Source organism: Amia ocellicauda, chromosome 3 (assembly GCF_036373705.1).
Source record: "Amia ocellicauda isolate fAmiCal2 chromosome 3, fAmiCal2.hap1, whole genome shotgun sequence".
Lineage (NCBI taxonomy): Eukaryota > Metazoa > Chordata > Actinopteri > Amiiformes > Amiidae > Amia > Amia ocellicauda.
Genome location: NC_089852.1, coordinates 56,686,315 through 56,974,672, shown reverse-complemented (window position 1 = coordinate 56,974,672; position 288,358 = coordinate 56,686,315). Strand labels below are relative to the sequence as shown.

The window sequence follows — 288,358 nt, the reverse complement described above, 5'->3', positions numbered from 1 at the left end:
CAATAGAGCATCTTTGGGATGTGGTGGAACGGGAGCTTCGTGCCCTGGATGTGCATCCCACAAATCTCCATCAACTGCAAGATGCTATCCTATCAATATGGGCCAACATTTCTAAAGAATCCTTTCAGCACCTTGTTGAATCAATGCCACGTAGAATTAAGGCAGTTCTGAAGGCGAAAGGGGGTCAAACACAGTATTAGTATGGTGTTCCTAATAATCCTTTAGGTGAGTGTATATTTGTATGCATATTATTGACATAGACTTATAAGATAAAATGTATTTCCTAGTTGGATTGTGTATGAAATGTACAAGTAGCAACTCAGAAAAATCGTTAGAACAATAAGCTCACTTGGGAAATAACAAACACTAGTAGATAACAATGAAAAATGTTAATTCCATCTACAGTATATATGATTCCATGCACTCAAACAGATTAATATTTTTTCTCAGTTATTGTAGGTTGTGTACAAGACCAAAAAAAATATGTATAATTTGTATTTGAAAAAGTTAAACAAAAGTCTACCAGCAAGGTGGTGGTTAACATTTGTGGTCTGCCTGCCTCTGTATTGACAACATGGTAATTATATTTAAGTGGTGACTGGCAGAAGTAAATGGCAGTAACAGATTATTTGTTTTGAAGAGATGCATTCTAAAAATCAATAGAAATCCATTTGGGAAAATTGAGCAATTTGAAAAAATAATTCCTGTCCCCAGCCCAGTTTACATCCACTTATCCTTTGCACTTGCTTTAAAGAGACAATTTATGTGATACATTTCTTCCTTTTCAAAACAATTCTATAGGTATTACAACTGCATTTTTGGGTTCCTTTTGTAATTCAGAGTTACATCCTTTAGTGATTTTTCTATGTGTCCTATATATATCCTAACAGAAAATTTAATGAAAAATTCTGGTGTAGCAAATTGTTTGTTTTTTGTGAATGGTGAAGAAAGCATTACTTTAAATCATGTCTGTATTGTTGGTGTGTGACCAGGGATGGACCGGGACTAAAAAAACAGCACTGGACTTTGACCCAGACTGGCCCACCACTACTGGTCTGCGGATACTCCACCAGCCTCTAATACCACCACCTAGCTGCATCACAGCTATTGCTGTACACTAATGCAGTACTAATGTCAGAGTGCTACACAACACACACACTCTGTAAACTGTTATAAGAGTTATACACTACACATACTGAATTGTTAACATCCCATCTTTTTATGAAGCCTAGGTTACAATAGAAATGGTATAATAGCTAGAACAGCAGCGCTGTATATGTAATACACAAATTGTGAGGTTATGGGCAACCATTTTAATTTGATGGTGACCATCAAGAAATAAAAAGGAGCCTGTTAGGGACTAAGATAATAAATGCACTTGGAGCACTGCAATGTATTTTTTGGATGTGCATGTTATCTGATAAATCTAGTTAGATATTTATTCTGATTTCCAGTGACACAGGATGCATTATTCAGCAAGACATTCATGAAATGTACTTATAAGAAATCCAACACATTTGTTTTGGCAAACACTAATTCAATTTGATTAATAATAGCAAACAATGTTACAAATTTGACAAATAACGTTAAATTGGTCGTTGTTGCTATTTATTCTTCATACAACATTCCTTTAAATTGGTGCTCTCCACTGCAATTGTGGTGCATTATATATAATTACTGGTTTTGTTGCAATGTCTCTTGTGCTAAGTGGATTATACATTAAATGTTGTACTAAAGTTTGCATCAATTTACTTCAATAACAAGGTTGTATTCTGAAAAATAAAGCTAATGTCTGAGTTCAGTAAATTCAGAGCAGGATGTCACATTGCCCATTTTGACATTTCTTATATGCAGACCTGTACATATTTATTTAAATAACAATAGTCATATTATGTTGTTTTAGATCTATATTGTTTTTTTTAAATTTGTTTATATATATATATGAGATTATAATCTCATTTATTTTTCCAAACGTTTTCAGTGAGTAGTTCCATGATTTAAAACACACCAACATTCAGGACAATACAAAATGGTCTGTCAAAAGTAAGTAAGTAACTGAATAATGTCTGGGTTGAAAAGATATTACCCACCAGTAAAGCTGAAAAAACAATACATAGGGCATACATACATTTAAATCAAAACTTTGATTTAGGTTTGTAGTTTTCTATTAGTGGGTGGGTCAAAGTTTTGATTTAAGCTGGCCCTTGGTCTAGGCCTCAAGACTAGAAAACTCCCAAAAATAGAAAGAAAATAAAAGAAAATAAAATTTAATAACATAAAAATAAATAACAATAACCAAAACTAAATTGCACAATTGGTTGTTGTACGTGTAAACAGAATTAAGAGATGGGGGGTTGTAAACTGTCACCCTATAGAAATCAATTGAGTGGGAGTCAAAAGTTCATTACATCCAGTAGCGGACTGGCCATCTGGAGCACCGGGAGAATTCACTTATAAGGCAGTATTTGAGTGGAAAATGTGTAAGACACTTTTATTAATTAAATTCCTAAGGATTCAGCCTGACTATGAGCTATTGTTTCCACTATGTTGCTATATTTATAGTCTGTAGCTAAAACAACTATGAATTACATTTAATGCCTGCAATGTAAAACGTAATATATAACCGTAAGACAATATATACTTTACCTGAACTATTTTTTTTCATTGTTGCCTTGTCAAGACAGTGTGTTTACATATTAATTAAATGAGTAAGCAAGAAAGTGAGTAAGTAAAAGTACAATTTTAAACTAAGGGCCGGATTTAATCAAAACTTTGACCCACCCACTAATAGAAAACTACACTCAGTTGTGGCTTCATTTTCAGTAAGATGGAACTTTCTTCTAATCATAAATGTAACCGCTATGATGTACAGGTTTGTGGTTTGCTATTAGTGGGTGGGTTAAAGTTTTGATTTAATCTGGCCCTAAATCAGTAATTGGCATTAAACATATTTACCAGATGAAATGTCAAAACAGCGTACTTCATTATATTATTTTCATTATATTTTAGAAGCAGTGCATACTTAATTGTTGTGAATACAAACTTTGTGTTATAATTATAATATTACCATAAAATATTTATTTAGAAAAATAATACTAATTTAATCTCTCCCAGCTGAATTCCTTTATGTTTTCATAACATAAATAATGATAGCTATTGACTTTTGTAATGTATAATTTCAGCCTTTAATCCTTGTTATTACTGAGACCATATTTAACCTGATAGTCCTGCTCAGTTGAAATACTATGCTTGACAGTTAACTGTTTTATGCAATGCTACTGGTGCATTCAAAGGTGAAACGATTGAGCTCACACATGTTGTGATTGCATTAAGCTAATAACAAGATTAGTCAGTAGCTGATGTCATTTTAGCATCACCTAAATAAGGCCAGCTTTTCTGGGAAGATCACTAGAAATTTATCTTAAACTAATTAGGAAAACACAGAAATGACTGTCAACTGTTGGACACTATCAAACCAATAATTCTCAAAGGGGTGGTTTCAGAAACAGGAGTCGTTAATGGGGGGCTTTTCAACTGCTTTGCTCAATGGCTAATGTAATGCTCCCCGTCTTCCAAATGACTATTTTCTAAACATAAATATCCTTCTTGCTCTTGAGCATCTCATTATATTTCTTCTTATGCATGATAAATTGACAACCAAATTGCTTTTGCTAAATATGGAATTTGCACACTGGAAAACCAATGTAACAATTTTGCAGTAAACAGGTTTCAGCAAATTCTAGAGTAATTGGGACCAGAAATGGTCTATTCTGCACAGAAGTGAAAAAGTCAAGCCAAATTAATTATTGGAAATGAAGAGGAATAAGTGCTTTTCAGACTGAAAACAGGTGGTACTTCTTTATACAGAGGGCAGTGGGAGTGTGAAACAAGCTGCCCAGCCAATCTTTCAATAAACAGCCTGATGAAATCCTTGGAGAGGTTATGATCATATATCCATATGAGCAACATGGCACACAAAGCCTAGTCTCATTTGGAACTTTTTAATGTTCTAAACAAACATGAATCTTATTTCAAAGGTTTTATCTTATAAGTATGTTGGTGATTTCCCCAAATTATTTAGGTAATTCCTTATATTTATTTAAGTGAGCATTACCTACCTTCTATTAAAGCCATACCACATCAGCTATGTTCCCATTTTAGAGAAAACATGTTTTCTAATACATTTCAGTTTGACAAACCGGTAATGTACAGTTGTGCATTGATTTTTGTATTTTTGTATTTGCTTTAATATGTAAATGTGTAGAGTTAGCACTTCTCTTTCTTTATCTTTGTATTTTTTCTGCGTGTAGAACTTTGCGAAGCAGTCATATGCACACATACACATCTGAAGGCCTCTCAGTGAGCCTAGAAGAAAAATTACAGTTTTTCTACCACCTTTTTTGCATTCAGACTGAAAAGGTGTAGCCAGTTTTAAGCACTTTAAGCACTATAAGCCCTGTCTACCTTGTATTGTGGTAGGCATAGGTTACTTCCTTGCTTTCTTAAAGCCAATGTGGCCACTCACAAGGGCCACTTCTTTGATGCGATAGTAGACTACTTCATATAATGTTATACACTCACCTAAAGGATTATTAGGAACACCATACTAATACTGTGTTTGACCCCCTTTCGCCTTCAGAACTGCCTTAATTCTACGTGGCATTGATTCAACAAGGGGCTGAAAGCATTCTTTAGAAATGTTGGCCCATATTGATAGGATAGCATCTTGCAGTTGATGGAGATTTGTGGGATGCACATCCAGGGCACGAAGCTCCCGTTCCACCACATCCCAAAGATGCTCTATTGGGTTGAGATCTGGTGACTGTGGGGGCCAGTTTAGTACAGTGAACTCATTGTCATGTTCAAGAAACCAATTTGAAATGATTCGACCTTTGTGACATGGTGCATTATCCTGCTGGAAGTAGCCATCAGAGGATGGGTACATGGTGGTCATAAAGGGATGGACATGGTCAGAAACAATGCTCAGGTAGGCCGTGGCATTTAAACGATGCCCAATTGGCACTAAGGGGCCTAAAGTGTGCCAAGAAAACATCCCCCACACCATTACACCACCACCACCAGCCTGCACAGTGGTAACAAGGAATGATGGATCCATGTTCTCATTCTGTTTACGCCAAATTCTGACTCTACCATCTGAATGTCTCAACAGAAATCGAGACTCATCAGACCAGGCAACATTTTTCCAGTCTTCAGCTGTCCAATTTTGGTGAGCTTGTGCAAATTGTAGCCTCTTTTTCCTATTTGTAGTGGAGATGAGTGGTACCCAGTGGGGTCTTCTGCTGTTGTAGCCCATCCGCCTCAAGGTTGTACGTGTTGTGGCTTCACAAATGCTTTGCTGCATACCTCGGTTGTAACGAGTGGTTATTTCAGTCAAAGTTGCTCTTCTATCAGCTTGAATCAGTCGGCCCATTCTCCTCTGACCTCTAGCATCAACAAGGCATTTTCGCCCACAGGACTGCCGCATACTGGATGTTTTTCCCTTTTCACACCATTCTTTGTAAACCCTAGAAATGGTTGTGCGTGAAAATCCCAGTAACTGAGCAGATTGTGAAATACTCAGACCGGCCCGTCTGGCACCAACAACCATGCCACACTCAAAATTGCTTAAATCCCCTTTCTTTCCCATTCAGACATTCAGTTTGGAGTTCAGGAGATTGTCTTGACCAGGACCACACGCCTAAATGCATTGAAGCAACTGCCATGTGATTGGTTGGCTAAATAATTGCATTAATGAGAAATTGAACAGGTGTTCCTAATAATCCTTTAGGTGAGTGTAGATCGACGGTTGTACTGGTAGTAGAACATAAGCTGATCCATACAATGTACTCCAGGAATGTGTCTTTTCTAATCCTCCAAAGCCAGGGATTGATCTGAATCTCTAAACAGCACTCAAGTCTATTTTGGATTATTACATTCTCTGATTGTCAGGAATACTGCTGAGCATTGTAACTCCATTCACATCCTGCTGCATGCAGCCAATTGTATATGGTCTTGGGCATCCCTTTGTGGTGCATCGTCTCTGTGCCACAGCAACTTTAATAGTGTTCTTTTAGCTAGATAGCAAACACATGGGAGGTGTAGTTCCTGTCTGTGAAGGCTGGCACAATGTCTACAACTGGCTGGCACAACTACACTAATGCCAAGAGCAGTGTAAGCATCAGTGTCTCTGTAGCATTGCCTAGAGTAAATGTCCCAGTTCAAAAGCATTTAATTGACTGGCTCATCAACACACTACATTTTCATTCCCTAATGATTTCGCTTCATAAGATTGTACTGTTTACACAACAGTTGTCCTTTAAAAAGTACTCATTCATTCACTTACAGAATTGTGTTGATGGGGAGTGTATGCAGTTCTTTATAGTTTGTGAATCTATTTTCAAGCCCCATTCACACAGAAACGTATACAAGCCTTTCTCGTGGTATTTTGAATTTGAATGTCTATTCTCAGCAATTCAGTTTCCAGTTTTTCTCCAACTGGTTTGGTGTTGATGTGAACAATGCTCCAGACGACATCCAGATGGAATTGATCAAATTGCAATGCAATGAGACACTTAAGGTGAAGTTCAATTCCATTGGTGCTGCAGAGTTTTAGCCCTTATTACCAGTCATGGTACCACAGATCCACCTGCACAATGCGAACAGCTGTTTTTACTGATGAAGCTCAACAAATCCCCCCAAACATCTACACTCCATACTGAAGATCGCTTCAGCACAAGACATTACACCGGACATTGACAAGCTAGTTTCGCTAAAAAATGTGTCCGTCTCCTCAACAAATGAACCCCCTCAGAGCAGCAATTAGGGCAGATGTGTGTTTTGAATAACACTATGTAACACAATTTTTCTTCCTGGGTAGTATGTGTTATTTCCTAATTGCTTATGCCTGAAAGTCTAGAAAATGACTGTTATTACCCACAAACTTTGCTTTGTGACCAGGACAGTCATATTTTGAAATTTCCAATGAGAAATCGGGCGAATTTGTGTCTTTTTGTTCACATAAAGTCAGAAAAAGCTATATATGAACCAAAAATAACAAATTTAACTAACTAACTAACTAACTAACTAACTAATTAATTAATTAATTAAATTAGGTGCACTTGGACATTTTTAAGTTTTCTAATTCCGTGAAAAACTTATATTGATATTGATCAACTAGTTAATATGCCATAGTGTGTCCTGCTGTAAGAGGATCAACCCTATCTCAGGAGCTGTCTGGTAGCAGTCATTGCCTTTTACAACATAGAATGTTTGATTAGTGAATCTGTGTTTGGATTCTATGCAGCAGGTAAAATTGCTTCCTTAGTGCCTTAATGATATATCTTCATGTTGCTTTCCTTGAGTTCTGGTTGTGGTTTCAGGTTTTTATACTCTGCTTCACTAATGATGTTGACTGCGGAGTCGATCATTGCTGTAATTCTAGACATTTTGACATATAATGAAAAAAAAGTTAAATCATCTAAAATAAATGAGAAAACATTGTGTCCCAAAAGTCTGGGTGTGCAGATCTACAACTGATTGATTGCTCATGTAGCGTAAGGTACACTTATAAAATTCAATTAAAGAAATGAATTTATAGTATCACCTTATCACGAATCCTGGAATCTTGTAGAACTCAATTTCTGTAATAATTGGACGCAGACACCAATTCCAAAGATATAAATTGTCAAATTTATTCAAAACAAAGACTAAATGTAGCACTACACTAATTATACAAAAGGGAAAAACTAATTAAAATTCAACTCTAGATCAATAAATCAAAGACTTCCGTGACCAAATCAAAGACCATGGGGTCGCCTATGATAACACAAATCGTTAAACAAAAAAAGGTTATAAACACATTGACTACAATACCGGTTAGTAAGACGAAGGGGAGTCTCTCGTTAGTATTATTAGTCAGACATTAAATAACTACGCAGGTTAGTATTTATGTCAGGTAATTTCTCGTTATATATATATCAGTCTCATTTACGTTCTATCATCCTATCATTACTTGTTACCACAATTTCCCTTAACTGATTATTATTCAATGATTAAGGATAGGCAGGGCCACCAATAATCTAATGTCTATTAACTTGTCAATTTCAGACTAAACAGTTAAACAGGAGTGAGAAGATATTTCTCGGCGTTGACAGATTTTATTTCTAAAATTATCAACAAAACAGTTTAATGCAACACACATTTATATTTAAGAAAACTAAATGATATTACACATTCTAGAGTTATGAATCACAGATTAACATTTCTAATTGATTTCTCAAATGTCATGAATCATGAACTCCAAACTGTAAAACTTCATCGCAGAGAGGCCTCTCTGGCTTCGGGCTCAGATAACAGCACACGGCACGAGGTCTGTGTGGTTTGGAACAAAGGCAGTCCGGTTCGGCTTTGTCCAAGAACTTCCACTCAGTCGATTCACCTGGAAGTTGGGGTTTCGCGAAAGTAGAGTCGTTTCCAAACAGATTTTCCACTGGTTTGAAGGCTCCAAGGTTGTGCACAAAATCTTCTTGGCAAGCAGGGTCTCTCACCGTACTTATTTGAAGACAAAGTCTTTGAAGAAAGCAGGGCCCTGTTCGTTCCATGGGTCAAGTTTCTTAAGACTCAAATAGCTATTTAAATGACTGACACTTTCGTATACAGTCGACTGGTTTTAAGAATTGAAAGTGCACATACTCATCTTCATTATCATCTTCATGTTCACGTTCATAATCCTCTTCATGTCCATCTTCATAATCATGTTAATAATCATGTTAATAATCATCTTCATGATGATCTTCATCTTCATGTTCATAATCATGTTCATCTTAATTTTGGCACTGATCATCCTCCATATGCCCACATCCAGTGACGTCATCGTTCTGTTCCCAATCCGGTGGAAAAGCAGGCCGGTTCGCAAAACGTTCAGCTGGTTCCCAGGCTGAGCACCGGCTCCGGTTCCAGCACTGGCTCCTTGTCGGTGGAAAAGCGCTAATACGGTCTTCAGTTTCATAGCACTCAACAACTCGTCAGGACAAACAAATCCACCAGACTGAGAGTCAGAGTCACTGAACAAGACTCGATAGGCGGGTCTCCGGCTCCTAAGTGCCGCTGCTGTTCACAATGTGAATCAAAAGAGCCGATTCAATGCGGACGCGAATCCGATTCCCATCGTTCACCAAAATGATTTGTTCAAAAAGAACGAATCATTCGCAAACTGCTCATCACTAGTTCCAGCCAAGCAGCGTCTGCGTGCTGAGCCAAGTCACACATGACAATATACTTGTGAGGGAGTCACTGATGGTTTTCATTTCACCAATAACAAGGATATTAATGCGTACAACCCCAAAAAACTATCGGCCATTATCAGTTTTGCCAATTGCCGATTCAAAAAGCTGTTATCGCCTCGATAAATCGGTCGACCTCTAGTCTGTACATTATGTGCTATACTGTAATGCTTATGCTGTGATCCACCATCTCCGCAGAAAATTTTGGACACTGATGCCATCCTACATGAGTATGTGTTTGTTAATAAAGCAGGTTTCAATCTCGCAAAGCAGAGAAGGCATGGCAAGAATGTCAACTCAACTCGGGCAGATGACAACTGTTGACATCCCTGGTCAGTGTGGGGGCAACATTACTATGTGTGCCGCAACTGATCAACAAGGAGTGATACATCACCATACCTTTATTGGTCCTTACAACACTGATCGTCTTCTAGTGTTTCTCGATGGGCTGGCCCAAAAGCTGAGGGAAGCAGAAGATGCTGCAGGTGAGGGGACTCAATCCAACTGGTTCCAATCCCATCACTGTATGTTGAAGGTCTTCCTCTCACCATATCCCCCATTTCTGAATGCCACTGAAGAGTTTTTTTCCGCCTGGTGTTGGAAAGTGTACGACCATCGTCCCCATGTGCAGGCTGCCCCCCTTGATGCCATGTAGGCTGTCTGTGATTACATAAGTGCTGAGGCCTGCCAGGATTTAATCAGGCACATAAAGTGTTATTTTACACGCTGCCTGGCTAGGGAAAATGTATTGTGTGACCTAGACAAACGTTTGTGGCCAGATGAAAATTAAAGGAGAGACAATGCCTAATACTTTTGAGTTTTGTAGCTTATGAGTTAAAATTTTATGAGGCATAACTAAGAATTTACAAATATTATTTACTTATGAGATATTGCTTTCAAAGTTAGTATGAGATATAATATGATTGTGTTTCCATTCATTATTTTCTGTACAGTATATATGTATGGTTAATGTAATTTGGTAAATTAGACATTTTTAAGACAATATTTACTGTTGTGGAAAAAATATTTCAATTTGCAAATACATTCATTGTCGGGAGGCACAACCCAAGTCTCGTAAAAATAATGGCTCGGCCACAGTAGCACTCGGTGCAAGGATTGTTTATTTACAGCGGTACTCTGTACATGTCCCAAAAACCCAAGGTGAAAAGATACTAAGAGGAAAACATACAAAAAAACACATTCAACAGTAATATAATAATAATAATCATAATAATAATAATGAATGTCCTCACTAGCTCAAACTGAGGTCCTACTCCATCTAAGTTCAGTATAGCTCTCTCTCTCGTCATTACTCTGTAGGCTCTTCTTCTACTGGTACCCCCACCCATTGTGTTCATACCATTTTCATGTACAGTAATAGATTCTATGGACTCATAATCATCATAAATAATCAAAGTCACGTACACATGTAAGAATGCAAAATAATTAATCAAAGTAAGATGTCATATCTTGCTGAACTTATGATATTGTAAATTACATGTTTATGCCTGTAATGCCCATTCCTTAACAGCCAATGGTACCTTCTGACCCTGGTCGCACCACCACGATTAAATCAGCATATATTCTGATGCACGGTTTGATCCTGTATAAGCGCCAGAGACAACAAACAAACACGGATTCAAACAGACAGACAGACCGAGGACTCCACAAACAGATAACTACAAATAATGAAAATGAAACATTCATGAAAACCAATGAAACTGAATTGCTTTGTGTGTGCGTGTTATCTTGCAGGGTTATCTGTAAATAGAATACATGTGCGTATTGTGTGGAGGTGTATTGTGTGTATGAACTGGGAATGTTAGTGGAGCTCCAAGTGTGCACCCACAGAGATTAGCTAATGTATGAACCATACTAGTAATGTGTATTGATGTCATGTTGATAAGGGTAGGGAAATTAATGTAAGAGTGCTGCCCCAGCCAGTGACAGAGGGCTCTGTCACATTACCACCCTCTGCTCCGGGATTGACGAGGTACTGCATACGGGACAGGTAGTCTGCCATGACATTCTGTTTTCCAGCCTTGTGTTGGACAATGAACTTGAAGGGCTTCAGTGCCAAGTACTGCCTCGTCACCCTGGCATTATGATTGTGAGTGCCCGGTGATCGGTGTCCAGGTCAAATTCCTTTCTCAGCAGGTAATACTGCAGGTTCTCAAGAGCCCACTTGATGGCAAGACACCCATTTTCAATGGTGGAATACCAGGTCTCCCTAGGCAGGAGTTTGCGGCTCATATAAAGTACAGGCCATTCTTCTCCTGTCTTCCCCTGTGCTAACACGGCTCCAATGCCTGTGGCCGAGGCATCCACCTGTGCCAAGAACTGCTGGCGGAAATCTGGGCTCTGTAGAACTAGAGTTGAACATAGGTGGGTCTTCAGGCTCGTGAAGGGTTCTTGGCTGCCTTGGTGGTCAAATTGGTCAAGGGCACAGCAATCAACACGAACTAGGGAATGAATCGCCAATACCACCCAACAATACAGAAGAAAGACCATACTTCCTTCTTGGTGTGGGGTCTCGGGCTGTTACGGTTGGCCTTCACCTTCTCCACCTGCGGTCATACTTCTCTGTTTCCCAGCTGGTAACCTAGGTAGCGGGTCTCATGCCATGCCCACTCACACATGGCTAAGTTCAGGGTTAGTCCAGCCTCATGGATATGCAAGATGGTCATCCTAGGTGTTGCTGTAGATGACAACATCATCCAGATAGGCAGCACATCAGTCTTCACAGCCCTGAAGCATTTGGTCCATGAGGTTGCTGAAAGGCGGCAGGTGCCCCATGTAACCCGAAGGGCATCACTATGAACTGGAACAGTCCAAGAGGGGTTCTGAATGTGGTGTATTCCCTAGACTTCTCCTCCAGGGGAACCTGCCAATACCCCTAACAGAGGGCCAAGGTGGTGATGAAGTTGGCCTGCCTGATACTTTCCAACAGATCATCGATATGAGGCATTGGGTAGGCATCAAACTGGGAGATGGCATTAAGCTTTTGGAAGCCCATACACACCCTGAGGGACCCATCTTTCTTTGGAACAATCACAATCGGGCTACTCCATTCACTTAATGATGGCTCAATCACACCCAGTTCCCTCATGGTGGTGATCTCCATCTTCAGTGCCTCCACCAGCCTCCACCAGGTCTTTCCTGGCTTCTGCTGAAACAGGGCTGGGAACTCACTGAAGACCTTCTGCAGCTCTGCTTCCTGTCCTCCATCCAGATGCTCCAAGCTCACCATGGACTGCTGTCTCATCACCTCCATGTCCCACTCCCTCTTCTCATTATCCTCCACCTTCCTCACCATCATTAATGTGGCCTTCCTCTCCTTCCATTCCTTGACAAATTGACATGGAATGTTTGCCTCTCTTTGCCCTTATCGGGATGGTGGACTTCATAGGTGACAGGACCCATCTTGCGGAAGATAGTACAGGGCCCCTGCCACTTTGCCAGCAGCTTACTGGTGGAAGAGGGCAGAAGGAGCAGGACCTTCTGTCCAGGCTGGTATTCCCAGCGCACTAATGACTTTGGGGGTAGTAATCGATCGCAATGGAACTGCCTCAGGGTACCTGGTAGCATAGTCACAGACCACCAGGATATACTGGTACGCTGAGCTGCTCCTCTTCAAGGGTCCCACAATGTCCATAGCAATGCATTGGAAAGGAGTGGCGATTACCAGCAGTGGATACAATGGGGCTCTCTCGGACCTATGGACATCACTTGTTTTCTGACAAACAGGGCATATGGTGCAATAGGACTGTATGTCAGTGTACATGGAAGGCCAAAAGAAACATTAACTTATTCATAGGTAGGTTTTCTGGTGTGCTAGGTGTCCTGACCATGGGATGGTGTGTGCTAAGTGTAGTACAAGTGGTCAACAACATGTGGGCACAAGTAAACGCTTTCCCTCAGTACCCTTAACATATAGTACACCATCTTCAATAACAAACCCCTCTTCACAGTGTTTCACAGATTTGGCTGTCAAAAAACAATTATTTCAAAGACATATCTGCAGCTTGTAAGACAGCAATATCTTCAGTGATCTTCCATTCACTGATCTCAAGCCCTGCTATGGTGACAGCAGAAACAGGGGTACCCAGGTACTTTTCGTTACATTGTTGCCAATGGGACTTTCTTGGCCCTTTGGTTACATCCTGACACAGACTATCACATAAGTCTGGCAATGGCTGCAAACCTGCTTTTGCTTGGGAACGTGTAAGCACAGGACATGCAACATTAACTTTTAGAGAGTCCTCAACCTTAGGTTTTTACAGCAGTTCACAGAGCACCGTCAATTCCCTCCTCAAAAGCATGTCAGCAGGTAAACCTTCAACCACCCCAATATTCAACAAGTATAACTGTTCATTGACCATTACTGTAACATCTGCACTGGGATATACCTTCTGATCCCCATGTACACATTGAATGAGAGTAGTCCATAATCCATAGTGCTGTTGTCACGGTTCCCCAGTACACATCCTCTCTCTCCTCTAGAGGCCGCTATCTCCCTGTCCTTCCTTTCCCCTCATTGTTCTCTTCTAATCTGTCAATCACTCTATTAACATTCCGGTCTCCCATGTGCACGCTTACTACATACCTCTGTTTCCATTGGCCCTGCACCTGCCTTCCCAGTCCTTGTGCCCCTTCTTAAACCCTTCACTGCCCTCACTCGGGGTGAAGTCTCGTCAGCCCTGCCTGCAATTCCAAGCCCTGTTCCTGATCCTCCGAGCCCTGTTCCTGTTCCTCCGAGCCCTGTTCCTCCGACCATTGCCCATGACCATGACCACGTCTTCGCCCAGCCCTTGTTTGCCCTGTTTGCCGGTATCCGACCCACGCCTGTCCGACCATCCCGCGATCCAGCACTGCATTTGGGTCCCCTATTCCCGAGCCCCCAAGGCACACGTGACAGCTGTCTGGCACATGACATTTCTTTATGAGAGACACTGAGCTTCCAGTATCTAAGAGTGCATGCACTGACTGCTCATTAACAATCATTTGGCAAAAAGAGTCATCCCTCCACATGTCACTGATGCTCAGAGGGTTCTGTCACATTCATGTTTTGAAAAATGCCATTGAGTTCTATGTCACTGTTTTGAAAATTGACAATATTGTTCCAAAAAATGCTTGTATGCAATTGAATAAACACTCAAATTTACCAGATGAATTAATCAGTCATATTAAACAGTATCTAGTTCTAGTTTTAATCTAGTTTCAGTCAGATATTTTATAAGGATGCTAACATTAGCAACCTTTGATACCAGTATTGTTAATTATATTAACAATAGCTTCTTACTAAATAATGTTACTCTTCTGCCTTCAGCATGTCACGGTCACCTAAACAGAAAGTCGGCATTTGAGTCCTTAAAAATATAAAATAAATATAGAGAATTGCCAACAGAAGTTTGGGCATTGTTTTCTCATGTTGAAGCTCTTGTCGGGTGGCTGTTAATTGTCCCCGTACCCTCAACCGAAGCAGAGAGAAGTTTTAGTGCACTGAAAAGACAATCTCCTGCAGAACTGCTGTTCAATCAAAAGATAAGAACCAAAATTCCCACTGTCCCAATTTCTGTTCAATCTATATCATCACAACAACTCTTCATCATCATCATACCAATGTAACACCTTTCCTTTCACAGAAGGTGTGCTTAGTCATCTTCTAATTGCTGCCAACGCCTCATGAGGTCTCCTAAATAGCGCGGGAGTTAGGGGTACTTTTAATTGTCAGGAATCTTTATGAATAGATTTTACTCCTAAGGGTAAAAGTATGATCAATTTGATGTCACTCTCAGATGATGCACTACGGACAGATCAGCCGCAGTGTCGCTGGTTCCACATTTTTGGTTTGATCAACTTAACTAATTACCAGTCAGACCTGAGAAATTCTTGGGGGGGCACTGGGGTGGCCAAACAGATTTCGGGGGGGCCATAGCCATGGCCCCTAGACACGCCCCTTTATTGATGATAGTTTTTTCCCCTACCTTTTCCTCTCATGTCTTCCATATTCACCATGTTTTGAGCAGCCTTCTGCATAACGGATTGTATGTGAAAGGTGAAACTTGCAAGTTCCACGGTGAACAGGTCAGTGTCTTTGGTTATGCCATCAATGCTAAGGGAGTGCGTATAGATCTCTGGAAAGTACAAGCTGTCACAGACCTACCCCAACCTCCTGGGCTTTGCTAACTTTTATAGGAGATTCATACAGAACTTCATTGCTGCAGCAGCTCCCCTAACATCCCTCCTCAGAGGTGCTGCTCGCAGTCTTCCTTGGATACCCTCAGCATCTCCTGCTTTTGCGCAACTGAATACTCTCTTCACCACAGCGCCAATATTGAAGCATCAGAACCCCTTGCTTCCCTTTGTCGTGGAGGTGAATGCTTTGGAGTGGGGGCAGTGTTGTCACAATGCCACAGCCAACCACATGCCTTTTATTCCTGGAAATGATCCCCCGCCGAGGGTATTTACTACATCGGGATCCAGGAACTGCTGGCCATCAACCTGGCATTTGAGGAATGGCAATCACACTTTTCTTGTTCTCTGGATTACATATGCTCACTAAGATGCTCAATACCCAACAAGTGTGATGGTCACTATTCTTCGAGTTTTGATTTCACGTTCTCTTACCAGCCAGGCTCCAAAAACACTAAGGCGGATGTTTGATCCAGGTTATTCGACTCAGACAATGTCTCTGTTTCTACAGATCCTTTATTATCATCAACGTGTCAAGAACCTATACGATGGGACATCATGACACAGATCCACCATGGCACTGGCCACCAACCCAACACCCCCGACTCCCCTCCATGCCTGACCTATGTCCCCGCTTCAGTACATCTCCAGCTACTGCAGTGGTTACATTCCTCTCCAGCCTGCAAACATTTTTCATCATACACTGATTCTCAGTGATTCTGTCTCAAGTACTTATTACAGGTGTTTAAATCACCCTGTGCATGGTGGCCTTTAGAGTATACAAAGATTTTTCCTCTCTTGCTATTGTTAATGATGCTGGTCAGAATAAACAAATGTGTTTGTCCACTTCACTAAGCAGACTCTTGCAGATTGAAGAACCTTAAAAATGTCACAGAGTCAGAGTCTTTCTTCACACAGTCATGGGCATCTGGAATAAAATGCCCAGTCACATTGCTGAAGCTGACAGATTTGGATGCTTTAAGACAATGCATGATGAGATTCATAGATCATTAAGATACTAGCAATCAAACAAGCAATATGGGCTGAATGGCCTGCTCTCGTCTGGAAGCTTTTTCATTGTTTTTATGTATTTAACTGGACATATGCTTGGCTACAAAATACGATGATAATTTGTATTATTATACATTCTCCCATTTACATCATGCCAGAACTATCTTTTAAAATGTTGAGCATCATAATAATGCAGCAAGACTATTGATGCAGCTCTGAATCTCTTAGAGCTGATATCGAACATCTGCAAAGTGGTATTTACTGTGGGAAATGAATAATCAATACCTAACAGCAAATTAAGTAATAGCATTCTTTGTGCTCCTGCATATTATACTACACTCAACAGCTATCACAGGCACACAATCAATCTTCAAATAGGAGTATTTGTATGACAGCTTAATTGCCTGTCATACTAACGCAAGTGTTTGGAATATCTTTGACAATAATAACTATTGCTTTTTTGTCATGGATTTTTAAATTATTATTATTGTTATTGTTGTTGTTATGATACAAGTTGAGCAGAGCTGATAATGTCTAGGCTGTCTAAAGAAAATTATTGTACATTGGTGGTACATAACATGTGCATATATACCATCATCATTTGCCTTTGTTGATCCACTGTTGGATGAAGGCCTCCCTAAGATGTTTCAACTAGTTTCAATGTTAAGTGTCTCTCTTGCAGGATACCCCAACAAAGCTTCTGATCTCATCTTCCCAAATTCTGTGTGTTCAAAAAAGAAACAAACTCTATTTTACACTGGTGCAACCACTTCCGGCACACTCACACAACAATACACTGAAGGACAACAGAAAGGGATTTAAATGGAGTACATTAATTTTCATGATTTCTTCAAACTTATCTATGTTTGTGAACTCAATCTGTTGCTGATCAGTAAGATCTCTGTTTATCTTGGCTTAGCTGTAGACAATTGTAAGACATCCTAACTCCTTTCTCTCTAGCTCCTTTATATAGTATATTAATTTACTATGCTATAAAACACCAAAGAAGTGTAGCTGATATAAAACCAATTGCAAACCCCTCCAGCTCCTTTATTAAAGAATTGCTCATATTGATTATTTAAAAAAAAAAAGTATTTAATTGCTTATAAAACTAAAACCACAATTGAAATGAAGATTGAACTCTCACCCACAAAACCTTCTTGTGAGACTGCCTCTATGGCAAACTCCTTCAAAAAATCAAGTCTTGCTTCTTAAGGAAAAAGTGTTTAACTCCAATAATACAGACAAATAACAAGTACATTTTCTATACCCGACATTCAGAATTAATTACACCTATTTATTTAAATAAAGACCCAAATAAAATTTTAAATCAGATTATTCAAATTAATGATGATGTTACATCACAACTGTAAAAATGTAAAGTGATTGCTAATCAAATACGAGGTTGTGTAATTCTTATTTGAAATCACTTAAAAATCTGGATCTGTTCACTATTACCACTGGATAATCATGAGTGACTACTAAGCAGAATCTACGCTGTGTTGCAGAACTGAAACATTGCTTGGAGGAAATTGACAGTGAGTAGTAGCCACTAATCTCTTTTCACTGCATCATTTATCAGGGGAGTTCGTAAACACACATTCAAATCTGACTATATTCCCAGAGATGCAGTGGCCACAGTGGTTAAAATCATCAGTTTCATTTGTTTAAAGGCTTTCAATCACATACAGTTTATTGAGTTATTCAAAGAGGTGCAGGCAGAGCACACAGAGGTCATCCACTTTACTAATGTTCATTGGAGGAAAACAGTGGGCATTCTAGAGATTTGTCTTCCTCAAATTAGAGAACTTAAATGTATTTTTATTTTTAAATGACTACTCAACTCTGTGACTCCAAAATTAAGTCAATGGGCAAGAAAAGCAGCAAGCATTTGGAATCAAAGATAATGCAAATATATCCAGAGTTATACATCTGCATTGTAGTTGCATTACTTTTTATTCTGTTTATTTTTGGTAATGCACTAATTAATGATGTCATCCAATTTTACATCACATAGCAAGATGTACCTGAAGGGTGGGAGAGGCTAGTAGGAGTACATGAAGGCTAGCTTAAATGGCAGCAGGTTTGTGTTCCAAGCATATAATTTAATGTGAAACTGAGCATTACAGTTAGGTACAGTTGTCGGTAAAATAATAAACTAATAGGGGCTTATAAAAAAAGCATAACCCATCTATTTATCTATGTATTTTATTGTAAAACAAAAAAATAATCATACATTTTTCTAGGAGGTTGTTTATTATTTTTTTTAATTTTGTTTCTCTCGGTTTAACCGCTAATATCAATAATTTTCTGTAAATACATGTTTGGATATTTACATTTCAATTTTTTAGTTTAAATGCAACTGAGTGAAACTTCATTGCCAATAGCATTTATCCATCATTCCTACAGCTGTTCATTTTTCTGACAAGGTAGGGAACATTCCGGAAATGTGCTTTCAGGGAACAGAAATTCTGAAATACATAGTAAGGTGTGCATTTTTGGACATTCTCAGACAATCACTTTTACTGGAGACAAGTCTCAGGGACCATTGCTCCAGTCTCATGAATCAAAAACATCCTCTATCACCTCTTGTTGAGTTAATCATCACACTCGAGATGTCTGACACCTGATTCGAGGAGGTTGATTGAGAAAGTCATCGATACATGATACCTGAGTGGGGGGTGCCTTATTCTAGACCCAAGTAAGGTTCTAAGAATGTCTGAGATTGTTCTAAGATCCTGAATTTAATAATGTATACCTCCTACCTCTGTGTTGGTTTATCTTAAGGTCACAGAATACCCTGCTAGTCCAGTTCCAGTTAAAACTCAGTTATCTTTCGAGTCGGAAGCACTGCCCAGGTGGGAGGGGTTTTAACTCATTTACATTACCTCATCGAAACATCTTTCTATCAAAGCTGCCTATAGGCCCCTGTGTCAGTCACTCAAACAGTCCCCTTCCTGTTTCCTGTTTGTGTAGAAGGTGACTACTTGCATAGACTACAAGGCACAACTGATTGAGAAGTTATGAAAACGATAAGTTGAATTGCACTCTGTAGTTACTTGTTCCCTGCCTTGCGATTGATCTGTCTGGTCTTCCAATGAACGAAGTACAATCTTCAAACCCACAGTCAAACTGTTTAACATACTGATTTTTAATAAGGGGACCGAATTTGGGCACTGTTCTTTGCTGCAGTAGGACATAAGAATAAAAGCTATAAATTATAAATATGCCATATTTCACATTTGGTTGGTCCTGGTAGCAGTTTATTGATCCAACAGTTTCTTCCATTATTTTGAGTATCCTAGGTAATCCGCTTCATTAACATTGCTATGCAGTTTATAACAAACGTCCAGGTCTGTGAACTATAAATGGCAGCAGTGTTCTTAGGGAGAATTGAATAACGGAACATTTTGAACTGAACTGGGGGTAACATACACATTAGTATTGTATCATAACCTTAAGCCTGTAATCCGAAGGATAAACATAACTTTGTATCATATAATAAGGGAAAAAAGGCTATACCCTTCTACAAAAATGCAAGTCAGTCACAGACCTGGAGAAACAAACTCATGTCAAGCTGTTGCATGTTTATGTAGTTAATGAAATAAAACCGAGGCCAGCCTCCGTTGTGGTGTCTTTCTGGTTCCTTCTATATATAAAAATCATTTCTGATGCACTGGAGAATTAATCAGAAGGTCAGATGATTTTGAATGATTCCTGCTTGCTGTAAAATTTATGATTTTCTTTTCCCATTGCAAATTGAATTAATTAAAACCAAGTAATTAATACAAACACCATTTGTGTTGAACAACAATTACAAAACCAAATAAAAACACCAAATACAATTGTCTTAAATGAGGGATGTGAATACTTTCAGTTACAATTGTAAATAAGTGGTTAAATATTTAGAAAAGTAACTGGTTATATGTTCTGATATTAGAGGGATATAATACTGTCCTATTTTATTGGCTGTTGCATATCTTAGGCAGTCAGTGAGCAATCAATAGGCAGAGTGGGGATGGCAGTTTAGTGTCACTGGCTCTCAGTATATTACACACATCATAGCAATTACATTAGGGTGAAAGCTCCAGTGCTTTGTTTGCTCTTTGAGTTCACTTAACGCACACAGAGTCTCTCTCAGAAAATAAGATGCTACTCGCTAAACTGAATTGGCTGACCTGCTGTGACTAACCTCAGGACTATACGGCTCTGCTCTTCTGTCTTTTTTATATTTATATATGTATTCATTTATTTTCACCTTTAATGTAACAATGCTGTTCAATTACCTGAATACAAGTTGCAACTTGAGAATGATTCCTATATTGTGGGGAGTGCTATTATTGGCTCAAAGCAGCTTTGGTGCAAGAGTTGTTAGCGGTAAGTAATGTATGACAGGTTTTCACCACAGAAATAAATATGTAGCACAGTACAAGTTATTGTGCACTGGCTTTACTAACTATAACAGGATAAATATGTTCAATTTTCTTCATTGTTCAGACATAAAATGCATGCTAGTTATTAGATTTTTTTTTCTTTTGTAGGTAAATCATGATTGTCTAAGATGTAAAAGCTAGAAATAAGATCATGTTACGATTATGCATTTATCAGTATTGGTTTAGGTGATATTCATTTCATTTCATATTCTGTCATGCATCTTCTCTAGAGTATACTTACACATTTTATTAAAAAGAAACCGATTTTAAAATGCTCATATTAACAGGCAAACAATCTTGACACATTTTTCTTATACTTCAAAAGCAAAATCTAAAACACGAAAACTGAACATATAACTTTTAAATACCAAGAACAAATTGAAAACAATGAAAATGTGCATTTAATTAAATAGAATATTCTGTTTTCGACTAACTAATCTACCAATGAGAGAAGTTTACACAAGTGTTCATACCATTTTAAAAATTAATTTGGTAGCACATGTTTTGAGCATTTTTACAGATACAATTCTTAAACTCTTAATAATAATTATAAACATCATCACTGTAATGTGTACGGTTGTGAACTGTGATATCATCCAGGATATGTCTTTCTACTTTACAATGAAAACCTGAAGAGGGCACAGGCTTCCAAAGAATCCCACAGTACTAAATACACTTTACACAATTTGTAATGGGAGAGCATGCTGTATGGAAAATGTCAAGAGGGGCAACATTTGGCAAGTGTTTTAATTTTGGCACTCTGCATGTTGGTGGGTGGATTTTAATTGTTACATTGATTTTGTCATAATCAGCAGCAGTCAACGAACATGACGAGTTTTTGTTCTGAGCCCCAGATGTTAAAGCTGTAAGATTACAAGTATCAAATATTTGTACATTGTCTATGGTGATTGCCTATTTGTATATTGCAATCAAGTAAGTTCCATCTTTATATTTTATTTTTTTGTGTGGTTTCTTTGTTGTTAAGCAGGATAAACCTGCCTCCAAAATGATTGCTTTCATCGTTTTAAATTATATCTTTGACTAGTTTGTTGTATCTGTTTTTTCTATGCTTGTTCCTAGTACTGCCACCTCTTGCACTTTTCAGGAAATTGTTGTTGAACTGTGGAAAGTAGCTAGTGTCCTACAAGTGTTTTTTGTTGTTGTTTGCTTTCCTTTCTGGTTGGCTAGTTTCGGCTTTGCGACTCAGTTGTACAAAATTGATGATGGCATTAATATCTACTATTATGTGTTTACTCCAGAGCAATAGGGTTGTTTTCTGTAATGCAACTATAACCTGAATATATACACCAGCTGGTATATTGTTTAATTTAATGAAGAATTCCTGTTCTACTTGATCTGTAATACCAATACCTTTATAAAATATTTAGAAAATAACTTATCCCAGGTATGTTTATGCCAACTACCAAATAAACAAAGTTAAATACCTTCCGAATGCTTATCAGTTCAGTTAACATGACCCTTACATTAAATATATTAGAGGTAAATCCAGTAGTGATGAAATCTCATGAAATCTCATGAAAACTACAGGTATTAAGCTACAATGCACAAACTCTCAAATTTAATGTAAGTAAGGTCAAATTACCATTTTTAAATGTATAAACATTTTTATTCCGAAGGCATTTAAAATATAAAATATAGAAGTACTTGTGATTCCTCACAGAGGGCTCAGCTGATTTAGAATTCAGAACAGTCCAGGGTAATTAAAAGCAATTATTGAATGTATTCTAACAGTGATTCCCCAGAGGTGCAATTTGGGTCTCCTTTTTTAGTTTGAAACGAACAATTCCCAATTCACAATGGGACTTTTATTCATTCCATTTTGTTTCCTCCTTTTGGAGCTGCTTGTATGTTTCAATAGAGCAAAGGTTTTCTTTTCTCAAGTTTGTACTGGGTATTTTGGATTTTAGCAAGGATCAGGGTTTCAACACCTCAAATGAATTACATCAGGCAGGAAATGGGGATGAAGGGACATGTGATCAGCAAATATACAGATAGTGATAGCCAGAATTGGGGGGGGGGGGGGGTAATTGGGTGAAAAGCTAATGTGCAGTTCAGTTAATTTGACTAAAAATAAATCTTCCATGTGCTTTGGAGTGTGTTTGAATCAGACGTTGAGATTCAGTGGCGTTAACTCTATTTCAATTCCATATTCCAATGGAGATTCAATCCTACACATTAATACAAATACAAATTAAAATATTTAACAATGGAGCCCATGGCAATTAGCATAGCAACATTTACCAGCCTTATAGCAATAAGAGGAAACACAGTAGAATAAGAGAAAAAGGTGAAGTCTATATCACTGCTCTGAACTGCCCGCAGAAAAATAGCACCTGGAGTACAGTACCATCACATTTACAAAGAAATCCTTTAAAGCTTTACTGTTAAGCAAGAAGTTAAGAAATGTATTTTTATGTTCCAATACTATTGTTCCATTCAGGCAATCTCAGGTCGCCAAGTGGAGCTGGCATTCCAAATACACTAAATCGAGATCCAAAATATCAGACTAAAAGAAGCAAAGTCATTGCTGTAAGTAAGCATTGCTTTTGTGCTGCTCTGCTCTTAGACACTGAAGGAACTTAAGATTTTAAGATATTTTCTAAATAGTAGAGTTAACACTTTCTAACTTCCCATCACCACATCCTGACAATTTACATTAAATTATATTAAGCCCTTGGACTGTAATTTTAATTGGATTGGGTTAATTAAAACTGTCTACAGGGATTTCCAGGCTTTCCTTAAGCAAATGCTTATCGGGGGGGGGGGAAATTATAGAAAACTGCTGATTCCTGCTCTGAGTTCAAGACTGACTAGACTCATCGTAAATGCACAAACTGATGATAATGCAATTTGGGCCAAAGCAATTATTTAAAGTACCCTTGGACAGCAAGCTAAATGTATTATTGCACTTTTAACTGCAAATATATTAATCATAGCGATTATCCGAATTTTATGAGTAAAATAGGTTGTAAGTATTAAAGGCTTTGCTGTATGAATTTATTTAGTTTTTCTTCTTTTCATTTTACATTGACAAAGAGAACTATGTATTATGGCAGATAAACAGCATATGTTCAACAATGGGATCAGCAAATTCTAATAAACATCAACGTATTTTGATAATGTTATAGAACTTCACGTTTTGTTGGGGGGGGGGGGTTGAAAACAATACAAATTAAAATCTGAAAAGTCTTCATTCAATAAGATTAAATACACCTGTCTCTGTAAGGTCCCACAGTTAGGTAGTGCATTCAAAGCAAAGACAGGAACTTTCAAAACAACCCTGGGATAAAGCTGTGGAAAGGCAGAGATCAGGGGAGGGGTATACAAATATTTCAAAGGCATTGAATATCCCTTGAGGCACAGTCATGTCGATCATTCAGAAGTGGAAGGTTTATGGCACCACCCAGAATCTGCTTAGAGCAGACTGTCATCCCAAACTGAGCAGCTGGGTAAGAGAATTTGTCAGAGGCATCTGGGCATTTCTCAGAGAAACCACCAAGAGGCCATTGACAACTCTGACAGTGATCCAAGGCTGAGATGGTAGGAACTGTGCATGTGTCAAAAATAGTACTCCACAAATCTGTCCTGTTTGAAGAGTATCAAGAAGGAAGCCATTTCTGAAAAAAGCCCATGTAGAATCCTGCTTGTAATTTGCAAGAACATTCTGTGGTCCAATTAAACACAAATTTAACTATTTGGTCTAAATGCAAAGCGTTGGGTGTAAACCCAATACAGCACATTATACAGGTTACAACATCCCTACTGTGAAACATGGTGGTGGTAGCATCGTGTTATGGGGATGCTTTGCAGCGACTGAGAAGCTTGTTAGGTCAGAGGGCAAAATGGATGGCGATAAATACAGGCAAATCCTTGAGGAAAATTTGCTTCAGTCTGCAAAAGATTTCCCTTCAGCAGAACAATGACCATCCAAAGTGACACCTGGGTGGAAGTAAACTCACAATGCAAAGCAATGCAATACATCTATCAAAAAATATAAATCCGGTCGGTATTCTACAACATACAAATATGAAGTTGCTGCGTCTCGTCTGATGGCATTATCAGACACTATGCTGTCAGCTGTTGTAAATAATGTCTCTTCTACTTGATTAGCTGAAAATGTTGCTAATGGAGCTGCTCCCAGCTTCTTTTGTGTCTTTTCATTAAAATATATATTGATAATTACTAAAATTATCAAAGTTGCCTTATATTCACATACTTGGCATCCCTTGATGCTTGCATGGTTATAGCTTCTGCATTCGCATTCTGGCACGCTGGTAAAGGAGGGACAGGAAATCCAAATGGGACATCAGGTTCTCTCTCAAGATGAGTTACCTGGAATACCTTTATGGGTGTTTATTGCATATTATCTTATTAAAGATATATTGGCAAAGGGAGGGGGGGGGGATTCACACATGACAAGATTGTGTTTGTATGTCTGCATAACAGCTTATCCTACTTTCATTACATTTGATTTGATTTGTTAACTATAGAAATACTGGGGAATGCAACTATTGTCATGTTCAAGTCAATTACAATAAATAAGTCATTCATGTTTTTAAAATAGAGCAAAACAGACTGCCATCAGACGAGACGCAGCAACTCCATATTTGTTTGGTGATTTAGTATGCTTACTCTACTACAGTTTTTTCTTCACCTTTTGCTAAGAATGTTTTAAACTACCTTTTTTAAAATGGAATGGTTCTTCTGTGTAGTTTAGCTTAGTCATGGCAATACTGTGGCAATGCTCTCAAGACCCACAAAATATCCAAGCTGAATATAAAGGGAGTGCATTTCCAATTTGAAACTTGGCAGTCGGAACTAGCAACTCTCTCCATTGTTCCAAGTAAACAACTGACAAAATGACAAAGCTCTTAACCACCACACTGAGTTGTATATATGTACTGTTAAAAAAAAAACACATTTTGCTCAAACATAAATTGAATGTATATTTAATGTATCGGCTATTTTACTCATGTTTGTTTGATTGTTGTTTTTTGGGCTTTTTCTTTCAGGTCAAACTGTGTGTTACGGTGGACCAAAGCACCCCTGCTATAAGATTGCCTACTTCAAAGACATGTCCAGCAGAGTAGCCTTTGAGGAAGCACGCAAGGCCTGTGAAATTGATAGCGGGGCTCTTCTGAGCATAGAAAGTGAAAAAGAGCAGAAAGTCATAGAAAAACTATTGCAGGACTTAACCTCTTCGGGCTCAGGGATTTTGGATGGAGACTTCTGGATTGGCCTAATGAGGAATGGGGAAGGCCATGAACACGGCTCCTTCACTGCCTGCCCAGACCTGTACAAGTGGACAGATGGGAGTGTGTCTCAGTTCAGGTGAATGGATATATATTATTTGAATGCATTACAATCAACAAATAAGTAACAAATCAGCAACTGTTAAATGTGCATGTGATTTATATTATGAAAAGAAAGGTTAGAAAAGTCAGTCAATCAGGCCCAGAATTTCATCCATCTGTTTAATGTGACAAACTCATGGAAACAGGAACAAAGCTTGAGAGCAGACGAAACAAAACGACAAAAAAATAGGACACAGTTTTTGTTTCCTTATGTGTCAGTATAGAAACACATATCTATCTATGCTATATCTATGAGGCTAATAACACAGCAGTGTACACTCACCTAAAGGATTATTAGGAACACCTGTTCAATTTCTCATTAATGCAATTATCTAACCAACCAATCATATGGCAGTTGCTTCAATGCATTTAGGGGTGTGGTCCTGGTCAAGACAATCTCCTGAACTCCAAACTGAATGTTTGAATGGGAAAGAAAGGTGATTTAAGCAATTTTGAGCGTGGAATGGTTGTTGGTGCCAGACGGGCCGGTCTGAGTATTTCACAATCTGCTCAGTTACTGGGATTTTCACGCACAACCATTTTACCATAGGGTTTACAAAGAATGGTGTGAAAAGGGAAAAACATCCAGTATGCGGCAGTCCTGTGGGCGAAAATGCCTTGTTGATGCTAGAGGTCAGAGGAGAATGGGCCAACTGATTCAAGCTGATAGAAGAGTAACTTTGACTGAAATAACCACTTGTTACAACCGAGGTATGCAGCAAAGCATTTGTGAAGCCACAACACGTACAACCTTGAGGCGGATGGGCTACAACAGCAGAAGACCCCACCGGGTACCACTCATCTCCACTACAAATAGGAAAAAGAGGCTACAATTTGCACAAGCTCACCAAAATAGGACAGTTGAAGACTGGAAAAATGTTGCCTGGTCTGATGAGTCTCGATTTCTGTTGAGACATTCAGATGGTAGAGTCAGAATTTGGCGTAAACAGAATGAGAACATGGATCCATCATGCCTTGTTACCACTGTGCAGGCTGGTGGTGGTGGTGTAATGGTGTGGGGGATGTTTTCTTGGCACACTTTAGGCCCCTTAGTGCCAATTGGGCATCGTTTAAATGCCACGGCCTACCTGAGCATTGTTTCTGACCATGTCCATCCCTTTATGACCACCATGTACCCATCCTCTGATGGCTACTTCCAGCAGGATAATGCACCATGTCACAAAGGTCGAATCATTTCAAATTGGTTTCTTGAACATGACAATGAGTTCACTGTACTAAACTGGCCCCCACAGTCACCAGATCTCAACCCAATAGAGCATCTTTGGGATGTGGTGGAACGGGAGCTTCGTGCCCTGGATGTGCATCCCACAAATCTCCATCAACTGCAAGATGCTATCCTATCAATATGGGCCAACATTTCTAAAGAATCCTTTCAGCACCTTGTTGAATCAATGCCACGTAGAATTACGGCAGTTCTGAAGGCAAAAGGGGGTCAAACACAGTATTAGTATGGTGTTCCTAATAATCCTTTAGGTGAGTGTATATATTACTGTATAAAATATAATTGGGAACAGCAGCAACAGAACAAACTTCAGCAGGAGTATAACCCCACCAAACTAACTTCTGGGAGGAGTTGATGTTTTTCCCAGCACTAGCAATAGCAAAGAAACACTTAAGGATGGAGTTAGGTGTCTAAAAGAGTAAGTGGATTAAAAAATAACTGCAGGGACTATTTTACACAGGAAGAAGCCAATAACATGTCACACATTAAGGGAGGACCTCACACAGTACTGCACAGCATCAGCATAACAGAGGAGGAAGTGCTATGGGGGCCAAGAGCACTTAAGACAAATAAATCGCCTGGGCCCGATGGATTATTTTCCAATAGTTCCCAGAGAGATGAGGAGTATCATTTATAGGACATTTACTAGGATATTTCCACAGACACTTAAAGGGTAAATCATAAAAAATAATACAAATGTTAAAACACCTTCACAATGGCACAGGAAAATGATTCAGCGTCAAGTCCTTGCGTGTCGACGCAGTGCGTCAGCTAACTGCTGTAACCAATCAGAATAGGGGCGCATTTTTGAGACCACATCACAAGGTTAAGCCACCTTTGAGCAGGAAATTGTGGCCGTAACGAGAAACGAACCGGGTAGTTTAAAATAATATTCTCGCATCAATTCTGAGCGTGATTGATGAACGAACAGGCTGGCGTATGCAATGCTAACTATTGTCACACATGTCAGAAGTTAGGTAACAATAAATAATACAAAATATGTTATCTCTGTACAGGCACACGTGTTACCCCCTCACACTGGGTTCGTTTCAAACGAAATCGGTTCGGTTCGTTTGCTTTGAAACAGTGTATCAGTCTTTTGTCTTGTGTACAAACTGCTCGGCTCGTAACTGGGGCTCGTTATCGTGGTTCACTTCCGTGTTTTCTCAGGACTCCGATCATATTGCAATAATCAAGTGAACTCGGTTCTTTTTGTTTTAATGAAACACCGGATGTTTACATTTTACATGATTAATGCATATATTATAAGAAATGGCAGCGTAACGCGTACAATTACAAATACATATGACTACATTGTATTGTACACTATATTTCCTATATACACGTGTGTACATTGTAATTTGCATTATGCTTTGAACTGTACTGTAGTTTTGCACTTTGTATTGCTCTTATTTGTAAGTCGCCCTGGATAAGGGCGTCTGCCAATAACAGTAATCACGGCAATAAAGTTACTACATGTAGTCTAACACATTTGACTACTTCTGATACAACCAAATAATACATGGATGCGTTCACGTTGTGCACAATGTGCGCAGATCTGACCAGCAAAGCAATTCATTTTCATAATCATATGACAACAGTCTGAATAATGACGCATCCAGCTGTCTATTAAACACTGCATGCAGTTATACAGACACAACAATAGACGACTATATTTGTGAATATTACAATCAGCGTTGCGCTGCCGAATGGTGATTGTTTTGCATATATAAAAAATATACAATAACACAGTAGTGTGACGTCTCCTAAATATCCATCTCGGAGTATTTTACTGCTGCTGCCATATCTTTAAACGGGGAAATGATCGCACTTACACAGACACGTCCAAAGTGTCGGTCCGGGTCACTGTTGCCAGTTTGGGGGATTTCCCCACAAATTTGGGGGAATTTTAAGTGCCCTGTGCGAAATTTGGGGGCAACATTTGTACGGGGAAGTCTTGGGGGATATTTTTTTAACATGGGGGAATTTAGGGGTTTCCCCCTCACCCCACATCACTACAACAGCAAACCCCCCACCTCACTTCACCAACACACACACCCCATACCTCGCTTTGTTTCAAATTTTTGGGGTAAAATATGTGATTTTGGGGATTTTAGGACCAGTTAGGGGGGAAATTACGGCGAGGACCTGGCAACACTGGTCCGGGTCTGCTCTCCAGATCCACAGGCTTCTGTAGTGTCTCGGTCCCATGGCCACAGCGTTAGGGCCGGCAATTTCTGTTTTCTGTGTGAATGGGTCCTTGCCAGCAAATTTCCCCGATTCAAACAAAGTGTGAATGGGGTGCAACAGGAAAAAAGCAGGCAAACGTTTGGCAGCATTTCAGTGTGAATTATTAGACTCTAATCCATGAAGACATGAGGGCGACAACCAAGCTAAATCAACACACAGCAATGGAAAATCCAGCTTAATGGGGATCAACTCCGCAGGAACAGCTCATTCCCAGGCAAAGGCAATTGCAGTCCTCAGATCAAACAGGAACACAAGCCACAGAAAACACCACCAATGTTAGACTTCAATCCGTCGAGACGGGTACACTGTTTTTTTCTGTAGGACTCGAACAAGCTACAACCAGTAGCTAGATAGGTTTTCAGTAAAATACAATATTTGCTTTTCACATTTGTATAAATATATTTATGATTTAAAATATTGTAATATAAAGAGAAAAAAAGGAAGGCGTGTGTTTTAAAAAGCCCAGCAAAAAGGGTCAGGCAAGCTTACCAGAACACTCTCACGTTCAGGAAATAAATGTTTCATATATAACTTTTACAAATGGAATAAAACCTTGTGGTTTTTATGCATCTTAAAGCTGAACTGTTCTCTTCAAAATCACTGCAACTTGGGCTGCTTACCAAGTGGATATAAGTTTATAGATATAAGGTATAGATTGTATTTCGTCCTATTTATTTTTTAAATCACGTTTGCCTTTATTATATTTTATCCATTCACTCTGCATCCACATCCGCATATATACTGTACATACACACATATACCTACCTTGGAATATGTCATCTACCACATTAATAATACTATAATAATAATTATAATAATAATGAATAATTCAACACCTTGCTAGTGGGGCTCGACCTCTTGGCGAAGTGGTATTATGTGTGTTTTAATAGGCAGGAGAATCCCTCATAGTATATGGGGATGAAACAAATGGCAGATAACACAGGACTTCAGAAGAAAACTGAGGAAAATTTCCTGCTGTTTTATTGCCAGTGATGACAAAGGGTGCAACAAAACTTAAAACAGTCACAGAGGTTTGTAAAACTTAGCTCCCTCTTTGGTGCACAAGGTGACTGTCTTCAGTTGCTACTTAAAATAGTAGAAAGCTAAGTTATACACCAGGCCATCAAACAGTGGGCTTAGACAATTCCTTGTCAAGCTTAACAGCAGAAAGTGCTTTACTGGGAAGATGTTCTTAATCCAAAACAAGGCATATGTTTGGGTTTTCCTCTGTTGGTCATTCTCCGAAGTTTAGTCATCCCTACTTCATTGCACTGACACCCTTCAGTTCTTCCTACTGCATACACTGACCATGCAGCAGCCTAACTTTAGATCAATAACTGTCTCTGTCTCCACTATTTATGCTTCCTGGTTCATTGTCACATGACCTTCAGAGGGGGCCATCTGACTGCTTCTGTAATGTTGTTCTGTAGGCAAATTAGATGCAGGGTCCTGGCTGGCATGTAATATTTTTCTATCACTCTGCCAAGCATTGCCTTAAACAGGGAGATGATTAGTAACTAGTAAATGCTTTTCTTTTGCTGAAGGCTGCAATCCTCTTGACAAAGAATTCATGATCTCCACACCAAGGTCTCCTCTCCTTTGCAATTCTGTCAGTGTGTTGGGTCGTGACCAAAAGCAGTGAGCATTATTTTAAGAGTTTTGTATTAATAAGGTGTGCTATGCCTGTCTAAGTGAAAACAAAAGCAGGCTAGATTAAAGAAAAGGGTGCATAGGCACAAAACTGACTGTCTCTTAGGTGATAAAACACCAAACAGTGCATCCAGGGTAGAATGACCCTGCTACACATAAATAATTAATATCCACAAAAAGAAGCACTGAAATACAGGGTCCCTAAACTAATGATGCTCAAAAAGGCCACAGAAGAGCCCTCTTAGCTAGCTGGTACTGCTGGGAGGGGTGTGCCTCTTCTCTGATCAGTTCTGAACCTCTCATGTGGGCTGTGTAGCCTGTATGGTGAAAAGAGATGGGCAGCTCTAGGATGGCCAGGATTGGAGGAACCTGGTCATACTTCCTCACTCTCCCCACGTGAAGGCGGTGGGATTCATAGCAACGAGCCAAGATGCATTAGCACAATTGGTGATTCCAAATGCATGTAGAGAAAAAACACACACAAATAATTATTCCAGTTAAAACAAATTCAATACAATTGTCAGTTCTGTGAAAGGGATTCACAACCCAGTTAGAAACACATAGGATATCATTCCTTACCGGGGTGAGACACACAGCAACATTGAATGGCCAGTAAGATGCCAAAGATATACAAACTACACACTTTCAACTGATTGTTTCAGGAACTGGTATTATGATGAGCCATCTTGTGGAGGGGAAGCCTGCGTTGTGATGTACCATCAGCCCACTGCACACCACGGACTCGGGGGAGCATACCTCTACCAGTGGAACGATGACCGATGCAACATGAAGCACAACTTTATCTGCAAATATGAACCAGGTACAGAGTTTACTGACACGCCAACTCCCAAAGAGGCACATTCGGAGCCCAGACATGTGAGGTGTCACAGAATGCATCCCAGAAAATAATAACCATGTGGGTTTGAATCCCTGCTTAATCATAGAGCTGTCAAGACACTAAAGTCTCAACCATGAATTTATGCAAAATTAAAATAAGAACATAAGAAACATAAGAAAGTTTACAAACGAGAGGAGGCCATTCGCCCCATCATGCTCGTTTGGTGTCCATTAATAACCAATCCAAGGATCTTATCCGGTCTACTTTTAAATGTTCCCAAATTTTCAGCTTCAACCACATTGCTTGGTAGTTTGTTCTATAGTCTGACAACTCTCTGTGTGAAGAAGTGTCTCCTGATGTTTTCTGAGCACCAAACAATACAAAAATTACATGTTTATAGATAGTAAAAATTTAAATATTTACCTTAATGCCATGCTTAAGTAATGTATCACTGGAAATACATTATAGTTAATATGTATTGATCTGTAGTGATATAAGAAACATACTTCCTTGCACCACTGCAAAAAACTGTATTAGGTATATACACAGATAGATAAATTGTCAGATTCATGTATAAAGTTAAACACACATTATTCTACTCATAGAATTGACTACACTAAATACACAATATTCCCATTAATTTTCCTAATAGAAAATCCTTGACATATTTGCACTAGTTTGATTGTTGTAATGATTTCTTGGTCCCAAATAATGAAAATCCTAATGGAAATCACTGCTTAACTTAATAAATCCTGCAGCACTGTTAATGAGGTTATGACAGCAAAGCCATATTTCTACTTCTGTTCCACAAACCTTTGCAGTAAGCTAAAAGAGAGGTTGAAAAGGCTACAGCAGATTTGCGCCATCATCAGTAAAAAGCTAATTAACTTAGAGACCAACACTAGCACTTGACAAAAAATTAATTGCTTCAGCTTATGTTTAATTAAGAAACCAATTTGGCTTAAAAGGCAGGTAGAACAAAATAAATACATGTAGAAAAACAAACTGTACATATAAATAATCAAAATACACATAGTAATTTTGCTTTTGGTGTGTCTCTTTAAGCAGGGCCTGTTTGACAATAATTAGATCAGTTACAATATGAAGACTGTATTGTCAGAGATTATGGTCTATTGATAGATTTGAAGCTTCCTATTGTCTGTGATCTACTATTCTTAGAATAGTTTTTTTTTTTTAATATTTCCTTATTTCACAAAGGTTCCCTTAAATCACGAGACTGTTACCACTAAAAATGTATTGTGGTGGTTGTAGCAAGTACTTTAGTCTACATGACACTACCTACCTTTGGCTACCTATCCTTGATACATTGTTATAGTTTGTTGAGCCAAAGTGGTTTACAACCAAAATAATGATGTTAAGCGTAAACTGTAATGGCAAAGTTTCTGGATATGTCAGTAATGGCGTAATAAAACACAATGGCTGCTGTCCAAGAAATATGAATGTTAAATTGATTATAGGCAACTGAATTAAATGCCTAGGAAATACATTGTGGTACATTGACACCATAACTGTTGTATACTGCTGTAGATACATATAAAATGCTATGGACGCAGAACATGGTACATCTCCCGTGTGTATCTTTCTTTCTTTATAGGCATTTCAACTAGGATTTTATTCTTTTTCATAAATATTTTAATTTATTTTAATCTTTTGGGAAGCAAAAAATACCCTCCTATCTATATTACTTAATAAAGACAAATAACTTCAAAGGAGTCTTGATGTCTGAAGTATATTAATGAATACATAAAAAGCATTGTGTAATAAAATGTATATTTATAGCAAAATGTAAATGTAAAAAACATGTAACCAGAAAAAGTCTGCCTTATTTTTTATTTACCTTTTTTCTCAAGCACAATACATTAATACATCTGCACCTTATTTTTGCTTAAACAGTGATGAAATAAGATATAAAGTACAAAATGGATGGGTAATTCTAAAAACAAAAATATTCCATTCTGTGATGGAATGCAATGCCAAACACAGGCTTCACTTCAACCATTACATCTGAAGGATAATAGAACTCATCCATTAAATAATATATATATATATATATATATATATATATATATATATATATATATATATATATATATACAGTGAGAGAAAAAAGTATTTGATCCCCTGCTGATTTTGTACGTTTGCCCACTGACAAAGAAATGATCAGTCTATAATTTTAATGGTAGGTGTATTTTAACAGTGAGAGACAGAATAACAGCAAAAAAATCCAGAAAAACGCATTTCAAAAAAGTTATAAACTGATGTGCATGTTAATGAGGGAAATAAGTATTTGATCCCCTATCAATCAGCAAGATTTCTGGCTCCCAGGTGTCTTTTATACAGGTAACAAGCTAGATTCCTCAGCTCGTTACCTGTATAAAACACACCTGTCCACAGAAGCAATCAATCAATCAGATTCCAAACTCTCCACCATGGCCAAGACCAAAGAGCTGTCCAAGGATGTCAGACCTACACAAGGCTGGAATGGGCTACAAGACCATCACCAAGCAGCTTGGTGAGAAGGTGACAACAGTTGGTGGGATTTTTCGCAAATGGAAGAAACACAAAATAACTGTCAGTCTCCCTCGGTCTGGAGCTCCATGTAAGATCTCACCTCGTGGAGTTTCAATGATAATGAGAACGGTGAGGAATCAGCCCAGAACTACACGGGAGGATCTTGTTAATGATCTCAAGGCAGCTGGGACCATAGTCACCAAGAAAACAATTGGTAACACACTACACCGTGAAGGACTGAAATCCTGCAGCGCCCGCAAGGTCCCCCTGCTCAAGAAAGTACATGTACAGGCCCGTCTGAAGTTTGCCAACATCTGAATGATTCAGAGGAGAACTGGGTGAAAGTGTTGTGGTCAGATGAGGCCAAAATCGAGCTCTTTGGCATCAACTCAACTCGCCGTGTTTGGAGGAGGAGGAATGACCCCAAGAAAACCATCCCCACCGTCAAACATGGAGGTGGAAACATTATGCTTTGGGGGTGTTTTTCTGCTAAGGGGACAGGACAACTGCACCGCATCAAAGGGACGATGGACAGGGCCATGTACCTTCAAATCTTGGGTGAGAACCTCCTTCCCTCAGCCAGGGCATTGAAAATGGGTCGTGGATGGGTATTCCAGCATGACAGTGACCCAAAACACACAGCCAAGGCAACAAAGGAGTGGCTCAAGAAGAAGCACATTAAGGTCCTGGAGTGGCCTAGCCAGTCTCCAGACCTTAATCCCATAGAAAATCTGTGGAGGGAGCAGAAGGTTCGAGTTGCCAAACGTCAGCCTCGAAACCTTAATGACTTGGAGATGATCTGCAAAGAGGAGTGGGACAAAATCCCTCCTGAGATGTGTGCAAACCTGGTGGGCAACTACAAGAAACGTCTGACCTCTGTGATTGCCAACAAGGGTTTTGCCACCAAGTACTAAGTCGAAGGGGTCAAATACTTATTTCCCTCATTAACATGCAAATCAATGTATAACTTTTTTGAAATGCATTTTTCTGGATTTTTTTGCTGTTATTCTGTCTCTCACTGTTATAATACACCTACCATTCAAATTATAGACTGATCATTTCTTTGTCAGTGGGCAAACGTACAAAATCAGCAGGGGATCAAATACTTTTTTCTCTCACTGTATATACCCTGACAGACCCAGAAAGTGTGGCAATGCAACAAGTTATTGATATTAAAAGCTTAATCAGTAAATAACTGCAAAACCTGTCCTCTGTTCCATTTTCTGCATTCTGTTTTGTGCAATGTTGCATTTCAGTGAGATTATTTTGACTAACATGGAAAATCTAAGAATACACAATTATATATATATATATATATATATACATATATATATATATATATATATATATATATATATATATATATATATATATACACATTATTTCCTCCAAAAAAGTAATATTCTTATTGCCCGTAAAATGTTCATACCAGTGTTGCCATCTGAATTGAATGATTACATGTATTTTCCTGTGAAGAGAGCATCTTGGAGAAAGAATTAGGAGACAGAGCGGAGCCGGAATATGGTAAGATTTATTAAAAAAAAAAAAAAATGTGTTCTCTGAATTGACAAAACATAACAGAGTATGTTATTTAGTAGCTGAATTGCACTTTGATGTGCTTGCAAAGATTTTGTGTTTGACAGAATGTATTAGACTTGCATGATCTCAAATGTGTTCAGCAGCTGTTACTGTTATAGACATGTAAAGTGCAATTTAGAAGTGTAATTGTATGGGAATTTTATTAGATAAATATATGTTGTGTACGATGTCCAGCAGTCCAGCCTATGGGGGTGAAGTGTTTGGTTTTCAACATGATATTAACTCTAAACACACAGCGAGCTGAAGGCCTGGACCAAATCTTAACCCACCTGCAAATTGTGAGTTTTTAATATCAATACTTAATGGAAGCTTTGTGTTTGACAGACGATTCTTAATTCTACCAAACATTAGAAATAGGCTGCTACTCCACAATGTTCCCTCTCCGTTGCACTTTACATGATGGTTACTCATTAAATCACAATTCATACAGATTCTTCTTTAAGATTCACCTTGCTGAAAGCATTGTACAGGTGTTTTTACATTTGTATTATTATACACAGCCAATGTCACCTGGGTATACTGAGCACACCTGGCCTTTATGGTAGAACATACACAGGCACATTTGTAGAATAAACACAGATCAAGGAAAATATTATGGATGGCTGTAAAATTTTATTTAGTTTTTTCTTAAAATGAACATCAATAGTCTTCAGGCCAATACTATTCCCAAAATTGTTACAATTACTAGAAAAACTGGTCAAAGATGTACCAGTAAAGAACATACATTTTCATTATGTGGTTGAACAAGAAGAATGTGTCAGAAGTGTCTTGTAGTCATTCACAAAACCAAAACCGAACATAAAATAAAAACATTGCTTGTGCATCAAGTGGAGGCAATTGGCTGTAAATATTTAACAATATACACTACTATTCAAAAGTTTGGGGTCACTTAAACATTTCCATGTTTTTGAAAGAAAAGCAATTTTTTTGTCCATTAAAATAACATCAGATTGATCAGAAATACGGTGTAGACATTGTTAATGTTGTAAATGACTATTGTAGCTGGAAATGGCCGATTTGTAATGGAATATCTACACTGGCGTACAGAGGCCCATTATCAGCAACCATCAGTCCTGTGTTCCAATGGCACGTTGTGTTTGCTGATCCAAGTTTATCATTTTAAAAGGCTAATTGATCATTAGAAAACCCTTTTGTAATTATGTTAGCACAGCTGACAACTGTTGTACTGATTAAAGAAGCAATAAAACTGGCCTTCTTTAGACTAGTTGAGTATCTGGAGCATCAGCAATTGTGGGTTCGATTACAGGCTCAAAATGGCCAGAAACAAAGAACTTTCTTCTGAAACTCATCAGTCTATTCTTGTTTTGAGAAATGAAGGCTATTCCATGCGAGAAATTGCCAAGAAACTGAAGATCTTGTACAACGCAGTTTACTACTCCCTTCACAAAACAGTGCAAGCTGGATCTAACCAGAGGAGTGGGAGACCCTGGTGCACAACTGAGCAATAGGACAAATACATTAGAGTGTCTGGTTTGAGAAACAGACGCCTCACAGGTCCTCAACTGGAAGCTTCATTAAATAGTACCTGCAAAACACCAGTCTCAACGTCAACAGTGAAGAGGCGACTCCGGGATGCTGACCTTCTAGGCAGAGTTGCAAAGAAAAAGCCATATCTCAGACTGGCCAATAAAAAGAAAACACTGACACTGGACAGAGGAAGATTGGAAAAAGTGTTATGGACAGACAAATCTAAGTTTGAGGTGTTTGGATCACAAAGAAGAACATTAGTGAGACGCAGACCAAATGAAAAGATGCTGGAGGAGTGGAGGCAATGTGATGGTCTGGGGGTGCTTTGGTGTTGGTAAAGTGGGAGATTTGTACAGGGTAAAAGGGATCTTGAAGAAGAAAGGCTATCACTCCATGCCATACTCTGTGGACGGTACTTGATTGGAGCCAATTTCCTCCTACAACAGGACAATGACCCAAAGCACAACTCCAAACTATGCAAGACCTATTTAGGGAAGAAGCAGTCAGCTAATATTCATCTATATTGGAGTGGCCAGCATAGTCACCGGATCTCAACGCTATTGAGCTGTTGTGGGAGCAGCTTGACTGTATGCTACGTAAGAAGTGCACATCAAGCCAATCCAACTTGTGGGAGGTGCTTCAGGAAGCATGGGGTGAAATCTCTTCAGAAACTGACAACTAGAATGCCAAAGGTCTGCAAGGCTGTAATTGCTGCAAATGGATGATTCTTTGACGAAAGCAAAGTTTGAAGGAGACAATTATTATTTCAATTACAAATAATTATTTATTTCAATAAATATAATGACTATATTTCCTATTCATTTTGCTATATTTCCTATTCAAACTCATTTCATGTATGTTTTTATGGAAAACAAGGACATTTCTAAGTGACCCCAAGCTTTTGAACAGTAGTGTATTTGTGGAAATATATTCATTATGCTGGGTTGTTATGGGTTAAATTAACCTTTTGTTCATAGAAATATCAACAAGCCGTATGCCTACCAGAAAGGAGATGCCCACCAGTCAAGACGAAGACTCTCAGCATGTTATAGCAGCAGGATCCTCGGGTAATCCCTCCTTCACACTATAGTTTGGTCATTTATAAAGATGTGTCTCAGTGGATTGAGTCTGTTTGTCAATCAAATTAAGCATGAAATGCAATGGTGCCTATATATCCCTCCATCCTTGAAGCCTAACCTCGCTGACACAAGATGCAAGGCAGGGGACACACTGGACAAAACGCCAGGCCATAGCAGGGCAGGACTAACACACACATACACCATACTCACCTGACTGTGGTGCAATTTAGAGTAGGCAATAAATCTAAGCAGCATGTGTTTGGCATATGGGAGGACAGCAGTGCACTTGTAGAAAGCCCATGTGGCCACGGAGAGAGGTTGGAAAATGTTTTCAAAACACAACAGAAAATAAAATGTAGCTCCAGAAGTGGATATAGAAGTCACAGAAATGGTAGCAAGTGGATCATCTGAGATAGGTCCTGCCACTTCATTGATTTCTATGCACCAGCTCAGTGGTTCATGATCTGGTATTTACATTTGCAGGAACTTAAGTTTAATAAACAAATGTTTTCCTTGCCCTAGGTCTGCTTCTAATTTATGTCATCATTCCTACAATCCCTCTGTTGCTGTTGATTCTAGTGGCCTCTGGTACCTGCTGCTTTCAGATGTTAAGCAAGAGGTAAGACACTGTCTTTTTGGAGCTAGACAGTTGTAATGAATGCAGTCCCAATGACAGTTAGGTTTTTTGTAAATATGCCAGGTCAATTTGTTATATTGAAGCATTTTACTTTGTGATCAATGCAATGTATATAAGCCACCCATTTCTTCACACAGATTAAGAAATACCTCATAACCACAACCTTATGTGTGTCTGTAGATAATTTGGACTTGGTTTGGCCATAATTATCCATTAACTAATCAATTTCTATTGACATGATACCATTTAATGTGACAGGCATAACTTGCTTCCTAAAATAATGCAGTAATAACTGGGACTGAACCATACATATCCTGCAGCCTTCCAAACCTAATCTGGCTTTCATTTGTTCAAAGTGCTTAGACATTGAGGGCTCTTTACCTCTTAAACATGCTGGACTGTAGCCCTCCAAGACCACACAGCTGGCAACCCTTACAGAAGCCAATCTGTTTAATGGTAAAATCAGCTCCTTAAATAGTTTGTTACAATTAATTGTTTAAAAGGTTTTTTGGATTAATCTCAAAAACAAAAAACGCCAAACTATCTAATATGTGGGTCCTATCTTGTGCTGTTTTACAATCACTTAAAGTTGTTCAGCTATTAAATAAATATATAGAAGTAATTGAAATACATTCTCCAGCAAGGTTTCATAAGCAGTGCTCATAAAATGTTATATTTTGTTGTGATTCCTCTGTAAATGCCAAGCTATTTAATTGATGGTTCTGGAAGGCTGAATTGAATCAATTATATTTTTTGCAGGTCTAAATTACCCTTATCCTCAGGTCATTAGCATTTCAGCATTTTACGTTACAATTAAAACCTTCAGGACTGTAACCATGCAGGAGCTGGAGTGCATATCATCACTCAATTATAATTGTTTTAATCCCTTTACACTGCATACTTCTGTCAAAACAAGCAAAGTATAGAAGGATCTAAATGCAATATTCAATTTATGAAACAAACACTGAAATCCAGGTGTAATCAAATAATAGCCATTCTAATATTTTCAATTGCAGGACTGTGGAACCATCTTATTAATTTTTTGATACATTGATCGTTATTTTATATTTCCATTTTTAAGCAGTTTGCATCACAATGGATTAGAAGGGCCAGTGTCTGACAATGTACAATGCATAGATTCAGAGCATATATTTACCGGAACACTTTTAATAATTTATTTTAAAGTGCCATCATGCACTGGGGCCTAGGGGAAATGTATACGGATTGAATGAAAGGCAATCTCTTATTTGTGATACAATGTTTTTTGATGTCGAAGTATACAAATCTTCTGCATGATGGTTAAATATCAAGGATCAGCAACAGACAACTACCAATGGGCTCATACACTGACATGCACGGGGGGGTGGGGGGGCTCAAGCAGCTGTCCTCATGGCCATGTTCCCACACACCAGCTCAGGAAGGGGAAAGGCTGTGTATCTGGTGCGGTTTGAACAGATCCATGTGCAAGGTCCTTCACGAACAACTTTTTGGATAATGGACAACAATTGACATATCAGATCCAGTGTGCAACAGCCTTAAGTCTTTTGTTCTTTATTTGCAAGCCGTTCATGGGGTCACAGAATGATTTCCGAATGTCCTTTAATTTTAATAACAATGACGCACAGATGATACAGATTTTGAGTCCAATTGGTTTCTTTTTTATAGCAAACCTCGGACGAAAACCAATCCGAACCAGTCAACGCTCTGGATATCAAAGACATCCAAGAAAGAAAACAGCATGGAAGTGTAACCTTGAAATCACAAAAACAAAAAACAACAAAAACAAAACACTAGACTTTTATCCAAGTGATGCTTTACCTACCAACAAAGTCATGAGAATGGTATCAGAACACAAGCCCTAAAAAACACAGGGTATAACGAAGGCTGTCTTACTGATAAGCCAGATCATTTAGGGCAGAGACTTGTGAAATTTGAAAGATCATTAACTCGTATGACCAGGCACAGAGTCTGTGGTTTAATAGTGTACGGCTGTCTAAACAAATCGTCCTTAAAGAAAAACTCATGCATGCAAACTATTTTCCACTTTATTGTTATGGCTGTAAGTATGTTTTTGTTGGATAAAAGGACATATTGTTTAACAAAGCTCAATTATGTACTGCAAAAGTTTTAAAGAACCACACATGCTTTCTCCTTTCATAGTTAAACAGGATATTAAGGGTGTCTCATTTTGAGGTAACGCATGATATGTTAAGGTTCCAGTTACATTCTGCCATAATTGTTCCATTTAGACTTTTTCCTCTTTATCAGTACATGCCTGAAGGAAACCATAAAAACCTTAGCATATTAACAAATACAAGAAAAGCACATACCAGAATAAAGCATATTTGTTTTCATTATATTCCATATTGTTTCAAATAAGCTGCAATTGAGAATTTACTGGTGTTCATTTCAGAAGCTGATACAAATTACAATCCTGGTAAGTTGCTAAGGGAAAGTGTACATCCTGTCAATGGGAGATCCCCTGTGAAAATGATTGAATCAAGGCAAAATAAACAAATCTGAACTAAACATTTGCATACAGTTGGTAATATGCATTGGGCACACTTACTTTCACATTCTTCACCTAGTATGTGTTCAGCTCCACACTTGTATATATTGTAAGTGTGACTTTACCTCAAGGCTTTACATTAAGAATGAGCATACAGCTCTCTATAACACTAATTGTCTGCTGATACAGTGAAGGAAAAAAGTATCTGATCCCCTGCTGATTTTGTACGTTTGCCAACTGACAAAGAAATTATCAGTCTATAATTTTAATGGTAGGTGTATTTTAACAGTGAGAGACAGAATAACAATAAAAAAAATCTAAATAGAAATTAGGTTTACTATATCAGCTCGACAAGCATCAGTGTGTTAAACACTTTCTAACCACCATCACTGCTCTGCAGCACTCTTAAATTAAAAAATATATACAGTATATTTGTCCTCCTGCCTTCAAAGTCATTAAAATAAGAAATTCTACTTAGAAATGTTAAGGGTTCAAACTGGAATGGGTAAATGAGCTAAGGCAAAGATTAATTCATTTGAACTTTGAAAATAGATTAAAGTAATTAAGACTTACACAAAAAACAAGATTAAAGGCATTTCAAATCCCAGATGAGATAAGGTCAGACAATTTAAAATTTCACAAAAAAAAAAGAAAAAGAGCATGGGCATTTTGCATAATTAAAGAGAAAAAAAAATGAACAGAATTAAAACAGAATTACAAATAAGAATGTGTCACAAAATGTTATTTTAAGACTGTGCTTGCTAGAAACGTAAAGCCATGAGTCAGACTGCACTATTTAGTAGTAATACTTTTTGACTTGTTTTTTTCAGTAAAAAGTTATTGTGATTTGTACATATGACTTAATCCTTATGCGTGGTTGAAATAAAGAGTATCTGACAAACTGTTTCAGCATCTTTTTAAGGCATTGTTTTCATCCGTTTCATACATTACCAATTATGACAAGAAATATAATACAATAAGAGCAGAATTATAACATACACCTTAGTCCTAATTGCCATATAAGTATAAGGGTCTTTTTTTGTTTTTTAATCAGAGCCGACTGAATTGCATCATGTTAACATGTACAACAATTTTTCTGCAAACAGCAGGAAATACATTTAGGGCCAGATTAAATCAAAACTTTGACCCAACCACTAATAGAAAACTACAGAACTGTAATCAGTTGCGGCTTCATTTTTAGTAAGATGACAATTTTTCTAATCATAAATGTATCCGCTATGATGTACAGGTTTGTAGTTTGCTATTAGCAGGTGGGTCAAAGTTTTGATTTAATCCGGCCCTTAGTGTAAGAAACAAAAGTCACTTCAGAAAAAGTAGCTCCTGGATGATTTAAGAACCAGTTAGTACAGGCAGTCAGAAGACACATGAAGCTTAGTTCTCAGAAATGTTCCTAAGACATTGATTGTGATGTGTAGTGCACTGAAAATCCAAAACATAATGCACGCCAAGTATACAGAAACTATATGGCTGCCAACATGAGCAAATAGGATTAACCAATCGAATCCTTTGTGTCTAATGATGTGTATCCTCTATCCAATCAACAAACTCTGTGACACGGACATATACGCTGGGCCGTTCTGGACGAGCACATCCATAGCCAAAAGACGTCACACCAGCGAGCACCCATCTATCATTGTCCAGGCACATCAGAGGACCTCCAGAGTCCCCCTGAAACAGTGAAAACACACAACCTGGTTACTGTAATAATAATAAAAAGAGTCTTTAAATATCTATGTACCATTAAGCAGTTAAAAATGATTAAGCAGTAACAATAGTTGTCTCATACATTGCTATTTGCTTGTGATTCACGACTGTTTGCTTAGATATATTATTCACTGCACATTTGGTTACATCTTGAGCTTTAACATCTGACACAGCTGGCAAGAGACTGACCCCTTCAATAAGTAAGGGTACCACGTCCACAAAATCTCTCAATAATGCTGTTATGTTAGTTTTAACCTTCGTGCCCCCTGAGGATTTTGTAAGAGCTTTGTGGGAGAAATAAAAAAGTGACACTTTGATTCCATCTCAATCCTTTCAATGTATCTAGTTTAAGAACACCTAAATTTTAATGGAATCATTTTAACAAAATGTAACCCCTTAAGCTGACAAACCCCTCTGTACTCTCTTTAATCCCATGTGTATCCCATGAAAACTGAGACTCTCAGAGTCTTAACGATGTGAAGTATTCTCTGATGTGAAAAAATGTTTTTTATATGGAAAACTGTTTACAGTGTACTAATACAAAATGATTTTACATCATTGGATCTGAACTTCTTTGTGTTTGATAGAACATCAAATAATATATACTGGATTAATCACTAGGTTATTCTGAATAAAACATGCCTATGTGCAAAGAAATCTGATCGAAACTGAGTGATTTGTGACCGTCTGAATGAGACCCCCCACCCAGAGCAGACTGTGCTTTTACCCCCCGGGCTCTGAATGACGGCTGGGGTGACACGGAAACTATAAATTGGATGTGTTTGAGAATGAAACGCGCTGGTAGCCAAGAGAATAAGCTTTCAAACGATGTGCACATTGAAGGAAAACAGTGTAACTTCTATTCAGGAGCTGCACGTAACACTACCAAATAATGTTTAAGAGGGTGTAGTAACACAGTATATAACTCTGAAATGTACATTACTTTTCAGTTGTTGGTAGCCTAAACTTTTTTTTTAACCTCTGTCAGTTTAGTGCTTACCTTTGTACCATTTCAGGTTATTCACTGGACTTGAACTGCTTGTGTAAAGATAGTAAAGCAAACACGTCTGCTTGAACCATACCTGGCAGGAGTCAATTCCTCCTTCATCATAGCCAGCACACATCATCCTTGGTGTAATAGTATACTCAGGCATACGCTGTTGGCATTTCACATTGGTTATGAGAGGTAGTGTAGCTTCTTGTAAAATATTCGCCAAAGAACCTGTTTTTTTAATTACAACAAAGATTAATTGACATCATAAATATCCAAGGTCAGCTAAACATTGTTTTATAAAATATGATTTTGAGAGGTCAAGACCGAGTCACAGATATTGTGCCATGAAAGCTGGTGCAAAAGCTTTTGTGATATCAAATCAAAAGTAAAAAATGAAGTGTGAAATATCTCAGTTTAACTTTTGTGTTGAAACCAGACCATTTCACAGGTTTCCTTTCCCTTGGAGGGGAGCCCAGCTCCTACATATTCCCTGGCATAAACAGCGTTTAGAAACAATTGAAAAATAAGGTCAAAAATACATTTTTTATTTCAATTCTATTCACGTCTGTGGGTAATAATTTTAACTTTATAATTTGTAATTCATGTTTTTTACATCTACTTTTGATGGCCTAATTTTAAAATATATTGGTTACTTTGAATTACTTTATTTAAAAAAAAAATGTATATATATATATATATATATATATATATATATATATATATATATATATATATCACATGCTTGACTAAATGTTTTCTTAAATCAATGTGATTTGAAGACCTTTTTTAAGCGATTTGCGGTATCCGGGTCCACTAATATATTAAATTAAACGACAGTTCACAAAGGCTCATTAATTTATTAATAATCAGTTTTATATTTTTCATAACATTATAAAGGAGCTCACCTTGCTCTTCCATTCTTCCCCACCCTGCTATGAAACACATCTTTCCCATTGGAAACTGCTGCTCAATATCAGGAAGACAAATTGGCTGAATGTACTCTGTAAAAACATCAGTCGTGTATTTTTCAATTAAATGGTGGAATAAAAAGAGAATAATCTCAATAAGAAAGATGCACCCTTTTCTTTTTACCTAAAACTAGTTTTGAATAACTAAATTTGCAAAGGGGGGAAATTAATTACAATGGTTAATGTGCTTCTAGTGGTTTATAAACGGATTTATATATTTATATATATGGATTTATATATTACCACAGTGTGCCCCTGGTGTTACTCTTTGTTAATACCTTAAATAATGTTATGCCCTACAAAAATCCACTTCTCCAGGAAAGAAATAGTTTTTTCTGTTCTCATAGGAATACATTTGGTCTATCAATTGTTAAGGGAATACATGAATAGAGTAATTACATGTTAAAATAAAATGATTGTAATGATAGTAGGGCTGGGCGATATGGCCAAAATACAATATCGCGGTACTTTTCACATTCTTGACAGTATGACGGTATTTCGTAATGGCCTTTTTATACTGTACATAAAGCAAAAATAATAGGACACAACTGACATTGAATTACATTTCCTGTTCTGTGTCGGGTGTCTTGAAACCAAATAATGTCCACACTATCGATGACGCACCTTTATTCGGGACAGATTCACTTGGGTCACTTTGCTGTGAAGTTTCAGCCAGACTGCTCTCCTCCATCTCATCATCATTGACTGTGTATTGATTACGTTTGTTTGTTTGTTTATGTCAACACGCAATAATATGGGATTTATTTTCAATATTTGGCTGAGGCACATTCATTCCAGAACAAGGGTCACGTTCGAGAAGCGCAGATCTGTGCAGAGATTCTTGCAGTGTTTCTGCGTGACGCCACAAAGACCCAGCCACAGAAATCTGCGCAGAATCGCACAGCGCAGCGCAGCTCTGAGAAGCTGTGGCTGTGAGATAAAAGATTATGCAGAAATCAAGAGGGACGTGTTAAGCTGAATGAAAACTACTACAGTCCCCTTGTTAGCGGAGGCAAATGTCAACTTTCATTATACAATGAAGCTGTGAACAGCATTGTCAAAACCACAGATATAGAGTTCTATATCGACACGTCAATGCTTTATTAAATAATTACATCAATTATTTTTACAAAATTGAATGTAAATCTATGATGCACAATAATTAAGTTGTTACTTAAATGATTGGCAATTCTATTTTTTAAAATAACTAAAATATAAAAATAATAAATCATCCAATTACATTGATTTCTGCAGGGTTTGTGAAGAAAGGTGGTTGCATTCTTGTAGCGCAGATTTGCGCAGTTCTGTGCAGATCTGCAGGATCCAACCTATCCCATTGGTGGAGTTGTGCAGATTGGTGGAAATTGCGTTACACGAACACTATCGGTGTTTTTTGATCAGATGCGTTTCATGTCAGACAGCGCAGTCTCAAGCAGCCGGCGCAGAAAGTTCGTGAACACGATCCAGTTTACTGGTAGCTGAATGCTATCACTCAATGACACAGTAAATAGTAAATTATTCAAAACTTTTTAAAATACCGATATGAAGGTATAATAAAATTCCAAACCGGTCCAAAATCAATACCGGTATATCGTTTTTTACGGTATACCGCCCAGCCCTAAAAGATAGCACATATTGTTTGAGGAGCAGGGGCTCAATCCAAACAAAGGGCACCCTGTCTTGGGTAAGTGTGGTCCAGAGGGAAAGGGCTTGCTGATGAAGTGCGTTCTGAGGTGGGGGGTGCTTGGGATAAAGGGCACTTTTTGAATCTAAGGGAAAAAGGACAGGGGCCTATCTGGGGTCTTTCTGTGCAAGTGCCTGGTCATATTTAAGTGAATGGATATTGTTTGTCCATAATACAATACTATTTTTATTAATTTTTTCTAGAAAGATATTACAGATAATTTTGCCATAAGAAATAAGAATAAAATAATTAAACTGGTGCCTTTATCCATCTAGCATGATTATAATGCAAAAGATCTGGGGTTTGGGAAGTGTAAAGAAATCATACACTGATCAGCCATAACATTATGAGCACTGACAGGTGAAGTGAATAACACTGATAATCTTGTTATCATGGCACCTGTCAGTGGGTGGGATATATTAGGCAGCAAGTGAACATTTTGTCCTCAAAGTTGATGTGTTAGAAGCTGGGAAAATGGGCAAGCGTAAGGATCTGAGCGACTTTGACAAGGGCCAGATTGTGATGGCTAGACACCTGGGTCAGAGCATCTCCTGCAGCTCTTGTGGTCTGTAGTGGTCAGTACCTATCAAAAGTGGTGCAAGGAAGGAAAAGCAGTGAACCGGCGACAGGGTCATGGGCGGCCAAGGCTCATTGATGCACGTGGGGAGCGCAGGCTGGCCCGTGTGGTCCGATCCAACAGACGAGCTACTGTAGCTCAAATTGCTGAAAAAATTAATGCTGGTTCTGATAGAAAAGTGTCAGAACACACAGTGCATCGCAGTTTGTTGCGTATGGGGCTGCGTAGCCGCAGACCAGTCAGGGTGCTCATGCTGACCCCTGTCCACTGCCAAAAGCACCTACAATGGGCACGTGAGCATCAGAACTGGACCACAGAGCAATGGAGGAAGGTGGCCTGGTCTGATGAATCACGAGTTCAAGGTGTTGACTTGGCCTCCAAATTCCCCAGATCTCAATCCAATCGAGCATCTGTGGGATGTGCTGGACAAATAAGTCCGATCCATGGAGGCCCCACCTTGCAACTTACAGGACTTAAAGGATCTGCTGCTAACGTCTTGGTGCCAGATACCACAGCACACCTTCAGAGGTCTAGTGGAGTCCATGCCTCGATGGGTCAGGGCTGTTTTGGCGGCAAAAAGGGGACCTACACAATATTAGGCAGGTGGTCATAATGTTATGGCTGATCGGTGTATACTATAGTGAAAATATGAATAAGTATATGCCTGGCACAAACATGCACAATTTTTTTTAAAGAGATTGAAAAAAGACTGACTACTTTAATCCCTGGACTCAAAGGATTATCTTAAACAAACAGGTTAAAAGAACTCTCTTGTACAGAGATGATTACAACAGGATTGGATTCAGGTATTCACAATCCTAAATAGATAGAGAAAACTAACCCCAATGACTACTCCAAGCTCAATAATAAAACACTAAATCCAAGTCCATTAAATCAAAACAAGCAATGGACTGATGGCCCCCACTCGTTTATTCTCATGTCGTTAAATATGCAATTCATAGACAAATTTGATCAAAGATAGAGGGTGACTGTACCTGTAAAGTTCACCTTTGAGTCCAGGTGCATCAAAACAATGTCACTGTCCTTTGTTCTCTTGTTGTATCGGGGGTCCATCACAATGCGGTCGATGTGTCGGACTGTGTTATGAGAAGATAACTGTGAGTGAAGCCCGATCACCGCCTCCCAGTCCATGGGGTTGACATTTCTGCTATAATGTCATGAGAAAAGTCAAAATTATTTGTAATATTCTAAATGAAAACATAATCATGTCCATGTCCAAATGTATTATTACCCTCATGTAGGTAAATGTGGATACATACAGGCTTACGTTTAGAGAACCAATGGAAAACCATGGCATCACTCAAACATGTTAGTTACCTTAAAATCAAGACTATATAAAAAACACAAACAAAACAAAAGCTGCTTTGATGGTATTTGATCGTTATTATAATAGAGTACTCCAAAACAGCTTCATAACGACACCTGCCAAATTAGCCAATCAGATTAGCACTGTGGTCTAGTAGGAATAATGGCATCAGTCTTATATCTGCTCAGAAAGGACAAAATAAATCTATTGAGGATAAAATATCTCTATAAAAAATTAACTACAAAATAAGCTTCCATATGCAGTGAAAATTTTATTTTAGTGCATGTGTACCATCTACTGATCCTAATAACAGGATGTCCATATTGTACTATATTCCCTGGGACACTTGAATATAAAAAAGGGGTTTAACTATTGCATTGCATTGTTTTTAGTTTTTTTTAACAGGCACTGATGTCCAATGTCTAAATGATTAAGAGGTACTCCACTCAGCTGTTACTATTATTATCCAATATTCATATTGGACGAACAGCTGGCCAGTGTTTCTGATGTAATCGAGAAGAGAAATTGAAAGTCCTTTTTTAAACTTCCACTCGGTTATTACAATTTAAACTGTATATAAACAAATGACAAGGGACATCAACCACACACAAGGGTGGTTCAGTGAAGACTCCATGTGCTTTTCTCTGAGCCATTACACAGCACAGTGATTGGCAGGGTGTTTGTTCAATCAGTGAGTAGGACCCCTTTTGCTTGTATAACTACGTTTTCCATGTTATAATTCATGTTTTTGTGTTTTCTGTTAATGTTGTTGTGTTTTCGAATTGATCTTTATGTTTTTAAAGTTGTTGATTTTACATGTATTGTTTTAAATCCTACCCAGTGTTGTGTATTTTAATATGCTATGTTGTTATTGAATTTGTGATCTATTAATTGATCTATTCAGTCACTTGACTATTAAAATAGCTGATTAGAGTTTCTCGATTGTCAGGCACTGCAATTAGACATAAGTATTCCTGGAACAAATGTGTCATAATGTCATTCAACTTAAAGAAACACATTAGCCTTGTTCTGTCTGAAAGTCTCATGGGGATTATGCTGCAGCATGGTCACCCTATAATTACTGAGCGTCAATTCTCTACTCTATCCACATGCACTAAGAGCAATGTGATGACTGCAGATGATGGAACTGCCTTTTCTATGACACAACTGAATTTGTAACAAGCACAAATGTGAGCCATACTAAATGCAATAATGTCTCTGACCCTGAGTATTTGATCAAAGCATATAGACAGTACACGCATATGTTAATCTGTTTACCCATAAACACAGTGAGCTGCGGACACCAGCCATTCTTTGCTGATTAGTGCAGCCCCACATTGGTGCCGCCCTTTAAAGTGGAGTGATACCACCCAAGGCCAGGCTCCTGGTTCAGAATTGTTTCCACCTACTACCCTTCCATCCATCTTCTGGGAGGCCATTCTAGTCCCACAAACTTATTTAAAAAAAGAAGAAAACATCATGATGGTTAATTAACCTCTTAATTCTTGTGTGTGGACTCAATGCTTGTCATGGCCACAAACCAGTCCATGCACTTCCACATTTCCCCACCATCAACCTTCCTTACCAGACACCTTTCCCAGCTCCCTTTATTCAATCAATCAATCAACATCCCTGAACACCATATGTACTTGTTCAATCACCCTCTGCCCCCATTCGCCCTGCACCTCCCAAACCTGGTTCATTGCTTCCCTCTGGTCCTCATATAAAACCCCTCACGGTGTGTCACAAGTTGTAAAGTTTTGTTAGTGTTACCTACATCTCTGAGCAGTCTCCCTGTGCTGCGTTTGCATGACCCCCAGATTGACATACCAACCATGACCTTGCTCTTCCCCTGATCACCTGACCCTTGCCTATGCCCATGACCCTTTGTGTTACTGCTGATAGCCCTGTCCTGCCGATGTCCGACCCCCACCTGTCTTGACCATCCCACCAGCACCGCAACTAGGTTCCCCTGTTCCTGTGCCCACGGTATGTAACAGTGCTATATATACAGTTTGACATTTGTGGGGCCAACACCGCAAATTTCATAATTTTAATTGCAGTGTGTGGTCTTGAGACTAGATCTAGGAACTTTTATTTCACACTTTATATGTATTCAACATCAACATAATTCAGTGATAATAAAAATCATAAATAATTCTTACATTAAATACATAATTTTAAGAAATTACAAATTCTTTAAACAAAAAAACAAAGAACATACGTTTATTTTCACATTGTAGATCTATGATATGCCCGCTAGCACAATGGTCACTGTAACCACAAAAAGGGGGGAAGTTAGACATAGAAAAAAAACAATTGTTAATCCCTGCTTTTAGATACTATTGAAATCCACTTGTAGTATGGAATTTGCAACATATATTAAATCCACTGTTGCCAGAAAGGATGCTCCAGTACAGCAGAGAAAATGTCCCTTAAGTAAATTGCCACAGTAAGTTTGCATGGCAATTTTCCAGCAGTTTTATCATGATTATACTACGGATTTACATGGTTTGTTTCCAGGTTTATTAAACCACAATTTAAATGTTTGTTCTGTGGTAAAGGATTGAGGAACAAGAGGTAATATAGCTTATTTTGGTGAGACATTATAATACTGTTATGATTAAGATTTTTTCTTATTATTCAGTTTGATTTAAGACCATGTGACAATCCACCTCCTGCTTGGTGCCTGCTTTGGCTTGTGGCAAGTAGCACATTGTTACCACATTAAATATTTTAAATCAATTGCATTATTTTCATTTGCAATTAATTTGAATAGCAGCAATAACGATTAGCCTGTATTTTGTATTATTTACCTAATAAACAATACAAGAAATCTATAATACATAATTACTTTCTACAATCCACTGTTTTTAGGAATTAAGGCTACCATTAAAGATGATGTGTGTATACTGAAACACTTTTCACACACTTATACAGGGTAATGTTAAATATATTGTATAATATATTTTGTCAGTGATTTAACAAATGTTTTGTTGTCAAGTTCCAGTAAATTATAGTAGCCCACACATGTTTACTAAACACTTGCATGTCCTAAGTTTGGTAGGTCTGAAGTCTGAGTATTGGCAGGACATTGTGATAGACAAGGAACCACATGTTTATGCAATACTAGTAATGTACATTGTGGTCCTGGAAGAATTATCCTTTCCATATACATCAGCTGGTAACAAAATCTCTGAATATTTGAATTGTCCATTTATTTGTTGACACACCAACCAGGTGCGTGCACAAACATAATTTAGACATTATAAGGCATTTTACTGTATGCTTATTTTTGTTATTTAGATAACAACTACATATTTACACACATCAGATTCCTTTTCCACTAGATCAAAATAAGCCTGCTAATAGTTTTGTCTAAACTGATTAAAACAATCACTGGGTGAACAGATAAGGTATTTTATTAGTAAATATATTTACCTGGGAGTAAGCTCGAAACTGCCATTCCCTGCCTGGCTAACAGTTATGAATGAATCATTTCTGTTAACAATGGGAACCAATGTTGCATTGCCACTTCTAAAAAGAAAATGTGGAACCAAATGTCATTTAAACCACCAAAGAAAAATAAAAGCTAGTTTAGCCTTCCAACTTCCAACTGAAAATTGATTTTTTTTTTGGTATTAATTTAACAATTGTAATATAACTCAGGGGTAGTCCAAATTATGGAAACGTACCTGGAAAATGTGTAAATGTCTACATAACATTTATTTTCCATTGGATGCTATTCCACTGAAACCTTTATATTTTGTTAATAGACTTTTCAGTTGTCATTAATCATCATTTGCGTTCATTGAACATTAATCTTTTGATAGATTATCATACAGGAGTATCATATATACTGTTTACTGTCAGAATGTCTTACCGAAACCCAAGATATTGACACAGAAATGTAGAGAGACCTCCAGACCAATTCTCTCCACAGACTGTGTACCACTTATTCTGAAACATGAGCTGCATTTTCCCATCATTCACGTGGTGCACTGAAAAACAACAACCACACACAGAATATTATTTTCTGGAACAAAGACTATTTTGCCCTCTTCATAGAAAAACACATTGTAACAATATATATTTTTCTTTTATGTCAAGTAGAATTTTAAAATAATGGTACAATAAATGATATGCTAAATTAGCATATTATTATAACATGTAAATGCATTCTGCCTGGCTACTATTAAGTAAGTACATTTCCTTGAATATCCTTTTGTATGTTAGTTTCAATGAAATATTTAATTAGTATTGAACCTCCGTTAAAGGCTTGCTTGCTTTGAAAGATTTTTCAAGTCTAAGGAATTGATATTATAGTAGCAGGCTCATCTATACATAGTTCTGTAATACTTGCTTTCTGTATTGAAGCATTTTTTTTAAAAACATTTCTGAATGCTTGTCATGAATCACATTGCATGAATAACTGCAGTACATGCATTCATGACTCCTAAGGGCAAATATTTTCTTGGTGTTACAATAAGAAAAACATGGGATAAGATAAATGGATTCTGAAATTCTTTGCTGAAACTCTACTCCTGCACAGCAATCTCTTACTCTTTCGGGGCCAAACTCATAAGAACTGATTTTTAGCTTGGCTTAAATTGTATTTGATGATGTATTTGCTTTTTATGTTTTGTTTTGTTTTAAGAAAATGCGTGGCTGCGTGTAACTTTACCACACTTGGCCTCGTCAGAAGCATCAGGACAATCCAGGTGTCCATTACAAACATCTATGTCTGATATGCATTCTCCAGAGGAACAGTGATAGAGACCAGGAGCACATGGCTCTAAAAAGAAAGCAAGAGGACAAAGTATAAAGTACCAATAATTGTGATCTGAATATTATAGTGTATTGCCTGAATTGTGAAGTATAGATACAGTTCATATACAATGGCTTAAAAGTATTCACCCCCCTTGGACTTTTCCCACATACACTAAGTTTAAGAACACCCCCATTTTTTAAATTTCAATAAAAACTGGAAAAATGTGTGTGTGTATGTATGTAAGTGTATATATATATATATATATATATAATGTGTATAATGTGTATAATGTGTGTGTGTGTGCATTAGTGTTTTCTTGGAGATCAATGTGCTCCGGGGGATATTCAATGACTTGGAAATGTTCTTATATCCTACCCCTGATTCGTGCTTTTGAAGAACCATATTGCGGATTTGATTTGAATGTTCCTTCGTAGTTTTTGTTAGGAATTGTACTAACCAACTGTAGGACCTCCCAGATGAGTATTTAACCTTAATTGCACAGGAGGCAGACTCCATTCAACAAATTACGTGACATCTAATGACAATTGGTTTCACCACAGCTCAATCAGGTGTGTCATAGCAAAGGGGACGATTACTTATGCATTCAATTGTCTGTTTTGTATTTGTAATTTAGAACAATTTGCAGATTATATGTTTCACTTTGACATTATGGACATTTTCCTTGTTGATCAGTGGCAAAAACTCCTGATTAAATCCATTCTGATATCATGTTGTAACACAAATGATCTGTGGAAAAGGTGGGTGAATACTTTTGAGAGCCACTGTATGTATATGATATACCACACAGGATAAAAAGGTTTATACAGTATACACACACTTCTCCTACAGAAATTTGCATAATTTAAATTTTAATAGAAAATCCTCACTTATTTAAAATATTGGAATATCATTGGAAGATATATGATCTGATCATATAAGATAAGAGAAACTGGAAAATACACTTTAATGCATGCTATTTTAATTCTCTAGGTTGCACATTTCTGATGCAAATTGCACAAATGATTCAATGTTTATGTAGAAGCATTTAAAATGCAACACTTTGAAAGATATATGAACTCTGCTATGGATGCAACATTTAATATTGTATTAATACATATTTTTTAAAGAAAGCTTTAGATCAAGTTACATGATATGCTGAAGAAAAAAACAAACAAGTATCCTTGCATTAAATTGTTATATATATTCCTTCCATTTCTGAAAGATAACACCCTTACCAGGCCTGTCACTTTGAGAAACAGAGGTGAAGTTTGCATGGAATCCCTTCATGGTTACTGATCTGTCAGTTGTGAAGAACACTGTCATGTGATTGGTTGTTGATATCACATCTGCAAATGGTCCTCGGCCAGTATAAACATCTGATATTCAAATAAAACAAATTATGTATATATTCAAATTCAACAAATACAACATGCCATCTGATTATTTTTGGCTTGAGTTGAAATAATGTAAGAAGACTGTATGTGAGTCTGCACTGCTGATAATGAGAACAGTGGATACCGATTTGGTAATATAATCAATTACATGGCAAGCTCTGGAAATGGAAAATGTCCCACTCATGAAGGTTTCTAAACAAATTTTACTCAGTTCATGAAATGTCAGTGCAGTAAGCTACCTGAATTGTATACCAACACTGTATAACAACTAAATCTCAAGATTTGATCTTTCTACTGATTGTTTAATCATTGTATAATAATTGTGTGCTCCAAAACAACTGCATAATGCCACCCTGCCTGTTTCTAGAGACACACTTCTCAATTACAGTCCTCAGAAGCTGTATGCTTTCGTGCACAATGGTCTGCATGTTGTCTAAGAGAGGCCAATGGGTTTGGAGGCAACTTAGATGCAAAGCAGATTTAAAATCCTTGCATTTTATACGTATCGGTGATGGCAAAGCTTTCATTTGAACGTGGAAGGCAAATGCCATAAAAAAAAAAAAAAAAAAAGTTTTTAGTGCCTAATAAATTCTTATATTAGGACAGCTAAAGATTATTGACTGCAGCAATACTGGGGTTTTACATTTGCAAATCTCTTATTGTGTTCTTTTACCTAGCGTACGTGCTTGATTTAATTGGGGTCACAGTTTTAACAGTTTTTCTCACCATAGTTGTAAGATTGATAGATTTTGATAGGCCCTTACTTACCCAGTAGTGTGGAGTTATCATCCAATCCATCTCTGACTTCCACCACATCCAGGATAGATTCCAACTCAAAGTCAAAGAAGTGCAACCTAATGTTTTTGCCTCTAGTTGCATGAAGATGCCAAATGCCTGACAGCACAAAATAATGCAAAATCACTTCTCATATTAAAATAAACCTCAGGATCTCTATTTGAAATAAAGATATTCAAAATTAAAATTCCCTTTCCCTCTCTCTCTAGTATTGTAAACACTTGACAACTAACCCTGCTGACGCATTCTCATCTACTGTCTTTAAGGAATAAACACAGACATAGATATGTATTTCCAAGTCACATTCCTTTCATTTACAATTAGATCAAGGCTGCACATTTAGATGCATTAAAGAATGTACTAGATCATTGCATTGTCCTATTTTTACAGCATGTGGTGCCAATGTACAGGAAACAGGGAACGTGAGTGGAAATGACCTCAATACAGCAGGATCAGTGAGTGCAGTGCTAGCAGTGTTTCACACACAATAAAATGTACATGGAAACCGCAACCAATCATTTATTTCAAATTGTCTAATAGCACTGAGAGAACATATACTCCATGGATGCGAGATCTTTCCTTTAGGCAAATATGTAATAATGTAATAAGCACATTAGTTACCCACCTACTGCTAAATGTTATGCAAATAACATCATAAATAACCATTTGTTTTAAACCTGATTTTGAATTTCCTTTCAAGTTTTGTGATTATTGAAGTGGAAGCTACATCATTCACTTCCCACAGTCAAGTGCATTGAACAGATGTACAGTGATATAATGTAACTTGTTCAGCCCCATTAAGGTAAATATATACAGTACTAGTTTACTAACATTTAATTTATGAACACCAATAAAAGTAAGCACAAATTAATGGATACTCACAGGAGGCATTGTTGATATAATTATTTGGATAATTAGGAGAGCTAAAAGTAGAGTTTGATTCCCACAGTTCAAATGGCCCACCACAGTCAGCTGTTGACAAATGAACAATAGGTATTTTATATACCTTTTGAAACAATGTGTCCATCCCAGCACTTCTAAAATCTGTAAAATCTTACAGAAGTACAAAATAATCTGTGGCATGTACTTATTAATTATGACAATACCAGTATATACAACTAATCTCCCTTCAAGAGCCACATTCTGTTGGCAGCATTAGACCACCAACTCTTATAAGTATCTGAGAATTACACAGTTGCCAAAGTGTTATGCTAAGCAACTGAGGACCACTATTGTACAATGAAAATTATTAACTGAATTGTGACCTACTGGGTTGTGCAGGTGGGGTGGTTGGTGTTGGAACAAGAGTAGGTTCTGGATGGACTCCATCTACACATGGGCCATTTGACAGCCGTATGTCATCCAGAGCTATATCATTTCTCAGACCCCTGCTCTTCTGGGCTTCAAAAACAATCTAGAAGGAATTCTAAAGGTTGATAAAGCAGTAATAGATGGTGGATTGGACTGCAAGACTACATTAATTACTAGTATAATCAATTTAAAATGTATTTTGGTTCATGTTCTGCTTGTAAATGGTAATTGTATGGTCTTCTATTGTTGCAATATAAAAGTATTAAGACTATGTATGTAAAACCATTAGTTTTGGTGTCTGGTGTCATGTACTCAGACAGAATATATTTATTGGAAAGGTAATGTTTCTGGAACCACTATCCATACATTTGAGACCCTCAAGGCTCATAAATGTATAAATGACTGGTAATTGTAAATCATTAAGTAGTATTACTGGTTGATAGTTTTTTCTTGCACGTTTAAACAATAGCAAAATCAAGCAACTTTCTAACATTTAATAGACCCACCCCCTCAGCTTAATTTGATTGTCAAGGTACTAACTATCGAGCCAGAAGTGTCATTCAGTGTGACCTGCCCATAATGCCAGTCATCACCATAGTTTCCCTCTTTCTCAAATATGATGTTCGCTTCACTCTGTGTTGTAGAAGTGGAAACTCTCAGCCTGAAGACATCACTTCCATACATATGGTACCTAGGACATCAAACACAAGATAATGGATGGAAATCAAAAAAGGATGGATACAATACTGGTAAACCACTACCATCAGACACACATTATGTGTTGGGTATTAAGACTGCAACTAGAACTATAAAAAATGTCTGTGGTTCACAGGGATGTTTTATGCAAGTTGCAATAAAGACATCATGTAGGACTGGCAAATTACCCTAAGTTACTATGTTATCTGTGTAAGGAGACGAGCAATAAAATATCAAATGTTTTTTAAAGGCTTATTTAAACAAGAACACCAGAAATGTTAAACAATTCAGAGTTTTTAAATGTAAAGTAGTCAGCCATATCCTGGATGATGACATTGTGATAACACACACTATTATGATGATGATTATTGTAGGCGCAGAAATATGAGAAACTGTAATTAGTCAAGTTTATTAACAGACGTGCAAAATAACAGGAGTATTACAATACTTTAATATTGCTGGGTGTACTGTGAGGGTTGGCTATTTTTCTATCCCTAGATCGACCTCCACTTTCCACTTCCTTTTATCACTACCAATAATATGAATATATTAAAACAAGAAAAAAATGTTGTGCATGAAACAAAGTTCAAGTGTGGCCTATTGAAGACACTTAAGCATCCAAACGTGTTGAAGTGTTGATTGAACTGTTCATAATCTAAAGGATCTACAGCAGTGAGCTGCCGCATCAGTCTCAGCTGCTTGATCAGTGATTATAACCACCTGAGATAGACATTTTCAATAAGTATAAAAAGTTTGATTATATTATGGGCAGCAAAGTGGTGCGGTGGTTAGCGCTGCTGCCTTGCATCTCCAGGGGTCCTGGGTCAAGTCCCAGCCTGGGGTGCCTGTCTGTGTGGAGTTTGCATGTTCTCCCTGTGTCTGCGTGGGTTTTCTACAGGCACTCCGGTTTCCTCCCACTGTCCAAAGAGATGTGGGTTAGGTTAATTGGCCATTCTAAATTGCCCTGTAGGTCAAGCCTTGGCATCCTGTCCTAGGTGTATTCTTGCCTTGTGCCCTATGCCTGCTGGGATTGGCTCTGGCTTCCCCACAACCCTCACCAGGATAAGTGGCTTTGAAAATGGATGATTATAATATCTACCATTTGATTCACATTCTACTTTGAACATGTGGTCTAGTAAGACTTAGGTTTTTACACTAAATGTCTGTTGCAGTTTAATTATAATTTGTGTTTACCAAACATGGAGTCTGGGTTGCCAGAGGTAGTATGGCTCCCAATTACACCTTGCAAAATTAATGTTTAATAACCATTTACTATTTTAACCAGGGGACAGTTGGAATGAAAGCTATCTTCAAACATCTCCTACATTTGAATAACACACAACTAGTAGACCAGGGGTGGGGAACGTCTGGCCTCCGGGCCGTATGTGGCCCCTGAGGCTGTTTGCTCCGGCCTTAAAGTCCATTTGAAAAAATAATTTCTGTGACATACACTTAACTAGAAGCGCCGAGCTTATGTAATAAACATCTCTACTGCGTTTTAACTGCATTAACACGAAGTTATGAACACATTTACCTAGAATAGCCAAAATATGGTTATTTTCACCATTAAAATACATAATAACTCAAATATATCCCATAATCCTGCCTGCTCTTTACAATAGAGTCAGTCTGGCACTCAAGTGGTGATCATTACCTGTCTACAGTTTTTCATGTGCTTGAAAAACATACGCATTGTACAGCATTACAGGTGTTTTCTTACAACTGTAGACAGATTGAGTGGATACAGTGATTACCTGCAAATAAACATGGATTGGAAATGGAGATTAAAGAGAGCTCATTTTGGACATGCTGTGTATATGAACATGACTGATTCAGGCGCATCAGTGATACTGCAAATGACAGATCATTCGTGGGTTTGTGCCAGTGTTGTGAAAACATTGCAAGTGAAATGCCAGGTCCAAATGGCACCGAGTGCCTTTACTCTACTGATCAATATGCGATTGCTACTGCACGTAGTACAGAGTGCAATAGCACAGGCACATCGCACATTGCACATAAAATAATGATTTATGGACATTATCAGTGGAAGAGCATTTATTGTGATGCTATATATTCGTGGAGTAAAAGTGTTCACCTGGAGAGGGCTGTCAAAATGCAGTGTGAGTTACGAGCTCATGCAGGGAAAGTGGAGAAACGTGTCCTGTGTGGACTGTACCAGCTGTCAGGTATGCAGGCTAAATAAATAGTAAATAGTTTAGAAAAACACTGATTTTATTCACTGTAGTTTTGTATGTTGAAAACAAAGTTTACAGTGTTGAAAATGTTTACTTTAGTGTACAATTATGTTTTGATAAATTCAATAGTTATTTTTGAACTATAAAATATTGCTTTTGAGCATTATCCCAATTTTTATGTTTACACTTGTTTTATTATGTTCTTGTATGCCGTTTTTGAGCTTTTTGCTTATTGTAGGCTATATAGTTATTTATGTTTTGACTGCAGTGTGTGTGTTTAGAACAGTGATTTGCTCTTGCATTAGAATGTAAGTTTCATCTGTATTAATGTTTTGATGTAGGTGTATTAATTAAGGTTGTGGCCCATGAATACATTTGTGAACACTCGAATGGCCCTTGATAGAAAAAAGGTTCCCCACCCCTGTAGTAGACTGTATAATAATGTACTGTATTAAACTGGATTACTAGTTTTATATCCGCTTCATATATGTATTTTGATGTTCTACTTCACTTGAGTGGTAAAAGAAATAGTTATTATGGTGTGAACTAATACGACATTCATGAAAGATTTACTGAACATATTACCAGAAGTTCAGACAAGTAGGCTGATTTGCAGCATCTAATGGAAGACTGAAAATCCTGAAGTTTCTCATCTGGTTACCAGGGCCTCCTGGTGTGACGATGTAGTATCCTGGTAAAACAAACCAGTACATGACCTTGAAAATCTATCAATCTTACAACTATGGTGAGAAAAACTGTTAAAACTGTGACCCCAATTAAACATCTATTCCACTAGAAATCATAATCCTAATGCAAATATAATCGGATTCCTTCTAATCATTTTATATTTTGTAAACAGTGTACTTTGTCTAAGTGACAGTTCTTTCTGTTGCCCATTCAGAGGGGTACTCTGGGGAATAACTGAAGCACATGGACTTATAATGTTACTTGCCAAAACACTTACATGACATTAAATCAACTCGCACTTGTACACAAATTCCTAGGCTACCAATATTATAATTATAAAGTCAAGCTCTTAGCTCAGCTGTCACAATTGCACTAGTGATATGACAATAAATCAGTCCTTGGCCTTCATAAAAGCAAGTCTGTTTGCAGCTTAAGGCCATTGGTTAAATTCAGTTACATTTACCAGACTGATTCCCAAAGGTGTGATCAAACGTGGGTCCAGAGAAAGGGGGAAGTGTTGGCCCACTGACTCGTATCCAGCCTTCAGTATCGGGGTGGTCCTGTTTCCAGTAGCACATCCCTTCTTCAAAAGAGCAGCTAATCTTATTCTCATCTGAAAAGTCAAATCAAATCCTTAAAATTCACCACAGGGAAAGACAGACTTCCAGCTTTTGTTTATGAAACTTTGTAATTATTTGTTTTGCTCTCCCTTTAACATGTATTAACAGCACAGTAATATAATACTAAAGATGTTCAAGTTTATTTATACTATATGCTTCATAGCTTTTCCTTCATTAAATCTTCTGGAACTTACTAGAAAGACTGCGGAGATCTTCAGCTTCATATGTTGCTCTGAATCCATTCAAATTGTTGATGAAATCCGTATGAAATTCGGCTGTTGCTTCATGAGAGAATATCCATATGGATCCTGGTGAAACTCCTGACAAATTGTCTGAAAAAGTCATGTTAAGAGCATACACAACAGAAAATGAAAAAAGCTATTCACACTTGAAGATCATTTTGGTGTCTGACTGAAAAATACAACCTTAAATGTAAAAGTGCATTACTTGTTAAATTATATGTATCAAGTATTACTTGTTTTCCATCTAACTGTGATCCCAGTTAGAATTTTTTCTGCTTTGAAACTTCTTTCTCTGAAAATATGTAAGTGTTAACAGAGGGGCTGGGATTCAGCTATATTATTATGCAAAGCAAAGCTAATAAACCTGTTCTCAGTGATAGGTTTTATTTTTGTTAGAGAATTGTTTTAATTGTACACCTAAAAACCCCATAAAATACTGGGTTTTAATTTGCAAATAGCAGGTGGGTCAAACTTTTGATTTAATTCCAGTTGAGGCTCCAAACACACAATTACAGACAGTCAGAGCTGGCGCTACCTATAGGCAGAGTAGGCAATTGCCTAGGGCCTCGGGCTTGGAGGCGGGTCTCCATAAACGTAACATCCCTATACGCGAGTCCAGGGTCCCAAACTGTGGGGCAGCCGCGGGGAAAGAGCTGAACAGGTAAAAAGTCAAGACGAGACACAAGAAATCCCTGAGGGGATCTGACAACTGTTGATTGCCGCCCCGCTGAAATTGCACTGGATAAACTGATATCTTTTTCTACACTTACACATTAAACACACTGTACTGTCGCGACTCACAGGAGTGGAAACTGGGTCTCAGTTATTGGATTCTTCCATATCCAGTCCTGGCCAATCAGAATAGAGGACTGTCAGGCAGTAGCGTCTGTGAAGCCGCTCAGCAGTTTATATGAGGTGATAATTACGGTAAAATAAATACATAAGAATAACTTGCAGCTCCAAAATGTCATCGAGTGGAAACGAGCTCGCCAGGACTCTCTGCTGCAATATTTTGGAAATGCATTAACAAAAAATACATTAAATGCGAAATAATGCAATGTGACAATTTTTGCAATTGCAAGAAGTTCTGAACTTTATTTTTAAATACTCATCTAACACAACAACTTTATTACATAAATTCGGAAACATACCTGTGCATTCAAGTTCCAGTGAAAACAATATATATGGAAATAGCTGGCTGTGTGTGTTTTAATAATATTAGTTTGTTTGTTGCTTCTCTTTCCCTTTCTGTCATTGCTAGTTTCGCAGAAGGGTGTTTGGCTTTTAGGTGGGTTAACATACCAGCTGTAGATTTGTGGTTTATTAATTGCACTGCGCATATTATGATTATGCACTTCACAGTGTTTTAATTTACTTCGTCTAAGTATTTCCACGCAGAGAGGAAGCCATTGGTCGCGTTCTTGTAGCGCTGCAGATCTGCGCAGAGCTGTAGAATTGCACCGATCCCATTGGTGGAGTCGCGCAGATCTGTCATTGTCAGCCAATCACAGACAAGAAATAACAAATCCCACCCTCCCGTCAATCTTCATTACAAATGTTAGATTCACTTGTAGATTCATAGGTAGGGGTGTGACCCAAATGTTTTTGGGGGGGCACCACCCAGAAAGTTTGGGAACCACTGTGCTAGTCCACCAATCAAGACTGGGGCCTCCGACATAAATTTTGCCTACGGCCTCCAAATGTCTAGAACCGGCCCTGCAGACAGTTGCACAACAAAAAACAGATTTATTATTTTTTTGTTAATTAAACCGTTAGAAAGGGGGCACTAATGCATTCACATAATACATCACGGTGAATCATTGAGATTATTTTACTTGCATTATAAAGCAGTGTCTAAAAGCGGTGTTTACAGCAGGATATTCTTGTTCAAGAGATTTTGCCCCTTATGAAACACAAGTGCAGATAAACATACATTAAATCTACCTAAGTATACAATACTAACAATTTATATATACTAATGATGCACTTAACTACTTTGTTCCTTCATAAGGGATACCACTGATCTAATCCTTGTCCCGAGGCATGTCAGCTAGCCATAAAAACTAAAATATGCAAGAACATATTACAAAAACTCAATGTACATAAAGTCCCCAAAACAACTGTGAGTGATAAAGATGACATAATATTTGATTGTGACTATGCTCTCCATAGTTCTATAACCAATTGACCCTACTGCAAGTATCACAACTGGTAGCAGCTTTGCATATTTAGCAAACCTCATTTCCAAAATCTTTACTCTGTTTTTGTGTGAGGTTTTGTTTTTCATGAAGGACCAGCATTACATTTTTACCGAGGGCTTAACCACAGATTTAAGTATCTATCAAGGACTTAACCCCAAAGCCGTGTTACCTACACAAATCACTTCTTGCAGCTATCATTCTGCTTGTTTTTTTCATTCAGCACTCGAAACTTGTTTGAGTCAGGATTACGATTCTTAACACCGGCGCAATCCTTTAGTGGTCTACATCTGCCCCCAAGATTTATTTTCTCATTCACCACCAGAGACAGGTATTGGTCCTGTTGAGGCTTGTTTCAGCTTGGAAGCACACTGGAGTAGCATTGAAGGGGTTTTCACACCTGGCTAACCACAAGTCTGCTACCACTATTCTGGGAAGTGTTGCAAAGCCAACACACTTCTCATCTCACTAAGATGTCCCAACAAATATAAATATTATAATATAAATTAAATAAGTATATTGGAACTAGGTACTCGGTACTAGGATAGTTTATTTTTGTACATATGATACAAATTGTCACAATAAAAAACACAGATTGCTGTATGTTTGCCATTGGCCTTTCTTAATACATTTGCCCCTGCATGTTTTATGCTTGTTTGTTCAATAAATGGTTATGCTTTTGAGTTTGAAGTCATGAAGTTTCCATGTATAACACTTCTGAATCTGATAGAGAAGTCTTTATTTGTGGGGATTTTTTTACAATTTATATTTTTTAATTGCTGTCTGTGTCTAAATTATTCCTATACATCTAGCTCTAATTATCTAGAATTTAAGGAAATTATTGGTTAATTATGAAAGAATGTAGTCTAATTTCCTACCTGTAATATGTACACCGATCAGCCATAACATTATGACCACCTGCCTAATATTGTGTAGGTCCCCCTTTTGCTGCCAAAACAGCCCTGACCTGTCGAGGCATGGACTCCACTAGACCTCTGAAGGTGTGCTGTGGTATCTGGCACCAAGACGTTACCAGCATATCCTTTAAGTCCTGTAAATTGCGAGGTGGGGCCTCCATGGATCGGACTTGTTTGGCCATCACATCCCACAGATGCTCGATTGGATTGAGATCTGGGGAATTGGGTGGCCAAGTCAACACCTTGAACTCATTGTTGTGTTCCTCAAACCATTCCTGAACCATTTTTACTTTGTGGCAGGGCACATTATCCTGCTGAAAGAGGCCAATGCCATCAAGGACCCTGACTGGTCTGCGGCTACGCAGCCCCATACACAACAAACTGCAATGCACTGTGTGTTCTGACACCTTTCTATCAGAACCAGCATTAACTTTTTCAGCAATTTGAGCTACAGTAGCTCACCTGTTGGATCGGATCAACACGGGCCAGCCTTCGCTCCTCACGTGCATCAATGAGCCTTGGCTGCCCATGATCCTGTCGCCGGTTAACCGCTTTTCCTTCCTTGGACCACTTTTGATAGGTACTGACCACTGCAGACCGGGAACACCCCACAAGAGCTGCAGTTTTGGAGATGCTTTGACCCAGTCGTCTAGCCATCACAATTTGGCTCTTGTCAAAGTCGCTTAAATCCTTACGCTTGCCCATTTTTCCTGCTTCTAACATATCAACTTTGAGGACAAAATGTTCACTTGCTGCCTAATATATCACACCCACTGACAGGTGCCATGATAACGAGATTATCAGTGTTATTTACTTCACCTGTCAGTGGTCATAATGTTATGGCTGATCGTGTAAATGTATATTATATTGTGATCCCGGGAGGCGCAACCATCTGACAACCGGGCGGGTCCTGGCCTGCTGACCTCACTCCAGCCCACAAAGCCATCCACCAGGGAACCACTGGTGGAGGAAGCGAGCTCCAGCAGGACGAATGACCAGGTTCAGCACTGGACAGCTCCTGACTTCTGCCTGGCAAAGGCTCCCCTCTATCAAAAGTTTCAACACCATGGAGAGAGTACCAGAGGCCAGCCAGCAGCCGAGAGCGTTCCTCCTAATGAGGGGGAGGCTGATATAAGCAGCCCCTGTGCTCTTCCAGGCAGTTGGGCTGCGGGCTGCTGCTGAACAGAGCTCGTTTCTACAACATTGGAGGAGTCCACCTGGGAGGAGCTCTAACCCTGACCTGAAGCACCAACTCGGCTCCAACAAGGAGTGCTCCAACACCCTTCTAGAGGCCTGAAAGAAGAGGGCCTACTATATGCTTTAAATAAAACAGGCAGCCGTGCCTATTATACCTTATCCTAGTATGTGGTCTCTCCTTCATTGCCAGGTCCACCCACCTGGCCCACTATATATACAGACGGGTGACAAATTTAAAGGAAAAACCTGAATAAATGAGTGGAGGAACATTACAAATGCAGATGCATCCAAAGAGGTGTACTACTTGATACAATTAAATAATTATCATCCTAACATGCTCTGTAGCATTAAAATGCTGAGCAGGCCCAGTTGATTTTGGATCAAGAAGGCCAGAGGAAAGGATCTAAATGACTTTGAAAGAGGGGTCGTTATTGGGGCACGAATGGCAGGAGCTTCAGTCACAAAGACTGCTCAACTTGTAACAGAATTGGTATGGGTTAAACAATGTTGGGCGCCAGGTGAGCATTTTAATCCCACCAAATGAAATAAAAGACCATACAAAAACCAGTTACGTAGCAAAACGATGTTTCTACCCACAGAACCCCCCATGAAACCCTTTTACACCCACATTATTCAGCATTCACTAGCTAAGATAGGACAATATACTGTAAAGGTCAAATTTATATTTAAACATATCACAACTCTAGAAATGTGCAAATAAGCATATTACAAATAACACACAAACATATGTAAGAAATAGATAGTCCATCTCATTAGCTTAGCATAACAGCTCTAGAAATGTGCAAATTTGCAAAATCACAAGCTAACAGACATATGCAAGCATTAATTAGAACATTTCATTTAGCATAACTCTAGAATTGTGTGCAAATATGAAAGACATCATAGGGAATGGTAGCATAACACAGCTATAGTAATGTGCAAATATGCAAAATACCTAGAGAACAGCATAACCACTAGGCTTGTGCACAAATGCGAATCACAAGCAAACATACATATGCAGGCATTAGTTAGAACGTTTCAGTTAGCATAGCAATTCTAGAATTGTGCAAATAAGCAAACCTTCATAGGAAACACTAAACGTCAGGGCAACCTAATACAGATATAAGCAAGCATATATGTACCCACCACAACACAAATAACTGCAACATACTAGTATACCCATATGCATCTGCCACTCATTGATTGATGCTCCAGTTATCCCATGAACAAAACAAAATCGTTCCCACAGCTGTTTTCTAAGATCCTTATGTCTGACAATACTTCTCTGCAGTTCTCCTTGAATCAATACATAGTGTTGATGTTATAGTCTCACAGCTGAGTCCGCCATACAGATGAACAAGAGATTAGTCAATTCCACTACTCCATTGTTGATCTCCCAACAATACTGCAGACAACCAAACCAACCAAGACCCAACCGTCTCCTGCCTTCAGTATCCACAGCAGTCACGAACAGTCAACACAAAACAGTAAAGGCTTTATTTCAAACCGTGATCGGCATCTGCTCCGGTCCAAAACTTGAGTGAGCCACAGCGCCCAGCTTTCCCCACAAACGCCAATGCCGTCTGCCTTCCCAGTCTGCAGCATGCACTCCACACGGTAGGAAAATAAACAGCCAACATAAGAAAGATCCAAAAGTCTCCGGGTTCCAAGTCCTCTTCCCTTAAAGCTTATTACTTGAACGCTAAAAAAAAATTTTACTCCACCCACTGAACCAAACTTAAATTATCTTATTTCTTCACTCCCTACCACCTTTCTCTTTCACTCTTCTTCGCATCTTAACAATATCGTCATCATTCGGGGATGCATCTGATCTCTAACTCGTGCGACCTTCCTAAGTAGGACCCAGCCCTTTTAAAGACCATTAAACATAACACGACCAATCAAATGCCATTAGAGAAATACAATACAGCACAAACTGACTAGTGTTCTCGACAAGTGGCCGAGTGCATGTGTGGCATACACCGAGAGAATGGTACAGGCCTGACTACTTGATCACTACAGTGAAGGTGTCTGGAGGCTATGTTATGCTGTTGGGGGCATTTTCCTGGCATGGTTTGGGTCCACTTGTCCCCTTAGAGGGAAGGGTCACTGCAAATCATTACAAAGTTATTCTGAGTAATCACTTGAACCTATGGTGAAACATTTCTATCAATGTGGTCAAGTGCAAGGCATTGCATGCAGGCAATACAAATGTCCACTGTAATTACACTATGGGAGGGACAGAACTGTAAGTAGTAACGCATGAGAAAGACCTAGGAGTCTATGTGGACTCCTCATTTTCTCCATCCAAAAAATGTGGGTAAGCACTAAAAAAGGCAAATAAAATGCTAGGGTATATTGTCAAAAGTGTAGAACCATGGCCTAAAACATTTCTATCCTGATGGGAGTGGCATCTTCCAGGATGACAATGCCCCATCCACAGGGCAGGAGGGGTCTCTGAATGGTTTGATGAGTATGAAAACTGTGAATCATATGCTATGGTATTCGCATTAAAAATTAAAAACTGAAATATGTTGCTTGCATAAGTATTCAACCACTGTACTGTGGAAGCTCCCAGTTTACACAGATACAGGACACATTTACTTTACCATTGGCCTCCACCTAGGCTGATAACATTAGAATAAAAACACTTACAGATCAGCACTTTGTTTCTTCCAATTCCTTCATAAAGTTTAAGAACATCTGTAATTTGTTCCGTGTGAAATGAAGAGAAATGTATTTTTATTGCGAGCCCATCCTCGACACTGTAAAGAAAATATTAATATTAATATTGCTGAGCCTTGTTCCAAAATACTGTTCTTCCAGACAAATATATAATAAAAACTGATTCTTTTCAAAACATGAAACAACAACATTCCAACAAGTACACCTCTGTACTCCTAAATTTTAAGCAGCATAATTTCTATAGTGTGGTGTTGAAGCTGACTAAGTTAAGACAAGGAAACTATTTAAAATGCCTACATTAGAGCTGCCGTTGGCCCCTGCGCTCATCACTCAGAACAGGTCCCTTCCCACTTCCTGTTCTATAAAACATGACGTCAGCGCAGGTTCATCCTCTTTTGCCTCTTTGCTGGACTCTCTGTGTCTGTGTTTGTAATAAACATTCAAACTGTGTTTTTCGGCTGGCTGGCTCACTTCATAGTGTTGTTCACCACCGTTTTCGCATTTCGTGTGTATTTAGTTATTATTGATAGCTAATCCCGATTCTGTCCCATCCATGCACCGGAGGTCCGGCTGCGCTTTCGGTTTCAGTTTCGTTCACAAGAAGAGCTTTTTAAAAATAATAGTCGTGTTTATATAGTGCTATATATATTCCGACTGCTTGCTGTGTTGGTTTTTTGTCCACAGGGCCTTCTCCTCCACAGCAGGAGCGCTAGCAGAGGCAGTAAGAGATCTCGACAGCGTGAGGTGCTCCTCTGCCGGCTTGCACCCGCACTACAGCCCGCGGCTGCGGAGCAACATGGCACATCACCCACCCCGGCCCCTATCTCAGAGATAGCGGCGGCGGCAGATCAGCTGGTCACGGTGATACACCAGGGGGCAAGGGCGACAGGGCGATCCTTGGCAGCCATTGTGGCAGCGCGCTGCCAGCTTTGGCTGTCCCAGGCACGGCGGGTCCCTGAGGCGGACAGGACTCGCCTCATGGATGCCCCTATCTCGCCGGGCTTTACTTTTGGCCCCTCTGTGGAGGAGATGCTCCCGCGCACCCTCCAGGAGAGGGAGCAGTCCCTGCAGCTGGCCCGAGTGTACCCGGTGGAACCTCAGGCTCAGCAACGCAGGCCGTCTGCGGCAGCTTGCCGGTGGGGAGGCCGCCCGACCGTGGCTCCCAGGCCACAGCCCAGGCCACAGGCCGGACCACAGCCTAGGTCACAGCCCCGACCACCTGCTGATCTCCGCCAGCGTCTCACTGGCAGGCAGGCGACCCCCCAGGCTAGCCGCCCTAGTCCCCGGCGTCCACGGCAGCTCGTGGTAGGAGGGGACCCGGCCCGACCCCACCTCCTCCACCACCCGAGCCCCACCCCTGAGGCATTCCAGCAGCCTCTGGCCCACCCTTACACCCCCCAGCAACTCTCCAATTGGCAACACTGCACCCAAGACTCTTGGGTGGTCCAAATTATATCAGTTGGCTAATCCCTGCAATTTCAGACATGTCCACCCCACTTCCAGGGCGTGATGTGGACGCGATTGAGGGACCCATTGCAGAGTGCGGCGCTTCGCGTCGAAATCACCACTCTCCTGGAGAAGCGAGCAATCTTGGATCTGAGGCGCCTGAACCGCCACCTCAAGGTGCTGCGCTTCAAGATTTTCAACCTGCGCACCATGTCCCAGACCATGAAGCCCGGCGACTGGTTCACCACGGTGGATCTGAAAGATGCTTACTTTCACATCCCCATTGCACAGGCGCACAGGAAGTTTCTCCGCTTCGCCTTCGAAGGCCGAGCGTTCGAGTTTGCTGTTCTCCCCTTCGGCCTGTCGCTAGCGCCACGCACATTTTCCAAGTGCATGGACGTCGTGCTAGCCCCCTTGCATTGCCAGGGGGTCTGCGTCCTCAATTATCTAGACGACTGGCTGGTTTGTTCTCACTCGAGGGAGCATGTTCGGATTCACACTGACCTGATTTTAGGCCGCCTCTCCGAATTGGGCCTTCGGGTCAATTGAGAGAAGAGCCGCCTGACGCCAACTCAGCAGGCACAGTTCCTCAGATGCGCCTCGATTCCATTGCCATGCTCGCCACGAGAGTTGCCTCAATACACACGTGTCTCTCCCTCTTCCGACTGAGAGCTCGTGTCAGGGTGTCCCTTTTCCAGAGGCTGCTGGGCCTCCTAGCGGCTGCATCACAGACCAGTATTCCTACCGCTGGCGGACGTTTAGCACCTGGTGCCAAGACGGCAGTCAAGACCCAATTAATTGCCCCGTCGGGGTCATATTGCAATTTCTACAAGAGCTGTTCGACCAGGGCAAGTCCCTGTCCACGCTCAGGGGGCCATCTCCACATGTCATGTTCGGATTGATGGCGAGCCTCCTGGGTCTCATTTTCAGGCTGTGCAGTTTCTAAAGGGAGCTCAACGGCTAAGGCCTCCTCGAACCCTTTCACTGCCCACATGGCGCCTTAATGTAGTGCTGGATGCACTTTCCCAGGCCCATTTGAGCCACTGAACTCAGCTGAGCTGAAGCTGGTGTCACTTAAGACTGCGTTGTTGCTGGCAATCACCTCTGCAAAACGCGTGAGCGAGTTACACGCCCTGTCCGTACACCCATCGTGTGTCTGTTTTGTGGGAGATGGCTCCAGGGTCACGCTATGGCTACGGTTGATGTGTTCCCGGGGCTTTTGTTGCCTTACGAGGCCGCCCCCTGTATATAGTTTGTTCATTGTAATTGTGTTGCGGTGGTGCATGCGTTTGGCCTGTACCCCGCTCTGTGTATTGGTCAGCAGGTCTGTGGCCCGCTCTGGCTGTATTACGCCATAGAGCAGGGGACCGCTGCTGTTGTCCTCCAGCGGAGGGCACTTGAGTTCTCCAGTGCCCCGCTGTGTACATAGCTGTAGTTGTTCTGCATTAGCTGCGTTATTCAACAGTTGTCAACTGCTCCTGTGTTCCACGTGACATATATATGTGTATATATGTATTATGTGTTAAACACCAGGACTGTGGCTCCATTCTAAAATTGTAAAATGAAGTTCATTGCCGCTGTTCCCAGCTGACGGCACTTGAGTTTTGCTGCCTCGCTGTGTATATAGTTCCTTTGTTAACACAGTAGAGCTAATGTTGCCCTGCGTTAGCCGGTCTAACCAGCAGGCGTCAACTGCTCCTATGTTCCATGGGCGGCGCATGACTTCGTTCCTGCGCCCCATGGTGTATATAGTTCGTTTGTACGAAATCTAAATTGTCAGCACAATGGAGCTCTTCCACTCTGTACTGTTTAGTTGAGTTGGATGCTCTTGTGCTGCACGCTGACAGCATGAAGGTCTTGCTGTCACGTGATATGTATGTATTGTATATTGTTCAGCTCGGCTATTCTGTTGACTAGCCAGCTATGTATTATATTGTATTTTTCTCATTGGGTCTGTGGCCCCGCTCCTATTGGACCACTGCCATGATATTGCGTGGAGGCCGCACAAGTGCTTGATTGCCCGCGCCAGACATTGTGCAAGTAGATTACGGCCTCGTTCCTAGCTGCACTAGTAGAGCAGCCGGCCTTGCTCATGTAAGCAGAGGGCGTGAGAGTTAACCTCTGTAGCCCCGCTTTGTATATGCTGATTGCAGACAGTTCCTGGTAGAGCGTGACTACGGTCCTCGCTCCTGGACGGCTCAGGTGTGGCCCTACGGGGCCCCTGAGGTTACTGTCTGGAGTTGTGTTGCCGAGGTCTCCTAGTGGTGCACCTCGGGGCAGCCTCCCTTATCAGCTCGCTGCCTCCTCCCTTGCGACGGTTTTGTTATACAGTAACCCCTCCCCCTTGGGCAGTGCTTCTGACTTGAAAGATAACGATAGGTTGCATATGCAACCCCGGTTATCTGAAAAAGGAAGCACTGCCCAAGGGTTGCAAGGTCGCGCGGAGTCCAGGCTCCCAGCAAAAGAGGACGAACCTACATCACGTTTTATAGAACAGGAAGTGGGAAGGGATCTGTTCTGAGTGACGAGCGCAGGGGCCAATGGCAGCTTTGATAGAGAGACGTTTCGATCGAGTTCCCGCGGAAGTGCGCAGAAACCCCTCCCCCTTGGGCAGTGCTTCCTTTTTCAGATAACCGGGGTTGCATACGCAACCTATCCTTAACCATAAATATATCTATTAGGTAACCATTGCTAGCTAGACATTTTCACCATTCACATTTACTTCTAAAAGTTCAATATTTTTGACAACTATTTGATTATTTTTGCTTAGACTCCCCAGACTGAGAGAACATTAGACCATCGAACCTAAGTGAGCTTTGGAGACGTTAAGGAAAAAAATTGCATAGAAATGTAAGCACAGTTGGATGGCAGAAGTGGTGATCTTTGGTGATCTTAGTCCAAGGGGTGAAGCCTTGTAGGACAGTATTTGAGCTTAGGAGGTGAAACTTTAAACTCTGGTTTAAAACTCCACAAATACTATTTTTTATTATTATTGTAGGGGGTTTAGATGCTGCACTTAAATTAGCTTAATGGAAATAAACCTTAAAATATTCTGATTCAATTTTAATTCAAATTTCTTATACCGCAGATAGATTATTTGTTAATTAATGTACTTATGATTTAATGATTTTTTTAGGGTATAGTTCATACCGTATGATCCAGTGGCAGAATATGTCAGATTCATATGGCAAGGGGAAGTTCATGGATTGGAATGAGCCTTTAGGACCTCTGAGGAGAAACTGTCCATCACATGGTGTGGCTAAGGAGAAAATCTTCCTTAAATATTGACCACAAAAATAATAACATACAAACACAAGTATATATACACATGGTTCTCATTTACTGCTTGGATATTCTGCAGTATAATGCCTCCAACATTTCTATGCATTTGGTTTAATAGCTCAGTGTATGAATATAGGAAATCGACTAGTCAAGTCCTTGATGCAAACCTAATTATGATGTCATAGGCTCGCAAATAAGGAAAACCCAATCAGGTGAATGAGTGCTTAAATAAAATACATATTAGTGCAAGCCAACAAAACATGTATGACCCTTAATGTCAAAAATTACATACTTTGTTTTAAATCTTAGGCAAGCTATGAAATATATTCCAATGCAGGGCTCCACAAGGTAAACAATTCAGATAGTACTGTTTTAAAACCCAAAATCAAAGCAACCTACCATTTATGTTTCAATGTCATTTCACTAACTGTTTCAATAACAGATCATCTGTTTTTCCTCATGGCAAATGCTGTTTTGCAAATTTCCTTAATAGTGGCTTAATTCTCCTTGGCTTGGGACTAATACAACCTTTCCATGCAACACTCAATGAAATAAAAAGATGGAAACCAGTCTCACTTTAAGCCTATTCACTTTGAATATCTTTGGCAGTTAGATTTGGCCTTAGATTGTTCTTGTCCCTCCTTGCAATTATAACGTCACATAATATTTTTAATATACTCCATCAATAATAATAAATATGTATTTTTTCTGAATAAAAACTTTTTGTTATGGACTGACCACAGTGTTTTTCATTTTCATCTGAACCGTCTGGGCAGTTGTTAGTTCCATCACAGAACAGCGCTTGTGCGACACAAGTAACCTGGTCATCACACGCCTTAAAATCCGGCATGCACTGTACTAAAATAAGCAAATAACAAATTTTAGTAATTACACCGTAATAGTACATTGTTAATGCTAATGTTAGTAATAAAGTGTTAAAAGCATTACTGATATTTAGACTGGTGGTTTGCAAAAACTAGAAGTCATCTTTGGAGCTGTTTTCTGGAAACCCCACTAGTGTATTTTTGAGCATCTCTGCAATGTCCGAGACCCTACCTTGGAAACCAATGGCTACAAAGCTACTTTAAATCACCTACCTCCTGCATCAAAACAGAACATTTTTAAAGAACTAAGGTAGTATACTGTACTGGGTCCCACCTCCTCCTCCAGTAATTTAAATAATAGTGTAAAGTGTTACAACTAGAATTATCCTCAAATACTGTATTCCCTATTGACACCAGTAAATATTGATTGGGTTATTATAGTCCATATTCACTATAGTCTTTACTTACTTGGCAGAGGTGTACTTGTTGGAAAGTCTCCTTGAGCTATTACAAAAATTAAGTACATAAATTAGTAACTTTTCAAAGTGTAGTCAGCCTTATTTATTTCAGTGACCATACACCTATAATACTGGGTTGAAAATGTAATATTTCTAATTGTCACCTTTAGCTTCCTTCAATTGGCCACACTACTGAGGTGGGTCTGTTGGTCATAAAATAATTTAGTGGCACTTACGTGCAATCAGTATGCTTTTAGCATCTATCACAAAACCTCTGAGAACCCCTTCATTGGTTTCTATGCCATGAGAAAGCTGTTGTTTCACCTCTTCAACAGGCACAGTCTGTGTGAAATGAAGATCAAATGTGGCCACCACACTCCCATTCCTTTAAAATATGAAAATAAATCACAGAACCATGGGTCATTGTTCCACAAAGGTACATACTCTGTCTCTGTCTGTCTCTATAAAGTGTCTTGATATGAAGAAATGAAATACAGGTTGTTATAAACCCTAGTGTTTCATAAATAGATTGTAAGAATACATTAAATAAGTCACATACATTGAATTTCAACAGAACAAGAAAATACAATGTAGGATTCCTTACCTGAAATTTAAATTTTCACAGGTCCTATAAATGTTCTTCAGATTACTTTGCACATAAATACCTGATATCTGAAGTAAGAAAACAAAGTTTGAAATAATTTCATATTACAACAGTATTTACTACTAACAATTAGTCTTATTTAAATACATTTAAGTTATCTACAATTGAATTCAGAGAATACATATTGTTTTATAATATGACATTAATAATATGAGCATCAGACCTAACAAATGTAACTGATGGTCCACATATTTACACATCATGGTAAAAATATGTTTTACTTATACACATTATGAAACTGGCACACGGTATAAACTCTGTGGTATACTGTGGTATTACATAATTTGAGTGTACCAAGATTTGATTGTAACTGCACCCCAGCTGTGAATTTGTATTTTCCTTGTTTGTACATTTACTGTTGTTAATAGCATACTCAAAATTATGTCTGTGGGGAAATTGTGCCACATCCATTATTGATGAACAATAAACAACAGTAAGTGCAAGAAAATGACAAGCCATATTTATATTGCTTTAACTTAATCATGGTACTAAAAAGAAGTGACAGAGTTAAAGCTAAGATTGAAATTATGGATTGGTGACATTAATAATATGAATATTATTGAGCTGTATTGTGTGACACACACACACACACACAGCTCTGGAAATAATTAAGAGATCACTCCAAGTTCAGAAATCAGAAATGTTAACTGGTTTCCATGTTAATGTTTTCCAGAGCTGTAAATATATATATATATATATATATATATATATATATATATAGGATATATATATAGTGGATATATATAGGGTTGGATATCTGTACATTGTATATATTATAATATTTAAGTGAATGTACACTGCTCACATTATATTTGCTTTGAACTTTTTTTTTGTTTTATATTTATTTTTCTGTTTAATTACTGTACTTTTACTTACTAATATTAGCTGAACTTTATTCCTATGTGTGCAGCATTGTTATCTAATCTACCTTTGAACTCTAAACATGATTGTGATTATATGTGATTATAAACATTAGCCATCTACCTGTTAGTTACTCCCCTAACCTACTTTGCCTTGATTTCAATTCTGTGCTACTACGGTTGTAGCATATCAAAACACAGTACCTTCTCAATCTTAATAAATTAATAACAATGAGAAATGAGACTTGTCAGAATAAAGTAATTATACATTATACTCTCCCTATTACCTAAAACACATTTTACAGTGTATAATTTTTTTCTGGAATAATTCTGCCAATTTTAATAGTCTAGTGAAATCGTTCTTACCACATGTTCAACATCAAAAGCAAGGGATTTGAACTCTGCTGTTGATTTATTTTGAAGATTCTTGCTGAAAGCAGCTCCTTTGATGATGGTAAATTCACCTCTTAAAAGCACATCAGTCCCATTAGGGTGGTTTTGACCCTCTGCTAATTGAATTAGCAAGAAAAACACATTCAAAAAGATACATAGGTTGAACAACATTAAATAACAAACAAACATTAGTACACTTGCATCTTACCCTAACCCATATTGAACATTAGTACATATTTTTGCTTACCTTCTTGGTTCATTGCAAGCCATGCCGTTATTGCCAACCCCACACTAACGATCAGCGAAGCGATGAACAGTGTAGAAAGAATAATTTCACTTGAAGTGAAGTTGCACTTTACTCCTCTCATGTTCTCTGTAGTAAAATTCTGAGTTTGTAGATCTGTATCTGATATCAATAGTTGATGTATGAAGAAGACTTGGGATTTGTATAAATGTTATATTGAGATATGTCCCTGTTAAATTCACCACCAATCAAAGGTTCCTGTCATTCTTGTCATGATCTGCGTTGGAGTGTATGAAGTTCTTGCAAAAGAAGAGAACTAATCAGGAAGGATATTAGATATCTGTTAACAAATATTCAATACTTCTGATACAATATACTGGCTGTAAATCTTGTATGTTGTAAATGACGCAAAAGAACACAAACAAACTTTAAAACGATTATTGTTTATTGCCAATAGATAATAGGATACGGAGGATTGAGCACAGTACAAAGTTCCTTGTAGTGCAACCCAATAAGAAAAATTTATGATTTCTACATATGGTATAACATTGAATCCGATAACAACAAAAAATAGTTTACTTCATTATATGTGGTATAGGTGTCCAACAGTGGCAGCCTCTGTGGAGAGCCCAGGATGATGCCACTACCCTGGACGAGTGAACCACGACAACACCTGGTGGGGGACAGACAGTCGACATACAATCCAAATTCTCCAAATTCTTGAATAATAATTAGGTACTGAAATTGAATATGTTGAGAGCACCCATTCCCAAATGTAGAGCTACAGAAATGCTAACTGCAATTGATCTGTTCTGAGTCATAATAATGTCATAGAAGATGCTCAAGTGGAATGAACCTGAAACACAAAACCTCTCCCCGTGAGTAATCAAAAAAACTATAAATCACATTGAAGGGCAGCATGTATTGCCCCATTACTGCAACTTTAGGACTTTCTGATGTGGACAGGTGGTCCAAGTGCAGCTGGGCCAGTAACATTGATAAAACTGTTGGATTGAAAGGTATTGTCACTCAAAAGAGAATGTATAATTAATATGTCAGTATATATATATATATATATATATATATATATATATATATATATATACACTCACCTAAAGGATTATTAGGAACACCATACTAATACTGTGTTTGACCCCCTTTCGCCTTCAGAACTGCCTTAATTCTACGTGGCATTGATTCAACAAGGTGCTGAAAGCATTCTTTAGAAATGTTGGCCCATATTGATAGGATAGCATCTTGCAGTTGATGGAGATTTGTGGGATGCACATCCAGGGCACGAAGCTCCCGTTCCACCACATCCCAAAGATGCTCTATTGGGTTGAGATCTGGTGACTGTGGGGGCCAGTTTAGTACAGTGAACTCATTGTCATGTTCAAGAAACCAATTTGAAATGATTCGACCTTTGTGACATGGTGCATTATCCTGCTGGAAGTAGCCATCAGAGGATGGGTACATGGTGGTCATAAAGGGATAGACATGGTCAGAAACAATGCTCAGGTAGGCCGTGGCATTTAAACGATGCCCAATTGGCACTAAGGGGCCTAAAGTGTGCCAAGAAAACATCCCCCACACCAGTACACCACCACCACCAGCCTGCACAGTGGTAACAAGGCATGATGGATCCATGTTCTCATTCTGTTTACGCCAAATTCTGACTCTACCATCTGAATGTCTCAACAGAAATCGAGACTCATCAGACCAGGCAACATTTTTCCAGTCTTCAACTGTCCAATTTTGGTGAGCTTGTGCAAATTGTAGCCTCTTTTTCCTATTTGTAGTGGAGATGAGTGGTACCCAGTGGGGTCTTCTGCTGTTGTAGCCCATCCGCCTTGTACGTGTTGTGGCTTCACAAATGCTTTGCTGCATACCTCGGTTGTAACGAGTGGTTATTTCAGTCAAAGTTGCTCTTCTATCAGCTTGAATCAGTCGGCCCATTCTCCTCTGACCTCTAGCATCAACAAGGCATTGTCGCCCACAGGACTGCCGCATACTGGATGTTTTTCCCTTTTTACACCATTCTTTGTAAACCCTAGAAATGGTTGTGCGTGAAAATCCCAGTAACTGAGCAGATTGTGAAATACTCAGACCGGCCCGTCTGGCACCAACAACCATGCCACGCTCAAAATTACTTAAATCACCGTTCTTTCCCATTCAGACATTCAGTTTGGAGTTCAGGAGATTGTATTGACCAGGACCACACCCCTAAATGCATTGAAGCAACTGCCATGTGATTGGTTGGTTAGATAATTGCATTAATGAGAAATTGAACAGGTGTTCCTAATAATCCTTTAGGTGAGTGTATATACGTAATACGATGTCTGCGTATTACTGTATATGAGTGTATGTTCGTGCATATAGGCATACATTGACAGAAAGGGGCAGAGGAAGCTATGACAAACTGCCCCATGTAAGTTTTGTTAATTATTATTTTAATTGTATAGCTCTTAAGCAATGCCTGCTTATATCTGGACTTTGAACAGGTGCAATTACATTAATTCAAGAGTTCATTCAATTTCCCTACTAGTAGTAATGATGGTACTTTATGTCAAAGTGACAGGTGGCCATGCCCCTACCCAGAAGCCCCATGGGCTGAGAAGCCCCGCCTTACCCAGAAGCCCCAAGGGCTGGGAAGCCCCTCCTTACCCAGAAGCCCCACAGGGCCAGGAAGCCCCTCCTTACCCAGTACCCTTTAACCCTCTCCAGTCAGCCATCTTGTAAGGATACAGGTTTTACCCTTTGACCCTCTCCTGTCAGCCATCTTGTTTGGATGACCGTCATCTTGTTAGGATGACAGCCATCTTGTTTGGGTGACCTCCATCTTGTTAGGATGACAGGCATTTTGGAAAGGGCACAGGTCATCTTGACAAGTGTTCGCCGCCATCTCACCCTGATGGTGTGTGTGTGTGTAATGTTTAAGAGTTTAAACTTATTATTTGTGTTAGGATATGTTTTATGATTAGGTTTGGAATGATAATTTGTTAGCAAAATAAAATACATTAAAATAAAAACATAAAGTTTTAATAAAAAAGTATTTTAAACTGTGTTTAGTGATGTGCGTGTGATGATTTTAGGTTATATATTTTATGATTAGGTTTGGGATGGTACAGTGTTAGGAAAAGAAAAGAAAAAGAAAGGTATAGACAATCAAAAAATGAGACTCTGTAAAATATGCATCAATATCAGTCTTTTATTGTGACAGCTCTAAAAATTACAACAATGATCTCCCCTCCCCAACACCTACAGCAGACTAAGAAACAACTGAACTGCACCGCTCTAGCAACTCCCTCTACTTGTTTATTGGCAAGGGTATATATACAAGCGAACACACTTAAACACACATATACCTATACCTATTTTTCATATTTATCAATAGAGAATAAAGACAATTTCACCACTTAGAGAGACACAGTGAAGCACCATTTGTGAATACTCAAACGTATACAATAATATGATATATTGCTGAATAATTTATAAATATATATATTTATATATATTTATATATATTTATATATATATATAATTATATATAATGTGTTCATTTGTTCATGCTCAAATGTATAGAACTAATAAATACAAGCACACACACACACATACATCATGGTGACTTTATTGTGACAAGCGTTTTACAACATGGAGCATAGAAAGAAGTAGAAAAAGACACCAAAAAATGATGTACAGATACTTGTAATCATTAATTTCTGTTTCACAACACCAACATTGGACAGAAAGAAACACTGACCTGTACTGAGTAATGTCATTCCATAACATTTCCAACATAGTCAATATATATTCAATATATATTCTAAAGGATTTCACTGTTTGCTTGAATGTTCTTCTTTCAAAGTTTTACCCAATTCTTGCAACAAAGTGCAGGAAGTGTGTATTATAAATAAAGTGAGAAACACTTTCAAACATGCATATTACAACATTGGACATAGTCAGAATTAGAAAAAGACTCCAATAGTATGTAAAGATACTTGTAATCATTAATTTCTGGTTCACATCACCAACATTGGACAGAGAAAAACACTGACCTATATACTGAGTTATGTCATTCCTTAACATTTCAGACATATTCCATATAGTCTTAAGTCGTTCACTGTTTGCTTCTTTTTCAAAGTTATACCCCATTCTTGCAACAAAGGTCATCACCTATCTATTGTAAATAAAGTGAGAAACACTATGAAGTTGCTATTCCTTTGGAAATACCTTATTTTTCAAACCCACAAATACATGGTGACAACTGCAAGCATGTAACACATACAAAACACAGAAATAGGGACCACATTGTAAGGATATGATAACAACAAATGTTATTTTACTGCAAATTTTAAATTTCATAAAATGATTGATATGACTTCTTGTTTAGATCTAGTAGTCATCTGCAAACTACATAGTGACAAATGCAATAATTCTTCAGGAAACAGCCACAGCAGACAGAAATAGGCACAACGTTGTATTTATAGCTCCTGGACTTTACTAAACCCTGAAACCCTGAAAAATCACGAGAAACTCTTAAGATTTGTAAAATGGTTTATTGTACAGACACAGAAATAGATAGGCTCACCCTCAACATAGTCCAACACTTATGATGTAAACTTAAAGGTTTACCAGTAGCATAGGAGTATTTTTAATCTATTAATCTATTCATGCAGCATTTAGACACTTGTCTAATACAGAGCTAACCACTGCATTGACAGCAGGTAGCAGGGCTTAGACAATGCTGTGCGCTTTGGTTTAAAATGACTCTGTAGGCCAGGACTTCAAAACTTTTCTCCATTTAGGCTTGTTTTTGTATCATAAACATTGTATTACTATGTACATTAATGTGGTTTATACTTTTGATTTAAGGTGTACTTTTATCATATTTGTAATTACAAAGTAATATATAAAAATAAGAAATAATAATCATCATCATCATGATTATGATGATGATTATGATGATGATTATAATAATAATAATAATAATAATAATAATAATAATAATAATAATAATAATAATAATTCAAAAACATGTTAAACAAAACTCACCCTGATTTTGTTACGACCCCTCGTTCACTCTTTCAACAGTTTGTATGCTACTTGTAGCACAAGAATGGAAACATGGTGGTCTGATCTTACACAACTGTCTATTACACTGTATATTCTATTTAAATAGAAACAATGAGTAGTTCATAAAAAGTTCATAAAAAGTGTTAAATCTGTTACTCTTTTGAGTGTCTCTACAGCCCCTCAATGCTCCTTTGCATTACAGTGCGTGACATGGACTCTTTACATTGAAATTTATGTTGATGTAGAACTTGTCAACACAAAATTGTACAAAATACATGAAATAATTAAACAAGACAAAAATTAAGAACAGCAACTACTTTGAGTTTGACATTTTACAGTATAGAAATGAAATACGTTTTAATTACTACACGTTTTTCTTCAGCCTCTGAGCCATGCCCCGTCTTGCCAGCAGTGTCAGAAGCTGAGCGCTCTGTGTAGGATGCACAATATAGTTCAACTGTGTGCGGTGAAGAGGGGAAAGGGAAGTGCAGAGCAGGCAGAGGGTCTGTGAGACGGGTCTCTGCCCTGCTTGTCCTACAGAGCCTCTCTTATCTCAAATGGCACTGGACACACCCAAAGCAGCAACACCCCCAGGCAACAGGTCCTTAAGAGAGGACCCTGTCAAATCTAACATTCAATAAAAAGCCACGGCTTTGACCATTTTCAATTGAATTAATCCTCAGCATCCAATGCATTGAGACCCTACACAGCTCTCAGATGCCTTGTACTTTAAGATATCTTGTATATCTAGGCTACCCTGTTATTGCATGCAAAAACACATTTTATGAGAACAGCAAACAAAAGGGAAAACAAAGATATATAATTTAATACATAGTTTTAACCACTCTTGCTATTACAAATAACTGAGATGATATAGTAATTGTTTAGAAAGAAATGGTTTTCTGTGCTGTGTGCTAAAGAAATAAACTGCTCATTTCTCGCATTACAGTGAACTAACTTGAATACATAAAGTATACACATAACAATTGCCTAGAATGAAATGCTTTTCTTTATGAAATGTAAGATTAGTGCTCAAAATAATTAGACATCTATATTTCTACCACGGGTTGATTATGTTGACAGTTTATGGCTGTGCTTTGCCATTAATCCAGATTTCACTTTGTTCTCTATGGGTTGGTTTCACAGAGCTTGATTAGCACTAGTTTAAGTACATTACTCAAGAGTATGTCACCATTGTTTGGTATACAAAATTATTTAGCCTGAAGGCCAATAAAGCATTGGTATATAGTAGTATACTAGGCTACCATAAGTAATTTACCCATGGACATAAACAACCTGCAGTCTGAATTAAACCTAGTCACAATCACATGTAGCTGAATTCAAGAGCCAGCAGCAGGCTTTTTAGTTGACAAGGGCAAGAGTTTTAAATAGTTTTCTAGTCTTTCATGTTGTTTTTCTCTTGTCAGTCTGTATGTGTGTGTATGTTCAGCTCTTGTGTTTTATATCATACACAAAGAGTATGGAACAAACTCCCCAATCATGTTGTTGTTTAACTTCTTGGCTGTGTCTCACATGTACCAACTTTTAAAATCTCATATTGACTTCCTAGTTCAAGTTACAAAGTGAGGGGAATTTAAACAAAGATGCAGAACTGTGTATTTTTTCATGAAATCTTAATCATTTTTGCCATTATAAATAAGTTGAATACCTAAACTGAACACATTGCCACAGCTTAGTCAGAAATGGTTTTATTTAAAGTGACTTTTGTCTTAACAGAAAACTAAGTTGAAGACCTATAATGTCCACATAACAGAAATATTTACACAGACATTTGTTTCCTTATGAGACGAGTGAAGTAAAGGCTTAAAAGTGATAATAATAAAAATAAACAAATGTGTCAATATTGGGCTCTTAAAGGGAACTGTATAGAAACATCAAATTTGTGCTATTAAAATAAGTAAACTGAATATGGCACACAAAGACAAAGGCAATAATCAAACTGCTCTGTAGTAAAAAGTCATGAAACCCTGTCTGATTACATAATCCTTCTTTTATTGTTATTCTTAGTTTTCTCTCTGGATTAGTGTCCTGTAAAAGGACAGGACATACTTATCAGATTCGGTGTGAAGCGGCAGAGCCCTGAACGCGGCTGTCAGTAGAAAGCGATGGCTACGTTCTAGATAAGGCCCTACAACCAGGCCTGGAAATATCAACCCCACAACAGAGCCAGAGAGATCGAGTTTAGGTAGCAGGCCTCAGTACTCAGAGAGTTAAAAAAAAAATACATTAAAACAGCCCTATACTTTCTCAATCTATATTGATACATGTACATTAAGTAACACACTTTGATGTTGTGGTATTGCATAAGCATTTCTCTTCTTTCCTATGTATTAGATCTGCTTAGAAATGTTCAGTCCTGATCATTTATACAATCTCATTCTTAAACATGGCCTGTTTATCTAAATTGTGTATATATGGATTACCTTTAAATATATGTATATCTCACTGTCTGTCTGTCTGTCTGTCTAAATGGAAGGAATATTTTGTAGGCTGAATTGCCTTTTGGGGTATACAGTATTTCACCCTATTCAAACAAAACATTTATTCAGTCATTAAATCTTCAGATTACCATTTTTTGTTTCAAAACAACGTAAAGAAGTTGAAATCGTTTTAAAAAACACGTCAAGGTAAAAATGTTTATACTGGTTTATCCACCGAGAGATATATGTTTGCAACAGGTATTCTTCTAGCACATGTACACCTAACAAAGAACCATAAACTGACATGATGTTACAACATGAGGTACATAGAACGTTAAGCGATATGGCACTATGGTTTTGTGTAAAAACAATTAATGGTCAACTAAGTTCTTTTGAAGTAGGAGGGGAGGCCTTTGTGTGATAATTGTAGTAAAGAAACTGAAACTTTGAAAGGAATTATTTCTGTCTCTGTGAAGAGTAATATGTCCGGGCAGCCTCGTCCTTCTGTATGTCTGGCTTCCTGTAGGAGATTTCAGACCAAAGCTGCTACACTGTCCTCTAACTCTTGAGCTGCAAACTGCTGCTCTGGCTGCTTCTCAAAGCTTTTACAAAGGCAGTAAATCATTGTGGCTCTAAACTTCATTGAGCGTCTACAGGCTAGAGATGTTGATTCCTTCATGTCAATGGAACATATTCACTTTATTATAGCGCAAATAAGATATCAAAGGTAATATCTGGTCATAAAGTCATGGCCTTACGAGGCAAACCATGAAATATTATACTAATGTAAAAAACAGTATTGTGGGTTTCTAAAATGAAAAAAGCATATCCCAAAAGTACCAGAACATATATAACATTCTTGGAATGTTTAAAAAAAAATTCTAATAACCATAACACTACCCAACTGGTCACCTTCTGTGGATGTAAAAATGTTAAATAGGTAATTGTGTGTGTTGGGTTGTTCTTTCATTCATTATGTTGTTTCATGTCTTTTTCTATTATTATTATTGATATTATTATGTGTGTGTGTGTGGATTTATTAATACATTTTTGGGTTATTTCACATTGTGTAATTTTATAAAGGGTCTTAATAACTAATAATAATAATTTCAATTAAAAAAGAGAAAATCATGTAAGTATTAAGTATTCAATTAAAATGTAAAAAACTATCTTAGAGATGTAAAATATGGATATGTTGTGATTTCATCTTTGTTTTTATCATGTTAACAATCTAGTAATTAAAATAATTTAAAGTATTGGTGTGTGTGACTGAGATAGATTAGTGCCCCTATGTATTTCACACTAGGAATGCTTCAAGACTATTATTGATTAGAACAAATGAAATAACAAGTAGAGAATGACGTTACAGCTATACAAAATCCTGATTTTATGATTTTTTTCATGAGAAAAACTGAATGGAACAGTACTGCCCAGATACAGATCATAAAAATCATAAAATCAGGATTTTGTATAGCTGTAACATTGTTCTCTACAATAAATAACAATAAAAGAAGGATTATGTAATCAGACAGGGTTTCATGACTTTTTACTACAGAGCAGTTTGATTATTGCCTTTGTCTTTGTGTGCCATATTCAGTTTACTTATTTTAATAGCACAAACTTGTTGTTTCTATACAGTTCCCTTTAAGAGCCCAATATTGACACATTTGTTTATTTTTATTATTATCACTTTTAAGCCTTTACTTCACTCGTCTCATAAGGAAACAAATGTCTGTGTAAATATTTCTGTTATGTGGACATTATAGGTCTTCAACTTAGTTTTCTGTTAAGACAAAAGTCACTTTAAATAAAACCATTTCTGACTAAGCTGTGGCAATGTGTTCAGTTTAGGTATTCAACTTATTTATAATGGCAAAAATGATTAAGGTTTCATGAAAAAATACACAGTTCTGCGTATTTGTTTAAATTCCCCTCACTTTGTAACTTGAACTAGGAAGTCAATATGAGATTTTAAAAGTTGGTACATGTGAGACACAGCCAAGAAGTTAAACAACAACATGATTGGGGAGTTTGTTCCATACTCTTTGTGTATGATATAAAATACAAGAGCTGAACATACACACACATACAGACTGACAAGAGAAAAACAACATGAAAGACTAGAAAACTATTTAAAACTCTTGCCCTTGTCAACTAAAAAGCCTGCTGCTGGCTCTTGAATTCAGCTACATGTGATTGTGACTAGGTTTAATTCAGACTGCAGGTTGTTTATGTCCATGGGTAAATTACTTATGGTAGCCTAGTATACTACTATATACCAATGCTTTATTGGCCTTCAGGCTAAATAATTTTGTATACCAAACAATGGTGACATACTCTTGAGTAATGTACTTAAACTAGTGCTAATCAAGCTCTGTGAAACCAACCCATAGAGAACAAAGTGAAATCTGGATTAATGGCAAAGCACAGCCATAAACTGTCAACATAATCAACCCGTGGTAGAAATATAGATGTCTAATTATTTTGAGCACTAATCTTACATTTCATAAAGAAAAGCATTTCATTCTAGGCAATTGTTATGTGTATACTTTATGTATTCAAGTTAGTTCACTGTAATGCGAGAAATGAGCAGTTTATTTCTTTAGCACACAGCACAGAAAACCATTTCTTTCTAAACAATTACTATATCATCTCAGTTATTTGTAATAGCAAGAGTGGTTAAAACTATGTATTAAATTATATATCTTTGTTTTCCCTTTTGTTTGCTGTTCTCATAAAATGTGTTTTTGCATGCAATAACAGGGTAGCCTAGATATACAAGATATCTTAAAGTACAAGGCATCTGAGAGCTGTGTAGGGTCTCAATGCATTGGATGCTGAGGATTAATTCAATTGAAAATGGTCAAAGCCGTGGCTTTTTATTGAATGTTAGATTTGACAGGGTCCTCTCTTAAGGACCTGTTGCCTGGGGGTGTTGCTGCTTTGGGTGTGTCCAGTGCCATTTGAGATAAGAGAGGCTCTGTAGGACAAGCAGGGCAGAGACCCGTCTCACAGACCCTCTGCCTGCTCTGCACTTCCCTTTCCCCTCTTCACCGCACACAGTTGAACTATATTGTGCATCCTACACAGAGCGCTCAGCTTCTGACACTGCTGGCAAGACGGGGCATGGCTCAGAGGCTGAAGAAAAACGTGTAGTAATTAAAACGTATTTCATTTCTATACTGTAAAATGTCAAACTCAAAGTAGTTGCTGTTCTTAATTTTTGTCTTGTTTAATTATTTCATGTATTTTGTACAATTTTGTGTTGACAAGTTCTACATCAACATAAATTTCAATGTAAAGAGTCCATGTCACGCACTGTAATGCAAAGGAGCATTGAGGGGCTGTAGAGACACTCAAAAGAGTAACAGATTTAACACTTTTTATGAACTTTTTATGAACTACTCATTGTTTCTATTTAAATAGAATATACAGTGTAATAGACAGTTGTGTAAGATCAGACCACCATGTTTCCATTCTTGTGCTACAAGTAGCATACAAACTGTTGAAAGAGTGAACGAGGGGTCGTAACAAAATCAGGGTGAGTTTTGTTTAACATGTTTTTGAATTATTATTATTATTATTATTATTATTATTATTATTATTATTATAATCATCATCATAATCATCATCATAATCATGATGATGATGATTATTATTTCTTATTTTTATATATTACTTTGTAATTACAAATATGATAAAAGTACACCTTAAATCAAAAGTATAAACCACATTAATGTACATAGTAATACAATGTTTATGATACAAAAACAAGCCTAAATGGAGAAAAGTTTTGAAGTCCTGGCCTACAGAGTCATTTTAAACCAAAGCGCACAGCATTGTCTAAGCCCTGCTACCTGCTGTCAATGCAGTGGTTAGCTCTGTATTAGACAAGTGTCTAAATGCTGCATGAATAGATTAATAGATTAAAAATACTCCTATGCTACTGGTAAACCTTTAAGTTTACATCATAAGTGTTGGACTATGTTGAGGGTGAGCCTATCTATTTCTGTGTCTGTACAATAAACCATTTTACAAATCTTAAGAGTTTCTCGTGATTTTTCAGGGTTTCAGGGTTTAGTAAAGTCCAGGAGCTATAAATACAACGTTGTGCCTATTTCTGTCTGCTGTGGCTGTTTCCTGAATAATTATTGCATTTGTCACTATGTAGTTTGCAGATGACTACTAGATCTAAACAAGAAGTCATATCAATCATTTTATGAAATTTAAAATTTGCAGTAAAATAACATTTGTTGTTATCATATCCTTACAATGTGGTCCCTATTTCTGTGTTTTGTATGTGTTACATGCTTGCAGTTGTCACCATGTATTTGTGGGTTTGAAAAATAAGGTATTTCCAAAGGAATAGCAACTTCATAGTGTTTCTCACTTTATTTACAATAGATAGGTGATGACCTTTGTTGCAAGAATGGGGTATAACTTTGAAAAAGAAGCAAACAGTGAACGACTTAAGACTATATGGAATATGTCTGAAATGTTAAGGAATGACATAACTCAGTATATAGGTCAGTGTTTTTCTCTGTCCAATGTTGGTGATGTGAACCAGAAATTAATGATTACAAGTATCTTTACATACTATTGGAGTCTTTTTCTAATTCTGACTATGTCCAATGTTGTAATATGCATGTTTGAAAGTGTTTCTCACTTTATTTATAATACACACTTCCTGCACTTTGTTGCAAGAATTGGGTAAAACTTTGAAAGAAGAACATTCAAGCAAACAGTGAAATCCTTTAGAATATATATTGAATATATATTGACTATGTTGGAAATGTTATGGAATGACATTACTCAGTACAGGTCAGTGTTTCTTTCTGTCCAATGTTGGTGTTGTGAAACAGAAATTAATGATTACAAGTATCTGTACATCATTTTTTGGTGTCTTTTTCTACTTCTTTCTATGCTCCATGTTGTAAAACGCTTGTCACAATAAAGTCACCATGATGTATGTGTGTGTGTGTGCTTGTATTTATTAGTTCTATACATTTGAGCATGAACAAATGAACACATTATATATAATTATATATATATATAAATATATATAAATATATATAAATATATATATTTATAAATTATTCAGCAATATATCATATTATTGTATACGTTTGAGTATTCACAAATGGTGCTTCACTGTGTCTCTCTAAGTGGTGAAATTGTCTTTATTCTCTATTGATAAATATGAAAAATAGGTATAGGTATATGTGTGTTTAAGTGTGTTCGCTTGTATATATACCCTTGCCAATAAACAAGTAGAGGGAGTTGCTAGAGCGGTGCAGTTCAGTTGTTTCTTAGTCTGCTGTAGGTGTTGGGGAGGGGAGATCATTGTTGTAATTTTTAGAGCTGTCACAATAAAAGACTGATATTGATGCATATTTTACAGAGTCTCATTTTTTGATTGTCTATACCTTTCTTTTTCTTTTCTTTTCCTAACACTGTACCATCCCAAACCTAATCATAAAATATATAACCTAAAATCATCACACGCACATCACTAAACACAGTTTAAAATACTTTTTTATTAAAACTTTATGTTTTTATTTTAATGTATTTTATTTTGCTAACAAATTATCATACCAAACCTAATCATAAAACATATCCTAACACAAATAATAAGTTTAAACTCTTAAACATTACACACACACACACCATCAGGGTGAGATGGCGGCGAACACTTGTCAAGATGACCTGTGCCCTTTCCAAAATGCCTGTCATCCTAACAAGATGGAGGTCACCCAAACAAGATGGCTGTCATCCTAACAAGATGACGGTCATCCAAACAAGATGGCTGACAGGAGAGGGTCAAAGGGTAAAACCTGTATCCTTATAAGATGGCTGACTGGAGAGGGTTAAAGGGTACTGGGTAAGGAGGGGCTTCCTGGCCCCGTGGGGCTTCTGGGTAAGGCAGGGCTTCCCAGCCCTTGGGGCTTCTGGGTAGGTGCGTGGCCACCTGTCACTTTGACATAAAGTGCCATAATTACTACTCCTACTTATCAGTTCAGTAATTCCACATATAGAGTACATCAAAGCTGTCAAAAACAAATGATTATTATAGTGCAGATATTACACAAGCAGTACAAAGTAGACTGCAAATAAACATACATTAAGCTAATTAGTGAGTCAAAAAAGCAATTTTCACATGCATTGGATGCCATAAAATAACACAAAATACACCCAACCCTTTTAATGTATTAATCATCCTTGTAAATGCAATCCCCCACATTTCTGTATATTCAGTGAGGCTTTCTATATGCTGATTGAAATGGCTAATGACAGCTTTCTCACATAGTTTGTCAAGGAAGCCACAACAGAAAAAACCCTGTATTGATTTAGTCTTTTCAATCTGCCAGCTAAAAGGTAAGTAGAGATCCAAGAACCATTAAGAAATTGTTATCACAAGATGGTACCTTTTGAAGTGGACAGCCAAAGCTACAGTTTACAATTTCAGGATAGCAGATTAAAATGGGATGAGACAAAGTTTAACAGAAGGGGATAAAGAGGTTACAGAAACACCTGAAAAAGATGCCTACAATGTATCAATCTAGAGGCACTGTGCAAATACATCCCCACACTTGCCAAATCAATATCTAGCCTGGGCTGCACTAAATGGTTTAATGGAACATTTAAGCAAAAGATCAGTAGGATGAAAACAAAGTTCAGCTAATATAGATAGGGAAGAGCTTAAAAACCAAAATGAATACATTGAGCTTTCAACGAAAATCAAGAAGGATTTTACGAAGTAGAAAACTAATGGAAATTTCCCTGGAAGCTTTTTTTTCCCCCAGTTCTAAAGTCATAGTTCAGTAAAGTATCTAAAGGATTGCAATGTAGTTCTTAATATTTGTTGAATACATTCAACGAAGAACCCAATCACGTCAGAAAATACAGGAGGACCAACCTGTATGTCCTGGATAAGGGACTTCTGCCAAAAAATAAATTATTATTATCATCATCATTATTATAAATCCGCTGGCCTGGACCTAGTGGATTTGTTTTTTTCTTTTTGCAAACTAGGATATTTCAACAGATGCATAAAACAGGGGTGCTTCATGCTGCCTGGGAGTTTGCCAATGTTGTAACAGCCATGAAAAAGGAACTAAACTATATAATCAATAATTCTAAAACATTGAGTCTAATGGTACATCAATTACATTTAATAGTTCTAAAAAAATCAACCTCTTACAATGTTTTACTCCAACAGTTTGGTACAAAAATAGAATGCCTTGATGATTTCTTCAACCTTTTAATTAACTTATTGAAACATTACATGAAAAAACAAAACCCATGCTGTACATAACACATAATTATAGTTTTCAAATAAACAAAATGTAGTTTTGTAAATTCAGCACTTGACAAAGAAAGAGATATATTATTATTTTGGGGTGAATATTTAATAGAAAATAATGGATTAATAAAAATGGTAAAAGTCTAAACGTCAGTTATTTAAATAGACAAAAATATGTATTGCATCTTCAGACATCCTCATTGAAGTTAAAGAAAAACAGATTGCATACTAATTTAATTTTGAAGCAAAAAAAGTGTACAAAATACGCTAAACATTTTACTTAATCCAATAAATAAAAATAAAAACATTCAAACAAAACAAAATGAATCATAAGAAAGTGCCAACACCCTAATTAAAATAGTGCTGGTGCATTGTTCTGTAGCAAAACTTTATAATGAACTTACAGGTAGCACTAAGTCTTATTATTATAGTTTTGTTCCCATGGTCAACAGAATTGAACTATAAGGATATAACATAAGACTTCAGTTATCATCTATTAGATCTTTATATTGTGCGGGATAGAAAATATGTGAAATCTAAATTAATGACCCTCTCAAATGTAGGGCAGTTTAGAAAAAACATTTTATATATATATATATATATATATACACACACACACACACACACACACACACACACACACACACTACCGTTCAAAAGTTTGCAGTCACTAAGAAACTTCCTTGTTTTCGAAAGAAAAGCACATTTTCTGTCCATTAAAATAACACCAAATTGATCAGTAATACAATGTAGACATTGTTAATGTTGTAAATGACTATTGTAGCTGGAAACGGCTGATTTGTAATATCTACACTGGCGTACAGAGGCCCATTATCAGCAACCATCAGTCCTGTGTTCCAATGGCACATTGTGTTTGCTGATCCAAGTTTATCATTTTAAAAGGCTAATTGATCATTAGAAAACCCTTTTGCAATTATGTTAGCACAGCTGACAACTGTTGTGCTGATTAAAGAAGCAATAAAACTGGCCTTCTTTAGACTAGTTGAGTATCTGGAGCATCAGCAATTGTGGGTTCGATTACAGGCTCAAAATGGCAGAAAAACAAAGAACTTTCTTCTGAAACTCATCAGTCTATTCTTGTTTTCAGAAATGAAGGCTATTCCATGTGAGAAATTGCCAAGAAACTGAAGGTCTCGTACAACGCTGTGTACTACTCCCTTCACAGAACAGCACAAACTGGCTCTAACCAGAATAGAAAGAGGAGTGGGAGGCCCCGGTGCACACCTGAGCAAGAGGACAAATACATTAGAGTGTCTAGTTTGAGAAACAGACGCCTCACAGGTCCTCAACTGGAAGCTTCATTAAATAGTACCTGCAAAACACTAGGCGAGGCGACTCCAGGATGCTGGCCTTCTAGGCAGAGTTGCAAAGAAAAAGCCATATCTCAGACTGGCCAATAAAAATATAAGATTAAGATGGGCAAAAGAACACAGACACTGGACAGAGGAAGATTGGAAAAAAGTGTTATGGACAGATGAACCTAAGTTTGAAGTGTTTGGATCACAAAGAAGAACATTAGTGAGACGCAGACCAAATGAAAAGATGCTGGAGGAGTGCTTGACGCCATCTGTCAAGCATGGTGGAGGCAATGTGATGGTCTGGGGGTGCATTGGTGGTGGGAAAGTGAGAGATTTGTACAGGGTAAAAGGGATCTTGAAGAAGAAAGGCTATCACTCCATTTTGCAACGCCATGCCATACCCTGATGGACGGCGCTTGAGTGGAGCCAATTCCTCCTACAACAGGACAATGACCCAAAGCACAGCTCCAAACTATGCAAGAATTCTTTATTTAGTGAAGAAGCAGTCAGCTGGTATTCAGTCTATAATGGAGTGGCCAGCACAGTCAACGGATCTCAACCCTATTGAGCTGTTGTGGGAGTAGCTTGACCGTATGGTATGTAAGAAGTGCCCATCAAGCCAATCCAACTTGTGGGAGGTGCTTCAGGAAGCATGGGGTGAAATCTAGAATACCAAAGGTCTGCAAGGCTGTAATTGCTGCAAATGGAGGATCCTTTGATGAAAGGACACATTTTTTTTTATATATATATATATATATATAATAGTTTATGTACCTGTATAGTATAGTAATAGCAGCAAAGATAGAAAATTGTAGCTGACCATGAAACTATGGTATTTGTGCTGTATATAGCTGTATGATAAGTATCCAGCTATTTTTCCTCTATAGTGCCTGCACAAACAGTGCTATTAAATGGAAATACCAGACTGTTATTTATGTATTGATTTATCCACACACACATAAATACAGTCACACAAACACACACACATATATAGGTAGAGGTAGAGATGGATCCGGAAGCCAGTATCCTGCCAAAATTAAATTTCACTGTGAATGAGTTAAACATATCTTACAAAGTCCTTAATACACTGATCCAAGTGTTTTGTAGACTGCATTAAAAACCACTAGTATTAAAGTAGTATTAAAGTTGGATCTTTTGAGCATTAAATTAGGCAGTAAATTAATTTTGAAAAAATTTCTAGCTCCATTGACATCATTTACAATCCTGTTTTTTAAGGAACAGGGGCATTACAAAGTATCTGTTAAATATTAATATGGAAGCTAATCTGGATTTGCACAATATTCTGATAGGGATTTACATTTACATTCAACTACCCTTCACCTCCACCACCTCAATAACGAATCAGTCTCCTTTGGCTTCAGCAGTTTCCTGCAGCTGGTCCACTGTTTCAGTCCTAGCTGATAGGGACAGGGTCACAGTTGATGCTGTTTATTACCCCTGCCTCTGATGCCATATGGAAGAAAACGCCCTTCTGCTGGATAAGGTTGGAAGGGGAATCAAATTCTATGATTCTGCCCGAATCCAGAACCAGCACCCTGTAAAAACAACAAAAATACAAGATCAGCCAAGGAATATTAGTATTTACCCTTTTTCAAACTTTATACAAGGTAGATTAATTCTCGATAATATCCTGAATTGAAAGCCTAGTAGTTGAGAAAGATTGTAAAAAAGGGAAATATCTGACCTGTCTGAGTCCATGATGGTCTGCAGTCTGTGTGCGATGGTTAAAATAGTGCAGTCAGCAAACGCCTTCCGTATGGTGAGCTGAACCAAATTGTCTGTTTCGATGTCGATGGAAGCTGTTGCTTCATCTAGAACCAGGATTTGTGTCTTCCGTAGTAAGGCACGGGCCAGACAGAGAAGCTGTCTTTGGCCAACGCTGTAGTGGCAGAGACAAAAAAAGCCATGTTCAGTCCACAGAAGCCACCATGCTTTTGTGGGGGAAAAATATTAACATCCTACCCTGCCCTTGTCCTTGGTGTGCTGTTACTCCTAACTTGGTTATCAGCGGCTCACATTCCTTTCTTTCAACGTATTATCTGCAAATTAACCTCCAATGCAATTGGCAATGTATAGGTTAATGATTATTATTCATGAGTATTGATTATAATATTGATAAGATGGGAAGGCTTAGTTTAGAATGCCAATGAAATCACTGTTAGTTATTAGAAACAACCATTCAGACACTGATTGTAAAATGTCAAACCCCTTGAGGGTTTATCCCAGAGGGGGTATAAAAGCTTAGTTCTATCTTAAAACTATCTATCTTTTGGGGAACAGTGTCATGCTGGCCTAAAATCCTTTGAGTTCTGTGTTGCACTGTTCCTCCCGTGCACGTAATAAATTCTGATTCGAACTCCTGACTCCAAAGCTTTTTTCCACCACACTCTACAACCGAACAAGAAGAGCCTTTTAAAAATAATAGTCGTGTTTATATAGTGCTATATATATTCCAATTCCAAAAAGTGTTGTTTTTTTGTCCACAGGACCTTTTCCTCCACAGCAGGAGCGTTAGCAGCGGCAGTAAAATCCAAGGCCTGGCTGCCGGAGCCTTGTTGTGTTGTAAGAGATCTCGCCCGTGTGAGGTGCTTCTCCGCTGGCTACAGCCCTCGTCTGCGACTGTAGGAGATCTCTCTCTCTCAGTTCGCTGAGAACGAGCACTGCTAGCCCTCCCGGTCCGTGCGTGTAGGCGTCGGTTTTACGGCAGGTGGTCTACTACTGTCGGCCCCCGTGGACCCCGGACTCCGTCTCACCCGGTGTCCCCGGAAACCCCGGCACACACGGTGTAGTTGAGCCTACGGGCCTACGCGGCGCTTGTATCCAGCCCATGATGCTTAGTATATACAGTGTTCAGTCCAGCAACAGCAAGGTCCCAGGAGAGGGATCAGTCCCTGCAGCAAGCCAGGGTCTACCGTTACACCCTCGGCCCAGCCTCGCAGGCAGCCTTCAGGAGCTCAATGTCTCTCGACCTTGACTCCCAGGCAGCAATCCCTCCCCCCTGCTGATCTTCGAACCAGCAGGCAGGCGCCCCACATGGCCGCCGGGTGCCAGGCCTCACATCCTGACCCCTGGCGGTCTGGCAGGACATGCATCAGGAGGATGACTGGCTCAAGTTTGCGGTTCCCCCTTCGGCCTGTCACTAGCCCCACGCACTTTTTCCAAGTGCATGGATGCAGAAAGAGTTGTCTCTATACACGCGTGTCTTTCCCTCTTCTGACTGAGAGGCTGCTGGGCCTCCTAGCGGTAGCATCACAGACCCTCCCCCTCAGCCTCCTCCGATTGAGGATGCTGCAGCGGTGGTTCGAGTCTTTACAGATGCATCCTTGCCACGATTATGCACGCCGAGTCACAGTCACTCCAGTGTGCTGAAAGGCGCTCCGCTTGGTGGCAGAGCCCTCACAATTTGAACCTCAGTGTGCCCCTGGGGCCAGTCTACCACCGAGCAGTTATGACAACAGACGCCTCCAAGAAGGGTTGGGGAGCAGTCTGCGACGGACGTGGAGTCCGAGGCGGATGGACGGAGCCAGCACGGGCCCTACATATCAATGTCCTGGAGTTACAAGCAGTACTCCTTGGACCGTCTCATTTCCGGCCAGTCCTGTGGGACAGACGTGTGCTGGTTCGGACGTCAACACAGCGGTGGTCGCCAATATCAACAGGCAAGGAGGTCTCCGGTTGCGCAGACTGTACTGTCTAGCATGCCGTCTGCTTCTGAGGGCGTAGCCACAATTCCGCTGCATCAGAGCAGTTATATAGTTCATTTATCACAACATGGTCAAGCTGGTGTGGCCTTGCTTCTAGCTGTGCTAGTGGAGCACGCGGCCACAGCTATGACATCCCACATGTGGCACATGAGCCGGCTACTGTGCCCTGTGGTGTATATAGTTCGTTTGTACAAAATCTAATTGTCAGCACAACAGAGCTCTTCCACTCTGTACTATTCAGTTGAGTTGGATGCTCCTGTGCTGTGCGCAGGCGGCGTGAATGTTCCTATATATTGTTGTTCATTTGTACAACATTGTAGAGCTGGTGTGACCTCGCTCCTAGCTGGGCTAGTGGAGCAAGCGGCCAATGCTCCCATGTTATGCGAAGAGTGCATGAATGGTTTCCTGCACACCGCAATGTTATAGTTTGATGGTCATGGTAGAGCCTGCCGTTGTCTTGCATTAGCTGCGCAAATAGGTGACAACTGCTCCCGTGTCATGTGGTGGTGCATGATTTGCTTCCTACACCCCGCGATGTGTTTAGTTGTTATGACAGCACAGTGGAGCTGGGTGCTCTGTACACGTTCACTGAACGGATTTTCCTGTGCTGCGGGGAGGCCACGCTGTGTATACTGTTATGTCCAGCTGTAGCTACTCAGTGAACTAGCCAGCTGTGTGTTATTCAGTGGGTCTGTGGCCCCGCTCCTGCAGGATCAGTGGTTCACTGCCACGTTAATGCGTGGAAGGCTCACAAGTTGCTTGATTGCCCGCACCATATATTGTGCAAGTAGATATACGGCCTCAATCCTAGATGCACTAGTAGAGCAGCCGGCCTTGCTATTGTAAGTGGAGGGATAAGAATTGACCTCTGTAGCCCCGCTTTGTATATGCTGATTGCAGACAGTCCCCGGTAGAGCGTGACTACGGTCCTCGCTCCTGGACAGCCCAGTTTGGCCCCAAGGGGCCTCTGTGGCTCCTGTCTGGAGTTGTGTTTTGCCAAGGCCCCTACCGGTACACCTCGGGGCAGGCTCCCTTATCAGTTCGCTGCCTCCTCCCTTGCGATGGCTTGGTTATACAGTAACCCTTCCCCCTTGGGCAGTGCTTCCGACTTGAAACATAACGATAGGTTGCGTATGCAACCCCGGTTATCTGAAAAAGGAAGCACTGCCCAAGGGTTGCAAGGTCACACAGGAGGACGAACCTGCACTGACGTCACGTTTTATAGAACAGGAAGTGGAAGGGAACTGTTCTGATGGACGCATGCAGGGGCCAATGGCAGCTTTGATAGAGTGACGTTTCGATCGGGTTCCTACGAAAGTGCACAGAAAACACACCCCCTTGGGCAGTCCTTCCTTTTTCAGATAACCGGGGTTGCATACGCAACCTATCGTTGGAAAGGGAAAAATTGCATCAATTGTAGATTTGAGGCTAAGTAGAAAAAAGATTGTCAGATAAAGGAGAGAAGGAATTCGGGTGAGATGGAGGAAGAAGGTACAGAGGAAGACTAGGTGGATAGATAGGTGCAAAATTATTACAAAAGCTTTTGAATATACCACATTGTAGAGCAGAAGAAGTAAAAGTCACCAGTGAAGGATTGAGGAAAAAGGTAGAAAATTTCCTGAATGATGGAATGGAAGTAAAGCAGGGGAGATGGAGAGGAGAGAAACCTCAGCTCAGAGGGCAATTTGGATCCATTTACTCTTGGAGGAGCTAAAGCTAAAGAATGAAGAGAGCAGGAGGTGAAAGGACAGTTAGTTAAGAAAAGGAAAAATAGTGGAAGTAGCAGCTTGCGTTCTTATTCAGAGTTTGCTGAACACCAATTTAGTCTGAGGCAACTGTAAAGAAAGTTCAAATTTGTGTGAAAACATTTAACTATCACTTCCCAGATATATTGTTCATGAAAATTAGAATATTTAGGACGTAGTTTAAATAGGTCAAGCTTACAGACATAAAAAGCTTTAATATTTGCTCCATTTTACTACCTCAGATTGTCTCCTCCTTCCGACACCTCATGATGAAGCTGTTTTGGCAAAATCTGCACAAAGTCCTTCAGGTGACACATTTCCAGGGCGAGCCACAACTGTGCATCTGAGTATCTGTCCAGAGGATCCAAGTTCAAACGCAACGTCCCCGAGAACAGAATAGGGTCCTGCACAACAGACGGGGAAACAGCTTTTCTTACACTACCAGTCAAAAGTTTTAGAACACCCCCATTTTTCCAGTTTTTATTCATATTTAAGCAGTTCAAGTCTAGTGAATAACTTGAAATGCTACAAAGGTAAGTGCTAAACTGCCAGAGGTTAATAAAAAAAAAAGTTTAGGTTACCAAAAACTGAAAAATAATGTACATTTCAGAGTTATATACTGTGGTACTACACCCACGCATTATTTGGCAGTGTGTATAGAAGTCAATGTGCACATCGTTTGAAAGATTAAATTTTGTTAAACTAAACAATTCCATGATTTCTTTTTTATCTCCAATTGTTTATTTGTTCTATGCTTTACTTTCAGACTACACTGAGACATTAAACTGCGTACATTTCAATAAAAACTGGAAAAATGTAGGTGTTCTAAAACGTTTGACCAGTAGTGTATATGTGTACCCATACATATTCAGCTCTCTGAAGAAGATTTTTAAAACACCTTGTGAATTTCATTTAATTTCCCCATGCCACTAAAATTGAAAAAGTTTACTAACCTGTGGAATAATGTTCAGTTTCTCCCGCAGGTCATGCAGTCCTATACTGGCTATGTCTACTTCATCAATGAGGATTAAACCTTTTTGTCCCTCTATTATCCTAAAGAGGCAGTTACTTAAGGTAGACTTGCCAGCACCTGTTCTTCCAACAATCCCAACCTGCAAAGGGAAAAAAAGTTGTTTTAATTACATATTTTATCTCCAAAAATGAGTAAAATTTTTCTTTGTATAAAAACCAAAAAGGAAGCACTGCCCAAGGGGGAGGGGCGCACTTCCGTAGGCCGTAATCTACTTGCACGTCATGTCACGGCGCTGGCAATCAAGCAACTTGTGCGGCCTTCACGCATATCAGTGTAGTACAGATCCACAGGAGTGGGGCCACAGACCCACTGAAAAAATCTATTTAATACACAGTCGGCTAGTCGCCAGAGTAGCCAAACTGAACACAACAGAATATACAGCAGGAAGTTCATGCTGCCTCCGCACAGCACAGGAGCATCCTTGCACAACTGACCAGTACAGAGTGGACAGCTCCACTGTGCTGTTAAACTTACAATGTTGTTCAAACAAACGAGCCAGCTCATGCGCCACACGTGGGACATTGGAGCGGTGGCCACTTGCTCCACTAGCACAGTTAAGAGCGAGGCCGCACCAGCTCTATAATGTCATCAAAAACAAAACTATATACATTGTGGGGCACAGAAAACTATTCATGAGCTTACCGCACTACCACAGAAGCGGTGGCCGCCAGCTCTACTAGCATAGCTAAGTGCAAGGCCACACCAGTTCGACTGTGTCGTGACAAACTAACTATATACATCACAGGGCGCAGGATCCGGCTCATGCGCCACACGCAGAATACAAGAGCAGTTGACACCTGCTGAATAGCACAGCTATCGCAGGGCAACCACCGCTCTTACCATGTGAATAAATGTACACAGCGGGGCACTGGAGAAGCTCAAGTGCCCTCCGCTGGAGGACAACAGCAGTGGTCCCCTGCTCCATGGTGTAACACAGCCAGAGTGGGCCACAGACCTGCTGACCAAGGAACTATGTACACAGCGAGGCAGTGAAACTCGAGCGCCAGCAGCTGGGAACAGCGGAAGTGACCTCCATTCTAACCTGCCACAGTCCTGCTGTTTAACACATATTATATATATATATATATATATATATATAGAGAGAGAGAGGGGTACAGGCCAGACGCATGCACCACCACAACACAATGCATAATGAACTAACTATATATAGGGCGGCCTTAAAAAGCAATGAACCTGGAGGCCACATGACAGACCATGGGAACACATCGACAGGGGTAGCTTGTGTGGGTGCTCGACTGGAAGGCATAGTCCGGTGGAAGGGATAACATGGTTCAGATAGCTCCAGCAGGATGCAATTAACAGTGGAAGACTGGGAGAGGAAAGGCAGGAGCCAGAGGGCTCGACTGCAGCCAACACTGGATTCCCAATGGAAGGGACTGGTCCCGTCACATCCAACCTGTAGAACCGGGCAAATGTAAGCGGTGAGGCCCAACCACAAATGTCTGCCAAGGGGGCGCCTTGAAAAAAGGCCCACGATATGGCAATGCCTCGAGTTGAGTGGGCCACCAGGTGTTCAGGCACTGGGGTCCCGGTGGACTCGTAGACCATGGTAATGGTGAACCAGTCGCCAGGCAACATCTTGAGGTGGCGGTTCAGGCACCTCAGATCCAAGATGGGGTGGAAACCGCCATCTTTCTTGGGCACAAGGAAGTATGGGGAATAGAATCCATTGTGCTGCCCCGGAGGGGGCACTTCACGGATTGCTCGCTTCTCCAGGAGAGTGGTGATTTCGACACGAAGCACCGCACACTGCAACAGGTCCCTCACTTGCATCCACACCTCACCCTGGAAGGGGGGTGGACGTGTTTGAAACTGAAGGGAGTAGCCAACTGATATAATTTGGAGCACCCAAAGTCTTGGAGTGCAGTGTTGCCAATTTGAGAGTTGCTGGGGGGACTAAGGCTGGGCCAGAGTCTGCTGGAACGCCTCAGGGACGGGGCTCAGGTGGTGGGGGGGGTGGGGTCGGACCAGGCCCCCTCCTACCAGGAGCTGCCGTGGGCTGCTGGGGGCCAGGGCGGCAAGCCTGGGGGGGCCCGGGCTGTGGCCTGCGAGTCGCGGTCGGGGACCTGCCAGGAATCGCCCAGTCTCCCTTGACCCCTGGCGCATCACTGTAATGAGCTGGTCGGTCACCGCTGCTATCTCGGAGATAGAGGACGAGGTTGATGATGCGCCATCGTGCTCCGAGGGCTCTGCCAGCTGGGCTAAATACAGGGCCAGCAGGCTCTCATTATTTCTGAGGCAAACCGCTTGCCTCATACGCCCTTCGGTGCAGCGTCTCCGTCATGCGACACTGCCTATTGGGGCAGGCCAGGTCGCATGGCTCTGTGGACAGTGGAGGTAGGGAGATAAGCGCAACTATGGTGGAATTCACCTGGGGAAATTCCACCAAGCCCGCTTCTGCCGCGCCCCGGGTCCTGGCATAAGCCTGCCCTCCCCTGGATAGGGCGGGGGCTGTTGCCGAATGGTCCCAGGTGGCCCTCAATTCCTCGAGGAGGTCAGGCAGCAGCGGGAGGGCCCGTGTGGGTCGCTGCAAACGCGGACCCCTCTCGAACCTGGAGAGCGGCGGGGCAGGATCAGATCTGGATCACCGCCCAGAATACCCGGTCCTGTTCCATAGGAGCAGGAGGGATGTCTACGCTCAACGGAGGAGGAGGGGTGGGAGAGACCAGCTCCTCCTCCATGAGCTCCGCCTCAAGCTCTGAGTCCATGTGCGGACCCAGAGACAGGCGGTCCTCCTCCTCCTGAGATGGGGCAGATAGACTCCCCTCAGACTCCAGTGACGTGGTGTGAGCCAGCGGTGGAGTGTCATGGTGTGGGGGGTGCGGCACCTGTTGTGCCAAGCACTAGGTGGTGGATACAAGTGCGGTGTAGGCCCGTAGGCTTAACCACATCGTGTGTGCCAGGGTTTCCGGGGACACTGGGTGACGCGGAGTCCGAGGTCAGAGGGGGCTGAGGGTAGCAGACCACCAGCCATAGCAGGATCTAAAACCAAGGCCTACACGCACGGACAGGGAGGACTAGCAGTGCTCGTTCTCAGCAAACTGAGAGAACGAGATCTCCTACAGCCGTGTGGGCTGTAGTGTTGGTGCAACTCAGCGGAGGAGCACCTCATGCGGGCGAGATCTCTTACGACATACTGAGGCTCAGGCCGGGCAGCCGGGCCTCGGATTTTTCTGCTACTGCTATTGCTCCTGCTGTGGAGGAAAAAGCCCTATGGACAAAAAACCAACACAGCAAGCAGTCAGAATATATAAGGCACAATACAAACACGACTTATTTTTAATTGTGTTATTTGTAGGTGAAACTGAAACCGAAGCGCACCGGAGCCCCGGAGCATGGACGGAACAGAGTTGGATTAGCTATCAATAATAACTAATGCGAGACAAATAGGCACAGACAATAATAAACGATGGTGAACAACACAGCCGTGAAGCCATTGTTAAATAACAATAAGGGTCTAATGCAAAGACAAGACACAGAGAGCTCATGTTCTTGAGTCCAGCGAAGAGGCAAAGGAGGACGAACCTGCGCTGACATCACGTTTTATAGAACAGGAAGTGGGAAGGGACCTGTTCTGAGTGACAAGCGCAGGAGCCAATGGCAGCTTTAATAGAGTGACGTTTCGATCAGAAGTGCACAGAAACCCCTCCCCCTTGGGCAGTACTTCCGACTTGAAAGATAACCCAACCTGATGCTTTTCATCTTATGTGGCTTTTGTAACAATACATTCTTCCTTACACTGTTAAATAATTATTTACCTAAATGATGTGATTCATTATGATCTAAATGTTCATGTTCTCTTTGACATTTTTGCATGTTTAAAATCCATTCAATGATCTTAGGAAACCCAGCTGGTTCACCTTTTCTCTGCTGCCAATCTGAAATGTCACATCATTGAGGGCAGGCTGCAGACCCCTTCTGTAACAAGCCTCATAGTTGATGAACTTGAGCACACCTTGCTCAGGCCATTGTGGAGGTGGTCTTCTGGGAAGAATCCAAGGGGCCTTTGAAAGAAATAAAATCCAGATCAAATGGTTTCTTAGTTATGTGCAAGCTCTTAGTCAGCAAAGTTACATATGTTAAAAATAGGCATGGGTGCTTCCCAAAAGCTGAATGCATTGGAAAAATAAAAAGTACCTCCTTCTTCATTTCCACATATTCACAGACTCTTTCAATAGCCACTGCATTGGTCTCGATCTCACAGGCCTTACGAACCCAGAAGTTAAGTGTAGCTGTTACCTGCAATGATAATCAAGATGTTTCCACTTTCTTTTGCTTCCTGACAGTTTAATTGTTTCTGGGAGGGCAGACAACGTATATTGGGATCTATTTGAAATCAGATAGAGAATTAAAAAAAGAAACAAGTTTAACTAAAAAGCAAGATGCACATTTCTGCAGTACTTACATTTAACGCATAAGACAAGGCCAAGCCCACAGTGCTGGGATCCATGTCATTTTTGTTGTGAACCATGACAATTGCTGCCAGAAATACCAACAGGTTACCCACACCATCCAGTCTCACTGCAAGCCACCTGTACAACAGACCGACACAATGCATGAAAAACAGTACAAGAGCATACAGACAATACAAATTTATAAATGGTTTAAAAGTGATCTCTAGAGTACACGTTTTTTGGTAAACAATCAGATCATATTTAGTCATTTGGGTGGACCCTGACAAGGAAGTAAAGGTATTCTTATAGGATTATATGAGCACTTTAATAATGAAACACAAACAGTTGCCCAAGGGCTTGAAGTGCATCAAATATGCTTTCAAGTCACTGTTAAGATTGATCTCATCCATACATGTAAAAAGCCAAGTCTAAAACCAAAACTGCTTCAAAAATGAATATTTTTTTAACAAATGATCTCCTTGCAGCATCAGAATAGGTGGTTCTGGCTCCAGCTTTTCATAATCTATGGACACCTCATGGAGTCAACATGAAAGAAATACGGATCCACCTGGTTAGGTTTCTGGTAGAAAAGGTGCTTTACCTGTTGGAAATAACATTGTTGTAGTAGCAGAGCAGATTTTCGTTGATGGTTTGTCGGTTTTGGTTGATGAAGCGGTCCTGATACCCGTAGGCTCTTATGGTAGAGGCACCCAGGAGAGTTTCAGTGAAGTGGGAGATCACCGGAGAACGGGAGGCTCCGTCCAGCCGCCTGATTTGTCGGGAGCTTGCAATATAATACCTCTGAAATGAGTGAGTAAAGTAAAGTGTAAGGGTTGAGATGTCTAGTACTGATCCTTACAATCAAAATGTGTGAGGAGTCGTGTGAGATGCCCCCTACTCCACACACAGTTTTCATAACCTTTCTTAAATGCGAATTTGCAGACACTAATATTATATAAACATATGATCCAGATTCTGCAAACTCAAGGAATTAAGGAAGTACTTCCTTTGTCATTAAGGAAGATGTCAAACAAAAGTTTGCTGCTATATTTCATACTGGGATATATCTATTTTGTAACAACATTTAAGGAAAGAAAAGCATTGCCGCTGGTTTAATTAAATACCTGCCGGTTAATTAAAAAGGGATATCTTTCTTGACACTGTTCATAGTTTTAAAGGCAGGCATGTATGTGTTTGTGTGTACTTATATAGTATAATAGATTATAACATACTATTGTTGTGATGGCACTACATGGATAAATATGTCCAGGTAAGTCTAATATATTTTTTCCACTTGTTCTTAACATTTCATTTATATAAGCAGATTACTTAAATACAAATAAATAAGTTAACCATTAGATAACGTGAAGTAAGAATATTAATAATGAGGAGATGCATGTTTATTAAGTCTGTCTCAAGAATAATGCAGTGAAGTGCATTGTGGGATTGTGCAAAAGGTGAGCTGGGCTGTTACCTGAACTAACTGAGGTAAATTGATTGTGTCTGGATGCATTGTTTCATGTGTTTTATTAGGCACTGTCTACACACATGAAAACTATGTTTTTCTTTACTAGAATATTTTCTGGAAAACTGCCACGTGACCCCACTGAACACTGAACCTAAAACGTTTTAAGCAGAAGTAACACATTTAAATAAGCCAAGATAAAGTACAAGAGACACAAATGATTGGGACCGTTACCAACAGGACATATTTAACCAAGGTCCTGGTATAAACCTATACAATGCCAATACTGTCTCCATGTTTTACTTACTTGCACCACTAGGTAGATGAGAGCCAAAGGGATAGCAGCCAGAAGGAAGAGCGGTGCCACTGCGGTTATAACCAGAACTGTCCCTGCAACATCCAACAGGCAGTTGAGCCAGGTGCGCAGATAGTAATGGAAGCGTTCATCGATCACATACATGTCCTGCAGCAATAGAACATTAAATAAAAACCCGTTATTCTGTTTCCTAACTCAATACACTGGATACAGTACATATTACCCAACATTTTAAATCCTTACATTTACTCCCACTATTGTCTGATGGAGAACTGGGCTTAAGAGCATAGTCAATATTAGTGATAACATATAGAAATTGCACATTATATATTCTTAAAGAAATTGACCATTTGATTCTATAGATTTGAATTTTAAGCAAAAAAGTAATCTGTGATCTGAAATTTATTTTGTTTATGCTTAGATTGATATTAGTCGGACTTGCCTATCCAGACACTAAATTCGTGATCACAGGACAAATAAAGTATTAGGCTGCTGTGCCTTCTCATTATTAGAATAAAAAATTATAAATGAAATGACCACAAGACACTGGTGAAATGGTTGTACTGTAAAAGGAGTACAAGGAAACCCCTAAGCATGTATCTGCACTGACTATCAACAAGTACAGGTCAATACATGTAAATTCTAATGATGTCCTGTCATACAAATATGGAGTCTTTTTTATGTAAGCTTTTTGAAGTGTTTTTTTTTGTAGCATTAAAATAATGTGGTAGGCACACTAATCAGACAAGCCTCTACAAAATAAATTACTTTCATTTGTGGATGAAATGCATTTCTTACAGCTCATTATTTCATGAGACTATGATGAAATGTGGCGTGACAACAAACTAACCAATGACATTATGAGATACGGCAAGCAAACCATGGTGTCAAAGAGGGATCATGTTTTATTTTTCACTGATCATGATATTTAACATGTCTATCGCTGCTGGGAAAATAAGTGTTTCTCCAATTGAGTATGGCTTTTTTGTTTTTGCAATGCAATCCAGTGCTTGAGGAGACGCTTTCAAACCACTCAGGGGTGTGTGTGCAGCATTTCTCATTGTATTTTTTAGTTGAAATATATATATATATATATTTCAAAATATATCTATTTTAATTATAGGTGTTAAAAAGTACAAAAGTAGGCTATATGCAGTATTGTATTTAATATCTGTAGGGGAATTAAATAATTTTGAGGCAGTTATAACTTGCGGCATTATCCTGTGATATAATACAAAGGTACATGAACTTGCTCATCATGCCATATTGCATCTTGCAATTGCTCTATGCCCCCACAGGGGGGCACACTCTGTAGTTTGATCACCTCTGCCCTATTGAACTTAATCTAATGATATGAGCTCAGCGATATATACAGACAATACACATTTTACTCCAGTTTCAAATACTATACTCAATTACAAAACAACATTAAGCTTTATTTCAGGTAGGACATGTGAGCATATTGATGTTGTGTTAATAGTGTGCATCATTGAGGCTTTTTTTCATTGTAAAGTTGTTGTTCTGCTTTGATAAACCTGGGGGAAGAAATAAGTATTAGTTTCAATACAGTACTGTATATACTCTCCTTCAATCCCTCAAGGATATATATACACTCTTTCCAGGAAGCTTTGAAAGGTTTGAACTGTACATCTCTTTTTTTCCAATTACATGGAAAGATTAAAATTAATCTATGCATGCTACATTTCAGCTGCTCCTTCCAACAGGTCTATGTAGCACAAAGCTGCAGAACCAGAGGGAGTATGTTTAAGCCCAGAGCTCTGTGACAGCACCTGGATGACCTCTCTCAATGTCCCAAAGCCTCTCTGTCATTAAAGAGGCACCAGTTGTAAAGAAATTAATTGAAACAGCCAAAGACACAAGGTTGTGGGGCCAGGGAGTAAATACACTGTTGAGTTTTTCTGAAGCATGGCCCAGGTTCCATGGTAGGTATGGAGGATGTGTCATTATGAACACCGGAGAACATTCCTTGGACCCTTAAGCATTTTTGCAGTTTGCCATAGTTGGCCCAGAGGAGCTAAACCAGCAGATAAGATGGCAGGGCTGGAACTCAGGGATGGACCCAGGAGGAGGGACTTGAGTAGCAAAAGTGCTACCTTCCAATGCCATGGTGCTGGAAGCTCTAGACAGAGGCCAATAGCACTCTGCCAGTTGCATAATTATGTAATTCCTGTATTACATAAGTTACATAATTATTGTGTAAGCATTCTTTAAGCAGATTGTTCTGAGAGAGTTTCAACAGATTCTTAGTGAAATTATGCATTTTATAACCATCCATTTTATTTTACTGTCATAGAAGTACAATACATTCTGTCCCAGATAGAATACTTATAACAAGAACAGGGTCGATAAAACTAATCCATTATGAACTCAATTGGATACACCAGCTGTGTTCTTTTTTAAAGGCCTGATCATGGAGATTCAACAATGTGCCTCCTGAAGACAGGTGGCTGAAATGTACACCTTGTGCCTTGCAGTCCCATGCAGCTTGAATTCATACAAGATTACCTCAAGGGAATGTCATGTCTCTTTATGCTGTTGTTTTATCTGAGCGAGCCAGACAGGGTTGTGCATACCTTTGTGAACCTGTTAATGACTTGACCCATTGGTGTGGTCTCAAAGAACAGGAGAGGCAGGTGCAGCACACTGTCCAGCATCTGATGGTGCAGAGTACGAGATGCTCGCAGTGTCCCTCTGGTCAGGACATAGGCCCCACAGCAAACCATCAGAGCTGTGGGTAAAGCAGCAGTGAGAACCTAAATTCCCATCCTCCAACTTTAAAACTGGAAATGCACATTAGATTTTATTCTGAAGATTCATTTACATTTTTTATTACATGAACATGAACTGTCTAGAATGTGATTTAAAGTGCTTTTTTCCTCTGCAACTTGACATTAACATTTTACTCTGTCACCTTCCACTTTCCTTTCAGATTTGAGATAGCAATTGGGCTAAATTCCAAACTACTTCTTATCTGTCAATCTGTCAATTAGAAACACTGGATATTGTGGATTAAGTTTAGGTCTCTGTAATCTTAGAACACTGTATATCATTGACAAAGAATATTTAATCTTGCAAAACTGCTTGCAAAACTACCCCAAGCTTTATTAATTGCCTGTGAGGTATGCAGGTACTTCAGATACCTGCCAGGTGAGAAAGATTCAAAGTATATCTTCCCCAATGCAGTCACCTTGAATGAGGCCCATAACTCCATAGATGGACAATCTGGAGTTCCTCAGTTCCTTCCACTCATTCAGGTCTTGCACTTGCTTGGCCTCTGTAGTCCAGGCACTCAGCAGCCAGTTCTGACCAACTGACATAAGATTCTGACCCATATAGGCAGCAAAAGTCAGGAGTGCCCAGATCCACCCAAATGATTTTAGGTACTTCACGATCACTGACGTTTTAACCTAAAGGGAGAAACACATGAGATTGTATTGTTCTGAGCCACAGCGTGACAATTTTGACATACTGAAACTCTATCCCTAGGTGGACAAGCCGGTCCTTGAGTGTGGCAGATTTCTCATTTTCACCAAAATTCTTAGTAAATTAGTTGATTTCGTGTTTGGCTTAATTTTTCAGCATTGCCATTTGTTCCAGGTGTTCAGTGATGGCTGATGGAGAGAGACCTACAGAATCTCCAGGACCAGGGGTGCCTACCCCCATTCTTGACATTTTCTGCAATCTGAGAAATGTAAAATGCACCAGCTGACCCCAGTGGGTTGACTTTAACCTAGGTGGCAGAATGCAGGTTCACTGCATTGAACAAGAGCCTGTGGTCACATTTCTACACCACAATTCCCCAACCACAAATTATTAGCCAAATAAACAACATCTGAAACTACAAGCTCTCGGTCTGTACACAACTCTATGATACCTATAAGGACTTATACATTAAATAATACATTCAACAAATCCAAGGATTATGATTAAAATGTTTTTTGCTAGGCCTGCTAAAAAAATGAATAAAGGCAGAAGATAGTGAATTATGTGTTTACAGGTGGAGCAATGCCTTTAAATGTGATAATACTGCATGTACGTTTCCCTCAACAACCTGAGGATTATGAAATTGTATGTTGCTCATTCACATGGAATTGTAATCCTTTCTCAAGGGAATCTTTGCATAATAACAGCACAGCGATTGCCGAATTTTAAAGCTCAAGACTCCAACTCCTATCCGATTGCAAAATGCTATTAAAACGTTTCTAAGAAGACAAATGTGAAAAGCCTTCACCTTACCAAAAAAAAAAAAAAAAAAAAAAAAAAAAAAAAAACATACGGTACATAATCTAACTGCTAGAGGTATAGAATATCCTATAGTAAGAGTTGAAACTCCATGCCTATTCATTTATTCATTTGTTCATTTGTTTGACAAGCTGAAAATGTGTAGCTTTTACATTCAACTCAAATTCACCCTAAATTGAGCCTCTGCATTTCAATATTTTTCTTGGTAAATCAGTCAGCAATTGCAAGGTTATGAAATGTATGACAGAAAGATTGACTATAATAAAATTGTTCTCATTTGCAACCTCTCTTATGTTCTGAATGTGGATTTCCACACACTTCAGCGCATCAACTTTACACATATTTAGGCTGCTTGTGATTGGCTCTTTTCTTTCTTCTCCAATTGCCTCCTAAGTCGTTCCCTGACAAGGTGGGCTTACAGCCAAATTTGATCCCCTTTTAACTGAAGTATAAATCCAAGCATCAATAATGGAATAATAAAGAAACATTACCTTGCAGAAACAAGAACAATCAATTTAGCTAAATATAACACAAAATAATATTTTCTGGGCTGACATCAAGCCTCTGTGGTAAAAAATGTATAATCCAACTCTTCACTGATACACAGATCGTCAAAGGATGAGAGTCTTCTGTCTTTATCTCCTCTAGCATTGCAAGTGGCTGCTTTGGTAAGACGGATCAGTGATGACATATTCCAAGTTAACAAAAGGGCTGAGATACATTTATGTACTATAAAGGCTAGGAAGACTTTTACAAGTCTTACTTTTCTAATGTTAAAAATATTTTACTTACACTTCCAGTGGCAACATGTTCTTTTTTTGTCATAGACTGGCCTTGTCTTTCATTAGAGGGCCTAAAATAAAATACCATGAAGGAAACATTAAAATAAAACAACTGTAACACCAGGTTCTTTAGTTCCCTTTTTTGCAACCAAACCCAAGCATACATTGAAGGAAGAATTTCATAAGAATTTTATAACAAATATTGACCTTCAATTTGTTCTCTTAACTTAGTCTTACCGCTTGAAATCAATGAAAAAGATGTATCAGTTTGTAGTCTAATAGGTTGTTTGTGGTCTAATATTAGTTTCCCACGTTAGTAAAATAAACATGCATTCATTCAGTTAACATACTGGTACTACTACTACTACAACTACTTAAACCAACCACCAACAACAATATAATTCTTATTATTGCAATTCTTCTTCATAATAATAATAACCATAATAATAGTAATAATAATGTAAGGCCATCAACTGACTCAAGAGACTGTTTATAGTCTAATTGTTTTGGCTTGTATGAGAAAAGAGCAAAACAAAAACAAACAGAAAATCCCAAACAGCAGGCTGTAGAGATAATGTGAGTGGAGAAATTAAAGCTCCACTCCAAAGACATAACACTGCTAGAAACATTCAGATGGATGGCATGTTATTAATGGGCATTACATCAAAGTATTTTTCACCTGTGTTACATTTCTTATGCGATTTACAGGGGAAAATGTTTATTTACAACAAGGGGGGGTGACACTGCCTGAATGCCTTGACGAACTGCAATGTTCAAAACTTTTACCAGATTATAGGCAAGTGGAGAAACCTTTGAACATTCAACAACAGCCCTGATAATAGGGTACACACATGTGTTGCAGCTGAAGTGAACACTTAAATAATATTAGCCCCCAGTTCTTCAGTAATGAAAGCTGTACTGATGAGACAATTATACAATTACACAAGTAAAACAATAAAAGGCAAATTACAATTGTGATAAAGAGCTGCAGAATACCAATGAAGGATTGACAGCATGGAAACCATTAAATAACACATCTGATGGCTTCAATTGTGGCTCATCATTCTCCGTGATCCATTTATTTATGTTCTATCCTAAACCCATAAACCATGCATTTTACATATCCCCAATCACTTTCAACTGATTCTCCTTCTAATACTTCACATCAATCCAAATCTCGTTTAGCAAACATCATAGCAAGACAATTGGCATTTGAATTGTATAATGTGGGCTTTACATCACAATTGATCTAAGCATTAATCATGCTGTGATCTCTAGATCCACCTTGGCTGATGAAGTTTTTAATTCAGTAGGGATTTTATTTTTGATCAGGAAAACAATGATACTACAACATATTTGTGACATATTAACAAACTATTTAATACAATTCAAACAAAACAAGCAAACACAAAAATAATCTTTTTTTTTTCGATTTATCCAGGCAGACACTAGACTAACAACCCCAAGATTCAGATTATCAGCTGGAAAGACATTAGGTGAGTTCAGTTTGTTAAATTTATGTTTTCAAGAGCCTAGGTGCGTTTCAATGACATCCTCCATTATGCTTCTTCTAGTTTTGGCTTGTGTTAGAAAAGACTGAGCAGTATTTTTGTATATCATGTGTTCTATAGATACCAAATAGCAATATGAATACAGAATGAATGACATTGAATTTGTAATGCTTATAATATTGTCCCTGCATTTGATTAAAATGTAAGTATAATACTGTTGCTGTGCAGCGAAGTTATGTCATATCAAATAAACCCATGACAATCAATTCAGCCTTCCATTTCCCCCTAGCCATGTCTGTTCACATGCAAAATAGTTCAAATACCCATAGATTATTATTTTTTTACTCTTGTTTCTGTAATTCTACCCTATTTAAGGCTTCACTTTTAACTAACTTTAGATTCTGGAAATCTAAAGTCACTAACATTGAACTCTGTATAATGTAATTATTAAATTATTAATGTTGGTTGAATATTCTGAAGTCTGATCAGTTCATTATATGATACTTTATACATAACGTTTTTTTTTTTTTTTAGAAAAAACACAAATTTCAAATATTTAATATATCTAAGATAACTATAATGAAGTTGATAAATTAATTATATAATTAAGTCACTATTCTATGGATAGAAAGGATAACAAAGCTAATGTTCTGTTCATGTGTGTGTGAGATGTGTGAGACCATGGAACTGGACATTTTATATTGCAAAAATATTTTCAGTTTGAATTAAAAGTTTGCTGAGAGGTGTTGCTATCATATATAATTGTGTGGCTTCCCTGCATTACATTGTGTTATATTTTGTTGTATTGTGTGTTTGGTTATGGGTTTCCTGCCAAGGCTTAAGTAAATATATTTACAGTGCTAGACCAAATCAAAACCCCATTGCAACTATGAAAAAGCAATAATTGAGTTGATATATCACAGATTTCCTTTGCACGGTACAAAACAGTCCATTAACAAATTAACTTTTTGGTAATGTGGCACCCTGGGGGGATGACCACGGTGCTGGGCTTTATCTTGGGAGACAGACACAGACAGCCAGGAAATATGGTGCAAAGGAGGGGATTTATTATATACAGCGCAGAAGATGTGAATGAAAACAGAAAACAAAATAAAAGCCTAACTCCTCTGGAGCCGACCATCACTTCTTCTGGTCCCTTTCTACAAACACACACTAAGACAAACACAGACTCAATGGGAGACGGAGCCAAAAAGGCAAATCATAAATGGGGCCAATCATGGGAGCTCTGCGTGTGCGCCCCACTGCGGAATAATCAGTCGGGGATTCTGGAGGATGTAGTCACTTTGGATAGTGACCATTTTGTGCCTCTCCTAGCACTATAGCACAGTTACTGTAATTTCAGTTTTTATTAATTTCAAACCCATTTAATGAACTATAAATTTCAGTATTGACCGCTTGGTTTGCTTGGATTCGATGTGCCAAAGCAGTTTTGAGGGCTTCACTGCCTCGAAATTGAGGGCTCATCTCCACATACTACGCACAGGGGGCTTGGAGCACAATAAAGCCATATTTTAGGTGGGACTCATATTTCTTTTTTTTTTGCATTCTTGGCATCGTCATTGGGCCTTTATCTCCCTTACCCCTTCCGAAGATGCTCTCCAGCAACGTTTGTTTGTTTTTATTCATGTCAGCTAACGTAGCTAGCTAGTACAAAGTTGGCAACACAGCTCACGCAGACCGCAATGAACTTATGGGGCGCGCATTACTCAAGTTCTAAATCTGTAAACTGTTGTGGACGTGACAGAGATATTAGAGTGGTGAGAAAAGGACCAACAGACTGCACCAAGTTCAATGTAATTACTGCACAAATAGCCTATAATTGTATTTAAGTATTATTTTACTTTACAGATTAAAAAAAATATATATATATATATTTATCCTTTCCGTGCGGCCCGGTGGTTGGGGACCGCTGCAGTAGAGGATCGTGGTGAGCTAACTAGGCCTAACTTGGAAGACACAGGGAACAATGCAGGGTAAACCCTGGACAGGATGCCAGTCCATCGCAGAGCAGCTTGTTTATATTTTGTAACTAACTCATAGTTTTTGTATTTTATTAGGTTTAATTGTGCAATCATTTGCTCTTCTGAGTGTTTTAAATTTAGCAAAAAAGGTTTTTAAAATCTGGGAATTCAAAATCAGTTTTAGTGCATCAACAGTGTACAGCTAAGTTGAATGCATACACACTATTTGGGAATGTGTACACCAATGTTTTTGACATCCTACTCTGGATAAATCTGGAACCTAAAACAATAAAATAAATAACAGAACAAAACATACCCATCTGAGAATTCCTTTGGTCTTTTCTTCTTCTTTTGAAAGATTTCTAAGAAGAAGAAAAAAACATAAGATTGTATTAACAATGTCCATTGTTTATGTTTGTCAGTGCACAAAAGCTTCATGCAAGTAGAAAGTTTAATCTGACTAGACATTCTGTGTTGGCGATATCTTTAGTTGCACTAGGTCCCAGTGCAGCCTATAGGGTCATGTTCTGCTTCACAGTTTTCACTCATAACATAAGTTAAGCCCTATAAATCCAACTTGCTTTACTCAATAATGCAGAATAAGGCATATGAGTAAAGTGTACTACTGGGAGTCTTCATTTAAAAATACATTTTCATTCGATGTGTGAAACATTCTTGCTCTCCAGATCAGTAGAATTTAAACAAGAAACATACCATCTGTGCCGTCGTTGCTGTTGCCTTTAGGTTCACGGCAATAAGCTTGAAGAAACTCAGCTGCCCTCTGCTTGTTGGACAGCAGCCCATGGTAAGAGCCTATTTCGGTTATCCTCCCACCTTCCATCACCACAATCTGGTCAGCTATAGGCAGAACTGCAGGACTGTGGGTCACCAATATGCGTGTCTAGAAGACAAGAGGAATTGGGAAGTTATCTACCAGGCAATGTTCCTTTTAGTTTTATATAGCAATATATATATATAATCAAATATATAACAATATTGTTCAGAGTTAATGAATTACACAAAGCAACTGTTTAGGAATCAGTACCAGAAACAGGAAACCTCATTAATAATAAAAAGTTATCTTCTCTTCTGTTGACAAAATATATATCTATAAATTAATCTAGCACAGAAGAAATAAGGGCTGGGCTGTTACTAGTGTGTGTGTGTGTGTGTGTGTGTGTGTGTGACCATATGTATGACCATCTATCTAAACTACCCTGAACTAAACTACCCTACACATTTTACAGTTGTGGACTGCCACAGTTGTGATGACTGTAGCTTGTTTGTTGTCCCCTGCCTCCACTAATGAACCGGGCAGCTGACCTATTATGCGAGTGATCAGTTTGACAGTGAAATGCGAGGTTTAATATGAATCATGAATCAATGTTGGCTGGGATCCTGATACCACCTTTAGTTATGTTCTGGATCAGTAAGTAAGCAGAGATGCGTTTAACTCAAGCCTAGGGGTGCCATAGGTTGTCAGGTCAAATTATATAGCAATTTAGATTACTGTGAAAAAGCCTGCTTGACGTGTTTGTATGACTAACTTTATTTTGAATAGAATAGGGATGCCAGCTGCAGGGATGCAGGCAAGGTACGATTAGCTCAAGTTTCTTAAGCACCTAACCACCTGGATCACATACTGCCTTGCTCAAACTCCACAATGTTAGATCCTGAAGTCATTTAATGACTACATGTTATGAACACCACATTGCTGGACACCTAACCTCATCACAAGGTCAACACCTATGGAGATGTAATGAGACAGACTGTAAGCTATATGCAGGGAACTTACAGCCTGTTTCTTTCGTTTTAGGGTAGAGACAGCACAGACTCTGTGCTTTATGTGTTAGCTGGAGATACAAATGTTTACTTAGCTGTTATCATCACCATCTGAAAAAAACCACAGGACAGCTGTCAATGTATCACAATTTACAGATTTCTCAGAACCAAGAGGAAGAATTACAACACTAGCGGGCAATATGCTCAGTTATCTAGAGTTTCCAATGTGGATACAAATGGTTCCTAAGGTTAAGGAGGTGAAAAGAATTAAGAGGCTACTGAATGTGTGCTATACCTGCTTGTTCAGGTGATGTGATTTGACCTTACCTGCGCTGACTCCTTGACTTCTGGGTATGATTTTAAATAGCCCACATCACAATTGATTGAGCTTTTTAACATTTTCTTGCACTGACATGTTCAAAATACTGATTTGAAATGGGCCGTATATAAAAATAAGTATATAATTCAGTGTAATCTGCAATGCTCAACCTCAGTTGCAAAACACAGGCTGAGTGTATTGTTTTATCTGTAGCTATATAATTAAGAATGTTTAATTACAGTTAATTTGTATATACAGTACACACTTAAGGCATAGTAAGACTAAGTAAAATGGACTTACTCATTGGGTTTTATGTATTTATTTATTGATGTATTCATTTACTTTTGTAATAAGAAGCCAGGAAATATTAAATGATGCTTAAATACGAATGTGACGACTTTTCCGTACATTTTCAGATTCTTATTTGTAAGATTGTTTTTACACTGTCTCAGCGGGACACTGTGTGAACTCTGCATGCTGAGTTTTCAAGTGTATCCTAGTTTTATGTTATACGTCTTGCAAACTTGCAGGTAAGTTGAGCACAGCTTGAACGTTTTCGTTTGCGCAGAACAACTCTTCCGATTCTTAGAACTCAATGCTCTTTTTGGATGCTGCAGGTTTACTTTTTCACCGACTTCTGCAGTGTTGTTTCCATTTCACATCCCATTTTTCTTTTTGAGGTAAGCTTAATAATCTTTTGGACTACCATGTTAATTAAGATTAGAAGCGCATTTACTTATTTTGTAACAAAACAGAAGCGTAGCATGTTTCAGTGACGTTACTTGCTAATGTTAATTGTAGTTTCTCGTTGTTGGTCCTGGTTTCCTGGCTCATTTATATTGTATTATTTTGTATATTTTTTGTTTTATTACTAGATATTTTTTTCAATTCTATCTTTGTAATCTTATTTTAATTTGCTTGCATTTTTACAACAAAAGTGATAATATGATAAATGGCCTGCGGGCCGCAGGTTGCATGTCCCTGTCTTAGAGCTAATGGGTTATCAGGACTTCTGTTGCTAATGATTTTAAAACAATGTTTTTATTGTTTTTATTTAGTACGTTTTGTATTTCTGTGGGGTTTTAAATATTATGTATGTATGGTTTTTTTTTCAGCTTGGGTCCAAGAATCTTTCTTATAGAGGAAATGGTCTACAATGGGTAGTATTTGCTTAGATACTTGGAGCAGCCTACTTTGTTCTTTAAGAGGCCCATGGGTCCAAGCACTTTGTCCAGAAGCTGCCTGCCAACATGGACATCAACTGCTGACAAGGGGTCATCCAGAAGGAAAATGTCAGCATCACTGTATACTGCTCTGGCCAGACTGACCCTCTGCTTCTGCCCACCACTCAGATTCACTCCCTGAAACCAAGAGCAGGTCAAACTTTTAATTAAAGATCTGTAAAGTAATCCAAGAGGTATGACATACTGCCTCACCACATTAAAGACTAACCTGGAGCTACACATGTCATGTGATGAGACAGATATGCACCAAAAGACTATGAAGTCTCCTGTGTAGAAATCTCAAGATTTGATTGTTAGAGGATGGGGGCTACTGCTGTGTGATCTCATCCCAGACTACCCATCTATAGCTCATTACATGTGCCCTGAGACTCTATAAATGTAGAGTAGCTATACAAGTATGTTACAGACTAAACATTTACTTATGTATTATGTATAACAATTACTTATGTATTGTTAACACTTCTGTAATTTTACTGTAACTTCTTCTCTGCCTACCCCACCCTTCAGCATGTATCTGTGATTTTACTGTATTATGTCTGCACTGTATTCTGTACTGATTGTATTTGAATGCACTTTTTCATTTTTTCTAATGAAAATGATAAGGGTAAGGGTGTCTGCTAAGAGATAAATAATAAACAAAAGCCTGGGGTTCATCAGCACAACAAGACTGATTTTTTCTGTCACATGTCACGTCTGGACGTAACAGCCTATCCATATTTTTCCTTTACTCGTTTGTAAAATATGAAAACAAATTGCTCACAAAAACAAATGTATTATGAAAAGTTTTCTTGTACTTTATATCGGCATACTAATTGTGTTTTTAATGCAAGTACACTGTATAAGTCACTTTATGAACTGATTTAAAATAAAAATACACACTGGAATACTGCTAACTTTGTCATAGCCTATAGAAGAAAGGATTTCATTATTATGTCCTTGTTTGTTCATAAGCTTTAACAAACAGTACGAAAGTTCATCAAGTCTGATTCTGGAAATACATATAAAGTAGCATTTTACTATGTTGATCAAGTACATGAGCAATTATTATGAATAGAAATCCGGGGCTTTCAAACTATAACCTACTTACTCGTTCTCCAATTTCAGTTTGGTCCCCTTCAGTCAGAAGCTCGAGATCAGGGAGGAGACTACACGCCTCCAGCACCTTGTTGTATCTGAGCCTGTTCATTTCACAGCCAAAGAGGATGTTCTCCTGCAGAGTTGCATTCTGAATCCACGCCTGCTGGGAGATGTAGGCCACCGACCCCTGAGAAACGACACCGAGCAACACCCACCCACCAGTGTGAATAGTGTCTGCTCAATTTATAGACCAAAACTCTGTGATCAAGATCAGGGGGAAATATTAAGCTGCATCTCTGTTTTGCCAGAGCTTTAGAATAGTTCAAAGAGTTTGTGTTGTTTATTTGCTTGTTTATTTTTTATTTAATTAAGTAAGTAACCCATGTTAATATTAGATTAATCATAATTGTGTAAAACTTTATAAATAATTGTTAAGAATAAGTGTTGTGCATCATTTTCAGTGTGAGATGGACCAATGAGACAACTCAGACCACTGCTTCTATATTAATTTAGTTTTTTCTATGGTTTTCTTGGTATTGAATGTAAAGTACTATAATAAAGTATAGTGTTTACATGTAATTTAAAAGTCTTTCAGGATACAGTACACTAAGTTCTATACTGTGCAGAGCTGAGCACTGCTACAGTTTCTTTATCTTCACAGTGAACCATTGTTTAAATTCTAATACGTTCCCCCTTGTACATAGTTTCTCAAAAATCTCACTCAAATTAGTTATTTCAAAGTGTGTTATTCACGGAGCACGATGCCTCTATTATTGTGCATGATCCGCTGGATGCCAGAGTTGATATTCTGATGTGGGCTGAATCTGATCATAAGGAGTCATGTCTCCTACATCTGTCAGCCTCATCTGGTGTGTAGGAGCTCTGTGTCTCACCTTTCTCTGCACGGTGCCCTCCACCGTCTCCATCTCACCAAGGATAGATGAAAGAAGAGAGGACTTTCCTGCACCAACTTGCCCCACCACAGCAACCAGAGATGTCGGGGGTATTTTCATATTCAGACTGACAAGAAAGGGAAAACAAATAATTTTGTTTGAGTTGTTCATATTTTTCTAAATAACTCCACTGACAACAGTGCAGTACTATGATTCTAGTAGAATATCCAGTATTGTACATTCAATTCTGTGTAACAAATCTAAACATCTGGGTTATAATTATCTACATGTACACCTGGTTAACATTGTACACCATGGATTTTAAAAGTGTACAACACTCAGCATCGCAGGTTAAGGAACACACATACATTTCAACTTACTCTTTTAATGTTAAAGGTCCAGTCTTATCCCAGCGAAAAGAAGCCTGGATGAAGCCAATGGGATGTCCTGAGAGAACAAGATCATAGGTCACACAGATCAGTACTTGAACAATCAAAGCAATGCAATTGCCCCCTTCTACTTACCACCAAGGTAATCCTTCTGAACATCTTGTAGGTTCAGCTCTTCGCTGTTGAGGAAGTTTTCCAGCCGACTCAGTGACACCTTCATCTAAATTTTTAAGAACACTGACACATGAATTCCACATTGGACATCCAGGGTATGGTCTTGATTCCCTTCATTTTTCATATATACTGACTAGTTTTAATTATGCCTCTCTCAAACATGTCCAAGATAAGTGATACGTCTTTTTGGTGTCCTGCACTACTGGAATCCATTCTTCAAAAGTAAAAAGTATCTTTATTATGAATATTGAATGAAAATGCTGAAATATTTTTGCAATGTTTACGTAGGTACATAGGTATATAGAGTTTTCTTTAGCACAGTCATGTCTACTGTATTGGTTCTGGATATCTGGCAAAACACTGGCATTTAACCAGACCATCATTAGACAAGTCAGACAACCTTGCATGGCCTATGATTTTCCTAACAGACTTACCAATGGTATTGACAAATCAAACAAAACACAAACCTTCCTCAGTTATTCTTCTTTGTTTCTCCATCAGTACATGTAGTGTGCACTTCTGTATACATTAATAAAGGTTTGAATGCACAGGTAGTCTTGACTTATGTTAACTGTATTGTTTATTTGTTATTATCCATCTTGGTTTCACTGTTGCTGCCCCCTATTCTCCTGAAACTCTCTCGTCTATGGCCTGCTTTTCTGAAAACCTCATGCTTCTCAGCACAGAAGGCAGACGTGCCTTTATGGACCCCTACAGGATTTACCATGGACACTATGGCAGAGGGCTTGCTTCCTTGGCACTGCAAGCCCTCAGTATAAACAGCAGTGCTAAGACACAGCAGAGGAGCCTGCAGGCATCCAGTCAGCCACAGGATTTTTTGGTGCAGCTCTAAGCCTGCTTAGGTATTAGGTAATTTACACCAATATAGACAGAAGCAGCTGACTCTGAGCCAGTTAAATCTGCTCTAACTTTTGTGTCGATACAAAACATACATTGCAACTATTATTGTTGCCATTAACACCTTGAGAAGTAATGAGATGAAAGTAAAGCATGGAATCCTTACCTGAATCACTAAAGAAATTACTGTAGGCAGGTCGAACAGAGGGAGACGTAAAATGTTAAACAGGGTAATGGATGTGAAGACTTTGGAGGCCGTTAAAACATTCCCGGCATCTCCTAAGACATAGACACCAAAAGTGGCCAAGGAAACCTGCAGAGAAAGAAAAAAACAAAAAAATTGCATTATACCAACATATCTGTGAGAAACTAAAATCGGGTTTATTTTAAATAAATATTTCAAATCGAAGACCTGATACTCAGTGTGGTGGTGTTGTCAGGAACATTCAAATGTTGCTTAACTTAATTTATTATTTTTAAACAGATTTACCATTTCAGAAGTGTTTTAGACCTCAGCAAGGAAACAGATAAGGATGACAGTTAAGGATTTGTTTGTCCGCACCGTGTTTACTAAATCACTGGCTCTGCATGACAAATAATCGGTTACTGTAAATAAACTGAGCACTAATCTGAGATTTGAGAGCACAGTGTAACAGGCCATCACCTTTCACCGTACAGTTGCTAGTGTCAACCACGACTGCAATGGGCTCATTCCTCGCTGTGGTGTCTTCGGCCTACCTGACAGCCAGCCTCAAACAAATTGCGGTGGTGATGAGCCTAATTGCAATCAGGTCGCTGACCCCAGCTGTGCCTTCCCTAATTAACGTGTTTTTTCCCAGCAGTAAACATACCTGGACCCTATTCTGGAATTCCCCCCTCCCACAAAAGAAGTTACTGCATTCAGTGTTCTGGCTTGTTATTTTAATTTGTTTAGGAGTGCTACACCATGGATGATTTTTTACTAAAGGCATGTCTGTTATGTACAGAGGTCCAAGGTCATCTGAAAAAAATGCACTCATTAAACAGAAACAAAGAGAAAAGGAATAAAAACAGGGAGGAAACAAAGAGTGAGTGAAATAGTGAAATAAAATCATGTAAACTGGATCAGATACAAATGAAACCGCACAGTCAAAATAAAACCAGCCCAACCAGGTATTTTCATTTTAAATGGTAAAACAAGACTGCATAAAAAATAAATGTAGGCAACACTTTTTCATAACGCTACAATGGTCTGTGCAGTCGGCAAAGTCTCATAAAAGCCACCGAACTGGTATTGCAGGTATTGATGTAATCTACTGAGACAAACCCAATGTAGTGTCAGGGTAGGGTGGTGTACGAGTTTTTTTTTTTTTTACTACAGCACTCGTTATGGCTCAACTAGAAAGAAGTACATCACAGATTTATGATGGGGTGGGTAAATGTAAATGTCAACACCTGCTCCTGGTACAAGTTATATGGCATTTAGGCATTATTAAGAAGTTTATTTAAATATAATTATTACATTTAGGCCCTGGAATCAGATTAATTTGTCTTTGGTGTAAAGCTGTGAAGAAATGTTAAATAAATAATTTAATAAAGAATTAAAAATAAACACAATAAATGAAGTTTCTCCTACCAGAAATGGGATGCACGTTAGGGTCAGCAATGAAAAGGCCGTGAGGTAACCAGAAGACTTCAACACTTCTATCTCATTTTCTCGAGTTTCCACCACCTTCTGCTGAAATGAAGGCTCCCAGGCGTAGAGTTTCAGAATCTGAAGCAGATCAAAGATTTGTGACCAGATTCAACTTGAGGTTCAGGGATATTTGTTGTCATATTGCTTCAGACTAGTCTGTTGAAAAAAACTGGTGCATCAGAGATTTATCAAGCCATTCTTACGGTTACAATAGTGTATTTTTTCAAATTGCTAGAAAATATAGAATATCAGTTACTTTGAAACACTTTTCCAGAAGGGTTTGTTTAGAAGTTCAATGACTAAATGCCATTGTTCAATGTCTGTGGTCAACGTAATGACTTAGCACAGTTAGAAGAAATGCTACTGTGATTATATCAACAGGACTTAACGTTGGTCCAGGCTGTTCTAAATGTGGGTGTATTCTTTCAATTCCTGAATGGATTCAGATACTTATATACAGTAGCAAGCACATTAATTCAAATAATTCAATATTTGTCAGATGTGTTTTTGTCCAGGAGTCACAGTAGTGTGCCACCTTTATGAACAATCACTGATTGGCAATTCCCAATTCCCTAAAATAATGGTAGAAAGTAAAAAGGAATTACAGTCTTTGTAAGAACTGGTAAGAAAAAACACACCTTGTTTTTATCTCTTTATGGTTTAAGGTTCATAGATAATTAATTTATAGATCATGAACCTGCTTTCTTAAAAGGTTACTTTTGGATCTATCCTTTAAAAAACACTTTAAATGCTTAAATAATGTGGCAAAGAGGCAAAAGCATTACAGAATAAATTCAGGTATCGGTCACAATTACACTGTCACGGCATACCAATTACCTTGATGCCATGCATGATTTCATTTAGCAACTTTACTCGCCGGTCCTTGGTTTTCATGTGACGTTTCTGCGTTTAAAGATAAAAGGAGAACAAAAACAACTATGACATGTTATTCAAATACGCCATGCTGGTAATATTGTACTTTTAATAAAGACCATGTAGACTTGTGTTCCTCTTTATAGGAACATTAATTGCTGACTCAAACATCTTGTGGACAACTTGCTGAATCATGTCTATAAGGAAGCAGAGGCTGGTTTGATTCCCTGGCTCCATTTCCTCCTCTTGTGACTGGCTTACTGTGGGCTATTATGAAACTATTACTAGTTTACTAAATACTAAATGGAAGAATTGACTTCATCATCCATTATATCATCAAATAAACATCTCCAAAACACAAAGGCACAGTACGGGCTCAACCCATCAATGTAAGAAGACAGCTCTTTCAGGCCTGACCTTCAGCTGCTTGATTCTGGATGCCACCACAGCATTAAGTGGGATGACGAGCAACAGCACAGCCACCCCCGCCAAAACGGACGGGCCCAGCTCCTGCCACAGGAAGAAGACAGCCACCAGCACTTGAAAAGGGGCCGACCACAGCAGGTTCAAGTTCAGCGCTAAGTCCATTAATTGCTGGGCATCTGAAGACATGAGATTCACTACCTCCCCAGTTGTGTATCGCTGCCGGGAGGAATTTGCTAGATTTAAAGCCTGAAGGGGGAAAAGAAGAGAGAGAGAGAGAGAGAGAGAGAGAGGGAGGTAGCAAGAGAGTAAGACAGTGAGCAAGAGGGAGAAAATGAATGTCATTAACTAAATTTTTGCAGAAAAAAGCAAAATCGTATGCCTCGGTTCCACTGGCTTAAGCGTCCATGCCGTGCCATGCCATGCCGTGCCGGACGCGTCCCACAGCTTTTTTTGTAAAACCAGGCCGTTGTGAAGTCCGTCCCTCTTATGGGAGGAGCAGAGCGATTGTGGGTTTGGTTTGTGTTTCGTTTTAAAAACAAAGACAGAGAACAACACGACGAGCGATAGAGCCTGACATGGAAAACACTTTTGTGTCTATTTTATTCTTTGTGCTTTACATGATTGTAAACAGCATAATAAATACACGTTTCTGTTAAAAGATATTAGGAAGAACTAAACATGTAGACAACATTATATTCAGACAAGCATGTTCCCATAAGAATACGTTTCCATGTGCAACAATAACTACATATTTGCTATTTAGTATTATTATCAACATCATCATTTGTGCTAGTATATATGTATTTTAAATGGCACAACATGACTCCCATAACTTATTACTCTTTCTGCAGATTTGTAACTGCAAACAATTTTTTGCCGTATTATTTATAAACCAGGACAAGTTACAGTTGAAACAAAATACACACGTTTCACGATTAATCATCCAGCTACAATATAGCAGGTTATAATTTAACTAAAGTGTGCACGTTTCAGTCATAGTGTTTATGGACTTATGGATGCATTTATTAAACCAGTCCTTCATGTTTTAGAGGGAAACCCAGATCTGCTGTATTTATTGTAAATGGGCATACGATAACTGAATCGTGTTCGCCTTCATACTGATTGTCTCTGTGGATTGTCCCTGCACACCATTCACAAAACGGCAGCCTGAAACACTGTCCAGTAGTTCATAAAATATTAATAAAATCGGCTGCTACAATCCAATTATTATCCTTCAATTTATTTTTAACAAGTCAGGGCACTGTACCGGGGTCCTGTGAAATCCAAGTTTTTAATAAACTCTGATATTAACTGTAAGCAGTTATTGTTTCTGTACATGGATTTCACTCCATGCTGCTAATAAAACTGTAATTTCTTTGTGATCCCACACATCACTTCCGACATAATGTATCTGATGTCTTCCCTGTCTGTCTGCAAGTCCAGCACACATCTCCGCTTCTGAAAGAGAAGTATTTCCTTGGTGGGCGTGATGGACGCTTACGGCCACGTCCGGCAGCAGATAGTTAACCGTCCACAAAACCTGGACGTGTCCGGACGCGTCCAGACACTTAAGCCAGTGGAAACACCCGTTTAAGCATCCGGGGCTGGACGTGGATTTATGGAGGATTATACATGTCTCTTTACCTGGCTAACCCACTAGAACTCTAAGTAAAATAAGATGCCAATAATGTTCACACCTTCTTGTATACTATGCCAGCCACTGCGGTCTTTATCTTGGCTGCAGTCAACATGTTGAATCGCTGGTAAACCTGAAGCACAACGGAGTGAGACGCGGCTGCCATAAGAAGTGCAACTGCGTAGGTGGGTCCGTTCCAATCAAACAGGGGCTGGTTCTCACAGAAGGCAATTATGAGCCTGTAGTTGTAAACAGAATTAAAGGAAGTGTTAAACACTACAATATCGAGTCCCCAGTTGGGAGTCGCACAGATACCTATCTTTCTACAGTTTCATTAAGCAAATACAGAAAAGAGCAGCAGTTGTGTTTTGTCATAGGAGTTGTGTAAAAAGGTATTTCATACAGTCCTTTTGTTTAGCTTTTCTATCCTTAGGATATCCATTATTAATTAGGCCTATGTATTCATTTATTTTTATGAACCTAGAAACATTTGGTTAAATTGAACAGTATTAAATACCAGATTAATATGGCTAATGTATTTTATTTTCCCCACATGTATTTTGTTTTATAACTTTTTAAATTTTATTTAACAAATCTCAGGGCTGTTCTGTACCACAGGTGTTACACATTTGTATGTTGTCCACACGCTTCAAAGTGAATATCATATTTTTTGAGACGAGGACTTACTTGAGTATTTGTGGACTTATAAAAGCCAACACATCTGCCAGCCCTTTCAGGAGGGCAACCTGAATCAGAAGAGTTTGGAAGGTAGACCACAGAGCACGTAACAAAGAAGGCCTATTTGAGTCTGAACTTTCAATAAGAGGTTTCTCTTCATGTCCAGCCTGCTGAAGATTGAGCAATGAAGGAGGGATAAAACATTGTAAAGTGTCAAGGCAACATTTTTAAACTGTGTTGAAAATATTTATAATTACATTAAGTATAAGGATAAAAAAAGAGACATTCATGCATTAACCATTCACCTCAGTTTTGTATTATTTTGCTCTTCTTGACCACAATGAGATATTTTATGGAGTACAGGAAGGAAATTAACCATCAAGAAAATACATTTCAGGGGGTCTAAGTCCTATGAGTGGCCTCCCTTACAGGCAGAAAGTCAGGGGTTGGGTTAACTATACTAAGGGATCCGATGTACAGTGATCTCTCAGGTACAGATCTCTCAGCTGCAGAGGTCAAAGCCTGAGATCCACTATCCAGGGCTCAAAACCTTGTGTTACTTGCGGGGGTGGGGGTTAAAGGGCTCTGTAATAAATACAGATTGATTGAGATGTGTTCTTGGAGCTCTGCTTTAAAAAGCCCAGTTAATACCCAGTAGTGTGTGGATCACTAACCTTGGATCAAATAACACATTTAACAAATCTTGGATCACTATCTTCTGTTTTACTCTTCAGATTTAATAATATTTTCTGTTCTGGCAGTTCTGTTACTTGGGCATGCTATTTTAAAGAAACCACAGTGATATACTGTAATGTTGACAGTAAGTCCTGTAAATGTGGTTGTTTAACTTTAAATTAACTGTAAATTAAAATGTGCTTAAGCAATACAAAACAGCAATGTGACTGAAGTCACCTGATCAGATGAGTGGACATTCATCCAGTGCTTCTCAAAGGCAGGGCACACGGTGTTGGATGAGTTATCATCACATAGTTCAAACAGGTCCTCCCTCTGCAAGGGCCTTTTGTAACCTAAAGCAATAACACTGTAAAGACAAAGAAAAATAAATGGGGGATTATTTTGTAATGTTGTTTTCTTCTGTGATTAATGTTCATCTCATGTCTCTGTGTTTATGACCTTTAAATGACAGCTTTACTGCATTTCACAGAGCATTAAACATGAAATGTATAACCTCTCTGAGATCATAAAAAGTTTCAGGAGTCTCTCGTAAATCAAATAAGGACAGAGAAATCAAAATAACAAATAATTAAATAACAAAACACACTAAGTGAGATGGAGTTTAAAAGTGTATCAATTATCTAAACTTATTCAGAATTATTATGTTTTATACACTACAAATAAAACACACATTGCTATTCTGCTTGCATTTAGTTATAATCTAAAACTGTAAAAATCTCTTCAATGTTATCCCAAAACCCAACAGACGTGACTTTCAATGACTGGCTAATATACTGACTAGTATACTAGTGACGTATGCTCAGTGACTTGATTAAAAAACACAATGCCGTTGAAACTGTCAAATGACTGCATTATACTGGACTGCATTCCTGCCTATAACATTGCTGAAGATTGTTCTGAATTCCCAGGGAGCAGCACCAATCTGGCAGGGCATTGCAAGAGGGATGTGGGTGGCAGTCGGCTGTGGAAAGCACTGTGCTGCTCAGGAATCTAAAGTTTCATGAGTTTAGGTGCTCTGTGACTGGTGTGACAGTTGAGCTGCAGGATCTCTGAGCTCCCAATATGAGAAATACCGGTTTGCTCTGAAAAGATTAACATTGTGCTTTGTGTCCAAAACAAACCAAATCAAACCAACCAAAATAAAGCCTTCTCTCCCTTTTTGACTTCTTCATGGCCCCAGACGTGCAGTTAAGCTGTTGCTGGATCAAAACATAGACAGGCAAACACTGTACACCCAAGCCAAATCAAAATCCAATATCTTTGTACAATCCAAAAGTAAAAGTTCAATATCATGAGTTATTTCCTTTTGTGCAGTGCACTCTCAGCACTCAGCAATGTTAGATTGTGCAGAGATTTGGGTGCCGTCTTTGGAAATTGAATTAAGATTAATAGTTTTATACTTGGAATGTATTTATTCATAATACAAGCATGACTGAAGAATATCTGAGGTTTGTATCACTTTTTCTTCCTACCTCCTTCAGTTCATTGCCACTTCTGACAATCCTAAACTTATATACATTAACAACATTACACATGGCATATCGGAAATACATAACAGCTTAATAGAAATAATCACATCATCATCATCTTCATAATAATAATAAAAAGAGATACATTAAGTATAGATAATGATTTTATGCGTCTATGAATTTCAACAAAATACATAATTAAAATGCTTTAAAGGAGCTTAAATGACTTATGTGTAACTAATTTTAAACTTGGAGAAATAAAGTCAATGGGGTGTCTTACCTGGCGAACCATGAATAAGTTATCCGACTGAAAAAGGAAGCATTCCTCTCTGGGTTTTTGCTCTGTAAAAACAATTTAATACAGGCCTGTATCATATCAGCCTGCCAGAAGCAACACATTCATATTGTAGGGAACTCAAAAAGCACAGCTCAATCAGAAAAACAGTGAGCCTTGAAAGCCCATTCTACAAAATATACATTTGGTTCCGTTTCTTTCAGCATTTATTTGCACATACATATGAAGGTCTAGCTAGCCCAGTACCACGATTCATATTGGGCTTTTATCTTTACAGTTCTGAAATTGTGAAATTTGAAGCAAACTCTCATTAGAGATTCTACTCCTGTGTTTGTCTGAAATTATTATTTTTTTTGCCATTTAATCCTCTTTAATCCTTTATCATTTTTGATCTAATTTTATTATATTTTATTGACTTATACTTGAGGTCTTGACTAAAATCAATGTAAGCTTATTTTTTATTCTGTTGGCATTTTAGAATCTATTAGCAGTTGATGGCTACTATTCCAAGAAACTCACATACTGTACTTTACAATATTTAGATAGACAGAATTTACCTTTAGGAACCCAGAGGCCTTGTAAATTGGTGAAATATATTTTTGAGACATATTGTCACACTGGGTATTGAATGCATTTGGGTGTAAGACAAATATTTTATTTATAAAAATTGATATATGATTGTTTTGAAAATAATAACATGCCTTTGTTTGGGTGAGGTTGGTCTAAAACCACAGTATAGATGCAAACGTGCATATTCTGAGAAAGAGATCATCATCATTTGAGTGCTGAAGAGGTAGTATGGAGCAGAGTCGCAAAGTTTCTGACTTCTGACTCAGCGTAAGCCTGTAGAGCTCTCCACTCATGGTGCATGATTCAATTTTTACACAGGACTTGACATCCATCAGTTTTTTACGCGACTACACATTTATTGTGGCTTGCTGTCAATAGGGATTATTAAGGATGTAGAGTTAGCAGTGCTAACATGTCCAATAGTAGTTGCTTAACAATACAACACAAAACATGTAAAAGGGAGTACTGAGTTATCAACTGCATGCTTTAAACTGACTGACACACACAACCAGCTACAGCAAGATCAAGCCAGCCTGACAGCAGCGACCTTGCGCAGACCTGCTCACAATGTATTCACTGTAACTGATCTTGACGGTTTTTCAGTCAGTCCTTCAATGATGCACTCCTTATTACAATGAGTCTAATATTGGACCAGTCTCCCCAGTCTGAAAACGTGCACCACGTGTTATTTTTTATTCTTTATTTAAAATTGTGTAACGTAATAACTAAATATATACGTATTAGACAACTGTGTTTCAATAGATTTTTAACTCGGTTGGTAAGCAACGTAACGTGTCACTAGACAATACAATACAATGTAACACAACAGATCTGCTCATTCGTCTGTATTTCGTATGATTTGTTCGCACCGCCTTGATTTACAAGTCTCAACAATTCCAGATAAGTTTTGCTCACCTGCTTCCCATGGGACACATCTCTGAACAAAGCCGATAATATCGCCAGCTTGGTGGTGGGGATGAAAAGACAGCAGCAGAGGGTGGTCTTCGTAGGCTTGTCACGTATAGGGTTGCATAAATAACAAACAGCAAATGAGAGTCCGACAGTTTCCTGGTTCTGTGGCGAACAGCAGATTGACAGAGCCGCTGTCCAAGCAGGGCGGTGCGGCGAGGAGGCCGCGTCCAATCAGATAAGGGGGCTGGGGCGTTTAAAAAAAGCCTGCTTTATTAACCTGGTACCTACCAGCAGGTCAGGGAAACACAATGTGTTTGACATTTAAACCTCGATGTCTTCCCTTCCCTTCCCTTCAGTTCAGTTCAGTTCAGTTCAGATGCCACGCCCGAAATATAATTAATTCACGACATACAGCTCTTGGCGCACGTCAGTATTGTTCAGAGAAAGTACCATGCCGGCGTCTTATATCCGATAAAGAATGACGTTTTTTGTAGGTAGGGTGACAGGGTTAGGGGACATGGTTACTTGACCACAGGAAGCGATTTTAATCCACGCACTACGCCTTCGTACAGTTGCACAGTAATTAAAATATTTACAGTACATCCAAATCCCAGCTGTTCACCCATTGCAGGATCAGTACTGTCTGCTACGCATGGCAATTCAGCAATATTCATCTCTACCTATTCAAAATTATAATTTACTTATTAATAATTATCAGTTACTTATTTCAGGTTTTTTACGTTCTTATTGCTTATTTCATTTACCTTTTTTAATGTAATGGTATGGTTCATTTTAAAGTAATGGTTACGTAATAATACTTTTTAAGAATTCAGAAATAAGGAATAAGTCCATTAGGCTTCAGGGAAGTGTTTTCAAATCCCCTCCTATTTAAAAGTTCCCTTGTGACAACTGGATCATCTGAAATATTTGCTAGTGGTATCTCTTCACTTGCAGAAGTACAAAACTTGTAGGACAACACAGACCCACTTGACACTTATGCATTTACATTCATCATATACCACTAAATCGGTTAGAAAAACAGGGTAGCAATGGCAAGCTATTATATTGTGTACCAAGATGATCTTCAAATAAAGGCAAAGTTATTTGTAAAAGAATGAAGATCCAAGTTTAAAATCAGTTTAATAAGCATTTATATCCAGCTCAATATACATGACCATGGGAATCAGATCCTTTTAACAATGGATGCATACGCATCAATGTTAAATATTTAGGATGCCATTCTGCTCCACTGTCATTTTGCATTTAATTATTAACTCTATTACACACAGTATGTTGACCCTATTAAAGATTATAACAATGAAGGACACTCATCTTTTGCTTGAAACAGTGAAGTTTATAGACAGTGGAAAAGCTGAAATAAGAAAAGTTCTACTTGTACAATGAACTACCAAGTGGACTCAGATAAAGACATGTCAACTGTTTTAAGGGCAGCACTCAGAAATCATTTGGCCACCATGCAGAGTTTACACCTGCAACAGTAAGCAGCTAGGACATCTTAAAGTTAAATTATGAGTCCTTTTATAGGCAGTTTAAATTGAACTTTTTCTTGATTCTGAAACACTTTATTACTATAATTTCCAACTCGATGTGTTCTGATCTGACATTTTCCTTTTGATAACCCATGACTTTTATGGCTTACACATTCCAAAAACCAATGTTTGAAAATAATAACAATATAATAATAAAGTAATAATTATTTTAAATAAACCTAAATGGTAACATGTAATATTTAACACCATTTTATGACAACTCTTTCTTAGTCTTTCCATTAAAGTGTGGAAATATTCATGCTCACCACCTCGAAAGAACCCTTTTATAAATATATTCTTGTTCACAAAGAAAAAAACATTTTCATTAGATGTAGGCACCACTTGTTCACTTCACATACTACAGAGAACAGAGTATGCATGCCACTTTAATCCATGAGGAAACAAGTGTTCTCTGACAGGCACCTCCATATACAAAAATGAACACCTGGCCAAGGTTGTGCAAGTTGCAAAAATAATTGACCAGTGTAAGTGCATTGTCATTGTCACAGGGGATAAACTTTAATGTAGGCTATGCCATGTACACATGTGTTCAAGAGCTCATTAAGGTATAGTTTTATTATTTTTGCAAAAGACAATGTGACCTTTGGGACATTTAATCATTTGTTGTTAAAGTATCTGTACTAACTTTCTGAACATTGCTTTGGATCTGTTATAAGAAAACCTAAATAATCTTAAATTCATAGTGCATCGATTAAGGGTTTTCTTCCCCTTAAATGTATAAGGTGCATTCACAAAATGGAATATGTTTCCAAACAATTGTCACATTTTACATTTACTTCTGTGCTTCTTATACACATTTTTGGAATCCCGTCTCTTTTTATACCTTCTTTCCTTACTTTGGTCTCTGCTGCTTTGATTTTCTACTTGACCCTCACTCTCCTGGCTAAGAGCTGTACATTTTGAGTTTACTCCAGTCTGCACTGGTTGTGTGTGTGGCCAACAGGAATAGCTTGAGCCAGCTAGGAAGCCTTGAGCAGACCAGGGCATAGATGTCATGGAGGATTGCTGGGACAAGGCATTAGGAAGATAATACTGTTGCATGGCCATCTGGGAATCCATTGAATACTGTTGTACAGGAAAACCAGATATCTAGAGGGAGAGAGAGAGAAAGATAATCAACATTTTCACTAAACATCCTGAGGACCAACCAGGTTAAACCATTTCTAAGATTAATTTTCCTCTGTTTATTTTGATGAAGTATAAAAACATTAGAGAAAACAGCTTATTGTCTTAAAATTGTTTGTATTGAGTCTGTCGAGAATAACTACATATATTTGTAAATACAACACATTCACATGTATTTCTTCCCTGTAAATATGGCCAACATAAACACTGTAAATGTAATCCTGCAATCCTTTTTGGGTCATCTTGTAGTTTCTCAAGTCACTTTCTAAACCTCAGTTGAATACAGAGGATCTGCATGTAGGTGTAAAAAGACTATTTCTTTTACAGGTTACAGGTGTCTTCTCAAAGTTATCAATGCTTATAAAAGATCTGAGAAATGCTGATTGCTGGAGTGTGAATAAATTACAGAATTGTTTATGTTAAAAAAATATATTCTTATTTGTGACAGACACACTATAGATACTGATACTCAGAATTATTATATATATAAAAAAACGAATGTATATCTGCATTTTGTTTGCTGAATTAACATTGAATATACATTTTTCCAACAATACGAACACAGTTACAGGTAACTTTATGTTGTTGTTGTTACATTAATCCATAAAGAGGTTTTGCTATTTTAACACTGAATTATGTTACTGAACTTGTAGAAGCATGTATTGCACTTATGTTTTGTAAGCCGTCCTGGATTGTCTGCCAATAAATAAATAAATAAAAATAATAACGAATGTCTACCATTTAAACCAACATCAACAATATCAACATAAATATCACTATAAACCAACAATCTTATTGACTAATGTGAAATATTGTGGAGCTGCAGATTTAGGTATTAGATGGGTGTAATGAAACAGCAAATGTTTATTTATTTTTGTATGTATCAGTCTAATCAGGATTTACTTTGAGAAACGTACCATATTTTGAAAGTAGACATACTCTTGAGAGTTGCAGCTGTTGACAGTTAATGTGGAGTTTGGGAATAGAGGAGGCTCCTGGTAATTACCAGTCCTGTAAAAACAAGATACACATACACATATGCACTTTTTATAATTACTCTATATAGTATTAAAAGAAAATGTTTAATGAAATATGTCAGATGCAAGTATCACTTTATGAATGTGGAATATCAATGGCCAGTAGTGGGCACAAAGTTCAATCAATACTTGAAAAATGCATCGAACCTTACGGTCACCTCACCTTTTCTAAAAGTACTTGCTTACTTAGGCTTCACGAAATCAGGCTTAGTAGATCAACACTTAATTACGCCCACCTAAGTAACTCTCTAAACACAGAATCCCTAAAAACAATCAAAGATACATGTTTTTAAATCTTTCAGTTTGGTTCAACATCTGGAAATAACCCAAGGAAATGCTAAAACTAAATCTTGAGTATTAAACATGAGAGTTTTTGGTGAGTTTTTGAATATGGCTCATGGAGTTTTTTTGGGGTCAAAGTTCATGCTTTTATAAATACGCATATTTTGCATACGTGCTCAGTCATTTGCTTGTGGCTGCCATGTTCTTGCACGCAGTCACTTGCTTTTTGCACATTTGATAGATTACAGCATCTATGTAATACATGCACAGTTTCAGGGCACTGGGCTTTATCGTTCTGGAGTAGTAACCGTTTTCATATTTTCACGTGGATTCATGTTAAATCCAACATTATGGCTAAACCGTGTACCCCACAAACTTAATTTTCTGGTTTTCTCTTCAAGGCAGAGGCATACACACATGTGCAGAGTTTCATGTGTGTACTGCATTCCAGTGTGCAGGAAATGTGTAACTTGTCTGAAGCGGCGCATACTTTTTTTTTCATTGGCCCACAGCACCCATGTTTTTCACTGGGGCAACTCGCCTTTAACAACCTTGGTAGTACTCTGTACTAGTGTCATGCATACCAATTTGTGGCACAGTGGGTATAAGTGGCATGGAGTAGAAGGCACCAAAGCTTGAATCAGAAAACGCAGCCTGGCGGACAAAGCATGAGACCGAGCAACTTCTGATGAACAAGCGTAACAGTAGGCCATAAGGTATACATATGTATGAAGTGGCATATGCATGGTCCGTTGGTTTTGGAGAAGAAGATTTTTGTAGCATTTCATAATTTCGCCTCTAATCGCAACATGGCGGTGGCACCATGTGACCGACACGTGTAGTTTTCACTGCATTTGTAGGTTTAAGTTGTGTCTACAACACTTGCGAGTTTCGTGTGTTTTAATGCATGTATGAGCATTAGAAGTTTTGACGGAAGGAAAAAAAATAAAATAAATAATAATAATAATAATAATAATAATAATAATAATAATCCTAACAAAAACTTTGTGCATGGAAGCCTAATAATAATAATAATAATAATAATAATAATAATAATAATAATAATAATAATAATAATTCTGTTCTGGCCCAGCACCAAAACAGCTCTTTCCAAAGTAGTACATGACACAGGCTGTGTTACTAATTTTGTTCTTTAGACCTAAGTGCAGCCTTTAACACTACTGACCATTTAATCTTGATAGACCTGAAGCTCTAGTGGGCTTACCTGATCAGGCTCTCTCTTTGCTCAAATGTTACTCCACAAGTAGATTTCAATATGTGGAGGTTAACAATATCTTCGCATATATTTCTGAAGTAAAATGTGGTGGTCCCATACTCTTATCACTGTGCATGCTCCACCTGGGTGTCATGATATGATTTTCTATTTTCATGCCGACAACACAGAATGTCATCAGCGTGACTATAGAAATGTTCTGTATAGCTGTGTGTCACTAAATGCAAAAAAAAAAGAAACTGCAAATACCACAAAGCAGCATGGAATTATTTATTTATGCAGTTATTTATGGAATTATTTTTATTTATTCAGAGTTTCCTGCAGCTATATATTCAGGCCAAGTGGCTCACCTGGCCAAAAATTGGTGCCACACTGCCAAGCATACGGCAACGCAGGCAGTCGTAATTCTGTGGTCTCCCCTCGAGAAAGCGCTGTGGAACAGGCTTATGAGGGAGAGGCCATCTTGACACGCTGAAGCCCTTCGAGGACTTTTTCGATGTTGTACAATCCTCATGGTCACATCTGGCCTCTGCACCTGCAACTTCCCAACAGGCAGACGTATGTCCACTATGGCAGAGATGAACCAGAAAGGCCTGGAAACCATTCCCCACACAGGAGACTCGGTGGCCAAGTTGGTCCAGGCTTACACAAAGAGCCTCTCTGCCCCAATAAGCAGTGCAGGACCACCGATGTGATGCTCAGGAAGGATTATGCAGCCAACACACAATTAATTGTGATCCTATACATGGGGCACTTGGCCCGGTTGCTGTGGGAGCGCCACTCCACGGAAAAGGCAGAGGAAATGGAGTTGGTGTCGGCCTACATGAACGACCTGCTGCACAAGGGGGGAAAAGCCATGGGAACGTCCCTCACAGCAATGGTCACAGCCAGGCATCACCTCTGGCTCACACAGGCCAAACTCCAGGATACAGAGAAGGCTGTTCTCCTTTTTGCGCCAATCAAACCAGGCCAGACATTCGAGGAGATAGTCAATCTCAGTATTGAGCACTCAGCTAAGGCGAAGGAGACGGTCTCAAAGTATGCTGACCTCCAGCAGTCAAAGAAGCAGACACAGCCGTGCCACTGGCCATATCAACAACTCCCAGGTAGACAATGGCCCAGACCAGTGATACATCCCCCGAGACCACAGCCGGGCGGCGACTCAAAACCTGACTACCACCGGAGGAGCCAGCCACAGGTGAGGGGCAAGAACAAACTCTCAGGTGGAAGCCTAGAGGCAGAAGTGGTACCAGCAAGCCCCCTGCGAAGCCACAGGGAGACCATCCCTGAAGCAGCATGGCCGCCATCTCCACTACCACTACCCCCTCCCAACACATGGACCACTGGATACAAGCCTTGACAAGAATGCAACCAAGACACCAGAAATGAGCGATACGACTAGTGGACAGAAAGGATTCCTGAACAGGGTTCTACTTGAGATACTTCCTAGTGCCAAAGAAAGACAGAGGCTTCAGACCCATCCTCGACCTGAGGGATCTCAACATGTTTCTCAAGAAAATAAACTTCAATCAATCAATCAATCAACCTCACGGATGCCTACTTTTACGTCCCTATCCTCCCAGCACACAGGCAATATCTGTGCTCCGCCTTCCAAGATCAGGCATATGATTTCTGTGTGCTGCCATTCAGCCTCTCTCAGGTGCCCCGCACATTCTTAAAGAACATACGAAAGAGGTCATACTTCACGTGACTACACTGGGTCTATCAGTTCACACAGAGAAGAGCTCTCTCAAGCATGCTCAGACTGTAGTGTTCTTGGGAATGCAGTTGGACTCCATGAACATGCTTGCCTATCTGTCAAAAGACAGGATCTTTGCTTGAATAATGGGAGGTAAATCTCCAACTGGTCCAATTGCAAAAACTGTTGGGACTAATGGCGGTTGCCTCAAATATCCTTCCCCTCGGATTCATGATACTGCGTCCTCTACAACACTGAGTGAACACCCACAGACTTCACTCAGCAAGAGACAGATACTACCGACTGACAGTGACCCCAACATGCAAGAGGGCACTGTCTTGGTGGCAAAATCACAACAAACTCCACCTTGGTTCCCCACTGGGCTACCCTCATAGTAGGGAAGTCATCAACACAGACACCTCCAACACCGGCTGGAGCACAGTCTGGAACGGGATAGGGGTGAAGGGAATGTGGAGTGGCCTCTGGTCTTCTTCCCAAATTTACATACAGGAGTTTCAGGCAGTATTGCTGGCACTGTGTTACTTTCAGCATGTCAGCAAGGGTGACAAACAACAAACGCAGGGATGTCAGATGTGTCAATTCTAACCAATGCAGTTTATTGTGGGGTTTCAGTATGACAAAAATGGAAACAGGATAGAAAGGAAAGAAGTCATGAATTAAGTATAGAATAAAAGACATAAGAATGACTGCAGAGTACAACTATAGCATATAGAGAAGGGATATGAATTGATATATGGAAAAGGAACTTGGTAAAGGTAGAAAAAGTACTTTGAGCCAGCCAGATACTCAATGGATAACCCTGGCAGCCCCTGCTACGCAAGGACTTGCTCAGTCAAGTGGACAGACTCCTGTGGCACACCAACCCAGCACAGCTGCAGCTGTGGCCCCTGAAAGGCTCCAGCTAATGTCAATGAGACTGACAGACAGCGTTGTGGAGGGGATACAGCCGCCCAGAGTCCACTCTACCAGAGCTCAATATACTGTACATATAAGTGGTCAGCCTTCCAGAACTGGTGCCTAGCCAGACATGTGGATCCGGTGTCGTGCCCCATGACAACTACACTGTGCTTCCTGCAGCAACTGCTAGAGTAAGACAAGTCTGCATCTACTCTGTAGGTGTATTTGGCCTCTATCTCAGTGTGCCACGATAAGATTGGCTCTGTTTCCCCAGGAGCTCACTTCCTGGTTATCCAATTCCTGTAGGGGGCGAGACAGCTCAGACCACCATTAAAATACATAATCACAGCATGGAACATGGAACTGGTCCTACTGAGGCATAGCTCCCTTCGAGACCATTTCCACAACGGATCTCCGCTCTTGTTCAAGATTGCCTTCCTCGCCATAAAAAATAGGGGAGATTCACGTCTGTGGATAAAGCCTGTCTGATCTTCTCAGGAGGTCACTCTGAGGACAAACCCAGTCTTCCTACATAAGGTAGTGTCGACATTTCACATCAATCAGCCTATTGTCCTGAAGTCTTTTGACCCCCCTCCACACGTGTCGGATGAGGACCGCAGACTGCACACACTTTGCCCGGTCAGGGTCCTTAAGTGTTATATGGAAAGGCCTGCACACTATCGCAGATCCAACAAGCTTATCGTCTGCTATGGGTCTACCACCAGAGGGCCGACTGGCACACTGGGTGGCGGACGTGATCCAACTCACCTATGAGCCTGCTAGGTTCCCATGCCTTAACACATCTCAGTGCACTCCACAAGGGAACAGGCCATGTCGTGGGCTCTTTTTCATGGCGCCTCACTGGAAGACCTGTGTAATGCCATGACCTGGTCAAGCCAGCAGACCTTTACAAGGTTCTCCTGCCTCAAAATAGTGGACCAGATGCGGCCCACTCTGGGCACTCAGGTACTGCAGGCGGCTTGCCCTCAGGCGCGGTGAGGCTCTGCTTATAATGGGATTGGGGCTTAAATCGGGTGTCAGTACTTGCGACAGCTCTGGTATAGCCTTTCCTTTCGGTAATGGGTGACTTTTGACATGAAAGGGAATGGTAGGTTATTATCATAACCCTGGTTCAATGAAAAAAGACCCATTACACTTGAGGGGTTGCTTAGCCAGACAACCTTCATGTTGAAGAAATGGCAGGCTGCAGCTGTCAGGAGGAGAGTCTCACAAACGCCTCCTCCTGCCAGCAGGGCCTATATTGGGCAGCTTTGGTACATGTTTTCACTGATTGCCACGTCAGAAGGCTCTTCCCATACAGTGATGACTGTCTTTCTTTTTCAGGGAAACAGGGTTATGATAAAAACCTACCATTATCAAACATACATTCTAAACTTTCTATTTAAAATATTTGATACTTGATATCTGCAGAATCAAGATGATTCAAATTGAAGAGAGCAAATAAAGCAGAAATGCATCATCAATATCATAGCCAGGAGTAGAGATCAGGTACACACAGAAGTACTCTGTTTTCAAACTCTGTATTATGCACAAAGCAGAGCACTTACCTAAAAGTATCTGGTAACACTTTACTTGGACTGCTTTCCATGGAAGGGAGAACCATGTCTACATCACTGTGGGAACTCCCTGTGAAAATAAAACAATTAAGATTTGACTCATGACTCATAAGGTTTCTCCACATGATAACAATACGAACAAAAGATACAATAGTGTCTGCATATACAGTAAACTAAGAAAAGACTCTGAATCTGAATTATATAATGCACAATTAATAGTTTACATAGAATAATGCGTTTTGTTTTGACCAAGTCATCAAAGTGTAAGTCGAATCTGAATTTTCTTTGATTATTGAATCAGTAAGCTATTAGCCAACATGGATTTTTTGTTATACTTTTTTATGCAGTCACTAAAATGTAGTTTTCTTTTTATAAACTATATTTTTCATTAGAAAGCAAAAATTGAAGACTGCTTCAAAATTCAAATGAAATGGTCTTCCACATATTCAAACACAACAGAGACAATTTAATTTAATGTGCCATTGGTATCTGGTTGGGTATCCTTTAGTTAAAGTCACAAGTAGCATTTCTGATGCAAAGATTCAGTAATGCTTTAGGATTTCTTAGATGTACCATTGGTGGGGTGGGGGGATTATATGCAATCACTATAATAGAAATCAGCTCACCAAATCTGTACTGAAGTTTAATTGGCCGTCCATATAAGCGGATTCCGTTGAGCAGTGCTATGGCATAGGGCACGGCCTCCCTGTGCTTGTAGCAGACGAAGCCATAGGATTTCTGCTTCCCATCCTTATCTTTTGCAATGGTAACTCTTGTCAAAGGCCCAGCCTGGTGAATACAACATTAAAAGAGTGAATACATAGGATTAAATCCAGATTTTATGAAAACAAATTGAAAATGTGAAGACCTTTGCATCTGCAAATAGAAGCAACTAAGTCCAAGGAAACAGATAAGGTTCTTATTTTTTTTAATTCACTGAGTAACAGAGGATTAGCATGACTGAGTAGCCCTAACAACAACAAATACAATTTTCCATTGGTGCGTTTGTAAAAGAATCACAGGAGGAAGGTGAGACTGGGAACATTATTAACAAGGATGAGGGGGGAGGGGGGTGTTACAAAAACTATAATAAAATACCACCATAAGAATGCCTTTAAATGATTAGCATTTTAACACTCTAAATCTCCAAATATAAAACACATGAGAAACCATTAAAATACCTGGTACATAGTAGCCTAATTAAGATTAGTTTGTTTTCGTTTTGTATTGTATTTTAAAGGTGTTGCTTTTGGGGAAGAGGGGGGCAAAAGCACTGAAAACCATGCAAGCAATACATGTTCTTAATACACATATTTAAAATACAAATATTCCAATTAGTCTAATATAGGTGACCATCAAGTATCCTTCCAAAACCACATGCATATTTAGATTTGATCCAGAGTTTGATCCCCCCGCAGTAACGAGGTGTGGCTGCAGTCTGCTTCAGCACTCAGGGAGCAGACGTGACGCCTGATGCTTCAGTATGGAATCAAGTAGCAAAGCATACTGGCTACTTCTCTGACAAAGCATTGATGTTTGTTTCATTGTATACCCTAGATGTTTTACTTATAGAGCATTTGTATTTTCCTTTGATTTCGATAATTTTTAATCAAACAATGATATATTAAACTGGACTTCACGTACACATGATTCTACGCATCCTTCGACAGAGAAACTGACGTAATGGCTATTTGTTTATTTACAGCAGATCTTCAAAACCAAGGTATTTATACCGATCACGTTTATAATGTCATCCGGAGTCGAGGTATCATTATGTATCGCCAGAGACCCCCCTGCTCCCGCACACAACCTCATCGTAATGTAGTGCACAAACATATGATGCTCTACCTGCAGGAAGAGCTCGAACAGGATCTCCTCTTTTACACAGCTATCTAAATTTCCCACAAACACGGTCTTGTCGGCCTCGTTATGGTTATTGTACATGACTTGACACCTGACAACTATTTGTTTAGATATCAACAAATTCAAACTGTTGAAAAATAAACCAGGCAGGTCTCCCCCTATTCCCGCAGAGATGACAGCCTCATCCTATATTGCCGTAAAATAGACCTTTGGAAATTGCATTGCGACGTTGTATTACACGTCTCAAACACTGGAGGGGGCGATAGCAAACTAAAAGAGTGAATTGCAGGTTTTACACTTTGGCAGTCATCGTCTCATTTGTCAGACTAGCCTTTTCCGTTTTCAGCACACTCCAATATGCTGTGAATATATAATAGTGTAAAGAGGCTGCTTCTGATCTGGACTGGAAAGACCAACATTTAGATTTACTGACTGTCCATTCATCTCAGATCTCTTTGAGACAGGTTTGAGAGGACTGCTGGTCAGTGTTTCTAAGCTGATCAAGAGGGATTTGTGCAAATTAGGCAATAAATGATCTTCCAAGAGAAACAGATTATATATGAACATATTTCAACCTGTTGGAGTAAAAGACCCCAACAGGATTCATTCTTCTGAGGTTGACAATGACTCTGTAGATATACTAGACCTGATTGTAGCACATGACCACAAAGAGAGGTCAGCGGTGGAAAAGGTGTATGCGTGTGCGTGTGTGCGTGCAGGAAAAGGTGTAGGCTTGTGTGTGTGTGCATGCAGGCATGTGTGTGTGCATGTGTGTGCATGTGTGTGTGTGCGTGCGTGTGCGTGCGTATGTGGGAGAGGGGTGTCTCTCAAGGCTGTTTCAGGAATTTCTCGGGGGTTTTCCCAAGACTCCAATTACACATTTGATTTATTTTGTGCTTCATGAAAAGGAAGCAGAGAGATAGGAATTGGAGCTTCACTACTAATTCAGAACCTCTGTCCAGGAGACGCTGCCACCAGTGGATGATGGAGTTCAAAACCTAAACATTGGAGGAGTTAGTGGAGATCTTGTGGTCTTATGTGAAGGCACCTATTTTAAGCATTGGACCCGTATGGAAATATTAATTCAAATAATATATCATTCAATCCATTCTCTGAAGAGGGGCATCCAAACAGCTACACAAGTATTTACAGGTCTCCTGCTAGCCTGCCATAACCGGTCCCTCCCAGGACCCTCCTCCTGAGTCATCATTTACTAATAATACTGAGAGGACAGACAGACAACATAAACACACAGAGTCTTTCAGCATAGTTACAACATGGACTATGCCAAAGCAGTGCACCATTTTCCACGTGAGTAAAATGGTAAAGGTTTTGTTTGTCATGGGGTGGCTTTTGATGTCCTGCCATGGAAAACGTGTAATTCTAGAGGACGACATTGTCTCAGATCACACATCATGAATAGCAGTACAGTGACAGGCAGCAATTTCCATCTTTCTGTTTCTCCTGTATACATTAAACAGATGGCTGACAAAACTGAATCAAAAGGCTTGAGGAAAAAACACACACAATTTGTATTTGAGGTAAATCTTTTAGTTTTGTCATCTACTTTCAAATAGCCCATAAACAACTAATATTTTAACCTAGAGGAGGAACAGCATGTGCAGCAGAGGTCTGATAGAATACTATCATAATGTGATGAAAACATTTAATTAGACTTACTATATTTGTCAGATAATTCTTATAAATAATTAATTACAATATCCTTCTAAAAAGTTAATCACAGACCAACTGCAGCTAACTAATTTCTGCAGGTTTATGTTTAAATACCATAATATCACCTGAGCTGCTCAGAAAGAACAACTTAAAGGAGAACATTGGAGATACAACACTTTTTATTTCCTGTTTACTGTACTGTTGAATTAGTGATCAGGAAAGAGTGTCTCAATATTTTATTTAATCCAGGCCCAAACATTTCCATGTTAAATGATAAGACTTTATTTGTAAAAATGTGGTTTATTTCAGCCTTCCTGATCTGTGACAAAGGGTACGTATTGTGACACCCAGGGAGATGTAGAGTGTGCAAAGGGTGTGGGAGTGAATAGAAACTCACAAGGCAAACACACGTGAGACACAGGATCTGATGTAAATAGAGATTTCTCTGCCCTTTATTCTATACAGAGACCCTTATTGAGACTTTTCATGAAGGGTGCTGCAGTACGTAAGCAATACTTAAAAAAAAAAACCTCCCTAATCTCTTCTTTGTGTCTAAGCTTCTTTAACTGCTCTAGAGAACTCTCTATAACCACGCACCTAGGCTTCCTGCCAGTGGAGAAACACTGACTAAAGAATATCGAACAATAGCTACAAGCAATAATTTGAGGTTAATCAGCCAAGAGCAACTTATTTTAAGATTCTCGTTGTCAGGGTCAATGTCAGTGTTCTCGACCATTCCATACTGTTTAGCTCTTTCTCTATTTTAAAGCATCTTCTGAGCTGTCCTCCTTGTTTTTCCACCACAAGATTTCAGGCAAATTCCTGGAAATGGCTGTTCATTATAAACTGGGTCTACTGCCCTTTGTAGATATTTAGGACTCCACATTTGCAAATCATTATACTACAGCTGAAAGATAGCAGCACTCTGTGACTCGATCCCTCACTGTGTCACTATATTTATCATTAGATCTGACACTTTCATAGTCAACTGTAACTGCATAGTAGCCATTTTGTGGTACTGCCACAAACGCAGACTGCAGACTACAGACTACAGCTCAATTCATTTCGCGTATTATTATTTGGCCTCTGAGGCTGTGTAATTAGGTGGCTTGAGACAGGGTTTATGCAACTGGTACTGAAATCAGAGGAGCAGACGTACATCATGTAAAGATTATGCCCTACACGGGTTTACTGGGGATTCTGGAAATGTTCTTAATTTTTTTGCCAATGCACCTCTGTAATAAGACCAGTATTTTTAGATGCAAATAAACATCAAATTAGGCACAATGTTTGAGTCTGATAAACAAAAATGCCAAGGCACACCTCAGAAAACTAGTGGCAAGCCTTGAATATTTTGTTTTACCAATACAACACCAGAAGGGTTTAATTGTAACATGGTCGACAGGAGGGGAACCAAAGTATTGTATTTAGAGTGGGGGCTCTATTAGTTTTTGTCTGTGTGTGTGGTAAAAGCAAATAAATTATGTGAGAAAAAGATGGCTAGGATTGGGAAAGACAGAAACAGATTTTCATTCTGAAAGACCACAAGCCTGAAAATCCTACAGTATTTTCTTTGGGCAAACAAAGTTAAGGTTGATTTTCCTTCTCGACAGACTGCTTAATTCATATTGAATTTTCAATTTCGACTTTGATTATATACATTCATAATCTTGTTACAATAAAATTATCGACAGCACTACCCTTATGTCAATGTATATATAATATATATATATTTATAATTGTTCTTTTTCTAACCTTATTATACTACATTTTAAAGCCTATATCTTTTACAGTATAAAGCAGTTGGTTAAGTTCTCTCGTGGAAGAAAAACAAATCCCACATCCCCATTGTGTATATATATATACACTACCATTCAAAAGTTTGGGGCCACTTAGAAATGTCCTTGTTTTTGTCCATTAAAATAACACCAAATTGATCAGAAATACAATGTAGACATTGTTAATGTTGTAAATGACTATTGTAGCTGGAAACGGCTGATTTGTAATATCTACACTGGCGTACAGAGGCCCATTATCAGCAACCATCAGTCCTGTGTTCCAATGGCACATTGTGTTTGCTGATCCAAGTTTATCATTTTAAAAGGCTAATTGATCATTAGAAAACCCTTTTGCAATTATGTTAGCACAGCTGACAACTGTTGTGCTGATTAAAGAAGCAATAAAACTGGCCTTCTTTAGACTAGTTGAGTATCTGGAGCATCAGCAATTGTGGTTTCGATTACAGGCTCAAAATGGCCGAAAAACAAAGAACTTTCTTCTGAAACTCATCAGTCTATTCTTGTTTTGAGAAATGAAGGCTATTCCATGTGAGAAATTGCCAAGAAACTGAAGGTCTCGTACAACGCTGTGTACTACTCCCTTCACAGAACAGCACAAACTGGCTCTAACCAGAATAGAAAGAGGAGTGGGAGGCCCCGGTGCACACCTGAGCAAGAGGACAAATACATTAGTGTCTAGTTTGAGAAACAGACGCCTCACAGGTCCTCAACTGGAAGCTTCATTAAATAGTACTTGCAAAACACCAGTCTCAACGTCAACAGTGAAGAGGCGACTACAGGATGCTGACCTTCTAGGCAGAGTTGCAAACTAAAAGCCATATCTCAGACTGGCCAATAAAAATATAAGATTAAGATGGGCAAAAGAACACAGACACTGGACAGAGGAAGATTGGAAAAAAGTGTTATGGACAGACGAACCTAAGTCTGAGGTGTTCGGATCACAAAGAAGAACATTAGTGAGATGCAGACCAAATGAAAAGATGCTGGAGGAGTGCTTGACGCCATCTGTCAAGCATGGTGGAGGCAATGTGATGGTCTGGGAGTGCTTTGGTGGTGGGAGATTTGTACAGGGTAAAAGGGATCTTGAAGAAGGAAGGCTATCACTCCATTTTGCAATGCCATGCCATACCCTGTGGATGGCACTTGATTGGAGCCACTTTCCTCCTACAACAGAACAATGACCCAAAGCATAGCTCCAAACTATGCAAGAACTATTTAGGGAAGAAGCAGTCAGCTGGTATTCTGTCTATAATGGAGTGGCCAGCACAGTCACCGGATCTCAACGATATTGAGATGTTGTGGGAGCAGCTTGACCGTATCGTATGTAAGAAGTGCCCATCAAGTTAATCCAACTTGTGGGAGGTGCTTCAGGAAGCATGGAGTGAAATATCTTCAGATTACCTCATTACTACCTTACCTTTAATGTGCATTAAAGCTGTTCTGGTGGCTCATGGTGGCCCAACACCCTACTGAGACACTTTATGTTGGTTTTTCCTTACATTTTTCACCTGTCTGTATATATTTCACCTGTGTGTGTATATATACACTCACCTAAAGGATTATTAGGAACACCTGTTCAATTTCTCATTAATGCAATTATCTAACCAACCAATCACATGGCAGTTGCTTCAATGCATTTAGGGGTGTGGTCCTGGTCAAGACAATCTCCTGAACTCCAAACTGAATGTCTGAATGGGAAAGAAAGGTGATTTAAGCAATTTTGAGCGTGGCATGGTTGTTGGTGCCAGACGGGCCGGTCTGAGTATTTCACAATCTGCTCAGTTACTGGGATTTTCACGCACAACCATTTCTAGGGTTTACAAAGAATGGTGTGAAAAGGGAAAAACATCCAGTATGCGGCAGTCCTGTGGGCGAAAATGCCTTGTTGATGCTAGAGGTCAGAGGAGAATGGGCCGACTGATTCAAGCTGATAGAAGAGCAACTTTGACTGAAATAACCACTTGTTACAACCGAGGTATGCAGCAAAGCATTTGTGAAGCCACAACACGTACAACCTTGAGGCGGATGGGCTACAACAGCAGAAGACCCCACCGGGTACCACTCATCTCCACTACAAATAGGAAAAACGGGCTACAATTTGCACAAGCTCACCAAAATTGGACAGTTGAAGACTGGAAAAATGTTGCCTGGTCTGATGAGTCTCGATTTCTGTTGAGACATTCAGATGGTAGAGTCAGAATTTGGCGTAAACAGAATGAGAACATGGATCCATCATGCCTTGTTACCACTGTGCAGGCTGGTGGTGGTGGTGTAATGGTGTGGGGGATGTTTTCTTGGCACACTTTAGGCCCCTTAGTGCCAATTGGGCATCGTTTAAATGCCACGGCCTACCTGAGCATTGTTTCTGACCATGTCCATCCCTTTATGACCACCATGTACCCATCCTCTGATGGCTACTTCCAGCAGGATAATGCACCATGTCACAAAGGTCGAATCATTTCAAATTGGTTTCTTGAACATGACAATGAGTTCACTGTACTAAACTGGCCCCCACAGTCACCAGATCTCAACCCAATAGAGCATCTTTGGGATGTGGTGGAACGGGAGCTTCGTGCCCTGGATGTGCATCCCACAAATCTCCATCAACTGCAAGATGCTATCCTATCAATATGGGCCAACATTTCTAAAGAATGCTTTCAGCACCTTGTTGAATCAATGCCACGTAGAATTAAGGCAGTTCTGAAGGCGAAAGGGGGTCAAACACAGTATTAGTATGGTGTTCCTAATAATCCTTTAGGTGAGTGTATATGTATATATATATGTATATATATATATATATATATATATATATATACACACAACAGTTAGTTCTGGTCCTCGAATCTGATTGGACGAGAGACGTTCCTGACACCATCAGCACTCGGACACTTCACTGTGTGTATCACACTGGATACATCAAAGTTTTCCTCAGTGATTTTGATCGATATTAGCTTCTTTGTTTATTGAATTTTATATGAGACACGGCACACACTGGTAACCACACATGTAAGCGTTCTACCTTAGAACGGCCTCGTGCCTGTGGCCGAATCACAGCAGTGCTGATGTAGGGCCATATCACACTCTTGCTCGTGTGATATTGCTATATTGTTGCTCAGTGTGGAAGGTGGTGACCATGGTGCTATGATCTAAAAATATGAGGAGTCAAGGGAAACAGTCACACTTAATTATATGTATGCAGTGACAGTGGTGACATCGAACAAACAAAACAAAACAGAATCCTAGCTTCCATGGACAAACTGTACTATAATATGCTGCATAGTTGATCATGATTAGACAAATTATATTTTCAAATTATATATTTGAAATTTAGAAATTTGTGACCTTTTTCTCAATTAAGGTCTATGGGAAATCTTGTAATGAAAAATGTATGTTGAAATACCACTCAACTTACCACTCATACTTTTTCCTTTTCACAATTGCCACGGCCAGGTGTTGAGCAGACTGTGTGCTTATTTGGCCAGTCATGGAGTGCGTACTGTCTAGCTTGATTAGATGAAAGGATTTGTGACCACCCGGTAGCAGGTTGCAGCAGGGGGGGTGGGGTGGGTGTGTACGAGTGGAGAATGCTCATGATTATCCTCAAGGAGTTAGCTGTCATTTAGCAAACAGAGCTGCCAACAACCTCCTGTGGAAGGACGTTTTTGTGAATGTGGTTTTCCTCACTTACTGTGATGCAGACTGCTGGTCTGTGTCTGGGCCAATGTAAGTGGGATATCTTTCGGTTTGTTTGCATCACATATGTCTGAAAAGTGGAGTACTGATGTACTCCACTACAGGCTACAGAGGGTAAATTATTTGTGGACTCTGTCTTAATGCATAACCATATTAACACTGTACTATAATTCAGAATCTTCAAATTATTGGCACAGTTACTAATTTGCTAAGCAGTAGTTATACAGACAGTATCCAGTGAGTATCTGGTATTACAGTATTTGCAGTTGTTGACTATTTTGCACAGCAGTATTTATGCTGTATCCATTCACTATTTCACATGCATTTTGCACAGTATTTTGTGGTATTGTAACTGTTCACAACTGTTAGTGGGTAATAAACATGAAAAACTGAATTCTGCAAGTAAAACAGGTGTTCTTTTACTCAGTGAACTTGCTCTTATTCTATCTTTCTAAGGAATGCAGACTGAACAGGGAGAGATGTTGTGACAGGCACTTGCTAGCTCAACCAGGGTGGACAGACAAAAGTACATCACTTCCTGTTAACTTGTTCATTCATTTCTATGTAACTGAATAAGGAAACAGGAAGTGATAATCTCAGCCAAAATGCAGGACGTCATTTGAAGATATCTCTAAATGATTTGCAGATATCTCTAAATGAACAGGAAGTTATTTGAAGATATCTCTAAATGATTTGCAGATATCTCTAAATGATTTAGAGATATCTATAAATGATTTAGAGATATCTTTAAATATTTGAAGATATCTTTAAATGCATTTAGAGATATCTCTAAATGATAATTTGGCTTGCCATACTGGATGTGCCATCAAAGCTGACATCACAAACTACTAGCAAAAAGTCTCTCCAAGATTTGTCATTGACATCGGTAGGCTAAATGTTGTGTGTTGGGGAGTAACTACACTTGTCAAAATACTAGGGGTGGATGCAGCGCCGTTTCAAGCCTTTTGGGTTTCAATACTAGGGTTCCCCACCACCACGTTCACTGTAGCGGGGGGGAGCTGACGGTGTTTCATTCACGCTCTCGATAATATACAGGAAAGGGCACAAGAGGAAGGAAATTGGTTAACATTAAGTAAACAGTCATAATGGAGGCTGCCACGAAATCATATGGTACAGGTACAGAGCGTCTCAGCTCTATAGACGAGAGGGTGAGAGTGTGAGGTGATCGTCGTCGGACAGGAGAGAGAAGACGCAGAAGTGAGTTAAACTATATAGCCTACACAGTTATACATTCAATTTAATTTTAATATTCCCTGTACATACCGTTGTTCAATGTCCCTAGCTAGCGAGTTGACATGAAACCGCTACAAACGTTGGCTAGGTAGTCCTACCCCTAGCGTTATCAACTTGTTTTGCCTTTTTTTAAACAGAATGCGGTGCCGTTACTGTCAGATATCTGGCTAAAATATGTGTTTAGAGACCTAACTCGTCTAGAAAATGTTGCGTTTCCTATTGAATCAATACAGATGTAATTTGTTTGAGTAGTGTTTTGTAGCCTATATGTTGTAAGTGCAGAGCCCGTAATCTGTACATTTTAACGTGAGTTTGGTCACTCTGAACCTCAGACAGTCAGAAGTAGTTTAATGCTTTTGTGAGAGCCATACTCCATAATCCATTATTATGTTTTGGCACTTCTTCCAATCCTCCAGTTTAGTCTATTCATTGAGTAAATACAGCATCTGGTTTTTACTGTGTATGTAAATGTATTACAAACATGTATACATGGCTTTCATAATTTGGTATTAAACCTACTCTTATTATTTTGGAACAATATAAATGTGTAAACTTTCAGTGTCAAGTGTCTGTCTGTAATTGCTGTAATTTAACTATAGCCCAACACTAAAATGAATACATACAAATTAATGTTTATTTATTAATAGCTTTATTTATTCCCCAAAGCAAAGCCTCTGCAACTCTTGAAAGGGTTTCCTTAGCAGCTGGTAACACAATCTCTTGTTGGTATGCAAACAGATCCTTTTTTTTTTTTTCATCGTGTTTTGTGGTTGTTAAGGGCGTGACAGCATTGAAATCTGGTGTTTATAAAACACCAGGACCATTCCACTCCTGTCCTGTATTGCAGAGTAGTACAACACAACCACAGATATTATAAACATTTGACAATCTTATGATTGTTTTGCCACAGGAAAGCGATTTTTTGAATGTCCTTAAATAAAGTGGAACCCGAAATGGAGAAAAGTCGCTCCAGAATTACAGAAGTGACTGAGAAGGGCAACACCGGGGTGGAAGAAGGTAATTTATTTTCTATAATAAATTATACTAGGAAATGCAAACAAATAAGTATATATATTCCATGAGCTACATTGAAATGTATCTTTTGACCACAGAAAAGCTACACAAAAATTGCACATGCTCGTGTTCATGGAAACATACACACACAGAATCTACTGTAACTGAATTATGGGTGACTTGTGTTTAGATGTGATGCTTTCGGTTTCCATTGCTCAGAGTTATATTCGCTAATGATGAGGATCATAGTTTCCAAGCTAGTCTCACGTTTGCTGATAGACTTTTTCCAGTGTGGCTGTTTAAAATCAAATTGAACAAGATTTTGTATATTTTAGACAAATGTCATGAACACAATCTTAATGAATCCTAGTCTAATTTCTAGTTTTGTATGAAAGGTCAGTTTCCAAATAGAAATCGATTGTATATACAACACAAAGGAATTCCATACTCATCAGTCGGACTAAGTTCAAAAGTGAGGATTTATCAGTTTAGATAGTCCAGGTAATCCAAACAGAATGAAGATATTGGAGATCAGTTAAACTTGGACTGCATTCTTCTCAACAGAGGTCTCGAAGGAAGTGAAGAAATCCTCATTCTGCCCTTATCAGTGCTATTAAATAGGTTTAAACGGGATACTGATTTCACTGATATCAGTTTACCGGTACATGGTTTAAGATTATTACAACAGAAATGCATTGTTACACTGGCTGTATTATAATGCATGTGCTGCTCATGAGCTCTCAGTGTTTAGTGTTTAAGTGTTGTTGATTTTTAATCCCTTTTGTAGTGTAGAATGGCACTATTTCTCTCATATACAGTCAGGTACATAAATATTTGGACAGTGACACAATTGTCATCATTTTGGCTCTCTGTGCCGCCACAATGGATTTGAAAGGGAACAATCAAGATGTGCTTTAAGTATAGACTTTCATCTTTAATTTGAGGGTAGTGTCAGGATGTAAACATGGGAGAGTGGTCTCAAGAAAGAAGTGACACAAGTCCCAAATGAGAGTTCATAGCCTTTTGGAAATGTACTTTATTACAAGCACATCAAGTGTAGCGGGCACCTAAATCATCAAACAATGTCAAACAGCTCTCCTGCCTAGTACACTCCAAACAGACTCTCCACCTAGGTCTCATTTTAAGTCAAACCCCTCTCTTGGTTACCAACATACTAAACTATTTATAGCTGTGGCTATATCCACCTCCTCCCCAGCTAAACCATTATTCAGATCCAGTTAGACCATTGCATAATTATTAATTTAAATATAAAACAGTTCAGTTGTGTTATTGCACTTGAAACTATTAATAATTAATTCAATAAACAAATACATATATATGGAATCACAGTATCAAATACCTTACCGAATAGCAGCATTTTAGGTCAGTTTTAACACCTCCCGCCACCAGAATGTGCTCTTCCCAGCTCGTATATGCATGGGTGAAAGCCGCACGCATGCCCTAATAATAAAATGCGAGAGACACAAAGCTGTGTACATCGGGAGTCACCTGTTGAGGTAAGTTTTTACATAGTAATAGAATGAGAGGCTTTATAGTAAATGAACAAACATTACAATGCAGTCAGTAAACCTTTGGTATATAATATGAAACTCACATAAATGCAAGTGTGCACCCCATACATCCTGCTTGTATTCACATCAAACCATAACAAAATAATTACTATGCATTAATCCCCACCCTCAATCACTGCCTCTTATGTAAACATGGACTATTGCAAATGGAAGTGAGGTATATTACTGTAAATAAATCGTTCCTACACAAGACATCTCCCTTTGCACGGTTTGTAATGTTGTATCCACAGACATGTATGCAATCTTACAGTACAGAAGGCATCTATTGATATTATACTCTGTGACACTGCAGTGAAGGAGCGCAGACTAAAGCTGCTCCGTCACAGGTAGTTACTGTACATCCAAATCTGGTGAACGGTGTAGGAATTACACCCATTTTTATATGTGGTCCCCCCAATTTTAGGGGCTCAAAAGTAATGGGACAATTGGCTGCTCAGCTGTCTCAGCTGTTCCATGGCCACGTGTGTGTTATTCCCTTGTCAGTTCAATTACAGGTAAGCAGGTCTAGATTTGATTTCAAGTGTGGTATTTCCATTTGGAATCTGTTGCTGTTAACCCTCAATATGAAGTCCAAAAAGTGAATCAAGCCATCATTAGGATGATACATAAAAACAAACGAATCAGAGAGATAGCAAAAACATTAGGTGTGGCCAAATAAACTGTTTGGTACATTCTTAAAAAGAAAGAACACACTGGTGAGCTCAGGAACACCAAAAGGCCCGGAAGACCACGGAAAACAACTGTGGTGGATGAGAGAAAAATAGTTTCCCTGGTGAAGAAAAACCCCTTCACAATAGTTGACCAGATCAAGTTGACCAGTCAGCACTGCTGTTCACTGTCTTGTGTACAAACTGCTTAGTTCGTAACTTGGGGTCATTTTCTTGATTCACTTCCGTGTTTTCTCAGGACTCAGATCATATTGCAATAATCAAGTGAGCTCCATTCGTTTTGTATTAATAAAACACTGGATATTTACATTTTACATGATTAGTGCATATATAAGAAATTGCAGCATAACACGTACAGTAGGGTTGGCCGTGCACCGGCTCTGGAGCCAGAGCAGAGCTGGACAGTTTTTGTTAGTTGTGATCTGGAGCTGGAGCTGGCATTGCTGGAGCCGGAGCTGAGGTCATGGAGCTGCTCCACTCTTCCCCCCTTCATTAAACTCACCCAGATATTAAGTTTTCTTAAATTAACAATATATATATATATATATATATATATATATATATATATATATATATATATATATATATATATAACTTCATAGGTATTGTTGTGTGTTGGGGGTTGTAAAATAAGATCAGTTCACCTAGAATATCATTGTAGGCTGTAGAGTTAAGATTTCCCTTCAGTGGGGCTAGGGGGCTGAGTCCTGAGACCATTATTCTTCCTCCAAACTTTACAGTTGGTCTATGCATTTGTGCAGGTAGCGTTCACCAGGCATCCGCCAAACCCAGATTCCTCCATCAGATGGTGAAGCGTGATTCATCACTCCAGAGATCGCATTTCCACTGCTCAAATGTGATGAGCTTAACACCACTCCATCCGACACTTGGCATTGCGCATGGAGATCTTAGGCTTGTGTGGCTGCTCGGCCATGGAAACCAATTTCATGTCCAAATACTTTTGAGCCCCTAAAATTGGGGGAGACCACATATAAAAATGGGTGGAATTCCTACACTGTTCACCCAACTTGGACGCAACTACCCTCAAATTAAAGAAGAAAGTCTATACTTAAAGCACATCTTAATTGTTTCCATTCAAATCCATTGTGGTGGTGTACAGAGCCAAAATGATGACAATTGTGTCACTGTCCAAATATTTATGGACCTAACTCTTTGATAAATAATCACAATTTGTGCAATGCAGTGTAATACAGTTATGGACACAACTGCAATAGCTTACAGTGTGAAATAGTCCACGGCAATTGTGAGAAGAAAGCATCTTGTAGCACACGCAACATATAGCAATATGCTGTGCACAATCGCACCTTATACACAGCCACATGACACATTGCATCGGCACAGTCCCTGACAGAGTCCCTGACTTGCCTTAAAATGTACCTGGACCTGATGTTCCAAAACAATGGAGCAGAAAGTCCAGGAGTGTCAAGGCTGTAATACCACAGAAATGTGTGTAGTGAAGCCCAGCTCACAATGGCACAATTTTCAGAAAAGTGGTGCAGGTCTGAGGAAGGCCCAGGATGTAGCAGGGAAAGGCCAGACAGATTCATAGGCCTGAGCAATGGTCTGTTTCAAGCCTGAAGATGAAGTCAATTAAGAAGAGAATACCACTGTAGAACACAGTTTTTAGTCTGGTCTGAGACAATGCAGAGACAAAGGTGTAGAAAACAAATAGCCAAGCTCTGGAGAAGCTATGCTGTATAGATGAGAAGAAATGGAAGGGGAAGAAAGCAGCTAAGTTGGCTGCAGCTGCAAAACTGCAACTTGGAGTGAATCCCTTTGGAAAGGGCTGTTGCATGCTTTCAGAGGCTGTGGGACAGTAACTGTAATGTTTCAGAAGACAGCTGAGGTGGACCCAAGTGCAAGATCTTATACATAGGAGGCACAGCTCACAGGAACACATGCTTAGAAATAAAACAATTAATGAGACAAGACTTAGCAGAGAGTGCAGGGCAAACAGAGTTTTAAGTGCAGGGCAGAGTGGAGTCAGTGGAGCTGGTGAAGAGAGGAAGAACCAATGAGTGAATAGGGTTAGTAGGACAAGTGCACATGGAAGGTAGCAATGTTAATTGGATAATTGCAGGGTTAGTATTCAGGGGAACAGTGGAACTGTGGCTGACAGGTGTGACAGTAGCAGGAACAGACATGCAGGCCACAATGTTGTCATGATCAACAACAACAATGCAAAAAAAAAAAAAAGATTTACCTTAACTTGATCCGTCTCATGCAAAGTCTTGAAAAGCATGTGGCTAGTGTGGAATGTGTAGATTAAGCTATATTAAGGGGGTGGGCTTTACTAAGCCTTTTGAGAGCATTGTTATAAAGCTGAGTAGCAAACCCGAGGCAGCATTTCCTCTACCTTAGTAGCTATTTTCAATTTGAAACAGCTATATATTCTCTAAATAGTGTATATAAATATGTAGTAGTTAAATTGTAATTTTCTCATTTTTCCCTTCAACCATTTAGGTAGTGATGGAGGTGGGTTTGGTTGCTGTGGATTTATCCTGATTACGATTTCTTTCTTTTTTATCCTTGTGACTTTCCCCTTATCCATCTGGCTTTGCTTTAAGGTAAGTGCAGTTTAGTCTACAGTAAAATGCTGCTTCTAAAGTTTTCCTACCAGTGCTTTTGTAATTATGACACAGTGTCTACAACCCCTTTAAAAATGTTCACCATTTGTTGCCTTATAGCTTGTAATTAAATGCATTAAGAGTTTATTTTTCAATTTATCTATACATAAGGGGTGTAACGATTCACTGATTTGAATCGAGAAGCCAGTCCAGCTGTTTGAGTTATGACAGCACCAATTCAAATTCCCCAATCCAGTCCATATTTACCATTTTAACTGATAGCTCTTTAAGTGCTGTGGTATGATAATGAAAGGCAATCCAGCTAACACAATGTTGCCAAAACTTTGTACAATGTTGAGGTAACGTAAATTACGTTGTGGCAACATTGTGCGTTAGAAGGGAAACACTAATTAGTGTATTTGGCATGTGGGAGATCTATGGTCTGATGAGACCAAAATAGAGCTTTTTCACCTCAACGCTAAGTGCTACATTTGGTGCAAGCCTAATACCGCACATCATCCTGAGAACACCATCCCTACCATGAAGAATGGTGGTGGCAGCATTACGCAAAATGGATGCAGCAAAGTACAGAGAAATCCTGTAAGAAAACCTGCTGAAGTCAGCAAGAGACCTGGGACTTGGGAGAAGATTAATCTTCCAGCAGAACAATGACCCCAAACATACATCCAAAGCCACACTGGAGTGGCTTAAAAATTAAAAGGTCAATGTCCTGGAGTGGCCCAGTCAAAGCCCGGACGTCAATCCAATTGAGAATATGTGGAAAGAGTTGAACATTGCTGTTCACCAAAGGGCCCCATCCAACTTGATGGAGCTTGAGCAATTGTGCAAAGAAGAATGGGCAAACATTGCTGTGTCCAGATGTGCAAAGCCGGTAGAGACTTATACACATAGACTCATGGCTGTAATTGCTGCCAAAAGTGCCTCTACCAAATATTGACTGAAGGGGTGATTACTTATGCATTCAATTATTTTCTGTTTTGTATTTATAATTAAGTTAGAAAAAAAATCTCTTAATGCTACAGCCTACAATGACATTCTAGATGATCTTGCACTTCCAAATTTGTGGCAACAGTTTGGGGAAGATCCTTTCCTGTTTCCTGCATGTGACCTTAACTCCCAGGCAACCAACTTTTGAAGAAACTAGTCAGAGCATTTCAGGTAACAGATGGCTATAAAATTAGGTTAATTTTGGCAGATTAAGAATTTGGTTGGAATAAAATAATTTGGAAATACTTAAAACTTTAGAGTTAAAATGGACTTTACTTCTTTTGCAAGTGGTTTATGAGAGATGCCCTGAGATTATAGAATCACTTCATGAATGGAGTGAGAAAGTGAAGGTGTCATATATTTGCAATTAATAAAAATAATGTATTATCTACTAATAGCTGGAGTGAGAACTGATCTTATTGTATAAACCCCAACACAACAATACCTATGAAGTTATATATTTTGTCAATTTAAGAAAACTGGACTTAATATCTGGGTGAGTTTATTGCAGGGGGGAATGAGTGGAGCAGCATCATGACCTCAGCTCCAGCTCCAGGCTCTAGAACGCTACGATGAGCCTGAGTCCAGCACCGCTCCGGCTCCAGCTCCTATCCGGCTCCGGAGCACAACTAACAAAAACTGTCCAGCTCCGCTGCAGCTCCAGGTCCTAACCAAAAGGCCTGGAAGACCAAGGAATGACAGAAGTCAACAATCAAGAGAAGACTTCACCAGAGTAAATACAGAGGGTTTACCACAAGATGTAAACCATTGGTAATCCCCAAAAACAGGAACAAAGGCAACTTCAAAGATCCTCTGCATGTTCACAAGCACATATCTATGCAAGGACGCTTCCCTTTTTTTTGCTGAAGTGCCTTATTGGTCCCCTCCCCTCTGCACCTCCTGCACAGCATCAGCCTCTGTGGACCGCAGTTAACCCATCATCCCAACACCCATCCATTTCCCCCCCCCCCCAGGACCGCCCGTGGAAAAAATATATTGCTGAACACTGATATGGACAGATGAGACAAAGATCAACCATAATGGGAAGAGAAGAGCCCTCACACAAAGACATATACTTACCTCTATTAAATGTACAGTATTCTGACTTTAAACTAGTTGAGAGTTTAATACACTGTTATTTAAATCAATACAATAATAACCGCAAACACATTAATATCGTTTTGAGAAGAAACAACAAAAATTCATTAAGATTAAGCCAAAATGTTGATTACAACATCAATTCCACATGAAATTTTCAGTTTTCAAATCTTCTAGTCTTTTTTCCTTTTGAGAACCTCAAAATATACATTTGTAGACTTGTACTTTGCTATGTGTTAAATTGGCTGCCATAATAATTGGGAAATAGCCAGTTTCTAAATCCAACCACTTTGAATTGAACCGAATCGCATGGTATCGAATCGAAACGTATTGTATCACATCGAATCTTTCCTGTATTATGTGACAGAGTATCTAGATGCGTATGGAATCATCAGAGTGGGAAAGATACACACCCCTACTATACATCCTACCCCACAACTTCAAAGTGAAGAAATATTCTGGAAATGTGTAGAAAATGTATTAAAACTAAAAACTGAAATAGCTTTGTTGAATAAGTGTCCACCCCACTTGTAATTGCAGTCCTAAAGTAGCTCACGTGTAAGTAATTGACACCAAGTTAAGTGGCCTCCACCTGTCTTAGATTTTAGTGATTCACATGATTTCCGTATAAATTGAGCAGTTCCTGTAGGCACAGATTATGGGATTGGTATTCAAAAAATATCAAAGGCCTTGACTATTAAGAAGTGAGAGGTGTGTGGCACCACCAAGACCCTGCCTAGATCCCTCCAAACTGGATGACCGAGCAAGAAAGAGACTGATCAGAGAGGCTACCAAGGGCCAGTGGCAACTTTACAAGAGCTGCAGGCTTTTATGGCCAAGACTGGTCAAAGTGAATGTGACAACAATATCTCCAACACTCCACAAATCTCCCCTGTATGGTACTCAAGAAAGCCCACCATGAATCCCATTTGAAGTTTGCATCAGCGCTACCCAAGGAACTTGACAGAGCTTGAACAGTTTTGTAAAGAAGAAAGGTCAAATATTGCCAAATCGATCCCTACAGACTCACAGTTACATTTGCTTCCAAAGGTGCTTCCACCAAGGATTAACTCAAGGGGGTGGAGACTAATCCAATTATGATAACGTTTTAGGCAAAAAAAATGCTGTAAAGTAATAATGCTTTAAAAAATAGACATGTTAATAGATTATATTTATCAATTAACTAAATGCAAAGTGAGTGAACATATCCATATTTGGTTTGACCACCGTTTGCCTTCAAAACAGCATCAATTCTTCAAGGTACACTTGCACGAATTCAGGGATTTTGTAGGCATATAGTCAGGTGTATGATTAAACAATTATACCAAACAGGTGCTAATCTACAATTCAATATGTAGGTTGAAACACAAGCATTAACTGAAACAAAAACAGCTGTGTAGGAGGAATAAAACTGAGTGAGGAACAGCCAAACTCAGCTAACAAGGTGAGGTTGCTGAAGACAGCCCCAAATTTATTCTGCAGCATGACAACGACCCCAAACATATAGCGACAGTCATTAAGAACTATCTTCAGCATAAAGAAGAAGAAGAAGAAGTCCTGGAAGTGATGGTATGGCCCCACAGAGCCCTGATCTCAACATCATCAAGTCTGTCTGGGATTACATGAAGAGAGAGAAGCCACTGAGGCTGCCTAAATCCACAGAAGAACTGTTAACTGCTATAATTGCATTAGCAGCTTGGCAGGTGCATACCAGTGCAATTAATGTATCTGCAGAAAAGCCTTTTACAATTGGGAAATTAACCAAGGCTGCTTTTCCTTCCAGATTGTGACAGAGTATGAGAGAGCTGTCATCTTTCGACTAGGGCGGGTGACCAAGGGTGGACCAAAAGGGCCGGGTATGTACAGTGTACATTTCTATCTCATTTTCAGTTTTATTGAATCCTGTTTTTAAAATACATTCGTAAATCTATTTTTGGAGGGTGGATATAAAAAGTAATTCATGCCAGTGAAGAAGGTAGTAATTCAGATTGTGTATAATGTATCCAACTACACTGGTTTTAAAAAGGACCTCTTTACACTTTCACAGTCTGATTTGTTATGACTTAATACGTACAGTAGATTATCATAGATTTTCTTGAAAATACGCCCAATGTTAACAAGTCATGTGCACTAACTATTATTAGACTACATTTGTTATTATAATGCAATTAATATAATTTCATTTAAGCTTTTGCTCATATGCAATAACTGATGTGAAATTCTCCAAGTTGAACCTAATTTTTAAAGGGATATTGAGCCAGAAGCTGATCTGTTAAATGCTTGAATGGTTTCATTAGCATAGCTTGATTGACGTCTTGAGGTTTTCAGTTTGGACTAGATTATTTGTTCAGTTTCCCCAGTGAAATTCACAGCCTCATTATTATATGCCAATCTCTCACTAAGGGTCTCCAAAATCTTGGCTTTTGCATGTCAGATGTATTAAATCCCGAAGGACAGAAGCTCCTAGTTAGAAGTTAAAAGCATTAAACGAAGAACACAACCTTTATTAAATTAGAACTTAGGCCTAAGTGCTGTCTCTTGTTTTTCAGGATTGTTCTGGGTCATTCCTTGCACAGATACTTTTCGTCGAGTTGATCTACGGACCATTTCATTTAATATTCCTCCTCAGGAAGTAAGTTTTGTAAAAAAACTAAAAGTTGGCACAATATGTTTAGCTCTTGGGCAATAATGCATGTAGTGTAGATGGAGCAACAACTGCTTCATTATAAAAAGATGTCCTGAGGATAAATATTATGCAAAATGTAGGCCCCTGAGTGGTCCTGAAGCTTAGTCCCCGCTAGACATTGCGTAGAGCTATTGGAGCTATGATGTGAACAGAAACTGACCATTAGAGGGAAACAATTGCAATTATTGTAACTGGAGCTGAGAACCATAACTTATTTTCAATACCTCTAGATACCTTACACAATGTTGGTCATCTTTACTGATGCAAAAATAGTACATAGCAGTTGTTTGTAATTAAAAGGGGAAATGCTGAGGCCTAAAACTCATGTAGGGCAACCAAATGGCAAAACCAGTTAAAGGTTTAAGCTTAATTTGTTCTGCTGTTGCATACTTAAGCTTGAAGCTCCCACCATACGATTAGCCACGCACCGACAGGTCAGATGGGTTAACCTCTGTTCACCGCATACCAACGATACTTGTACCACCTCAAATAAATATCCTCTGAAGCACAAACTTATACACATTACACATTTTATGTGTAAGTAGCAGAAAGCTGACTGATAATAAAATAAACTTTGATTGGGTATACCTTTGTACTTTGCAATTTGTCAAAGTTTTGATTTGGTGTAGGGCTAAGCTGAAAAACTGCAATTTAGTTTGATCTGAAGGTAAGTTCCCCAGTCCCTCCCTGCATTGTGAAGTTAAGAGTACCACAGGTTTCTAATGGTCACAAGGAGGCAGACCCTCATTTTAAGGGGTAAGGGTTACTTACATCACTGTCTGAGATTGCTAGGATGTTTTGGTTCACGAGAAAGAATGACACGTAATGGTTCAGCAGCCCCAACTCTACTTCTAGCAGCAGAGCTCTCCCATCTAATTAATGATCATACCAAGCCAACATATAAGGGCCATTTCCTAGTTTGAAGCATATAAAATTGATCGACACATGCCATTTTTAGAAATATATTGTCTGAAAAACAAGGTACCTTTTAATTATAAAGAATAATTCATTCCAGAGTGCAACACAGAAACGTGTTTAAACAGCAACCACAATAGATTTGTTTTTTCAGAAGTTTTAGACAATTATGATATCATGCACAGCAGTAAAGTTAAGAAGCATATAGCTGTAAGTCTTACTCGGATCTTACACAGTCCTTAAAGGTTTTTGCTAGTTTTATGTTTATAGAAAATACAATGTGAAACATAGATGAGGTACTTATGATTTAATAAAATCTTCCTGCTTCCCACTATTAATAATATTTATTTTTGAGTTGGGCTGTATTCATGTTGTAAAATTAGGTACTGAAGTATGAAACCTTTCCTTTCTGTAGGTTTTAACGAGAGACTCTGTGACGATTATGGTGGATGGCGTTGTATATTATCGTATTTTCAGTCCCACCGTGGTTGTCACGAAGGTGGAAAATGCAGACCAGGCCACTCAGATGCTGGCTCAGACCACACTGAGGAACATGCTGGGGACCAAGAACTTATCTGAAATCCTCACTGACCGGGAGGAGATGGCAGACCAGATGGAGGTGAGGACTGGATTTAAATTGGCAATAGTGCAATAATGGGCAATAGAGCATAGGCAAAAGGCAGTAGTGCTGTGTCGAGTTTCAACTCAGTGTAGTTCATATTACAGATGAATGTTTGTTAATATAATTAACTAGGAATCCCCTTTTATAACATTGTTTGGCTTGTATTTGTAATATTTGTGTGTACAACATCTCCACACACAAATCTATATATATATGCACATAGGGAATGATCTAGTGATTTCTGTCAGAATCATCACTTTGACACTTTTTCTTTCCAGCATGTTCTATATGATGCATCAAAGGAGTGGGGCATCAAGGTGGAGAGAGTGGAGCTGAAGGATGTCAAGCTCCCGATATCTCTGCAGAGAGCCATGGCTGCCGAAGCAGAGGCCTCCCGTGAAGCCCGTGCCAAAGTAAGATGGTGTGTTTGTCGTTGCAGTAGCTCTTCATGTGCAGATGCTCCCAGAGTAGCTCCTAGTGTGTACACACCAACTGGTTTTTTGGATCAACTGAAAAGAGAACCTTAAACCTTAATACAAAAATAAGTATAAGACGTGTTTCTATTGCCACCCCACCCGTTGTCAATGTCAGTGATTAGGCAGAGTTCTGTTTTCTTGTCAATATTTTTTTTCAACATGCAAGGAAACCCAGCCATCAACAAATCAATATGTCTAGTGCAAATGCTATGTCTCAGCAGTTCATTGAAGTGCATACAAATGCAGAAGTTCCCAACTCTAGGATATCAATCCCATTTGGTGTTTTAACTGATCAAAGATGAGGTTAAAGAGCCACCTAGCAGGGCTTTAAATTATATATTTCTAAAATATAAAATAGATTATTAAAAGTATAAACAACATTGCATTGATTTTGAGGTCTCACAAACTTCCCAGCTCTGTGCAACTCAATGAGACTTCTTTGGGTCAGACATTTTTTATTTCTTAATCATTAAAAGCTGAGCTACAGAATGTGATAAAGAAAACCATTAACACATCTTGTCTTTGTTATTTAGTGTTAACCATGAGCAGGGTACCAGCAGTCTCTCTCCAGGATAGAATACAAATGAGAAGAGGCTGTTGGCCCATCAGCACATCTAGCCCATATGGTTCCATGCGAATCACTCAAAACACTACAGGAAAAATATACTTTTTCAATTAAATGGCAGGGGAACTTGTTCCAGATTCCACAACTCTAAGTAAAGAAGTGTCTTTTTTTAAAGAATGTGCATTCCACTTTGTCCTGTCTGGATTTTTGAGAACCTTATTTGGGAATGGTTTGGGAAGAATCATTATTTGTAGGAGATAAAGGGCAGTAGGGTGAATCTAACCTCTACGTGTTTGCTTTTGAGGTCTTGTTTCCTTGAGCTTGTGTATTCCCACCTGTATGTAACATCTGTGTATCTGGAGTATAGCATTAAACTCGAGGCCTGACTCGTTCCAGGTGATCGCAGCAGAGGGGGAGATGAATGCCTCTCGGGCTCTGAAAGAAGCTGCCATCGTCATGTCCGAGTCGCCTTCTGCCCTGCAGCTCCGGTACCTGCAGACCCTGTCAGAGATCGCCTCTGAGAAGAACTCCACCATCATATTCCCCCTTCCTATTGATCTGATGGCCGCCTTCATGAAGAATAAATGAGCTTGGAATCACTACGTGCCCTCTGTAACACTGAGGATTATTTAAATCTGATTATTTAACAATAAATTAAGAAGAAATTACCTGGGATGGTAATGGATAAAAGAACACAAGTTCCTTTTTCACATGACTGGACTTCTCTTTCATCAATTGAATGCAAATAAGTCACTTGGCGTGTTTGTATGCACAGACTTTTCAACATATCACATGTACGAGTCGTTCAGAACATAATCTGTTTGCCTATGGCAATCAAACACAACAGGACTATGGAAAAGTAATACTCTGATGCTTCAGATTTCTGAAATGGGAAGGAACAAAATGGGAAGGAGTCAAAAAAACAACAACTGGGAAATAGAGGGAGACAAAAATCCTTCAGATGTATTGTTTACTCCTTGAGAGGCAGAAAACTAATATAATTGCACTGAATAAACGTTTGTTAGTAAGGTTTTGACTTTTCAAACCGCGTGTTATCCAAATTGAATGAGGTTGTTGTGTTCATATATGTAAATTCTTCTATAAATATGTTATGGCAGTTTGTTAAATAATATATAATATACAATAAGTTTCATAAATGAACTATCGTTATCTGTATATTTGCTTTGGTTTTGAATAAAGCATCGTATTGTATCTTTAACCCAAGATATTTTTTCTTACAGGACTATAATTCTTAGACAAGGAAATCATCATAAACACAATCTTGAGTGTGTGTCAGTCTAACTCAGGGCCAGATTAAATCAAAACTTTGACCCACCCGCTAATAGGAAACTACAAACCTGTACATCATAGCGGTTACATTTATGATTAGAAGAACACTAGTGTAGATATAGTGTAGACGGAGCAACGGAGTTCAGTTTTCTATTAGCGGGTGATCAAAGATTTGATTTAATCCGGCCCTCAGTCTCAGTCAGACTTTTGTATTGAGAAATATCACACTTTTTGTATATATATGCCCACTGCAAGTCTTCGATATCAGGCTAATATGTAGCTGTAGTGGGGAAATTATTTACTTTAATTATTTTCTGTATATTATTTCTATATTATTGTTTCATGTTGTTATAGTATTAATTGTTTTTTAGTTTTGTCTATGAAGCAATCATTTGTTTGTATTGACCCCTTCGTGGGAACTACTTTAATTATTACTTTTCATGCAAGAATGCTACAGAAATCTACCAAAGTAATTTTACCCTGCCTCCCCCTCAAGGTTAATCGTTTCTTGGGTTGTATACAAAACAATTGTCTCCAAGTCACTCTGCCTCTGCCTTAAGGCTCACTGTTTCTAGAATATATAGGTCTACAGCTATTGCCTTTTGAATACCTGATCAACAACTATCAGTATGCATGGGGTAAATTGAACTCATACAGCTGGATTGAGCTGGATTTGCTGTAACCTATTGTTTGTCAAAGATACAAAAGGGCTTCTTCCAGCTCACATCTCTAGTTCTTTTCTTCACTTCAATGTGAGAGGAGAGTGCCAGGTTAACCTGTATTTATGTTTTGTATAATAAACTTGTTACTTCTTCATCGGTGTATCCTGAGATTTACTGAAACCACTACATAGCTAATACAGTTTTTTCATCTTGTGGTTGACAGGCATATAACCTCATTAGAAATATGGTCTGGAAAATAAGAGGTGCTGGTGGTACTAAGAAGAATAACATTTTTACAATTTCAGAATGAAATTAACTTGATCAACTAGTTAATAACATGGCACTTCAACAACCTCACTGTTTAATAGTGTTTCACACACACATAGCTGAGGTACTTCAATTACTTATATTACAATAAAAAGCCCTAACCCTTTCCCACTAGAAATTATAAGAGTGTCATCTAGTGGTACAATTAAAGTACTGCAGGAAAACTTTTTTAACTTTTCCCCTGCTATTACTTGTTTTTAACAATACATTTTGACATCATGATCAATCAATCAATTTTTATTGGGCATAGTACATTTCACCAAGTCATCACAAGTTACTCCACAAACATTAAATCAACAAATCAAGTTTGTGATTAATATAAAATGTGAATGAGAATGTGTTTGATAAGATCAAGATAAAAGACAAACTGCACGTGAGGAATGGTTTACGTTTAAACAACACCAGCAACAAACAAACAGCATACTGTGGATTGTATATCAGTATTAAGAAATAGCTACCTATTACAAGCCACAACGTATATTGCCTCTCTTATTGAAATTTTAGTAAGAAATTAACTAATCTGCATACAACTACAGAAGATATTGTAGTTAAGAACTGCACATATCATTGAGCATACTTTTCCCTTATTTTAAAAAGTCCAAACTGGCTGTCTTTGCTGCTTCTGTTCAAAGCCCCACGGTGTGGACCTAGAAAAAAGACTGGGCAGGGAAATTGAGTTTGTAGGTAAGCGGGACTGTTTAAATACCCGTTCTTGAGCAGTACACTTGGGGTCTATATGCACTTAAAATTCCTTTCACTTCAGATCGCCCTTCAACTCACATTAACCCTCCAAAGAACTTTTAATTCAACTTTTAAAATCAACAGCTAAACAAAGTAGTTCTTAGTTAGAGAGCACCTTTTACACAAGGTGGCCGCACCTTCAACCTTATCTGCTGATCAGTTTTACATCTTGCTGATTGTGAAGCAGCAGTAACTAGTCCATTCACAAATATATATATATATTTGTTTTCCCGTTAATAACTGATATGCCTGACATAAGCAGAGTCAGGGGCCAGTCTGCAATAAGTCCAATTGCTGAATAAGGACTTGCATATGCACAATCTGCGTATGTATTAGTATAGATATTTGGGGAAGGCTCTATCTTTTAAGTTTATTATTTAAGAAGCTTTTTCCATACCAAAAAAAGCTATAGTAATTGTAGTCCAATTTGTACAATTGTCATTTTTTATGTTTAAGGGAAAGCACCCTGAATCGGCTTACAAGAATGGTTTGAAATTAAAGACACCTTAATTGCACTTTAATTTAATTGCACTCAGTATGTCTGAGATGTCAGTTTTCGTCCTGTGGTTCTGTGTTATTGAAGATATTTCTGCAGTTGAACCAATGCTTATTTTAATGGAAACAAACTATTTTATAAACTATTTACCAATAATTTATTATTGATACCATAATATAAAGTGTTACTGAACACACCAGTCATTCATTAATACTTGCATTCATTAAACAACAACATGCTGGAATACTAGATTTTAAGGTTTAAATATGTATATATTTAGGGAGATATTAGCACAATACACATGTGCGTAAAATCAAATCAGTTTTCTGGTTTATTATTTTTGCTTCTTTAACTTTAGTAGTTAATCTGTCTAGGAATTTAATTCAGCTATTTCTTGAAATATCTCTAGGAATCATCTTAGTCAATATGTAAAGATAAAACCCTAATGCATAATCATTTAATACCTTCTGTTGCTGTAAAACTGAAACTTTCAGTGCTTCAATATAATCTTGTTTATTGTGTGTCTCTATAGTGTCTCAGGATGGGAAACCTTTGTACAGCATGCTGGGAAAGCTTAGAACAGGTCTTGAAGGCCACTGATACTCATTACAAGATGTTCCTAAAACAGTAGTTACTTTAGGGAACTTTATGTTTTGATTTTAATCATGTAAACAACTAGCATTAACATTGGCCTGGAGTTATCATTTGTCTAGGCTTCAGCAACATGGTCAGCATCGACACAAGGTCGATGTGTACGTAATGAATGCCGTATTGCTTGTAAGAAATGTATTCATATTGGAGGATATCAGAACTGGATTGCCCAGTTCACTCTGCTATTGCCCTGAGTATGTATGTGAGCTCTGTACACCTTTATATTAAATTAAATTGATTCTGTAGTGAGAAATCTTTTCTTTGAACTTGCTGAACCTGATTAATCTGGGAAGAAAATATTCCTTACAAATATGACTTGTATTTTCTTGTATTAATTACTATTGTGTGCAAGTTAGGTCGTTTTTGTTTTTTGTTTTTATTATTCTCTGGGAAAAATGTTCTGGGTTTAAATCAAAACATAATGTGATAGGTTTCACAAAGGAAATATTTTGACGGTTTCTCATTTCCTGTGATTATCAGCTAAGGCTTTACATTGCAGCACGTTACACACAAACCCACACACTTGCAAAACTGATAAGGATAATGAAGACCTTCCCACATGTTCTGTTATTTTTCACTGGAAAAGCAGATCAGACCCAGGACAGGCAATGTGTGCGCCTGTGTCTGTCCTCTGGAGAGGCGTGGGAGGAATGTGAAGGGGAGGAGTTGTATTTTGCACTTCCTTATTCAAAATGAAAAGCGATAGTGGGACTGCTCCACAGACTGCTCCACAGTGTCACTTCTGAAAACGAGGAAAAGTCCCTTGAGTTAAGGAGTTAATATATATATATATATATATATATATATATATATATATATATATTGTTTTTTCCCACAGCACCTTTCCTTTACCATTTTTTGTTTTAGTTGAAACACATCAGTAACCAGACTGGAATTCCAAAGGTGTTCTGACAGGTAAGGTTTGTAATTGAATCAGGTCTCAGCAGAGGAAAAACTTGAAGTGCTCATCTGCAATTTGAATGGCATGTGTTGATTGGTTTGATAAGAATGCTTTCATTAGTTCATTAATTTCTGTGACAATGTAGCAAACTCTCAAAAAACTGTATTGACAGATCCAGCCTGTTGAAGGGTAAACAATCTATCTATGAATATCGAATGAGTCCTGGAATCTCTGGCAGCACTTTAATCAAATGTGTTTTTTATTTTTCTAAACTGCTGTTATCAATGGCATGTTTTTAGTACTGTAAAGAAATAAAAAAAGCTAAACAAACTATTTTATATCTCAGATTTAAAGGTTCATTAAAGTGGGTTGATGATTCAGTTAATGAATGTCAGCTTTAAAGATGTTTCTTAAATGGACCAATTATGTGTTAATGCACCACATGCCTGGTCTAAATACTGATCCCAGCAGTACCAAACTGTTTTCATTTGATGTAAATATGCAACCCAAGGGATACACTTGCAGTGTGTATATATTTTTTTTAATCCAAAATCAGTACTTTACAACCTAAAATCAGAAACCAGGTTATTTTCTAGAAGTATTCTCAATCGAATTAATTTAAGATCTATTTAAGACTCTTGCTGGCTTAATATGTTGGTTGCACTTTGTGGCCCTGGTGTTAAAATAGACATTTAGATTTTATTAGCCTACATTTTAGCTTTAAATACTGTCAACTGTCACTTCAACAGGATACTAATTTTTAAAGAAGTTCAGCAGGGCAGAACTGCTAGTTAGCAAGCCTGCTTTGCCCCGGAAGATGCAATTAAGGATGTGAACAACACCTCTTTTGCAGAAATCTGAAATGCATTGAATTGGAAAAAGTAGCATCGGTTAGAATGACAGCATCCCGCCCCTGTGTGCAACATCTGAGCAGGTGTCTGAACCTGAAAATCTGTATTGGCTCCACAATAAAAGCTGGGCCTGAATCGTGATGCCCATTTAATAGCCCCTGACAATCCGAGAGCATGAACTGTGTATTGTTAAAAATGTGTGTGTCACTTACACACACACATACTTACATACAGACACACATACATTAAGAAACATCAAAGGTATTCAGCTTTCTTAGAATATCCTGGAAAAGCCATATGCCTATTAGCACACTGCAGAATCGAAATTGATTGGTCATTGAAGTCAGCATCATAGAAGTATCTCATTCCCCACGCTAGAAAAACCATGTTCAATTACTGCCTAAGGGAAGTATTGCCAAATTCCAAAACATATTTTATTATTATGGACCATTATAAAAAATAAATATCTGATAAAGACAAAGAGGGTTTCCAATCTGCATAGATTTAAGAATTGTGTCTCCATATCTTTAATTATGCCTATATGTATGCATGTGTATAATTAACATATTTTAGTACACCGACACTTTTGTGAAGAACCTATTTTATTCAATGCTTACATATCAGATGTATTTTTTGATGAATGAAATATCAATCAGAAATGCTTGTATGATTAAATTGGAATTAACAGGCTAGAACTGTTTTGTGAAAACAATCTAGCTTTGTATTGTGATATATACAATACCTGTTGAATTCAGTCCACTTCAGTAGAAAATACATTGGAAAATGTGGTATCATGTCTATATAGACCATTTACACATGATACAGGTTCGGTGGCTGCAGTTTGGTGGGTATATCCACATTTTCACAATTCAGTGCTGTCACATTGTGGCAGAATATAATATTTAAAAAAGGAAAATAAAATAGAGATGAACAGAAATAGAATGATAGGCATATAAAGTAAGTAAACTATGTGGAGGTCTAAACAACTACAGTATTCCTTTGTTAATAGTGTCTCCAGTTTGCTTTTTTCAGTGTTTGCTGATATAACAAACTACTCTGTGTATTTGATTGGTTATGAGCAGATGCCAATGTCCAACTGAAAACAAAACATGATAAAGCCAATGTATTGCACAGCTGGTTTGTACGGGGATAGTTCAGCATACAAAAGTACACAAGTATTATTATTATTTATTTTTTTATTTCTTGGCAGACGCCCTTATCCAGGGCGACTTACAACATAAGTGCAAACAAAGTGCAAAAATACAGAGAAGTACAAGGCATCAATTACAAATTCAACTTAGCTAAAACCTAGCAATTCAAAATAATACATTTTACAAATTCCAATTTACAATTTACACAAGTACAGTAAGAGACTTCCTACATCCTGGACGGTGAAAGCTAAGTGCTGTCAAGATATAGGGTTACAGACGAGGGCTACGGGAAAGGGAGCAAGGAGGAAAACAATCAAGAACGCGAGGAGCATAATAAAACTGTGAAGTGCTATCTAGCAGGGATAGAGGACTAATATTACAAGTGCTGTCGGAAGAGATGCATCTTGATTAAGCGCCGGAATGAGGTCAAGGATTCTGCTGTTTTGACTTCGGTGGGCAGGTCGTTCCACCATTTAGGGTTCAGGGATGAGAAGGAGCGGCTCTGGAGGAAGGAGAGTGGAGAGGAGGCAGAGTTAGTCTTCTGGCACTGGAGGAGCGCAGTGGTCTGGAGGGGATGTATGGAGAGACGAGTGTCTGAAGATATCTTGGTGCAGTGTGGTCAAGACAGCGGTAGGTGAGGGTCAAAGTCTTGAACTGAATGCGTGCTGCTATCGGGAGCCAGTGGAGGGAGAGGAGCAGTGGAGTAGCGTGTGCGAATCGTGGCAGAGAGAATACCAGACGAGCCACAGAGTTCTGGATGAGCTGGAGTGGGCGGGTAGTGGATGCAGGCAGGCTGGCCAGGAGGGAGTTGCAGTAGTCCAGGCGGGAGAGGACCAGGGACTGGACAAGCAGCTGAGTTGAGTAGTCAGTGAGAAAGGGACAAATCTGGCGTATGTGCGTCAGCGTGGTGATGTGCTGGGAGTAGGAGAGCGCAGGATCGAGGGTGACTCCTAGATTTTTAGCGGAAGGAGAGAGTGTGGTGGATTCCAAGGGGATCGAGATGGGGAGGTCAGCAGAAGGTGAGGAAGAATGGGGGAAAAAGAGGAGATCCGATTTGGAGAGGTTGAGCTTGAGGTGGTACGAGTGCATCCAGGCGGAAATGGCAGACAAGCAGGAGAGATGCGTGAGGAGATGAGAGGGTCAGAAGAGGGAAAAGACAGGAAGATCTGAGCATCATCAGCGTAGAAGTGGTAGGAGAAACCATGGGAAGCGATGAGGGGGCCCAGGGAGCGAGTGTAGAGAGAGAACAGGAGCGGGCCCAGGACGGAGCCTTGGGGAACGCCTGTGAGGAGAGGTTGGGGGGTGGATGAGGAGCCTCGCCATGTCACTTGGTAGGACCGGTCGCTGAGGTAGGAGGAGAACCAGGTGAGAGCAGTCCCAGAGATCCCAAGGTCAGCGAGGCAGGAGAGGAGGATGGAGTGATCAACGGTGTCAAATGTTGCAGAGAGGTCAAGGAGGATGAGGACTGAGGAGAGGGAGGCCGCCCGAGCACGGCTGAGGGAGTCAGTGACAGCCAGGAGAGCCGTCTCAGTGGAGTGAACTGTGCAGAAGCCGGATTGCAGAGGATCAAGGAGTGAGTGTTGGGACAGAAAGTCCGAGAGCTGATGGTGGACCGCCCGCTGGAGAGTCTTGGAGAGGAAGGGAAGTAGGGAGACAGGGCGGTAGTTCTGAGGAGAGGTGGCATCAAGGGTTGGTTTCTTGAGCAGTGGGATGACAGCAGCTTGTTTAAATGCAGAGGGGAAACAGCCAGAGAGGAGTGAGGAGTTGAGGAGGGAGGAGATGAAGGGGAGAAGATCAGGAGCGGTTGCTTGGAAGAGACGAGAAGGGAGAGGGTCCAGGTCGCATGTTGTGGGTTTGTGACGTAGGAGGAGAGCAGAAACTTCAGCATCTGAGAGAGGTGAGAATGAAGAAAAGGAAGCTTGGTTGGTGGGAGGTTTCGGTGTGAAGAGATGAGGGTGGAGTATTGAAGAGCCTGCGGATGTCTGCAATCTTGGAGGAGAAGAAGGAGGCGAAATCATCAGCAGTGAGAGATGGGGGAGGAGGAGGGGGAGGGGGGGCAAGGAGGGAGGAGAAGGTGGAGAAGAGTTTGTGAGGGTTGTTGATAGTGGATTCGAAGAGAGATTGGAAGTAAGACTTCTTGGCTGAGGTGAGAGAGGACGAGAATGTGGACAGTAGGGAGCGGTAGAGTTCGAGGGTGGCTGGGAGTTTGGTCCTTTCCTCAGGAGGGATTTTGTCCCACTCCTCTTTGCAGATCCTCTCCAAGTCATTAAGGTTTCGGGGCTGACGTTTGACAACTCGAACCTTCAGCTCCCTCCACAGATTTTCTATGGGATTAAGGTCTGGAGACTGGCTAGGCCACTCCAGGACCTTAATGTGCTTCTTCTTGAGCAACTCCTTTGTTGCCTTGGCTGTGTGTTTTGGGTCATTGTCATGCTGGAATACCCATCCACGACCCATTTTCAATGCCCTGGCTGAGGGAAGGAGGTTCTCACCCAAGATTTGACGGTACATGGCCCCGTCCATCGTCCCTTTGATGCGGTGCAGTTGTCCTGTCCCCTTAGCAGAAAAACACCCCCAAAGCATAATGTTTCCACCTCCATGTTTGACGGTGGGGATGGTGTTCTTGGGGTCATTCCTCCTCCTCCAAACACGGCGAGTTGAGTTGATGCCAAAGAGCTCGATTTTGGTTTCATCTGACCACAACACTTTCACCCAGGTCTCCTCTGAATCATTCAGATGTTCATTGGCAAACTTCAGGCCTGTACATGTGCTTTCTTGAGCAGGGGGACCTTGCGGGAGCTGCAGGATTTCAGTCCTTCACGGCGTAGTGTGTTACCAATTGTTTGCTTGGTGACTATGGTCCCAGCTGCCTTGAGATCATTAACAAGATCCTCCCGTGTAGTTCTGGGCTGATTCCTCACCGTTCTCATGATCATTGAAACTCCACGAGGTGAGATCTTGCATGGAGCCCCAGACCGAGGGAGACTGACAGTTATTTTGTGTTTCTTCCATTTGCGAATAATCGCACCAACTGTTGTTACCTTCTCACCAAGCTGCTTGGCGATGGTCTTGTAGCCCATTCCAGCCTTGTGTAGGTCTACAATCTTGTCCCTGACATCCTCGGACAGCTCTTTGGTCTTGGCCATGGTGGAGAGTTTGGAATCTGATTGATTGATTGCTTCTGTGGACAGGCGTGTTTTATACAGGTAACGAGCTGAGATTAGGAGCACTCCCTTTAAGAGAGTGCTCCTAATCTCAGCTCGTTACCTGTATAAAAGACACCTGGGAGCCAGAAATCTTGCTGATTGATAGGGGATCAAATACTTATTTCCCTCATTAACATGCAAATTAATTTATAACTTTTTTGAAATGCGTTTTTCTGGATTTGTTTGTTGTTATTCTGTCTCTCACTGTTAAAATACACCTACCATTAAAATTATAGACTGATCATTTCTTTGTCAGTGGGCAAACGCACAAAATCAGCAGGGGATCAAATACTTTTTTCCCTCACTGTACATGTGATCAACATCAGAACTCAGGTGAATTGAATGAGGTATTCAGGTGTGGAATCCAAACATAAATTAAATGAACATTGACATTAATGTCACTGAATTATTCAATGGAAATTGTCCAGCTCAGTAACACTCTGTGTGTGATATTGCATCAAATTCAATGTGTTCCTATGACAAAGCTTTTTCAGAAGCTATTGCTCAATACATTTAAATATTTAAGATTACCAGAGCAGACTGACTGGTTCTTCTTCTTTTTTACTTCAGTATGTGTATATAGCTGTGTTGGTTACCATTCTGTGCAAGGTGATTTAGTGCTGTTTATTTTGTATAGCTGTGAAACTGATGAAGATTACCTACCTCCTCATATTAAAGTATGTTTGCCTTTTTCACCTTTTAGTCTCTTTCAGACATGGATTGATGTGTAGCTTGGTCTTCATATAGACTAATTAAGCTTGCCAGTTGTTTGTGGCTTGTAAAGGTTTTACCTTGTGAGAGCGTGGAAGTCTCCAAAATGATAGATGTATTCATGGTCCCACTTGCCTTTACCTTTAACATATTTGCACAAGCATCTCCATCTGGACAAGGCGGTGATCTAATTCAGAACATTGTAAGAGCTGTTTTGTTTAGTGTAATCTGGTTATTTCTGAAAGAACAAAGTTTGTGTGCTCTCGAAAGAAGACCAACTTGAGTCTCTTAATCTTTGAGCTCGAGTGAAATAATGCAGATAAATGCTTTGGAATCATAATACTAACAAGGACATGAGAAGGGTAGGATTGTTGTTTTTATATTTTATAAAACACCCTTTGTGCATTTGTGATAAATGCTGGTTCTCATCAGTTTTATGCAGTTTCTCATTATTTGTTATTTTATTTTCTCAGCACTTCAGAAAAAAACATGTAATTTGGATCTGAGCTTTGTTTCTGATAGCAAGTGAAACTACTATGTTGTACAGATTTTAAAAAAGGAAGAAAAAATCAGCACATGCGAAGGATAATAGCACAGCATGATGTTATTTTACGGCTACAACCCTGGTTTTCTGAAAGAAAATACATCTATTTTTCAATCCACTCAAATCTATACAAAAATTGTATACATTTGTTGCTAAAGTTTTACACAATTCGTGTTTTGTGATAAACAATATTGAAATATATAAAATAGGCTGCATGTATTAATCTGTCAATCATGATACAAGGGTGGGTTGTAAAAACATATCTCCATTTAAATCTAATACCCCATTAACGACACAGTGTCAGTGTTTTTTGGCTTTTTCACATTCTGGGAGGTTACACTGTGTAAGGAATAATGTAACTGCTGAAGCTGGGGGAATTCCACCATGATAAAATTCCAGTTTAAAGTCGACTCCCCAAATGTTCTTGGGTATTGTCCTAATTCACAGAAGGTAAACGCAGATGGCTGAGCAAAGGTGGGGTCCCTGGTATCAATAGGAACAGAAGGTTGATAAGGAGTAAGGAGACAGTCTGTCTCTGTTGGGAGAAGTGAGTTAATCTTCTCAGAGAAAGGTACGAGTGAGGGGAACGAGTGAGCCGTTACCCTGGAATGTGGGAGAGCAGGGTGAGGGCTTCATTGTCACTTGATATGCTCTGCCATTGGATACTCTGGTGGGTGGGGTGGTCACTCTGGAAGGTGGAGTTGGACAGGGGTTCAACTCCATAAAGTCTTTGTATCAGTTTTGCCTTGCTGTACCAAGTGTACTTGTATACTGTGATCTATATTCTGGACTCTGTACTAAATCACATTGAACCTGAACTGTCTTAATTCCAGTCACTTGTACAGGAGGTTTCATTTTCTTACAACTGCCTAAACTACAAAGCATGAACCTTAATTCTGAAAAATGTATGTGTCACCATGTAACCATGTAAGGTGTCCCCCATAAATAGAACCCATGAGGCTTAACAAAATGCAGAGTAATTAGAAACATGTGTTTTTTCTTCTTCTTCTTCTTCTGATTATTATTATTATTATTATTATTATTATTATTATTATTATTATTATTATTATTATTATTATTATTATTTTGCAACTATACAGCACATGCAGTGAAGAACAAAATATTTTCCAAAAGGGATTATGGAATATTACCTCCCGATTAGGAAATGCTGAAGACTTATAACAGAGCTGTGTGCTGTAACGAGCTCGGCCCTCTCCTTCCACAGCTCATGTTCACTGCACACAGGCTGCACCCTCCTCTGCCCATGGACACTTAGGCCTGCAGAGCAATCTTGCACACTTAGGAACACAATAATCTGCAACCTAACATTTTTATTCAAGTAAAAAATTGTTATATTATTCAAAAGTGTATTGTTATGAGGGACGACTAATGGCAGACATGCTCGTAAGAGAACACACCATGGAGAAAAACCAAAGCCAGAGGACACAAGGCCTCCAGGGCAGACTCAGCCTCTGGTCAGAAAATAACACACAGCCAGCAGTTCAGAGGGGCCCGGCAGCCCAAAGACCCCAAGGCTGGTGCAGAGCTCACAACTTCCAGCCTAAAAAATGGCATGAATGTATGTGGTTTAGCTTAGCTTGCCGCAGCACACACCACAGACAAAAAATGCCTTTGGTAGAATATGTCAGCAGTCACTCAGACAAGGGAAGCTTGAGATCATTTATTTCCGACTCTACACATCAACCGTTCAAGACAAGACTCTTAGGAGACTGCAGCAGGAAAATGTGTCACGTGAGTGACTAGGGGAGCATTTTATTTACTTGTTTTCTTTGAATCTGGGTGTGTATTATATTGTATCACTACTATCATTTTTATTATTATTATTATTATTATTATTATTATTATTATTATTATTATTATTTGTAGTAGTAGTAGTATCAATTATCACTTATTTAATGTTATCACTATCATGTTGTTGGAACTTATTTTTCACCCGGGACTGGTTTCCTCACAGATGGATTTCGAGGTGATACCATTTGCAGCATGGCTGCTGGACAAACAAACAATTGCTGGCGGGGGGGGGGGGGGGGGTGGGCTCAGTGTGGCACTTTCCCCCATGGAAAGTTAAGTGATTGTGCATGTGACAGGGTGAACTGTCTAGTTTGCTTTCGTTTTGTATAATTAACCTTTTTTCTCCAAATATTTCCCTAACTTCCCTTCTTGTGTGACAATGTGTGAATGTGATACGAATGAAGCTTGAATGAGGACTTACCTTTCTTTCCCAAAAATCACTGCAGTGTTTCCCCCATATTTGGAGATTAGTTTCTATTGATGAACAGGGGTTGAGTAAACTTATGAATTGCAAGATGGCCGCCTGGGCTTATCTAGAATACCACATCAGCATTCTGAGGTCAAATGAGTGTTTGATAAAAGAAATGGTGAATGTTTTTATGTTTTAGTTTGTGTGTTATTCAAATACATAATGGATATTGTCATTGTAATATTACATTGCAGTAATCTTAGAAGCCTGATGTATTAACCTTAACTGCAGGTGCAGAGAATTATGGGTAAATGGGCTATAAAAGGAGCTGGGTCTCCTCAGATGCAAGGAGAGGGAGGGCCTGCAGACAGCTTGATGCAGAAACTGATAAAGATACCCCAATCATTTAGATTTTTTGGGGATCCTGTTTGATTATTTACACAAAATCAAGTTGATCGGGACATCCTTGTTTTGCCACACCCTGCTCACAAGGGACTGCTACAGTGCACTTGCCAGATTTTTAGAACACTCATTTGTGTTATGCTCGCCTTGTATATCTATGAGAATACTACAAAGCACACGCCCTATGGATACAGTTTTAAATGAATGTCTGTCAAGTTAGAGTACATGTCTCTAACCATGGTGTAAGAAACGTGCCTTTTAGATTTAGCTTTAAATGTGTATTGGTTTTTAGTTTAAACCCTAGCAGTGGGCTCTTGTTTTTAATTTAGCATTTTATTATTCTATATTCTACTTGTCTATTTAAGACTACAATTACTATTTGATTGCTATAGATATTGGCCTTTCTTTTTATGTACAGCTCTGTATTCTTAACTTAACACTCTGTAACCAGCTCTGTCTTTTAAAGGTTTTACATTCTAGTTTTAACTTATTTTAGATTTCTTAATGGGAAAATGAGAGTCAGTGTATAGAGCTTCATAAACTGGACTTGGGGAATCCAGGCTTCATTTATTCTAGCCTATTTGGGGAAATGTTTTATCGGGACACCTCTTTGTATGATGAACATGGGTTGTGTATTTAAGTTGGTGTTGGGTTTTGTGACTAGTTATTGAATTGATTGGTGCACGTTACTGAAGGTTACAGGCCTAGACTGTAATATAGGATATCAAAGCGCATTTACTGGCACTTGTTCTATTTTCCCCCATAGTCATCCTGGGTTCTGTCCTCTCCACTTCGAAGTCAAGGAGGACTCTAACTCACTAAGGACTGCTGGGTGCTTGGCATTAGCATGGACTCTAGTCCCCCAGGACTCTCCTGTTTTATTATTTTAGTGTTTTTTCCCTTTGTATTAATACATTGGTGTCCATTCTGTGCATGGTGTTGTATGGTGGTCCTGGTTCAAGAGTTGCAACTAGGGATACTCGAAACAGAGGTGTGGAAGAGCAATAAAAAGAAGCAAAAGTTGCTTTCTGGGTCCTAGTGTCCTAAATCTAAGGTGGCCCTGAAGTGCAACTGCTAAAAAAATAAAGCAGGGTCTGCGAGATTTGCAGTAAGTGCTGAAAAAATAAAGCAACTGCTGCAGCATTTTCAGAAGCGATTACGGAAAGGGAGGTACATTGTGAATATATTTGACTGATGCCATTGGACAGCAAGCAAGTCACGTCGGCCGAGCAGCTTCTCAGAAGAGACAACAGAGTCTGAGCAACGAAGTATCATATTAATATTGTTGTATCTTCTGCTCTCTATCCACTGTGCTGACATATTAATAGTTATAGGGCTGTCCTAAAATGTAATATAAATTAATTAAAGCTTAGGTGTGAGACAGAATGGGGTTTAAAGTAGCTAGATTTACTAAATTAACAACTGTACTTAATTATTACAATTATTATTCTTTAGCACTAACAGAAAACATCCGTTAACAATTCCATCAGAAGGAGCAGTTTACTGATATAATAGACAAGAGCATGAGCTAATTTGGGAAATGCAAAATTAGAGAGACGGCTTTAACAAATATGAATGACTCCAAAAAATGTAAGAAACAATAATAAATAACACATTAGTATAAAATAGTATTTTTATTTTAGGGGCAGCACGGTGGCGCTGGGTTCGGGTCTCGGCTCGGTGTCTGCGCGGTTTCCCCGGGTCTCCCGCTTCTTCAAACCGTCCGCCAGGTAGATCGGCAAACCTAAATTGCCCGGCAATGGGCTGCGTCCTGTCCTGGGTGTATTCCTGCCGATCCCCCTTGCCTGCCGGGATCGGCTCCGGCTTCCCCGCGACCCCGACTTTTACATTGTCTTTTACATTGTGCTTGTATTATAAAGCAAACAAAACAAAATAAATACATTATATATATATATATATATATATATATATATATATATATATATATATATATATATGAACCCATTTACACAATAAAATGGTAAGAAAAGTATATTTAATGTATAAACAGCAACATATTTAATAATAATAATAATAATTATTATTATTATTAATAATAATAATAATAATAATAATAATAATAATAATAATAATGAGTGTTATTCTATCTTTTGGAATTGCTCTCAAATTAGCCTGCCCCACTTATGCATGACCAGACATTGTAATTTACATTGGATCAGGACTACTTTACTTTTTAAACGTAAAATCTTTCATATACAGTTAACAGAAAATAAAGCTTCTACAGTAAATTACTAACTGTAACAGAAAAACACTAACCGAGTACATACTACAGTCTAAAAATTGAAGATTCTTAAGCGGTTCTATTTAGAACCTTTGGGTTCTTCGTGAGTTAAAATGTCGTTTAAGAACCGTGAGGTCCGTGGTAACACAAGGGAGCATTTAAGAGCCCTTTTCATCATGATCGCGATTGATTTAACACACATGTAAGGTTCTTTAATGATCCTGGTTTGCAGGGAACCTTGGTAAAAGGTTCTAATAAAAACCTTAAGGGTTCATCCACATCCAAAAATGTTCTTATTAGAACCTTCACTTCTTAGAGTTTACATATAGGCTGAGTACTGTAATTGTATATGAAAATATACATGTTTAGTTAAATTAGTGATGCCATAAGCTTTAATTAATTCTAATACATTTTAGGACAGCCCTATAACTATTAATATGTCAGCACAGTGGATAGAGAGCAGAAGATACAACAATATTAATATGATACTTCGTTGCTCAGACTCTGTTGTCTCTTCTGAGAAGCTGCTCGGCCGACGTGACTTGCTTGCTGTCCAATGGCATCAGTCAAATATATTCACAATGTACCTCCCTTTCCGTAATCGCTTCTGAAAATGCTGCAGCAGCTGCTTTATTTTTTCAGCACTTACTGCAAATCTCGCAGACCCTGCTTTATTTTTTCAGCAGTTGCACTTCAGGGCCACCGTATAATCCACTAGGTGGCGTAGCCACAACTACAATCAGTTATTTATTTGGGTAAGGCTCCACTCTTCTTACGATAGTACTCACCTCACCCCCATCACAAATGCATTGGACATTAGTTAGCATTCTCGCAAATCTGTGAAGAAATACAAAAATTCCCAAACACTGTGTCCATGATCCAGTGGGACAGGCCTTGTTTAATTTGTTTAGTCTACCGAATGCCCCGAGTCCTATCAATAAAGCATTGCGTGCTTGGCTGACGCAATAGCCTAGAGAAAAGCTGTTTTCTCTGGTAATTTTAAGTCACAGATTAACTATTTAATTTAAGGAAGTTAACTTGTAATTTAGCTCTGGATGAATATAAACCATTACAGTTGAGGAAAACCAAATACAAGCAAGCATGTAAAAAATACAGACAACAATAAATTGACCAAATATTAAAAATTCAGAACTTGATTTTTCACAAGTTTAATGTTAATACCAATTTCAGATTTTGGAATTAATCCTGTTAAAATAGAATTACAAATTAAAACAAAATAATAAATGCAAGTACTGTATCTTAATATATTTTACACTTAAGTATTCTTTACATTCCTTAAGAATATAATGGTGTTATTTTAAAGTGCTGCATTCTTTGGATCTCACCTCTTGATCTTTGTACCGTATGGTGGTGTGGAGGCAGATTAGCATGTGAGTTCATATCATGTGAATAAACCACTTTCGCCACTTCACAAGATTTGGGGCTGTTATTCATTATATTAGTGGTTTGTTAATGTGAAATCTGAATCCCTTCAGATTAACCATTATTTTAGTAACCCCAACAAAATAGAAACCTTTAAAAAAGATTCTCAGAAACATGTCTGTATATATTCATGTCTCATGCAGATTAGAGCAGTGACGACCACCACCCTGCAGGTTTCCTAGGCAACGTTTCAATAACTGGTTTTACTAAGTTATTAAGAGCTGGGATAGCGCTTAAATTGGCCCTCCTGGACCAGGAGAAGAATCACTGGTGTAGAACGTGTTGCAATAAATAACAGAAAGGACAGATTGATGTATGAACTAGAATCCACTGACATGTACTATGAGGTGCAAAGTTTAACTGAAATTAACTGTAAACTAAAACTAAATTGAATATGTTTTTGTGACTTAATAAGAACCCCCCTCTTTTTCATACTGCAATATAATTCACATAGTTGTGTAATAAAAGATGATGTTACAGATTAACACTTATGTGCATCAACATTTTAACTTCAAATATTTCACTTTTTTCTTGGGTGAATTCTCACCATAATAATAATAAGACACTTTATTTTATTTTATAAGAATATTTCAGCCGACTTCTACATTTTTAAATATTTTGCAAATCTTCAAGTAGGGAGATCAAGTGGCTGTTTAGGCAAACTGAAAGCCATCTATTATTATTGACATATCAGACACCCTTATCCAGGGCAACTTAAATTGTTACAATATATCACATTATTTTTACATACAATTACCCATTTACACAGCTGAGTTTTTAATGGAGCATGCTGGGTACATGGCCTTGCTCAAGGCAGTGTCCTCTAAGTGGCATTGAGCCCACAACTCTCTAATCAGGAGTCCAGAGCCCTAACCGCTAATCCACACAGCTGCCTACTGATGTGACATTTATAGGATCTGGAGATCTATACATATGGGAAGGAAAACTATATGTATGTCATTAGAATATATAAACTGTTGATATATATTTAAAAAAAAATGATTACAAACATTTAATTTCATACTTTTCATTTTTCTTTAATTTCTATTGCTGATTAATTTTACGTTTGCTTTCAGTGATCAAAGTAGCTTTCCCTTCAGTTTACTTCATTTTTCAGTTTATAATTGTATGTAATTTTTCAAAGGAAACATGCATTTTAGGGAGACATATCATTATTGAATGCTATTAATAGTTTTGCTTTTGTAAGTGGTATTTGTAGGAAAGATCAAAGTTTTAAGAGTTCTAGGAATTTCCCCAGCTTCTCCATTTGCTGGAATTAAATGAACTGACTCAGCTTTGGATATATATACATTGTTTTTGTATTTTTTTATGTGGGAAGGAAGACTCCCTTTTTCTGAAACTCTTGAAATTATTATCCAGCTGTGAGACCACAGTATCAGGATTTCTACAGTCTAATTATTATGTGAAAGTGATCTAGTTCGACTGACACCAAACACATGGTAGCACAACTCTCTGTCTTATACCAGGGAACAGAAACACTTGGTAATGCAGATTAGGATGTGAGTATTTCATATTTTATCTTTATCTAATAATACTTACAGCAGTAGAAAAGTATATTGGAAAAAATCCAGTCAATTATAAGTTTGATTAAAAGACAGAGCTAATAGACCAAAATGGAGAGATTTGATTTCTCCTACATTTTTAATACTTGGGAATATCCTTAAGTGTAATAAATGAAACTGACTTTGGAAGTGGAAACAAGATTTAATATTTTATAGGCCTTATGTTTACCTTCTGTGTGCTTCTTCATTTACCTTCGACTTGTGAAGAACATTTATGTTTCCTTACCCTTTTAATTTAATTAATAACACAATGACTGCAGTGCTCTAAGATGTGTGTATATATATGTGTGTGTGTGTGTGTGTACTCAAACTAAACCAAATAGCAAATAGTTTAAAATAAGTTATATATTAGTAGTGTTAAATGAGTCTGAAACATACTAGAATAGTCTACTTATTTTTATTTTATTTTCTTTCTTCTATAATTGTGATAAAAAATGGAATTAATTGGTGGAATAAGATTTCAGAGGCATTTTCAATCGTGATGTAATCTTTTTAGCTTCATCCTTAAAAGCTGGCTGTCCTGAACAGCTTTCCGAGACTTCAGATCCTGCTTGACATTAAATCACACATTGATTGAGTGTTTAGTGGGTCACTTGAATGCCTGCAGGCGAGCAGAAAACATTGCAGGTCACCATAGTGTTTCCCTCGCTCTCTATGGCAACTTCTGAGTGCTAACATGCTTCTCATCCCTCAGGTTTTAAGCAAGGACACAATGCTCAGGTGGTGGATACTCGCGTTCTTTGGCTCTTTTGTCATCTGTAAAGGTAAGGCTCAATGTATCTTACTTCACAACAGACCTACCAGTGTTTGAATATTTATGAATGGCAGTATCCAGAAGCAATAAACGAGGGGTTTCAGTGTGTTCAGACTGAAACCATTCTGATTAGTAATCACAATCAACTTTTTTTTAAGTGTACATTTGTGTAACTTTGTGTAAATTCTCAATGGGGTAAAGGGGCAAAACAAAATACACAAAGAGACTTAAGAATATATACAGCTCTGGAAAAAATTAAGAGACCAAAATATGTATTAAAACAACAACTAATATTTTGATATTTTCACATTTCATTTGTTCCTTAAATAAAGTGATCTTAGATGGGAAGCTAAAGCATTTTTCTGGATACTGAAGTTTTTAATGTTTCTTCCATAGTAGAGATTTTCTTACATGAATTGATCATAGATTTAGATTCAAGATTACATTAACAAAAAGGAATAACAAACAATTAACTGGTAAAACAATATCCTCTAGGTCACCTAAAAAGGAAACTCAGATTAGGTGAGATTAGGGTCAATTTAATGCCGTCCGCAAAGTCTAGTATAATTGAATTCCGTGCAATTTCTTGGGTAGAGCTCTGAATCCTAAGAATGGTAAGGAAGTTCACGACTTGCTGCTTAATTTAGCAGCATGATCCAATATTGAGAAGTATGAGTGGGCTAATTAAAGCTCTCACAGACAACCGCTAAAGCTCTGGCCTGTTTTGTTTAAATGTCAATCTTTTCATAAATACTTGACAAGTCTATTGTACAAAACAGTTTGGGAAATGTTATGTCAAAGGAAGAGAAGGAAAACAGATGATCTAATTTGTAGCATAATGAATTAATTAGAATAAGTACATACAATGAATCTGGGACACGAGTCTAAGAATCTGTTAAAAAGGAAAGTAAATAAGTCAACAAAATAAAATAAGTCACAAAGCCACTGATGTTAATATTAATTTAAAACAAATATTCCAATATAATTAAACTAATAAACCTTCAGGGATTTAAACAGTAACATTATACATTCATCATTTATACAGAAATGAATGGGGGTGCACTCATAAATCTTAACTCAGTTAAATTATCTGTAATCATTATCATTTTCTCTAGGCTGAGTCGGTATTCCTCAAACTCTGAAAATACATCATGGAAAAATACTGAAAAATATTGATTAAACAACAAAGCGCTGAATCCCATTGTTTCGAGTGATGTGTGTCAATACTTTCGACTTCAACTGTTCACTGGTGGTAGGCCTTGCACATCCACAGACTTATAAGTAAAGAGCAGTGCAAAAATTGTACATTATCATAGTGAAACAGGTTATTGAAGAAGTGTTGTATAGTTACCTAATGAGTGTTCATGAATTTCATCTTTCAAAAAAATTGAGGCCTGTAGTTACAATGGAGGAAAAAGATAACTATGGGAAACCATTCCTCCTTCAGATTAGTTTCTTTACATTAGCTGGTGCTTTTTATATGATCAGATTAGAACATTTATGACATCAATATGAAAATCGCATTAAATGCATGCCTGTAAGGATGCCTGCCTTGTTTCCCGTTCGTGTACTGTTAGACACAGTGCATCCGGAAAGTATTCACAGCGCTTCACTTTTTCCACATTTTGTTATGTTAGAGCCTTATTCCAAAATGGATTAAATTAGTTATTTTCCTCAAAATTCTACAAACAATACCCCATAATGACAACATGAAAGAAGTTTGTTTGAAATCTTTGCAAATTTGATAAAAATAAAAAACAAAAAAGCACATGTACATAAGTATTCACAGCTTTCCGGATGCACTGTAATAAGACTCAACATTGACAGTTTGTTTCTTTATAATTTTGTGACTGAAAATGTGTTTTTGTCTGAGCTTTATACCTCTTTGACCTTTTTTTATTGTGATCACAACCATGAAATGTAGTGTTTTTTGTGAAATTAGTTACTTTCCTGTGACTTTTTGAATATAAGCTGTGTACCAGTTTTGAGTTGCATTGTAATGTACATAATGCTTTAGTAATTAACATGAAAGAAGCAAAAAATGTCCTACTGCAATGTAATTATCTAATTGTCTCTAATTGATACATTCTCACGTTTGTAATTAAAATATTAAACTAATATCATGAATGAAGCTGAAACAATTATAATTCATTTCAATGATCTAATTGGTGTCAAAGATACATTCTTACGCGAGTGATTATTTTACACCTGTGACTAAATATGTAAACTTTAAAAGCGTGTGTTGTGTTCCCTTACTCTCATCCTGATGAAGGAGTTTTGGCTGAACTCATGGGAACTCGTAATGGAAATTTTTAAGTCGAGGCGTTTCTTTTGTTTGTTTATTTATTTATTGTCATCTACATTAACAAATACAGCCAAGTACATTGAAATGCAATAAAATGCTTCTTCCATGGCTCTCCCAGCCTTATTAACATAGAAGAAACACACCACAACACAACACAGAAAAAAAACAACTAACCACATAATGTGCGAGTGTGTGTGTGTATGTGCTTATGAAGTTCATTCTGCACAATGCCTATTCATCACCCTGACCGCTTGAGGATAAACACTTTACAACAGGCAATCCTAGTCCTAGTGCTTTTCCAGGTGGCAATTGAGAATAGGTCATGAGCTGGATGAGTGACATCCTCGATAATGTTTGGGCCTTCCTCCTGCAGCTGGTGGGAATGTCCTTGAGCTGAAGTAGTTCTTACAGTCATTTTCAATAGTTTATGGTCCTGTTCAGTCAGGTTGCTAAACTAGACTATAATGCCTCCAGTGAGGATGCTCTCTATAGTAGAGCGATAAAAGTTCACCAAAGTTTTGTCTTTTGTCTTATCAACATAAAGAAACAGATTGTTCTCTGGACACCATAAAGAAAGGTCCCTCACCTCACCACCTTATTAGACCAATCACTGTAGAATCATATGCATATTTAATTATAATATTATTTGTATGTAAACATACTGTAGAGTAAAGGACTGAGACAATAACCGTGGGGTGCTCCTGTGTTAAGAACCAGATTAGATTAATTGTTGTTGCCTAATCGTACAGTCTGAGGTTGGCGTGTTAGAAAGTCAAATAGCCAGTCACAGAAAGAATTGCAAAGTCTAAGGCTTCTGAGCTTTAACACCAAGTTTGTTGGTACAACTGTTACCAATAAACAACATTCTAACACAAGTGTAACTCTTCTAATGGTGGTTTAAGGCAGTGTGCAGGGCAAATGAGACAGCATCATCTACAGATCTTTTTGACCAATAAACAAACTGTATTGGATCAATATCTGGAATATTAAGATTTATATCAAACTTTACAGAAAACAGTTTTTCTAAGCACTTAATTATCACTGAGGTTAAAGCAACTGGTCTGTAATCATTAAAACAAGATACTGGAGATGATGTGGGTACAGGTACAATATCAATATACAGTACAAGTCTTCTTGGAACATGTTGGAACCTCAGGATGTAAGACCTCATATATTGTGTACATTTATTATTTGTAAAATGTATTATGGTTTGAATTGCACTGTATTATGTGAATTGGAATTTGTAATATGTTATGCCTTGTACTGAACTGTATTTTTGTACTTTGCATTGAGCTTGTATTCACCCTGGATAAGAGCGTCAGCTAAGAAATAAATAAATAAATAAATAAATAATAACCTCACACAGTGACAATGTTAATGCTAATACGGCAGTCTAGATAATTATTTCCAATATATTGGACGTTGGCTAGCAAAATACTGGGTACAGGGGGTCGAATAGGATGTCGCTGTAGCCTAGCCAGAACACCAATTTGCCTTCAGCATCTCTGGCTACTCTGTTGTTGGCGCCGATGAAAACTGTTCCATTTTAACGGTGTATTACAAACAATGTCCTATAGTATCTCTGGTGACTTTCAGGAATCTGGCACATTTAGTCCTATAGCCAATAAAATCTGATGATCATAATGGATCTTGGAAAAAAATGAATAATTAACTTACAGAGCGAGAGTAGTGTGTCGCCATAGATCAGCACCATCTTGCTATTTCACACACATACTCAACTTGTTTAAGATAGAAGCAAAGACTTCGAAGTGTTGTGGTCTTCAGGGAGTAATGGCGTACAGTGACTTGCATAAGAATTCACCCCCTAAGAACTTTTTCAAATTGTGTTATGTTACAATCTGGAATGAAAATTGATTTAATTAGGATTATTTCCCTTTGATTACCACTACATACACAACACCTTGGTGCAAAATATGTTTTTATTGTTAAACAAAAGTTAATTAAACATCAAAAAAATGTTTAGTGGCATAAGTATTCACCCCCCTGAGTCTTGGTAAAATCACCTTACAGGTGCGAATCTTACCAACTTTGCAATTCTGGTTCCTGTAATTTTGCCCATTCTTCTTAGCACAATTGTTCAAGCTCTCTCAGGTTGGATGGGCACTGTTGGTTAACAGCAACTTTCAAGTCTTGCCACAGATTCTCAATTGTGTTGAGGTCTGGGCTTTGACTAGGACACTTGTTTTTAAACCACTCCAATGGCTGTGTGTTTAGGATCATTGTCTTTCTGAAAGGTCAACCTCCGCCCCAGTGCAAGGTCTCTTGCAGACTGAAGCAGGTTTTCATCTAGGATTTTTATATATCTGTCTCCATCCATCTTGCCCTCAACCCTGACAAGTTTCCCAGTCTCTGCCGATGAACAACATCCCCATAACATGATGCTGCCACAACAATGCTTCACAGGAAGCATTGTGTAACCTGTGTGATGTGCTGTGTTGGGTTTGCAGCAGACATAACGCTTTACATTTAGGCCATATAGTTCAATTTTTTATGCATTGGACAACAGAATCTTTTTACATGGTCCTTTTTCAGAAATGGCTTCCTTCTTGCCAGTTTTCCATATAGCCCAGCTTTGTGGAGCACCCGAGAAATAATTAACATGTAATCAGATCTGCTCCCTTCTCCTCACCTTCTGCTGATCTCTCCATCTCAATCCCCTTGGAATCTATGACATTCTCTCCTTCTTCTTCCACTAAAAATCTAGGAGTCAACCTCGATCCTGTGCTATCCTACACCCAGCACATCACCACGCTGACACACACCTGCAGATTACTCCCGAGCAACATACGCCGAATCCGTCCCTTCCTCACCAACTACTCGACTCAGTTGCTCATCCACTATTATGATAGGAAGGACACTTTTTTGGGTTCCAACGCTTTGATAATGTGATCGGACTATTACTAATAATAGTATTAGGCTACCAATTAAGAATTGTTTTTAAAACAAAGTGAAACATTGCAGCTCTGATGTGATCATCGTTAGCCGGACAAACTAAACATGTTGGTAATTTTGTCAGAGAACCTCCACACGTTGCAAAAACAAACAAACAAAAAAAAACATTGGAACATTACACAACAAAACAAAACATTGAGTAATTTAAACAGTGTTCTTTTAAATATTAATTTGAACCTAAAATGTGTATTTCAAATGCTACTTTTAAAGTCAGAATTTTAAGAAAACTTCAAAACATGCAAAAAAAAATATTTCCAATGGAGTCATTTGCACATCTTTCTTTTATTATTTTGTGTGTATTTGTTTATAATATTTTTATTTGAATTTGTGTATTTCTATGTTGATTGAACAATAAAACTGAATTGGAAAGTGAATGTGAAGTCTTCCTACTTCTTAACTTTGGAATAGTGACAGATCAGTGACAGAAAATCACAATTAAATCCGTTTTAGTTCCAGATTGTAACAATACAAAATGTCCAGAAGTCCTTGGGGGCTGAATACTTATGCAATCCACTATATATATATATATTTGTTTGTTTGTTTATTTAACTTATTTATTTATTTATTCATGGAGGAAATGAACTACCAGAAAAACTGGCACGTACATCCTACAAACAAGAAAAATCGAAACAGATAAGCATATCTATAATGTTTTTGTTGTATTTTCAATTTGCTGGTTTTGTTTCTACACGGGTAAGGAAAACTAAGGTAGCCTTCTTGGTGACAGTGAAAGCGTGTACACAGGCAGAAAGAAAAACCTCACTCCTATGAATACCTTCACTCCCAACTCTTTTAGAACCCACCATCAAAAGGGTTAAATGTGAAACAATTTTTCTGTGACAGTATCCAAGATTAATGCCCCATGTACGTGGTAGCAGTCTTAAGTAAGTGGTTAAGCTTACTCCTAAGACCTTTTATGCAATGACCTGTGTGACATTACAGTAAGCCACTTAAAGAAGATTTCCTCATTGCAGGGTCACTTTTCATAAACAAATACTGACCTTGAGGTTTAACATACGGTAACCTCCAGCAGAAATGTGACAATATGTACGTGCAGGCAAGCAGCAGTTTTACACTATGGCCAGATCACGCTGTTGCTGTTGATGCTTCATGCGACCACTGTGAGAATTGCTAGTATTGATCAGCAATTATACTGAACTTATCCAAATCATTCAATTTGGCATATACAGGGCCTATGAGTATCTACATTTCTTTCTTTGTCTTCAGATGTCTGTAGCAGACAGAAACACTCGGTTCCCAAAACATTTAATGCTCCTTTTGTTGACACTTTCAGTGTCAGAAAGTCTTTAATTTGTGGCTAAATGCTGCCACCTTATGTTCAGAATTCGTTACTATTCGGTTTGTACACGTCATGTCAGTGAGACGCTTTCCTTATGATTCATCATAGTTAGACATTCCTTAGTATTATCCCAGACAGCAGAGAGTAAGGTCGCTGTGTATTTCTGTCCTTCAACATACCGTGCGTCAGTGCAGAAAAGTTATAATTATGAATAACTTGTTTTATGTTTAATCTAATGCTCCTTAGTCATGTTTATGTTGAATATTGTAAACATAGCAAAGTATCCTTATACAGTCTAATCGTCATATTCTGTTTGTTTACTTAAGTTCTTGTGATCAGCACAGTAAGCTTAAAAGTATTGTTATTTCTTTGTTTATTTACAGACCACGGATAAACACAGATACATCAAATTTTCATTACTAAGGATATAAATACTATTATTTAAACACTCTCAGGCTGCTATCGATACATTACTATTGTTATTTGGATTATCTGCTGGCTGAACCTGAATAAATTCACCCCTTCTGGAATTCTTCTGTCTCTCGCCTCCAGTCATCTGATCATGACTCCTATCCTTGGTCATCTGTTTAACTTCAAACAAACGAGCTAGCTTAGCCTAACGAGGTCCCTGCCCTCTCTTACATGGTCCTTCGAGCCGGAGTGCCAAACAGACTGACTACAGGATAAAATGGATGACAAGCCAAATACTGATGTCCCCCACGATGCCAGTGCACACAGTATGGATAACTCCAGTGCTGCTTATCCGGTTAACCCTTTCACCACCAGCCTACCTGATCCTGCTGTTGCTGTTACTAGCGTCGTGGACACCCCGACTGTCTGCACCGTGACAACATCCCAAACATTGGGCCCAGCCGTCAATACAGACAGCCAGCCTTCAGTACGTGTGCGTCTTCCAAGGGAGCGACAGATTCCACGCCACCTTTCTGATTTCCATTTGGAGTACCCCCTCTCACGAGAGCTGCAACTCCCCATCGCTCAGCCAGCAGTGCCCCAGAGTGAAGCATACCCCCATGCCAGATCATGCAGGAGCAGAAGCCATGCTCATACATCTCAGCCAAGCAGCCGTAGCTCACAGCACAGCTCACAGCGCAGCTCACACAGCTCACGAACAGCACGCAGCTATTCATCGAATGCATCGCTCACCGAATCACAATCAGCCATTCTAAGGGCAGAGCAGAAGTGTGCAGAGCTACAAGAACTCAAACACCAGATGGCAGAAGAGAGCTGAGCTGATGATCACTGCCGACAGCTGGACTTCCAAGCCCGCAAAGCCCTCAGGCAGAGAGAGATGATTACACAGCAACTTTCAAGGCAGCGGCGCCTCCGGCAGGCAGAAAGAGAACTCCAAGAAGCTGAGATGATTTCATAATTTATTAGTGCAAATGAAAAACGTGATGGCATGATGCCTCCTACTGGTAACCCAGCTGTAATGCTACCTGCTACTGCAACACAGCCTATAATTACTTCAGCAAACTATGCTGCAACGCTCTCTACAGGTAACATGCACAATGTGCTCAACGCCGCACCGTACACACAAGCTGTTCAACAGCATGCTGCAGGCTCAACACTGCAATTGGATAGTGCTGCGGATGTAACTGCAGCCACACAAGCCTTCCCACCTCTTCCAGTGATTTCAACACCCACCATAGAGACTGACTTGTGTCACAATGCACACCCTGTACGACCTGCCCCACCAGTTCAAGCAGGAAGCTCTACTAACACTAAGGGGGTGAACACTGCCTCCCACGGGGCGGCCAGGTCTATTCCTGCTTACCAGAGCATGCAGGCTCATGTTGGCAACTCAACACCTGCTGTCTCCCACACAGCCACACAGCCTTCGCTTGGAGCAGCCAGCCTCCAACACCCTTTCCCAGGTAACGTACTCTTTCACCCTCCAGTAGGTGCAGCACCCTATCAACCAGTAGCCTTCCAGGCATCACCAGCAGCAACACCATTCATGCAACCTGGGATACCTCCAACACCCAACATGATGGACCTGCTGATTGCCTCCACTCACAGCATACCGAAGCCTGTACTGCCCTACTTTGAGAATGGCAAAGAGAGTGACTTTGCTCTCCTCAAGATGGCACTGGACAGTCTTATGAATAATCACAGTCACCTCACTGAACAGTACAAGTATCAAGTTCTATTAGGCCGTCTTAAACTGCCCAGCGCACACAAACTACCCAAGGCTTATATGCATGACCCTAGGCCATACACTGCTGCACTCCAGGCTTTGAAGGATAAGTATGGACAGCCACGGCAACTTGTTCAGTGTGAGATAGGCACCATTATGAATGCTCCTCCCATCAAGTTTGGGGACCCTGAAGCCTTTGATGACTTTGCTCTGTCTGTGCACTCCCTGGTCGGTATGCTGCAATCTCTCGAAGGAGAAAACGGTTACGAACTTAAGTGCGGCTCACATGTTGATCGGCTTATCAGTAAGCTACCGCCAAGCTATCGTGACTGATTTGTGGAGTACTGCATCAACCGCGGCATTCTGAAAGCTGATGCAGACCAGACCTATACACTCCATGACCTGTCAACCTGGCTGCAAACCAAGTCGCGTGCCAAACGGATCTCTAACCGCGCAGCAGTCCTGTACGAGGGAGAAACCCTGAAGCCAGATAGAAAGGAGCAACGTTTTACATCTAGGAGGAAGGAGCCACCAACCTCTGTCTACTATAATGCAGAGTCATCTTCAACCAACACAGGGTCATGTCCCACCAGTCGACAAACACCTACAAAGGCGAAGGACAAACTGAAGCCATACTGTCCTCACTGCAATAATAGCGAGCACTATCTTAATGCGTGCACTGAATTCAAGAAGCTTTCTACAGAACAGATTACCAAGTGGCTCAAAGAGATAGAGCGCTGTTGGAGATGTGGATGATCACATGCACCAGAATCTTGCACACTTAAGAAGCCTTGCAACACATGTAAGGAGCAGCATCTCACCATCCTACACGATGCTGTACAGACAGAATGCAAGAGTGTTCTCATGACCACTGTTGAGCTTGAAACCACCTACTTGGACAGACCAAACCGCCCTCACAAGGTAATGCTGAAGGTGGTGAAAGTACTTCTACACAGTGCAGGTCACACTGTTGAAACCTATGCAGTTCAGGATGATGGATCGGAGAGGACGGTCATCTTGACTTCAGCAGTTCAGCAACTGAAGTTGGAGAAACAACCTGAAATGATGACGCTTTGGACAGTGAGACAAGACATTGTACAAGTCCATGGTGCTTCTGTCAGGTTGGAAGTATCCCCTGCTGACAATCCCAATGTGAGGTACCAAATCGAACATGTTTTCACTGCCGATACTCTCGCCCTCTCAGAGTATTCTTATCCCATTAAGGCCTTGCAGAAGCACTATCCTCATCTACGTGGGCTCCCAAGGCTCACCCATTGGTTCTGATCGGCTCAGACTTCCTACACCTGGTGATTCCTATAAAACCTGTGAATATAGGCCCATTGGGAGCTCCAGTTGCAGTCTGCACAAACTTAGGCTGGGCATTGCAGGGTCCGGCCAGCTTCCTCATGCCGCAAACCAACCAGCAGCAATGCTTGCTGACCACCATTATGCCTCCAACATCTGACTTATTGAAGAACGTTGAGAGACTGTGGCAGGTGGACACCTTGCCATACCTTAATGAGAAATATGTGACCCGGTCAAAGCAAGATCAGAGAGCTGTAGAGCTGCTAGAAGCAAAGACCATCAGAGTGGACATAGGCAGGATACAGCGCTTCGCTACACCACTGCTTCGAACCCAGGGCAGCCCTCACTTCCATGCGACCAAGGAGGCAGTACTCCCTAACCTGAGAAGCACAGAACGACGTCTTTCTAAGAACCCTGAACTCGCTGAAGTTCACAACCAGCAGATTCAGAAGTTAGTGGATGCAGGTTATGTAAAAAAAGTCCAGGAGAAGCTGAATCTACTGAAGAATCCCGGTATTTCCCACATCACATTGTGCAGCACAATGGTAAGACTCGACTGGTGTTCAACTGCTCATTCCAACATGACGGCTTAGTTCTGAATAACCATCTACTCCCAGGGCCTACCCTTGGTCCATCCCTGTTAGGAGTACTGCTCAGATTCAGACAACACACTGTTGCTATCTGTGGTGACATAAAGGCTATGTTTCACCAAATGCATCTACTGCCTCAAGACAAGCAGCTCCGTTTCATCTGGAGAAATATGGAACGGGACCGACACCCAGATTTTTGGCACCACCTGCAGCCCCTACTGTGCTACTTTTGCCTTACGCAAGCATGTGCAGGACAACATAGAAGGAAATGAAGAAGTCCTGAACTCCATAGACAAGGCCTTCTATGTGGACAACTGTCTACAGACCTTGGCTACAGCAGCGGATGCTAAACAGCTCATTCACAAGATGCATGAGCAGCTGTCATCTGGTGGCTTTGATATCAGACAATGGGCCAGCAATCTACCTTCAGTAATTGAACACTTACTCCCTGAAGCGAGATCTGAAAACTCAGAACTGTGGCTCTCAGAGTAGTGGGGACCCTCAAGAACCTACCCTTGGATTATGCTGGAACTGCAGTACAGATGAAATAGGATATAAGCATCGATCAACAGAACCCAGAACCAACTATGAGGAAGATCCTCGCTAGCCAATATGACCCCCTTGGCTATATACTGTATCTCCATATACAGCCAGAGCCAAGGTCCTAATCCAAGACCTATGGAAGATAGAAAGAGGCTGGGATGATCCTATCAAACCTGGGAGCCTGCTAGAGCGTTGGCTTGCTTGGGAGAGTGAGCTCTGTGACCTACCTAGAGTTATGATACAGAAGTGTTACACCCCACCCTGTGCTGATGTGTCAACCTCCAAGAGAGACCTCCACATCTTCTGCGACACTTCTGAACGCATATACGGCTCAGTCGCCTACCTTAGCACAGAGGACGAGCATGACCATATCCACACCAGCTTTGTCATGGCTAGATCCCATGTAGCTCCCAAACGTCAGCTCTCCAAGCCACGCCTGGAACTCTGTGCAGCCCTCACTGGAGCCCAGCTCACCCAAGTACTATGCACAGAACATACGCTGCCTATCAGAAAGGTAATTCTATGGAGCGACTCCAGCACTCTCCACAACGAACAATCCTGCAGATGACATTACGCGAGGCAAGTCCCTGCAAGAATTAAGCCAGCACAACCGCTGGAGACATGGTCCTCCCTTCCTGGCTCAGTCAAAGGAGACATGGCCATCAATGCCATCAGCTGAGCAGGGAGAGGACTCTGCTGAATTAAAGAAAACGGTGTTCTGTGGGAATGTCTCCATAGAACAGTCCATCTGCATTCCAGACCCTGGTCAGTTCAACACATGGCACGACCTCATCGTAGCCACCCATCAGTCCCTTGATGGGGCGGCCAACATTGATGCCAGCTCCAGATGGACAGCTGAACGCCAGACAGAGCTGGAGAACCTCCTTCTACAGAGAACCCAATTGGATAGCTTTACAGAAGAAGTAAAGGCACTTGGAGCAGGTAAAGACATACCAGCAAACAGCCGTCTGCTAGTACTTAGTCCAGAGTATGACCCAAGGGAGGTTGCGCTGAGCAGAAGATTTGAACCTAGATAACATCCACCCCATTGTGTAGGAACTGAGTCATCCCATAACCAAGCTCCTCATCCAAGATTTTGATGAGAGGCTACTCCACCCTGGACCAGAGCGAGTCCTTGCAGAACATAAGTACTGGATACTGCGTGGCCGAGAGGCCATCCGTCGACACCAATACAATACCTGCCCACAGTGCCGTAAATGGCGTGCCAACCCTGAAGTACCAAAGATGGCAGATTTGCCTTCTTCACGTTTACGCCTGTACAAGCCTCCTTTCTGGTCTACAGGAGTAGACTGCTTTGCCCCGTTTACTATCAATATTGGCCGGGGGTCAGAGAAACGCTGCAGCATTATATTCAAATGTTTAACAACCCGTTGTGTGCACCTTGACCTACTAGAGAGTCTGGACACAGATGCCTTCCTGATGGCATTCCGACGTTTCACCTCCCGTCGGAGCAAGCCCTCTGAGATCTTCTCCGATAGGGGCACCAACTTCCGTGGTGGAGATGCTGAATTACAAGCTAGTATTGCTGCTATGGAGCCTTCACTGATGCAGCAACTTGCCGACCAGAAGGTGACCTTCCAATTCAACCCACCAAACGCTCCGCACTTCGGTGGAACTTGGGAGCGGGAGATAAAGTCTGTGAAGAATGCTCTGCGTGTGGTGTTGGGCGATCGCACTGTGACCAAGCCTGTGCTGCGCACTGTTTTCATTGAAGTGGGGGGATTCTGAACTCTAAACCCCTTGGCTACGTTTCATCAGATGTAGCTGATCCTGATCCAGTCACACCCAACGTGCTTCTAATGGGACGTAGGGATGCTTCTCTTCCTCAAGTAGTATATCCTCCCAACGATCTGTTGAGCCGACGCCATTGGCGGCACAGCCAGATTCTCGCTGATCACTTCTGGACCAACTTCATCAGACGCTATCTTCCTGATCTGCAGCTCTGTCAGAAATGGCACAAGGACTGCAAAGACCTGACGATCGACCAAGTCGTTATGATTGTTGATTCCCAACTACCCCACGCTTTGTGGCCAACCGGAAGGGTTACAGAGACTTACCAAGGACCAGATGGTCGCATCCGAATGGCCAAAGTCCAGGTCCGAGATCGCATCTCTGTCCGTCCAGTTGCGCAACTGATCCGGCTTCCAGCCCTCAAAGACAAGGATGAGGGTACTCAGAAAGACTGAATGACCAGAGACTTTCTTCCTGTTACAATTTGTTTTCACGAATTTGGGGGTGGCTGTGTCAGAAAGTCTTTAATTTGTGGCTAAATGCTGCCACCTTATGTTCAGAATTCGTTACTATTCGGTTTGTACACGTCATGTCATTGAGACGCTTTCCTTATGATTCATCATAGTTAGACGTTCCTTTGTATTATCCCAGACAGCAGAGAGTAAGGTCGCTGTGTATTTCTGTCCTTCAACATACCGTGCGTCAGTGCAGAAAAGTTATAATTATGAATAACTTGTTTTATGTTTAATCTAATGCTCCTTAGTAATGTTTATGTTGAATATTGTAAACATAGCAAAGTATCCTTATACAGTCTAATCGTCATATTCTGTTTGTTTACTTAAGTTCTTGTGATCAGCACAGTAAGCTTAAAAGTATTGTTATTTCTTTGTTTATTTACAGACCACGGATAAACACAGATACATCAACCTTTCATTAATAAGGATATAAATACTATTATTTAAACACTCTCGGGCTGCTATCGATACATTACTATTGTTATTTGGATTATCTGCTGGCTGAACCTGAATAAATTCACCCCTTCTGGAATTCTTCTGTCTCTCGCCTCCAGTCATCTGATCATGACTCCTATCCTTGGTCATCTGTTTAACTTCAAACAAACGAGCTAGATTAGCCTAACGAGTTCCCTGCCCTCTCTTACATTCAGGGTATGAGGTAAACATGGTTAAATTGATAAGAAACCTTCCTGTTGTTTCTATGAGTCGTCTGCAAAGTCACAGATGGGCTGTGGTAGAATTTTACCAACTGAGCTTGACAAAGGGGAATCATATTACCTCATTATCTATATTGTTGATAGTCCAGTAGCCAATATAATGTTATTTAATCTCATTGATTCACTGTAGTCCTATGGAGTCCTTACAAACTGGATATCTTAAGCCACTGAAGTCGACATATAGGTGACAACCAGTTGAGAACACCTGTATTAAGGGATTAAGGGACAGCGTGTATTCTGGCAATATTATTTGGTGAATTGAATGCTTAAAACTGGTGATTCAATGTTTAAGTTAAAATCTCAGAATAAATTGCGGTTGCGGAGCAGTGATCCGATGGAATTGTAACATGCACAATATTTTTCTCATTGGAATGTGACACACAATTTTGGGGTGTGCCAGTAAATATCAGGAATGAAGATGATTTAGGGCCTTTGTCTGCAATGATGCCTTCAAGTTCTTCAACACTTTAGAACCTAGAGACAAGGGTGTACACATAATGTATTATTCTTTGTAGATCAGAAACAATTTACTACATAAACAAGGACAAATATGCCATCTAGCATTGCCAAGTAACACATAAAACATTGGTTGAAAAATAAATACTTTTGTTGTTGAATGCTATATGCAACAGGAAAGGGTAAGTTAGTAAAGAGAGTTTGTAAAGTGAAGTGTCTTCAGTTACAGTTACATTAATAAATTACTTATTGATATTGTAGGTGTATAATTGCCACAATAAATATAACTTGCTAATATTTGGCATGCTAAGAATTAAAAGGTGGGTTGGTAACACTTTATATCATGGTGTCATTAATACATGTTTGGTAACTAGTTTATAAATCAATTAATAATCCAATTTATGAATGATCTATAAACCTCTATAATATATGATTGATCATATATATCCTAACTGTTTTATAAACTATTTAATGTATTAATGACATCATCCTTAATATAATGTAAGGTGTAATATCCAGTGTGTCTTTCAGAGTTCCTTTCTGAAAAGCACCACTGAATGGTCTGTATATGATTCATTAATTCATTCGATTAATTATACCACTACTTCCTTTTTAATTCACAGAGGAGGACACAACATGTGCAAGCTTCACAGACCTGAATTTCCATGACTCCTTTATTGGGACTAAACTGCAGGTTAAGCTGTTGCTGTACACCAGTAACACCCCGGACTGTGGAGAGGAACTGGATCATGGGAACTTTTCAAATGCTAAAAACTTTGATTTGTCAAGAAAGACAACATTCGTTGTGCATGGATACAGGCCAACTGGGGCCCCCCCAATTTGGATCAACCAACTTGTCAAGCTTCTGCTCGCCGTGGAGGATATGAATGTGATCGTTGTGGACTGGAACCGGGGAGCTGCTACTCTAAACTACTTTGCAGCCGTCACCAACACCAAGAAAGCAGCAGAAAACCTGACCGAGTTCATTGTAAAGATGCAGGTAAGAGAAGTGGAAACCAAGTCGTGTATCTTGGCTTTCTTGCAAATAAGACATGCCATTTCTACCAGATGAAAAGCTCTTCTGCTTCTGTCTGACTTGGGAGTTCATGAACACCAAAGCAAACAAAAACTTAATTTGACGGAATCCTTGGTATACTGGAGGAGAGCAAACTGAGCTTCTCAGAATTAAAATTGAGAATGGTAATAAAGCCTTTTTTTCTATTTCTTGGTCTGTTGATTCAGGATGGAGGTGCTTCTCTACACTCCATCCACATGATTGGAGTCAGCCTTGGAGCTCATTTGTCTGGATTTGTTGGGAGCATGTTGAATGGGAAAATTGGAAGGATAACTGGTAAGATTAAAGAAAAAAACATGCATTATAAAAATATATAAATTGTAATTTCATATAAATCCTTTTTCTGAGTGTATTGATGCAAGTGCTTGTGTATTGAAGCAAACAAATTCAATTATTCCTTAATTTTCAATGGTTTAGGCATAGTGAAAAATCATCTGGTGGAGCATGGGTGTGTGGGCTTCAAAAGTAAAAAGTAAAACAGAACTATAACCATGGGACTCTCCCTTTCAAAGTTGAATTATTTTGCCTCATTAGCAAGCAGGTACAATCAAGTGCTGTTTCATTAATTAGTGTATCTTACTTAATGATAAGTGGTTTTAATCTGTTACAAGAGCTACAGAAGATGTTCTGTTGGGTGAGGAGGTAGAATGTATGAAAACTAAAAGGATTTGGATTTAGATGTGTGCCTTGCTAATCGTTGAACAGTCGAAGAATGTAGTGCTGCTTCATTTCCCTTAATATAGCCCAGTACACTTGATACACTCCTTGTGTGACCCAGAGTTAATTCAGCACGTAATATAGAAGGCAATAACTATTTCCCTCAGGGGGTATATTGTCAAAATAAAGTACAAGTCTGCTGCCTTTTATTTTGTTAGCCAGGCTTAGTTATTAGCCAGGGTCAACTTTATGCATTTTATAAATGTGAGCAAAATAATGATATCATATCTATATATGCTTTTATATAATACAAACAATCTACTTATAAACAAAACAAAAAACACTTCTGTGCTCTTATGCAGGGCTTGACCCAGCTGGTCCAACCTTCACTGGTACATCCCCAGATGAAAGACTGGACCCTACGGATGCTGTGTTTGTTGACGTCCTACATACTGATATGGATGGTATGGCTTTTTATTATTCTGTAGATGAAAACTAACACATTTTTGTTAGTGGATGATGTTATAACTTGCACTACCTTGCTTGGTAGGATTTCCTTGTGTTTGTAATGGCAAATCAGGAGGCAGCTATCACCGGACCTTCTTAAGCTTTTGGTCTTCATTTCAGTTTTATTTTATGTATATTTATTTTTATTTTTTATTTTTATTTTTTAAACCAAACTGGCAATACAATTGCTATTACAATGAATTGTGTCAAGAAATGCTATTAAGCACAATATGATAATTTGCACAGTACAAAAAAAGGAGAGAAAGCCCAACCACATTGTTGTTGTTGCATTACAGAATTGTATAATTCTATCAAAGTAGTAGTTATTCAGCATTGCCCAATGTTTTGAACAATCTGCTTTTAAATAGTTATTTGAGTTATTTGAGATTGATTCAAATGGATACACATATTTGATTATGCATATTTTCTCTCTTTTGTTTATATTACTGACATTGTATGTAGTTGGATGTACTCTGCAATTAGGACTAAAATTGTATGTTGTATTTTCTTGCTCTAACTGTATTGTATTTCATGAAATGTCTATGTTCAATGACAAAGATTTCCCTGGGTAAGGGGCATCTGCTTAGAAGTGAATAGTAGTAGTAGTTGTTTTATTATTATTATTAATTGGTCATGTTTTTGTCAGCGTCTGTTTTTAAGACAGTTGTGGGTATAAACCTCTATCCTTTCCAAAACACACTGTATTATTTTTACTTTAGTTTAGTTTTATGTTGCCTTCCAAGATCAAATATTGATTCTCCACCTTTCCTCTAACAATAGCTTCGTAAAAAGTAAATAAATATGTTTTTAAAATAGAAATTGAACTTTTCTTAAAACAGGTCTACATTATATATTATGGATTAATTCCTTCTATTTTTTTAAAGAAAATGTATCTTCTGCCAATTAATAAATAATAATAATGCCTGAGAGTTAAAAGCAGAGTTGCAATCATTCCTGCTCTCTCTCTGTGGGTCCTGATGGTGCAATGCTTTGTTTGATTTAGCCCTAGGGTTCAGAGCTCCACTGGGACACATCGATTTCTATGCTAATGGTGGAGCAGATCAGCCAGGCTGTCCCAAAACCATTTTCTCTGGTGAGTTTTCCATGTGTCATTGCAGCAGCATGGGGCATTGCACATATTGATTCTGATACAATCAGAACACAAGAAATGTATTCCCAACCACTAGCATTTGTCCACGCACTCATAGTTGTGGATTTCATATGTGAAATTAACAACTAATTAAAAGCAACATGACTCACATTGATTTCCGTGAAGTCGCAGTCCAAAATCAAACAACTTGAATCTTTACAGTATTCTCTGGGATGAATCAGTGTCCAAAGAATTCTGAAAATATAAATTTGATGAATACGTATAGTGTAATGATCTAGTCACTGTATAACGAAATAGGGAGCATCTATGCACGTTGTTTTGCCTTATGCAGCAGAACACACACTTATATCAATGCCTTGCTATGCTCCCCAAGTGTGACCATTCTCAAGGATTATACAACCTTGAACATCACTGAACGCAATTATTACTGGAGTTGCCATGTGGAAGACAAATCCCATATGTTGGCTATCTGGTAAGAAATTAAACGTCACATCCTGAAACCCAAAAGCAGCACCTATGTGGGCTTTAAACCTCCTCTATGGTTTTGGTGAGGGGTATAGCTTTCAGAGTTAATAGCTGCTAAGATGATAGAATTAAACAGAAAAATCAAATACTTTACTTCTACCAACACACAAGAACATAAAAACAATACATTGTGAACTGCGATAGTTGTCCTTTAAAGTCACCTGTGGAAAACTGAATCAACACTTTGTTATGTTTTTAACATAATTACTAACACCTTATTTACAATTTTTTTCTGTTTCAGGTAAAAGATACTTTATTTGTGACCATCAGAGATCAGTGTTCCTGTATCTCTGCTCATTAAATAAGACCTGTAACATCACAGCCTATCCGTGTGCGTCATATCAAGATTTCCTGGATGGCAAATGTGTTGGATGTGAAGCTTTTAAGCCAGCGCCCTGCCCATTATTCGGTAAGATTTACTTTGTAAATCTGTACACTTTAATAAAAAGGCTAGTAGATGCTATTGTTTATGCTTACTTCTAAAAGTTGCGGCAGAACAAACAGCTACTGAATTATTTCAATCCATTCACATCTGATAATTCAGGAAAATGTTGTGTATAGGGCATAGGAATTTCTAACTTGCAGTATATTTCTAATGCTCTCTTTTGTGGCAGTTTTACATCCATGCTGTGCTAAAAGTTTTTTTTATTTTTTTATTTGTTATGTAAAAAAAACTATCAAAATTAAATTAACTGAAGTTTCATAAGTAACATCACCAATGTACCAAAGGTTTTTTACTTTATATATATATGTTTGCCATACACAGGTTATTATATCAACATGTGGAAAGATGTTCTTTTACGACTTGGACAGACAAAAACATATTTTTCTACCACACCAGAACCACCATATTGCAGTAAGTAAGGACTGTAAATGCATTTAAACTGAGCAGGAAGAGAGAGAGAGATGGAGACAGATAGATATGTAGGTAGATAAACAGATAGATAGACAAACAGCCCAAACCAGAATTCTAAGTCTCAATATAACGTTTTGTGTAGAAAATCTATGGACATTTGAATATACTATTGTATTGAAATCCTGCCAAACAATAATTCAGTTCAAAGTGTTTAGAGTTCAATGTACATGCTTATTTCTTTCAAATTATCTTAAAAACCTGTCCTGTATAAAAGTGTTGCAGGATTATTAGGCCAGATGGTAACCTAGTTCCAAATAACCAAGAAAACTGTTTAAATAGACAATTCTATGCCAGCAAACAGTGCAGTGGTAAAAACTTTTCTATATAATATACTTTAGTGTACTAGTGAAAGCACTGGAAATCCTGTGTCATATGAAATTGTTAAACTCAAAACTTTGTTCCACACACAAATCGCAAATTACATACTTATTCCCTACAACTGTTTAATTTATTGCACAGAAGCTGCATTGTACTATATATAAATACAAACACAATAGGGTGCAAGGTTGTACTTTGCAATTTGTGGGAAACTCAAAGTTTTGATTTGGTCTATGCCTAAATAAAGGGGGATTCAAAAATAAGAAATATCTTAAGAAAAAAAAGTGTTCTCCTGATAATTATGTACAGTGTATCCGGAAAGTATTCACAGCGCTTCACTTTTTCCACATTTTGTTATGTTACAGCCTTATTCCAAAATGGATTAAATTAATTATTTTCCTCAAAATTCTACAAACAATACCCCATAATGACAACGTGAAAGAAGTTTGTTTGAAATCTTTGCAAATTTAATAAAAATAAAAAACAACAAAAGCACATGTACATAAGTATTCACAGCCTTACTTTCTGGTTGCACTGTATATTAATCTGGGAGCCAAAGGTGCAGTTGAAGCGATCATAAAACACAAATTTGCTTCTGATATTCTGCTCAGTCCCTTACACCAAGGCTATTTATGGTTATGTTTGATCTCCCCAGTCTTCTAACTTAAATTCAATTGAATATATATGAAACATTTTAAGTTTTAGGAAAAGTATGAGCTTCAAATGGCAAACTAAAAACACATTTATACCAAATGTGTTATTACCAATAAATAACTTGTGTGTGTTGTGTCTTTAAGGGTCATTCATTTATTTTTTATTTTTTATTTCTCTTAAGGACATAGTTACCTTGTGGATATTGTCACTTGGAACCAGAACACACGATGGGGTTTTGTTACAATAAAATTGTTCAGTGGTAGAAATGTCACAGAAGCCAAAATAGACCAGTAAGTTCTGATACTTATTTGAATTTATTTGAACCAAGACTGTTTTACTTTTAGCTTTGTTTTTTTTAATGTTTTTAGTGTCAGTCTGCTGAATTAATATGTACATTTAATATCTATAGTCATTTTTAGACTATGCTTGATTTATATTTATTTACATCAGTTTCTCTTTTTGATAATGCCTTTGGATACCCGAGATCACAAAACAGAAACTCTGTCATATTAAATAACCATATTTTTAATGGTTTATGATTAATTTCAATGGATGACTTGACTATAATAAAAGTGAAAGCAAATGGTCACATTCAGAAGATCTTTACATTCTGAATGTATTTATTTTGTGTTCAATTGTGTTTCGCACTTAGGGATATTATTAATTGTACCAATTTATTTGTTCATCACAATACTACTGGAAATAAGTTTCTGCTAAAAGAAAATCATGTGATCTTTATTCAGCACCATTTCTGCTCCCACTGTGCCAGAATCCAGCTGGCTGTGTTCCCAATACCTGACAGTAGTTGAACGCAATTGATTCTTGCAGGCATCTAAACTACTAAAGAAAATGGAACTGGCACAATTATTAGCCTACAGATGTTATTATAATTATCATTATTAATCAAATAACATTTTCTGAACAGTTACATCCAGCATGATAAGAATTTGTTGTTCTGGTAAAAGAATATACCCTGCACTAAACACTTGACCTTTGTGTGAAGATGTTGTGCATACCTCCTGTTCTGAAATGTTTGCTGAATTTCACGTATATAGTCTTAATACAATAGGGCTGATCAAACAGTTGTATTTTAAATATTAACGCGGTACAGAATATACTGTCATGTAGGCTGACAACCTGCAGTGTAGCCATTATACCTACATAACCATTCTACACTACAAATGGTAATAATTTCAAAACAAGTGTAATGTGCCACTGGTGATTCAGCGATAATATACTGTAGCGATCTTGAGCCTTGCTAAGAGGTCTGGGCCCTTTAGAGATGTGGTAAGATCATTGCATTGTGGTGCAGGAGACTAGGGTTTGAGTCCCTGTTGCAGCCAGAACCCCTGGGTCGTTACAATACATTGTCTGAGGTTATTAAAATAGCTGTCCATTTAAATCATGATATTAAGCAACTAGTTGAGTACAAATATTCACCATTCTCTGTCACTATTCTTTTCTTGTCTTGCTTAATCCCAGCTACTCGCACAGTGGTGCTGCATATTAAACTATAACCTCGCCCCCTACTCCCTTTGGTACGTGTACACTTCAGCGAGGGAGTAGGGTACAGGAAGGAGTAAAAAGCACTCAACGGGATACCCTTTAACACTCAATCCCACCCCAGCTTTGTGGCATTTGTTTTCCTCCATGAACAGGGCAGTTTGCTGCACACAGCTGGATAAATGTTACAGTTTATACCTCTGTCCCTGTTTTTCATAAAATAATATATCACTTACTGTATATCATGTAATTAGATAGCTGCTTTATTAATGAATCCACTGAAAGCATTTTTTCCAGTTTTGTACTTATTTATACTGCTAATAAATCAATACATTACATACATAAATACAAATAATAATAATTTGCAGATCATATTTTACACTTTGACAAAAACTCCTGATTAAATCCATTCTGATTTCATGTTGTGATAACACAGTGATATGTGGAAAAGTCCAAGGGGGGTGAATACTTTTGACAGACACTGTAAATACATAGTTATGAATAGGTACTGAAATGCATATATGGAAATAATAGATTAGATACATTTTATTAGCTGTTCAACTCCATACAATATACATTTTACAAATAATTGGTTTGTTAAACAACCTAACCATATCTACAATTTGTGTGTCTGCCTGTTCTCCACATTTCACAAGGAATTCTGGGACTTCAGCACTAAGGAATTGGGACACCCATTAAAATGGCGATCATAGTACATTCACCCAGCAAGGGAAGGTAACAAGGGAGTAAGAGAGCACTTTGGGACTCAGTCTGGGTAACAAAAGGGCTCTATTTTGCCATGGAAACCCTTGATGCATTACCATCGATATCAGACTGTGAACTGTGAAAAAGGAGTTATACATTATACAATTATACATTCAATTTGATTGATTCAATGTAGATGAGCATAAAATATCAGTTTTCGTGTTTCCCAGGAGGAATGATTAAACTGGAAAGGACTTGTGCTTATAATCATGTCCCAGTACAATCCAGTAACAAGTATTCGACTGTGAAAGTTGTTTGCAGCATAATATTTAGTGTCGGCGAGAGCTGAAGTAATTATGTGTTCATTTTAAATTGTCAACACTCAACGTATACTCAAATACACTAAACCTAAATGTAAACATTGTTGTGCATCAATTGTATTTGTTTGTTTTTCAGTAAAGCAACCAAATTTGAACAGTACACAGAGTCCCACTTGCTCGCCCAGTTTGATGAGGACCTGGAGAATATTCAGAAGATCTCTGTGAAGTTCTCCACTGGAAATGTGATTGGGCCCAGATACAAGCTAAGAGTAATCAGATTCAAACTCACAGCACTAGAAAAGAGTAACAGGTATTTTAGAACACTATTATTTCTACTTTTTAAATCCTCTTTGAAATGATCGACAAAGTTTAGTTTCAGTTTTAAAAGTTTAGGTTTTATATTTGTCGCTCTGGACAGTACAGTACTCCAACTTGGCCAGGGGACAAGTGCTGTCTTAAGGCGCCCCCCCCAATATACTAATATTAGTATAACTGTATAACTGCTGACAAATGTGCACCAGTCTGTAATTTGAACACCTAATAAAGTCCATGCCAAACAGTGTTTCCAACCCGGGGATCCGGGGCACCAGGACAATTTCTCAACCCCGCAAGCCCGAGTTTGGCATAGGTATAAAACATTTCCACATTTGTTGTGTTTGTTTGTTGAGAAGATTAGTAAGTTATTACAGAATGGCTTTCAGACATAGCGAGATTTAAAAAAAAAACTGTTTATCCTGGTCTTAAATAAAATCCCTATTTACTACTAACAGAATAAAAAAGGAACAAATAAGAAAACTATATGTAGCTGTTTTGCACAGAAAAACAAACATCAGAATTTCCTTTCCTTCCCTAAAACCATTAACCCCACTAAAACTGTACCAAATCCCCCCCACACACAAAACAAAACCAGCACCCACTCTAAAAACAACAACAACCCACAATCCATAATATACATATAAATATCACACACCCTAAAACACTCAATAAACACCACTCTCATCCCAATAAAGCCCTGCAAAAACAAAACAATAAAAACCATGGTCATGTGCAAATTCAATGCTAACAATAAAACAACACTAAAATGGTACAATAAGAACACACAATGCTGTGTGATACCAATAACAAGACTCAATTGTATAAAATAAAATAAAAATGGTGTAGTAGATATTAGGCTTAGTAGACTAGTAGTGGGGGATAGGTAGTAGGTTTCCCTTTCTCCCCGAGGGGATGGGGGCAAGAGAGACAGATACACAGGGGTGAAAAACAGGATCCTGGGGCCAACAGCGCTGTGTAAGAGCCTGGGAAAACTATTCCACAGCACCAAATCGAAGAGTTTAGAAGCAGCCACTATATCCCAAATCAAAAAGACATTATCCGAGGTAGACCTGCATTAAGACTGGTCTGCGGGCACTGCCAACGGCATGATCTCCCTGAAACACTTAGCCAGAGCCTTGGACAGAATCTGTGCAAGTGTCTGCAGGGTTTGAGCAGGATCTTATAGTCCTGACACAGCAATGCCACCAGCCTCTAAGTCCTGATGGTGGACAGGATGAGGTCAGTTCTGTGGCAGCCCCAGGAGCAAGTCTGGCCCAGTTTGGGCCAGAATTCAGATTTTTATCTCTTCTTCCAGCTCCTTCAATGATTCATTCAGGCCATTTATGTTCTCAGTGTATTGCTGGCAGAAGAGCCAGGTCTGATCCTTGCCAACGTCCCAGCACTGGGTCTCTCCTGCCTCCACCTCTGCCAGGAAAAAAAAAAGAAAGAATCACAGATTCATCATGCATTTTAAAGTATGTGAAAATGAAATCCCCACTCCCTCATATTGTGCCTGTGCATGCACTATAGAAGCACTGCACTGCATTGCATGCTTTCCACTCTTCACGTAGGTTACACAATCTTGCTGCAACAGTGGTGCAAATATAATATTTTTTACATTTAGACAGGGCACTGTCCCGCATTAAGAGATGGACTGCTACCTATCATAAGGGAGCAGATCCCATATTGTGTGTGTGTGTGCGTGCTTGTTTGCCTGTCTGTCTTTCACTCTCCAGCTCCCAGTCACCAACGACTAGGGCTTGCCTCTATCCTGCTTATGCAGGCACTGGCCAAACATGGGAGCCCTGCAGGTCAGGTGCTCCCCAGTGCTGATTCATCCCTCAGGACTTCTGAGCAATGTAGCGCTTTCCATTTGGCCATTTTGTGCTCCTACTAGCACTATATTACATTGTGTATTTGTGCCTTACTTTATTTGCATGAGGAATTTTAGAATAGCATTAATACCTGTTTTAATCAATGTTTTCCTGTATTGCAGACCATTGCTCTGCCGATATGATCTCATCCTTGAAGAAAACACTGAGGTATCATTCAGACCTATCCCTTGTCAGGACATGCAGTTTTAAACATGTGGGAGACTTCGGGACGACATCTTCCCGGAGGAAATTAAATATGAAACCTGGTTGAAAAGGAAACGCACATCCCATTGGACTTTGTAAACCAGTTATATACATTTTCCTTTGAGAAATATTTTGTATTTTTGTTGTTTTTTTAGAGTGTAAGTAATTTTATTGTAACGGTGGAGGGGGCTTCTAATCCCTCACACCACACCTGTACATGTTACCACTTCACCAAAATGTCCTGTTATGCTGGCAAGTGTAACACTAGAGCAGTCTGGACTTTTTCTTGCAGCAGGAGTGGATGGGTGGGGCATTGGAGATTAAGGTGTAAATTACTTTTCCACCTGGTGGCATTTGCTCATATCAGCTTATAATGTCCCTGTAAACTCTCAATGGCTTGGGTGGATTTCTGGTCATATAAGTGGAATTGAATTGAATTGATGCATTTCTATAAAAAGCCCATTCTAATTCCAGCACTCTGATATTTTTCAACTCCAATTCCAGAATCCAACTGGCATAAAACAGTGAATTGCAGTTAACTTCAGAATTGACACAAACTTGAAGCTTGAAGCTTGAAGTCGGTCCATGGAGCCTGTAACACCCAATTACGACATTGCCAGCAAGTCTGAGCCTTGGCAAAGTGGTAGCATTATTGGCTGGGGCTTGGGAGACCTGGGTCCAAATCCCAGTGCCAGCTGCAGGCCTCTCCAGCATTACAGTGTTGGCTCTGAGAGGGTGATATGATATTTTTAATGTAATTTATATATTTTTTATATAAGAAAATAGTCAACCTAAATGCAGTCTTTTGTCTTTATGTTTGAATTATATACCTGTTCTTAGTTTTTTGGGAAAAATGTTATTTTCAAAACAATTTACATCAGTTAAAGCAGCAACAAAAATCACTCAATTTGCAAGCATGGATTAACTACATTTGTCTGATCTTAAGAACTATGAATAATCATCTTAGTGCCAAAGATGAGTGAAACTGAGGATATCCTGGAGAATGGTGTCCCACTATTGTGCTTCATATTACCTTTCAAATAACTGTATAATTAAAGTATTTATACAAACAAAAATATTATACAAAGTGAAATGTGAAGATTGAAATGTAAACGGTGGCATATGAAGTCTCTCCAGGACTCCTCTGAATACTGTGCCTTGTGGCAGGGGTTTTAGCCACCTCACTTGTTCAAGGCAAGTATAAGTGTCAGATATTTTGTTGTGTGAAATCATCTCTAAATCCATGTTAAATTAAACAGTTTTACTATGATCACTACTTACAAAAACATTTCCAGCACACACCATGATTTACTAATGGTACCAAGTGATTTAACTGAGATGACAACCCCTCTCTTCTGAAAAAGGTTTCCAATATCCAATGATTATTGTCGAAGCTTTCTCTTGCCGAACTTGTTGAAGTTGCAGTATATTTTCCATCATTTACCTTTACCTCAAATCAGATGTGTAATTTTAGTATACTTTTTTCATGTACAGCATCTGGGGCTGTTATTTATTTTATAGCTGCAAGTGATTTAAGTTTTTGAATGAAAGCAGTAGTCTTCCTGCTAATCCATTTTCTTGTCATTTTATTATTTCCTCATTTCACCTCATTTATAGAATTATAGTATTTAATATCCACACATAATGGTACAATGTAGTGTGAGTAACGAAACTGTACTTTTACAGTTTTCATTTCTGTGGTGTTTATAGGAAATCTGAGATATGCAGCAGGGTGAGTCATTTGACACTTTCTGGAAAAAAGGACAGAATTTCAAGATTCATCTCCCATATAACAACATGAGTCAGTATATGTGTTATTAGGTCTGTAGGGTGTTAACATTTCATGGTTTACACATTCATATTATCAATATGGGGACATATAAAACCATATTTAAAAAAACACATATAATTGTCTTCAGAACTTTAATGGGGCATTCTGTCTAGCCATGGATTCCCCAAAATGTTTTCAATCTTGAGTACTAATAGAGACGTCTAGGGTCTTTCCAATGAGCTCAAGTGGAACACATTGCCTTGGTGTTCAGGAAGATTTCATGTACTTAAGTTGTCTGTTAAGAGACTCCTGAGTAGCTGAACTAGTAAATGCCTTTCAAAAGCGCACGAGATCATGAGAATGGAAGTGCCTAGTCTTTCAGTGAGCTGTGGAGGCAAGACCCATCAGTATTTTTAAGAGTAGCAGACATTCAACAGGGAACTGTCCACGTAGAGTGGCCGGGCTGAATGGTGCACCTATGGTGGAGATAGGTGGGGGAGCCACAATAATTAATTGATTAATCAGAAGAAGCTGTTGACAGCTCGTGCCAGCAGATTCAGGGAATTCAAGGGGGAGCTGATGGGAAATGTATCTTCCAAGTCCAGCAGGAGTTACAGGAGTGGCTGAGGAAGAAGGATGTCTGTGAAAAGGTGACATCATCTGCTTGTGCTACATGATTCATGGAAAATAGTCAGAACATAGTATGATGTCAGATATCAGTACATGTGGTGAATCTGTTGGTGAGTGTTGCACTATTGAAAATAATAATTATTGAAATAATTACTTTATTGTTCTATTAACTTACTTTGTAATGCTATTGTACTTCTTTATCTATGATCTAACGTTATATAACAACATTTACAAAGAGGAGGCCATTCAACCCATCATGCTCGTTTGGTGTCCATTAATAACTAAGTGATCCAAGGATCCTATCCAGTCAATTGTGAATGTTCCCAAATTGTTGCTTCAACCACATCGCTGGGGAGTTTGTTCCAGATTGTGACAACTCTCTGTGTGAAGAAGTGTCTCCTGTTTTCTGTCTTGAATGCCTTGAAGCCCAATTTCCATTTGTGTCCCCAGATCTGGAAAAGCTCCTCTGGTTTGATGTGGTCGATGCCTTTAATGATTTTAAAGACTTGAATCAAGTCCCCACATAGTCTCCTCTGTTCCAGGGTGAAAAGGTTCAGTTCCCTCAGTCTCTCCAAGTAGGACATTCCCTTCAGACCTGGAATTAGTCTGGTTGCTCTCCTCTGAACTGCCTCTAGAGCAGCGATATCTTTCTTGAAGTGTGGAGCCCAGAACTGTACAATTTGTAATTAGTATTAATTTATTGGTGTGTGAGTGAATGGTGTCAGCAGGAGAGGGGGAAATCTGATTCATTGGGTTGTTAAGTAGCACACCTGGAAAAGGGATATGGTGTCAGCTGAATAGGGGGATAATAATTATATTGTGATAAAGAAAAATATTGAATACCTAACCCTAACCACTGTTTGTTTTAATAAAGATTTTTCTCAATCAAGATATTTCTATTTTTCTAATGTAACCCTATTTGATTTGCCCAAAACATTACAAAGGACTCCTCCCCCGGATACAGGAGTCCTTATGGGGTTGGTTGCAGTATTGAGCAACACGGATTTGAAGTACTTTTGCCTCAAGATTAATCAAAGTTTTTCTCAATCATTTTGTTTTTTGTTTGATTTGCAAAAAATGATTCCTCACCCTGTTTCAAGTGGCCCTATGGGTTCAGTTGTAATATTGGGTAACATGGAACTGAAGCACTCTTGCCTCAAGTACACAACGTTTTGAAACAAGAAACACTGCATTGGTAAAAGAGAAATGTAAATTATTTGTATAAAAATATCTCAGACTTGCTGAAACATTTTGTGTACAACAAGTGTTATAGATGATCCTGGTCTCCACTATTCTTTTGTGTTATTTTTAAGAACCTAAATTCAAACTGTTGTCTGTTATTATTTTAATTGTTAATCCTGCTCATAAAAACAACCTGGGGAATCTTATTCAGTGTATTGCTGAACTGGGTTGGTGGACTACAGGTATTATGATAGCATTTCCCTGTTAAAGCATTGTAAACTACACATCCAGGTGAGCTAAAGAGGTTAAAAGGCCTCCTCTCATTTGACACATTTCTAATATTCCTAAACATATTTTTGAGGAAACCTGAGATGTGTAATAAGTGTGGCTAACTGCATTTATCATGTGGTCTTTACTTCCACCTAGTGGACAAGTAAAAACTAGGTGCTGTAAACAGAAGTTGATTTGTGTGTGATCACTGATATCAGAAAGCAAAATGTGAAAGTTCACATGATTTTGAGATGAGTAGCATCGCCTCTAAAGACACCATCTTTGTTGGAGCTGTGATGGAACCAAATATCTTCTACTTGCAAAACACATGACCCATGACACAACTTTGAATGAATAGATATGCAATCAAATGTAAAATATATACAGTGGCAAAAACACATGTAATTCCACAAGAGATCATTAAACAGGGTTAAGAAAAAAAAGAAGACTAAAATGAATAAAGCAATGGGGAATCTTTCAACGCGCAGTGGAGACAAACTACTACCTTGCAGATGGAAAAATAGCTCTGTTTAACTGATGGTAGATCAGAACTGATCTCAGCACTGAAAGGATGTATAAACAGTTAGTTAGGCTAGGAATGAGTACTAAAGAAGCAGAGGTGGTAGATGATACAATTGACCAATTCATATTTACAGGGATGTGTTCGTGCATGGCTGGCTTTTAATCTGGTTGTGTTTGGATTGGTGCGGTTTACGCAAGTCTCCCTGGGTAATAGCATCTGCTAATAAATACAAGATAATAATAATAAATTGTGGCATGTATGATTGTCCAAATGGCAACACTTCCCAATATTTCACATGGCTTCCCAATCTTTCTCACTCTGAGACTGAGAGGCAGATGGTGGGGGACACAAATGAAAAACTTCTACTTTGTAACAATCCTATATCTATTGCTTATAAAAATGAGTCATGGTAAAAGTATATTTTATTTCTGTCTGAAAGTGAGGAATTTGAGGCAAGGGGGAAGAGTTTATTTCACAGGACAGAGGACGGAAGAAATTTGGATTTGTGATGCTTTTACAAATGTTGTGTGCAGCTCAGAAAGCCTGGGTTACTCTGTCTTTCCCCACAGAGGGCGGGCAACAGAATGGACACACGATCTGTCTGGGCTGATGAATCCACTTATCAGCAGACACCAGGTGCTTTTTATGCAGAAGTGTTGCGTTTGGCGACATTCACAAACAGGTAGTTTTAATTAATCAGGTGAAGCATGTAAATTGGATATGGCTCCAGTTTGATGGGATTTCGCAGGGCACTCTGCAGCGCCACGTGGTTCTCTATCCTGCATCTCAGAGAAATTCAGGATATTATGCAAACCATTATGAGCAGTGAGGTGCATGCAGTTGGGAATCACATTTTGCTATTTCATGCACACGGGGCTATGCAGTTTCTACTTAAAGGCTTGGACCAAACCTCTAGGAGTTTTGAGCTCAATGATTAAAGCTCAGTTTTTATCATTATTTTATTTTTATATGTAAGGGATAAGAACTGAGATTGTTGTTATTATTATTATTGGGATTAAATCAATATATTTATTATTTCATTAGGTTTTTGACAACAAGAGACTCATAACATGTAATTGTTTTCAGTTACCATTAAGGTATTTTCGACATACATACTTAGGTATGCAAGGCCATATTGTGGGATTGAGAAGCAACTGTATAGGAATGTGGAATGACTCTGGCTGTGGGTCTGTGTGTGCCGGGCATTTGAAAGAAACAGTGCTGGAGGGTCACAAGCACTAGAAGAAAGAGAAGCTTAACATCTGGGACCTGTATCACATGTCATTATGAGAAATTAGGCTTAATCAAACCTACCCTATGATTACTTAGAAAACGTTACACAAATTAGGAATACAATGAATGATTAACATACAATTATAAATTTGAGAAACCAAACAATCATAGAACAGCATTTCCCACAATTCCTATGTCTCTGAATCTTGTGTATGAATGTCATCCTGTGCAGAGAACTATCAGTATTCAAAAATAATAAAGCTAATTAAATCCGCCTAAATGGAAAATCATCTTATGACCTTTAACAAAAGAAAATATGGCAGAAATTTCAGAAATAGAAAAGCAACATATCAAATCCAAAACTTACACTGTGCAAGGCAATACTAGTAATTTCCTAACACTGAAACACTGGACACAAGAGCAAACTCAGTTTCAAGCATTCTGGATGACGTTGCCAAAACAGGAGATAAATACAGTTCTTGACTGCAAGAGACATAATTTTTTGCAGTTTGTGCATTCCAGACTGCTCACCCAAACTGGGAGATGACATTTCTTATACAATATGAGACACCATTTAAATTACCTATTAACTTACAGACTTAAAAACAGAAAGCACAGCATGGGGAATTATTCTGACCAATTAAAAATCGAAGTACATTTTTTTTAATAAACTTAAAATATCATACTGTATTTAAAAATAGTTTTATCTATGTTTTGTTGCCATGCCACTTTCCCTGAAGCACACGTATTTGGTGAAAGTCTCACACTTCATGTGCTTCCCTTGAGTCGTTGTTGCTACTTACGCTGGAGATGCCCTGAATGCACAGCTGGTCAGCAGTGACAGAGCTTTTCAGTGCACACACTCCATGCTGTCACCTCATGCTGTTGTGCAGGACATTCAGACAGGTGACAAATTCAAGGAAAAACCAACATAAAGTGTCTCAGTAAGGCGTTGGGCACCACAAGCCACCAGAACAGCATCAATGCACCTTGGCATAGATTCTATGAGTCTCAGAACTCTACTGGAGGGATGAACACGATTCTTCCAAAAGATATTCCCTCATTTGGTGTTTTGATGATGGTGGTGGAGAGCGCTGTCTAACACGTCGGTCCAGAATCTCCCATAGGTGCTCAATTGGGTTGAGATCTGTTGACTGCGAAGGCCATAGCATATGATTCACATCGTTTTCATACTCATCAAACCATTCAGTGAGCCCTCGTGCCTTGTGGATTGTCATCCTGGAAGAGACCACTGCCATCAGGATAGAAATGTGCCACCATAGGATAAAGGTGATCACTCAGAATAACTTTGTCATGATTTGCAGTGAACTTCCTTCTAAGGGGACAAGTGAACCCAAACCATGCCAGGAAAATGCCCCCCACAGCATAACAGAGCCTCCGGACCCCCTCACTGTAGGGGTCAAGCAGTCAGGCCTGTACCGTTCTCTTGGTGTCGCCACACATGCACTCGCCCACTTGTCAAGAATATGGTGAAGGATGACTCATCTGACCAATTATTTCCACATCTCTGTAGAACAATGCCTATGGTGCCCCAATAATGACCCCTCTTTCAAAGTCATTTAGATCCTTTCCTCTTGTCATCTTGATCCAAAATCGAGGTCAAGTGGGCCTGCTCAGCATTTTTATACATGCCACAGAGAATGTTAATTGCTTAATTGTATCATGCAGTACCCCTGTTTGCAGGCATCTGCATTCGTTATGTTCCTCCACTCGTTTATTCAGATTTTTCCTTTAATTTGTCACCTGTCTGTATGTTGCCTTTACCATCGTCTCTGCATTTTGGGGGCTCACACCAGGCACATGCCTGTAAGTGCACCTCTGAGTTGCTAAAATGCTAAATGCACTATTGACAACTCTTCTGCCATGAGAGAGACAGTAGTTGAAAATATATCCGTAGTGGAAAACCCTCATCTTCTACATGTGGTAGAGGTTCTGTAGTGATCAACTCCAGAGAGAGAGCTGATCTAGAGATTTTGTAGGCTGGGATTAAAACACAACTTTGACCCACCCGCTAACACAAAACTACAATACTGTACTCATTGGCAGCATCTTTTAATTGGTGATTTACAAGAATCACATTCCCTCTATATACAGCGCAGGTAATTTGGTGGTCTTGAGGGCACTGCTACTACTAAACTGAAACACTCAGCAGCAATATTCAAATTACTATGGGTAGTTTCAAACCCACAAATATTTTTCAATACATGTAAAAGAGCAAGGGGAATAAGCTAACAAAATAGTGCAAATATTGCATTCTCCTTTTTGTTAAATTGCAATGAACATGCATGTACCCCCCCCTCATTTTATCTCTCCTCACTATGCAGCTGATTCGGAAATATCGCAGTTGCAGAGTTGGCTCCCTTCTTTATAGTTAGGTACACGCCTCTGAATATAATTAACCTCAATATTTGTTATCCTAATTTGTATTGTAATATACAAAACATAGGCTACTGTTAGTTGCAGTTTAGGAGGTCTGTACAATTTGTTATTTTTACAATTTTCCCAACTCTACTGTATATATTGATTACATGTTCTCTTCTGTAAAGCTAAAGTGCATAATTTAAAAATGCACAGTACAGTATTATGGTTACACAGTATTAGCCTCCTATTTCTTTCTGTGTGTCTACATGTATTTCTGCCTGTTAGTAATTTCTGAGGCCTGCAATAAAACAAAATTCAGTATTTGTCAAGTACAGTATTTCTTCTTTTGTGTGTTGCTATATTGCGGTCCTCATATATGGCATTTTTTATTGGACCTCAACAGCAGCGATATAATGGGGGGGGTATCTGCATATCAAATTCTCCTACCTTCATGGAATTTCATTTGATTTGAACAGGGCAATGCAGGCATTGACTCGATCAAATCATTTACAGTAAATCAATAAAATAGCTTCAACCAAGAACCTAAATTACTGGTCCAGAGCTTGAAATCATAGACTGGAATTTTCATCTGTGAAGAACTTCTTTGCTTGACATGAATGAAAGATGCCCACCCAAAATCACGTTCGAACTGAAAATGTAATGAACTCATTCAATTTGACTTGATTGATACCTCTTTTCTCTAATCTATCCCTTTTGTGAAATGATTAGTTTGCAAAATCACAAAAAGCATTACAAAAGTCTGTTCCTAAACAGAGACTACAAAAATATTTAACACGGCAGAAAATCAATGCTTAAATGTTGATATGACCTAGTAACTAATTAAAGAATAGACCAATGAAAAATAAGTACAATTAAGTACAATACCAATATACTTAAATATAGGCACCTTAATGTGTATTTCTTTATTGTGAGGGAATGCATTCCTACAGATGTCATAACATGATAAGTCCTGGGGATTTTTATTCTGAGCACTGAACACTGAAAGAAAGTTGTGGTAACTGCATCTGGCATAGAGACTCCAGTTTTCCACGGTCATTTGGGTTTACCTACCTACCTATAAAACTTTGACTCACCTGCTAGCATAATACAAACCTATTCGAATCAGTCGTGGCTTTATTTTTTGATCATTTTAATATGACCCAATTGTTAACAAGGCTAATATATTCCAGCAAACCCAGAACTTTTTTTTTAATATACAGTGAGGGAAAAAAGTATTTGATCCCCTGCTGATTTTGTACGTTTGCCCACTGACGAAGAAATTATCAGTCTATAATTTTAATGGTAGGTGTATTATAACAGTGAGAGACAGACTAACTACAACAAAATCCAGAAAAACGCATTTCAAAAAAGTTGATTTGCATGTTAATGAGTGAAATAATTATTTGATCCCCTGTCAATCAGCAAGATTTCTGGCTCCCAGGTGTCTTTTATATAGGTAACGAGCTGAGATTAGGAGCACTCTCTTAAAGGGAGTGGAATGGGCTACAAGACCATTGCCAAGCAGCTTGGTGAGAAGGTGACAACAGTTGGTGCGATTATTCGCAAATGGAAGAAACACAAAATAACTGTCAGTCTCCCTCGGTCTGGGGCTTCATGCAAGATCTCACCTCGTGGAGTTTCAATGATCATGAGAACGGTGAGGAATCAGCCCAGAACTACACGGGAGGATCTTGTTAATGATCTCAAGGCAGCTGGGACCATAGTCACCAAGAAAACAATTGGTAACACACTACGCCATGAAGGACTGAAATCCTGCAGCGCCCGCAAGGTCCCCCTGCTCAAGAAAGCACATGTGCAGGCCTGTCTGAAGTTTGCCAATGAACATCTGAATGATTCAGAGGAGAACTGGGTGAAAGTGTTGTGGTCAGATGAGACCAAAATCGAGCTCTTTGGCATCAACTCAACTCGCCGTGTTTGGAGGAGGAGGAATGACCCCAAGAACACCATCCCCACCGTCAAACATGGAGGTGGAAACATTATGCTTTGGGGGTGTTTTTCTGCTAAGGGGACAGGACAACTGCACCGCATCAAAGGGACGATGGACGGGGCCATGTACCATCAAATCTTGGGTGAGAACCTCCTTCCCTCAGCCAGGGCATTGAAAATGGGTCGTGGATGGGTATTCCAGCATGACAATGACCCAAAACACACAGCCAAGGCAACAAAGCAGTGTCTCAAGAAGAAGCACATTAAGGTCCTGGAGTGGCCTAGCCAGTCTCCAGACCTTAATCCCATAGAAAATCTGTGGAGGGAGCTGAAGGTTTGAGTTACCATACATCAGCCTCGAAACCTTAATGACTTGGAGAGGATCTGCAAAGAGGAGTGGGACAAAATCCCTCCTGAGATGTGTGCAAACCTGGTGGCCAACTACAAGAAACGTCTGACCTCTGTGATTTCTAACAAGGGCTTTGCCACCAAGTACTAAGTCGAAGGGGTCAAATACTTATTTCCCTCATTAACATGCAAATCAATTTATAACTTTTTTGAAATGCGTTTTTCTGGATTTTTTTGTTGTTATTCTGTCTCTCACTGTTAAAATACACCTACAAATAAAATTATAGACTGATCATTTCTTTGTCAGTGGGCAAACGTACAAAATCAGCAGGGGATCAAATACTTTTTTCCCTCACTGTATATTTTCATTCATTTATCAAGGGTCAGAAATGCAATGTCTTTTATGGGAGTCTAGTCAAGAAACCACGTTGGCCAATGTTTTATCATCTCAGTCCATGACCTTGTAATTATAGGTCAAACTGACCCTCACCTTATGCACTTTGAATTGATCAGAATTATGAAGACATGAATTTGTGGAGGGAGAGCAAAGCATACCTGTATATGTAAAATAAGAAATACCAGAACATGAAGGATTAATTTATTTAAATGTGTGGACTTATTTTACATGTCACATACATATATTTACATGTCTTGCATGCTAAAATGTCATACTGCAACTTGTGCTTCATTCATACAATTATGGTATACTACATAATTAAAGCCATTCAATAAAAGTAAAAATTACTGAGGAGATGTGTTTCATACAGATAAATGTACACCCACTATAAACCAAAGATTGCACTGTTATTTATCCTGAAGTATTGGAGGCTTACATATAATTTCTTATTATCTCAAAATATTTCTTCCCTGACAAGGCAGGAAGACTTTTATAATGACATATTACTCTCTTTTTGGCTGTTCTGTCCATTTATTTAATTAAAAGGCTATTGTTGAAACAATTATGCTAAAATGTAATGTTTGGACTTTAGACAAGCAGAGTGGGCTAGATGCTTTAAAGGAGAGCAGTATAAAAAGCCATCACTTCACATGACTAAAATCAGTTTAATTAAGTCTATTGAAATGACAGAGGCTTTTACTCTGAAGCAGAGTGCTCACAGTCTGTTACATGTATTGGATTACAACAAATGCAACCTATGACAATCTCCATTATCCCGGCAATCTCTCTCACTGTGCGAGTTGCGGGGCTGAGCTTTTACTCGCCGGGAAAGAGTGAATTGCCAGTTGTGGCTGAGCAGGAACTCAGAGTGTGATCAATTGAAAGAGGACTTGACTCTCTCTGTACTCGGATTACACCAGTATTGCATGAATACAGATATCTCAGCTGGCTTTACGAAGGGGTGAGACAGAGGTAAGTGAGGGACTTTCTTAGGTTTCCATCTGGCATTAGATGGTTTGTTAAATTTACTATTTAATTATGTAAAGGCAGCTTATAAACTGGTAGAGCATTTTCACTTAATCATTGACTGCAGCACCAGTAAGAAACAGTTTGCAGGAATACTGGCCAGGTGTACAATTGTTTAATATGGTACTTATTATTATTATTATTATTATTATTATTATTATTATTATTATTATTATTATTATAGTTCACTATATCTTTATACAACCAAAAAGGTGAAGCAAAGAACTGTAATTTGGTGTGATTTAATTTTGAATGGATTTATTCAATGTTTCAAACAAGCATTAGGTATTAATGCCCTTACAGTATTGCAGAGCATATTAAGTGCTACATTATCAGCAGGTTGCCCTGATAATGTAGTAGGTCAATCTGACAGTTTGAGTTGTTCCCTAAACTTTGTATGACCATGTAGTGAAAATAAATTAAAGCAGCAATCAAACAGCATGAAACACGACGCTGGTATACAGAGCTCCTGTTGATGGCACATCTGTTGTTTAAAGTGAAAATGGCCATAAATGAGGAGTTTGGGATGGTTTGAGAGGTACATGTATTTCATTTATGAATATTACTATATTACAATTTGTTGCCAGAATTTGAAAGAAAAAGGTTTATTTTTATGTAACCAGCCAGAGTTTCTATGATACACAGTATAGGCACCAGAATGTGTTGACTTAAAGTAATAATTTAATTTCAGAAAATACTAAATTCACAAGAATGCACGTACATTTATACAATTATAAAATAGGTTCATATACAAAAAAGCACATTATTTTTCATGTTCAATTTAATCTCTAGTATCCTGAAGGTTCAGAGACAGCTGGCAAGGCTTTGTCACATTTGTGACTTAACTGAATGTACTATGTATTTCAATGATTATTGTAATTTCTTCATTAGGTACATTTTCTATAATATTAATCAAAATGGTATTACAACCCAATCTAACAATGTATTGCATTTAGTGGAGTACAAACCACAATCAACAGATACCAAAAAACTAGTAGCTATGCAAATAAAATGGCTGAAGCATGGGGAGACCAAGAGAAAGACTGACTGATTGTATGAACATCCAAGGTTAATCCTTCCCTGACTTGCTGCTGATTTAAATACCACAAACATCTCTTATTATGAAAGAAAATAGTAAAGATGTGTCTTTGAGAAAATTGCTGGCAAGATTGCAGCTTAGATAAATATATGAGAGATGCTAAGATTCTGAACATGTAGGTTCAAGATGTATTTACAAGATGTTCAAGATGTCAAATGGGAGCCTCTTGCATATTATTTTAAATAATAATTGGTGCAGATCAATAGATTATTGTTCTTCCTTATCCTTTTTTGTATTGATGAGGTATATATATATGTGTGTGTGTGTGTGTGTGTGTGTGTGTGTGTGAGTGTATAAACATAATTACATACACATACACACACACTCACATCCTTAACAGCATAAAAGTGAGAAATTCCAAGAAATATGCGAACACTACAGCACACCACTTTCCAATCTGTTTTGTCTGGGCTATGTGCCAATAAAATGACCAATGTTATTCAGAGGAAAAGAGAAAAGCCACTGACCATCTTGTTCTTCCCTGCATTATTAATTACTTTTAATGGAGAATGTCATAAAAGCAAAATGACAATATACATATATAAAGTTTCAAATGGCCATTGCATCTGGGGGGTTCAGGGCACTTGGACAACTTTCAGCAGAGTACAGTAATTTAGCAGCTTGGGTCTTAATGATGACAAGCTTATTCTGGAAATATACTAAAGTAGATTCGACCTTAAAGGGATTAAACTTTCTGGTGCTTGTGAGACATTTACATTATTAAAGTACTGATTTTTACCTTGACTGCTGAAATACAATGTAAAATTGATTATTCTCTCACTATACACAATGGGTGTTTTTTGCTCTACCAGTTTGCCTTTCTCTAAAACAAAATAATAAAAGATCTTGCTTTTCAAATATGTGAATAATAAGCTAAAGTAATGTAGTATCTTTATGTTTAGTTGGTATATAATCGGTAATTCCATTTTAATTTGTATGCAACATAATACATATGATTACCTGAAACACAAAAGAACATTATTCTCAGTGCAAGACACTGTGATTTTTCATAAGATTAATAATAATTTCTGTAGCATCAATTTCAATTAAGGAAAAATGTTTTTTCCAATGAGTCGTAATTTTATGAATAAGCTGTGCAGATATTCCATCTATTCCTGATTTGTTGCACTTGCGAGTAAACAAGGAATAAGTCAATAAGGACAGAACACCAAACTGAATACACCTTTGACCTCCATCTGGTTTGCAAAGATGACCATTCATTTTACCACAAGCCGGCCACCTCCAGAAACACTCTCTTGGTGCAGCAGATTATAAACAGATGAGATAGGTATCCCTCATGGAAACAGAACTTATTTGTAATTTGTTTTGAAACAGAGGTGCCAGAGATTCCTTAGCCTCAGTTGTGACTTTTATATTGTATTTTAGAAAAACTAGGTGGGAGTGACCTTCCCTCATAAACCCATGCAACGTATGTTTGTAATCAGGATGCAGAGATTCAAATAGACTGTGTATTTTTAACAGGGATCTGTCACAAAGGTATCATTTTGGAATGGTACATTCTGTAGTATTTCAAAGAGAAAACATATTTTAATTAATTATTAATTGTGTATGACTACATATGTAAAAAATGAATTAAAAAGATAGCTACATACTATGGAACCTTAATGGTAATTTTTCTAAGACATATTGTCAAAACATGTCTATACAAATATAGCGTGACATTTTTCAAGCTATGGTATGGTTTCTATGGAACTGTATACTTAAGTTTTAAATTTTAAGCAAATCCCTACTTCAAACTATAGTCAACTGATAGTAGTAATACTATTTATCCATAGGTGCTTATTTTTGCACATACAATTACATTTTCAGCTTTAAATTGGCCATTTATTGCTGGCTAATACAGCTTGCTATACATTTTTGTATTGATATTATTATAATCATTGTACAATTCTTCTTATGATTTGTTAAATACATCTATATTTTCTGTAGATATCTATATTTTCATTTATAATAAACATTTGCAGGTGTAGTGTTTTGTAGTGTAGTAATTACCAGCTGCAGCTATAGCCTGCGAGGCGTTCTCACTCTTCTGGGAGGATAGGATTTCAAGGTAGATCTCTCCTCCAGATGATGCACAACCACACAGGCTGGGGATTCACTCTTTTAATATCCTTTCATATATCAGTTAACCAGTTTAATCTAATTATTGGGTAAAAAAAACGGAAACAAAGTCCTTGGCAAATGAAAATGAGACATATATGTATGACTACTGTCTTTCGTGAATGCATACATTCTACCAGAAACAAAAGAACTATAACTGTTTTTCTGCTGGTGATAATTATGCTGTAGGTAATTGTATCATAATAAGCATCACGACCTTCCATGAAAAAGACTTTTATAATTTGTTAATGAGAAAATAGCACCTCATTGTAATGCCATAACAAATTATATATTTTGATAACCAACAAAATAAAGTAATTATAGAATATGATTACTAGCATGCTAAAGGAGATAAATATAAGCAATAAGAAAGGCTACAAAATTAGCCATGTTATTTTCAGTGCAATGCTTTATTTTCTACCCATACCAATGAAACAAGTTGATAGAAGATCATCATAAAATAACAAATATTTGGGATTCAAACCCAAGAAATGATATGACAAATATACTAATTATATTTTCTAGCTGTTTCTTAGTAAAATGATTATATTACAGTATTATTGGAATACTGGAGACTTGGCACCCCTCTACACAATAATGATACAGAAGCTTTCCAACTGTGAAACAGACATGATATATGAGTTCTGATTTTTCATGGAAATTATAAATGTCATCTTACAAATATAGGCATCATGTTCGATGTTTTTACTGAATTTTTTTTTTTTTTTTTTTAAATGCATTATATATCAGATATAAACTGAAATCTATAAGGAGTGCCTTCCCAAGTATATAGTATATTTCTATCAAATATTTTAGCCTTTACTATGAATATACATTATTTATTATTACATTGCATAGCTATGCCACATTATGAAATACTCTTTAGGTAAGTGATCGACTGAAGTTATATTGATTTCTTTTTAAATGGATGACTTTGTAAAAATTTTAATGTATTTTCTTTTCATGGATGTACAGTATGTGTATGTGTAGTACAGAAGATAGGGACAGAAATGCTGGGTGGCTGAACTCCCCTGCAACCTTTATTCTCTGCTCTGGAAAGGTGATGCTCCCTGTGTAGTTCGTGCAGCATGATTTTTTTGCCTTTGGCAGAAGGCATTCCCAAATGGTGCTGGTTTATTCTGCTGTCTTGGAAAGCTTACACAGATTTGACGTTAAGGGGCATAGGAGCCTCCAGAGTATCTCACTATACATATTTGCTTCTATGGCAAAACACCAACAATAAATTCTGCACCACAATTAGCAAATGTTTACTAGTTAATGTTTAGGCACCAGCTAAGCACACAGGCAATTAATCTTCCAAGATGTTGTATGTTCTTACAACATGGTGAGGAAGAAATATCATTCTCTGGCTAATGATGATGATTTACAAAATAAAATGACATATTTTGTGCAATATACCATCAGATATTGTTTGTTTAAAATACTAAAAATATGGCAACCACACATTCAGCTTACGTATTTGATGTTTGGAGAGGATAGATTACATTATTATGGAGGACTCCCTAAAAGCTTAAGTCACTGAAATTATATTACAGGTTAATTATATGAGTTCAAAGAGCATATTTCTGGCTTCCCCTTTAACACTTTTCAAAAATTGTCATTACTTAAAAAATATATATTTTTTAAAGTGGGTTCTGATTACAACAGCAGGTATTTTAGGATGTTTAATATGTACATGACAATAATGTTGTGTACTATTATTATTTTGTGTGTTGCACTTTTGGAATAATGAGAAAGTGGTCCACTTCAGTACAATATATTTAATCAGGTTTCTAGAAATAAATACAATTTTTACTTTTATTTATTGTAGTTGCCGTTCATGCACTATGGTGTCCTCCATGCAGGGGTGTAAAGTAATGAAGTACAATACTTTGTTCCTGTACTTAAGTACTTGTTTGAGTATTTGTAATTTACTTATTTTTTATTTGTGGCTACTTTTATAGACGAATTACATACATATACGTGCAATTAACATGTTTCAGGTTTGCTAGATACTTGTGACCAATCACGCTGTAGCATAATGAGCAGCGCTGTAGTGAGCCGGATACGCGGCCACTGTTGCCAGATCGGTGGATTTTCCCACGAAGTTGTGGGATTTTTAAGAGCCCCGGGGGAAATTTGAGGGCAACATTTTTATGGGGGAAATGTTGGGGGATATTATTTTGAACTTGATTGATTTGAACATTTTATTTTATTTTACATTTTAACTTTATTATTGACTAAATAAAGTTGTATATAACAAAAGGTCCCGAAATCATGTCCATGGTGATGTTTACACTTTATATATAAAAAAAGTTGTTTAAGCAGGCGTGCGTAACATAATTTTTATATATATATATATATATAATGAAAACATGATTTTGTAGCCGCACTCTCGCATATTTAGGTATTTATAGCCCTGATGATAACACAGTAGTGTTACGACAGGGGACTGAAAGGAGCAGTGGCTCAATATGTCCCTGTATCTTTTAAGTTATATTCAGATACAGGGACATATTGAGCCACTGCTCCTTTCAGTCCCCTGTCGTTTTTTTCCTATGTGCGTCTTTTGTCCCAATCGCCCTCCCCCGATACATGCCGCGATCCTCAACTGGGAAGAGTTGGACCGCACTTCACCACCAGCCCCCCACCCCCAGGATGAAGTCCCTTCGTTTGTTTCAGCCTCTGCCCCCCTCCCCCGCTAGGCTGTGAGTTTTGAGATTCAAACCCAGTCTCCTGCACCACAGTGCAATAGATTACATTATAACAAATGTGATCACTACAGGGGGACATATTTTATATTGTTTTGTGTATTATTATACAACTGTTTGGGATATATATATATATATATATATATATATGTATATATATATATATATATATATGTATATATATATATATATATATATATATATATATATATATATATGTGTGTGTGTGTAAGAACAGTGAATTTTATATTAAGAAAACTTGTATTTTTAACATTTTTGACGGTATGACGGTAGTTTTTAATGGCCGTTTTATACTGTTCGTAAATCAAAAATATTAGGACACACCTGACATTGACTTACGTTTCCCTGTTCTGTGTCAGTTGTCTTGAAACCAAATCATGTCCACACTATCAAAGACGCACCTTTCTTCGGGACAGATTCAGTGGGGTCACTGCTGTGAAGTTTCACCCACACTGCTCTCCTCCATCTTGTCTTCATTGATTGTGCATTGATCACGTCTTTTTGTTTATGTCAACACGCAATACACATGGAATTTATTTTCGATATCTGGCTGAGGCACATTCATTACAAAACAACGTGGCGCTGAGAGGCGCAGTTCTGCGCACACTCAGAGATGCGCGTTCTTGAGTGTTTCTGCGTGACGCCACTAAGCCCCGCCCACAGAAATCTGCGCACAACCGCGCAGCCCAGCGCAGAAATCAAGAGGGACGTGTTTATTGAATGGAAACTACTGCTGCCCCCTTGTTAGTGGAGGCGACTAACTATCATTACACAATGAAGCTGTGAACAACATTGTCAAAAACACACATGTAGAATTATCGATCTACAATTTAGCATTGTCAATGCTTTATTAAATAATTACATCAATTATTTAAAAAAATATAATGTAAATCTATGATGCACAATAATCAAGTTTTAACTTAAATTATTGGCAATTCTATTTTTTTATTTAAAAACTAAAATAATATAAAAATAATAACAAATTAAGTCATCCAATTACATCGATTTCTGCAGGGTTTGTGAAGAAAGGTGGTACCCTTTGTTAATACTGAATACACATGAAAGTAATATCCAGATATGAGCCTAATAACATTTCATTTCTTTTTGTGAGATTTTGTTTTCTTCAAGATAAAATTGAGGAACCATAAAAATACCTTGATAATTTATGGAAAATAAAACGTTCGATTAAAACATCAGATTAATCTCTTGTGTACTGAATCAAAAAAGCATGCATTATTCCATGCTTCTATGTGTTGTTTCCAGTTTCTGTATACTTCTTGCATTTAATGACCAGGTTTCAGTGACCACTGGTAAGATTCATTGATGAAATACTTTTCTCTTCAGGCAGATAGATTTTCTTTCAATATAGTGGCATTTCTTCAAAATGCACTTCACCCCATTTTCAGTCTCCTTTTGATTTCTTCCATAAGATCTCCATCTGTGTTGATTTGATGTCCATGGTAGACAATTACCTTTTTATCTACTTCTATACATATACAGTGCCTTGCAAAAGTATTCAGACTCTTCTTATTGTATCCAATTTTTTGAAATTACAAAATGATGCACACACATGTTGTTTAAACTCCATATTTAAAGAAAAAAAAACTTTAATGTTCAAACTGAAGACTTATGAGGATAAGATAAGTTCCAGTAAATGTCAGCAAGAACTAAAGAGATACAACTGAAATAGGTTGAATCAATATTTAGTGAAAGCCCCTTTGGCAGCATTTTCAACCACAACGATTTTGGGGTGTCTCTACCAACTCTGTACACAGTCTTGGTGCCATTTTTGATCCCAGTCCAAAGTCTTGAACACTTCTTCAAGTGTTGCTGTGAAGAGTTCTGGAGAGATTGTGTCTGCTTGATATGCTCCTTTGCAGATCTTGACTTTGTCAGTGTCTTGGTGGAGTCTGATTGTTGATGTGCCACATTTGTAGATATACTTAATACAAACCATGGGCCGGATTAAATCAAAACTTTGACCTACCCGCTAATAGAAAACTACAAACCTGTACATCATAGCGGTTACATTTATGATTAGAAGAAAGTGCCATCTTACTGAAAATGAAGCTGCAATTGAGTATAGTTGTGTAGTTTTCTATTAATGGATGGGTCAAAATTTTGATTTAATCCGGCCCCATGATTCATCTCCCAGGGCTTTTGGGCCATGTAGTGTCTTCCTAGTCAGAAATGTTGTACTCCTCCTAACACCATATCCTGATATATATATATATATATATATATATATATATATATATATATAATCCACAGCCACTATACTGAGAAGGTAATTGTAATTCTCTATGAAGATTGTTGTAGTATTCAATAATCAATAACAGTGCCATTTACAAAGTAAATACTTTTTTATGGACTAGTGATGTAGCAACAATGAATGTGATTATTAATTTAGTCAGTGGAAAGTGGTAACCATTTAATAGTGTTCAGTTTTGTTGCATACCAAGCTGCCATGCAAGGTGTTTGTCTCACTTGTGAGAACGCGTGTACAGTTTTAGTTTTTTGGCTTTACTTAAATGTGTAATTTGAGAGTGATTTAAAAAGAAAACTAATGAGATGTATGTAAGTAAAGGCAATCGATTTTCCTGTACAGCCTTCTGAAAAGCAAGTGTGAATAATAGCACTTAGTGAACTGCAGTTTACTGTTTACATCTGTAATGTGTCTTTGGATTCGCTTACATCAGCAGCAGACTTAATCCTCAGAGACCATTCAAACCTTCATTTTACGAACAGATTAACAGGATAATCTTCATTATTTTTGTTATTTACATTAGATTCTGTAGGATTCAACTAACTGAATACTATGAATTCCCTGACAGATCATGTTGTATTGCCCACTACATGTTGGTTTAAAATTATTTAAAAAGATGAGCACATATCTTTGTAATAAAGTTTTTTCCTCACAACCTGAAAAAAGTCCAGTTTTCAGGTACTTCCTGTAGTGTGAATCACTCTAAATACCATTAGTCAAAATAAAATTAAAAGCAGTTTCATAATTAAAGTAATACATAACTAGGGTTAATGGATACAATTATGAATTCATTAACATAGGAATGTATTATGGCCATACATTTGTATCTCTTTCATATAGAAATATCCCGAAATTACATGCAATATCATCATGTTGCAAAGAAATTCGATGAACCCAGGTAGTCTGTTTGGAAGACAGTTTCTGCTTTTGATCGTCTGAGCTACTTTAGAGAATGGTTACTGTATATGAAAGTGGACATTCTACCATCATTCCTGGATATTGTGTGTCAGTCAATAATATATTAAGGTTTTGTTGGGACTGAGAATAATGGAAAGTGTTGAAAGGTGATAAAACAGTGCAGTCCTAATGTTCCTGGGCAGTTCTAGGGTGCTGCATTTGCCCTATGTCCTTTTTTTCAACTTTTCCTGTAGCCACTGCAATTCAACTGAGCTAAGAAATATTAACAACACACTAAGCGGTGACTAATCAGAAACAGAAAAAAAAGTTTTTATGATTAATATTCGTTGATCAATGGCAAAAACACAATGTCATGTGGAAAGTCCAAGGGGGGTGAATACTTTTGAGAGCCACTGCATATAGCTGTGTAACACAATCACATAATGTATGTTTAAATATTTAGCACACTGGTTTCTGCATTATATATTTTGTCAGTGTGGGCAGTGCAGCTTCTCACTCTATTAAACCTAAAATATCCGGACCTACGAATAGGGAGAAGACATGTTTTGGTTTGGTTGCTGAAATGGACAGGCAGTGTGAAAAGTACTGCAAGCCAATCACAGTGTTTGTTATTACAGATATTCGCAGCTTCTGAAACATTACTATTGCATTTAATTTAGCAATAAAGTTTCCTTGTCTCCAGCTCTTCAGCTTTGTCAGAAATGCAAATGCCCTAAAGTGAAACCAGGGCAAGATTCATTGAAACTATTCTTTGACCTTCAGCTACAAATGGATGTCGCCTCAACTTGATTCCTCTTTAATTAAACTCTTTGCATTAGATTAAGGACTAGACCAAATCAAAACTTTGACCCATTTGCAAATTGTAAATTAGGAAGTTCTATCCTATCGGTTTGTGATTTATAAATAGCAGAACGTGGCCTCTAGCAATAAATTAAACCACATTAATTTGCAGATATGTTATTTGCGATTTGTGGATATTTCAAAATTTTGATTTGGTCTAGCCCTACATTTATCATCGCTCTAATACATTTTTCTTTCAGAACACAATAATGAAATGGCTGGAAGACAGGAAAGTGCCAAAGCCAAAGCCGTATTACTTGGGACTTTGATTATCCTTGTTTTGTGGAGTCCGGCCATGGAAGGGCAGGGTCAAGGTAAGAGAAAGTGGTTAATATTATCAGCTATTTGCTATGTGTACAGTTGCTATGTGGTAAAGCAAGATCTGCATTTCAATAATTAGGTATATAGGATACCCAGTTGTGCATTTCTTTGTTGTTTAAACTGATGAAGGAATAAGGTAGACAAAATTAAGTGGACTAAAATAGTTTTGTCCAGTATTTCTTTTAAAGACATGAAGCAGAAAATAGAATTTAGTGTCCAGTATTTAAGTTTGGGGGATATTTTATGAGAAAGGTTTTTGTGGATTTGTCTGGAGAATTATTTCCTTTAATGAACACTGTATTAATAGAATATGATTCATGGTTTCTATTTATCATTATGTACACCGATCAGCCATAACATTATGACCACCTGCCTAATATTGTGTAGGTTCCCCTTTTGCTGCCAAAACAGCCCTGACCCGTCGAGGCATGGACTCCAATAGACCTCTGAAGGTGTGCTGTGGCATCTGGCACCAAGACGTTAGCAGCAGATCCTTTAAGTCCTGTCAGTTGCGAGGTGGGGCCTCCATGGATCGGACTTGTTTGTCCAGCACATCCCACAGATGCTCAATTGGATTGAGATCTGGGCAATTTGGAGGCCAAGTCAACACCTTGAACTCGTGATTCATCAGACCAGGCCACCTTCCTCCATTGCTCCGTGGTCCAGTTCTGATGCTCACGTGCCCATTGTAGGTGCTTTCAGCAGTGGACAGGGGTCAGCATGGGCACCCTGACTGGTCTGTGGCTATGCAGCCCCATACGCAACAATTAGAATGACCAACAAATACGCAATGACCACTTTTGATAGGTACTGACCACTGCAGACTGGGAACACCCCACAAGAGCTGCAGTTTTGGAGATTCTCTGACCCAGTCGTCTAGCCATTACAATTTGGCCCTTGTCAAAGTCGCTCAGATCCTTACGCTTGCCCATTTTTCCTGCTTCTAACACATCAACTTTGAGGACAAAATGTTCACTTGCTGCCTAATATATCCCACCCACTGACAGGTGCCATGATAACGAGATTATCAGTGTTATTCACTTCACTGTCAGTGGTGATAATGTTATGGCTGATCAGTGTATATGGCAATGTACAAAGTGATGGCTGACTCTGAAAAAACAATTGAGTGAGTGTGGAGAACACACATGCGCAGTTTGCTGCAGCAGCCCCTTGAATAAAATAATCAAGTAAAATAATAATAATGTCAGTTATGGGTGGTGAAATAAACTTTTGACTACAAACCAATGGTATGACGTCAGAAAGATGACACATAATAATATGAATAAGTGACCTATAAAGGGGTTTGTGGTCTGTTTCACCAGAAATATATCATTTGTATTGTTAATTGGGATCCTGGTATTGGGATTGGTATTACTGTTTCAGGATTCTGCTTCAGATGTATCTTTGTGTTTGTATGAGTTGACAACTGTTCAAAATTGCTGGACCACTTTGCATATTTTGTGACTTCTGAGCTCAAAGTGTTTTATTGGAGGTACAAGAAAAATTTGCTACGCACACTCGTTCATCACAAACTGGCCAACAAAGATTGCAGATCGGATCATAAAGTGTATTTTCAATCACAAGTCGTTGTCTTCTCCTATAATGATACTTTTGACCCGGCAGCAATACTGTGTGAGGGGTGGGTTAAGCCATGTGATTTGTGCAGATCAAAGCTTAGAGACACCTGTCTGGACTTACTGGAGACTGACTAAGAACTCGGGCAAAAAGACTCAGAAATTGACAGGCGCGTCTCTTATTTTCACACTTATATATAGCAAAAATACCACAGTGATTACGCATTAATTTGTCAGGCATCTCACACACCCACCCACACACCCACAGACATATACTTATCTCTATTAAATGTACATTACTCTGAATTGAAATTAGTTGAGAGTTTAATACACTGCGGTTTTATTTAAATAGTGTGATCAATACAATAATAATCTCAAACATATTAATACCGATCTGAGAAGAAACAACGGAAATTAATTCAGATTATGTCAAAACACTGATTGCAACGTCAATTACACACAAAATCTTCGGTGTACAAAATCTAGTCGTACAGCTATTCAGTCTTTTTTTCCATTTGAGAACCTCAAAATATAAATGTATAGACTTGTACTTTGCTATGTGTTAAATTGGCTGACATAATAATTGCATGAGCCAGTTTGTATGTTTCTATCCCTTAGTTGGATGATTATTATTTTACAATTTTAAATGTATTTCTAAATTGAACCAAATCGCATTGTATCGAATCGAATCGTATTGTATCCCATTGAACTGACTCAAAGCTGAATCGAATCATATCAAATCATTATTTTTTCTATACTTATCTTTCCTGTATCGTATCTGTGACAGAGTATCTAGATGCATATGGAATCGTTTATTAATAAAATCCTAATGTTTATTAATGTTTATTTAACATTTTTTTTTTCATTGTTGTGTATTTTAAAATAAAGTGCAGGACTAATTGCAATAGCAAAATGTTGCTGTTGTGCTCTCTTATATATACATAATCAGCATTTTCAGAGAATATAATGTTTTGGTCCAGGACAGTACAAAGATATTTAAAGCTTGAAACTTGTTCCCCCTCTTGTCCCTCTATCCTAAGTGGTAAAGACAGCATGATGTGAGTCTAGCACTTTCCTCTGTCCACCGCAGCACAAGTATTTTGTTTCCTGGACATTTATTGCTAGAAAACTTTCAGCAAACCAAGCAGTCAAAGTATCAACACACTCAAGATACTGCGCTAGTTAAGATGCATATTTGAGACAAGCCACCAGTGCCATATCTTCCGCATATTTAATCACAGTACAGCCACTATTATTGCACATCATCTAATTTATGTAAATTTAGAAAAGAACCGGCGACAAGACACATCCCTGGGAGACCCCTGCATTCATCTGATAAAAAGCCTTAATACAGTGAGGGAAAAAAGTATTTGATCCCCTGCTGATTTTGTATGTTTGCCCACTGACAAAGAAATGATCAGTCTATAATTTTAATGGTAGGTGTATTTTAACAGTGAGAGACAGAATAACAACAATAAAATCCAGAAAAACGCATTTCAAAAAAGTTATTAATTGATTTGCATGTTAATGAGGGAAATAAGTATTTGACCCCTTCGACTTAGTACTTGGTGGCAAAACCCTTGTTGGCAATCACAGAGGTCAGACGTTTCTTGTAGTTGGCCACCAGGTTTGCACACATCTCAGGAGGGATTTTGTCCCACTCCTCTTTGCAGATCCTCTCCAAGTCATTAAGGTTTCGAGGCTGACGTTTGGCAACTCGAACCTTCAGCTCCCTCCACAGATTTTCTATGGGATTAAGGTCTGGAGACTGGCTAGGCCACTCCAGGACCTTAATGTGCTTCTTCTTAAGCCACTCCTTTGTTGCCTTGGCTGTGTGTTTTGGGTTTTTTAATACCCATCCATGACCAATTTTCAATGCCCTGGCTGAGGGAAGGAGGTTCTCACCCAAGATTTGACGGTACATGGCCCCGTCCATCGTCCCTTTGATGCGGTGCAGTTGTCCTGTCCCCTTAGCAGAAAAACACCCCCAAAGCATAATGTTTCCACCTCCATGTTTGACGGTGGGGATGATGTTCTTGGGGTCATTCCTCCTCCTCCAAACATGACGAGTTGGGTTGAGACCAAAATCGAGCTCTTTGGCATCATCTGACCACAACACTTTCACCCAGGTCTCCTCTGAATCATTCAGATGTTCATTGGCAAACTTCAGACAGGCCTTTACATGTGCTTTCTTGAGCAGGGGGACCTTGCGGGTGCTGCAGGATTTCAGTCCTTCATGGCGTAGTGTGTAACCAATTGTTTTCTTGGTGACTATGGTCCCAGCTGCCTTGAGATCATTAACAAGATCCTCCCGTGTAGTTCTGGGCTGATTCCTCACCGTTCTCATGATCATTGAAACTCCACGAGGTGAGATCTTGCATGGAGCCCCAGACCGAGGGAGAGACTGACAGTTATTTTGTGTTTCTTCCATTTGCGAATAATCGCACCAACTGTTGTCACCTTCTCACCAAGCTGCTTGGCGATGGTCTTGTAGCCCATTCCAGCCTTGTGTAGGTCTACAATCTTGTCCCTGACATCCTTGGACAGCTCTTTGGTCTTGGCCATGGTGGAGGGTTTGGAATCTGATTGATTGGGGATCAAATAATTTCACTCATTAACATGCAAATCAATTTATAACTTTTTGAAATGCGTTTTTTCTGGATTTTGTTATTGTTATTCTGTCTCTCAGTGTTAAAATACACCTACCATTAAAATTATAGACTGATAATTTCTTTTTCAGTGGGCAAACGTACAAAATCAGCAGGGGATGAAATACTTTTTTCCCTCACTGTACACCTTGGACGATCACACATAAATGCTCTAATCCACAACATTTCAATAATAGATGTAATTTAATGGTATTAAAAGCCAAAGAAAAGTAAACCGAAAATGCATGGAAGTGCCTGAGATACTAAATGGTGGGAAGTTATATTTAAGAGTGTGAATGTAACCACATGCTTTATAGAGAAATTGTCATGCACGGGTCAGTTTCAAAGAATGACATGAACATGGTAATGGATATTGTAATGACTCGGGGGAACCAATACAACGATCTTACTGCATCACCAGGGCCCAGGCCCCTTAGCGAGGCTCAAGATTTCTATACTATATTACTTTTTTGTCATGATTTAGCTTCTTCCTCTTGCTGTGCATCTTCCAGCATATTTATAGAACACAAGTTGCAAAAGCTCAGTTTCAGTGAAAGGCATTTTGCTTTTTGCAAGACGTCATGCAACTAGAAGGGATTTCTGCGGTTTCCTGGATGGATGTGGTTTTATGGATCCCAAGAACACAGTTATCGCATCAAGAAATTAAGCTTTCTATTTTAACTTTGCATGTGTTTGACTTAGGAGAGAAGTTTTGTAAATCTGCCAGCTGTTTTTTTTCTTTTCTATTATCATTATGCTCTCTATATTGTTGTGGATCTGTTGTGCACTGTTCAGTACTGTACATCGTGTTTAATCCTAACTTAATAAAACACTTATGGCCCGTTTCCACTGGCTAAGCGTCTGGACGCGTCCGGTTAACTTGCTGGTGCTGGACGTGTCCGTAAGCGTCCGTCCCCACTGAGGACATGATTCACTTTCAGAAATGGAGATGTGCGCTTGACTTGAGATACAGGGAGGAGATCAGAGACATTGTGTCGGAAGATATAATCTCAAGAAATTACAGTTTTATTAGCAGCATGGAGTGAAGTCCACGTACAGAAACAATGACTGCTTACAGTTAATTCTGTGCATTAAACACTTGGATTTCACAGGACCGGTGCCGTGCCGTGACTAGTTAAAATAAACTGAAGTATAATAATCGGATCATAGCAGTATTCATATTAATTATTGTATTAATATTAATATTGTATGAATAACTGGCCGGTGTTTCAGGCTGTATTGTGTGAATGTGTGCAGGACAATCCGCAGTCAGTATGAAGCCGAACACGATTCAGTTAACGTGTCCATTTACAAGTTCAATTAATGAATAAATAAATACAGCAGATCTGTGTTTCCCTCTAAAACATAACGACTGGTTTAATAAATGCGTCCATACACGCCATGACTGAGACGCACACACTTTAGTTAAATTAAAAGATTAATCGTGAAACGTGTGTATTTTGTTTTAACTGTAACTTGCCCTAAGAACACAATGTCGGTGATGTAGGTGATATCAGTGTCTCGAGTATTGTTCTCCACGGTAGTAAACCACCCTTTCTGGAATTTTCCTGCAAAAACAGAACTCTACGTAGAGCTAATTTACATATTCATTCACTCATTTTCCCTTAATATGCATGACGTCAGGTAAACAGCAGCTCGTCCCAAGTGCAATAAACTAAAACCATGTAAACCCCGAGAGGGAGAGGGTAATTTAATCTTTGACTAAAGCTTATTGTCTCAAGTAAGCTCAAAACACACATGTAAACTCTGCCTTTGAGGACTCTTCCCTTTAGGCTATCTGGCCCAGGCAACATACGGGGACTAGTCCTTGAGAGAATAGTCACTACATCCCTTTCTGTCACTGTCATCAATGATGGGTTTTGACAGGTCATCACACTTTCTCCCAAAGTTTTTCCCATCAAACCCTGCATAAAAAGAGTTAAGTTCATTTGCAAATTTAAAAGGTTCTTCACATTGTACAGTTGTTGTTGCTGTGTTCTTCCGATCATGGTATTTGAAGTGTCAAAAAGTGGTTGTGTTGAAAATTGATTCTTTATTCAGGCATGCAGGGGAGATGTTCTTTGAGGAACCCCTGCAGAAGGTCTCAAAGGTTTACACTTTTGTCATTGGTTTGATACACTTTTGGTTCATGGGCTGGGCAATAAGCTTGCCTCAGCAACACAGAGTAACAGCAATCTTTCTATATTTGGATGTTGCTTCTCCAGTAGCTTGCGGTTTGGCCGGAGTGAGGTCTCTATCCTGTTCTCAGCCCACTTTGTTGGTCATGGGGTTGTCAACAACTTTGTTTTGGCACCCTAGATTTTTGGAACTTAAAACAGGACCTGCACTTTGGTGTAGGAGAGAGTGCAATTAGCCAATGAGGCCAGAGTGTACTTTAATATTTATCAGCTTTTTCAGTATTTAGTCCCTTCCAAGCCTCCCTCTATATATACAATATATTTCCAACCAACACTATGGATTACAGACAAACATGTATTAAAAAAAAAAATCCCATATTTTATATACAAAAGGGGGCAATTTTGGAATATGAAAAATATAAGGATCCCACATTTCTACCATGTATTAACTATATATTATTTATATATGATATTATACAAGATTTGTGCATGTACATAAGTATCCCAAAAAAAAAATCCCCTATACCAACACAGAAAACAGTATATACAAATACAAAACAACAAAAGAGTACATGCTGAAGTATATGAAAATGTTTTTTTGCTTTTTCACAACAGCATTCAATTTGTACATGTCCAAGTTTGAGTCTCTGCACAATAGGAAGGATCTTTAAAGAACTGAGACAAAAAGGAAGTCCCGAAAAATAAAGTTCTCAGCCACTGGCTGGTCTTACCACTCCTTGAGCTAGGCTGAAGATCCAGGACCGGTCCAGGAATGACTTTGTAATCCAACCAAGAAAGAACAACAATATTTCCCAAATGCTCCAATAGGAACAGAAATTGATGCAAAGTCCAAAAAGGCAATCCAAGACCCAGATCCTTACAAAAATAACAAAAAGCACCAGGCACCCAAGCCAGAAAACCAAAAAGGCTTCAAAACAAAAAGGCTTAAAAAAAAAAAAAAAAGGCAAGAACCACCTCACTTGGGACAGCAGAACAATAATGCAAAAGGGACAGAGGTTACAAGTATGCTAGAATTTAGAGAAGTCAGTAACAAACAACTCCACAATTCCACTCACAAATCTCGGATTCATGGTGTGAAATGTACATAAAATAAAAATCTTAAAAGTAAATGTTTTCCCTGTCTGACAGGTTTGGGATTTCTGAAACGTTGCAAGGTAAATGTGCCCTTTTGTACTAAACCTGGAGAAAAGTACAAGATTTAACATTCAGTATTCAGAGTGGAGTCTTGATTAATGGACTTCAAGCATGGCACATGCTAGGGTAAAATATACTTGTGACTGCATCATTGTAATGCTGTGGAAGTTCCTGGTAGTACTTTTGCATATGTGTGTGATACAGAGAGAAAAGCAATGTGTTGCTACTGGGAACGCTGTGTGGTTTATATATATAATTCATTTTCACTTACAACTATTCTGCTGTCTTGTTCAGTTTGTATGACAGGACACCATGATACAATCTTGACTGCAATTCATCATTGTAAGAGAATGTTGTTGTAAAATTTGCAACATTTTGAACCTCAATTCTGTTTTACTTGTAAGACTAAGTAGATTTGTCTCATCAGAGATTGAAATGAACACAGTCATTTGATGTTATGTGAATATTATGTTAATACATAATCTCTTATAGAGCAGTATATTGTTTAGATAAATGTACACAGTGCTACTACAATTAAATGGTTTGATTACTGCTTATGTTCGAATTAGACTATGAATCCTCTGGGGGTCTTCAAAAAATGCACTGTACCAACAGCCCACCAAGGTGACCTAATAGAATCCCTAGGGAGCTACACATATAGAAATACACATATGCACACGTAGAAAATACCTTTAGAAAAATACAGCAAATAATAACAATGAAATAAAATTAGTTAGCCTACCTTAAAATAAAATCAACCACAGTGTCCAAATATCAGTATTCTGAGGATGTTGTCCTGGTTTGCATGATAGACAATGACCTGCCTTGACCCAGGATCTCACAAAAGGCACCAGATTCGATCTCTCCAGTGGGGGACCGTTAACATACGGAAAGAGGAGCGAAGTCCAGCTTTGTGCTCAAAGTTGGTTGCAACAAGACTTTCTATCAGTGTCATTTAGAGCTGAAAACCTGCGTTCACATTCAGCAGAGGTGGCAAGATATGTTTTGCTTGCAATTGTGAGTTTATACAGAATTTTTCCAATGTCTTCACCATGCAGCTTCCAGATATAAAATTCCTCCAAAGCATCCCAAATTTCATTTGTATTTAATTTTAATTTTCACTATATAAAATATGACAATCCTGATCTTTTGGCCAGAAATGTGTATCCAGTGGATTTAGCAGGTTGATAAATTATGAGTCTGGGAGGCGTTTGGCTAGATTATCAATTACTGCTTGGTAGAATTTCAAAAATGTTCATTTCAAGATTGTCTGCAGCTTCACTAAACTGTTTTCACACTAGAGCACCTAACCCTGGGATGAGTCAACCCGGGGTGGCCGAAGGGTGACTCGCCCCTGAGTTCAGCCCTGCTTGCATTCACATTTGCCTTGTGCTATAATACCTGGGTTATGATTCTCTCCCCGGGGTTTGACATGACCGCTTCACACCACATATTATCAACCCAGATCAAACACAGTGGCAGAGAGAAAATTGACTGAAGATTGAATAATCTTTAACTTTTATAACCTTTATTTTTTAAGTGATTTTATTTTCTTGTGGTACCAAGGAACACTTCTGTCGTACCCGGCACTCTGCATGGCAGCCGATAGTTGTATGAACATTTTTCCATCCTTCTGTCACTGGATATTTTAATTTGCCCATAGCCTGACCAACTCCCGGACTTCATTCTCACATCTTGCTCTTGCCACCTTGACCCCTGACATTTGTTGTTGTTATTAAACACGAGGCCAGTTTAACCCTGTTGCTTTCACATTAACGTTTTTCAACCCAAAGTAAGCGCTTCGAACCGGGTTGGAAATCTCAACCCTAACCGGGTTCACCCCGGTATCAGAGTTTTGTCTCAGGTTGAAAATGACAATGTGTCTAACATGAAAGCAGCTTAACTAATGCTAGGGTCACAGTACATGATTTCTACAATCTGACCCAATTTTGAGAAGTGTGGGCAGATCACACTTATCGACCGGCTTTCACCAAATTTGTGTCTTTTGCTTGGCGAAAGAGTGCACACAACACTGGGTGTCACACCCTTAATGACTGATCTGAAATCCTTTGTTGTGGGGATCTCAGACACAGCCTCGAAACTCCCCAAATCTCGTGGAAATACGCATGATGTATTCAGAGAAAATTTACACATTTTTGTAATAACCTTCCCCAAAACAACCATTGTTATTTGAAGTATTTTAATAAATACTTATGAAAATCAAATACTCCTGTCATGTTTATTCTTCCTGTTCCTTTTTTTCTTCTTAAGTCAGCTCAACTCTCATTGTCTGCTTCCGGTGTCCATTCTCAGAATCCTGATTCTCTCACCCTACAAGTCATAAATATTAAACATGCTTGATATTATCGTAGTGGCTCCGACTAGCTTACAATTGGATCAGAGGGCAAGTGATGGCATCGCAGACCCATGCACCCTGCTCCTTCATTGGTAGCTGTCACGTGCCCTGACCAAGCTGCTTGTCGTCACTGTCCGTGCAGATTTGACGGGAGGGCTAAATCGTGCTACAATCTGGCTAAAATTCTTGTAGTATGACCTTAGCTTAACCTTGCATTCTTTGGTGACGATACATAGTGATGATACAGAGTTTAGAGAAATTAAAATCTAAAGTGTTTATAGCCTGTAACAGCTTTAAGGGGGTCACGTACCACAAGCTTGAGTTGGCGTGCAAAGCAATTTACTGATTTTAGTGAGGGAAAAATCTTTCTTTAGCCGAGTAATCAGTCCCATTTCCTTACCGGTCATTACCGAATCCCCATTTGTGGCAACACTAAGATATTTTTTCAAATATGCATCATCTTTACATGATTTGTAAATACTTACTTTTAGAGATCTATTTATTGTGCAAGCTCCACCAATTCTAGAAAAATATTTTCTATGTCGATCACCACTACTAGTTACACCAGTAAACAGTTAGGTAGTTTAAGCCATACAAGCTGCTTTCATCAATTGTGATGCTGAGTCTCTGCTTTTCAATGTTAAAATCATTTTATTTTTCATTTTGTTTGATAATGTTGGCAGAAGAGTGGTCTGGTTGGTGTCCTGAGCCCATTTTTGTAGCATTCATATCTTGAAGTGAAATTAAGTAATCCATTTTCCTAAAAGCCAGCCTTTCTTTTGCAATTAGATATGCAGCTCAGAATACTGCAGTCATCACGTTAGGGCTTACCTCCGAATCCATGTTTGGAAGCATGCTTTTCTCCCTTATGCCGGTGATATCTACAGTTTTTTGATGTGCAGTGCTGTCTGTTTACTTATTTATTTATATTTATTTGCATATGTTTTGCAACAGATATACACACTGTGTCCCTCAACCATTCTTTTGATAATGAACTCCTTTTTTGGACAGAAGACGTTGTTTTGTTTCGTTGCTGTACATCCTTGATTTCCTTCACGACAAAACAATCACAGATGGCATTCCTTCCATTCCTCCTACTGTTAAGTGCTCTAGATATTCAGTACTGATGTAATGCAAGTGGGGTTTTCAGCGTCGCTGTTGTTGGCGACTCTTTCTGTTTCCAAATTGTTACTTTGGCCAGGGCTCCATGTGGGGTTCAAATCATAGACCACAGCTTGATGTTTGCCATAATCAGTCATTACATTTGTTGTAGTCGTAGGTTTCTTTGTGAAACCAAAATTTGATAATACGTTGTTTCCTTTTAGACATTTTTAAGAAAGCATTATAGATGTTTCATAAACCTGCACATGATACAGTAAACCACTTCCAATATGACTACCTCAAGTACGTTAAGAAACAAATAACAGTTGAAACCTCCTCTGAAATCTGTCGAGCTGTGCTTGGTGTAGCTGACAATCAACACTTATTTAAACTTATAGAGGGGCTATCATCTTTTATAGGGGGGTTCAGCCCCTCTGAGTTCCTCCATAATTCGAACCCTGTATGTGCATGTAGGTGCCTTTGTGAATATACAGTAAGTTATATATATAGGCTCTACACCGATCAGCCATAACATTATGAATACCTGCCTAATATTGTGTAGCTCTCCCTTTTGCCTCCAAAACAACCCTGACCCGTCGAGGCATGGACTCCACTAGACCTCTGAAGGTGTGCTGTGGTATCTGGCACCAAGACGTTAGCAGCAGATCCTTTAAGTCCTGTCAGTTGCGAGGTGGGGCCTCCATGGATCGGACTTGTTTGTCCAGCACATCCCACAGATGCTCGATTGAATTGAGATCTGGGGAATTTGGAGGCCAAGTCAACACCTTGAACTCGTGATTCATCAGACCAGGCCACCTTCCTCCATTGCTCCGTGGTACAGTTCTGATGCTCACGTGCCCATTGTAGGTGCTTTCAGCAGTGGACAGGGGTCAGCATGGGCACCCTGACTGGTCTGTGGCTATGCAGCCCCATACGCAACAAACTGCGATGCACTGTGTGTTCTGACACCTTTCTATCAGAACCAGCATTAACTTTTTCAGCAATTTGAGCTACAGTAGCTCGTCTGTTGCATCGGACCACACAGGCCAGCCTTCGCTCCCCACGTGCATCAATGAGCCTTGGCCGCCCATGACCCTGTCACCGGTTCACCGCTTATCCTTCCTTGGACCACTTTTGATAGGTACTGACCACAGCAGACCAGGAACACCCCACAAGAGCTGCAGTTTTGGAGATGCTCTGACCCAGTCATCTAGCCATCACAATTTAGCCCTTTTCAAAGTCACTCAGATCCTTATGCTTGCCCATTTTTCCTGCTTCAAACACATCAACTTTGAGGACAAAATGTTCACTTGCTGCCTAATATATCCCACCCACTGACAAAATGTGGTCAAAATGTTATGGCTGATCAGTGTATGCTGTTATGTGTTTATTGATATGATCAAAAAATGATAATTCCACGTGTCGTTTTAATAAACACTGTTACCTTCCAATGCAATAGGTTATGCAAAGAGTATGAAAGAGAAGGTTGATGTTCATGGTCTTCTTTTTGGGGGGAGGGGAGGTGCTGGTGGGGGTGGTGGAGTCATGGTCTCCGAAGGGACGATTCATTGCTATAAAGACAAGTCCAGGCTGTGGAGACAAGACCATAAAATGCTTCTGAAGTTTGTCTTTTACAAGGATAGTAAATTGTAAAATAATTTTTTGTTTTGTATTTGTAATTAATTTAGAACAATTTGCAGATCATATTTTTCACTTTGACATCATGGATATTTTCTGTGTTGATCAGTATCAAAAACGGCTGATTAAATCCATTATGATTTCATGTTGTAACACAATGAAAGGCGGGTAAATACTTTTGAGAGCCACTGTAGATATTTGAACACTAATTGAGACTGAAAGCCTCATCCACAGAAAGAGGAACCATGGCTGGTGATATCACTTGGAAGTTGTGATTATTGTATACTGGCACATCACATGGGCTCACCTCACAGGGTGGGGTCACACATTTTTAGTTCCCCTGTGAAAGTTTTTCAAGTAATCTTGTGTTATGTTCTTCCAAGCTTCTTGCAGGATTTGCCATAACTCTCCTTTTGACTCTGGCTACTTTTTGTTATTTTCCCTGCCCAAGTGATGCCACACAGCTTCAGTTATGTTGAGGTCGGGGCTCTGAGGTGGCCTAAGGTGGTCTAATACTTGTAAATGTTCTATCTTCTGACTGCCACTCCCAGTAGGTCTTGATTGTGTTTGCAGAGTGTTTGGGGTCATTATCGTGCTGAAAGACAACGTATTTGCCAATCACTTGTTTTCAGCTTGATTAATCAAAATCTTTTTATATTTCTCAGCATTCATAATTCCATTGGTTGTGACCAGATCCCCTACAGCAGTGGTTCTCAAACCTGTCCTGGAGTATAACCTAACCTGCTGGTTTTTGTTCCAACCGAGCTCTCAATTGAAGTAATTTGATTACATTTGACTCTTTAAATTGTGTAACTGACAAAAAGTTCTTTCCTTAATATTTTCCTTATACAATTTTATACTTAACTTAAAACTCCTACTGTTAAAAATAATTAAAAGGCTCTGATTTAGGAAATTATTAGTTAAATTATGGGTTCAATTAAGTAATTGAGAGATTGTTTGGAACAGAAACCAGCAGGGTAGGATGTACTCCAGGACAAGTTTGAGAACTACTGCCCTATAGCATTGGCTGAAATGCACCACCAGACCATGGCATAACTGCCACAATGCTTCACAGAAGGCTGCAGACAGGAATCAATGTACTTCTCGACAACTCTTCTTCTGACATACTGGCGTCTTTGTGAACCAAAATTTCTAATTTGGACTTATCACTCCATCAGACTTTCTGCCAGTGGTTGTCACTCCAGCTTTATGGTCTTTATATGTGCTACAGTTTCTTCTGCTTGTTGCCTTTCTACAAGAATGGTTTGTTAGCTGCAACACACCCTAAAAGACCATTTCTTGTAAGACTTCTTCTTATGGTCAAAGCATGTACTTTGGTTCCCGATGACTCTGCCAAATGCTGAGCAAGCACTTCAATGGATTTCCTTCTGTCCCTCAAGGAAGTGACCTTTAAGTACTGTTCATCAGAAGCAGACAGCGTTTTGGGTCTTCCACTGTATTTTCGGTCCTCAACTTGCCTAGTTTCTTCAAGTTCTTTTATGGCAGCTTTAACACCACGTCTTGAATATTCGGTTAGATGGTCGATTGCTCACTGTCAAACTGTGTCTTCCAAACCAATTGATATCTTGTGAGATGGCTAGAAGAACACAAGTTTGGTTCCCAATCTTCTACATGAGGCACCCCAGCCATTCCATGTATTTGTTTAATTCCACCACTAATACACCAAGTTCAGCTAATCAGTACCTCATTTAAGTTGAACCAGGTGTGCTAGTGGTTAAATTCAACAAATGCTTGGAAAAGCTGAGGTGCCTCGACGAGGGGTTTGGGAACCAAATGTCTTCTAGCCATCTCAAATTATATCAATTATCTTTTGGAAAACACAATAAACTCTTCTTATTTTATATTGTATAGATGTTTATTTGTACTTATTCTAATGTTTTACAGTGTTTTAACTAGAGCCCAAGCGACAAATTCTATACATTAGAACAAAGACCAAGATATATGAGCAATTTCACACACAAATAGAAAAATGTGCATGTTCTATACATTAGCAAAGATAGTGTTAATTGCTGGTATAGCTTTTATTAGCATTTTACACATTCCATACGTTGGGACAGTATGGAAAATGCTAATAAAAACGAGGAGTGATTTGTAAATGTACTTTGACTTGTATTTAAACAAAAAATGTACAAAGACAAGGTATTTGATGTTTTACCTAATCAACTGCATAGTTTTTTGAAGGTAAATGTTTATTTTGAAATTGATGCATGCAACACATTTCCAAAAAGTTGGGACAGAGGCAATTTAGGACTGATAGCGATGTGACAAGTTGAAATAAGAAGGTGATGTGAAACAGGTGAGGCAATCGTGTAATCATAGTATATAAGGAGACTCCAAAAAAGGCCTAGTCCTTCAAGAGCAAGGATGGGTCGAGGCTCGCCAATATGACAACAGATGCCTCAGCAAATAATCCAACATTTTGAGATCAACATTCCCCAAAGACAAATCGGTAGGATTTTGGGCATTTCACCTTCTACAGTGCACAATATAATTAAAAGATTCAAGGAATCTGGTCAAATCTCGGTGCGTAAAGGGCAAGGCCGAAAACCACTTCTGAATGTGCATGATCTCCGATCCCTCAGACGTCATGAGTCTGTAATGGATATCCTGACATGGGCACGGGAATACTTTAGTAACCTTTGTCAGTCAACACCATTCGACGCTGCATCAATAGATGCCAGTTAAGGCTTTACTATGCAAAGCAGAAGCAATACATCAACACTGTCCAGAAGTGCTGCCATCTGAGATGAACAGTAGCACAGTGGAATCTGTAGTCCTGAACTGTCTCTGATTGAGAATGTGTGGCGCATTATGAAGCGCAAAATAAAGCAATGAAGTCCCCGTACAGTTGCACAGCTGAAGAAATGTATAATGGATGAATGGGGGAAAATTCCACTTGCTAAACTTAACCAAGTGGTGTCTTCAGTGCCCAAACGCTTAATAGGTGTTATTGAAAGAAAAGGTGATGTTACACAGTGGTAAACAGTCGACTGTCCCAGCTTTTGTGGAGTGTGTTGCAGTCATCAGATTTGAAATGAGTGTATATTTTCAAAAATTAAATTCACAAAGTAAAACATCAATGTGTTAATATGTCATGGGCGGTGCGTTATTTTATTTTGGTTATTATGGTTATTTTCACTTATGAAGTATGTTCTTTTGCTTCCTTATTTTGGTTGTATCCTTTTCTGTGTATAACTGGGTTATTGGGTTTTTAATTGCTTTATTGTTTGTCCGGCCCAGTACACACCGTGAGATACATTCTCACCTGGACCTACCTGCATAATCTCTCCTAATCACCTTCACCTGCACCCTGGTTCACTGCTTTGGTATATAAGCTGAGAGGGATCGTTCAGTGGGGGGGCACACAGAGGTTCATAGAAAGAGACAGCTTGAGAGGTGGTGAACAGCGGGACGTGGAAACAAAGCCAGTGCTGGAGAGGGGAGCAGTGGAGACTTTTGCGGGACTAATGAACTCTTTAACTTCTGGTGGATTACAAATAGTACAACAGAGACTCTGAACCCTGAGACGGCGATGAGATATATTAAGGACTTGGCAGCAGAGCAGTGATGGCGAGAGCTTCGAGCAGCTAAGTCCATGGGTTTTTGTTGACTGTATGTGTAACAGAGGGGGAATTAGTAAGAACACGAGTGAAGCGACTTTGAACACGGAACTTTATGGCAAGCCAAATTATCATTTAGAGATCTCTAAATGCATTTAGAGAGATCTGCAAATCATTTAGAGATCTTCAAATGACTTCCTGTATATAGCCCAAGATTATCACTTCCTGTTAACTTGTCCATTTATTTCTATTTAACTGAATAAGGAAACGGGAAGTGATAATCTCAGCCAAAATACAGGAAGTCATTTGAAGATATCTCTAAATGATTTGCAGATATCTCTAATTGAACAGGATGTTATTTGCAAATATCTCTAAATGATAATTTGGCTTGCCATAGACATTAAGAGCCATACACATTAGTACTGTTGAACTCTGCTTTATTTGGAACTGGGTGCATCCCCTCTCCCCTGGTATTTGCCACGTTCAGCTATATTTAGAGAAGAGAATATTATTGTGGATCATATTGCAGAGTCGTGGCAAGAAATGAACTGTGAACATTGATTATTTTTCTCCTTAACTGAGGTCTTCTATTTCCAGTCTGCAGCTGTCTGTTTGGCCAACGGGGTGCTGTCGGGCTGTGAGGAAGAAAGAGAATGAGAAGTTAGAACTGACTTGCCTGTGTGATTGGAGTGTTGATCATATCTGCAAGAGGAAGAAGAGTTTTTGGTGTCTTTTGTACATGAGATATAATTGTATAAGAAATAGTAGTTTTATAGGATTTTATTCGTTTCCTTTTTCTTTCTTATTTTTTTGGGTAGGGTTTTTAGCATTTTATTGCCCTTCTAATTAATGGTTTTACATAGTTACCTTTTATATGATTCTGTACAATTATCCAGGACAGTCTTCATGCCCTGTCTGGAGCTTTGTTAAATAAATATTGTTATATTTTACCTGCCTGTGTGAGTGTCTTGGGGTCCCGTCGAGCCTGCCAGGGAGAGCATTGGAGTGGGTAGATGAGTTCCTCCCTCGTATAACAAAGGAGGTGGCTTTGTCGGGTAGTATAGTCGCCCCTAAGCACACACTAGGGTGTGACAAATAATGTGTTTTCAATATGGTACAGGGTGATTTGAATTTTCAAATGACTTTTTGTTAGTTTTTTTTTTTTGCATTTTCCATACTGTCCCAACTTTTTCGGAATTGGGGTTGTAGTAAAACCCGTTTATTGGTTTATAAGCCCTAAGTGTTTCTCGGTGGATTTTATGGTAATTTAAAAATAATATTTAGCCAATAGTTTGATGCATTATCAGTGGAATATGTGCCGATACAGGTATTTATGTAAAAGGACAATATTGGCTGATAATTTCGGTGCTCCGATATATCTGTCAGGCCCTAGTTTTTATAAGCAAATAAACACTTCCCATATAAATAGCTTTAAACATAATTTTATCAGATGCAGAAAAGATTTGATCCGTTAATCAATGGGCATTAGTTCATTAATCGGTAGAATAATCGGGCACTCATTAAAATAAGTGTAACAGTCTTTAAGTGGTTGTGCCACACAATACTTTAATATATACTAGGCATTGATATTACAGTATAACGACGCTGAATGGTAATGGTAAAAATATAGAAATTTATATTTAAAAAATCACTAAATTAAAATCACTACTGCAAATGGATGTTTTGCCTACAAATTATACTGTAAACTACTCGCACTGCCCTTGTAAGAAAAGCATTCCTTGCAAATGAAATGGAAAACCTTTACTTTGTCGTCAATATTTCGTTTCGAATCCAGTTTGAATCCAAAGCTCGACTGTAGTTTTCCATTTAGCGGCTTGTAACCCTCCAGTTTGTGAGCGCATACTGTTCTGTAGCTCTCGTGATGTGATATCTTGCATGTTTCGCCTTTATAATTTAATACTAGAAGCGCTGAGCTGGTCAGTTTAATTTGAATTACTCTGTGTTCCTGAATACACTGTACATACAAGTTCATGATTTGTCCTAAATATATGTATTACATATGTCTACAACGTTTTACCTGCTTAAACGCAAATCAATTCAAGTCGCAATCTCTACCTCACCTACAGTGTACAGTCTTTCATGTGCTTGAAAAACACACACATTGTATAGCATTACAAGTGTCTTCTTACAACTGTAGTCAGATTGAGTGGACATTGAGAGTGATTACGCCGCAAATAAACACTTGTTTCATGTATTTTGACTGTGCAGTGTATGCATTTAGAAACAAAAAGTGCTTTGATATTTATACCAATCATTTTAATGTTTTATGCTCATATTTCCATTTAAATACCCTACTACATTTGTGCTAGTTTTATTCGATCATTTGCCTTTCATTATACCACAGCGTTTAAAGAGCTATTGGTTAAAATGAGCGGTTTTGGCTCTTGTATGTAGTTCGAAATGTTGGTGCTTCTAGTGTTGAGTGTATAATACTCTTTATATAAACAGGGGCAGGCTTCATGAGTGACAGCAAACAGTGGCCAATAGCCATCCTGGTTATACAAAAATATGTTCACTGAGGTCCCAGTGTTAACAGCATGCCTCCCCTCCCCCTTTGGGTAGTATCCTCAACTCAAAAGATAAAATTTGTATAACCCAAGAGCCCAGTGGTGAACTTATGCAAATATGCAAAATTATCCACTAGGTACAGCGCCTTCTTATATCAGATAATTCCTAACACCTGTCCCTATCAGTGCTCCTCAGAAGAAGTGGAAACAAATATTGGGGTTGAACTAAATAAAACTGCCTGTCTTTAGAACTAGTACACAAAAAACATTGCTTGACATTTAATGCTGTTTACTTACTGCTGTGTACTTGCTGTGTATTTAATGCTGTGTAAGAAGGCATGGTATTGATAGTAAATATGTATGTTACTGGGAATCAATCTGGTCTCTGCTGCTCCTACAGCTTTCTAATTTCATTGTATATTCTATTCTTTGCAGCCCATTGACAACTTTGAGATTTCTGTCCTCTGCTTTCACTGTGCTCTTTCCAAGCCAGATATCACAATTCATGGTAATATGTAGTTTAAGTCTAAGATGTGAACTTGATAATGACCTTGTAAATTGGGTGATGTTTTCAAAATATTGGCATTTCTACTGCTTAGGGGGTATGTTAAGCATATGTGTAGTATGCAATACATTTTAATAAAAAGTAAACAGTGTGAAACAGACAAAGGTTTCCTTCCATATATAGCTATGATTCTGCATCACAGGATTAACAACACAGCTGTTGAGAACAGTAGTGGAATTACACTGTGCAAAAACAATTCTCCTGGACATTATTTTATTTATCAGAAAAGCCTGCACTCACAAGAATGTTTACAAACTGAATATTAAATTGCAAATGAGAACTGAATATAATATCCTTAAGGAGATTTATGGTTAATAAACATTTCTGTTTCATGTTCTTCATAGTTATATGCTGTTCTATAGACTTTTATAATGCACACTTGGCTATGGAAGTTCTAATTGATGGTTGAACACTACTTTGTTGATTGTTGCCTGTTGCCTTACCAGAGTTGGGCTCTGAAATACAAAGATCACTTGCTGAAATCTGAGCAATGACGTTATATGACTTGTGACTGACATGTCTCATGAGACAGTGCACAAATGGCTGAGCAGCACCCTGTTTGGAGTTTGCAAGGGTGTCCTGACAAGAAAAGCACTCCCTGCACCATTGGCCATATTTGAGCTTTGCAGTGCTATCATTGGTGTCACGGTGAGTCCTCTATCTGATGCTTTAGCTCTGTTAGTTGCTCTGTGGGACAATAATGGGAAAAGAGGCAGATGGTTTAAAGCTTCATGGACACGCATTGCCATCATTGCTCCCAAGAGCTGTACTGATGAGCTTAACACTTAACAAAACAATTTCTCAGTTCTGTGATGTAGTGAATATAGCAATCAATTAGTACTGATGTTATTTATTTATTTATGAGACAGGACCATAAAAAAAAAAGGTTCAGGTTAATCCAGCAACTTTCCACGCTGGAACTCTCCAACACAAACTATGTTATACATATCATACATACATATCAATGTATCTTGCATGGTTAAAGATGCATTATCATGTGACAATTACAATCAATGTGGTTAAATCAATTATTGTTCTACACTTGTTTGTGTGAAATCCACCATAATTTTGTGTGCTGTAGATACTTCCACTTTTACATTAAGCAACATTTACAAACAAAAAAATAACATCATCCTGAACTGTAAAATGAGTGAATTAATAAATAAACAAATTCAGTTCAAACTCGTATTATATGAATGATTTCACTAATAGGCTTTTAGGGCATGGGAGCAATGAATGATACATTGACTATAGAATATGGATATAGAATAGAATCTGTATAGAACCTGTTTTGCCATTTTTTGTTTGGTGATGTAGTATAGTGTAGTATAAGTAGTGTCTGTAGCATAAGTACTGTATTATAACACTGTACTTTTCATTTGCCTCAATTAAACATGTTTTGTTGTTGATGTACATTACAAACCACTGGGAACAGGAATATTGTTGTAAACTTTTCAGACAAAAGTGTTTAGATCTTTTGTCACTGAGCAATTTATTGAGGGCTAACAATTAAACCTTGATGTGAACATGTAAATACAACCCATTCCCATGAATATGTCAATGGGTTTAAGAGGCAGCATCAAAGAACTGAGAACGAAGCCAGTCAGGGGCTGAGCAGACCACTTAATTGAAGGAAGTTATTTGTAAGCATATCATGTCAGACATGAACAATTGAAGCCTTATAATGGTTCATGTTAAAAAGGCCTGAAGTGAACTTGAGGAAAATTGCACAGCACTTCAAATAATTCCAGAGCATGGCCATGGAATAACAAAATGTTATTCATATGATATCAGTTTTAATTGCTTAATTGGAGTAGTGCTTGTAATGATGTAACCCTTTAATGTCCCTTAACATGTTTTTTTTTTAGGTAGCATAAGGAAACTCTCTTCAACTAAGTTTTGCCTTTATGTGTGTGTGTGTATATATATATATATATATATAAGTAATTCTACCTTTTTCTATGTACAAGTCATGGGAGCCAAAGGCAAAACAAATTACCAAATATGTAGAGTATAAATTCCAGAAGCCTCTATTATGGAAAGTAATACAATAAAATGAAAACCCACAGATAAAAGGACTAAAGAGCCCTCTAGAACATTGCATTAGTCCAATTGTAATGGGGAGTGGAGGATATGGAGGGTTTAGGGTTAGCCTTCAGGCATTTTTATTCAGGAATTTGAATTGAAGGACAGCAAAAAAAAAATATATATATATTCTTCTGATGGAGGATATTCAAACTCACAATTTGAGAGTGCTGATTGCAGTCATCATCAGCACCTCAACTGTGTCCAAATACCTGGGGCAAAGCACCTAAATGAGACACAGCTGACGATGCTGATGAGAAGCAATCTACCCCCACCAATAGCTGTGCCTTGACAGAGCTGACATGCCACACAAGCTTTCTACTATTGCAAAATAATTTAAGATAAAATAATTTACCTTTTTACTAATTTCTAGAACTTCCACATATCTAAATGTAATTAAAATATACCACCATAACATACAACTAACCATCTATATTGCTGACAAAAATACTAATAGCAATTTACATGTTTCTAGACACTTTGCAGAATAATTACACTTTATAAATAAATAAATAAACTGACAGCAGATTATTTATCTAGTTATTAATTTGGAAGCTTGCACACAAAATCTGGAAGCAACAAAACTGGGACACATACAGCTGTCACAGTACACTGCTGGAGATCATTCACCACCACTGCCTTCAGAATAGAATGGGGCTGGGGATAAGTTGGCAATATATTATTTGAAATAAAGCAGTCGTAGAAAGAGCAAAACAAACCCTAATGTAAGTTATGCTTAGCACAATCCAGATCAGATTGTACAACTAACACGTGAATGGAAAAGCTCAACCCAGATATTGGTGTTGCCAGATACTGGCTGGGCAAGATGGTGAACCTGGTGTTATTTCCATCAGGCTGGTACAAAACTGTCATGGTTTGTTCAGTGTTGCTGTATGGAACTGCAAATGATTAATCTTGTCAAGTAGAGATTTTATTTTGTTTTATTTCTGTAAGCATTATCTATTTAAGCTACATTGAAGAGGAATTTTATCTCCATACTAGTTGGTAAATGGAAATAATGGAAAAGCCATCTGCAAACCCTATTGAATTAATATATTGATCCCTCTCATATTAAAATTCACATTTTACAATATACTTTGCATTTGAGTTAGTGGAAATTTGTGTTGGATGGCATATTTCAATTGATTGTCTCATATATACTTCTATTGCACTACTATAAGCTAATCAAATAATAATAATAAAAACATGTAGGAAGTTATAAATCTGAAATCACATCTGAAGTCAAATATAAACACAAGTTATTTGCTAAGTAAATGTTAGAGTTCATCTTCAAAATGGGGGGGGGGGCAAAAAAGCAGTCATACTGTATTAATTAAAATTAAACATATATGCCTCAGTACAATCAAATACATATGGTTAGGTGGATGTACACAGTGCACACAGTCATAATTAACTAGTGTACATTTATTGCAAGAACAGAAAAGCAGTACATGAGAGTTCTGCCATTCCCCACTGGGAGCATAGGGTTGTTATTGTCAACAATCTCCAATTAGAACAAAATCTAGTTATTGCCATATAGCAGACACTGTAACCTATAAATATACCCATGTAGTCTTCACATGTATAACAGACTCAGTGTTAGGTTTATGATTAGGGTTAGGGTTGATGTGCTCAACATCAGAACTCCATGAGTTAGAATGTTCATGAGGTATTGATGTGGTTATCCTGTGGTATTCATATATTAATTAATGAAAAATCACACCACTTCATTTTAAAGTGTACCTTTGAACAATCAAACAGTTGTCTTCCACTTGAAACAAACCACAGAATTTCTCATGTTTTTAAATTATTTATTGTACTTTTTCAACAAATAAAAGTATTGGAATTTTGGAGACTGTTATACCACTAAAATAAAATTATTATTCAAGCATTCAATGACATGGAGCAATCCCATTCCCTTTAAGAAGCTACAATCTGTGGTGAAAAATACATTAATGTAAGTTTATAACAAAACCACTTAAACCAAGATGTAAGAGCATCTGTTGAAGGTCTGTTTGGTCACCCTGGCACAGGTCCATCACATGCACTGTGACAAAACTTGTAATTCTTCTGTTTGTGAGCTTTATTTTAGGATCTTATATCTCCTGATGAAAACTTGTGCTTTAGAATTATTTATGGGCAGCTGGTTGAGAATTTTCTCTGGCTATAGGCAGCCATCTGTTTATTAGTTTTGCCCATTCCCCAAAGTCTTTCTGCTCTTGGAAGTGGCAGATTGTCAAGGTGAACTTGCTGTTCTAAAGATGGAGTGAAGAACCACCCATATGATGATGCTGTCAACGTGACAAAGTGCCTGTTTATATAGCGCAATAAGTAAGAGCAACTCTGTTGTGGCATGTTTGTCATTTGATATACAGGCTGCTTTTGATATTTGTGTACAAGTGAAAGGATGGACTGCACCAGTGACAGTTCTTGTTGAACAGGTGTACCCTAGTTTATAGGTCATGCTGTGTGATTCATAGGCAATTCAGTGTAGATATCTTGCTGAATAAATATTCCACATAGAATCTCTTTCTGAAACAAATTAAGGGTGATTGAGACATACAAATAAATAAACAATCAAACTAGTGATAGGGAATGCTTAGAAGTCTACTGAAGGAGGCAGAGCGCTGACACTCTTCTTGTCTCCATTGTTTCTCAGGAAAGGGCTATTCACATGAGATTGTTTATTCATTGAAAAAAAATACATATAATAATGATAAATTATGCTCCCAACAACATATTTATTTATTTAAAAAATAACCTAAACCACCACCATGTCCTACATTAAAATCACATTTAGATAGAACAATAACCTGTTGATCAGGTGCAATACAGGTGCTGTATGGTTATTGTCCCAAAGAGGGATATGAGGCAATCTAAATATAGTTACTGTTGATCTCCATATTATTATGCAAACTATAAAAAATATAGGTTTCAGTTTTTACTCAGAATACCTACACCTTACCTCAAATAATCAATATGGACAATACATACATCTATAGAATTAACAAGGAAAGGAAAACTACAATCAATTTAGTGCAACTTTGGAAACTCTGAAAATCTGTTCTACACTACATATTGATATAGTCTGATGTTAATCAACACAGGAAAAACATCAGGTGGAAAATTACAGCAAGTGGACTCTTTAGTCTGATTAACCCTTGAAGTGTATATCTAAGAAGGAATAAGACGTTCACAATTTGTTCCCCATACGTCCCAGAATATGATAAACCCATTAGTAGGTAAAAAAATAAAATAAAAATGTAATTATTATTATTATGATCATACTATGTTCAGACACTTAAAACCAATACAGCCTAGAGACAAACAAATCATCAAGAATACATATAGTGGAAAATGCAACAAGACAATCAAAAGAAAATACTTATCTGATGGAAAATACTTATTTAAGGAAAGAGAGAGATAGCGATCAGATCTTATTCAAATTGCATTCTTTCTGTCTGTATTGTGCCAGTGAAGTATTAATCTTTTCTTGTTCAGGATTCATAGCATACAACAAAGTTTCCTTCGTCTCACGAATTGGTAATGTTTGTTTTCTATAGACATAATCAAATGAAAAGCTTACCGATATATATAAATAAGAATGCTGACTAATGTACTTCCTTGGAACAGAAAACATTTGAGTGTCTTCTATGAATAGTTAATCAGCAAAGTGTAGTTTTCCACAAGTATTGTGTACATGCACTTAATCAACATTTCTCTGTAAACTTAATTCCCAGGAAGAGGTTAACACACAACCACACAACCACACAACCACACAAACACACACACACATATATATATATATATATATATATATATATATACAGTGAGGGGAAAAAGTATTTGATTCCCTGCTGATTTTGTACGTTTGCCCACTGACAAAGAAATGATCAGTCTATAATTTTAATGGTAGGTGTATTTTAACAGTGAGAGACAGAATAACAACAAAAAAATCCAGAAAAACACATTTCAAAAAAGTTATTAATTGATTTGCATGTTAATGAGGGAAATAAGTATTTGACCCCTTCGACTTAGTACTTGGTGGCAAAACCCTTGTTGGCAATCACAGAGGTCAGACGTTTCTTGTAGTTGGCCACCAGGTTTGCACACATCTCAGGAGGGATTTTGTCCCACTCCTCTTTGCAGATCCTCTCCAAGTCATTTAGGTTTCGAGGTTGACGTTTGGCAACTCGAGCCTTCAGCTCCCTTCACAGATTTTCTATGGGATTAAGGTCTGGAGACTGGCTAGGCCACTCCAGGACCTTAATGTGCTTCTTCTTGAGCCACTCCTTGCCTTGGCTATGTGTTTTGGGTCATTGTCATGCTGGAATACCCATCCACGACCCATTTTCAATGCCCTGGCTGAGGGAAGGAGGTTCTCACCCAAGATTTGATGGTACATGGCCCTGTCCATCGTCCCTTTGATGCGGTGCAGTTGTCCTGTCCCCTTAGCAGAAAAACACCCGCAAAGCATAATGTTTCCACCTCCATGTTTGACGGTGGAGATGGTGTCATAGGCAGTATTTCTCCTCCTCCAAACATGACGAGTTGAGTTGATGCCAAAGAGCTCGATTTTGGTCTTATCTGACCACAACCCTTTCACCCAGTTCTCCTCTGAATCATTCAGATGTTGTCAAACTTCAGACGGGCCTGTACATATGCTTTCTTGAGCAGGGGGACCTTGCGGACGCTGCAGGATTTCAGTCCTTCACGGCATAGTGTGTAACCAATTGTTTTCTTGGTGACTATGGTCCCAGCTGCCTTGAGGTCATTAACAAGATCCTCCCGTGTAGTTGTGGTCTGATTCCTCACCGTTCTCATGATCATTGAAACTCCACGAGGTGAGATCTTGCATGGAGCCCCAGATCGAGGGAGATTGACAGTTATTTTGTGTTTCTTCCATTTGCGAATAATCGCACCAACTGTTGCCACCTTCTCACCAAGCTGCTTGGTGATGGTCTTGTAGCCCATTCCAGCCTTGTGTAGGTCTACAGTCTTGTCCCTGACATCCTTGGACAGCTCTTTGGTCTTGGCCATGGTGGAGAGTTTGGAATCAGATTGATTGATAGCTTCTGTGGACAGGTGTCTTTTATACAGGTAACGAGCTGAGATTAGGAGCACTCCCTTTAAGAGAGTGCTCCTAATCTCAGCTCGTTACCTGTATAAAATACACCTGGGAGCCACAAATCTTGCTGATTGATAGGGGATCAAATACTTATTTCCCTCATTAACATGCAAATCAATTTATAACTTTTTTGAAATGCGGTTTTCTGGATTTTTTTTTTTGTTATTCTGTCTCTCACTGTTAAAATACACCTACCATTAAAATTATAGACTGATCATTTCTTTGTCAGTGGGCAAACGTACAAAATCAGCAGGGGATCAAATACTTTTTTCCCTCACTGTACACCTTGGACGATCACACATAAATGCTCTAATCCACAACATTTCAATAATAGATGTAATTTAATGGTATTAAAAGCCAAAGAAAAGTAAACCGAAAATATATATATATACGATCTTGTTTGGTGACAAAAAAAACTGTAGACTCTCAAACTTTTATATACTTTCATATGTTTGGTTACATATTGCAGTTGCAGGTATTTGCATTGTTTTCACCACTGGTTCTATACACTGCTTATTTCTTCATTATGTCAATATCATTTTGCAGACACAGAGCAGGATATGTTGGCTGCTTTATCTCTGAACACTGCGTTTTGAAAGGACCTTGCTTTGGTTTCCATTACCGTAATGTTAAGAAGTCGCTTTGTTCCAGGAGCACTTAGAGAAATAACAATTAAAGTGAAAAGGTAACCATCTCTTCTTGGGAAAAGGAATCACTTCTCTAGATATGGGAGAGTATGTGAGATGTAAGGCAAGCTCCTACACAGCTCTTTCATCAGGGCCTGACCATTTTCAGTGTCAGAAAGCAACTCCATTCCTATACATTGACAGAGCCAGAATACTCGCAATACTTCAGTGTTACTATCTCAGTTTAAAGTATCCACAGATTATCTGCAATAAAAGTACACATCTAATCAGTGAAAGGCCTTCTGTGCAAAGACAGGGAAAGTTATGAATTTTGATGTCTTTCAGACAAAGACTTATGAATAAGTAGAAATGGTATGGTACAGCAGGAAAACTCCACTGACAGCTGTGATTTACGATATCTGTAGAACTTATTATGTCACGTTAGTAGTGTATCACTCTCTGTATTTGTTAATCCTGTCAATATAATCACCTGGAGTATACGTACTAGATTGCTCCTTTCCTATTGCGCTCTTCTGTCAAGCTCCTTCTGTCATCCCACAATATTTCAATGGGTTAAAGATTGGGAGAAAGGTTAGAATACCACCTTGGTTTCAATTTTGTTTTCTTCTCTCTGACTTGAGATTTTCTTTTAGTGAAGCTGATCTCTTAGTGCTATGCACATTGGTGATTTGTTAAATAGAAAACTGAAGTATACAAAAGGCACATTGTCACACATAGTACTATGTTCATATTTTAATATGATGCATATTTAGTACTTAGTAAAAAGCGGTGAAGGTTATTTTTCTTTTTAATAGGGTTGCCTTTCATTTGCCACTTTCATAGTTTGCTACTTGAAGAACACGAGTAATCAAATGCAACAGAACAAATCCAATGGGACATTACCCATGCAGATTGATTTTATAAATAATTAAATACATGGATATTGAAGCTACAAGTAACAAAGTCTGGCATCAAGACACTAATCTTTGCAAGTCAACCATTTTAAACTTTCAGGTGATTGCCAAGCTGACTCTATTATGTAGAGTGTTTTACATTTATTTAATGAGGTGGCATTGAGAGGTAAATGTCATGTCACCGAAGAAGTAGAAATCAGTATTTCCCATCCCCCCCACTATCGATTGGACTGCAGTAACTCATTGCTGTTTACTCTAAACCTCCTTGTCAGAATGTGGGGTGGTGACATTTAATTTGTTCAATGACACTTGATCCAGTTACTGATTCTGATGAGTAACCACTGACTGTTGGAGGTGTCAGTGTGGATTAGAAGATACTGCCTGTTGCCATGGCTTGGATATCATATTATAAATATTAATATTGGTGGAGGCACAATTTCGAGCTGGGGTACTAAAGATGAGGTCTGCGTCCTGGTGAACAGTCCAGAGGAAGGACACGTTTTGGTGGTCCCATTGCAGCAGAGAGGCCACCATGTTGTGCAGCCCCAGGGATCTAAAGCAACCAGATGGTTGACGTATGCTACTATAGTGGTGTTGTGTGACTGCACAGATACACACTTGCTTCAAAGCACTGGGAGAAAGAACTGGAGAGATCCAAACAATTTAGCACTCTGACCCTGGGCAGCCACAGCAGAGCCAGGATTGCTTCCATTGGAGAACATGTGAGGAGCTAGGCTAGGATTGGCAAGTTCTGTCCAGGAAGGCAAATAAATAAAATAATAATAAAAAAGGCATAGCTGAGCTGTTTGGAAGGGCATGGATTCAATCACTAAGAAATGTAATTATAATAATAATACAATGACAAGCCAGAAAGACTATATTGTATAAAGGGGCACGTCTTGAATTCCCACAAGCTTAGGAGGGAGAAGAACCTGCTATCTTTTTAGGGGACCAGTAAAAACACTCCATATAGCAGGATGGTTCACTCACTTAGCAAGCACTGTAGAGACTTCCAGGGTGAAGGCTGGGCACTGTAAAGGGTCTGTCATGAAGGAAACTGTGACCCTTAGAAAGTGTGTGTGTGTGTGAGTGGGATGGGGCCAAAATGGGGTCTTCATCTGGTCACAGTTGGCCAGACCCGGAAGCAGTACCTAAAGTGTCCAGGCACAGAGGGCAGTTTTGAGGATGCCTGATTAGGCTCTCTGTGGCCCTCAGGCCTGCACACACCCCTTTGTGGGAACATCTACACAGCTACACCAGCTGCTAGACACTCTCCCTTGTCCCAAACAAGGACTGGAACAAATGTGTGGATGGGGATGATGGGCCATGCCCACCATGGTCACAAATGCAATTTGTATGGAATTGAGGACCATGGAACACATGGTGCTAGACGCACAGTGGCCATTTTGCTGTGTGCAGGGGAGCTCAGACCCTGCTGTGGATGTTGGTCTCTTGGCGTATGAGGTGCATGGAGCTGTTGGGGTACTGTGCTTGTGCCAGTGTGGGAGATACCAGTATGTACACTCTCGGAGCAAGACAGCAGTCCTGGTAAAGCTAGTGAGTGAATGCACACCCAGTAAGCAATGGAGTGGGGGCCTTGAGTGAAGGCACTGTAGGAGGCTTTTCAATGTTCTACGCAAATACAGAGTTCGCAGGATACAGACAATAATAATTATGAACAGACATAGATCTTTCTCATAATTCTGCAGCTTCATTCCAGTAAACGAGAAATGAAACCTGAATGCGAAGACCTACCTTTATTGTGCATAACGTTCCAATGTAACATGCCTGTTCTGCTCTCACAACTGCTCTGATCTTCTGCATTCTAGGTTGATTAGTCATGCCTTTTATCACATAATGATAACATAATTCATGGATTGGTGATGAGCAGCATGGAGTATTAATGACGTGAGCCTGTTGGACTGTGATGAGCTATAAGAGGAATTTCTCACCCTCTACTGCTATATGGGAGCAAAAGTGTTGTTTAATAATGCAGTTCTGTTAATAAAGTTACAGCTTATAGTTCACCGTGTTTAAGAGTCCATCTCGCAGAGGACATTAAACACTAGGAGAAGTAAGCATAATGGGACCAAACCATAGGGCTTTTGGTGGAATCAGAATCTGTCGGTGGAGTTTAACAGTGGCTGTCAAGTGTTACTATTTTTGGTTAGATTACATCTTCTATTATACCTTCTTTTTATTCACTGAAATGCATGGTTGGTTTTTTGTAGTGATGCTGTTTTTAAAATATGTGTGTGTATATGTAGTACATTGTATGTTATTGATTGCTAAACCTAGTCACCTTAGATAAAGGGGTCTACAATATAACTCAAAAATAATAATAATACAATTAAATACATTCATGTAATCAAACTCTACAGCATTTCTTGTTCTCCCTTTCCCTATGTTACTGATGTACTTAATACACACACAATGTTTGTTTACTTCTCAATTGGCTTATGAAGGAGTTCATTGAATATACATATTATATTTGATGCTGGCAAGTGAATTTGAAATCCTTGGGGCTCCAAACTCTGTAATTTGTATAATTTTCTTGCCTCATAAAGGCAGAACTAAAATATCTGCCCACAGCTGCAATTCAGTTCCCGAGAGGCCATGTTGGGAGCTGGGGCCTGGAACCTGTTTAATAGAAGAAAAGGACAAACAGGTGGTTGCAGTGCTGTTCTGATGTCACCTGGGAGATGAGCTAATGGCTGGGAGATTAGTATAGCACACTGTGTGTAATAATGAGAAGAAAACGGCCAATTTTCTTCATCATGGAGGTGACCGATTACCTTTCAATTAACCTAGAGAGATTATGCAGTACTGAGACAAATAAGCAATTAGGTTTAATTTTTTTCTGTTTTTTTTTTTTTTTCATTCCCTGTGTCCTGATTCCAGGCATGGAGAAGGTACCAGGGATTCATTTTAAACATAAATTGGCTTTTTAAATCTATTTACACAAATATTCTATATATAGAATTTCTATTTTTCTCTTCTAGGCATTTAAATATATATATATATATATATATATATATATATATATATATATATACACCAATCAGAAAATACATATAGATTACGATTATATAGAACTTTATATAGAATGAAAAACCTGAAACAGAATTTACTATTAGTACATTTTATTATGTATAGTTTCACTGTCACTGTTAAGAACATAAGAAAGTTTACAAACGAGAGGAGGCCATTCGACCCATCGTGCTCATTTGGTGTCCATTAATAACTGAGTGATCCAAGGATCCTATCCAGTCTATTTTTAAATGTTCCCAAATTTTCAGCATCTACCACAATCCTGGGGAGTTTGTTCCAGATTGTGACTACTCTCTGTGTAAAGAAGCGTCTCCTGTTTTCCATTTTGAATGCCTTGTAGCCCAATTTCCATTTATGTCCCCGGGTGCCTGTGTCCCTGCTGATCTGGAAAAGTTCCTCTGGTTTGATGTGGTCGATGCCCTTCATAATTTTGAAGACTTGGATCAAGTCCCCACATAGTCTCCTCTGTTCCAGGGTGAAAAGGTTCAGGTCCCTCAGTCTCTCCGAGTAGGACGTTCCCTTCAGACCTGGAATAAGTCTGGTTGCTCTCCTCTGAACTGCCTCTAGAGCAGCGATATCTTTCTTGAAGTGTGGTGCCCAGAACTGTACACAGTATCCAGATGAGGTCTAACTAGCGCATTGTACAGTCTTAACATTACTTCCCTTGTTTTAAATTCTACACTTTTGACAATATACCCTAGCATTCTGTTTGCCTTTTTTATTGCTTCCCCACACTATTTGGATGGAGAAAGTGAGGAGTCCACTTAGACTCCTAGGTCTTTCTCATGTGATACTTCATCTAGTTCTATTCCTCCCATAGTGTCATTATAGTGGACATTTTTGTTACCTGCGTGTATTACCTTGCACTTGTCCACATTGAATTTCATCTGCCAGGTGTCGGCCCACAACTGAATGTTATCTAAGTCCCTTTGAATAGCCTGTGCTGCCAAGATTGTATCTGCTGAGCCACCTAGTTTAGTATCATCTGCAAATTTGACAAGTTTGCTAACTATCCCAGAGTCTAGATCACGTTCCACGTGATCTACAGCTGCAGTTGCATGTTCAAAAAAATTTAGTAAGTTAGTAAGACATGATCTGCCTCGTCTAAACCCATGTTGACTATCTCCAAGAATATGGTTTTCATTGAGATGCTCCTCTATTTTCTGTCTAATCATTTTTTCCAACATTTTACAGGTGATGCAGGTGAGACTGATTGGTCTGTAATTCCCTGGCTCAGCTTTGTCCCCTTTCTTGTGTATTGGTATGACATTTGCTGTCTTCCAGTCAGTTGGCACATCCCCTGTTCTAAGTGTCATTTAGAATAATCGAGTTAGCGGCCTATAAATAATTTCCCTCATTTCTTTAAGTACTGTTGGAAATATCCCATCTGGCCCAGGTGATTTGTTTGTTTTTAATTCTGATAGTCCCTTTAGTACCTCCTCCTCATTTATCCTGATCTTTCTTAGGATTTGCCTGGACTGATTGTTAACCTGTGGCTTGTTATCTGTCTTTTCTTTGGTAAAAAACCTCTATGAAACACTCATTTAGAACATTTGCTACATCTTGTTCATTTTCCAAGATACTTCCATTTTTGCCCTTTATCTGTTTCACTTCCTCCCTTATTGTCCTCTTGCTGTTGTAATATTGAAAACAGCTCTTTGTATTAGTTTTAGATCCAAGAGCTATGTTTCTATTTCCCTCTTTGCTTTCCTGATCCCTTTCTTAAGATCTCTATGTATTTTGTTTAATCTCCATCCCTATTGTATGCACTATACAACATTTTCTTCCTCTTGATATGTTTTTGCATACCTCTATTAAACTATTTTGGCCACTGTTTTTTGGTCCTCAATTTGCTAAGTTTTGGTACAAATTTCTTCTGAGCCTCAAATATTCTAAAAATATAACCATCCATTTTCAACTGAATCTGTATCCAGTGTGCTCCAGTCTACCTCTTCTAAGTGCTGCCTCATACCTTCAAGGTTTGCTTTTCTGAAATTGTAGACCATTGTTTTAGACTTGGGCCTTGTTTTTTGAAAGAATGCATCAAAGCTAACCATATTGTGATCACAATTTGCCATTGGTTCTCTAACTAGTGTCCCTCTGACTCTGCCTTGGTCATTTGAAAATGCGTGCACTCTCCCTGGTTAGTTCCCTGGCAAATTGAGTTAGAAAACAGTCATTCACCATCTCAACCATTTCTATTTCTGCTTCTGTAGTCCCAACCGGGCTTTTTAAGCAGGAAGGCAATCATTCTGCAAACCTGACACTGTAGTGGCCACATGCTTCTAAATGTTAGGTTTTTTTCCCCTTGGTTCCTGTTGCCTAGTCAATTGCTTAACTTTTGTGACCAAGAAACAGTGCAGCTCTTTCTCAACAGCTGCTTTAAGTAGCTTTTGTCTACCTGCCCCCAATTCACACCTAACTGGCCACACCTGGCTCCTCCTGCGACAGAATTCCTGCTAGTCCAAGACAAAATCTCCCTTCTACAACCCGTTTACTTTCTCTGTGGCAACTTGTAAATACTTCTGTTCATATATATATATATATACAGTATATATATAATACAAAACAAACACAGAGATGTTATTGAGAATTTCATATTACAGGCAGTGTCAGAAAATACACAAAATCTGTAAAAAGAGCACTAAAAATTTGCAGTAACATTTCTGAAAAACATAAGCACATGGATAATATTAGGATGTGTCTAAAGTAATCCTTTTTTATTTTATGTAATCCAGCCCATTATCTCATCAACAGGATAATGTGTTAAACTTGAAGTTGCTTTATAAGTTAGTAAATTCTGTCTTTCCTAACCTTTCTGATACTTGTACATTAGTTCACATGACACCAGTATACCACACAGCATTACAACTATCATTCAGAATGTTAAAAGTGCAGAAGTATACCAATACTGACTTGATTACCGTTTTCACTGAATTTGGATACAATTCTGTCTATATATTAATTTAATATTACATCAAATAGATTTTAAATGCTTAAATATGTAATATTAAGTCTGATTTATAAGATGAAAGATAACTTATTATCAGATAATAGCATAGAAATACCTTCTGTGTGTGCCTGTATATGATGAAGTTCTTTAAATTGTTCTTCAAAAATCATCTATATTTGTATCATGATAATAATAATTAGAAGAATAAGAAGATGAAGAAGAAGGAATGTTGCAGTGAGGTGTTTTTTCACTCAATTTGCTGTCAAGCAATTTTCATTACATGCACTATGCCACTGGATGGAGCCTTTTCCTTGAGTTTGAGCTTACCTCATTTTAACATTATAAATGAAGACCTGATAGTATACTGGTACTAGTTCCATTAAACTGTAAATATTTTACACACTACTTCAAATAAATTGAAATAAAATTGCATTGTAGTGTTTACATGTGTACTCATGTATTTGAATTTATTATGAGTATAATCTTGGTTTCTTTCACATATAGTAAATTATTAGGAAGGTTAAAACATTTTAAACGAAGGTAATCCAGTGTTGTTGTACTATAATTGTACCGGACACTTATGACTGTTATTTAATTAAAGTAGGCATGCTATTGTTTTGCTATTGACTTTATTTTTAGTACCTTTTTTTAGTACCTTTATCTTAGTAGTGCTCTAATATCTAATCTAATAATACAATTCTACCTGCAAGGTATACTCATAATCATTACTGTGTTTTTAATGTAATCATTTAAAACACACTGTGGCAAGAAGTACCAACAATATGCTGTCTTCTTTTAACACAGTCATGTGGGGACAAAAGCATGCTGTCTGTCACATTGTTCTGATCTACTTTCAGGTGTTACTGCCCATTAATCCTAGATTTAGTTTTTGTAGCTGTTCGTATGCATCATGGCCCAATTAGAAGTGCAACACTTCTGAAGTACTGTTGATTGTTTGTCTGCTTGTGATTGCTGCATGTATAATGTAAGCTGACACCCCAACATTAATTTTCTTTGCCATTTCACAATTAGTTTTAATATATTGTAAATTAAATACTTCTTCATAGACAGATGTTTCTATGTTAGAGTCTCTCAACAAACTTATCTGTAGAAAAACAAATTAATAATTTCACAAGTCCATTTACACAAGGGTGTGCTATCAGAGTTGATTTAGCTTTCAGGATAAACTTAAAAAAAAAAAAATTGGTTCTGTTTGCTACATTATAGTTTGATAACATACCGTATATAGGTCTGTGGAATTACATGGGCTGTATTACTGATTCCTGCAATCATTCATTTAACATCACTGTCCAAACCAATGGTCTATATGAGTTGATACATGTCCACAGCCACAGTTCAGTGTCGTCAGATGAAGAGTAACTTACATTATTTATTGATTGCTAAGGCAGAATTTCCCATACTGTAACATCTATTATCATTACAGTTAACACAGAAAACAAGTTAACTCAGCTTCTAAATGAGCCACACATTACCATTGATAACACGTTGATGCTAATTCCTTAACAATCTAATTTGAATGCAGTTGCATCTCATACACATCCTATCTGAATGTTTTTTCCTCAAAATATAGGTATCTACAGCAGTTTCCAACAGTGAGTACTAATTTAAACAAAAGTGGTAAATGGTAATCCAGCCCTCATTACTTAGGAATCTTTTCACATTTAATAATTATGTGTAAATGTTGTATCTCATGTGTCAACTCAAGAGAACTATAGGCTGACATTGAAGCATATGTGACATGAGTAATTTGGATAACAACGATGTTTGAGAAGTTTATGGAGCTTCATACCCACATATGCCCTGGAAAATATATTTCAGTTAATGGGGCAGGTTTCAATAAGAGCAAATTGCATTGATACTAAAGGAACATCCCCAAGCAGGATCTCATTTAAGTTGCTTGTGTTATAAAGAGCTTCATGAACATAAGCTGTTGAAGATTGTGCATCAACTACAGTAAAGTAAATTCACAGCCACATAGTTCAGAGCAATATACACTTTTTTACTAAAATGAATGTGTAAAAATCATATATTACACATTTGTTCACATATCTGCCATACTTCAAAAATCTGTATTTTATAATTGTCAATCCAGGGATGTATTTTGCGTTGCATTTTTGTCCCATCAAATGAAATGTAATATAGTTATTTTGACAGGATATTAATTTAATCCACATTGACATCATTAACTTCAAGGATACTTTTTTTTTTTTAATTATGAAGCACAATGTTCACGCAATCAACAGTTTGGACTTGACAGAATTTGTTCTTTATGAACTATCTATAAATCTATCTATAAACTATACAATCAGTGAATGAAAATAAATGCCTGCAGTTCTGTTTTTCCAGACACCATTCTATGACAGCTGCAGTGGCTGGCACACAAGCTTAGTGTAATCAGGAAGGTTTTTTTTTCATTATTTAAAAGATTATTCATAATTATACAATTTGCCATAAACCAGCATTTTTATATGAGATCTGTAATGCATTTTAAATTCATCCTGAATATCACAAACAGGTGTTTTTTTGTTTTTATTAATTATTATTATTATTATTATTATTATTATTATTATTATTATTATAGGAACTGTATTTCTTTATTGGAATGTATTCGGATAATTATATGTGTGCGTGAACACTGAAACAATGATCTGCACGGAAGATAACATCAAAACAGAGAGCAACTTTTTTCAGCCTGACTGAGCAAGACCTTCTCATGGAAAGGTATGCCATAACAACCCCATGGGCATTAAACAAGCTTGGCAGATAAGTTAGCCTATCAGAGCATTATTCAAGTGCTAAGTGTCCTTGCAAGAGCCACATTGAAGCGTGCTTGGGGCCCTGGTGCTGGTTCTGGGTGTGGGGTCAGAACATGAAGAAAAGTCTACATGCATAGCCTCTACCTCCTACTAGAATCCCATCATAATGACCTTACTAAAACAAATATTTAAGCAACGATTTCTGACAAATAAAATTATTTCCTATACCTTCTGAATCTCTGACTCAAGAGAATATTCTTGAGTCATGAACAGAGCCTGGCTTGGCTTCAATATTTGAAGGTGGAATCACAGATCATATAGGAATAATGGAGGTCAAATCATGGATGATGTACAGTATTATCCAAAGTCTGATACTCTACTGTCTAGCACAGGCATTGTATAATTTTCATTAGAATGTTGGCTTATTTGCATCAGTTGCTGAACTTTTTCTCAATTACTGTTTGAATGGGAGACTTTTTATTCCTAGAGTATTTTTACTTTTATTCAAGTGTAATTTCCAACTACTTTTTACACCACTGCCAATAACGTTGGGGATCTCTGTATAATAATGTAGTCTACTTAATAGTATCATAGTATCATATATTGTATATAACCTCAGAGCAGCAGCTTTGGTGATATTTTCAGTATTGCCAAATGAGTAAAGGAATGTGCATATAGCCTGTGTTACTGAAAATTATCTTGGTGATCTGTCAGTACTCATTCCCTACGAAAAGTTTATTTAAATTGCTCCTTGATCTCTAAGGAAGGGCGTTGCCATTTTAGAGGGGTGTGTCAAGTACTTTCATTGGGTAGAAGCACAGGTTTTTATGCACAGATCCGGAGAAGGTTTAAGATTAAGGATGTGTTTGTTATGGTAATTTACTCAACTGGATTAAAAACTTGAGAGATCTGGCTAACGCAGTCTATGAGGAACAGGGCCCTGGTATTTAAACTCCATAAACAAATGTGTCTTTTAGAAGTGAACAAATTGTTCAAAAAGTGTCTTACTCTCTCAGTGTAAATAGGAATGAGCTCCAATGTAGGGAAATAAAGCAAGAATCTGTTGCAATTTCAAAAGTGTAAACAATTCCAAAGCATTTTGCTGTTTGTTGCTATACTAAGTATGCAAACATTGCATACAATGTAAAGTGAGTGGCAAACACACAATTTGAAGATTTGGGTGATGCTATTTTAAAATTGTATAGACAGTTTATTCAATGATGTGAAACTGAAACTGCTGTATAATATCTACTACCATGTCATTGCATTGGCCAGTGGTAGTTTAGTTGAACATTATTATTAAAAATATATATATATATAAAAGTGTGCAATTTGTTTTCAAAAGGCTAACATAACCAGATAACCCAGTTTCCTGAAAATTGGGTAGAATCAAGACTTCGACTATGCAGCTATAATAGTAATTGAGAAAACTATTAAACATATGTTCCACAATTATTTGCCACACATCATTTGAGCAACCAGGCTAAATTACATCTTCTACCAACTTGCCTTACTTTACTTTACTTTACTTTACTTTACTTTACTTTTCTTTGCCTGGTCCATGTCTCTGCAACATTTAAGGGCATATCTGGTGATCCTGTTTTATTCCCTTGATGAAGAACTGTGCAATTTGCATTTATTTAGTAAAGTAATGAGCACTGATTGCTAGGAATAGCAAAACAGATGTGTGTGTTTTACAAACAAGACTCTACTTTAGCAAATATGAAATGGGTTTCAATTTTGGAGTCGAGTTATTTTGACTTATTTGACGAAGGTTTCAGTAAATGTTTGAAAGCAGTAGATATAATTAATACATTTAATCTAAGACTAATTCTAAAAAGCTATAAATAATGTGAGGTATTTACAGGTCTTGTAAAATGAAAATGGTACATTATATAAAACATACCCACCGGCATTGATGTACAGAGACACTGTGGTGGGGCAGTGGCTAGAAAAAATAAAAGTGCACCCCCACCCCATTGTGATGTTGGAATAGCTGATTGTGGAGCAGATCAACGGCACTAGTGGGGGTTGAGGCAACCCTGGCCCTGGCCATTTTTTGTGGTCATGAATAAACTAAGGGAGTTATTTTTCAGTTTTAGTTTGCACTTGCAACGGTGCACCCGATCTGACTGTCATCATCGGTGCATTGACAAAACAAATCAGACACTGCTGCAATGGTGCGGTTTGGACCCTCCATATGCCAGACATGGGGTCCGTTTCGAGATTATGATCGTATTGAAAAAATGCTGGAAAGTTAGAATGCTTTCAATAATAGACGTTAATAGATTATATTTATCAATTAACAAAATGCAAAGTGAGTGAACAGAAGAGAAATCTAAATCAAATTTGGTGTGTCCACCCTATGCCTTCAAAACAGCATCAGTTCTTCTAGGTACGTTTGCACAGTACTGTATAAGCGCTAACATTTGGAATCCTTTTATTATTGTTATTGAAATTGTATTGTGATTTTATTATTACTTTTAACTTTTCAGTGATTTATTTTGTGATCGTGCCTTTATCTTGTTTTACTGTAATATATTATTATTTCCAACTCTCTACCTGAATTTTTTGTTAAGCCAAGGTAGGTGACAGCACCAGTAACATGCATTGTTATCGTTACAACAACATATGTAGTAAGCTGGGGCAATTCATATAATGATGGGAGCATGACAACATTTATTTATTACAATTTACAATGGGTGAACAAAAACAAACAGAAAAAGAGGATGAAACTCAAATGACTGTGATATACAAATAGAAAATTGCTGCCAACAATGTACTTAAATGTGGCACTTAAATCATTCTGTACTGTTGATTCCATTAGGAGCTGTGTTTGTACCTTGTTCAAGCTTTCATTAATGTGAACTAGCAAGCAATATCCTAGATGAGTACACATACTTTAATATTATTATTAATTCTTCCTCTTATTATTATTGTTGTTATTATTATTATAGGTACGTGGAAGTGTAAGACTAATCCCATAGTTACAGAAACAGAGACTATGCCTTTTAAGTGTATGGCTATTTACTTTAAGTGCAAGAGTCAATGTTTGTAGCCTATACAAACCTTTGTATGAACTGGAATTCTTGCACATATTCTGTATCACTTTCTATCTCAGATTTTGAGCTGGAGCCAGAGAAAACAAACTTGATTTCAGAAATCTACCACGCCTATTTCTGAACACAGATCTCGATTAGAACTACTTTAGGACTGCTTTACCTGAAATAACATTGGCAGTCCTTGATTAGGGCTAATTTTGATCTGTGAAACCAGCCCTAAGAAACCCCAAACCTATACTAAATTTCATTGTGCTGTATGCACATGAGAGAGAGAAGCCATTTCATTTTAAATATGAAGCCCAGAAACACAGTTATGAGTAAAGTACATACAATACTTCATATCAAAACAAAACAAAAATCAGTCAGTAGCCATTAGAGTAAAAAAATAAATAAAGAAACAACAAAACAATCATTAACTAAGTAATAAATGTGATAAGTACACACAACACCCTAATAGTCACCTATGTGCGACATACACAGTTATACCAAAAAGAAAAGTTGATGTAATTAGTACCAGTCAATATTTATTTTATAGCGGTCTGAAATCTGCATGTGTGATAGGAGGCCAGTTTTGATTTGTAAACAGTATTAGCATGTAGTGGGAAGGATACATGTTGCTGTTTTATTCTCATCTGCAAATGAAAAATGCCTCTACACCACAGAATGGTCAACTCAACCCTTTATTTCCTAGACATTGGAAACATAAACACCAGGGTTACCAAATATTACTTCTGAAAGAAACGCTAGGGCCCTGCTTTCTCACACTCCTTCCATCTATGAGAAAATGTTTCTCTCTGGTGATATATGCCTGACAATTGATTAAATGTATGACATTCCTTATGTTAGGAATCAACTCCTTGTCTTTAGAATCCACTTCCAACTTGAGAAAATTGATTTTTCTGGAACCGTCTCCCCACCACTACAGACCAAGCAGTAATGTAACCCATAAAACTGCTATTCATTGAATGGCTTACAAATAGAAGCTTGTAAAAGGTACAGTTGAATGGAGGTTGCCTTTTCTCTGTGTGCCTTTAATAATACTTAGACCTGCTTTGCATTCCTCCACCATAAGGAATACATCATAACTGCAAATACATTAAAAACGCTACAGCAACAACTTGAGTCCTTAAGAAGAGGCAATAATGGGAAAAGCATATGTATTGTGATGAAATCTTGCTTCAACTGTCATCTCTTTGCAGAAAATAAGATTCAGGGAGCAAAAATGCCAGCAAACTATCAAAAACAACAATAAAACTTCTGCAAATTCTATTTTCATTAATTCTCAGGATATATTTTTTGCTCTCAAGCAATAAGAACACCGTTCTAAGGTCACGTGAGGATGCTTTGACATTTCAAAATGGTCTTGTCCGTAGGGGGACTTCAGGGTGACATTTGAGAGGGACTTTTACAAATATATCACGTTCTCATCAACTGCTGCAGCCTGGCCCAGATTTATGGGGCTCTGAGCTGATTATGCAGAGCTGTACATCATTTCTGTCGGCAGCGCAGAGTGCTCCTTGCTAATATTCAACAAATGCCCCCCACCCCTTTCCAACCACCTCTTTGTTCTCCTTGTTGGACTGTCATAGAGTTTTTATTCATTGATACATTCCTCTATTACTATTATTCAAGTCTACTGAGGTGAAACAGTGTATTTTATTTTATTTTACTTGCTGGCTGACTCTTCATTCTTTTTTCTACAATTGTATTGGGAAATCACCTCTTTTTTTTCTTTTAACAAGCTGTTGGTAGCTGTGCCCTAGGTTATATGGTTAATTGCTGTTGAAAACTAATGGGGGTGCCGTCAAGCGTTTTCCCATTTATCTTATTTAGGTTATTGAACATGATGAATGTCTAAGCCTTTTCATCCGGTTATTAAGTTATGTTTAATTAACTAAATGTGACAATTACCTTTGTAAAAAAATATTAAGACGCATAGGTTCCCATTCCAACAAACTGTTCGTTCACATTTAATGAATTTTTCTCACATGATTTGTTGTTTGGTCTAAATGACATGGCAATAAAATACAAAAAAAAACAAAAAAACATTCATTTTCTTCAGATTTAACTGTGGTTCAAAAGTGATATGAGATGAAGCAGAGCTAAATATTGTCGGACTGTTGTGTATTCATTCCGAGTGTCAGTTCAGTGCAAAACTGTGCGATGGATGAGCACATGCTGACTTTTAAATGTAGACTATGCTTTTTCTTTTAGCTAGTTAACAGTTTAAATTAATGAGTCTCAACTGAAGACATGCGGACACAGTTTCCTAATTATCCCAAATAAAAAGTTTTTACTTGTCTAAGATCAGCTTTTGTTTAGTCAGCAAAAACGTAATGCCACAATTGTGACGAAAGGCCATGCATTTGAACATAATACATGTGTTTATGTTAATGGTAGAAGGCTCAGTCCCCGCAGTGTTCACTTTACGTAAGTATTGTCAATTAGTATTCATCAACAGGAGGTGACACTGGCCCAAACAGTAAAGGCTTTGGCCTCTGCACTGCTTTTCTGATGTCAAGACCAGTATACAATTAGAGTATGATTGTACCAACAACAACAAAAATAGACCACAAAAGTAAAATTCAGGAATTAGGCACCACCAAGAAACATTGAGTGAGAGCAAGATCTGAGTGTATACAATGACATAAGTATCTGAATAATGAACAAGAAGTGCTCTGAGAATGGTGAGGCTGAGACCCATTCCTCTTTTGCCCAGGCCTCTGTGAGAAAGTATAGACTTCAAGGAGATAAACTGCCCTCTACACAGCTCTGACCTCGCCCATAGCCACTGCTTTCGAGTCAGAAACCTCACGAAGCACATGCCTGGCCTCTAACCAAATTCAATTTTATGGCAAATCGAGGAGAGATTTCAGAGAGAGTAAAAACAACAACAGTTGACTTCATTCACAGGGCAAAAACAGACGTGAAATACTTTTGAAATGCTTGCATTTTTATTTCAACTTTCATTGCAGAACCACACATTCATAATGCAGTTGGGTATGTCAGAAATGGCTTTTTGTTATGTTTGGGACACCTCTTTGAACTTGTTTTCTTTCCAGTCAGTGTGCATAAAAAGCTTTAGAAGATTCCTTGCTCACAGACCTTGTTTGCAGCCTTAATGCCCAGGGGAGTAGCTGAACAGTCAGCTATACCTAATGGAAACATGGACTATTTGAAACACCTAACCAATGAATGAGAAGTCAGCTTTGCTTGCACTTTTGTGACTGAAAAGGACATTTTATTTGTAATACAACAATCTACAAATGCTCTTCACTGTCTGCAGAAGGCAGACAAACTGTGCTGCTGCTTTTGAATCATTAGTAGAACAAGCCATGGCTTGGCTTTCATTCCTGGCAAATTAAACGACTGGTTGGAAAACATTTTAGAGAGATCATAAACTCCTGTAATTAACAGTTTGCTCCTGTGGTTAATGATCTGTAACAGTTATATGTCTTATGGTCAGTATTCCAAAAAATGTATTTAATCATGTTTACTAATACCTCTGCTGTCCAAGGACATTTCACATTCTGTGTTCTTGTGTGCTTTTTCGCCTTCTGAATCTCAATTTCTATAATTAATGACTATGATTATCAGAATCAAATGGTGGAAAAAATAAATGTATTTTGAAGTCTGGATTTACTTTTAATAAAATACCTTTCAAATCGCTAAAATCTTTTTTCTACATTATCTGAGAAATGATTAAATAATGGCAAATATAATATCACATTTATTTATTCATAATTCACATCTGGTGAAGCAAAACAATCCCAGATATTGCAAAATCACTTTTAATTTTCATGGTAAGTACTATACACCATTTTGCCAATTCTCTATCAGCTTTTATTTTCATCTTTTGACCAACGTTCATGGTGGGTTTTTTTCATTTCATTCATGATAAGTAAAGCATTGGTATTCTTTGCAATATCATTCCTTGTGAAGGAAAGATATGGATACATCATAATTCTGTTTTATTCTTTCTGCCATATCCCATCATGCATACCTAAAAGGGATACCAGAAAAGAAATCTAAAAAAATGTCCCTATATTCTCATAGTCACACACAACAAACACAACATGTATCTCAACAGTGGTGAAAATCCATCATTAAAGGGTTCTAGACACATCCCAAGCATGTGCACATGTAAGAGGCGGTTGGATATTTCTCAGAAACAGCCTAATTGATAAAACACAGGAATCTGTAAGCTGCATTATGGGAAAATAAAACTCCAGACTTCCAGAATGCTTTATTGTTGGTCTATTTCAAGCAGGAACACCATTGTAAAATCAAATGCCATCAGAACATTTTCTGAAGCCACCATTTCATAGTTGTACTAGAAAATGTAAGTGAGCTCTTCAATCCGTTAGGCAGTCTTGTCGTTGTTGTTCGTAAAGGGGGGTTCATCTCCGTTAGCAGGGTTGTTATCTAGTCTAGGGTCAATAATCAAGCAGGTCCTCATGATCACCGTGCCCTGAGCTCTTTGTGTGGCTCCCTTTTATGCAGCACCTTTGTTGTTTGCCAGGTTGGGAAGACAGGTGACCATCTGATAACTTTCCATACTATCTGGGTTTGAGAATGGGAGGAGGGGGTAGCACCCTGCCCTTACTGCTCCACGTGGGTTACCAAATTAATTGGATTACAGCCCCCACTAAGGGTATTGATCTTCAGGGAGAAATCTCGTACTATATAGAGGATTGCTTTTTGAATAGCATCCTGACTTTGAGTTTGCTTTGTTATAGCCATATACCAACATACTAATGTGCAACATAGTTCTACAAGGAGAAGTCTGTTATAAACATTCCATGGTCATCTTCCCAAGTCTGGACATCAATCTCTTCAAAGTGGATCTTAAATGACAAATCAGGAAGGGCCAACTGAGACCAGCTGTTCTTGCTGCACCACAAGCTGCTACGGCAGGAGTGGCACACTGTTATTGTAACACTCTATGAAAAGTATTGCAGCACAATGGTCAAGGCCTACACCATCTACAAATCCAGTGTGAAGAGCTCTTTTTCCTGGTGTGCTATTAATTTTGGTGACACAGGTGTATACAGTACTCTCCATTATCCTCGGTAATGACAGGCAGGAACGTCCGCGGAAGATTCAAAATCAAGGCTAATCCAAAAATATAAATTTAATTAAGAAAATAGAGTTTGTTAATGTACAAAACAAGAATTCGTATTGAGAATGTATTGATCTTGTTTTATTGTAAACTTCCACACAATTACACGCTCACTTAAACTGGTCTAAAAAACACTAAAATGGATTTCTGCTTCAATGAGCTGCTTTCCTTTTTGTGATTTGACGTTCTTAATCGACACAACACCAATTGGTCAGAAAGAAGCTCATTATCCTGTTGGTTCAAATTAGCAAGAAGCTCCTCAGCGTAATCGGGGCAGAATCAGTCAGACTCTGGCCGATTACATAGATTTCAGATTAACCAGAGCACAATATCTTTTGGTTTAAGCATGTGACTTGTAATAAACATTTCCAAGAATAACAATGCATGTATAACAGTTTTTAGGTTATTAATCTGTGTCATGAGTTATGAATTTATGTTAAAATATTAGGTGCACGTGGATAATGGAGAGTATATGCACATAAATATACACCAATCAGCCATAACATTATGAACACCTGCCTAATATTGTGTAGGTCTTCCTTTTTGCCGCCAAAACAGTCCTAACCCGTCGAGGCATGGACTCCACTAGACCTGTAAGTTGCGAGGTGGGGCCTCCATGGATCGGACTTGTTTGTCCAGCACATCCCACAGATGCTCAATTGGATTGAGATCTGGGGAATTTGGAGGCCAAGTCAACACCTTGAACTCGTTGTTGTGTTCCTCAAACCATTCCTGAACCATTTTTGCTTTGTGGCAGGGTGCATTATCCTGCTGAAAGTGGCCAATGCCATCAGGGAATACCATGTCCATGAAAGGCTGTACATGGTCTGCAACAATGCTTGGGTAGGTGGTACGTGTCAAAGTAACATCCACATGAATGGCAGGACCCAAGGTTTCCCAGCAGAACATTGCCCAAAGCATCACACTGGCTCATATGGCCTTCTTCCCATAGTTCATCCTGGTGCCATGTGTTCTCCAGGTAAGCGACACACACGCACACAGCCATCCACGTGATGTAAAAGAAAACGTGATCTTTCAGACCAGGCCACCTTCTTCCATTGCTCCGTGGTCCAGTTCTGATGCTCACGTGCCCATTGTAGGCGCTTTCGGCAGTGGACAGGGGTCAGCATGGGCACCCTGACTGACCTGCGGCAACAGAGCCCCATACACAACAAACTGTGATGCACTGTGTGTTCTGACAACTTTCTATCAGAACCAGCATTAACTTTTTCAGCAATTTGAACTACAGTAGCTCGTCTGTTGGATCGGACCACACGGGCCAGCCTTCACTCCCCACGTGCATCAATGAGTCTTGGCCACCCATGACCCTGTTGCCGGTTCACCACTTTTCCTTCCTTGGACTACTTTTGATAGGTACTGACCACAGCAGACCAGGAACACCCCACAAGAGCTGCAGTTTTGGAGATGCTCTGACCCAGTCGTCTAGCCATTTGACCGTTGTCAAAGTCGCTCAGATCTTTACGCTTGCCCATTTTTCCTGCTTCTAACACATCAACTTTGAGGACAAAATGTTCACTTGCTGCCGAATATATCCCACCCACTGACAGGTGCCATATATGCTGGTCAAGTTCATATTTTTCCTGGTAGAGGGCACTGGAAGCATATAGAAAGCAGGCCATGAATTCACCATGGTTGTGATCAGCCTGCTCCAACCTCTAGATTCTAATGGTGTCATTACTAAGCTAGTAACTGTGTAGTAATTAATTAAAAGGTTGATATATTTAGCTCTGATTGACATTAGTTGATTAGTTTGTTTTCTATGCTAATAAATCTATTGGATAAAAATCCTACCACCAGTATGTGATTTGTTTTTTGTGTCTTTCTACTATTATTGTAGACTTCATTACATTTGCTCTGCACAGGGTTTACTTTTAAATTACGTATACTTTTAAAATGTAAGCAGTTAATCTTTTTTTTTTAATTTCAGTAACACAACACTCCCATTAGTTTTTGTCATTTAATTCTGTCTGCAAAAAACACTGGTATGACTGTCAGTACTGTTTACAATTAAGGCATTTCTTGAAAAAAACTAGTTTTGCAATGTTTGCTCTTTAAGCATCAGATAAATAATTTCCAGTCCATTTTGGAGGGCTATTAAGGCTGTTATATAATAGGAAGTGTGCTACAGGTAAGAATGTGACCTTATCTTACAAAGGCAATGAACCTTCATTAGAGAGAACAGAGTTCATATTACTGGCAATGTAGCACTTCAAGAAAGATATGAAAGAAAGCCATTAGAGAAGTGCAGCTTTTAAAACAGCCAGTTACACAGCCTCTGTCTAATTTATTACTATGTCAGATTGGAAAGTTTAAACTGTAATTAAATGGATTGGAACTACTAATACATGGCCATTTTACAAGTCTGAAGGCTTTAACTGCTGAGTTGTCCTACCTGCTTGTGTAAATTACAGCCATCTCTTGCCCTTTTATGCACGCTTGTACATGTGGGATATATTAATCATCCAGGCAGATTATTGAATGTGTTTCAGACTTCAGAGCAGCCAATAAATTTAACTTGTCAACTCAGTCGTGCACCTGTTTGCCATAGCCTTGGGATTCCTTACAAACCATCCATTTACACCCAGAAGTCAGTGGAAATTTCAAAGGCTCTTTTCTTCACATAGTCTTTTAATAAACTTTCATGCCCATTGACACTGTACTTTGATGCATAAAATGTATATTTGTGTTTCTGACTTCTGACAGAGTAACACTTCTGATTATTAAAGGCCTCCTTGAATGTAGCTTATATCGCCAAAGGGCAGTAGAACCCAGTGGGAGTATACTGCCATTGAAAACCCCAGGTGAAACAGGGGTACAGTCCACGAGTGAATATGATTATGAATATTTGTCTTAGCTTGGCACATCACAGTATTTGACTAATTACAGTATACTTAACAGTACATTTGTTATAATACAAGCTGCTATATATGCAGGTGTTCTGTAAGAGCCTGTGTCTTTTGAAATGTGGCTTAATATTCAAACACAGAGAGTGGCAGCTGGTCTGTACTATGGCAGGTGTGGCAGGATGCAAACAATGAATCTTGCATTTCATGTGCCTGTTATAATATATTAAAAGTAAAATACATAGTCCTACTGTGCAACTAGCATAAAAATATACATTACACTAATGCAATGCAAGAGTGCAGTTACTGACCGCATGCAGTGGATATATTTTTCCACATTTTAAATAGATTTTATCTGAAATAACCCACGATGCCTAAGGGATCAGTTGCTTGTATTTTTCTTTATAATGCTACTGCTTCATTTAGGTGTCAGAATTTCCTCTTTCGTCAAGGAAGTATTGTTTTTAAGCACTTGGGTATGGATCCCTGGGCACTTATATGTAAAAGATGCTAAAGAATGCATTTAGGTACCATACCAGTGGCTCACTCAAGGTATGACACAACTTATAATATACAATATACTGAATATCTGGGGAAAACACCAAAAGACTATCTGCATTTTATCTTATGTAGTGTGGGTCCATTCCTGGTAATAATAAGTCCTTCAAACATTTTGATAGATGTCCAGGTGAATACAGTGTTATTCCTCCCAGTACAGTGAGTCAAGCTGCTTTCTGTGGCCTGTTCGTGATTTGCTTCATGACTTCACCCCCGAGGTGTTAAATGGGAAGGTCAGGCCTTCCTTGAAATGTTTTCAATGCTATACTCTTTGAACTTGGGTGTTTTATGATCAGAGAGACCTGCATATACTGAACTTGCTCAGGGACTGGACAGTGATTATTGGAATACAATTGTGTGTGATTTAGTGTTTTGCAGGCAAGCACATTAGCTGTCCAGTTTGTATATATTATTGTACATTGAATATCTGAGAATGAACCATCAAACAGAAAATATTGTGAATCTGCTGACCTACATCTTCAAGATAAAAAAGTGTATCTATATGTTTGCTTTTATGTTTAAACATGTGTGTCCTTTATTGAAACATATTGCACAGCCCCCATTTGATAAATCTGAAAATCTCAGACATAGGAAAGTTGTCTGCAACTCCAGATATTCTCCATAGGGGGAGCTTGTATACTGTGCAATGTGAAATGAGATGTAGATCCAACATCTTGTGTCCAGAAAATATTAACCCCAAGGTGAAAGGTGGCCAATTGAGTTGCAGGATTCAAATTATCCAGTCTCAGTTGTGTTTGACTGCAATCTTACTTTCCTCACCTCAAAACCCACAGTTGGTATGCAAATATTATTTATTTCTATTAAAGCTGGTGAAAGATGATCTGAAGCTCAGTATTCCTTGGAGTCAAGTAAGTTTTTTTTACAATGTGACACAACCAAACAGGGTAAACACTGTGTTTAAGCATATACAGCTCTATAATTACTCCCCTTACTATCTACATTTTCAAATTGTATAATTTAATGTATTTAAGATTATAGACTACCAGCAACCAAAAGGATTAGATAGACATAGGTTCTTTAAAGACTCTTGTCATTAATATTTCTCCATGCCTGTCTTTATAAAAAAAAAAATGTGTTTGTGTGTGTGTGTGTAAATGTGGAAATCTAAAAAAGTTAATAAAGATACATCACTGAACATATCAAGAAAACAACAAATAACATAAGAAAACTGCATTATATTTAGGAGAAGTAAGGATTTACTCTCCCCCTTAATTACATTGTTATCATTTGGTTAGATTACTGAAGAAATACTGCACTGTTCTCCTTGCTCTGAGAGAACTGGGTCTCTGTTGTCTAATTTCATTCTGATTTGCCATTCCAGCTCCTCCCAGAGGTGTTCCAAGGGATTCAGCTAAGGACTGAGCAGGCATTATAATGTTTTCAATGATATTATCCGTTTTATTATATATTCCCAGCTTTTTTGAGATGGAGATGTTGGTAGATATACAGGCACTGAAATTCACTAAATGCTGGCAGTACTTTTTTGCCCCAAAATAGCCTCATAACATACTGGCAGTCATGGCATCCTCAATGAAACAACCTCTACACAACACAAGCCCTCTGGTTGAATTTACTAGCAGCAGCAGGAGGACCCACTATGTTTGGTATCATACTAATCTATATACAGTATACACTCACCTAAAGGATTATTAGGAACACCTGTTCAATTTCTCATTAATGCAATTATCTAACCAACCAATCACATGGCAGTTGCTTCAATGCATTTAGGGGTGTGGTCCTGGTCAAGACAATCTCCTGAACTCCAAACTGATGTCTGAATGGGAAAGAAAGGTGATTTAAGCAATTTTGAGCGTGGCATGGTTGTTGGTGCCAGACGGGCTGGTCTGAGTATTTCACAATCTGCTCAGTTACTGGGATTTTCACGCACAACCATTTCTAGGGTTTACAAAGAATGGTGTGAAAAGGGAAAAACATCCAGTATGCGGCAGTCCTGTGGGCGAAAATGCCTTGTTGATGCTAGAGGTCAGAGGAGAATGGGCCGACTGATTCAAGCTGATAGAAGAGCAACTTTGACTGAAATAACCACTCGTTACAACCGAGGTATGCAGCAAAGCATTTGTGAAGCCACAACACGTACAACCTTGAGGCGGATGGGCTACAACAGCAGAAGACCCCACCGGGTACCACTCATCTCCACTACAAATTGGAAAAAGAGGCTACAATTTGCACAAGCTCACCAAAATTGGACAGTTGAAGACTGGAAAAATGTTGCCTGGTCTGATGAGTCTCGATTTCTGTTGAGACATTCAGATGGTAGAGTCAGAATTTGGCGTAAACAGAATGAGAACATGGATCCATCATGCCTTGTTACCACTGGTGGTGGTGGTGTAATGGTGTGGGGTATGTTTTCTTGGCACACTTTAGGCCCCTTAGTGCCAATTGGGCATCGTTTAAATGCCACGGCCTACCTGAGCATTGCTTCTGACCATGTCCATCCCTTTATGACCACCATGTACCCATCCTCTGATGGCTACTTCCAGCAGGATAATGCACCATGTCACAAAGGTCGAATCATTTCAAATTGGTTTCTTGAACATGACAATGAGTTCACTGTACTAAACTGGCCCCCACAGTCACCAGATCTCAACCCAATAGAGCATCTTTGGGATGTGGTGGAACGGGAGCTTCGTGCCCTGGATGTGCATCCCACAAATTTCCATCAACTGCAAGATGCTATCCTATCAATATGGGCCAACATTTCTAAAGAATGCTTTCAGCACCTTGTTGAATCAATGCCATGTAGAATTAAGGCAGTTCTGAAGGCGAAAGGGGGTCAAACACAGTATTAGTATGGTGTTCCTAATAATCCTTTAGGTGAGTGTATATTGCCATAGTCAAAAGTATTTACACCCTTCATTAAAAATATTCTTTAAAAAAAATTGTCAATAATGATATACAAACATTTTCAAGTTATATATTTTTACAATATGTAAATATTGATTTACATTCACTGCACATATACAATATCAAATACTCAGGTCAGAGCCCTGTTACTTTAACCCTCAGTTCAGAGAAAATATTTAAATATATTTAAAAATATTTTAAAGATATATACTAAAAAACTATTTATGATTGTTTCTTTCTTAATAACTAAACCAGATATATGAAATGTATTGGCTCAGTTCTAAAGTCACAGATTGCAATGTCTGGTAATTTATTGGCAGATACAGTGTTATTCAGATATCAATAGCCAAGAACTGCAATTTCAACCTAAAATAATATTTTATTAATATATGATAGCTTATTCAACTTGTCTTCTATTTGTCTATTATAAATTGCCAATCAGGGATAAAAACATAGTCACTTTAGTCTGTTGATAGTGCTATTATCACCCATATATTATTATTATTATTATTTATTTATTGGCAGACACCCTTATCCAGGGTGACTTACAAAACATAAGCGCAATACAAAGTGCAAAAAAAGTTTCACCACTTAGGTGCCAGGGTAGCTCTGGAGTAAGCGGAGTGGAGAGGAGTCAGAGTAAGTCTTCTGGCACCGGAAGACCTCAGTGGTCTAGAGGGGATGTATGGAGAGACGAGTGACTGAAGGTAGCTTGGTGCAGTGTGGTCACGACAGCGGTAGGTGAGGGTCAATGTCTTGAACTGAATGCGTACCGGTATCGGGAGCCGGTGGAGGGAGCGGAGCAGTGCAGTAGCATGTGCGAATCGGGGCAGAGAGAATACCAGATGAGCCGCAGAATTCTGGTTGAGCTGGAGCGGCGGGTAGTGGATGCAGGCAGGCCGGCCAGGAGGGAGTTGCAGTAGTCCAGGCGGGAGAGGACCAGTGACTGTACAAGCAGCTGAGTCGAGTAGTTTGTGAGGAAGGGTAGGATTCGGCGTATTTTGCTCAGGAAGAATCTGCAGGTGTGTGTCAGCGTGGTGATGTGCTGAGTGTAGGAGAGCGCAGGATCAAGGGTGACTCCTAGGTTTTTAGCAGAAGAAGAAGAAAAAAGTGTTGTGGATTCCAAGGTGATTGAGATGGAGAGATCAGCAGAAGGTGAGGAAGAGTGGGGAGAAAGGAGGAGGTCCAATCTGGAGAGGTTGAGGTGGTGCGAGTGCATCCAGGCAGAGATAGCAGACAAGCAGGAAGAGATGTGAGAGTGGATGAAAGGGTCAGAAGAGGGAAAAGACAGGAAGATCTGGGCATCATCTGTGTAGAAGTGGTAGGAGAAACCATGGGATGCGATGAGGGAGCCCAGGGAGTGGGTGTAGAGAGAGAACAGAAGGGGGCCCAGGACGAAGCCTTGGGGTATGCCTGTGAGGAGAGGTTGGGGGGTGGATGAGGAACCTCGCCATGTCACTTGGTAGGTCACTTGACCATGTCACTTGAGGTAGGAGGAGAACCAGGTGAGAGCAGTCCCAGAGATTCCAAGGTCAGCGAGGCAGGAGAGGAGGATGGAGTGATCGACAGTGTCAAATGCTGCAGAGAGAGCAAGGAGGATGAGGACTGAGGAGAGGGAGGCGCCCAAGCACAAGCACATCTGTATAAGGTTGAGCAAGTGTATTGAGACATTTTGGATACATCAGGATGGTTGCTTTTATGTTTTTGTTATGCTTATGATTTGGTCCTCCTGACAAATCAGCACTGAACGCCACGACAAGCAGCCTGGTCGGGATGCGTCCCCGCTACCGATGGTCATGTAGTGTGAAACAATCTGCGATGCAATCACTTGCCCTCCGATCTGATCGTAAGCTAGTCGGAGCCCCTACGATTTTATTAAACATGTTTAATATTTACGACTCAATCGGCATCGATCGTGTAGGGTGACACGATCAGTGTCACACAGAGACCGGCAGCAGCCAACGAGAGTTGAGCTGATTGAAGAAAAAGAAACAGGAAGACTAAACATGACAGAAGAATATGCTTTTCATATGTATTTATTAAAATGCTTCAAATACCAATGGTTGTTTCAGGGCAGGTTATTTAAAAATACTAAAATAAATGGGGAAATTATATTTTCAAATACAAATACCAATTAGTATCTGAAATTGATCCAGGTCTGCGCAAAATATCGATCCCTACAATGCGATGATCATACTTGTAGTGTGCCTGCTGCTGCCATCTGCAGGACTAATGGAGAACTGTTGTGGCAGCATCCCAGCATGCATTGCGGTACATTTGAGTCGCATTGTTCTGTGTTGTTTACCTGTTTATTGTTGTGTTTTGGGGTATTGTGTTGTTGGGTTATTGTTGTTCGGCTAGTGTCTGTCTATGTGTGTGCCCTCACCTAATGTGTTGTCCAGTCTGTTCACCCTAAGTATGTCGGTTTCCCCCTATAGGGAGCCCCCTCCTATTCCCAACTGTTTTTGTCTGTCTCTATCTGGTTCTAGCACTTGTAAGATAATTTATAGCAGCCTAAATGTTTTTATTCTGTAATGTAAAATACTCACTCATTAAAAACAGTATTTATAGCAGCCTAAGCCTAATCAGTGGTTTTGTTATTTTGTCAAATGCATTGTCCGTTTATATCTTGATTTAAAATGCATCAGATCATTTTTTTTTTTTTTTTTTAGGTTTAGTTTAGTTTATGTTTTATCTGGTGCATTTTCTGTTCAATTAATCCATTCGACTATTTTGAATTTTGTTTAAATGTTTTTTTTTTTCTTTGGCAGTTTGCCACTTAAACACAATTGATTTGAATGTTTAAAGTATATTAAAAATCTTAAGTGAAACCCCAAACAGAAAAACAGTGTTTTTCTGTTTGGGGTTTCACTTAAGATTTTTAAAAGTTTTAAGTGTTTTTAGATTATTATATATTTTTTTAATCATGAGTATTAAAAGTTTGTATGTTTTTATTGTAATGTAAAATACTTCCCATTAAAAGCATTATTTATAGCAGCCTAAGCAGCAGGGTCCTCGTGAACTGCCACCTGACCGAACCATTTCTGGTCAGGTCGGGGGTTTGAAAGGGTTGTCCCCTGTCGGCCCTACTGTACGTCCTCTGTTTGGAGCCGTTCATGCAGGCAATCCACCGGGATGCCCGGGTCATAGGTTTCCATCTCCCGGGTTCCGGCGGAAAGCAACTGAAAGACCCGTCCTATATGGATGACGTGGCTGTGGTCTGCACAGACATGCCGTCCATGGCAAGGGTGGAGGAACTGCTGGATGGCTTCTGCAGGGCGACAGGGGCTGCTGTCAATAAGGCCAAGAGCGAAGTCTACCTCTATCAGGCATGGCCTGTCGTCCGGGGCCCGCCGACCATGTTTCCTTTGAAGCCGTCCATCAAGGTTCTGGGGATCATGACAGGACCAACACGGGCAGGCACCTGGAGCTGGTAGGAAGCCTCATCCAAGGTCCAAAGGAAGATCCACGGCTGGAGCACAAGGACCTTGATGATGGCTGGTAAGGTGCTGGTCGTAAAGGCCATCCTCTTCCCGATACTTCTCTATATTGGCATGATATTTCCCCCAGACAGGCAATTGGTGAACAGAATTCTATTTCGGTTTGTCTGGGGGAGTAAAATGGAGAGGCTGAAATGAGTGCAGATGGTGAAGGGCGCCCTGGATGGAGGTAGGGGGGTCCCGGACGTTGTGCGGCTTATTCAAGCACAGGGGCTGGCGTATGTGGTAAAGAACATCCAGGCTGCTGGCAAGAAAGTGAGTTTCATGAACTGTGAGTGTTCATGTACAGAAGGGGCCTGGCCCTGTTTGACACCTGCCCCTATAAGGGTTGCCTGGGGAGGGAGACAGAGGAACATATCTTTAGGGATTTCTCCTGCTTGTTAAACACACAGATGTTCTGTCCCTCCCACAGGGCCTGTTTCACTGTGCAGACGACACGCCACCAGCATCTCAGGGTTGGAGATGTCAATCCTTTAGCTGGTCCATAAAGGATCTGCTGGGCAGTCGCCTGCACAGGAACGGCAAACCTGCGGAGGAACATGAAAAACAGGAGCCAGACCCTGCGAGCGGAGGGGCAATCCCTAAAGATATGAGCCATAAAACTCACTTTATTGCCAGCAGCCTGGATGTTCTTGACCACATACGCCAGCCCCTGCGCCTTAATAAGCCGCACAACGTCCGGGACCCCCCTACCTCCATCCATTGCACCCTTCACCATTTGCACTCTTTTCAGCCTCTCCATTTTGCTACCCCAGACAAACCGAAATATAATTCTGGTAACTAATTTTGCGATTTACGCCGGCCACGTCGTCCATATAGGCCAGGGCTTTCGCCGGAACCCGGGAGAGGGAAACCTGTTACCCGGATGTCCCGGCGGATCGCCTGCATGAACGGACGTACAGCAGGGCCGACAGGGGAGACCCTGTTGAACCCCCGACCTGACCGGGAATGGTTTGGTCAGGTGGCGGTTCACGAGGACCCTGCTGCTTAGGCCGTTGTAAATGATCTTGACCCACTTCCTCAGGCCAAGGGCGAGACCCATCCTCTCCATAACTAGCTGCAGGTATTCGCGGCCCACTCTATCGAAGGCCTTCTCCTGGTCCAGGCTAATAAGGACCAGGCGAAGCCTTCTCTCGTTCAAGTAGGCCACGACATCCCTGAGCAGCATGGAGTTGTCAGCCGCCGATCTCCCCCGGGCACCACAGACCTGGTCGGGACACTCGACTTGAGGGAGTGGCCGTTGTAGCCGGAGCATAAGTGCTTTGGCCAGTATCTTGTAGTCGGTGCACAGGAGGCTGACCGGCCACCAGTTCTTCAGATCCTTCGGATCTCCCTTCTAATGCTCTTCCTCATAGAAGGGGCTAGTCTACCCTCTCTGTACACCGACCCCAAGACCTTGGCCAGATCTTCCCTAAGCACCTCCCAAAAGATCTTATAGAACTCAGCAGGGATCCCATCGGGACCCGGTGTCCTTCCAGAGTTAAGACTCTTTATCACCTGGGAGAGTTCCGTGGTGGTGATCTCTGGATCCTCCTCCTCCTCCTCGTCCCCCTCGTTGCGGGACTCCAACAGGGACAGAAAGTGATGGATCAGATTTTGATCCACCACCTTCTGATCATACAACTCCCTGTAGAAGTCCCGCACCACTGTCTCAACAGCCTCTCTGCCCTCCACCTCCTGCCCCGAGGAGTCGATCATGGAGGACATTGCAGGCCGCCTCTCCTTCGTTTTCTTGAAGAAGAAGCGGCTGCACTTCTCATCGTCCTCCATGATGCTGACCCTGGAAAGGACCTTGATCTTCTCTTGCTCCTCCTTATAGAGGGCGGAGAGACTCAGTTTGACCAGGGCTACCTCCTCAGCCAGGTTGAAGCCTCTGAGCTGTAGAAGGCTCAGGCGCTGGAGGCGGGCGTTCAGATGGGAATATCTTGGTCGCCTCTCACGAGCTTTCCGTTTCCCTAGCTGAATGAAGTAGCCCTTGGTCCTTCAGGGTCCTCCACTCCTCGAGGCGACTACTAAAGGTCTTAATTACATGAGGGTCATCGAGCAGAGAGGTGTTGAGCTTCCAGACCCCAGGCTCCGACTCCTGTCTCTGTCGTCAGGAGCCTGTGGTCTGAAAAGAAGACCGCCTCCGAAGACATGGCGGTCCTCTCCAGTGGCTTACTGAGGAGGACGAGATCTATCCTGGAGAAGGAGGAGCCAGAAGAACTCACCCAGGTGAATAAGGGGACCAGGTCCCGACCTGAGTCGCAGAGTTCAAAGTCCTCTACGAACGCAGCGAGATCCCTGCTGGATCTGTCATTGCGGGGCTTTCTCCGGTCTACATCCCTCAGGGCACAGTTGAAATCACCTGAAATGATAACTGGTAGGGTACCGATCAGGAGCGGGCGTAACTGAGGGAAACACAGGACTCTCTCTCTCTGGCTGGTGGGGGCATAAACGTTGACCAGCCTCAATACAGCCACCTTGTATTTAAAGTTGAGGCTGGCCAACCTGCCTGC

At 38.7% G+C, this 288,358-nt stretch overlaps 6 protein-coding genes across 8 annotated transcripts; 3 read left to right on the top strand and 3 right to left on the bottom strand.

Annotated features, from left to right (window-relative positions):
- The first annotated feature begins 20,579 nt into the window (after positions 1-20,579).
- On the top strand, positions 20,580-42,776 carry chodl (chondrolectin). The gene is made up of 7 exons (XM_066699963.1): positions 20,580-20,864; positions 25,954-26,272; positions 32,101-32,258; positions 36,285-36,332; positions 38,873-38,962; positions 39,497-39,593; positions 41,277-42,776. The coding sequence occupies exons 1-7, from the start codon at positions 20,726-20,728 to the stop codon at positions 41,359-41,361; spliced, it is 936 nt and encodes a 311-aa protein (XP_066556060.1). The 5' UTR covers positions 20,580-20,725; the 3' UTR covers positions 41,362-42,776.
- Positions 42,777-43,024: 248 nt separating this feature from the next.
- On the bottom strand, positions 43,025-77,611 carry tmprss15 (transmembrane serine protease 15). The gene is made up of 25 exons (XM_066699962.1): positions 77,278-77,611; positions 77,004-77,146; positions 75,718-75,785; positions 75,350-75,498; positions 75,124-75,159; positions 74,570-74,689; positions 73,700-73,808; positions 69,074-69,183; positions 62,059-62,196; positions 61,708-61,857; positions 61,143-61,248; positions 58,207-58,357; positions 57,625-57,769; positions 57,238-57,327; positions 56,329-56,454; positions 55,402-55,542; positions 54,080-54,190; positions 53,279-53,396; positions 52,837-52,932; positions 51,620-51,669; positions 50,674-50,848; positions 49,064-49,236; positions 45,745-45,840; positions 44,928-45,067; positions 43,025-43,809 (listed from the first exon to the last, which is right to left on the bottom strand). Exons 1-25 carry the CDS (start codon positions 77,396-77,398, stop codon positions 43,654-43,656), a joined length of 3,018 nt encoding a protein of 1,005 aa, XP_066556059.1. The 5' UTR covers positions 77,399-77,611; the 3' UTR covers positions 43,025-43,653.
- A 12,695-nt stretch (positions 77,612-90,306) lies between these two features.
- Positions 90,307-131,066, bottom strand: LOC136747247 (ATP-binding cassette sub-family C member 2). The gene is made up of 29 exons (XM_066700195.1): positions 131,019-131,066; positions 130,617-130,775; positions 129,117-129,178; positions 127,584-127,713; positions 126,681-126,841; positions 126,055-126,232; positions 124,349-124,603; positions 123,896-123,961; positions 122,999-123,136; positions 121,550-121,696; positions 120,487-120,571; positions 120,343-120,409; positions 119,963-120,089; positions 119,080-119,256; positions 117,942-118,109; positions 115,362-115,548; positions 114,964-115,009; positions 111,165-111,225; positions 109,318-109,537; positions 108,704-108,858; positions 106,101-106,256; positions 104,930-105,129; positions 104,340-104,466; positions 104,072-104,173; positions 103,795-103,938; positions 99,834-99,992; positions 99,118-99,284; positions 95,116-95,310; positions 90,307-94,966 (listed from the first exon to the last, which is right to left on the bottom strand). Exons 1-29 carry the CDS (start codon positions 131,064-131,066, stop codon positions 94,825-94,827), a joined length of 4,029 nt encoding a protein of 1,342 aa, XP_066556292.1. The 3' UTR covers positions 90,307-94,824.
- Positions 131,067-131,946: 880 nt separating this feature from the next.
- Positions 131,947-142,115, bottom strand: LOC136747007 (splicing regulator RBM11). The gene is made up of 5 exons (XM_066699961.1): positions 141,905-142,115; positions 140,683-140,845; positions 140,048-140,126; positions 134,227-134,320; positions 131,947-133,273 (listed from the first exon to the last, which is right to left on the bottom strand). Exons 1-5 carry the CDS (start codon positions 141,998-142,000, stop codon positions 132,944-132,946), a joined length of 762 nt encoding a protein of 253 aa, XP_066556058.1. The 5' UTR covers positions 142,001-142,115; the 3' UTR covers positions 131,947-132,943.
- Positions 142,116-149,028: 6,913 nt separating this feature from the next.
- LOC136747006 (stomatin) lies at positions 149,029-165,675 on the top strand. 2 transcript variants are annotated; one of them, XM_066699960.1, is made up of 8 exons: positions 149,029-149,115; positions 151,250-151,356; positions 156,098-156,201; positions 160,091-160,163; positions 160,857-160,939; positions 162,324-162,527; positions 162,809-162,943; positions 163,968-165,675. In XM_066699960.1, the coding sequence occupies exons 2-8, from the start codon at positions 151,266-151,268 to the stop codon at positions 164,157-164,159; spliced, it is 882 nt and encodes a 293-aa protein (XP_066556057.1). In that variant the 5' UTR covers positions 149,029-149,115; positions 151,250-151,265; the 3' UTR covers positions 164,160-165,675. The 2 variants fall into 2 exon arrangements, with proteins under 2 accessions (XP_066556057.1, XP_066556056.1); XM_066699959.1 differs by lacking the exon at positions 149,029-149,115 and adding an exon at positions 150,192-150,303.
- A 2,764-nt stretch (positions 165,676-168,439) lies between these two features.
- On the top strand, positions 168,440-212,334 carry LOC136747005 (lipase member H). Of its 2 annotated transcripts, none has more exons than XM_066699956.1 (11): positions 168,440-168,653; positions 183,688-183,757; positions 198,984-199,360; positions 199,603-199,711; positions 200,455-200,556; positions 201,603-201,692; positions 202,477-202,644; positions 203,002-203,091; positions 204,305-204,413; positions 206,788-206,961; positions 208,963-212,334. In XM_066699956.1, exons 2-11 carry the CDS (start codon positions 183,706-183,708, stop codon positions 209,048-209,050), a joined length of 1,359 nt encoding a protein of 452 aa, XP_066556053.1. In that variant the 5' UTR covers positions 168,440-168,653; positions 183,688-183,705; the 3' UTR covers positions 209,051-212,334. The 2 variants fall into 2 exon arrangements, with proteins under 2 accessions (XP_066556053.1, XP_066556054.1); XM_066699957.1 differs by lacking the exon at positions 168,440-168,653 and adding an exon at positions 174,457-174,524.
- Positions 212,335-288,358: the final 76,024 nt, after the last annotated feature.

Excerpts from the sequence above, each read along its gene's own strand:
- LOC136747005 (XM_066699956.1), top strand. The coding sequence starts at position 183,706 with ATGCTCAGGTGGTGGATACTCGCGTTCTTTGGCTCTTTTGTCATCTGT. Across the intron at positions 201,693-202,476 it reads TCCCAAAACCATTTTCTCTG|GTAAAAGATACTTTATTTGT; the intron begins GTGAGTTTTCCA and ends TTTCTGTTTCAG. Across the intron at positions 203,092-204,304 it reads ACCAGAACCACCATATTGCA|GACATAGTTACCTTGTGGAT; the intron begins GTAAGTAAGGAC and ends ATTTCTCTTAAG.
- tmprss15 (XM_066699962.1), bottom strand. The coding sequence starts at position 77,398 with ATGAGAGGAGTAAAGTGCAACTTCACTTCAAGTGAAATTATTCTTTCT. Across the intron at positions 75,786-77,003 it reads CTTTTGATGTTGAACATGTG|ATATCAGGTATTTATGTGCA; the intron begins GTAAGAACGATT and ends TTCTTACTTCAG. Across the intron at positions 55,543-56,328 it reads TGATAACTCCACACTACTGG|ATGTTTATACTGGCCGAGGA; the intron begins GTAAGTAAGGGC and ends TTTGAATATCAG.
- chodl (XM_066699963.1), top strand. The coding sequence starts at position 20,726 with ATGTATTCATTTATTTTCACCTTTAATGTAACAATGCTGTTCAATTAC. Across the intron at positions 20,865-25,953 it reads TGGTGCAAGAGTTGTTAGCG|GTCAAACTGTGTGTTACGGT; the intron begins GTAAGTAATGTA and ends TTTTTCTTTCAG. Across the intron at positions 39,594-41,276 it reads TTTCAGATGTTAAGCAAGAG|CAAACCTCGGACGAAAACCA; the intron begins GTAAGACACTGT and ends TCTTTTTTATAG.
- LOC136747007 (XM_066699961.1), bottom strand. The coding sequence starts at position 142,000 with ATGTACAATAACCATAACGAGGCCGACAAGACCGTGTTTGTGGGAAAT. Across the intron at positions 140,127-140,682 it reads TAAACTTCAGTACAGATTTG|GGAGTTCCCACAGTGATGTA; the intron begins GTGAGCTGATTT and ends TTATTTTCACAG. Across the intron at positions 133,274-134,226 it reads ATGTCTACTTTCAAAATATG|ATATCTGGTTTTCCTGTACA; the intron begins GTACGTTTCTCA and ends CTCTCCCTCTAG.
- LOC136747006 (XM_066699960.1), top strand. The coding sequence starts at position 151,266 with ATGTCCTTAAATAAAGTGGAACCCGAAATGGAGAAAAGTCGCTCCAGA. Across the intron at positions 151,357-156,097 it reads CAACACCGGGGTGGAAGAAG|GTAGTGATGGAGGTGGGTTT; the intron begins GTAATTTATTTT and ends TCAACCATTTAG. Across the intron at positions 162,528-162,808 it reads AGATGGCAGACCAGATGGAG|CATGTTCTATATGATGCATC; the intron begins GTGAGGACTGGA and ends TTTTCTTTCCAG.
- LOC136747247 (XM_066700195.1), bottom strand. The coding sequence starts at position 131,066 with ATGGTACTTTCTCTGAACAATACTGACGTGCGCCAAGAGCTGTATGTC. Across the intron at positions 123,137-123,895 it reads AAATCATGCATGGCATCAAG|ATTCTGAAACTCTACGCCTG; the intron begins GTAATTGGTATG and ends GATCTGCTTCAG. Across the intron at positions 111,226-114,963 it reads CCAAAGGAATTCTCAGATGG|GCCCTCTAATGAAAGACAAG; the intron begins GTATGTTTTGTT and ends ATTTTATTTTAG.